The sequence below is a fragment of the Populus trichocarpa genome, chromosome 1, assembly GCF_000002775.5.
Source record: "Populus trichocarpa isolate Nisqually-1 chromosome 1, P.trichocarpa_v4.1, whole genome shotgun sequence".
NCBI lineage: Eukaryota > Viridiplantae > Streptophyta > Magnoliopsida > Malpighiales > Salicaceae > Populus > Populus trichocarpa.
In genome coordinates, this window is record NC_037285.2 from 28,786,321 (window position 1) to 29,074,678 (window position 288,358).

General features: G+C 33.8%; 23 protein-coding genes, 1 long non-coding RNA gene and 1 pseudogene across 60 annotated transcripts; 10 read left to right on the forward strand and 15 right to left on the reverse strand.

Moving 5' to 3' along the window:
* Positions 1-3,370: 3,370 nt before the first annotated feature.
* On the reverse strand, positions 3,371-5,960 carry LOC7480115 (10 kDa chaperonin, mitochondrial). The gene is made up of 3 exons (XM_002299936.4): positions 5,720-5,960; positions 4,875-5,014; positions 3,371-3,666 (listed from the first exon to the last, which is right to left on the reverse strand). Exons 1-3 carry the CDS (start codon positions 5,822-5,824, stop codon positions 3,618-3,620), a joined length of 294 nt encoding a protein of 97 aa, XP_002299972.1. The 5' UTR covers positions 5,825-5,960; the 3' UTR covers positions 3,371-3,617.
* Positions 5,961-6,559: 599 nt separating this feature from the next.
* LOC7463880 (uncharacterized) lies at positions 6,560-8,613 on the reverse strand. Its single transcript, XM_002299937.4, has 5 exons — positions 8,446-8,613; positions 7,921-8,029; positions 7,482-7,522; positions 6,961-7,020; positions 6,560-6,863 (listed from the first exon to the last, which is right to left on the reverse strand). Exons 1-5 carry the CDS (start codon positions 8,509-8,511, stop codon positions 6,795-6,797), a joined length of 345 nt encoding a protein of 114 aa, XP_002299973.1. The 5' UTR covers positions 8,512-8,613; the 3' UTR covers positions 6,560-6,794.
* Positions 8,614-10,366: 1,753 nt separating this feature from the next.
* LOC7463881 (uncharacterized) lies at positions 10,367-33,995 on the reverse strand. Its single transcript, XM_024593891.2, has 35 exons — positions 33,720-33,995; positions 32,567-32,734; positions 32,389-32,478; positions 32,083-32,219; positions 31,881-31,971; positions 31,689-31,771; positions 31,453-31,559; positions 30,993-31,145; positions 30,022-30,086; positions 28,180-28,267; positions 27,975-28,053; positions 27,783-27,891; positions 25,862-25,921; positions 25,597-25,715; positions 23,471-23,852; positions 23,185-23,369; positions 23,004-23,076; positions 22,214-22,364; positions 21,944-22,113; positions 21,463-21,813; positions 20,912-21,079; positions 20,498-20,791; positions 19,763-19,939; positions 19,080-19,343; positions 18,377-18,475; positions 18,081-18,265; positions 17,339-17,674; positions 16,459-16,612; positions 16,238-16,348; positions 15,732-15,899; positions 13,480-13,603; positions 12,150-12,299; positions 11,960-12,075; positions 11,820-11,879; positions 10,367-10,944 (listed from the first exon to the last, which is right to left on the reverse strand). The coding sequence occupies exons 1-35, from the start codon at positions 33,906-33,908 to the stop codon at positions 10,774-10,776; spliced, it is 5,427 nt and encodes a 1,808-aa protein (XP_024449659.2). The 5' UTR covers positions 33,909-33,995; the 3' UTR covers positions 10,367-10,773.
* Positions 33,996-38,143: 4,148 nt separating this feature from the next.
* On the forward strand, positions 38,144-40,662 carry LOC7463882 (flavonoid 3',5'-hydroxylase 1). Its single transcript, XM_002298428.3, has 2 exons — positions 38,144-39,123; positions 39,780-40,662. Exons 1-2 carry the CDS (start codon positions 38,227-38,229, stop codon positions 40,407-40,409), a joined length of 1,527 nt encoding a protein of 508 aa, XP_002298464.3. The 5' UTR covers positions 38,144-38,226; the 3' UTR covers positions 40,410-40,662.
* A 6,430-nt stretch (positions 40,663-47,092) lies between these two features.
* Positions 47,093-50,877, reverse strand: LOC7480116 (calcium-dependent protein kinase 17). Its single transcript, XM_024593657.2, has 8 exons — positions 50,006-50,877; positions 49,731-49,874; positions 48,722-48,874; positions 48,461-48,576; positions 48,119-48,286; positions 47,846-47,973; positions 47,626-47,725; positions 47,093-47,537 (listed from the first exon to the last, which is right to left on the reverse strand). The coding sequence occupies exons 1-8, from the start codon at positions 50,691-50,693 to the stop codon at positions 47,442-47,444; spliced, it is 1,593 nt and encodes a 530-aa protein (XP_024449425.1). The 5' UTR covers positions 50,694-50,877; the 3' UTR covers positions 47,093-47,441.
* Positions 50,878-54,805: 3,928 nt separating this feature from the next.
* LOC7463883 (E3 ubiquitin-protein ligase KEG) lies at positions 54,806-67,403 on the forward strand. The gene is made up of 16 exons (XM_024593661.2): positions 54,806-55,672; positions 56,176-56,544; positions 56,624-56,851; positions 57,557-57,682; positions 57,771-58,107; positions 58,192-58,349; positions 59,900-60,057; positions 60,746-60,867; positions 61,223-61,357; positions 62,921-63,045; positions 63,262-63,366; positions 63,464-63,697; positions 64,200-64,533; positions 64,680-64,868; positions 64,962-65,267; positions 65,617-67,403. Exons 1-16 carry the CDS (start codon positions 54,963-54,965, stop codon positions 66,841-66,843), a joined length of 4,863 nt encoding a protein of 1,620 aa, XP_024449429.2. The 5' UTR covers positions 54,806-54,962; the 3' UTR covers positions 66,844-67,403.
* Positions 67,404-72,548: 5,145 nt separating this feature from the next.
* On the reverse strand, positions 72,549-75,570 carry LOC7480118 (pentatricopeptide repeat-containing protein At1g62350). Of its 2 annotated transcripts, none has more exons than XM_024601250.2 (2): positions 75,077-75,570; positions 72,549-73,422 (listed from the first exon to the last, which is right to left on the reverse strand). In XM_024601250.2, exons 1-2 carry the CDS (start codon positions 75,380-75,382, stop codon positions 73,006-73,008), a joined length of 723 nt encoding a protein of 240 aa, XP_024457018.1. In that variant the 5' UTR covers positions 75,383-75,570; the 3' UTR covers positions 72,549-73,005. The 2 variants fall into 2 exon arrangements, with proteins under 2 accessions (XP_024457018.1, XP_002299976.2); XM_002299940.4 differs by having other exon boundaries at positions 72,650-73,422; positions 75,059-75,551.
* A 1,168-nt stretch (positions 75,571-76,738) lies between these two features.
* LOC7463884 (pentatricopeptide repeat-containing protein At1g12300, mitochondrial) lies at positions 76,739-78,090 on the reverse strand. The gene is made up of 3 exons (XM_024582948.2): positions 77,856-78,090; positions 77,439-77,677; positions 76,739-77,158 (listed from the first exon to the last, which is right to left on the reverse strand). Exons 1-3 carry the CDS (start codon positions 78,088-78,090, stop codon positions 76,739-76,741), a joined length of 894 nt encoding a protein of 297 aa, XP_024438716.2.
* A 5,863-nt stretch (positions 78,091-83,953) lies between these two features.
* On the forward strand, positions 83,954-96,872 carry LOC7463885 (rho GTPase-activating protein 7). Of its 2 annotated transcripts, none has more exons than XM_024587422.2 (22): positions 83,954-84,572; positions 85,679-85,715; positions 86,273-86,349; positions 86,693-86,763; positions 86,839-86,917; positions 87,056-87,200; positions 87,343-87,462; positions 87,943-88,020; positions 88,181-88,236; positions 88,321-88,390; positions 89,067-89,154; positions 89,297-89,540; positions 90,016-90,237; positions 91,281-91,631; positions 92,263-92,312; positions 93,224-93,284; positions 93,374-93,457; positions 93,958-94,071; positions 94,190-94,359; positions 94,634-94,703; positions 95,859-96,021; positions 96,249-96,872. In XM_024587422.2, exons 1-22 carry the CDS (start codon positions 84,516-84,518, stop codon positions 96,365-96,367), a joined length of 2,526 nt encoding a protein of 841 aa, XP_024443190.2. In that variant the 5' UTR covers positions 83,954-84,515; the 3' UTR covers positions 96,368-96,872. The 2 variants fall into 2 exon arrangements, with proteins under 2 accessions (XP_024443190.2, XP_006369653.2); XM_006369591.3 differs by having other exon boundaries at positions 83,955-84,572; positions 95,859-96,059.
* Positions 96,873-97,485: 613 nt separating this feature from the next.
* On the forward strand, positions 97,486-99,368 carry LOC7480119 (uncharacterized). Of its 2 annotated transcripts, XR_002980194.2 has the most exons (4): positions 97,486-97,648; positions 98,031-98,702; positions 98,835-99,078; positions 99,114-99,368. XR_002980194.2 is itself a non-coding variant. In XM_024594760.2 (3 exons), the coding sequence occupies exons 2-3, from the start codon at positions 98,090-98,092 to the stop codon at positions 98,957-98,959; spliced, it is 738 nt and encodes a 245-aa protein (XP_024450528.1). In that variant the 5' UTR covers positions 97,486-97,648; positions 98,031-98,089; the 3' UTR covers positions 98,960-99,368. The 2 variants fall into 2 exon arrangements, 1 of the variants encoding a protein (XP_024450528.1); XM_024594760.2 differs by having other exon boundaries at positions 98,835-99,368.
* A 10,688-nt stretch (positions 99,369-110,056) lies between these two features.
* Positions 110,057-115,763, forward strand: LOC7480120 (nonsense-mediated mRNA decay factor SMG7). 3 transcript variants are annotated; one of them, XM_006369592.3, is made up of 8 exons: positions 110,057-110,242; positions 111,308-111,418; positions 111,549-112,136; positions 112,236-112,358; positions 112,576-112,808; positions 112,899-114,825; positions 114,925-115,061; positions 115,180-115,763. In XM_006369592.3, exons 2-6 carry the CDS (start codon positions 111,350-111,352, stop codon positions 114,802-114,804), a joined length of 2,919 nt encoding a protein of 972 aa, XP_006369654.1. In that variant the 5' UTR covers positions 110,057-110,242; positions 111,308-111,349; the 3' UTR covers positions 114,805-114,825; positions 114,925-115,061; positions 115,180-115,763. The 3 variants fall into 3 exon arrangements, with proteins under 3 accessions (XP_006369654.1, XP_006369655.1, XP_002298469.2); XM_006369593.3 differs by having other exon boundaries at positions 110,059-110,242; positions 112,899-115,061; XM_002298433.4 differs by having other exon boundaries at positions 110,072-110,242; positions 111,294-111,418; positions 112,899-115,061.
* A 5,454-nt stretch (positions 115,764-121,217) lies between these two features.
* LOC7480121 (non-specific phospholipase C2) lies at positions 121,218-124,517 on the forward strand. Its single transcript, XM_002298434.4, has 5 exons — positions 121,218-121,863; positions 122,463-122,850; positions 123,056-123,275; positions 123,844-124,020; positions 124,109-124,517. Exons 1-5 carry the CDS (start codon positions 121,376-121,378, stop codon positions 124,417-124,419), a joined length of 1,584 nt encoding a protein of 527 aa, XP_002298470.1. The 5' UTR covers positions 121,218-121,375; the 3' UTR covers positions 124,420-124,517.
* A 343-nt stretch (positions 124,518-124,860) lies between these two features.
* On the reverse strand, positions 124,861-129,392 carry LOC7480122 (hydroxyproline O-arabinosyltransferase PLENTY). 2 transcript variants are annotated; one of them, XM_024586271.2, is made up of 10 exons: positions 129,232-129,366; positions 129,016-129,117; positions 128,099-128,737; positions 127,535-127,602; positions 127,219-127,420; positions 126,858-126,955; positions 126,686-126,755; positions 126,526-126,597; positions 126,217-126,330; positions 124,861-125,397 (listed from the first exon to the last, which is right to left on the reverse strand). In XM_024586271.2, exons 3-10 carry the CDS (start codon positions 128,501-128,503, stop codon positions 125,326-125,328), a joined length of 1,101 nt encoding a protein of 366 aa, XP_024442039.2. In that variant the 5' UTR covers positions 128,504-128,737; positions 129,016-129,117; positions 129,232-129,366; the 3' UTR covers positions 124,861-125,325. The 2 variants fall into 2 exon arrangements, with proteins under 2 accessions (XP_024442039.2, XP_024442043.2); XM_024586275.2 differs by lacking the exon at positions 129,016-129,117 and having other exon boundaries at positions 129,232-129,392.
* Positions 129,393-131,227: 1,835 nt separating this feature from the next.
* On the reverse strand, positions 131,228-145,884 carry LOC112323749 (ABC transporter G family member 23-like; annotated as a pseudogene).
* A 13,482-nt stretch (positions 145,885-159,366) lies between these two features.
* On the reverse strand, positions 159,367-161,321 carry LOC7463887 (AT-hook motif nuclear-localized protein 17). Its single transcript, XM_002299943.4, has one exon. The coding sequence runs from the start codon at positions 161,213-161,215 to the stop codon at positions 160,307-160,309; it is 909 nt and encodes a 302-aa protein (XP_002299979.3). The 5' UTR covers positions 161,216-161,321; the 3' UTR covers positions 159,367-160,306.
* Positions 161,322-172,361: 11,040 nt separating this feature from the next.
* LOC7463888 (uncharacterized) lies at positions 172,362-174,833 on the reverse strand. The gene has a single exon (XM_006369595.3). It carries the CDS (start codon positions 174,188-174,190, stop codon positions 172,874-172,876), a length of 1,317 nt encoding a protein of 438 aa, XP_006369657.1. The 5' UTR covers positions 174,191-174,833; the 3' UTR covers positions 172,362-172,873.
* Positions 174,834-177,677: 2,844 nt separating this feature from the next.
* Positions 177,678-181,934, reverse strand: LOC7463889 (uncharacterized). Of its 2 annotated transcripts, XM_052447074.1 has the most exons (4): positions 181,602-181,932; positions 181,029-181,159; positions 178,801-178,905; positions 177,678-178,409 (listed from the first exon to the last, which is right to left on the reverse strand). In XM_052447074.1, exons 1-4 carry the CDS (start codon positions 181,656-181,658, stop codon positions 177,980-177,982), a joined length of 723 nt encoding a protein of 240 aa, XP_052303034.1. In that variant the 5' UTR covers positions 181,659-181,932; the 3' UTR covers positions 177,678-177,979. The 2 variants fall into 2 exon arrangements, with proteins under 2 accessions (XP_052303034.1, XP_052303035.1); XM_052447075.1 differs by lacking the exon at positions 178,801-178,905 and having other exon boundaries at positions 181,602-181,934.
* A 1,819-nt stretch (positions 181,935-183,753) lies between these two features.
* On the forward strand, positions 183,754-186,213 carry LOC7463890 (ankyrin repeat-containing protein P16F5.05c). Its single transcript, XM_006369596.3, has 6 exons — positions 183,754-183,927; positions 184,017-184,104; positions 185,113-185,177; positions 185,582-185,650; positions 185,731-185,780; positions 185,873-186,213. The coding sequence occupies exons 1-6, from the start codon at positions 183,850-183,852 to the stop codon at positions 185,982-185,984; spliced, it is 462 nt and encodes a 153-aa protein (XP_006369658.1). The 5' UTR covers positions 183,754-183,849; the 3' UTR covers positions 185,985-186,213.
* A 2,572-nt stretch (positions 186,214-188,785) lies between these two features.
* Positions 188,786-190,700, reverse strand: LOC127905429 (uncharacterized). The gene is made up of 3 exons (XR_008059410.1): positions 190,569-190,700; positions 190,239-190,443; positions 188,786-189,100 (listed from the first exon to the last, which is right to left on the reverse strand). It is a non-coding gene; the product is annotated as an uncharacterized LOC127905429 (long non-coding RNA).
* Positions 190,701-195,055: 4,355 nt separating this feature from the next.
* Positions 195,056-197,696, reverse strand: LOC7489341 (protein LATERAL ROOT PRIMORDIUM 1). The gene is made up of 3 exons (XM_024597162.2): positions 195,867-197,696; positions 195,401-195,748; positions 195,056-195,273 (listed from the first exon to the last, which is right to left on the reverse strand). The coding sequence occupies exons 1-2, from the start codon at positions 196,594-196,596 to the stop codon at positions 195,402-195,404; spliced, it is 1,077 nt and encodes a 358-aa protein (XP_024452930.1). The 5' UTR covers positions 196,597-197,696; the 3' UTR covers positions 195,056-195,273; position 195,401.
* A 33,838-nt stretch (positions 197,697-231,534) lies between these two features.
* LOC7496772 (uncharacterized) lies at positions 231,535-232,540 on the reverse strand. Its single transcript, XM_002299947.3, has one exon. The coding sequence runs from the start codon at positions 232,372-232,374 to the stop codon at positions 231,751-231,753; it is 624 nt and encodes a 207-aa protein (XP_002299983.1). The 5' UTR covers positions 232,375-232,540; the 3' UTR covers positions 231,535-231,750.
* Positions 232,541-242,415: 9,875 nt separating this feature from the next.
* On the reverse strand, positions 242,416-248,249 carry LOC7463892 (pentatricopeptide repeat-containing protein At5g01110). Of its 24 annotated transcripts, none has more exons than XM_024593264.2 (5): positions 245,723-248,249; positions 245,527-245,614; positions 245,355-245,396; positions 243,650-243,779; positions 242,416-242,762 (listed from the first exon to the last, which is right to left on the reverse strand). In XM_024593264.2, the coding sequence occupies exon 1, from the start codon at positions 248,114-248,116 to the stop codon at positions 245,897-245,899; it is 2,220 nt and encodes a 739-aa protein (XP_024449032.2). In that variant the 5' UTR covers positions 248,117-248,249; the 3' UTR covers positions 242,416-242,762; positions 243,650-243,779; positions 245,355-245,396; positions 245,527-245,614; positions 245,723-245,896. The 24 variants fall into 24 exon arrangements, with proteins under 24 accessions (XP_024449032.2, XP_024448997.2, XP_052303109.1 ...); XM_024593229.2 differs by having other exon boundaries at positions 242,416-242,775; positions 245,134-245,396; XM_052447149.1 differs by having other exon boundaries at positions 242,416-243,779; positions 245,527-245,604.
* Positions 248,250-255,293: 7,044 nt separating this feature from the next.
* On the forward strand, positions 255,294-259,690 carry LOC7463893 (cold-responsive protein kinase 1). 3 transcript variants are annotated; one of them, XM_024609888.2, is made up of 8 exons: positions 255,294-255,884; positions 256,206-256,597; positions 257,127-257,252; positions 257,410-257,543; positions 257,842-258,055; positions 258,245-258,476; positions 258,697-258,847; positions 259,043-259,690. In XM_024609888.2, exons 1-8 carry the CDS (start codon positions 255,532-255,534, stop codon positions 259,358-259,360), a joined length of 1,920 nt encoding a protein of 639 aa, XP_024465656.2. In that variant the 5' UTR covers positions 255,294-255,531; the 3' UTR covers positions 259,361-259,690. The 3 variants fall into 3 exon arrangements, with proteins under 3 accessions (XP_024465656.2, XP_002298473.4, XP_024465666.2); XM_002298437.4 differs by having other exon boundaries at positions 257,413-257,543; XM_024609898.2 differs by having other exon boundaries at positions 257,416-257,543.
* Positions 259,691-260,871: 1,181 nt separating this feature from the next.
* LOC7496773 (signal peptide peptidase) lies at positions 260,872-266,867 on the forward strand. Of its 2 annotated transcripts, XM_002298438.4 has the most exons (12): positions 260,873-261,041; positions 261,432-261,566; positions 261,959-262,074; positions 262,178-262,329; positions 262,440-262,525; positions 263,223-263,350; positions 263,964-264,014; positions 265,137-265,223; positions 265,355-265,424; positions 265,946-266,082; positions 266,185-266,262; positions 266,407-266,867. In XM_002298438.4, exons 2-12 carry the CDS (start codon positions 261,527-261,529, stop codon positions 266,485-266,487), a joined length of 1,026 nt encoding a protein of 341 aa, XP_002298474.1. In that variant the 5' UTR covers positions 260,873-261,041; positions 261,432-261,526; the 3' UTR covers positions 266,488-266,867. The 2 variants fall into 2 exon arrangements, with proteins under 2 accessions (XP_052305940.1, XP_002298474.1); XM_052449980.1 differs by having other exon boundaries at positions 260,872-261,041; positions 265,946-266,867.
* A 1,626-nt stretch (positions 266,868-268,493) lies between these two features.
* Positions 268,494-275,037, forward strand: LOC7496774 (homeobox-DDT domain protein RLT1). 4 transcript variants are annotated; one of them, XR_002979369.2, is made up of 9 exons: positions 268,496-268,888; positions 270,181-270,288; positions 270,378-271,034; positions 271,619-271,698; positions 272,412-272,870; positions 272,968-273,054; positions 273,210-273,304; positions 273,674-273,853; positions 274,473-274,621. XR_002979369.2 is itself a non-coding variant. In XM_006369598.3 (8 exons), the coding sequence occupies exons 1-7, from the start codon at positions 268,882-268,884 to the stop codon at positions 273,306-273,308; spliced, it is 1,497 nt and encodes a 498-aa protein (XP_006369660.1). In that variant the 5' UTR covers positions 268,497-268,881; the 3' UTR covers positions 274,473-274,621. The 4 variants fall into 4 exon arrangements, 2 of the variants coding, with proteins under 2 accessions (XP_006369660.1, XP_024447339.1); XR_008057115.1 differs by lacking the exon at positions 273,674-273,853 and having other exon boundaries at positions 268,494-268,888; positions 272,968-273,113; positions 274,473-274,515; XM_006369598.3 differs by lacking the exon at positions 273,674-273,853 and having other exon boundaries at positions 268,497-268,888; positions 273,210-273,308.
* The last annotated feature ends 13,321 nt before the right edge of the window (positions 275,038-288,358 follow it).

Genomic DNA, 288,358 nt, shown 5'->3' on the forward strand with positions numbered 1-288,358 from the left:
CTCATGATCCAGATCGAGGGTTTAACAAGTTAACTCGGATTGATCCAGATCGATTCATGTTGTATTAGACATATAGTAACTTTAGTAAAATTCATGGCATATGTTAAAAAAACAAAAAACAAAACAAATATGGTGAAAGAAAGGAGGGTAGTCTTCAGTTTTCATTTTCAGTAATATAAAAGTTATGTGAGGAGTTGCTAACATCAATTATCCATGACTTTCATGTATTAGCTTTTCTATAATGTGATTATGTAAAGTGAACGAAGACAACATCATTCTCTAGGAAAAAAGATCACGCCATGTATGTAATTGTAAACTCTCCCCCTACCTTCGTGGCCCACCGGTCAGCTCCTACCAGTTTGACCATTTTGAATTTTGTTAGATTTCCTTTGGAATGATCGATTGATTAGATCTTTCATTAAACCCCCCATTTTTATTTTTATTTTTATTTTTATTTAAAAAAAAAACATTTCAAGGGAATGATCAAAGCCCACATATATATATTATGATAAAACATGACAACATGCACAATAAATTAATTGCAGCAAAAACTTACAAACACTTTTCATTTTCATTTTTTTTTTTTTTTGTGTTTTGGTTTTCTAATGTTAACATGTGCTTCTCCAGTACTGACCAGTCAGTACACCTGAAACCAACTAGAAAAACTTACGAGCACTTTCACACGAGCACACAGCAAACAAGCTAGCTTCTCGCAAAAGTCACTCCTTGAATATTGCAGCAAACCAAACCTAAAATACATTAGGGAAAGATTGATTTGTATAAAAAATCACCTGACATGAGAATATTAATTATATTAGGTCGAGACACCCACGCCTTTCTCTGTCCCTCTCTTATCTTTTGTTGTAGATATATGCAACATATCTAAAATCTGCCAGCATAAACTGCAACTCTCTCCCTCCCTCCCTCTCTCTCTCTCTCTCTCTCTCTGGTCCGTGTATGAGAGTTTCTCAAGGAAAACATGGGCTCTGAAAATCTGTATCCAAACACTCTCTGCGCCATATTTATCGTTTCCTTTGAGGCATCGAGCCCTATGCATTTTGACTCCTACCTCACATTGACTAGCCTCATTTTCACAAGCTCAAACTCCTAAGAAACCCACTAGAAACACGCACTGAAACAAAAGTCTCCCATTACAAACCACACCCAGCTTTCTCGTACTTTTCTCTTGAGATTCCTTTTAAAGGGCCTTTAAAATCAGATCCAAGAAGGAAATTCCTTTCTCTTTTCCCTTTTTTATAGGGTTTTGGGCCAAGAATTCTATCCATGGTCTGAGATATATGTAGGTATATATAGAATGAGGCAGCTGATGGGTTTGAGAAAAGAGTTGGCTTGCTTAGCAATCATATTTTTTATACTTCTGCTGTTAGAGACTTCATCTCTTCCTGATAGGTCAGCCAGATATGGAAGCTCCAAAAATACTGGTTCTACATCTCAGTTAATGGGTCCTGTTAAATCCCATGGTGGTGGCCTAAGAGGAGACAAAGATGAAGGAGGTGATGCAACTTTGGGTGATGAAAAGAGGAAAATCTTTACAGGTCCCAATCCTTTGCACAATAGGTGAATATCTAGAGAAAGCTTGTTTTATCTTCGTATATGTACGATTTATGAAGCCATGTCATTTTCTATTTTTTAAAGCTTTTTTCGTTTGTTAATTATCATATTAAGAAATTGTTCGGTGCAGAAGTTGAATTATTATTTTGTTAGTTTTTTATTTTATTTTTAATAATAATCTTCTTTATGTATATTTTTTAAAATAAAAAAACACTTCTCTGAATTGTATAGTCTCAGTTAAAATGCATATAGATCGAAGTTTTTTTTATATATTTGACGTATAAATAGAAAGAAATTAAATATATCCATGAACAAAGTACCATTATTACTGCTGCCATTAATGGAGTTGTTACAAGGACTACCAGACAAAATTTATTTCCGTTCAGTGTTTCCCTCTCGGTTGTTGTGAATTGATTAGTCATAGCCACAGCAACGTTGTCGAAGCAGTCGTTCCCAGAAATTGATAATTATAATAGTGAATAAAAATCCTCATGTTAGGGTAATATCTTAAAAATAAATGCTTAAATATATAGATAAAAATGCGTATATGCTACATGTGGAAGATGCCAATTATATATCTTCTTTCATTGATAGCAGTACACTCTTCTTCTACCCAGCGTATAAGAGAGCTAGACCTCTGCATGAATCATGTTGGTTTCCGACTGCGTGTAGCGTGAAATAAGAATCGTTTCTTTTTTCTTTAAGAATATCTGTTTAATTATTCATCCATAAGATAGACCAGAGTAAATTAGTTGTTGATTGTCGATGAAATCAAGAGTATTATTTATTTATTTATTTATTTATATGATCCGTCGCCAAAAAGCATTGTTTTATCCGAAGAGATGGTTGAGCTCTTCCATTTTCTTGATCCCATAGTCTTTGAGGCTTATCCCAGAAAACTTTGTGAAACTCTGTGAAGCTAGTGGGGGTGTGTGTTTACGTGCGCGATGAGATGCTGCATTTGCAATACGCAAAACAAGCTCATACATATGGGCCGACAACCCATAAGCAACTTAAGCCTACATTTTGGATCACGTGCGAGTCGAAGGGGACAAGATCATGAGAACAAAGGGGAGAACGGCAAATATCGAGTGCCTATCATTATATGATTGTGCTTTTTCTCACCTCATCTGCATCGCGTTGGTGACCATGAAGTTCCGAAGGAGAAGGCACAAATACCTTCACAAATTGATCGTTTCACCTGTAATTCTGTTCTAAGTAGATTCCTAACCTTTTAAAACTCACACAATCAATTGCGAAACTAGAGGTTTAGCTCTAATCCAACTGTCCGCTAACAACATAACTAAGCCGACTCTGAAGCATGGATGAACCAAGCTGACCACCTCCACGGTTGCTCCAAATCTGTGTTCTTTCCTCGTCCATCTTTTGCAATGTTAAGCAAACTTGATCCTTGTCATGCTTGCATCAAAGTGGGATGTTTCTAGCCTGCTAAAATTCTTTGTGCGATGAAATCATATACAGTTTTAAGGGTTTGTCAAGAAAATGGATAGGGATGAGGAAGGCCAGAGTAATACGAAAGGATGAAAAAAAAAGGAAATCCATCCATCTCGTTGTTTGGATAACAAATAAGTTGTTAGGCTAACAAACAAGGAAAGGATAAAAATCAATCCGCCGATGGGCTAACAATGCGGAAAGATATTCCTTAAATCTCCATCCTTCTCACCAAACAAATGGAATTAAGGAAATACCAATCCTTACTTCTCATTCCTCCCCCCTTCTTCTATACCTCTTGACAAACACACCCTAAGTATCCATCGGCAATGATAAGCCAAGGCGAAATACACAACGACTTATTGATGATAAATATGAAGATTCCTTAAATGGGGGAGTAACAAAAGCTCGCCCTTTCCATCCTGGGCAGCAAAATAATATCCAACCTGGTTCCCTCAAGGATACTAAAAACATTCAAGTTCGATACAAGCTTTAACTAAGCATGATAGGAACCAATGATAACCAAAATCTAAGAAATACAAACAAACAGTAACTGAATTAGTTTCAACTCTTATGTGATGGAACATTATGAATTAATCATGAAGGGTTCCCATTATATCTTCATCTCGATACAGAAAATACCTGAAACAGTGCATAGAGCCACAAGGAAACATCATTAGGTATTTATTTGTGTCAAGGAATCGTCTAATGAAAAGGAAATAAATGCATTTTTGTCACACACTGAGGTCACTAAGTATGCTTTGGCAGCAAGAAAGCAGTTGTCTTTCTGAGTTGCTGTGGAACTTGTTAATTTTGCATGACAAAGAAAAGAGAAGAGAAAAAAATTGCGCTTATGCCAGCATTTACACCAAAACCCCATTTCTCCAATAAAGATCTTATTTCCCCTGGATAAAATGTCTTCTTCCAAGTCAAGATTCATCCAATGATTTTAAATATGCAATAAAATGCAGGCAATCCAAATGAAAACAAGATAACTAAGTTCCCTAGAATCACCACCCTGATCTCATTCACATCACAGTGCCATTTTATGGCATTCAGGTTTAAGAGTTTAGTGCAACAGAAAACATTTTGCATATCGACCCACCATAGATGAATACACATTTAATTGCAAATGTTGGTGTTTAGCAACAATGGGCGATACATAAAAGCAAGTAGAACTTCACCGTCACACTGTTTCATTCTGTATGATTAATTCTAAAAAAATAAAATAAAAGTACGATTGTATGATATGAGTGCAAGAATTTGAAACCAAAAGCATTGATGGAAAGTAGCAGCTTTCACATACACCATGCGTAAATAAAATAAAGCATTTTTAATATGTTCCATTATAGAACATTCCTTGAAACATATAAACATGCATTTCATGTCATTAAAAATTCTAAAATCAGCAAAACAAATTCAAAATCATGTAGGATGAGCTACCATGCATTGGAGAATTCTGAATCCTATTTAACCATGTTAACTACACTAAAATAGTACCTTGATCACTCCAGTGACTTTATAAGACTCTTTACTTGCCACGGCCTACCAAAATCTTAAAGCTATATGGATCTATGAGTCAGACAGTTGCTATCTTAAAGCTACATGGTTTGATAGAACATTTATAAGTCAACTCAAACTGGATATAATTGGATCTGTTCAAATTACAGCATCAAGTTAAAAGGGCCACGGAATAGCTAAAGACAGATGATCAAGTGTTCTTTATACCATCAAGTAGACAAACTAAAAAAGCTAACACACAAATGCCACCTCTCATATGCATTTTACATGACATCTACCAGAAACTCGAACCTCAAAGAAGAACTAATTTTAGAGAAGCAGTAACTCACTCTTTTTCACCAAGTTTCACTTCAGTGCCTCCGTATTCAGGCAAAAGGACAGTTTCTCCCTCCTTCAAAGTAACAGGAATAAGCTTGCCATCTTTATCACGAGCACCAGGACCCACGGCAACAACTTTTCCAGAGTTCAGCTGGAATTGTGAAGCATAAAAAAAATGAGAGGAAAGAACAATCAGTAATCACCCCATGTATCCACCAATAAAACGAATGAATAAATGTACATTTACATCACAGTACAACAGAAAAACATTTAATCTTTAATTTATTGGACAGCATAATTATGAAAACTGGCAAGAAACAAATACAAATAAGTTGAGCATGCTAACCTATCAAGGTGAATGAAATAAAAAGGGAAAAGGAACAAAAACTAACACTGGTCGTGAGAACTTGAATGTTAAGCATTTCATTCCAATTTCTCTTTCACGGATATTAAAACTAAGAACTTCCCAACCGCAACAAACCCTTTAAAATTCGAGCTATACCACTTAGCTGTTACTGATAGCAATTAAACTGAAGCTTAAATATCGTATTAATGTATGAAACAATTCCAGATTCGAGCGATAGGAGTGGATTTTGAAATTCAAAATGCAATTGAAAACAACTCTTGTAACAAAGATAAATCTTGGGCTTAATTTAGTTTGGTTATGATTAGCCAAGTAACTAATGAATCTATAATAAAAGAACATCACACACAAGCCAAAAACCCAGCCCCAATTTACCGAGTAGCGTATCAGTGTAATTTTATGCTACAGTTTCAATGATGCAGGAGAAACTCAAAGGAACAACGAAACGAAAGGAGAAAAAAGAGAGGAGAGGAGTGAAGAGAAAGGGATGACCTTGGAGGTTTTCTCAGGAAGAAGAATACCGGAGTTGGTTTTGGAAGGAGGGATAATTTTCTCCACCAATATGCGATTGAATGTCGGAATCAAGCGCTTTGCCATCTTCACGCACGGTAACTGAGACTAGAGAGAGAGAGAGAGAGAGAGAGAGAGAGAGTGATTGCAGAAGATCGAGTACTGGACACTTCTACTGGGCTCCTTTAGGTACCAGTAGGGTTTAAGGTTGGAGTTTATTATTGTCAAATTCCAAAACTGCCCACCTTGTCTATCCCTTCCTTGCTAGTTAGTTATTACCCAATATAAATTAATAAACAGACGCACCGAGGGCACGAGTCCATAGGATTCTAAACTCCTACAGTCCTACGTCTGCATTTTACTCGTTTGTTTTTGCAGATTGAAAGTGTTTTTGTTTATATTTTTATTTTTTTGTATTTTTTAGATTATTTTAATAAATTAATATTAACAATGAATTTTAAAAAATAAAACAAATATTATTATGAAAAATATTGATATATTTTTAAGAGAAGTACTTTAAAAAAACCACCATCACACTACATATTCAACCCTTTAGGACGGGAGAAAAGTGTTTTCACGAGGAAAGAAAAAAAAATTCTTGTAAATGCATTTATTAGTACAATAGACTCAATCTTTATACGCAAAACGCTAGCCCGAGACATCGTAACCATTAAAAAGAAACCCTGCCTCGACCAATCTGAAACTCGAAGTGTTTTCAGGATGAGCTGAGTTGCAATTTGATTGTGCCATTACCCCGCTACCTAGCCAAAAACCATTGATCAATTTTGCCGCGCTACAACTGAGAAATACCGCAAGTGCTCAAAACTTCAAAACTCCCACAAGATTATCATCATAAATCAGCTTTGAGTTACAACAGATGCTAAAATCCACTGAGTGGGAAAGAAATGAAATAGGAAACCACTACATTAACAAAACAACGATGCCATGCAGCTTAGTTCTAAATAAATTAAGATCAAGTTAATTCCACTTCTTCAAAACAAAAACAGGTCACAAATCAACAAGCAATATTTGAACAAGTACAGAGCCAGCAAAAAAACTATTGTCCGGAGCGTTTTGATAAGTTTATAAAGCTGCAGGCAGCATCCAAACTCAGTTCTTCATATACCTGGATATAATGAAAAAATTTGAATTTTCAGATATCAATAATAGAAAATGGGATCTTAAACATGAAATGTATATGATTCTCAAATAATGAGGCATACAAGTTTCCGGTGAATTTCTTGGAAAGCCTTGCAAAATCTCTGGGCTTCTGCTGCACCCGCCTGCATATCCACAAGAGCACAACAAATTCATTTATCCCCATCACTAGGAAATGAAAAATCTACTATTCTGCTTCGTTCAGGTGGGGGCAGCAGAACTTGTCTGCATGATGTGTGATGGCCAGCAGATATAAATCAGCTGAACTTTTTTGGCACAACATTCAATGAGAAACAACCCATCCGCAAATAGATTACTGATGCTGGATGGACAGAAACTAGAAACAGGAGGTGTGATAGAGGCATCTCTACAAAAAATTCAAGAACTGACTCACAAGTGATCACAACAAATAAAATCACTCGATGTTATTTTTTTCTTGCAACAAAATGACCAATATGCTTCCTGTTGTTGTTGAACAAAGAAATTTCATAATGTACAAGACACCTTGAATATGTTAATGTACCCATAAATAGGCTTATAATTAATTTAAAGCCAGTAAATACTATGACAATCGACAAAAGCATACCTTCTTCTCAACTGCCAACTTTAGCTTCTCCCAGAATGCATCTATTTAAAGAAATACACAAGAAAACAGTAAACAGATGTAGGTAAACTTCAACAGTGACTAAAATTGTGATGAATCTTAGTTGCCAATCCAATAAATTTTCCAAGATTTCATGATTCTTAACATAACATAACATAACATAAGCAATTTCATCCCAACATGACCTGAAAGGAAGACTTTTTCCAAAATGACTGACAAGTACAACACACATCAACAGAAAATTTGGTGACTTGTTAGAAAGTTTATTAAGTGGCTCAAGATTATCAGGCCAAAGCTGCCCGAAAGATTTTTCATCAAAATTCATGGATTCATAATGGGAAAATACATCTCAATATCCTCAATTATCTAATAAAGAGAGAAGCAGGTAAGCAAGCAGAGTGGACTTTATAAGAGAGCATACCCTGTACATCAATAACTTGATTGTTGGATTCCTTTTTACCTTCCTCCTCCTGAAATACCGGTTCCGGAAATGACCGAGAAGTTGATTGCTTTGATGGGTCCGTCTCAATCTGAAATATAGAAAAGGTTATAGAAAAACCATGAGGGTACAGATACAAACAACAAGTGCAGAACATCAAGCACGTTTAAAGAATCACAAAAACATGCAGCTTGTTCCATTCTAATTAGAATATAAGGGTTTCCAGCATAAGAAGCTTAAAAAATTATGTAATCAAAACCCTCACTCGAGAATCTCATGCTGAACACTACTACCATCCCGAAATATTATGGTATTATGATTTGAACCCATTTTCAACCTTGAAACACTGATTAAATTAATAGCAAGAAGAAAGATACTAACAGAGTGAAATTTAATAAACCCTAGTTCCTTTTTGAAGAATAGACAGACAGCAATACATGTGTTGTTTAGTAATTGAAACCAGAGTAATCAAGATTCGACTGAGACAGAGAAAGAATAAATATTTACATGGTAATTTCGAGGACGGACAACGGGGAAGAGATCAAGAAGGCGTCCAAATTCTTGATCATCCATTCTCCTCCTTGCTTTCCTCCTTCTACTTTGCAACTCTGAATTGAAAATAAATATATATCTAGTAAAATGCTTGACAATTTTTTCTTCTTAAAGTCTTTATTTATGACTTATGTGACGGAATTGCCCTTTTCTCCAATACTGGAATTAAATACAAAATCCTTATATTTTACTAGGATATTTAGTTGGTCTGAATAGCATAGAAAATAATTAAGTAATTCTTTGATTAATCTTGACCATATTTAATTTAATAATTTCTTATTCTAGAAATAACTTATTTTGTTCCAAAAGATTTAATAATAAGAAATAACTTATTTTCTTATTAAATAATTATTATCATATTTTATCATTTTACCGCCTCTCTTTTTTCCAGAAGATTAAAAAAAAAAAACATGAAATTGATAAAGGACTAAGTTATGGGTTGATTTAATAATATAGGATGAATTAATAATTTTTTAAACCATAAGAAATAATTAATTAATTACGTTAAAATATAGACCATATTATAATTAACTCCCAATACTTTTTTTTTGGACAACTAAAGCTATCCTCAAATTAGATATGCTAAGGAAGTGTGCTTAAGAATAATTGATGGAAGAACAAAAAGTAGACAATCCTAGCCACCAAGCTCACAATCTTCATCCTTTCCGACCAGTTCAGTAGCCACTCCTATTTCTAATACCAAAAGCTTCAATTTTTCAGATCTAACCCAGAATAAATTTTAGGTTTTGTTCAATTTAATGTCATCTCCAACTACGCAGGCATATTGGTGTTCTTGATGCAGCCGTGGTGGCTAGAGTAGAAAATACTTCTGGAATAAAGTTTGATCATGAAGGAGGACAAATTTTGAGTTTGTGACCTTCTCTCTCTTTAATTTAATAATAAATTTTTTGTACCATAAAAAATACTTAAAAATTGCAAATGTTTCTTTTAGAAAAAAAATTAATTTGATAGTTCTAAAAATAATCTAAATAACTGCTAAAAATATAATTGATTTGAAAAAAATTATGATGATATCTTTATATTAAAACGGCAATATATTATATAGATCTAGGTTAACTTGTTAAATTTATGATCTAAGTTATGAAATTATAATAACACCATAGAAAACAAATTAAATCAAATTATTAGCTCTAATTACAAATCAATTTAATGTTGAATTATGAAATTAAAAAAAAACAATTAAAAAAAAACATGAAAAAACAATCCGAGTCAACTTGAGTTAACCCAACAAAATCATGACTCTAGTTTTAAAACCAGAATGACTTCATAAAAAACAAACTGAAATAAATAATATAATAAAATTTAATTCTCAATCAAATCAATATTGTGATTGATTTTTTTTTTAAATAATTAATTACTAAAAGGATCGAAAAAATAATTCAGGTCAACCGAGTTAACTCACAAAACCCGCGACCTGAGTCATGAATCCAAGATAACCTTGTAGAAAACAAACTAAAACAAATTATAAAATTTAATTTTTAATCAATCTAAGTATGAAACTCAAAAAAAATTAATTAAAAAAAACCTCAAGTTAATTAATTAATCCGTCAAACATGTTCTTTAAGTTATGATACTGAAATAACCTTATAATAAATAATTTAAAATAAATTATGAAACTCAATATTTAATAAATTAATAAATCTGATATTAAATATGAAATAAAAAAAAATAAGAAACAAATTGGGTACAGTGAAAACCCCTCCCCCTCCCTTTTTAGTTTTCTATAAACACCGGTTAAAACACAGCCGAATAACCTTTAGTTTTCCTTCCTCACTTGAACTTCTATATTTTGTACAATAGTTAACGTCATTAAATTCCAAACCTACCAAAGCAATGAAATGATTTATACTATATGTTCAAAGAAAAATGGGCTTGGATTTGGTGTAGCTAACGAATTTCAGGAGAATATTGTTTGATCTCTGAAACAAAGAGTGAAGTATCAGTTTAATTAGATTCTTTTTGACATACTCGCAAGGCATTTCTTATAGTGTGTGTATATATTTAATTGGGCAGGAAGGACCAGTGTAAAATCTTTAGTTCTGAACTACTCGATCATCATACAGGTACGATACATTTGAATCAATTTTGTCTCCCTCACTACCCAGCTTCACTGTTATTGGACAGCTTTTGTATTGGCAAGAGCACATCGTAACGTAGCAGGCACCAACCAAACCAAACCAAACGTCGTTACCTCATCGAAAATTTAAGCATGCACTTGCCAGTTTCACATCTATGAGGGAGTCCAGGTTGGCTTGGATATTCTCATTCTAGATTTTCAAAGATGTCAATGCATTTTTTCAAATATGATTTTGCCTCCTCATTCTTCTCCACTTCATACTGATGAAGAAGCTCTTCCTTGAACCCTACATCTGTCCAGCGCACTGATGCAAGACCTGTGACCTCCAGAAGGCACTCTGAAGCACTTATGTGAACCTAAATTTCAGAAACAGGTTAATCAGTAAACAATTAAATAAAACACATTGGAAAAAAAATGGAAGAGAGGTTATCTTATGACGTATGTGTTTGGTATTGTGGTGCATGGTGTTTTTCAAAAGTACTTTTCGCTCAAAAATATATTAAAATAATTTTTCTCCATATTGTTTTTTTATTTTTGACATCAACACATCAAAATCATCAGGTGACACTAAAAAAAACATTAATTTGATGTTTTTTCAAGCCAAACATAGTTTCAAATACACAAAAACCAAACAGTAAACAAGTAGGACTTGTTGGAGAAATCCTTTAGCAAGGAGATTAGAGATACAGTGGGTTTTGAACTTCTATTCTGTCTACACCCTCGAACATTGTCTTCAATTGTCATTTTGAGATGACAAAATTGCGGCAAATTACTAGCCCATTAAACAATGTTTAATGCATGTGTGGCGATGCTAGAGACATTGTAGCTAAATATTGCAACAGAAGGCATTCTCTCCCCAAGTCCTTCAACTTCATACGAGCATTTTTATTTTACTTCAAATTACACAAAGTAGAATTGAAGGTGCATCGAATGGACAATTGAAGAACAATATATACAATTCCAAGATACACAGCTATTGCATTAAGACTTCTCTGGCAGCAGTTGATAGCAGAATAAATTATTAAATCATTTGATGAAGCTTTTATGCTTTGCATGTGATTTTTTATTTTTAAACTCTCAAAGCCACAATAGTCCTGTTTGCTATTTGAATTCAACCCACCTACCTCTTTCTGTTTATGTTTCCTTAAGAGCCATAAACAAGAAAGGGGACAAAGAGGCCTCAGCACTTGAGGCATAACTATCCTAAGAATTTTCCAGAATGATGACATACCTGAGCAATCTTTATCGTGCTTATACATTCAACTATCTTTGGTGATACAGAATAGAACAGCTGTACACAAACAGAATAATTAGTCGAAGTCTATGCAAGAAGATTCAGCTAAATACAAGATTAAAGATGAACTCTAATACCTCCTGAACAAAAGAAGTTGCGCTATCATGCTGAGAGGCTCCCTTAGAAGCCTCCACCAGGATGCTCTGTAGCCTCGAGCAAAGTTCTTTAATTAATGAAAATGCCGACAATTTGACTGCCCAGAACAGTTCAAGAGTTAGAAGTACAGTTTCGCAACACTCATATCAGAGAAATTTGTAAAATTAATACCTGTCCACTGAAACCCAGGCGAGAGAGAGATCAAGAGCAGGTCCATCAAGTTCTTTTTCTGTTCAAAAATATCATTTAAATGTGCCACGTGGATGCAAGACATCACGCAGCCAAGAATCTTTTCAAGTGGCACAGCAGGGTCCACATTATCTGATTCCACACAGGAAAACATATGCTCAGACTAGAAGGTTTCATTAAACCAATGACACTTCAACTTGCTTATAAAGAAATCAATTAAAACAGTCAAAGGATGATTGATACCATTGCCTGTATTTGTCATAGAAATATTGCTTTGGATATAGTACAGAAGGATTCATGGAAAAGACAACTAGTTGCGTGCAGAAACAAGGAATGCCCAAGCATGGATAACATTAATTCCAAATTTAAAAAGTCACTTCTAGTCATTTTTGGCTTTATAAATGACAACCAAGAGTAAGCTTCAAGACATGAAGATATAATTGCAGCAAGCAAAAGATGAAAAAGTTATAATCACTTGAGCTCTAGTGAATGCACTTATCACAGTTCAATATCATTAAAAGGTGTTGCCATGTCTTGAAACCTTCTTTGTACAAATAACTGTGAAGAAACCACGGTGCAGCAAAGAGGCAGCACAGTACACAGCATACTCATACAGACATAGCACAGCATCAAGATTAAATGTTGACAAACATTTCTGTAAGCCCTACTAAGAATTCGTGAATCAATATTTAATAGAAGTAGAGATAATAAACCTGTGCATGCATACAAAGATGTCAATCATTTGTCACAGGATATTATTTGTGATGTCCATCTTTGAAATTGGAGTTAAACATAAGAATTTGACACAATTAAAGCAATTTTTATAAAAAGTGATGGCATAAAGGAAAGATGGAGCAGCGCACTCAAGCCCCTTTGATGTCTTCTATCGATAAAGTCAACAAACACACCAGCCTCCAACCCATCCAGATTCTGTACATCAATAGGACACTAATGGATTACTGAATAATATAAGCAACATGTTGAGCAGAGAAACCTCCACACCACTGGAACAGCATCTGCTATCATTTGTTCATGATATGGTTGCTTTAGTCTACACTCACATTCAAATCTTGTGAATCTCTTTATAATTTTCACTGGACCCAATCTCAAACTTCGCACAGATAAGCTTTAATGCCATCAGAAACTTGAAATAGACACATTCTATGCTAGGTGATGGTCATATTTCAAATTTAACTGACAACAATCAGCATTCGCTTCTGTATCCAGCTCAACTAGGTATTAATAAAGCTCAATGAAGCAGCCAAAGAAATAGAACGAAATATATAGCATAAATATAGCATCTGAATGAAACCTGTTTTAGCAGCATCACTTGCCAATGCTGACCCAGATTTATTGGCAGCAGTAGAGTCGCACATCCCAAATAATAGAGGAAAAATCACATTAAAGAACTTCGGATCACCAAAAGCTTTTATAACCTGTGAAGAAATGTACACATTGCAAAACTTACATGTAGTTAAAAAAAATAAAAATAACAGAAAAGGTGATGTGGAACAGCCTAGGGGCTGTTCTGAATCTGACTTTTAGAGGCTGTTCTAGGGCTGTTAGAATTGTATTAATGTTGATTTATGATGGAATATGGGGAAGGATGTCGATAGACTCTAGGAGTCACATTTAGGGTTATGAAGAGTCACACATTAGAGGAGATTGAGTCAAACAATCAAAGAAAAATTGCTGGCATTTTTATTCCTAAACTGTAATTAAAATATTGAAAGAATACATAACCTTTATATAGAGATGCTAGTACTCCTAGTCCAACAATGAGGAACTTGAAGCTATGATACCAACTGAGACTGTTCCGAATCTGATTTTAGAGGCTGTTCTAGGGCTGTTAGATTTGGTATTAATGTTGATTTGTGATGGAATATGAGGAAGGGTGTAGATGAATTTTAGACGTCTGACGCGGTGTATAGCAAAGATAAAACGAGAGTTCTCAAGCTCTAAGACCACAGACCAAACTATAGAAAAATCTTATCTAGTATTTTTTTATTAAATCTAAATAATACTTGATCTCCATAAAAAAAACTAAGCATTCCTATTTATATTAGCTCTAGAATCCTTTAGAGGAAATGATTCCTAATTAAAACTAAAATCCTTTATAGAAAAGAACTGATTCCTAATTAAAGCAAACTTAATTAATAGAATTCATCTAGCATTAGGATTCCAAAATAGTAAAACACTAATTAAATTAAAAGTTCTAAGTTAAGTAGAAAACAAATAATTAAAATCCAAAATTAACTAGGAAAATAATTAAAACAGGAAAACAGTAACTTCATGCTTCAATCTGGTACATAAACTCTTGGGATAATTGTTTTCCATCAACAAGTTCTTCCGGTTGAGAGATTTAGATGCTCTGGAAATTGATCTACCTTAAATTCTAATATAATATCCATAAATATTAATAAAAGTCCGTATGGACTGCTTACTAAATGGTGTGCCACACTTCTTGGAACAAACATTAATGGGAACTCGACAAAGTTTAAATTCAGCAATAACCATGAGCCATTTCTGAAAAGCCTTGCATCGGTGAGTGGAAGCTATGACCAACAACTTTAGTTGAGTTGAAAATAGTGCTTCATAATGTGTCTGGATTCAGTTTAGTAAGAAGTGAGATGAAGATTTTCAATTACAAGTTTGGGTAGAAGACAAATGGAATAATGGGAAGAGAAATCACCAAGAAAAATATCATAGGCCCTTTTTCATGGAGAGATTTAGATATTCTGGAAATTGGCCTACATTAAAAAATCTAATATTATCTAATATTAATAACAGTCGGATGGACTGCTTACTGAAAAGTGTAAACATAGGGATCTAGAAAGTTTAAATTCAGACTAGATATGAATTGTTCCTAAATATGCTGTCAGCCAGGACAGATTGAGCTTCACTTCTCATTAATTTCCTCTCTCTCACAACTAAAATTCCACACATCCCAATAATGTCTCAAGTGGAAACATAGGGAACTAGAAAGTTTAGATTCAGACTAGATATTAATCATTCCTATCCTCTTGTTAAGCTAAAGCAATTTATCTTATTCAACAGTCCGAAAAAATGGATGGACTGCAAGCCAACTAAAGTATACACTTCATCAGTTGATTGGACATTTGATCACGAAACCCAATTCAATCTGACATGAAACTCTGATCTCTCTTTACTTTGTATATGCTCACCCCCCATGCAGGGGTACATATATAAAAGAAAAGTCAAACTCTTGTTTTTTTTTTGGAAGAATTTGACAGGACTTGACAAGGGAGGGAGGGAGGTCCTTATTGGGGTCACCTTCAAGATTGAAGGCTTTGGTAGGACTTAACCAGGACTGTGTGATTGCATTCCCTCTAATCCTACAAAAAAACTCTTCCATTATTATTCATGAACTGAAGTTGATTGAATCAGAACTTCTCTAAACTTGCTTGAACTATAGAGTCCAGTAATTGCTATTGAATGTTGTGTTACAAAAAAAAAAGGCAATGATGGAGTGAAAAATGATATTATTTTAAAAAGGAATCATTTTTATCAAATACTTTTCCAGAATTATTACTGATTAAGTACCTGGTCAAGAGAAGAGAAAGCTGCTTCACGGTATTTCTTCACCTTTTTCGTGCATGCGGAAGATACCATATTCAAAATAGCATCAGAGGTGACAGGATTTTCAGAGGAAATTGCTTTATGGCAGGATGAAGAAAGTGCACCTATTGCATTTAGGAGGGACTCCTTACCCTGTTACGTGGGACATCATCAGCAAGAAAATTGTAATAGCATGTAACTGAAAACAGTAAAAATAATCTGTGTCCAATTGTCACATATATGGTGGCACTATTAGCAATGCACTCCACTTTTATTGCAAGAAAGTGCAGTGCCATAAAATATTACTTCAAGTAATAGGTCATCATAATCAAGGACACATAGTATCATAGAATTACAATCCTTAACTATTACTTCAAGTATCTATAGTAAACACTAAACTCTGGTGTGAATACAAATAAAAGGCAATTTTCTATTTTCTAAGTGTGAAGTGTAGCATTTCTCATATAAAAGTGCATGATAAGCATTCCTACCTCCCATAAACGACCAGGAAGTTCTTTCATAACAGAATCGAGCAGAACATGGTGATAAGAAGACAATGATTCACCCATAACTTCACTAAGCTTGCAAATTGCCTGGGCTGACTGCATGTACAAGCAATAACCATGCATCTTATACTTGTGAGCAACACACAAACGGGATCAACAATTGCAATCAATTTAGAAGCCAGCTGTAGAAGTGAAGACAGAATTACCTTTCTTTTACTTGTCCATGATGATGATGCAAGGCCTTCACAAATAAGAGAAACAATTTCTCCTAAATACAAATGAATGGTGACCCGTTCACCACTTGTACTGTCTTCCCACAGCTCCTCAAATAGGCCAGAAATATTCTTGTCATCTTCAAATCTGAATAAGAGTTTGACATTAATTTTTGAAGAAGAAAAAAAAGAAGAGCTTTTTATTGTCAGCAATTAAACATATTTTGAAAGTGTCAAAAACTTGTTAGAGTTCATCCAAATAGGTGGAAAGGAATTAAGGCTGAAGAATGAATGAAACAATTAAGGCTACTGATATCATACATCATTTACTGAGAATAAGTGGAAAGGAATACAATGACTCTAGAGAAGTTGTATTTAGAAGTAATGTGGTTGCAAAAGATAATTAAACATTACATGAATAACTTTGATATTCCAATATCAAAAATATTGTGAATAGTACACGGAATGAGAAATTTACAGGAAAGCAAGGTAAAGAAAGCTAGTCTTGTATCCCTTGAGACATAAACGTAGCATGTAGAATGCTCACTGTTCATAAAAGTCCAAGGTTAAACATGCTCAAAATTGCAAGGTCAACCCTCAATCACTTTACGTCACTTAAAGCCACTTTGGGAGCTACATGACAGTGACCTGGCAGTCAAACAACATAATTACAGAGAGAGAGAGAGAGTGGGAGAGATTCTGCAATTTTCAATTCCAACAGGATTTCTACTCATTTATGTTTGCAGCATTGCTCCAGCGATTGATTTTTAATTTATTAGAGCAACTAACATAATTTCCTGAATAAGAATCTCTAAAACTGCAAGTCACATCAAAATTAAAATATTAGCTTTAAAAGAGATGATCTGATACAGACCTTGAAATAAATATAACTGGAAATATTACTGCATGATATCCACTCAGAACATCAGATGCCACAGAATAATAACTTTTCAAAAGAATTGCACATGAAATTTGAGCATTCTTTTCCCCAGTATGCAAAGCTGCAGTGTCTTCAATTAACTTTTGGGCCTGGGAATGACCAGCATGCTTCAGAACCACGGCACAAGCGCTTGCAAAAGCACGCTTTGCAGCAGCACTTTTCTCCTCCTTAACTACTGGAAACAACACCCTCAATAATATGCTTGTAAATGGCTTTACATCTGCTCCAACTTTTGGAATCAATAAGCTGATAAAGCTGGCCACACCAACCCTGCAACATAAAACATGGCAAGAATATGGACACTATCAGCAACCGTTGGCTTCCACTAAAATTGTTCACATAGAGACATCTACAATTCTCATAAACTACTTGTTTCTGTAGCAAACAAGGATAAAAAAATTTGATTTTCATTCTTGGTACCTTCAACAGAAATTCTGCAATAATAATCTCACTTAACTCTTAATCAAATCACAACATTATTGATGCAGGACAGCTAGTTGATTGATAAAAGGTAAACTTTCTTCCAAGTATACGTTAGTTGTTTATTTGTTCAAAATTGACTAGGGATTAATAGCTTATGTTTGAAAAAGAATTAGGTAATTCAGACTCCCCAATTTTAGATCCTACTATTCTTTAGCCTAGTTATGGTGATTAATAAAAAGGCTTGTTTACTCACCTGGTGTTGAGTCCAACACCTGATCGAACCAAATGAGCAAGGCGAGGAACCAAGAGATTTAAGGATTCAGTATTTATAACATTTATGCATAGGTCAAGAGTTTCCCACATAGGAGAGCTTTTCGCAATTGAAATCCGCAAATTCTCAAGCTTCTCTGACTGTATTCCAACATTTTCTGCATGCAACTAGAAGAGAAAAGGGTAAATTGATAATTGAACAAACAAGATTACATTTTTCAACTAACTGAATAAAAAGATGAGCATGGAACTTCCATAAAATGCTAACTTGACACAAACCTCAACATAATTGAGACCTTGGTCTTCAAGGCTTGACAAACTTTCCAGCATGCAACAAACTAAATCAGACAAATGTGGACGAAGTGCAATCCCTGCACCCTGTGAGCAAGACGCAAAAACAGTTACTATTTCAACAAGGCAACTTGATAGTGAAAACAGGTCAATAATACTCATCACTGTAATTAGCCAGATGAAGTGCAAGATGTGAGTATGGAAACTTACTGTGCAACAGTTAAACTGGTAATTAAAGAAAGATCTCTATTTGTAATAATTAAGCACTTGTGTGATCATGGTTAGGAATTTCATATTTAAAAGCGAATACAAAAATTGAACAGATAGAGTTGGTTACCCTATCAGGTACTAGGTTAAGATAGTGATGGAGAAATCAGGTTTTTCTTTCCTAGCCACTGGTTTTTACATCATGTGCTGCTTTGCTTAACATATTTGCACACATACATATGTTGATCTGTTCAAGTCTTGAATGCATAGATACACATGGATATACGTGCTAACATTTTTCTATGCATGTGTCATGAAAATGAAAGATAATATATTAAATAAATTCACTATCTGTCCTTCAAAGGTGGCTTCGATATACAGACACATTGGTGTTTCATGGGGCAAACAAAGGTAGTAGAATGTAATCAGAAATGCAGGTATTTTCTATCAACTCAATATGATATCATTGCAAAATATATCCGACCTTTGCAAGCTTCATAACAACACCGATTGATGCCTTGCGAATACTGTCAACTTTACTTAAAATCCCATCAGCAAGCAACAGAGGCAGAACAATCCCCATTGCTTCTCTGGCGTCTGATACTTCAGTAAGTGAAATATCGCATAGCCGTATTGTTAATGAAGAAATAGCACGGCATAATCTGTCTCCAGCATTTCGGACAGTCTCCTTTATATCATCCATGGCACGGAATGCTGCTGTCCATATTTTCTTCAAATGCTTTCCAACCTGTATGAGAATAATACGATAAATCAAACAGACAAAGTGGAGATGTTACTTATGTTAGAGTTGGATTATGATGAGAATGTATGCAAGAAACTCATCTCAATTTAACATATAGTGGTCCTGTGAATTTGTACGAGGATGGAAATTGTATGGGTGATATATAATGAGACAGTTGCTCTAAGCTATCAATGCTATTTACTTTTAGTTGTTGAGATAAGTAAAGGACTACGATGGCCTATACCATGAACCAAGACATTGATCATATAAATTCACGAGACCACTTGTAAATACATAATGAGGCACATAAAACATTGGAAACCAAGAAGGGAATACTTCCTATCTTAAATCAAGGACTAAATGAGTGGAAAGATTAGGCCATGTCAACAAAGACAAAACTATATGCAAAATGGCAAGTACATCACCTGTTTGAATTTTCTCCCTTGAATAATATCTGCAAGGGCAAGACAGGAAGCCTCACGTGAACGCCAAAGCCTAGATCCACATTGAATTATTAAATCATCAACAATCAAGTCAAGATGTTGATCAATAGTTCTCTTTGGATCTGCAACTAATGACTTCCATATGTGAGCCATTGCATCCTAAAAGTGATGAAAGAACAACGAGCAATGAGAAAGGGACAGGACATTACTTAAGCTACTTATTAGTTATCAGACAACTTCATAGTTCATCATATATTCAGGAACAACTAAGGCTGCGTTTAATTGTCAAGAAAAATTCAGTTTTCCAGAAATCTTCAAAAAAATAATAAAATAAAATAAAGAAAATGCATTTGCTAACTGAGAATAAGAATTGTTTTCTTGGAAACATGAGTTTTCTATTTCTCCTCTTTTCCAGAAAATTGGAAAGCAATAAAATGGTTATTTTCCAAATTCTGCAATATAAAAATAAGGGCCTCGTTTGGTTCATCATTTAAAGTTTTAAGGTTATTCCTTTTAATATTTTCAAGTTAAGCCAAACAAGTCCTTGTTTTCTATCTTGGAAAAATTGTATCTAATAAATAAATATCCTTAATTCTCCATGGAAAAACCTCTTTAGAATAAATAGGAAAACTAGAGATGGAAACTAAAAAAATATCTTCTGAAAGTAAACACAAACCTAAATGAATTTTTGTTTTGGTCAAGGGTCTTTTTGTTTACCTGCACATTCTTATCAGGATCGTATTGGTATCTAACTAGCCGTGGAATCAATAGTTGTAAGTGTGGTTGGAGGGCATCTCCAGCTTGTTTGGCTATCTTGGAAAATCCAAAAGCAGCACCCCTCTTGGAATTTAGAGAAGCTTGATGATTAGCCAGATCCATAAATTTATAAATCATGTCTGGTTGGCCCATCTCATTTGCTAGACTGCATAGCTCCTTATAAGTGCTAAGTTTCCCTCCACTCAGACTTTCACCAATAGTCCCCTCTTGGAAAACTTCAGAGTCTTCTACCAGCTGTATATTAAAAAGCTCCAGACATCATCCTCAACACGACATAAAAATATAAAAAGCACCAAAGGAGAAGATAATAAATAGCATGTTTTTCCCCCCAAAAGAAAAAAGGCAGGCTTTTACCTTGATAGCTCTTTTCCTCTTTCCTGAACCCGTCAAAGTTGTTACAAGTGCATCTACTAAAGTTTTCTTCATTGCTGCATCACCAAGTTCATAGACAATACTCATACCTTGTGATGCTAGCTCTTGTGTAAGTTCATTCTGTTCACCAAGCAAGTGTGAAAAAGCCTCCTGCATTCATTTGAAAATTATTTAACTGATGCCTCATGGCATCAACAGAATTACAAGAAACTGAAAGCAATAGAATATTCAGATGATAAGAACATTTCCTGAAAGAAAATTGTGTTCTCATAAAATGTCTAAAAACTAGAAGTTTGGTTGATAAATCAGTTAAATAATCGGTTACATGAATGATGAAATTTTTAATATGCAATGTATTTGTGGAAGATACTCCACAAACTCATTACCTTACAGTGAAGACTAGAGTAAGCATGCCAACTTAGAAAGATATATGGCTCAACTCAAGGAAGAACTTATTCCAATCAAAAGGGGATCATAATTAAAATATGTGGGGGATAAAAAGGCAGATATTGCCCTTTTAACTATTGTCAAACCTGAATTTGTGGAAGCATTTGTTGGATGGTCGGGTGACGACCACAATACATTGTCAGTGATAGTAGCCAAACAGTTCCAGCACAGCGTTCTTCTTTTCTGCTACTGTATAAAAGAGTCTCAAAGAGTTTTCTAGTAATTGAATCTCTAATGGTGGCGTGGTAATCTTCATTAGCTTCACATTTCTCATTAGGGTTGTATTTTGACAAAGATAAGCTTATGTCCCCCAGAAGAAAATTTGAAGTCATTGAAAGTGAAGAATAGTTAGTTTTGAGAATCACATCAGCTGTAACAGGAATGCCACCCCACAAAAATGACAGAGCCTCCCCAGCAGCAAACAGGACATCCTCAACCTATGGAACTCCAAAACAAATATGAACTAAATTAAAGCCCAACAAAGAATTATAGCAATAATTGCAGGCGGGTGGATAAGTGACACTAGCAGACAGGATCATAAAAGAAAAATATTTATTTTCTACACACCTTTGATCGACAGAGACTAAAAATCAAATCAAGGGCAATATTCAGGAGTGAAGGTGACGTTTCCTTTACACAGATGTGTCCAAGGGAGATAACGATTTTCTGAATTGCTTTATTGTCATCACCGGAGAGTAGCTTGCTCAACTTTTCATTTAAGAGTATCAGAATGTCAACTGCAGTTTTAACCATGGAATAATGTTATTAACTGACCCTTACTACTATTTTTTCCCTTCTGCAAGCTATTATTGGTATCTAACTATCTATGAACACCACCTGAACTAGAGTCATCAACAAGAGGAGGTAATGGTGCACGTAATCCAATATGACCCAGAGCTTGCATAGCAATAGAGGCCAATGTTGCGGTCTCAGAATTAGCAATATCAGTCAGGCATTTAAGTATTTTCTGAAACAATGTCCCTGGGATCTGCAAATAATAATGTTAGAAATAGTGAATACAAATTGCTAAAATGGAAATTGAAGAAGTACATTAAAATATAAAAATAAAATGACTAGTGAATGCTAAACAGAGAAAAATACAATAGCAAGATAAAAATGACACCAAATAAGACTTAATGTCCCATTTCATGGAAACATCAAAAAGAGATGCAAACCTAGCATATGAGAAGTAAACAAAAAGCATGTAGAACTTTTTCTTAAAATAAAAGGATAAAACCTAAATTGTAAGTTTAGCAAGGGCATGTGAAGTTTTGATATGGACATCAGGGTCTGTGGCATCGCAAACCCCAAATAACCTTGAGGAAACATTTTTCTGTGATGTCCAAATACTAAGGGTTTGCCACTTTGATTTTACCTCTGTACATTTCTGATTGTCCAAGATAGTGGTTGTGTTCATAAATGTGTTAAATTGTGCTGCGGTGATAGAACTGTGGGCAATTACAGCATGGAAAGGACGTATTCTTAAAAAAATTAAGGATGACCAGTGACGAAGAAAATATAGTGCTTGGACTTTGCTCAAAACAAGGATAGGGAAGGGTTTAAGTAAGGTCCTGATTTCATTAAAAGAAAAATTCCAGTAGAGGTGTTGCAGAAACATGCAACTTACAGCAACCGCTATAGACATACACTCTGCAGTAGCATATCCAATTGCACACAGTATTCCATGAAGTGCCTCAAACCTGAAAAAAAAAAAAAAAAAAAAAAACAAGAAGAAGAAAACTCATAAACTCTAGAATCAGAAATTGTCACCACCAGAAACTAGAAACTCGATTTGATGGACTACAAACCTTAAATTGCTTGTTTTAGAAATTGCAGAGAGTAGCTCAGAAATTAGATCTGATGATGTGGCGGGAGGAATAGCAGAGCAAGCTATGCCAAGTAGGCGTGCTGCAGATTCACGAGTATCTAAGTCTACATGACTCAGTAATTGTTTTAGCCATGATATTCTAGGCACATAGTGTGATGCGATCATCTAGAGAGAGCGAACGAGTTAAAGAAGTATTTGTTGACATGCAAAAAAGGAAAAAAATAAACTATAAAATCAATATAAAGGAAGAGAAAACTGTGAAAAACCTCTGGAAGATAAGATCCAATTGTAATTAATGCCTTGGAAGCAGTGGCATGCAATTCAACAGAGCCTTCATATGCCATAGCATGTTCTAGCAGTAAGCACATTGTTTCCACTGAAGACAGAAATTCAGTTGATCTCCCTAAAGAGTTGTTTTGGTCCAACTCTGACTCAAAACACTTCAACAAAAAATTGATCATAGCCACATACATTTTAGATGAAAAAAGAAGCTTTTGTTCCCTCATTTCACTTGACTCTAACAATTTTGGCTGCTGCTTAACAATATAATCCAACATCTCTCCAAGTTTTGGGTATATAAAATCAATATTCTGTCTTCTACTTCGACCCATGTCTTTGTCAAGAAACAGGCCTTCAAGTGCCATTTCCCTGGAGAGAGAGAGAGCAGGCCAGTATTAGGTTTCCATGATGAAAATTTATAGTGTGAAATCAACCATCCTTGGGATAAAAACACTGTATATTGGTACTAAATAAGACATTGGAGACTCTAACGCAGTAATAGAAGAATAAATCCACCTATCCCCCTTTCACTTTCTGTTTATTGTCCATAGGACTATGACAATCAAAAGTTTAAAATGATACACCTCAGTGAATTTAAAAATCCTGCCACATTTGAATAATAAATGCTATAGGAATACTGTATGGTGACAAATTGAAAACGTTTGATATATTTAAAAGCATTACAGGAAACAAGAAAGGTTCCAATAAAAAAGAATGGGAAACATAAAAGACTCAACATATGTGGCATAAAGTAACAAAGAATCTGCATTCAAAATGCCGAATGAAAAGAAAATAAAATGATTCAACCAACTCAAAAGCCCTGGAACAGAAGAAAATTACTGAGAACTATGACTTATGTTGTACTCCCTCAGTCCCAAAAGAAATGCCCTAATTGAGATTGAACAAGTCTTTTAGGAACAAAAAAATAAACTAGTGATTTTTGTTTTAAAAATATTATTTCACTTTTACCTCTTAACTATTTTTACATTACTCAATGTTCTTGTTTTTAGTAAATTTGGAAAATGATAAAGGATAATAAGGGAAAATGAGTGAAACTAGGAAATTTATATAGGGACTAAGGAAGTGATAGAATTTTCAACATTGAATGAGAATTGGAAAGTGGACATTTGCATCGGGACTGCTGAAAATGGAAAGTAGGACATTTATTTAGGGATCGAGGGAGTAATAGAATTTTCAACATCAAATCACAATATGTGACAGGAGAGATTATTAGGTACTCCAAGTGTATTGCTTACTCACTCACATAAAAGTAGATTTGACAGGTAGTTATCATAGAAGGGCCTTCTTTCATGTCAGTGAAGGAGCAAAACACCATACCTAACTAATAATTTCACTATCGTACAAAGCATGTGCACAGCCAACCACAAATACAGACAATTGATCCAAACTTTGTAGTGATACTAACATTTTATCAACGAACAAATAAGAAAAAGAGAAGCAATCAAAGATCAAACATTAATATGCTACAAGTCGTATTTATCTGTATTGGATCTTGATATGAGCAATAGAAATATTGTGGGCCCTCTTTCATGTCAGTGAAGGAGAGCAACACACCAGAACTAACTAATAATTTTCACTATTGTACAAAGCATGTGCACAGCCAACCACAAATACAGACAATTGATCCAAACTTTGTAGTGATACTAACATTTTATCAATGAACAAATAAGAAAAAGAGAAGCACTCAAAGATCAAACATTAATATGCTACAAGTCGTATTTATCTGTATTGGATCTTGATATGAGCCATAGAAATATTGTGGGCCCTCTTTCATGTCAGTGAAGGAGAGCAACACACCAGAACTAACTAATAATTTCACTATTGAACAAAGCATGTGCACAGCCAACCACAAATACAGACAATTAATCCAAACTTGTAGTGATACTAACATTTTATCAATGAACAAATAAGAAAAAGACAAGTAATCAAAGATCAAACATTAATATGCTACAAGTCGTATTTATCTGTACTGGATCTTGATATGAGCCATAGAAATATTGTGAATACTGGCAATATGATAGCAAGTAGAAGCCACTGCATACAAAAGCAAACAGCTGCTGTGGGATAAATGCAGAATGTAAAACTTCAATACCTTATATCCAACCTAGAATCTGCCACACCAAGCATGCATATAAATCTACTTGGACAATGCTTCAAATCAAATAAAGATGTTGCCCATCTCACGGCACACAAACGTACTTCATTTTGTTCCTGGTTGGCACCACATAATTCAAGTTCAAATCATGAAGCAGCAAGTTGTAAATAAACCAGAATCAAGTGTAAGAAAATCATAGTTCAAAGCAGTTGAAAAAGTAAAGGTGAACAAGTAAAAATGAAGATATTAAGTTGTTCAATACTGCTTGAAAATTATTCAGAAGAAGAGTCTCCAGGTCCATCAATACAGTAGCTGGTGCTCCCTGAAGACCAATAATGCATACTGATTAATAACATCAAATAGGCAGCGAGTTGAGATAGTTTTATAACTAAAGAGAAGTACTTATATTCTGGAAATAAAAATTAACATTTAAAAACAGAAAGCAAATAAGATCAAGCTCAGGAACATTGAAGAGTTTGAGGGCTGTGTTTTAAAAGATCAACCACCAGTTGCAACAAGCAAGCACTAAAATTCAAACTTTGAGATTGAACCATGCAATGAATAGAATGGGCATGAAGATCAGTGCAGCAATTGGTAGCAATCAGATACATGACAAGTGGTTGAAGAGTACTATAGCAGTAATGACGACTTTAGTTGTTCTGGTGTAGCTCTAATAATGAAGTTAGAGATAATGGTATTTTGGAAGCAACTGGTGATAGTTGGTAAGCCGTTAAGGTTATAGTGCTGTCAGTGGTGATGAGAACAGTACAGCAGTGCTGACACTATAGGTTGCAACAGCAATAATGACACTATAGGTTGCAACAGCAATAATGGTGGCCGCAACAGGTGCCAGAGGCATAAAAGTGGTCTTTGGGATTGGTAAAAATGCGAAGCTTGTTGAAGTGGCTAGCAGCTTTCACAGGTTACAGCATTAAGGAATAATCATTATCTTAAAAGGAATTTAAAAGACTTCCAAAAAAAATGAAAGCAACTTAAAAGTGGGTATCCAGAAACATTGAAGAGGAAAAAAAAAGTAAAAGAAAATGAATATGGTAATTAGGCCATCCAATCTCTTCTCTACATCATTTTATGAATTTCAGAAATTTCTCAGTAGTTAACCCAGACATCAAAATTTTCAATTGGAATTCCTGAATTGTTCTCACAACTAAGTTTCTCATTCAACACAATCTTACATCTGTCTGTTCGAAAATAACAACCAATTATAATTTCAGTCTATATATCATCATGGACATACCAGATTATTCTCCTATAAGAACCTGTTGTTTTTTCTCCTAGAATTGTCAAGATAATGGGGGACAGATTAGAAGTTCAATCAACTCAGCCCTCAGAAATGTATTAAAGCCCCTATCTGCCAACTTGGCATAACAAATGTCGATGACTAGGATGATCAAGATAAAGCAAAAGTTTTTGAACAGCTTTCTTTTGGGCTTTAATATCACAGACTTCCAAGAGAGACAAGAAAGCTTGAAGCAAATAAATCAGACCATTTGAAAATAAAGCAGTCATATTTCCTTAAAATGATTTTCACAAAAAAGCTTAGTCACATGGATTATCAACTCAACCCTCAGAACTGTATTAAAGCCCCTATCTGCCAACTTGGCATAACAAATGTCAATGACTAGTATGTTCAAGATAAAGCAAAAGTTTTTGAGCAGCTTTATTTTGGGCTTTGGAAATATCAGAGACTTCCAAGAGAGACAAGAAAGCTTGAAGCAAATAAATCAGACCATTTGAAAATAAAGACACATCATATTTCCTTAAAATGATTTTCACAAATAAGTTTAGTCACATAGATTATCAAAAAATAATTGTTCAATGTTTACTGAACATAAAAATAGAAATAACTATTTTCTTTACCAGTAAATGAAAATTAATTCTTCCTAGCCAGTCTTGTATTTTATCCTTTTTCTGATAAGTAAATGACCAAACTAAATTAAAAAGAGCACAATGGGGGCCTGCTCAGCTACACAGAGAGATCAAGGAAAAAACATATGGGAAACACCATAATAATTAAACCAAGATGAAGCAGCTTTCAAAAAGAACACAGCTTGTATCGTAACAAATCTAGCTATTGCATGCTGACAATGAAACCTCTGGGAGTAAAATTTTTCTCTGACAGGATGAAAAAAAATTGTAATTCAACAAAGTGAATCCAAGCATACCTTGTATGCAGCAGCAAGAGAATTGGTTGCTTCTTGGATAACAAAACGAAGAGATTCAGCTTCAGCTTTCAATGCATCAAAAAGACGAACAGCCATATCAATCTTGTCTCTGAAAATGAAAGGAAATGGCCACCAGATTATTGTCACAGATATGGATACAGAGCAGCAGAAAGGAGAAGATGAACAAAGCACCTAAAGAGATGGGGAAGGCGCTGCCCAAGTAATCCAATTGCTTGAAAAGAAAATGTTTTGGTGTCCCTAGCAATAGCATCTGGAATGAAGTAAACAAAATCAATCTCAATTGATATGTGAAGTAAATTGAATCAATCAGATTCCAACCATAGTGCTTTAATATAGATAAGACAAGGGAATCAAAAGAGCTCTGTTTGCATGACACCTGATTCTGAGCTTGAATAACTATCAAGTAACTTCAGAATCCCAGTCAGTATAACAGGGCCCATGAGCTTCAGCTGATCACTTTTTGCCTGTACATATTAAAATAAAGGATGTTATAATGACTAAGTAAAAACAAGAACGTGAAATTGTATCAACATTTTGTTTGCAGAGTTCAAAGTGAAAACACGTGAGATGAAAGAAAATAGAAGTGGAAACATGATCATATCATCAATAATCATTTTTTTGCCAAAAAAACCTGTCCTCTTTGAAGCAATCAATGATTGATCGATAGTTTGGCAACTTGCAAAAAACCATATATGGTAAACCCATAGAGAATATCCTTGCAGTTCAAACACAAGAATGAACTGATTTTAGCACAAGTTCTTGGGAAATGGCTAGAGTTACAAAAAGATTCTAGAATATGGAAATAGGCTTTTAGGATTTGCATGAGGGAGACCAAAGTCTGGAAAAACTGAAATAGTAGAAGATCACAATAACAAATAAAGAAAAAGAGCAAAACTTATGTATAAAAGAACTACGATTACGAACAGAGCCTAGGTAATGAAATAATTAAACTAAAAAATATTCTAGAACTTTAACCTCTTAAAAATACAGAAATACTTTTGTACAAAAAAACTATGATTACGAACAAAGCCTAGGTAATGAACTAATTCAACTATAAAAAATCCCAGAACTTTAACCTCCTAAAATACAGTTGACTGTGAATCTGGTATGAATGCTAAAGAACTTTACATTATATGATTCAAGCCAAGGAAAACATACAAGATTCTCATAATCTCATATAAAACAGGACTTGTCTAAGGCTATTGCTTCATGGATAAAAACAAATTGTCAGAAAATAATCATTGTACAAAGCATTTTCAGGTGTCTCCGTTGTCTTCTAGCATGCTGTAAATTGAGATAATTGTGTATTTTATTAATGTTTGGCGAGGGAAGTTGGCAGCTAGCAGTAGCCACCCAAGGCAGGTGTCCAACATTAAGAACTGTTTGAACATTGACTATTGCTGGTGATGGTGATCAACAGCAACAATGGTCTGGTAAAGTCAGCAATAGTCAACACCTGCAGCTGAGTGAAAAGTCCACAGAATTGCAAAAATCTATAACAGGCATGTGCTTAGTTAAGTTACTTCGGCTCAATTCTCCATTGGTGACAAGGATAAAATAACCCTGACTCTTAAACTACATAGAGAAAAGAAGTCTGTTTACTAAAGTGCAATAGCAATGCAAACTTTGGCCACAAATTCACTGTGCACCACTAGTGGACAGAAGCATAAAAGACCTCTCTCTACGTGCATCACTAATTGGTAGGTAAAGGACTTCAGACAGCTACTAAGAAAGCTATGAAAATGTGTCAAGAAAAGAAGTCTGTTTACTAAATTTCAATGGCAATGCAAATTCACTGTGTACCACTAGTGGACAGAAGCATAAAAGACCTCTCTCTATGTGCATCACTAATTGGTAGGTAAATAAAAGACCTCTCTCTACGTACATCACTAATTGGTAGGTAAAGGACTTCAGACAGCTACTAAGAAAGCTATGAAAATGTGTCAAGAGTACTTCTTGTCCAAGAAATCTTCCACTGGAACAAATACAATAATAAAGTATTTTAAACCTGACATGATAATACAATTTGACATAATATGAAGTTTAATCTATGTTCATTCTTCTCCCACTTGAGAAGGTATGTTTAGCAAAGGTATGTTAAAATGTAAGGGATTCACCTGATCCTTTATACCGCTTGAGCCAAAGGTCAAAGGTCCCTTAATCAAACCAACTTGAAAATTTAAAGTACAAATCCAAAACTGAACAATAAGATTCTTACATGCTTAAACACCCAAACAGTGAATTCCATTCCCAATTGCTTCAACCTTGAGGTGGTACCACTTCCTAGTGCATTCCAGAAGTTCAAAACAGAAAAACATCAGCAATAAATTTATATCACAAACTTGGCATGAGATTCCTAAACTGAAAGAGAGAGAGGGAGAGAGATAGGGGTAGAGAGAGAGAGAGAGTTCCTCAAATCATGTATTAAAGATAATTTCATACACAAACTAACATCGACAAACAATCCACCCATTTATTCCCCTCTTTTTTACATTTTAAATATAACAATGATCTAAAATAGGTCTTTTAAAAAAAATACAACATAAAATAAAAGGAACACCTTCAAAATATATAATAGAACCCAAACAAGAATATTGTTGTTAAGATGGCAATGGTGAGGAATAAACACAATGTGCATGCCTTAAAACATCTATTCTTCACTGAAAGAAAAGGAGACTCTTCATTATTATTTCTAGTTCCACGTACAGATAAGCCAAATTACTGGTAAAATTTTCATCAATTTGTGAGTTAAAGGTCAGAGGACTCTAAAAGAAGTGAGCATGTGAAAAAGAAAAGCAAAACACCATAATTTTCCTCTCAACTTAAACCGAAATCACTAACCGGTCTATCATGCTATTGAATAAAGCTACCATAGTCTGAAAACATTGATAGAATAATTGACAACTTCTTTCAGGCTTCACTAATAATCAAATGGTGGAATCAATAAAAACAATAGAAGTAAATGAGTGCATTGTGCATTTACTCCTTACTGACCATGCATCTACCATGTAAAAAATCAGTTTTCGGTCATGTAGGTTTGTCAGATTATTTGAATCCTATATGAGGATCACAAAGCTCAATATTTCTCATCAAATAGCACCACAGTTATAATCTGCTTGAAGAGTTTTTACAACCCCTCCTAGATTTGGCATCGAAACCATAAGTAATTAAATGAAAATTTATAGTTACCATATATGCAACCAAAAATACACTGCAGAGTTGCTGGGAAACTGTTTGCAGCAGTAATAGACCGGCAAAATACAGACATCAGCTTTGTTTTCAAAGAAACACTTGCTGGGTTGACTTTAGATTCTGGAGCGACATTTCCAGTGCTAGTAGTACCTGCAACAAAGTATCTTGTTCAGACTTGTAGATGCACAATAATACAGGTGTAAATATATTTTTTATAAAAAATATCAAGTAAAAGCAAAGGTGAGATCCCCAACCACACCCTCCTCAGGACACTTCTCTCTTGGGCATACAAAAGGGGAATAAGACTTAACCCCCCCCCCCCCCAAAAAAAAAAAAAAAAAAAACAGAGAGAGAACACGAACTGTTGGTACACAGATATCAACAACTTCATGTTTTAATTCAAAACACAGTAACAATATAATAAAGCAGAAGTAACAAAACGAATCAACAATCATACCATTGAATAGTAAAAACAGTTTGTTCATCAAGTTTGAATCATCTAAATTAGCACTCGCTGCCTTCTTCCTCAGGAGCTCCTCCCCCTTCTTAATAACTGCCTCTTGACTTGAAAACATCAATCAGCAAACAACAAATCACAGTCCAGGTATCAAATATATTTAACAATATTAAATCGAGAAAGAAATTCAAACTTGTCTTCTAGTTGTAGAAAAAAAAACAAAAGAACATCTGTACCTATCTGCGCTAGCAACCAGATATAGGGGATAAACAGGTTCTGGACCCAGCTCCATGGCGTCAACAACATTCAAAACCCCTAACTGCTCATGAAAAGCCAAAAGCAAAAAAAACAAAAGTACATCTCATTTGAAAACCAAGGAAAATATCTATAATCTACAAGATTAGATGATATTCAGCTTCAATTTTCACCTTTCTCATCAGAAGTTCTTCATTTTTTAAGGGATTCTTTCCTGCAACACGATTGCTTTGAGCAATTGAAAGCCCAGGTGAGCATCCTCCTCTGCAATAAAAAATAAAAGAAGAGAAAGTAAATGAGTAACTGAATAAAATTTGCCTGACAAGCAAACTTTTGAAAGATCATATCGCTCTTATGATGAACTCAGTTCCAGACCCTTGAGATGACTGCTTGTATAACATTAAATGAAGGCAGAACTCAGCAAATAATTCTCTGTCCTGAGAGCCATTCACTGATCTATACTTTACAGCAACTTCTTCATCGATCCCACTAGCATGACATTCACCAATCACCTAAAACCAAGCATTGATAAGCACAATTAGCCATCTTCAATTATTAAAGTTAGTATCATTTTACCAGATTTATTATGACAAATCCTTTTCTATTTTTTGCAGAACTTCCACTCCTAACATATTTTTTAGACATCAAAATTGTTGAAAAGTAGTTAAGGCTGAAACTTACCTTAGTAACAATTCTCAAGATAATCTCTTGATGTTGAAGAGGAAGTTTAGAGATGTTAGCAACAAGCACAGGTGCCATATTTTCCTTTTCCTATAACATGATAAAAGACTCATTGGAAAAAAGGTTTACTTGAAAGTGATCAACAAGACGATTATATTTGAAATACAGATGCACATACCTTTATATTTACCCGTTCAAATGCCATCTCAATATACACGATGCAAAAGTTCTTGACAATTGCAGTGGCATTGGCTTCGGTATACAGTTTCCATAACTCTTGTAATGGCAAACCAATCTCATGTTGATATTTCACTCTCTTGTTGACATGACTCAAAATTTCAAGAACCTGACACAACAAACACGCTTTAACAATTTCCGATCCAGCAAGGAAGAGAAGGAGAGGGTAAACTAGGCATTGTGATAAGTAATGAAGGGAATTCATCGCTTACAGAATTTGCAAATAATATTTTGAACATCACTTTAAGGTCTTAAGAAATCCTAAATTTTCCAAGTGGCACAGGTCTTTTAGGAACAAGAGCATTTTTGTAATTGCACTGGAAAGGGTTTATTTGACCTCCGATGTTGAATCCAACATCACGCTACTTTAGGCTTTGTTTAGTGAGTTGACTGCTTCTTCCTCCTCTTTTTTATAATTCTCAAAGGTTCCAATCAATCCAGGATTCTGTATTCTTTTTGGTAATTATTTTTTAGTCTAATTGGGTTAAAACAAGACAGATATAGGGTCTCTCAATTTTTTAGTCAAATAGATTTGGCTTCCCCGCTTTGTTATGCATTCAAAGGTTCCATGAGTGGAGAATGCACGCCAAAATCCAATCAATTCCCAAAACAAGACCCATCTAGGTATAACATTACGCACCCAAGAATCCACAAGCAGCATATAACAATGTATAAGTGTAACGTTTTTCAACTTCACCTTTTTTAATATATTGTCCTGCAATACTCCAATTATCATAAAACCCTAACCTTTAAGCAATGCGAATTCTTCAAAAACCTAACCCTTCTCTCTCATACCTTAAGCAATAACGCTCATGTCGAGATAGTTGCTCTCAAGAAGGAAAAAAAACACCACACGCACATCACAAATTTCAAGAACCTAAAGCATTTGATTCCAAAACCTATTTAAACATTTCCATTCGTTCTCTACTAGCCAAAAAAAAAAAATAAGTATCAATTTCAGTGAGTGTAATAGAATTCAACTCCAACTGAACAAGAAATTATATTAAAATAAAATTAAGAACCGCACCAGAGTCTCCAAAAAAGAAATAAAGACTAAAATTAAAGGCAAGCGAGTATAGGTTTAGGGTTTTTGCCTTGTTGCGGACGGCGGTGGAGTTTGAGGAAAGTGACGAGATAGTGAGAGGGAGAATCTTAGACAGTAAAGTTTCAAGCTTCGAGTCGTCGCATAAAGCAAGCCGAGTTAACATTCGATCCAGTAATTCTTCTGTTTCCGCATCTGATTTTACTACTGGTGACGAAGACGAAGACGACGATTCTGCCATTTGTTTCGCTTTGTGTTTTTCTTTCGTGACAAGCCAAGGACTCCACAAAAACAAACCGAAAGACAGGGAGATAGCAGTGCTTTCACTGCTTTGTGATGGGTAATACTAATAGGCGTCGTTTTGGGGAACGGAGAATTTTACCGCTATGTCATTGGGCTGGGCTCTAGCATGGGGTAATTGGGCTATCAAACATTTTAGCATATTAAGGTTTTGGATCATTGGGCCAGCTTTTTTGGGTTTCCAACGAGGGAGTTGTCTAGCACAAAATGGGTCAGACCTCCCATGGAATTTAAACCGTTCAAGAATTCGGTCCTTCAACTACAACTTTTAGAATTGTTCTCGAAGAACCAAATTTCATTTGAAATCAGGTCCTTCTTTTAACTTTCCACTCAAAAAAATATATAAGCACATTAAACTCATTTGATTGATAGAGAAGTATAGGGACCAGAATGAACATGTAATAATGTTTAATTAGGGATGTGATTGAGTTTCTTAAAATTACAAGCATTAAATTGAAGTTTGATAACCTATTTCATCCGTCAACTCTTCCACTTCAGCCACCAAGTAGTCATGAACAACTATCAAATCATTCCTTTTAAAATCTCTTATTTTCATGTTTGAAAGGTGTTTTTTTATTTAATTTTTTTATTTTTTATTTAAAATTAATTTTTTTATGTTTTTAGATTATTTTAATTTACTGATATAAAAAAATTTTAAAATATAAAAAAATATTATTATAATATATTTTCAAATAAAAAATACTTTAAAAAAACAATCACTGCCACATCTTGAATATCTCAACTTCATAATTGATTTACATGTAGGATGTGTCATTTTTTTTTTTTTGATAACATAACTTGCCAAACTATTACCAAACAAGATAGAAAAAAATCATTACATGACAAAATTAAAAAAATATCTCAAATTTAGAGGCGTGGGATGTCAAGTTTAGAATCAACATATTAAATTCTATTATTTGGTAGCAGTCTCGTCCCTATAGTGATCGAAATGCAGCCATCCACCTTTCTTCCTTTCCTTTTTTTTTTTTTAATTTAGAATTTAGAGTTTAAAGTTTTATATTTTTTCCATGCGTTTTATATTTTTTGAAATTATTTTTCTGATAAAAAATAAATAAATCTAAGGTTTTTATTCAAAGTAAACAATATCAAGACTTTAGAACATATCATGTAAAAGCACATGGTTTTCACGTAGAAAAATCATTATTTTTAATTTTGGATCAAAATTTACTTTATGTGAATACTTGTATTTATCCTTCATGCTTGGTAGGCTAAACAGTGGGCAAAGCTTGAAAACATGGATTTTGTTAAATGAAAATGACACCATAATATATATACTAGAATGATAGCATGCAACTTTATGATGTATTACATGAATATAAGTATATATCTGTAAATTTTATGATGCTAAAAAAGCAATTAATATCTAATTGAAAAGAAAAAAAATCATTGCCTGACGAAACACAATAGCAGAAGGATTCTGCTCAAGTATGTGAATAAATACCAGATTTAGCTCCTGATTTGGAAGTATGACCCAAGCAAAATTGATTAAAATTTAATTTTTTTATGTGGTAATATTAAAAATAAATTTTAAAAAATAAAAAATATATTTTTAAATAAAAAATATTTTTAAAAACGACCATCATCATAATACAATACAAGTGATCACCAGAATCACACGCAAACCATTTCATCGCCGGACCCAAGCCATAATTCCTAACAGTTTACAAGAGCATGGTTGACCAGAGACAAAAATGATCAAGTTTAAGTGACGGGTAGCAACTGATTTTCTTTCTTTCCAAGCAACCAACTGTACTTGAAATTGCATTTCACTCTCGTGGTTACCGAACCAGCCCATTTTTTAATAAAGAATGGAAGAGAGAAATTAAGAGTATCAAATCCACCTGAAATAGGAAAAACAAAAGTAAAAAAGCAGACGATAGCAAGAGCACGGGTGCAAACACCCCTGTTTAATCCCAGAACATGGGAATCTTCTTATTTTTATTTTTTTGATAGATATATTCTCATGTTAAATACATTTTCATTACCAATTAGTCCCAAAACTACATATTGTTATTGTTAAACTAAGTTCGCTGCGGGGAAAGACTATGTTTTTTTACAAAAAAAAATAAAAATAATGTTCACATGCCAAAATGAGATTAAAAAAAATTAAATCGGTCATGATAAATTTGTAACCACGGCAATTAGAACCGAGTTAATTTAAGATATCTCGTCAAACCCGCGATCAAAATCAATTTTATATTTGATTGAAGAGCGAAATTGAAAAGAAAAATCAATTTAGTAAAAGGACGAAAAATCAAAAGAATGAGAGTCACAATTGACATGAAAAATAAAAATAATATTTTTGTTTGAAGGGTGAAATTGAGAAGAATAATAACAGTTATAAAAGGGCCAAGAAAAAAATTAGAAATAAAGACAATGAGAACCAAACTGGAAAACATAATACCATCAATTTGAATTAAATGATGAAATTGAAAACCAGTAAAACTTTTACAAAAGAACTAGGGTAAAAAATTAGAAATTCAATGATGAAATTAAATTTGTTTTTAATTTCATCATTGAATTTCAAAATAGAGAATATATTATTTGGTAAATTAGGTTTCAATGATGAAATTAAAAACAAATTTAACTTTTATAAAAGGGTTAGACAAAAAATTAAAAATATAAAAAATAAGAACTGAATTTGAAATATTAATAATCAAAAGGGTCAAGCTATAATTTTCAAGGGAGGATAGAGAAAAAAAGGGAAAATAGAGGTAAGGTCCACTGGCGACAGATCGGACCACAACCAGATACACACATTGCACTAATATGAAGAGGACATGACGATACTTCTAACAACACAATGTAAGGACATTTATGGACGCCAAGAGGTGTCGCACGTGCCACCCAAATGGTGCAAAGGCCTCCCACGTGCCCTCGGATGCACCATACAAGCATGTTTTTTTTTTTTCCCTTGGACAAGTACCTGTCCTTGAGTTAATTTTATAATTACAACAAACCACTATGAAAAGATCAAGAAGCCCTTAACTTCAAGTTTTAAATTTTTGCTTCTAAGGATATTTTCGTCATTTTACTATATATTTTAATTATTTATTACTTTTTATATATTGTAAAATATTAAATTGTTCCTAAACTAGCATTATAACAATGAAAAAAAAAACATTGTGAAAATATAGAAATATCCTTTGACATCATATTTAATTTTTTTTATTTTTAAGTATATCTTAATCGTTTTACTGTGCAATTAAAAAGAAAAAAACCTATTCATCGATTAATTCAGTAATAACAAAAGAGTCATCTAAAAAGTCACTATTAAGTTTTTTGGTGGAGAAGTAAAAGCTCATTATACTGTTCCAGTAAGTAGTAAGAATAGGTCTGGAGCTATCATTCTTACCTAGGTGGTTTTAGTTTTTTTAATGTATTAAAAAGCAACGTATACTTTCTTTTAGATATCTCTATTTTTAGGGGGGAAAAAGAAGATATGTTTTTAGTTCAAAAAGAAAGAAACATTTAAACTAAGAATTACAGTACCGAGGGAAAGATACACATTCTTTTAGAACAAAGATATACATCTTAAATGCACCTAAAGTTAGTATAAACTACAAGTAATCATCAAATGATTAATTGCTATATATATCAAAAAAATCATTTGATATCTTTTTTTAATTAAGAAAAGAAATCTTTCTCTAGATCAAAAGAAAATAAATATTTAAACTAAGTATTACCCTACCCAAAAAAAAAGATATATTTTTCTAGAACAGAGATGGACAATCATAAATGCGCTCAAAATTGTGTATAAACTACAAATAACCGCATGATTAGTTATTATATATAGACAAATTTATATATCTTCACTTTAAGTACATATCTTTGTTTAGATCAAAAGGAAATAAACATTCAAATTAAGAATTATAATATTGGAGGAAAGATATATATTTTTTCATAGCAAAGATATATTATCTTAATTAATGCACCCAAGGTTGTCTATAAACTTTAAGTAATCAGATGATTAGTTGGCTATATGTATAAAAAAGTTATGTATCTTTTTTCTCTAAGTTAATATCTTGCTAATTAACTTGCGTGATATCTTAAACTCCTCACTTACTGTTGTAATAAATATATATGCATGCGAGGAGTCTATATAAATCCCATATATAACAAGATATATATACCTCTGCCCATGGATAATATCACCCCACTAGTTAATTAGCTGGTGACTGATCCACAGGTCAGGCGACTGTTTAAGCAAGCTCGTGTTTTAGGCACCACCCAGCAGGATGGACGTAGACCCAGTCCTCCCTGGGAAACTTACCTTGGCAGCTCTCTTATTCTTTATCAGCTACCAATTTACTGGCTCTTTCATCAGAAAATTGTTGCATCGATACCCCCCGGGACCTCGAGGTTGGCCGATCATTGGTGCAATTCCCCTCCTAGGAGACATGCCTCATGTCACATTAGCCAAAATGGCCAAGAAGCATGGTCCCGTCATGTACCTGAAAATGGGTACTCGTGACATGGTTGTGGCCTCCAACCCAGATGCAGCCCGAGCCTTCCTCAAAACCCTTGACCTAAATTTCTCAAACCGTCCCATAGATGGAGGTCCAACTCACTTAGCTTATAATGCACAAGACATGGTCTTCGCAGATTACGGACCAAGGTGGAAATTGTTGCGCAAATTAAGTAACCTGCACATGCTAGGTGGTAAAGCTCTAGAGGATTGGGCTCCTGTCCGAGTAACCGAGCTAGGTCACATGCTCCGAGCCATGTGCGAGGCTAGCCGAAAAGGAGATCATGTGGTGGTGCCAGAAATGTTGACCTATGCAATGGCAAATATGATAGGACAAATTATACTTAGTCGTCGTGTGTTTGTTACAAAGGGCTCAGAGTCTAATGAGTTCAAGGATATGGTGGTGGAGCTAATGACAAGCGCGGGGTTTTTCAATATTGGAGATTTTATACCGTCTGTTGCTTGGATGGATTTGCAAGGAATTGAACGTGGGATGAAGAAATTACATAGAAGGTTTGATGTGTTACTGACGAAAATGATTGAGGATCATTCGGCAACCAGTCATGAACGCAAGGGAAAGCCGGATTTTCTTGACGTTCTAATGGCCAACCAAGAAAATTCGGATGGTGCGAGGCTTTGTCTTACCAACATTAAGGCTCTTCTCTTGGTATCTCTCTCTCTCTCTCTCTCTCACACACACACACACACGTGTGTGTGTTTATACAAGATACATCTTGCACATTCATCATGCACAAACATGGACTCAATTCTATGAAAAGACACTAAAAAAAGGGTGAGTTCCAAAAGATGCATGCGGCTGGTTAATTATGTGTGCTTGATATCGTGGAGGAGGGTGTTTTTAAATGTATTTTTTAATAAAATAAATCATTATTTTTACAACCAGTTTCCAAGAATCAACCAGTTGCAATTTGGATCTTGCAACTTTTTACCAATCGAAAAAATAGTAGGTTCTTAATTATCAGTTGTTGTTATTGCAAATATTTAGCAACGGCAACCAGCTGTAGCTTGTAATTTTACCAACTGCACTAAAGCAGCACTTGCACATTCGTTTGCGTGCTCATTAATTACCAGCCGAGGCATTGGTTGCAAATCAATTATAATCTTTTTTAGTTATGATCAGGCAATTTTAATTTTCAATTTTAGCTGGTTAATAAAAAAAATTCAGATGAAAATTCAGATTAAAAAATAATTTATGGTACTCAAATAAAAAAAAATTCAGGATCTAAATCTAGTTTAACCTAGAATTCATAATAGTTTTGAATAATTTTATCTTTCTCTGTTTTTTTTTTTTTTTTTGGCTAGGACTTATTCACAGCTGGTACCGACACCTCCTCGAGCGTAATTGAATGGGCACTTGCCGAGATGTTGAAAAACCAGAGCATCCTTAAAATGGCTCAAGAAGAGATGGATCAAGTCATCGGTCGGAATCGACGGCTAGTTGAATCTGACATACCAAAACTTCCATACCTGCAAGCCGTATGCAAAGAAACATTTCGAAAACACCCATCAACGCCTCTAAACCTCCCCAGGATTGCAGACCAAGCATGTGAAGTGAATGGATATTATATCCCTAAAGGCGCTAGACTCAGTGTTAACATTTGGGCTATAGGGAGGGACCCAGATGTGTGGGATAATCCAGAGGTCTTTACTCCTGAGAGATTCTTTACTGAAAAATATGCAAAAATTAATCCACGGGGAAATGATTTTGAGCTAATTCCGTTTGGAGCAGGGAGAAGAATTTGTGCTGGGGCTAGAATGGGAATTGTGCTGGTGGAGTACATTTTAGGCACGTTGGTGCACTCTTTTGATTGGAAATTGCCGGAGGATGTTGATCTCAACATGGACGAGGTCTTCGGCCTTGCATTGCAGAAGGCTGTCCCTCTCTCCGCTATGGTTAGCCCACGCCTAGAACCTAATGCATATCTTGCCTAAGCTATTGCTTAAAGCTTATTAGCTTAGGCATGTTGCTTTTCGAGGTTTTTGCAAGTTTGCGTGTTTCTCGTATGATGTCTTCAAATTATTTAGTCGTGTGGTAGTTGTTCTGTGTTGTGTGTAGTGGGCTCGGAAAGCCTATGCCGTTTCCTAATTATCTGATGAAATATCGTTTGTTTCAGGTGTCGTGTCGTGTCGTGTATATACTTATATTATGGAATTGAATAAAATTGTCTTATGCGTCTCCTCTGTCTCTCGACTCTCTCCCTCTCGATTTGATTGATTACTTTCATCAATGACATAGTTCGGTTTTCATCACCTAAAAGACATCTTCCATGTATTACTCGAATTATAAAACTTGATTAAACAAAAAGGAACTATTGGATTCTGTATTCTCCAACGGTTAAAAAAAAAAAACAAGAAGAGAAAAGAGAAGAAATGTCATGGCGTAGCTAAAAACAAAAGGATTGTGTTCTTAAAATAAATAAAGAGTTGATTTAAAAGTGTAAAAATATTGTTTTTGAGATATTTATTTATCCTATATAAAAATAACATTTTTAGGGTACAATTAAACTTTCTAAAACTCTAAAAAAATAAGAAGAGAATACAAAGGAAAAAAATACATTTTCTTTTTGTATTTGTGTTCTTTGTGTAGTAACATGTTTATTAAACTTGAAATATTATAATAAATCATTATGTTTATTAATTCTATGACTAACAAATTATATGATTGTTAATGAAACAATTATATTTTAAGTTAAACTAAATAACTATTATTAAGTTTTATTTCAATAGTCACAAGTATCAAAATTAATTACACAAATTAAAAAATTTAATTAAAAAATAAATTGATCTCACTGATATATTAAGTTTCAAGTATCCAAGTGTTAAGTGCATCTTTTAATATTATAAATATCCATATAATAGCATTACGAAGCCAACCAGCAGAGCCCATCCACAATGATTTTCACTTAATTTACAACACAATATAAACCCAAACTTATAAATATTTAGGAGATAGTGTTTCTTTCCAACGTAGGAGAGACATCTTTTCATTCTTTATTCATTTACAAACTACATCAACAATCTCCCACTAGCTTGTAATGAATGTCTTTTCACTTGATAGAATTATTCTTACAATAAGGTATTTTACAATTTAAACTTTCAATTAGCATTATAACTTGAATCTCACTAAAGTTATTGATGTTTGCAGGTTAAACCAAAACTTTTATTGTAAAATCAAATATATTACACACATAACACTATTCAAACTCTTGAACAGGTTTATAAATATTTAACACTACTATAGCCATGTGCTAAAATCTAACAACCCCAAGATTTCCAACAATATATTTTGAAAATTCATGATTCTTTTTCAAAAATTTCAGCAGGGTTTCCTCTAATTTAGCCTATCTCAAGTTATCAACAAAATCAACATCAGTCCCTAATAAACCATTTCCACAATTCAATGTTCTTATCATACTCCAATATATCTCAATCAACAATATTTCACTTCTCTAACATATTAACTCAAAGAATAATTATTTTGCTAAAATGAAGAAAGAATTATCTTAACCATGATACACAAACCATAGATTATAGACTTAGTATACTTCCTTCAATCATATATAATCTTTTAAGTACTGTTTAACACAAATGATATTAACTACATGCTTATATATATATATATATATATATATATATATAATTAGAAAATATTTACACAACAGAGTACAAGTTAAATAAGCTAGTCCATTTAAGTTCGTACATACACAACATTATAATCTTCAAAATATACAGAAATGAATGTTATTATCAACAATTTACATATCCAAAAGATTTACTGGTAATAGAAGTAAACTCTAAAACTACTAGGAGGTGTGATATTGAGATGAACCTGCATAATGATTTAAAAGATAATCATGGTCAATTAGAGCATTTACATTCACACTCTCACACTCACACTATAGTTACTCACAAAAAATTTTACATTTACTATCATCTTCCAAGTACTATTCACAAATCAATAATCTAAAATCTAAACATGTCCATATCATAGAACTTCAGTTCCAAACCAGCACAGCTGGACCACCAGCACTTGTTCCATACCAGCACCAATTCCATACCAGGATAACTGGTCCACCAGCTGCCCATTCACATGGCACCAGTACCGTACCAGGATAGTTGGTCCACTAGCTGCCCATTCACAGGGCACTAGTTCCATACCAGGATATCTAGCTCACAAGTCTTTGATTTTCAGAATAAATTATTGTGGGAAAATCTACCAGCATTCCACATAAAATTTCATTGATCGATGGAAATTTAAATATCTAAAGTTCAGAGAAAGAAAAAAAAATATTCAAGGTATTAAACACCTACCTGATGTTTGCGTCCTGCTAGCTGAACCTGTCTACTAAGTGGTTCCTGTAGCCTCACCCACTCCTACAGGTTCATTTCATTATCAATTATATTCTATTTCAACAAAATCAACTTGTCATCAATTTAATTATTTCATCAACAACATCACCACAAAATCACTTTACTTATTAAACCAGCAAAACAACTCATTGTTAATTTAATTACTTCATCAACACATTACTACATAATTCATTTAATTTTCAACAACAATATCAACTCATCACTAACATAATTTCTTCATCATCAATATTACCACATAACTCATTTAATTATCACTCAACAATATTAACTCATCATTAATAAAATTCCTTCATCATCAATATTACCACATAACTTATTTAATTATCACTCAACAATATTAATTATTTTTTCTTCAATTTCACAAATTGAAACATTACCCATTATTATTTTATTTATTTAAACATTAACTCATCATAATTTCATAGATTAACTCATTCAACCTTACAACTCATACCACAATTATACACTAATACAATTGAATAAAATCTTAACATACTAAATATATCAATTTAATTGAGAGGGAAAGATTTGTTACCTTTTAATTCAAATAAATAAGAGATGGAAAGCTTGAAATTACCACACAAATTTCTTTCCTCCTTCCCCCCTTTATTTTCCTCTCAATGCCTCCCCTCTTTAATAAAAAAATCCTTTGTTCCCCTTTTAAGATTTTCTTGTTCAAACCCTTCCCAATAAACTTTAATCACTAGTTCTATCTTCTTTCTTTCTTTTTTTGTGAATTTATTTTGGATGAACTTTGATAAATTTCACTCAATTCTTCTCCATCTCAAGCCCTAACATGGCCAGCCACATGCTCCTTATATTTCACTCCCCACTTGTTTATATATTGACAAGTCCCCCCCTTTTCATTTAAGTACTTTCTTGTTTTGTTTTAAAATCATTTGGTTTAAAAGTTTGACTTATTCAATTTAATCATTGTCCCACATTCACCTTATTAGATAATAATTTCCACTCGATTAACTTCTATATATATATATATATATTTAATTATTTGCCCCCTTTTTTTTTTGTAAATCAAAATACAGGAATTTACCCTGGAGTTACATAAAATCTCATTGTCATGAATATTTACAAGAGAAAACCTTAACTCTTGTCAAATACAACATCACTTCTATATTCATATAGGTGGAATTATACATGTCTCTATTATATTAGACACAAACTTTAAATTCCATTAAGAACATACACGTATCCTTCTTTACGTAATATAACACACTTAATACTATTTGAATAGGGTCCAAAATCAATTATCAGTGTCCAACATACACTAAATAGTAACTTATTATTACCCATTAAACCTATAGATAATCTTATTGGTAATTCAAAGGTGGGTTCCTATTATCGATATATTTAATAACGAGTTTCAACCTCATTCCACTAGTTGTTTTCCTTACCATGTCTCTGTATAGTTCTTTTATCAATGGATTTGCTAAATAATTCACAAACTTCACATGGACAATGGTGATTACCCCATCTGTAATCAACTTTTGAATATATCAATGTTGGCTGCTTATATGTCTTGACTTACCACTGTAAATGTTACTGTAAGCGTTGCTTCACTATCGCAGTATAAAGAAATAATTAATATAGATTATGGTCACAACTTAATATCTAACAACATATTTCTTAGTCATTATGCTTCTTTACCTGTAATAGCCATAACAATAAATTCAAATTCCATGGTAGAATGAGATATGCATGTTTGTTTCTTAGATGCTCGAGATATTGCGTCTCCTTCAAGTGAGAAAATTCATCATGATGTGGACTTATTATAACTCGAACTAGTTGTCCAATTTGCATCACAATATCCCCCAACATAGCTAGAAAATTAGAATAAAACAAGCCCAAATCGATCGTTATTTTTAGATAACCAAAGACACTTTCAATAGCCTTTCAATGATCCTTATTCAACATACTTGTATATCTTGATAACTTGTATATAACAAAAGCTATATCTAGTATTGTACAATGCATAACATACATAAAACTTCTAATGGAACTAACATATTCTAGTTGTGCTACTGTTTTATCACAATAATCATTTAACTTAATACTAGAGTCAAATGGGGTATTAGCCTCATTTATATTGAGATGCTTAAACTTATCAAGTATTTTGTAAGAATATAACAACTACTATGTTTCTTAAATTTTATACCTAAAAGTGTATTCACTTCACAAAGATCTTTTATTTTAAAGATAAAAGTGAGATACCTTTTGATTTCAACTATTTCATTCATATTGATGCTAAATATTAACATGTCATCTACATAAAGATAAATAATTACACCAAAATCTTTTTTAAATTTGGAATTTATAAACTTATCAGCACCATTGTTTGATGGTTTTCATCACAATGGTGTCGATATTTGATATTTGTGACTGTAAGGATAAAAAATTGAATAACAACTATTCAGTTTAACTTAAAATATAATTATTTCATTAATAGTCATATAATTTCATTAAAAGTCATAATATTAACAAACATAATGTTTCAAGTCTAACAAACATGTTACTGCACAGAAAACACATATAAAAAAAACTAACGTATTTTATTTACTTTGTCTTCTATTCTAATTCTTTTAGAGGTTTAAAGGGTTTAGTTGTATCATGGAGGTGTTGTTTCTCTATGGGATAAATAAATACCTTAAAGACAATGTTTTCACGCCTTTAATCCAACTCAATCCAACTCTTTATCAATTTCCATATTAAACAGTTTCTTTACAAATGTCATGGCGTAGCTAAAAAGAAAAGGATTGTATTCTCAAAAGAAAAAAAAGAAAAAGATGGCCATGAGCTCTCACAGTTGTGGGGACGGAACCAGGTCATAGTTTAAAGGGGGCTAGGACAACCCCAGAGTTTAAAAAATATTTCATTTAGTCTTGAAAGTTCTTAAGGTAGTGTTTAGCATTGTAATAACGGTTGCTTTTGAAAATGTTTTTCACTTAAAAATGTTTCAAAATATTTTTTTATTTTTTAAAATTTATTTTGACATCGCTTTATCAAAACAATCCAAAAACACAAAAAAAAATATTTTAAAGCAAAAAAAATAAATTTTTTTCAAAAGTGCGATTTGATCACAAAAACAAACATTACCTAAATTGTGTTAAAAATGATGGGTCCCCTCCAACATACATGGAATGCACACACAACCTCAACCTATGAATGTTTGATCATGCTAAGTGTTGCTATCGTTTCTCATTTAAGCCCTGTTTAGAGCTGTGTTTGCACTAGAGTTTCAACAAATTTTGAGCTTTTTTGCTTCAAAATAATTTTTTTTTTGTGTTTCTGAATGGTTTTGATATATTGATGTCAAAAAGTAATTTTTTTAAAAAAATTATTATCTTAATACATTTTCAAGTAAAAAATATTTTCAAGAACTATCTCTACCACACTCTGAAACATGCCTTTAATAGATTGAGGATACGATGTTGTTGATTCACTGTGAGTTAACAAGGGATACAACTTTTTTATGTGCTTTAAAATTATACATGCATGCATAAGGATTGTAGAACCACTTCCATAAATATATATCAATCAACTTCATTAATATTCAGAATCACTAAAATCACGATGGTAGAATAATACACTACTCAAACTACAAGAGTTGTCGAGTTTTACTGTAAAGAATGAACAATAATGGTCTCTGAATTTGTGCTAATTGATTATATTGATTTTTATCATTTATGTTTTTTATCCATCTTCGTTGGAGATAAAAGGTCTCACTTAAATTTTGAAATTTATTCAAATCCAAATAAAAATAATTTTTTACCTCACTCCATTCAAATCAGAGCGGACAAATATTGGGAGACCACTACACCCTCGCTAGTCATTTCAGTGGAGATTGATCCAATAATAAACAAGTCCCAACCACTCCATGCATGGAAAAAGCCCTCCAAGCATAGCTATTAAAATCTCAGCAGTTTTGGGTGAGTGTACGAGAGTACAGTAATAATTATTTTTAAAAATATATTAAAATTTTTATTTTTATTTTTTAAAAATTATTTTTAATATTAGTACATCAAAACGATATGAAAATATATAAAAATTAATTTAAAATAAAAAAGATTAAAAAAATTATTTAAAAAAAAACACTTTTAAAACTAATATATATATATATATATATATATATATATATATATATATATATATATATATATATATGCTATAAAAGAATTTAATGGTAAGGAGAAAATGGAAAACATAAATGCTACCGAAAGGACAATGAGTACCCCTAAAAACAACATCAAATTCGTAGTTAGCAAGTGCATAGCAATCACACAGTCACTGGATATATTCCTAAACTGGACAAGAATTAATACAATATGAAAAAAAAAAAAATCGCACCCTTTACTTCCCTAAAGATCAGTAATTAAACAATGGCTCATTTTTAGAAATGGGACAGACAATATTTCCCACACCTCATTCCCGACCAAACAGTGTACGTTCTGTAGCATCCACAATGACCTGCCACATTTCTCCTGGCAGCTTCTGCATATCCTACAGCTTTCCCTCCCACTAAAAGGAAACAAAGATAAATAGTCATTCTATTTTCCCTGCCATCCACCCCCTACAAACTCAAACAAATACATCATCACGCCGTTTCTTGGGATTGGCTTCAGGGTTTCCTTTTCTCATCATTGCCACAAATTCATCGTAGTTGATCCGGCCATCCTGAGAAAGAATCCAGGATTTTGTCACCACAAAATGAAAATGCAACACAAGACTAAAGTTATTGGTTTCTTTTTAATTTGGTGCTTACATTATCTGCATCCACTTCAGAAATAATTTCCTTTATGTCCCTTCCATCATGCATGCCAAAGTCGCGCAGAGCTTGCTCTAGCTCTTCAGTTGTAATGTACCTACATACATGCATGTATAGGTATTATATATAAAAATGAACATTTATCTTAGATTACTAAGGCTACAAAACTGATGTAAAAATTAATGAAGCAAATTTTATATTTTGTTACTGTTATTACCCGCTGTTATCTTTATCAAAATGTTGGAAGGCAGTGTAAAGAAGTTCTTCTCTATCCATTCTGTTCATATGCATTGTTGCTGTGATGAATTCGTCATAGTCTATTATCCCATTGCCATCTGCATCAGCCTGTTTAATTATGGAGGAATATAGAAAAAAACAGATAACATGAGCAGAGTCTGATGAAAGAGAAAAGAATTCAGAAATTTGCAGGACTTTATCTTAGTAGAAGTGGTATTTTGATCCTTCTGCATCAGGTTGGAATGGAACTTACAGCTTCCATCAGTTGTTTAGCTTCATATTCAGACAACTTTGTCCCCTGCTTGGCAAGTCCTTGTTTCAGCTCTTCAAGTGTTATAGTACCACTGTTGTCGGTGTCCATGCCCTTAAACATTTCCTTCAATCCCATGATTTCTTCCTCTGATAGACAGCCAGCAATGACCTAATCCCATTTTGTGAAGAGGGAAAGATAAGCGCTAGTTCATGCAATACCGAGTATTATTCACTGCACTAAATTACTATAAATGAACTATTTGAACACTAATATGAAATAAAAGAAATCATTCAATTTGATCACATGTTTAATTTCTTTCAAAATGGTGAAGTTTTTTAGTACCCTTAGAGCAACTTTCTTGAAGTTATTCATTGCTTTGAATTGTTTGAGCCTACTCAACACTGCATTGTCAAGAGGAGTATCAGGAGCTTCTCCATCCTCCTTAATCCATGGATGACCTAATGAAAAACAAACACACTGTATCATAATCTAATTCAATAGTTGCTGATGGGTGATGTATATCCACACATCATTACAAACCGAATGTCTTGTGAAATTATTACTGCATATAATTTGAAGATGGTAGAGCTAAAGCGTACTTACCGAGAACCTGGATGGCTGTCATCCTTTGCTTGGGGTCTGAAGTTAACATCTTCCGAACAAGATCTTTTGCTTGAGGTGAAATTGAAGGCCAGGGATCACTAGTAAAATCAATATGGCCACGTAGGATTGCATTGAATATCCCGTGTTCCGATTCTGACAAATTAACCAATAATTTTTTTCTTAGCATAAAAAATCTTATAACGATGAATCCAGGTAAAAAAAGACAAAAACAATTTCTAAAATAAATCTAAAGAAATTGTCTTAAAAAAAACTTAAAAAACATCAAAGGAAATAGGCTCGATTGCTCTTTATATGGGCGCTATGTAGTATATTGGGCATATGCTCAACTGATGTTGGGCATGCACCTCAACGTCCTTGTAGGCTTGGCCTATCATGTCCAAACCTAGTGTATTTGAATTCAGACAGCATGTCTAAATCTACTTTAACCTCTAATGGGCTCAAACACCTTACCCGAGCTCAACACTGACTAGGGAATTTTTTACGAACATTACGCAAGTCCCTTAGTATTTTATAATGATTCAATACATATTATTTTGAGTAGAATACAACTTAAAATATCGCAAAAGTAAAATTACATTCCAGACCCTCCTTTTCACAAAAAGACAGGACTCATGGGTTATAAATACACCAAAAAACCTTCAGAACAAAGGTCCACAATCTCTTCATTTTCTATTGCATATATATTTTTAGAGCATCTCTCTCTATAATATTATTGCATTTTCTCTCTATAAAGTTATTTACTTTATAATTGGAAAATCTCCACCTCCACAAAAAAAATCTTTTACATGTATTAAATACAAATTATATTGACCTATCAAGCACTAAGTATAAGCTATTAATTATCTTTGTTATAAAAAGAATGAATAAAATTGTTTGGATAAATTGATTATACAACTAGGGATCCTTATTCCTAGCCTATTTGAATTTTTTAAAAACATCTTAGGATGATATCCATGATTAAAAGCGAAAAACGAAAAGCATGATTTACCTGCCCAAAAAGGAGGAACACCACTTAGAAGAATAAACAACATGACCCCAACACTCCATACATCAGCTTCTGGCCCATACCTTCTCTTCAAGACTTCAGGTGCAATGTAATATGCACTTCCAACAATGTCTTTGAATACTTCTCCTGCTAGAAAGAAAAAAACCGTTGTTATTACATGCAGCAATGACATGCTTGCTTTTATCTCATGCCTTCCTTCATGGTTGGATACACGATAAAATGAGGGGAAAAAAAGGTAAAATGAAGAGGATTGCAACCTGACTTGTAGAACACAGAAAGGCCAAAATCAGTAGCCTTGAGTGGGGAGTTCTCTTGTTTGTTGAGCAGAAGGAAATTTTCTGGCTTGAGATCCCTATGGATAACTCCCATAGAATGGCAGGTGTGGATAATTTGAACAATGGTCCTAAGCAAAGAGGCTGCAGCACGCTCTGTATAATGACCTTTGGCAATAATGCGATCAAAGAGCTCTCCTCCAGCACATAACTCCATCACCAAATGAACCGAATGTTTATCCTCATAGGCTCCCTTGAGTTCCACAATATTAGGCTGGCCCGTTAAATGGTGCATAATCTGAACCTCCCTCCTAACATCCTCCACATCCTCTTTATTAACAAGCTTTCTCTTGGCTATTGTTTTGCACGCGAATTGCTCGCCTGTAACCTTGTTAGTGCACAAATGTGTGATACCGAATTGTCCCCTACCAAGTTCTTTTCCAATGCTGTAAATGGATTTTACATCTTCCATCGGACGGCCTAAGACAGGTCCAATAGGGGCAACCTTGGCAGGCTTAGGTGAAGCTCCTGGAGGGGGTGAAGGTGGAGCAGTCCTAGGTGGGGTGGTGGAGGGAGCATCTGTCCGAACATTGGTGGGATTAGCACCCTCGGTGTTTTCTTCCTTATTAGTTGAGGCATCCTGGGCACCACCTCTGGAGCAACAGTTGCCCATTGTGGAAGGGAAACAAATAATGAGCGGTGGCAATGGTGGTGCTGGTGATGGATTAAGGAGAGAGTTCCTTAATCTTTTTGATGGTGGAAAGGAGAGATGAGATAATTAGAAAGATTCATAAAAATGTAAGGGGGGAAAAGAGTGGAAACAGGTTGGATTTCGGTGCAAGGACTGAATGAGGATCGACAGTGAGGGATTTTAGGGTATGGCGTGTGCAAAGTGTGTTGGATGAGTCTATATTTGGTTTGTGTTTTGGAATTAGTGGGAAACAAATATTTCAAGACCAAGGCTGGCTGAGAGAATTTCCCGGAAAAATTAAATGACCGTTTAAATTTAAGGCAGTAATCCCTATTGGAAAGATATTAATAGACTACGTTGGCACTGCAGCTAAATGCTCAGGCAGAGACACCTCCATACTTACCCACGATGCATGACAGTAGATTGTTGGATCTTTTTATGTGCCGAGAGATTGCCAACTTATCAGCTGTTCTTCGCTGTGCTGTCACGGGCATTTCAAGGATTGCCCCAGCCTCGTACAAAGAAGAACACTTCTTTGACAGATTATTTTCACTAGGGTCATATGCAACATAAAAACCAGATTGTTTTTCTTCAACTAAACATGATTCTTCGTTCAATATGGATTGCCGTAGAATCTTTGATCCACGCAATACTTGAAAACAATTGCTCCTTGAATATTTACCCAAAGAATAATAACAATATTTTGAATACCAAATACAAACGTTGTAAAACCATGAATGGATAAAAATATAAAATAAATTGAAAGGCATCTCAGTCATCTGCAATACTTAATATCAGAAGGAAAAAAAATGGCTGCTAAAGTAGGAGAGCAAAATGCTAAAAAATAAAATAAAAATCATGCACTTCATCATGTTCTCGAACATCAATCAATTGAGCTTCTTCGACAAACGTAGGATCTTGCTTTTTTACATGAAGTTTGTCTGCTTGGATTTCTCCAAGTAGACTGGTAACATAAACTACAGATTGAAATCAAACAAATTCGTGGAAAAGTAAGAGCCGGTGCCAGCTCTGCCTTCTCCTTGGTACAGAAACCAAATGAAATAGGATTCTTGGGCATACCCTTTAGAAAGAACTTCCAACAAATGCCACCCAAATTTAGTTTTACATCTTGTGACTTTGTTCAAAGGGACGCTGAAAGCAGCTTCCTCAAATTCTGGCACCTGGGACATTCGAGCATTAATCATCAATATCGTTGGCAAGTGCAGTATCTTGGCGTCTCAAGAGTGAGTAATGCCCATCCATCCACCTACAGTTAAAACTTGTGGAAATTATCATATTCAGTGGGAAGTCATTACTCTCAAAGGCTCCTTTTACTCAAAGACTTGAGATTCATGAATGGCAACTGCTTAAACAAAGAAAACCTCAACTCAAAAGGGTACCGGGACTTGTTCGCCAAATTGCAGATGAGGCCAGCTGTGATACATCTACTAAACATTTTGATACCATGCTCCTTCCTTCCTGGCGGGAAAGGGAACAGCAATGCAACTAAAAACACCATTTATAATTCTGTAAAACATTTGTTCCCTGGCGAACCACCCATTAATATTGAGATATGAAATCCCGACCAGGAGTCACGAAGGTTGTGTGACTAGTATTTCACAAATGAAAAATAATTTAGATTTAAAATGTTTTTAATATTTGGCTTGAAGAGAAGATAGTGGTGATGGTGAGATGAAGGTAGTTGTTAATGAAATAGTAGTGAGGTGATAGTGATGATGGTAAAAAAAAGATGATGAAGAAGATGTTGATATTGATTGTGATATAATAGCAACGGTTGAGATAATCTATAATATTATAAATAGATTAGTAAAATATTTTATATAATTTTGTAAATAGAAAATAATTTTTTAGTAAATGAACTGATTGTAAAATATTTTTTATTAATTATTTTTTTTAAAATATAGAAAATAAATGCATTCTATAAAATACTTTTAAAAACAAACACGAAAAAAATTAATTAATATTTTTTATGAAAAATATTTTATACAAAGTGACTCTAAAAATACCATATTTCTGTTAAACCATACTGTTAATGGCAACTAGAGAGGAGCAAAAAAACCAAAAAATCAAGAAAATCGGGAAAAAAAATAACTGAAAAAATCAAAACATGAAAAAAAACCGGTTAAAATTTTGAAAAAATTGACTGGTTTGGTTTCGGTTTTATAAGTCTAAAACCGAAAAAATATAACTGAACCGAACCCAAACCGGAAAAAACCTAAAAAAACCCGAGCCAAACTAAAAAAATCAAACCAAACCAAAAATACCAAATTAAACCAATTTAAATCAATTTTTATCCTAAAAAATCAAACCAAACAGAACTGAAAATAATGATTTTTAATGATAACGCGAGGAGATGGAGGAGGGAAAGGAATAAGAAGCAGTGATTACTATCTGTGTCCATGGAATAAGCCCATAGTGATTACTATATGTGTCCATGGAATAGGCCCATGCTCACGGGCTGTGGCCCAATTTAAGGGCCTTGTTTGATATTTCATCTCCAAGAGCCCAAACCCATGGGTCAACTCCACGAGCATGAATTCCATCGTCTTGCTTTTAAGAATGATGATAGATTAATTTGCACACCATATTGTATAAATGATATTTGTGCGGAGCTCACTGTCATTGCTTTCTCTAGCTAGACCCTGTCACAAGACATGTTGCGGTTAATGATAGGGAGATTGAAGATCTCTTTGGATTGCAAGCCAAGCTGATTACGAGACATTTTCTTTTGCAAAATTAGCAAGGCTTTAACTTCGCTTACACTGCATAATCAAGTAATCAGAGTTTCTACGAGCCTGTCTTCCTCTGTAGCCAGAACTCATCATTCTCCTGCACACTTCACTTGCGAGGAAATTGCTAGTAAGAGTACATTCTCTTGTGTGTGCAAGACATTGATTCATTATTCTTTTTTTACTTGACGTTTGGAAGAGTGGAATTATGAAAAATATTAATTTAATATCTTTTTAAAAGAAAAATATTTTAAAAAATCATCTAAAAACAAAAACAATTTTACTCCCAGATAAGGTTAAAGAGTAAACTGTTAATATTCTTTATCTTCTTTAAACCTTATTTGGTACATTTTTAAAGAGTGGATAAATTTAGGAGGTTGATGCTTATTCCCAGAAGGAGGTTAAGGCTTTAACAACTGGGAATAGTGAAATTACTTTTCATAAAAATTTAATTTTTTTTATTAATTTTTTTTATATTTTAAATTGTTTTGATGCGCTGATTTTAAAAAATAAAAAATATCATTTTAATTCATTTCGATACGAAAAATACTTTAAAAATAATCGCAACCACACTTCCAAACATGTCACTATCACAAATGAAAATGAAGGAGGTTTTTTTTGTTTGTGAGGGAGAATTTATAACATTTGTGCATTTTGTTGTTTATATTCAAATTTATTTAATTGTTTAATTTTTGTTTCTACAGACCCCGAAATACATATTTCATATTTTTATTATATTTAATTTAAGTACTGATGTAAAACTTATTTAGTCTTTACTTGTATGCATAATTAAAACAATAAGTTCTTAAGGAGCGTAGCGTGATAGCAAAGGGCTTGAGATCTGCACAGCAGGTCTCGAGTTCGAGTCAGGGCGTGTACCTCTTGTAAGAGCCTGGGATAACCGAGGTTTTACTCACTCACCTGGGTCCACAAAATACGCTTTATGAGAGGTGGGGTTTTCTCGAACCTAAAAAAAATAATTAAACAATAAAAAAATAATTTTTTAAAAAATACAGTTTTAAATTAATTCCAAACAAGACCTAGTCTATAAGCGGCAAAAAAATAGAATAAAATCAACCTGGTTGTTGGTTGGATTTGTTTTCTACACATTACTTGAATTTTTGAATCAAGTTTATGATAACTAAACCACTTAATCCAATTCTGATCTTGACTAGTTCTGTTAATTTTATTTTATTTTTTTGAGAAACAAAAACTCAACCGTAGCATACAAAAATTTCAAAGACGGTAGGGACCCCATAGATGAAATTTCTTCCAAGACCTGAACTGCAGACGCGTGTAAAAGTATAACATATAAAAGTCAAGATCAAATCCGTTTTCTCAGTCAATCTCCTCTCTCTCTCTCTTTTCACCTGCGATTTCCTTCCCTTCCCACCCCTCCTTCCTCTGGAAAAAACTCCCATTTCAAAGTCTTCTCCTCCCTTCTCCTTTTATAATTGAAGTTTTTTTAAAAAACAACTACTCTGGCAAACCGACAACAGCAATGGCCGATACCAGAAGCCGAAACGGCAAAAAGATTCCGATACCGAAGTGCCCAATCTGCCAAACAGTTTACAACGATCACTCTCACACGCCTCTGCTTCTCCAGTGCGGCCACTCTTTCTGTCTCAATTGTCTCTCTCGCCTCCTCCTCTCTTCCTCACCTTGTAAACCATCACAAAAATCCTCACTTACCTGTCCTAAATGCCGCCACGTCTCCCCTCTCGGCAACTCCCTCCTCTTCCTCCCTAAAAACTTCTCTCTCCTCTCTTCCCTCCTTCCCTCCTCCTCCGCCTCCGACTCCGACTCCGACTCCTCCGACGACGAGAGCGATGTCAATCCTCGTCGATTTCATTGTTCTACAACAAGCGGCGTCGGATTGGCTGGGAATTTGTGTAGAGATCATGAATTGAGGATTGTGAAGGGGATTAGTGAGGTGAAGTGGAGCGGTTTGTTGGTGAAGGGGAAGGAGTGTAAGCATAAGGTAGTTGTGAGGAGAGTTAGGGTTGATGACGTGGCCGATGGTAATTGGGTGGAGAAGGAGCTGGATAATTTGAGGAGGAAAGTTATGTGGTGTAGAAATGTGTGTGGATTTTATGGTGTAGTGAAGAGTGGAGAGGATGATTTGTGTGTTGTGATGGAAAAATGTTTTGGTTCTGTTAAGGAACAGATGGAAGGGAATGGCGGCCGCCTCTCTCTCGATCAAATCTTAAGGTCTTGTTCATTAATTTTTTTTTTCAAAGTGAAATCGAATGTGTTTTTAGTTTGATTGTTGTTTGTTATCTTTAATTTAATTTAGTTGGCTATTGGGAGGACATATTTGTGTTTTAAGCTTAGAGAACATGATGTTTGCCTTTCTAATTGCCAATCACTAGTTGGAAATTACTTTCCTCTGTAAGGTTACAGATAGCATCAAGATCTTGTGGATGGCCTGCATTTTATTAGGCTAGAGAGGTGGATTTAGTTTTGGCTTTATCAGCCTGAGGTTACCACTTTAACTGCAACATAAAAGGACTGTAAAGGAAAACTAAGCATAAGTTACTATTTTGTTTAAAACATGCTCATATTGGGAGGATATTTCTTGAAATTTTTTGACACCAGGGGGCCTATTTTCTTGTCCATTCTAAAACTCTAACTTGATTTTCTACTGATCTCATCAGGCGTAGAAAATTAGTTTTTGATAAGCGTGTTATGTTTTTTTTTTAATGTTATTGTAGGTATGGAGCTGACATTGCACGGGGGGTAATTGAAATTCATGCTGCGGGTATTGTGTGCCTGAACTTAAAGCCGTCCAATTTTCTTCTTGATGCAAGTGGTCATGTGGTGGTTTCTGATTATGGACTTCCGATGATTCTTAAGAAAACTTCTTGCTCAAAGGGTCTGCTTGTGCCTGAGGCTGATCCATTAAAAACACATTGGTGTATTGATTGTTTGTCGCTAAGTCCATATTATTCAGCTCCAGAGGCATGGGAGCCATTAAAGAAATCTTTGCACTTATTCAGGGATGGTAACATTGGCATATCTGCAAAATCAGATTCCTGGAGTTTTGGTTGTGCTCTCGTCGAAATGTGCACTGGCTTCACTCCGTATGTGAACCAAAACTTTTTGCTTGTATTATTTGATTGATTGGTAACACTTTCTGTCTTACTTGGTTATTTTATTCAGGTGGGCTGGTCTAAGTGCAGAAGAGATCTACCATGCTGTTGTTAAGGAAGGAAGATCACCTCCACAATATGAAAAAGTTGTAGGTCATGGGATTCCTACAGAACTATGGAAGATGATTGGCGAGTGCCTACAATTTAAGGCATCGAACAGACCCACATTTCATGCAATGCTCGCCGTATTTCTGCGTCATTTGCAAGGAATACCTCGAAGTCCTGCAATTCCTAATACGTAAGAATTTCCTCTGTGTTTCGATATATAGCTAATGTTGGTCATTGGATGATCACACTCGTTCAGATTTGGATTTTACTGTCTGGAGAGATTATAGGCAATAACCTTTTAATTAGAAGATACAGCCAATCATGGCTATGCATGGAATACCGACTCTTCAGAACAGTAGATGGTGTGGCAATACAGTGGTACCATTTGGCTGATTTTATGATTTTTGGCTCTGATGGTGGTGGTTGGCACCTGACTGTCCTTATTGTGCCAAGAGATTTTGTAAGTGGTAAAATGGAGGTTGATCAGTGGTACAAGGGTCATCAGTTTGTGCAACAAGAGAAAGACAATGGTGCAACAGCGAGAGAGGACGGGGAGAGTTTTATTGTAAACAAGAAAACTGTTGGGAGAATCAGCTGCAAACTATCCTTCAAGTGGGAATAGATTCATATTGAGTACAGCAAAGACTGTCATTGCAGTAAAATACTCTGCTAATGAAACATCAAGCTGGATGTCAAATGATAAGGATGGAACTGCGTAGTCTACTTGTATTGTTTGACAAGGAATAAGCTAGATACCTGTTTTTATGAGCATTTTCCATTTCTCTACCCAGTTGGCTATGAGATAACTGCTATTTTTTGTCTTCTAGATTGAGCTGTAAACTTTATCTGATATTTGAACCATGTCTTTTTTTTCCCTTTCATCTGTCAAATCTAGAGAACCTGCAAACTGTTCCAGAATTGATATGCTGGAACAATCTCCGACATCCGTCCTGGACATTTTCCCAGTCAAAAGCAACCATCTGCATCAACTTTTATCTGACGGGGACGTGGATGGTGTCAGGTCTGTTTTAACAGAAACTCAGTTTGTTGTGTGAACATGTTAATAGAAATCCTCCAGGTTTGTTTCTTAGCCCTCACTGTTTTTGCAGAGATCTTCTTGCCAAGTCTGCATCGGGTAACGATGGCAACTCAGTTATTTCTCTGCTTGAAGCACATAATGCTGATGGTCAAACTGCATTGCACTTGGCTTGTAGACGGGGTTGCCTTAAACTTGTTGGTGCCATTTTGGAGTACAGCGATGTGGATGTGGATATTCATGACAAAGATGGTAATCCACCAATAGTGTTTGCTTTAGCAGCTGGATCCCCAGAATGTGTAAGATCTCTTATCAGAAGATCAGATTATGCAACTTGTAGGATGAGCGAAAGCATTGGCCGGTCAGTAGCTCATGTCTGTGCATATTATGGGCAACCAGACTGCATGTTGGTAAGCTCCCTAACTGTATGTTTTATAGGAAAGACCTGGTCCTTTATTTTCTTCATTTTAGATCATCTCGAACAATTTTTACAGGAATTACTTTTGGCTGGTGCTGATGCCAATGCAGTGGATGATGATGGTGAATCTGTACTGCATGTAGCCATCACCAACAAACATACAGAATGTGCTATTGTCATATTGGAAAATAGTGGATGCAGATCAATGAGTTTTCTGAACTCAAAAAATATGACGTGAGAGTTAATTCCAGTTTGCATATCATTAATGGTTGATATTTTCTTGTTGATGTGAAAAAAAAAAAAGATTTTTTTTGGTTTTTGATGCAATTTAAGGTTTTTTATTATCTGAGATGAAGTATCTCACTGAGGTAGATTTTCATAGCATATTTAGATTTTTATTGAGGGAATTTTATGATTGATTCTCTCTAGATATTCTATACTTAACTAGCTTATTTATGAAACTGGCATATGGGTCCACCCACTGGCTTTCCGACCTGTTTTGGTTAGGAGTTAAAATTGTTTGGAGTAGCCATTGCACCTTCATTTTTGTCACAATTTTTTTTTGCACCTCGGCTTCTCTTAATTTCATTCGTCTGGATAAAAGGATTATGCTTTTCTATTCATCATCACTTACTGGATTATAATGTAGTTTGATTCATAATTATCATGTTTGCAGTATTCCGGAGGTATATTTTTTAAGGTTAATGAATGCTAATATTTTTTAATAAAAACCTTCTTGATGTCTGTTCAATTGAGATCTTCAAATCTTGCTGAAGCTCTGCTATTTTATTTTATTTTTCTTTCCCTTGAATAAATCTACAGTTCCAGATCGTTCCTGGTTATTTGTTGATCTTACAGACATGAATGTTAGACTACTGGAAGAATCAAATATGTATTTTCATGTCTTTTTTTAATTTGCATTGTTTTGTCCCCCAAGTGCATCCAACTTAAGAGTTATTATAAATTTATATCAGTGAAGAATGTGGGCATGAATAACACCTTTGAGAATATTTTTGAAAGGAAGCTTGTGGCTACATTTTTGTTTTTTAAGATTGACATGGAGAATAGAAAAGAGATTCCTGTAGCTGTCCCAACTAGTTGGGATGAAGATTTGGTTGGATTGAGTTACAGACTACATTTTAGTAGCAATACTTGCGGCAATTAAGTCATGAAATGCTATTTGTTTCTGTAAAATTGTTATCCAAAGCACTTGGAGAGCCATAAACATACAAACAAGGAGAAAAAAAATCAAGGACTGGAATCTCTCATCCATTTGGAGTACAAGGTTGGTTGAGCATGGTTAGTACATTAACACTAATTGGGTGAGGTGTATGATTGTGGGTTCTGTTTGGTCATGGCAGGTTTTGCTTGATTATGAGCTAAATGCTTGGAGTTACTGTTGCTTTTGTAATACACGGGATTGATTGCCTTTGGCGAATATTTTAATTTTTTCAGTAAGAGTAGCACAAAATAATCCAATGGTGAAGAATCTATTATCAACTCTTTGAAGGGTTTTTGGGTTAAAAATATATCCTTTTGGCCTGTTCAATTTTTTTGATAAAAAAGGAAGTTTTCAAATGTCATAGACTGCTTATCATTTGAAGGTCAATTACTGAAACCTGGAATATGTTTCTGATGTTTGTGTGTGTCTGTGCATTCATTTAGATATTATCTGTAGAAATGCGTGTTGTATGACAATTTGTCTATTCAAATGTTACCATTTTCTTTCTATGATGTGCTGATCCCACTCTGAGCTGCTTTTTATTACACTTCTGCTATCACAGACCCCTACATTTGTGCATAGAAGCTCTAAATGTGACTGTTGTCAAGAGGTGGCTAGAAGTTGCATCAGAAGAAGAAATCGCTGGAGCCATTGACCTGCCCAGTTCAGTTGGAACTGCATTATGTATGGCAGCTGCTTTAAGAAAAGATCACGAGACAGGTATTTCATTATTTAATTCTAATCTGCTGAACTTTATGTGGATTCTACCCCGTACATATCTTTTCTCATCTTGCTTATGGGAAATTTTGTCTTTTCCATTCGGTTTTTGTGTTCTATTTTTTTTTCCAATCAAGTGGAATGATTCTTATTACAGTTTCTGACATGTATTTGTAAATCTTCATCAACCCAGGGAAATGGTCTTTTGCTTTTAAAGCTGCTCCTTGTGCCATTTTTGTTGGATAAGTAATGTTCCAATATTTGTTTAATTGGCATTTCAGTATTATAGAAGAGTTTCCATCAACTGTTTTAGTTTTATAAATTTTATGATCTTATAGTAGTTATTTTTATGTTATTTAGCAACTGTTTCTATTTGATACTTATTAGTTAGTATTAATTAGGAGTTTCATCTTGTGTAATGTTTCGTTTAAGCTTCCGACTTTTTACTAGACTTTGGTGTGCCTGTATATACTCATGTGTTCTGTATTTTTGCCATGTGTGCTTTCATCTATAAATCTTGGTTTAAAGCTCTCAATTTAGTACATATAACTAAATTTCTATCTATTTGGTAATCATTTATGTGGACAAACAGCAGAAGATTTCTCCAAACCCATGTCCTCATTCCCAAGAAGTAACAAATATAGATACATGTTTTGTTTTACCTCAGCTAATATTCAGTTTCAAATTGTAGAGGGCAGAGAGCTGGTGAGATTACTTCTTGCTGCTGGAGCAAACCCTGCTGCCCAAGATGCTGAAAATCATCAAACAGCTTTGCATACAGCTTCGGCAGCAAATGATGTTGAGTTGGTCAAGGTAATTCAATGGGGTTTTCCACTTTAAATTAACTTATTACTTCTACAGTGACTTGCCATTTTTTACTTCTTGCAATGTATATGTACAGTAAAAAAAGTTGAAACATAATTTTTTTGTTAGGAATCTTTTCAGTTTATAACTTATGATGAATGTACATTTGGTAAAGGAAACCAAAAGATGGTAAATGACAATAGTGGCTTCTTCCTAAAAAATTAAGCAAAAAGGATTTAGAAACTCATTTTGGAGTTTGGACATATCAAGTATTTAATTTTATAAAGCTGTTATGAATGTCCAGTCCCAGATCAGACATGATCTTTAACTTCTAATGAAAAGTTTACTTTTTGTTTCCAAGTAGATCATTCTTGATGCTGGAGTGAATGCTAACCTACGAAATGTGCATGGTACAATACCTCTTCATTTAGCATTGGCTAAAGGTGCAAAGCCTTGCGTCGAATTGCTCTTGGCTGCTGGTGCAGATTGTAATTTGCAGGTTTGTGATGTTTCCTTTTCTTTTGAATTCGCTTGTCACTGTGATGTTGTGGTTATTAAATAAGCCTGGTATCTCCAAATGTGTTTGATAATGTACATTTATGTCAATCTAGAAATCTAAAGCAATAACAGAAGTAGAGCGTTCACTGATAATTATGTGTGTCTGGTCAGTTAATAGTACTCCATGTAATTAACAGATTGTTACTGTGCTAATCCAACCTTAAACTTCACAACCTCTAGCAGAGCCCTTCATTAATGAAAAGTTATAAAGAAGTGATTCAAAGATCCACACTTATCATCAATTAGACGCCATTAAGATTCATGTGTTGAGAAAATTGATTTGGATGAACGTTAGTACTTAGCTCTTCATGGTTAGCATGTCTTTATGATATTTTTTAAGTCTTTCAGAAGAACTCTTTTGTAAACAGTTTCCTTTTCTTTCCTTTGCTCCAAAAAGGGTTTTTTTTTTTCTTTCTATTGGGGGTATTGTGGCTTTGGGGAAGGGAAGGTAGGAAGGGACATGCAAACAGCATTGATGAAAATGTAAAATCAACGTACATATGGTTGATCAAGGCAAAGGATAACAAACGCGGCCAAAAGCTAGTTAGATTGACTGTACAGCCAGAAAAGAGAACAAAAATCTTTATAAAATTCTCTAAATATTGATTCATAATTTTTTTATTGTAGTAGCAGCCCTTAATTACTATGAAAAAAACCCTAAATGAAATGAAATTCTAACCCTTAAAACTAAATAAATCTTAACCGTCCAAACAAGTGTAATAAATAACCCATAAATAAACTAGTTAAGGGAAAAAACTAATTGTATGATGCTGCTACAGCAACGTCTACAGTACACCAGAGTATCGAGCTATAATACTACTTCCTAGGATTTGCTCCTACATCAACTTGTTGAGTTGAACATTAACTTAAAATGAGCTTAACCTTGTTGGAGAAAAGGTCACAAAAATGTTCATCTATTTGGAAATTGGGTTGTACACATAGTTAGAATTTGATTTATTAACTATTCAAATTATTGTTTGATATTAAATAGAATTACATTGACTTAATATATAATAAAAAAAAAATACCTGTATGAGCATTTTATTTGTTTTACATTTATAAATGATATAAGAACTGATATGGAACTTTTTTATGATTCTTAAATTTGCAAATTTATTCCAGTATTTGATTTGCAATTGGGATTTTTATTCACAGATAGTCTTGATTTGGAAACTTTTCTTTTATGTGTATATAGGTGATTTGTTGAATGAGATCTACTATTCATTTTTGTGCTTCTAATGTTTTCTCAAGGAACCTTATTGATGCCCATGGATCATTTATATCTTGGTTCTAATGAGAGTTTGACGAATTTGATACATTAAGTAGTATAATTTTGCTTGGATAACAAAAAGGTGGATTGACGTTTTAGTCCATAGGATAAATCTTCCGCATTATTCCACTTTCATTTGTGTAAAAAACTCACCCCTTTTATTTTCAAATATCGATCATTGCAATTTGTTCACATGATCATAAACTGAAGCAACTTCTTTGTAATTATAATCAGGATGAGGATGGTGACAATGCCTTCCATATAGCTGCTGCGGCTGCAAGGTTGATACGTGAGAATCTTGACTGTATCATCCTTATGCTGCAGTGCCCAAATGCAAGCATTAAAATTAGAAACAACAGGTGAGTGAAGCGTAATGTGGTTGCTTATCATTCTTTTTCTGTCAGGGTAAAACTGGAGATTCTGTTTTCTCAGTTAATTCTTAACTAATGTTTCTGATCTAAGTTCATACAGAGTTTTCTCATGTTACCAATAGTAACATGGAGCATACTTTGACTGAATGAATATGCATGTTGTTGTGTCTTTCTGTGATCATGCATTTGTCTTATGGGAAACAGTGGTAAGACGTTGTGTGACCTCCTGGAGAGCCTGCCCCGAGAATGGATTTCAGAAGAGCTTTTGGAAGCACTAGCTAATAAGGGAGTTTCTTTATACCCAACAGTGTGAGTGCAATTTTTTGGGGGAATTATTTGCCAATTCTAAACTATTACTGATGCTTAATCCAGTATGATAATCTTCAGCTTGTCATTTCGACTTTAGGTTTGAAGTTGGAGATTGGGTAAAATTCAAGAGGGGCATGAAGAATCCAACATATGGGTGGCAAGGTGCAACGTGTGGCAGTGTTGGTTTTGTACAGAGTATTCCAGAGAATGGCAGTCTTACTGTATCATTTTGCACAGGAGTTGCTCATGTCTTGGCAAATGAAGTTGTAAAAGTGATTCCTTTTGACAGTGGCCAACTTGTGCAACTTAAACCTGATGTTATAGAGCCCAGGTACAATCATGGTTGCTGTAGCAAATATTAGAGTGATGATGTGCTTGATTGTTAATTATCTTCCTTAGTAGATGTTCAATTTACTCATCATCATCCACTAGCTTCTGAACCCTTGATGTAAGGGGATGTGCATTAAGCTACAAGGGTGGCTGGTTAGTAGTGGATATTCAAGGACTCAATTCTTGCTGAACCTTTTTAAACTTAACCTTTAGACTTACTAACTACAAGGGTGGCTGGTTAGTGGTGGATATTCAAGGGCTCAATTCTTGCTGAACCTTTTTAAACTTCACCTCTAGACTTGCCTAAGAAACAGAACCTGGATAAAAAGTAAACGAGGAAAGTCATGGGATGATTTGTTGTAGAAATACAGCTTATGTACAAGTTTATTTTTTGGGTTTTTTCCATGCTTTGAACCAACATTTTGATGATCATTATAAGAATCTCTGACATTAATCATTAGAATGTTATGAAAGCTTGAAGATGTTGATTCTTCTGTTGTCAGATATGCGTTGCATGAACAATTACGTCACAGTCAGGGAACTGTTCTGTGCATTGAGGATGAGGGGTTTATACGAATTGGTTTTCGCGGTGCCTCTAAGGGGTGGCAAGCTGATCCTGCAGATTTTCAAAGATTTGAAGAATTCAAGGTTGGTGATTGGGTTTGTGTTCGCAAAACACCTGAGGCTGTAAAGCACGATTTTGGAATTGTGACTGCTGGAAGCATAGGGATCGTGCATGGTATCAGATCCGATAGTAGTTTGTTGATAGAGTTCAGTTGTGTACCTGCTCCATGCATATTTGAACCAGAGGAGGTTGAACCAGTTGTGCCTTTTAAGGTAGTGGGAATGTTTTTGTTTTTTATTGCCACGTTTTCTTAAAGAACAGTAATATATCTTCCTACTCCAGCCCCCTCCCCTACATCATGCTATTCACTAAGCATCTCTACAGTTTTTTTTGTTTTTAATTCTGTTTTATTTTACAGATAGGTGAGCTAGTATGTGTGAAACGATCTATTGCAGAGCCCAGCTTTGCTTGGGGTGGTGAGACACATCATAGTGTTGGAAGAATATTTGACATAAAGAGTAATGGTCTTCTGATAATCGAAATACAAAATCGGTCCATACCATGGACGGCTGATCCTTCAGATATGGAAAAGGTGGAGGACTTCAAGGTAATATTTTGTGGCTTTTTTTTAACTCATTTGACTACTGATTGGATTATGCTGTGAGTAGTTGGCATTTATTATCTCATCTTACATGATCAGGTTGGTGACTGGGTTAGAGTAAAAGCTTCGGTACCCTCTCCAAAATATGGGTGGGATGATGTCACCAGGACTAGCATTGGTATTGTCCATAACTTAGAGGATGATGGTGACATGGGTGTTGCTTTCTCCTTTAGAAGCAGGCCCTTTCTATGTTCAATGACAGACATGGAGAAGGTGTCACCTTTCAAAGTGGGACAAGAGATCCGTGTCATGCCGTCTATCACTCAGCCATTGCTTGGATGGTCAAATGAAAGTCCAGCTACTTTTGGGACTGTTGCGAGGATTGACATGGATGGAACCCTCAATGTGAGCATGCTTATATTTTGCATTACATTACGATCCTTGTTTGTGTTCTTGCATGTATGTGTCTAGTAGTAGCGTGATTCCTATTACCAACACTTTGATCATGTTTTTGAGTTTGAGTCCCCCACAGTGCATTTACTGCCTTGCTGGCTGTAACTTCATAGGTGCAGTATATGCATCTGAATCAATGGCATGGGCCATTAATTATAACGTAGCATGCGTTCCACAATTTACGTTGGCTGGGTTGACCGTCCTCTTTTTTCTTGTGTGCAAGAATTGTGTATATCTGCATTTTGACCTTCAGAACTTTTCAACTGTTTTAATAAAGTCTTACTCCCAATTATTTGTGAAGGTGAGAGTGGCTCGTAGAGCAAGCTTATGGAAAGTTGCTCCAGGTGATGCTGAAAGGCTCTCAGGACTCGCTGTTGGTGACTGGGTTAGGGTGAAGCAATGTCTGGGGTCTAGACCAAGTTATGAGTGGAACAGTTTTAGGAAGGAGAATATCGCTGTAGTGCACAGTATACAGGATTCTTTTCATCTAGATTTGGTTTGTTGTTTTCGTAAAGGAAAGTTGCCTGCTCACTGCACAGAGGTGGAAAAGGTTTCACACATAAAAATAGGGCAGCATGTTCGATTTCGTACTGGACTGGTTGAACCTAGGTGGGGATGGAGAGGCGCATGCCACAATTCAAGAGGTGTTGTAACTGCTGTAAATATTGATGGAGAAATAAGAGTTTCATTCTCTGGGTTGCACAATTTGTGGCGAGGAGATCCCGCGGATTTTGAGATAGATCAAATGTTTGAGGTGGGAGAATGGGTAAAAATAAAAGACAGTGCCACCGGGTGGAAAAGTTTGGGGCCTGGAAGCCTTGGAGTTGTACAAGGAGTGAGGCATCAAGATGATGGTTGGGATGGTACTTTCCTTGTTGGGTTCTGTGGCGAACCTGAATTATGGGCAGGACCAGCATGTGAGCTTGAAACTGTGGATAAACTTGCAGTAGGCCAAAAGGTGAAGGTGAAGCCCCACGTAAAGCAGCCACGATTTGGTTGGTCAGGCCATACACATGAGAGCATTGGTTCTATATCAGCGATAGATCTAGATGGAAAACTGAGGATATTTACACCAGCTGGCTCCAAGGTCTGGATGCTTGATCCATCAGAAGTTGACGTGGTGGAGGAAGAGATAATACAAATTGGAGATTGGGTAAGAGTCAAATCATCTATAGCTACCCCAGTATACCAATGGGGAGAGGTCACTCGTGATAGCATTGGAGTGGTACACAAGATGGAGGAAGGAGAGCTTTTGGTGGCATTTTGCTTCTTGGATCAGCTTTGGGTTTGCAAAGAATGGGAAATGGAAAAGGTAAGGGCATTTAAGGTAGGTGACAGTGTGAGATTTAGGGAACGACTGGTGAAGCCCAGGTGGGGATGGGGAATGGAAACCTGTGCTAGCAAGGGCCAAGTAGTTGGGGTGGATGCTAATGGAAAGCTACGAATTAAATTCAAATGGAGAGAAGGACGACCTTGGATTGGAGACCCAGCAGATATAATTCTCGATGAAAGCTCTAGTTTTGCTTGATAGCAACTTTAGTCTGTATTGAATCTGGATGTGATAAAAGCTAAAGCGAGAGAGCCAGGAGTGTAAGAAAGTGCGGTGATCACTGCAAGAAATGGCATATCAGTGCAAAATGTTCCACCAAACAGGACGGACAGCAAGGCTGTTTGATATATTATTCATCTCATAATTAAAGATACTGGTGAAGGAATGGCGTGAGGATTATGTGCAGGTTAGGTGGAGCTCATTTCTTCTTCATAATATTCTCTTTCGAGGCCTTGCAGATATTGTCATTTTGTCCAAGTGATTCAGTCATGATTTGCGTGAAAGGGTATTGCACATATTCCAAATTTGTGGGGGGGGTAGAGAAGGGTTGATGACTTGTGTTAGCCATGACATGCAGCAGATGGGTCCATCTCTGCATTTAATGTACATCATGCTAGTTTGTAAAAAAAATACGAGTTTGTAGCATATAAGCTAGGAAAAGCAGCTGGGAGATGCGCACTCTTTTTTGTAGGAAATCTGGTTGATTGTTCTAGTTTCTGTGCTATTATTAGATATAATATGTCCGTAATTTTTGTTTATGATGCAGCCTGTCAAGTTATCATACTCTTTCTAAAGTCGTGTCATTTATAAATATTTCTTGAAAACAAATCTTCATTTTTAGGTTTTTGAAAGATAATTTTTATTTTAATTGTTTAAAGGGTATTTTTCATCTAAAACTAACTAAAAAACATAGCAGTGAAAATATAAATATATAAAGTAAAATTGTCGATATTATTTCATGATATTTCATTTAATTTGACATAAGATAGTTCGTTGGGCACTGGATAAGAAGGCATGAGTTGATTGGATGCTCTGCATTATGTCATGGGTTTACTAATTATTTTTCTTTGAAGAAAAAATATCAAGACAATATAAAAGTTAAAAAAAAATCTTAAGATTATGATCATGGACTCAAAATAAAAGGCAATGAAAAAAGCTCGAGTCAAACCTAATAAACCTGTTAAATCCATGACCCGAGACATGATATCGAGATGATTACAGAAAGAAAAGGTAAATAAATAAATAATATCAATTTTCAACGAACCAATAATGATAGATGAAATAAAAAAAATTAAACAATGACGAAGTCAACCCGGTTCAACTTTCAGAACTTGTGACATATCATGAGGTTGGATCATAGCATAAAAAGCAAATCCAAAAAAACAACAATGTAAAATTCTCAACCAACCAAAATAATTAGGGATAAACTTGAAAAAAAATTAAAAAAAATAGACAAGAAAGAAAAAAAATTGTAGATTTGAAAAGAATAAAAACCGAATTTGACGCAAAGAAATAAAATAAAATCATAAGTTTGAAATTGAAAAACAATTTCAATTAAGAAAAGGATAAGACAAACTAAAAATAATAAACAAAAGAATGATAATCAAATTTGATATAAAAATCAAATGTTAATGGATGAAATTGAAAAAAAAAACTAATTCAATAAAGGAATTGAAAAACACTTGTTAGGCATGCACCAGACACTTTTTAATTTAAATAATATTTTATATATATTAAAAGACCCAATCACTCTTGACCCTACATGAGAATAACTAAAGTGCCTCTGTATCCAAAGCTAAGAAACATTATTTTTTAAGAGTATTCAAGTAATTGTGCTACACAAAAAAACCCGAAAAGCCCCTTAACCAAAAAAAAATGTTTTTTAAAAGGTAAGTTAGTAATTATATTGTATATCAAAAAGGTAAAAAGACCTTCTAACCCTCTCCTTTCCTTTAATGATTAATGCTTCCAATGAAAAATATCTTCCTAGACCATGCTCTCTTCAAGGATGAAAAATAATTTTGCAATGCAAAATACACAATAAAACCCCGAGCTCTTTTAACTTTTGTTATAATATCCAAGGTGTTGCAACAAAACAAAACAATATCCATCCATTTCATATCATGTAACTTGAGTCGAAATGGACAAAATAGGTATTTTACCAGCCATTCCATTTCACTAATCAAAGAGGTATTCTTTTTATTTAATTTTTTCATTACTTCACTAATGACATTGATTATATTTGGTCCAATTATGCTCTTTTTTTTTTTTATCAAATTCAGTTACATGATACTTATGAAATCGAACAGTAATATTTTTTTTTTCTTTTTAAGTAAGCTTGAATATCTTGATATTAAATATATTAATTTAATAACATTATATGTGATACAGAGCCAATATATGGGCAACTTGGACAATGACCGAAGACCCACTTTAACAAGAATATTTTAAGAATAAGTATATTTGTTAATTATATTTTATAAAATAAAAATTGCTCTCATTTAATAAAAGGATTCAAATACAAAATAAAGATTATTCAAGATACTATTTGTTAGACCTGCATAAAAAATAAAAATAAAATATATTTTAAATATTTAAAAATTTTCATTTATAATTTTATTCAAGACTCTTATTCACCTTAAACCGACTCTAATATGATATATATTTATTCAAGCTATTAAATGTTTTATAGAATCTGAATTTATCAAATATAAATATATTTTTATATATTTTTATTATAATGCTGACTCCGAAATGAAATTAAAAAATGATTAAATATTGAAACTTTTCATATCAATTGAAAATCTAAAATGGCTTCCAAAATAATATTGACAACTTTGATATAAAAATGTATGAATGAGAATTCTTAGAAGGGTGATGGAAGAGAATATATAAATATAAATTAATTAATCAACCCGTAAACTTATATATTAAATAAATATATGAACTACTACTTAAACTGAGTTGTTATAAATGAATTTGAACTCATTTAATTTTCAATCTAAGTCGATAGTAGTAATAATAAAACTACAAAGAGATTATAAATTGAAAATAATTATTACTTCAAAATAAAGTGTCAAATCATCTCGATTGATCAGCTTCATAATTATTCCTATTGACTTTCTCTTTCCTTGTTGAGACTTTCAAATTTGAACAGATTTGCAAACAAAAACAAACTGAAGGGCAAGAACCTATAAACATGGCGAAAGTACCTCCACTAGGAGAATCCTAATAATGACAATTTCTCTGAAGGGCCTTCGCCACTTCTCCTCTACCGAAGGTCCAAATGTTATTTTGGTTTTCCCTGCCCAGAAACTTGATCATGGATGACTATTGCCCAAGGATTGCACTTGCAATTGTGACAGCAGAAGGCGTTACAATGACAGCATTCTTCTTCCTTTTCCTATTATTAGCCATGAATGTAAGGCCAGCTGACACCATTTTCCGAGGTTGAAAACGCAAATGATGGTGTCGGCATAGATGAGCCACCCCAAAACAAGGACGATGGGTCCTGCGACAAAGCTAGCTGGAAGGGAGGATGCGCCTCCAAGATATGGCAATGGCAGTGTGAACACATGCACAGAAAGCTATTGGTACTGCCATACACAACACCTGGGAAACTCAAATATTTATCATTAAATTGATTCATGATACAGATCAACAAGAGAAAGTACTGAGCAATTATGCTCTGATAATCACTTCATGGAGCTGCAAAAGTTAAGACTCTTAGAAGCACATACACACACACAGGATACGTAATTCGGCAGCTTCTAATCACCCATAACAACAATCCTCTCTTTTTTAAGATACCAATTGAATCAAACGAATTTTCTGCCGTCTCGACTAAAATGAAATCAGGTTTCCAAAAGTCGATGCCATGTTGAAATTTTATCATCAGGTTTTGCAGGGGTTATCTTTCGCCGATGCACCAAATACCCAAAAAAAAATTCTAAAACATTGATAGTGTCTTTAAATAGAATAAAAGTTGAATACAAAATTCTTTATGTTATTGAAACATTCCTGATAGATCTCAGAAACAAGTATTCACTGTCGATTTAGTAACATGCCTTTTAACTGCTTAGCAGCATCCAAGAAAATTACTTCCTGCAAATAAAAAAAGAAATGTCGTTTGTTAGCGATACATGCATAAAACTCTTTTAAGTGAAATAATTGCTTAGAATGCCAGCCTTGAGCACTGTATCTGCAGCTTGCAAGAAAAAAGAGAGAATCATCAAAAGACTCCAGAATGAACCAGCGCTAGATCCGCCGCACAGAAGTACACATAGCCATGCGATTAAAATACGCTTGAGGGTCGTGCTTCAGCGGTACGTGGGGGCTTGTCTTTTTCTGCCGTCCCAAGTTCGACTCTCTCTGCGTACGCCTGTTATCCCCGCGGTGTCTTACCTGCTCACTGGACTTGCAGGGTGTTCAGTGGGTCGTGGGGAATAGTCGTGGTGCGCGCAAGCTGGCCCGAACACCCATCACTAATCAAAAAAAAAAATCTAACTACAAAACTCCGATGATTATAACTTAATTAGTTAGGCTTTCAGTTTTATTTTTAAAAGTCATTAATTTAAATTCTACAAACCTTAGGACCACTGGAAATTTACATTATCGTTAATTTCAGGACCCATAAAATTAATCGAAGTACACTCAAACTGACCCGAACACCAACCTTAATCAAATAAAAAAAAAAACTCTGACTACAAATGACGCAAACCGGAATCATTCAAATTGATAATTACACCTTTCGTAGGAAAATGCTGGACAATCAGCCAATAGTTTGTAGATGTCTAAACATTAGAATACTATGAACATGTCTCTCGGTGTGAATATATCTGCTTGCCTTGCTACAGTTATTATTAGTGTGTCAATTTTTTCTGCTAGATGCTGCCCCCACATGTTTTGATAATCCTATTAAAAAAACTAATACATACAAGTTGCAAAACTTGTATAGAAATTATTAATAAGTAAAAATCGACCTAACTGAACTGCTTTTAATACATGCATTTAAAATATTGTCATTATGATATGAGAATCCCCAAAACGATCAATTATTTGAAATAGTTTACCAAATCAAATGTGTGTTTGGAATTGTGATAGCGGTGGTGTTTTAAAGTGTTTTTTGCTTAGAAATGTATTAAAATTAAAAAATTTTAATTTTTAAAAATTATTTTTGATATCGACACATTAAAACGATCTAAAACTATATAAAAAATTCATTTTAAGTAAAAAAAATCAAAATTTAAGGGAATATGATTTATATTGTGTTCCCAAACACTCTCTAAAAAAATAAAGGGTTGTCTAATATATTTAAAAAAAAAAAAAAACACTGTGCATGACTTTTTTCCCTCCATGATTTGTATTGTTAGGAGTAGAACAATATTTTTTTTTTCTTTAATCCCAATTTTTTTTTTTTTTTTTGGAACAACACAACCTCAAAATTTTTAAGCAGTTAAGTTGTTATGAACAATACATCTTGTATATTTTAAGAAAAAATGTGTTACACCATGGAGCAAGCGCATGAATTTATATTATTTTTAAATCATGTTAATTTACTAAAAAAACCTTAACCAATGCTATTTTAAAAAAAAAAAAAAACTCATTATAATGGCTACATTTCTCTGTCCATTAAACATAGAGGTGAACAAAAAAATTAAAAAATTAATTAAACCGAGAAAATTAAAAAAAATAATTAAAAAATCCGAACCTTGAAAAAAAAAACTGATTAAACCGATTAGAATTTTTTAAAAACCGACCGGTTCGGTTTTATAAGTCTGAAACTAAAAAAATCAAACCGAACCGAACCCAAACCAGAAAAAAACTAAGCCAAACCGAAAAAAAATCAAGCTAAACCTAAAAAACTGGTTTTTGTTTTAAAATAACCAAACCGAACCAACTAATAAACAAACGAAAATTACATATCACCACACAATTTAGAGCCGTAAAAGAAACTTGGAATGAGAACAAAATCATTTCTCCAAATGGTCCTGAAAAAGCAAAATTAACGAAGACGAACTTCTCTTCTGTAATATAGGTTGTTGTCTTTAACTCAATAAGCGATATTTTTTATATCCCACCACACCGCTTCCCAAGTTGAATTACAGGCACTTGATGATGCTTCTAGGAGCAGAAAGGAAGATAATGCTCGCATCATGTGCTGACTGAGATTCAAAACTTCAGACACCCGAAAGTGAGTTCTTGAGCTTCTCGGAGCTATTTTCCACAAGTAATTCACCAACAACTATCAATCTTGTACAGGCATTAATTTCTTCTCGCTCTAGCAAATGGTTAAGTTCGCACAAGGAAAAACATCATTGCTTGTGAAGCAGTAGATCATAGAGCTGGATCGCTCCACCCCTAATCATCTTCCCTATCCTTCTCCCTTTCTTGATCTTCAAACAAGTCCTCAGCTGGATCATACACGATCATGTCAGGGAAAAGCTCCAGGAAGTCATCTTTTACCTCCTCTCTTAATTCTGGGAACGGAATAAGCCCCTTCAAGATCACACGAAAAGGCAAAGATATTGGTGGATCAGGAGATTGTCTCATTTCCTCATATATGTCCATTGCCTTTGAGGGCAATCCATTATCTAAGAAGGCTCTAATTATGTCCCCGAAGGTATGCTGATCAAACAGAACTTCCTCTCTCCTCAAATCTCGCCAAACCTGATTTGCTTCATCTACCTTCTTGTTTCTTGCAAGCATCATAAGCATGTCCCTGAAAAGGAACATGTCTGGCCGATACCAAATCTCTTTGCGCACAACATCATATAACTGAAGAATACACACTGAAGCTGAATGAATAAAAATCACACACGCATGAAAGATAGGTATCAGTGAAAATTAAGACAGCAGCGTGAATATTTGTCCCCTTGACATAGTTGAGCTATCATATGGTCAACAGAAAGAGCAAACACTACTCCAAACAAAATTTTGGCTTCTGACCATCCACTCATAACTCGCTCGTACATAAAATAGAACATTTAATGAAGTGCATCAAGTTCTCCATTAAGATTGTGCGAACATACAGAAGGAAAAGGTGGTTCATAGTATTAGCAACACACTGGGAGAGTCAAATGCCTGCATGTGCAATGTGCATGACTCTTTTTCCCTCCATTTACTAGTTTCACAGCCAGAGAATTGGCAATCCACGTGATTTTAACCTCATCTAAAGCAAAGAGTTTCTCAATCCATCAATTTATCTTCAAATCATCAGGAAAATTATGTATAAAAAAATCCTCCATTTTGAGGATGATTGCATATAACATCCTCTATTTTGAAACTGCAGTTAATGGTCATGAAAAAAGTTAACACTTAAAGATACTCATGCCCCAACTCTTAGATCACATCCACTGCCATCCAATTGTCAGTTGTGTATACAATAACTGCAAATACCTATGGCTTGCATTTTGATCCATTTTTTTGTATTCTATTCATATGGTGGATACTCGACTAATTTAAACCAAAACTCCAAATGGGAAACTTCTTTAGCAGTGCAAATAAATTATCCATTACATACCTAAAACTGTATATTCAAACCTGCTCTAGATGTTAACCAAACACACTTCGACAGAAGCATTTTTTTCTCAAAACCAGTACTGCTCCTGAAGAACAAACCAAAGTGATGGAAAGATAGACCATCCAACAAAACAGAATGTGGAAGCTAGCCACCTCTGGTTGTCCACAGGCAAAAAGAAAAAAGTTTGAACACTTGGCTTGTACACTAACAAAATAGTACACAATAACCCATCCAGATCCTAGGCAGCTTGAGCATAAATTACGGGCCATGATTTTTACTATGATCATACAACTACCACCTATACATACTACAAGATTCGTCTAAAAACTTCATTAAATAGCCACATCAGCGAGCACCGCCGGACTACAACACCAATATACTTACAGCAAATGAACAAGCTTCGTCCATGTTGTCTCTTAGAACTCAACCCAGCCTCAAATTCCCAACAACGAAAAAAATGCTTTCGCGGCACCCATTCATAAAACCAAAAGAATAAAACATATTGTTTTTGACAAACCATTCAAAAACCACTTTCCTCTTCGAGATGAACCAACATGAAAGCACCTTCCCTTTCGTCTCACCCATAGATAAAACAAAAACAATCTCTTGACACCACTTCACCATCACCAATCCAAATGTAGCTTTGCAAATAAGCATCTTTCAGTTTCTTATAAGTTAAAAACATTTATAGCTCCAAAGTTCTACGGTCTTGAATAGGACCAAAATCAAAAGCAAAAGACAAATCAAATTTAAATGAATTGATAATTTAAAGCAATAATTTAAGAACATAATCAAAAAAGATTTCAAATTCAATCACATGGGCTTTGCTTGCTGATTATTAATCAATCTCTAAGAACTAAGTAAATAAGCAAACAATTAACAGGGCCAAACCTTCATGCAGAGAAAGACCTGGTCTTGCCTTTGAAACTCAGCGAGAACAGCAAGAAGATCAGACTTGAGCAAGCGAGAAACATTTGATGTAATAAACCGGTCGAGTCGGACAGGATTCGATTGGAGTCTCTTCAGCTCTTTGGCCGCCATCAATCCTTCTTTTCCCATCTCCTTCTTTCGTCTCCATATCGATAAGCTAGGCCTTGAAGCTGAATGATTATAAATGCAGCGAAAAAACACCAAAAATTGATGTTTTTGAGTGAGAGAATGGGGTTTTCTAGACAGGGAGGCTTTTCCTAGAAAATTTGAAGCCAAACGCCACATAAGAACCTCAATAGTCAATACAACTGTGTTCGGAAGAAACCAAGACTCTCAGCGAAACCAAACAGGTTTTCTATGTGAAATGCTCGCTTGTGTTGTTCAGGTACCGGCAGTAATTTTGTGAGTGGTTTAAGGTTGGGCAAACCTTATTTCCATTCCCCGACTATTAAATTATATTCATTTCAGCTCTCAAAATTTAAAATGTTTTCTGTTGATTCCCCGTACTAGAATTTCCTCAATTGGATGGACCATCTTCTTCTTTTTTTAATATGAATCGTTAATTCTCATCGATATGGTTTCTTTTTATTGTATAATTTTGTAAATTTTAAATGGAATAAATTAACTAACATGGATGAAGGACTCAATTGAGTAATGTTCAGCACTTTAGATACTCAATTGAGAATACTTTTTGTTTGGAATTGGGATGTTTGGAATGTAGTTGCGTTGTTTTTTAAAGTATTTTTCATGCTAAAATGTATCAAAATAATATTTTTTTATTTTTAAAAATTATTTTTAAGATCAACATATCAAAACAATTTAAAACATGAAAAAAAATTATTTTTTAACTAAAAAAATTATTTTTTTAAAAAAAATAAATTGATTCACATTTTCAAACACTATCAATGGATAGAGGTTGTCTCCTCAATTTAACCACATTTTAGATACTCAATTGAGAATATTTTTTGTTCGGAGTTAGTAGATAGGCTGCAGTTCAACCATATTTTTATAAATTTTATATTTTATATTTTAAATTAATTTTTTTAATGTTTTTTATCAATAAATTTAGTATTGACATGAATTTTAAAAATAAAAAAATAATATTATCTTAATATATTTTCAAACAAAAATTATAACAACCTTTTACTTCAATCCAAACAAAACACTACCTCATACTTAAGAGACTAATCTAAGTTAAAGGGCTCCAATATATGGCTACTGAGAGCAGCATGATCACGCGCAAAATCACCAGCAAGCCACACATTTCGACACCATAGGCTGATAAAGATACTTGGTCACAGAAAAACCAAGCCAGTCATGAACGCGGCACAAGCACTTTTGCAAAGAACACTTGATTGGGACACATGAAAAGAGGAACTGAATAACACGGAAAAATCCAAACAGCATATGCATCCCCAAGGCAGCCCCGCATAAAAGAAAATGAAGCGTTGAGGACTCTCCTCTGCGTCCTTATCAGTGTTCTGAAAAAGACCAAAGCAGCAAATGAAGCTGACATTTTAATGGACAAAAGCGGTTGAAGCACACAACAAAAGAATTCAAAACCTGACAATATTAGATTCACGCACAGAGCAACATGGGATGGTATTGTAGCATCGGTGATTGCCTGGAGATGGAAAATTATCAGGCAGCACTTAGTTGGAGTTCTGGATTAGACTTCTTTATTTTCATCAGTAACTCGTCACAAGAGATGCTTGTCCCTCCTGACCTTTCTGGGGAAAAATTAGGCAAAAGCTTCATTACATCAAGATGCTCCGAGCTATTACAGAGAAATGTCAAGATGCTATTGGTTATTTCTAAGCCAAGAACATCACCCATATCTGCCATTTGACGAAGGAGTTTTATGACTTCTTCTGTCTCGTCTTTCGAACCAAAGCCTTTTATTAATGAATCATATAGATGGTTGTCCAGTGTAATGCCAGAGGCAATCATGCTGTCAAAAACACCTTCTGCCTGTTCCATTTGTCCAGGTTTTGACAGCCCGTTTATAAATGAGGAATAAGTATAAGGTTGATGCATCTTCTTTGGCAGATTGAATATCCCCTGCTTTCAGAATCCCGTCAGTCATTATATTGAAAGAAATGATATCAGGTTTACAGCTTGAATTTCTGGTTTCTTGAAACAATCTTCTTGCTTGCTCCAAGCTACTCTCCTTGTACAAGGATGCCATCAATGTATTGTAATCAACTAATGTCGGGCTAAGCCCGAAAATTCTCATTTTACTAAACAGTCCTTCTGCAAAATTAAGCATGTGTATTTTACAAAATCCATCAATCGTGACGCGTTAAGTGGTTGAACTCAGAACAAACCCCAATTCATGTACACGTTTCCAAATTTCCATGGCCTTGTCAATGATCCCTGCTTTTATATATTCTCCAATTAAAATATGACCAGTGAACAAGTTACCAAAGCTCCCCCTCTCAATCATTGTATCATATATTTCCACAGCCTCGTCAAGGCGTACTCCTTTGCACAGCCCTTGAATCACAGTGTTAGGTGTGATTACATCTGGTTCAACGTAATTCCCATCCTCCAACAACGAACTAGAAAGTTTCATTGCCGCTATTGCGAAGTCCCATTATCGACGTATTGTAAGAAACCACATCCGGTCTCTTTCCCTTCTCCATCATTGTTTCAGAGATTTTACAAAGATGTCACAGAACTAGGCTCTTCACCTTTTTCTATCATTAAATCAAACAAGTCCAGAGCCTTCATCTTTTACAAAGCCCAACAATCATACAAGCATGAACGTCAGGCTGAACCCCCCTATCGGTCATAGTCTGTAACACAGCAGTGGCTTCTCTCCATAGCCCTTTCTTACAAAAACCATTCATCAAACAACTATAAGCAACTAGATTTTGAGAAATACCCTTTTCCAACATCTCATCAAACAATGCTTTCCCTCTATCTAAACATCCTTTACTACGGAAACCATTTGCAAGTGTAACATCCACCTCCAATCCCTTTCTCCTCATCTCTTCCAGCTAAGTCATTGCCTCTTCCACTCTACCATCCTTACAAAGACCATCCATCAAAATACAACAAGTAAACGAATTCGGTTCACAATTTGACCTCTCCATTTCAACTAACAAATCGGCAGCCTTTTCCAGTATTTTCTCTTCACGATAAGTAAACATTTTTTTAGCATCGTAAGCTTAGAGCTTTATTAGGGAAGAAGCCAAAATTGGACATTGGATAGATCAAATAAAGCTCGAATCTTTTAGCATTGCAAGAAAAGAAGTGGTATGCAGAGAAAGCCATAGCCCAATTTTGGGCCATATGAGACACCAATTAAATACGGCAATTGCAAACATCTACACAGTGGGCAAATTATTTCAAATCAATTTTTAGTATAATTGAATTTCATTATAGTATTTAATTTAAATTTAATTAATAAATAAGTTGAATTTACATATTTGAAAAAATTAAAATTTATTTTGTTTTGTTTTTTATATTACCGTCGTTATCTTTATTTTATTTCTTCAAAATTCTATAAGAAAACAAATGGTTAAATGGATATATTAGGAAAGTTAATTTTAATATTAAAATTTTTCTTTTTGTAATTGTAAATCATGATTTCTTATTTATTTTTGTAGTATTTTTAGATATTAAAATCTATTTGAAATTCATTTCTTAACACTTAAAGAGGATTTCAAACATGAGATATTATTAAAACCTTATGGAGGCAAGTGGCATACCATCAATTTAATGAAATTCCATACATGAATCTATGTATAAGTAATTTATCGTGTTTATAATTTTTTCAATGTACATCTATGGTAATTTGTGTTTTTTTAATAAAAACCACGATTGACTTTGTTTGATAAGTGATGAAGATACAAAAATCACAAGGAATATTTTGGAATGAATTATTCATAAAGATCCTTTTACGTCATTCACAGTATATTCTATGATCTTCACTTCCAAATTACATCGACTTCTTCTTTAATGGACCTCCTCGGGGGGTGTGAAACTCTTCTTAAAATAATACCTGCACAAAATCCCTTAAAGACCCTTGGTGGTGTTGATGGGGAGTCCTCTGAATATCAAGTCAGTACGAGGTATTTTTATATAGCAAAATAACATTAATAAATATATTAATGAGCTCTTATGGAAATAGAGAAGAGAAAGGGAAAGAAGATGTAGAATTCAGGTAGAAGAAGAAGTAATATGTTTATGTTTCATAGTATAAGGTTTCGAACCCTTTTCCTGTATACTCGTACTTCTTTTTATATTACCTGACTTGATCTGCTTCATACAACGTAGTAGAGATATAAATATAATCTTATAATAGTAAAATAATATTATTCTACTACTCGTACCATCACATCTAATTAATATAAGCATGGATTGCTTGTTCGTATTTAATAGGATGTGATTAGTATTATAATTACTAACTCGTCCAGAGTATGAGAGGCTCGGTGTGGAGTTACATTTCAGCATGCACTGAACCTGAGAGGCGTTGGGTTCAACTCACACACTGAGCCTAGGAGGAGTTGGGTTTAGCTTGTGACTATACCCAGAAATGGTCAGGGACGGACGCGTCATAGCTCAACGTGGAGTTGGGCGCGGTCACGTCCTTGACCCAACAAGAGGTTGGGCTCAGACACCTCATAGATCAATGTGGATATGAGCGCAGGTGCTTCCCAGCCCATCGTCGGGCTAGGCACGAGCATGTTATGGCTCGACCTAGGGTTGGATGTCAAAAAAGACATAGCTCTATGTTAGATTATGACTTTTGTGCGATGGTCTTTAAATAGAGAAGTTTTAAGGAAACCATGACCTATCAATATGTATAAAATATTTTATCTTTTTAATGGATTTTATATTAAAAAAATTGACATAGATGGAATTAATAAAGACGGGCATGAAGGATTGCAAATTATTATTTTCAACGTGAGCATGGTAATGTATGGATTAGAAGGCTGCTATGGAGACGAGGTGGAGCATGGCCTCCGTTACCATCTCTAGCCACCATGTACCGGAGATTCGATTTGCTATTAGGCCTTAGACCAGATAAAGCTCGAGACTCTTGGGCGTGGTCCAGTAAAGCTTGGAACTTTCCAGGAGGATCCAATGCTATGTTAGGGCACTTATTTCGGGCCGAGACCCAATTGTCCCAAGATCATCGGGATGGTGGAGCCACGGGAGGACCACTGCTTTGACTGGACAGCTGTGACGGGTACTAAAATAAAAATAAACAATAAGGTGTCCATCACATGCTTTTCTGTTTTAACTGAAATAGACAAAACGGTACAGGGAGGCATGAGACCTGTTACTGCTTCACTCGGTAACCACCCGTTTAACTGCCCATACAAACTCGCAAAACTAGAGTTTGTTTTACACGCTCTGATCGAAGGCGAGACTAGAGGATAAGTCACGCGGAGAACGTGGTCCCGGAAGGAAAATTTGTTGTCGCCATGCACCGGAGGTAAGCGAGATACGTCCTTCATGCTTTGTGTGCTGTTTTGGAAGGACAGACGGCGGTTCCTTGTTTTGATGGAAAGGGAGACACTTGGTTTCAGCACGGGACACAAAAGTAACCAATCAAGGAATGCCAAGTCACGGGTGGCCTTTCAGTCTGGTGTTGAGTTTTCTACAAGGATATGGCCATGCTATGTTTTGTCGAAAGTTTCATTCGAAGTGATCCATATGTTTGTTTTTATGTTTTGAAAGAATTTTAAAAAAATTAAATTTTATTATTATTTTAAATTAATATTTTTTTAATATTTTTAGATTATTTTAATGCATTGATGTTAAAAAATAAAAAAAATTATTTTAATATATTTTTTAGTAGAAAACACTTTGAAAAACAGAAACAACCATACTTTCAATCTAGAGTTTTTAACTATTAAATTTTTTTTTATAAGATTTTCTTGAAAACTCAAAAAAAAATAAAAATCCCACCGCCCTGGCTCCTGTGCCTTTTCTATATTGTCAGGCATGAGAATTTTTTTTCCGAGATCATCACTGGTACGTTAAATAACTTCAAAGCTTTTCGAATAAGCCTTTTCTTGTATAAAAGCATGGGGTTTTTGGTTTCTAAAATTAAACCGTAAAGCATATCGGTTTTTCACGTTTTAGAGTGAGAATGTCACTCTAAAATCGGACCTTAGATAGATCAGATAAAAGCTTGCACTTGTCATTGAAAAAAAAAACACCTTGCTTTTTTCTCAATGTCTTTTTATGTAAATTAGTTTGCATGCTCACTCAAAATGTACAGATCTTATTAGTAGAGTTATTACAATACAATTAAAAAATACATTAATACTCTTAGTTGTTCATATGAATAGTCAAGCACCACAAGAAACCTGTATCTTTTAGATTATTTAGATAATATTAGATAGATATTCGTGTTATGTTGTGAATTGGGTTAATTTTTTCTAGTATAAAAAAATTATTTAGACCACGTCAACACTTTTAAAAAAATAAAAAAAATATGAGATTATTGATTTGACTGAAGTTAATAATTTAGTTAATTTAATAACATGATTAAAACAATAACATCGACGGTGAATAAAGCAAACATAAAATATAGCAATGATTGACTATAAAAATAAGATATCAATATTATATTCCAAAGGCAAAGAAAGAAAATGTTGCTACGTGCTCGTTGTCGTTCAACAATAGACACTACCCCATCAATAAAAAGAGCTCACAAATAAAGTTATAACACCATCAAGAGAGGTCGCACTCGCCATCAGAACAACAGCCTAGGTAGCAAACCAAACAAGATATCTTGAGGTGAGTATTTCATGCTTATATCTAATCAAATGATTCAATTTAATTAAAAACAAAATTTATTTATAAAAAAATCAAATTTTAATAAAGAACGACAACTAAAAAAACTTATTTTCAAAATTAGTGAAAATCATATAGAAAACAAAAAAATAAAGTTCAATCTCCAATTAAATATATATTGAGTGATGAAATTAATGATAAAAAAGCTTTAAAAAGAGAAGGAAAAAAGAAACAAGCAAACTTGATCAAATCTCTTAAACCTATTCAGACTCGCAACTGATGAAATTCTAGATCGGGACTCAATTGAAAAGCTCAATTCTCAACCAGTTTAATATTGAATTATGAAATAAAAAGATAACTATAAAATGTTTGCTAAGGTAAAAAAAATAATAATTAAAAAAACGAAGACATTGTTGTATAAATAAAAAACAGAATGATGATGAATTTGAAAAAAAAAATCAATTTACTTCAAATAAAACAAATAGCAATCTAACACAACATGAATCACGTATGGGGGGAGGGGGGCTGAAAGGTTGTTTTAGAAACTTTGAGGGTCAGATTCGAAAATCAAGTAAGAAAGAGAGAAATATGAAAAAGAAAAAAAAAGACAATGAATGTCAAACAGAAGGTCAACAAGCTAGCCACGTCATTTAGTGAAGGATGGGCCGGCGTGACGATTCCAAAGGCATCAAAGGAGGACATCTTTGGCTCACGACAACCACCACTCATGTCGCCTAAACACAACAGAGCAGTGATTACGCCATCGCGTGCAATGCATGTGCAACCTAATTTTGTTTTTTAGATAATATTTGGTATCTATTAAAATGCTATTTTTTTCCTTGGCAAACTTTATTGTTATAGAAACACCAGGATGAAAATAATAAAAAAACCCTTAGATGCCAATTAATTTTTCAAGAGTAATTTAATAATTTCACTGTATTTAAAAAAACAAACCCTATAAAAAGACCATGTTACCTCTGATAGCCAGTCCAATTATTTTTTTTTAAAAAAATTAATCACTACATTGTTCTAACTTACAATGTAATGAGTCTGTGTGTATAGTAAAATCATGGTTAGTTTTTTTTAATTTGCTTTATTTATTTTTTTAGATGGAAGCTTCTTTGAACAAACTCTTTTTTTAGATTGTTTGTTTTTGCAGCACATTTGTGTTTCTAATTTTTTTTTATTTTAAATTATTATTATTTATTTATTTATTATAATTTTGACTGTTAAAAAAAAATTTAAAGAATAAAAAAATAATTTAATATATATTTAAACAAAAATCACAACTTAACAAGTAACCGCACCTGCTGATCATTACCTTAGAAACGCAAATAACCTGACTTGAGATTTGAATTTTGACACGGACAGCAAAGGATGGAGGGGGCCTCTGAAAGTACAAAATAAAAACCCTTGAGATGTCTAGTATTCATCAACAACAAACTTCTCTACATTGCTCAAATGCACTCACATGTAACTCTTAACTCATTTACAAGTATGATCCAAGATTCGCTAATCAAACCTAATATGGTTATCACTGGATTAATTTATGCCTCAATCAACACTATCTGATTTGTATCAATTGTTTAAATAAAGACGTAATTCTATATTCTATATTAATTTGGCGTGTTCAAATAAATTCTTTACTCTAAAGTTTGAATTTAAAAAATTAAAAAAGAATTTTTTTTCTTAATACCTAAGGTGTATTACCCCACGTTTCAACTGGAGTTTTATTATATATATTTTTTATTTTTTTATTTCAAATTATATTTTTTGGATTGTTTTCACATTAAAAATATATTTTAAAAATTAAAAAAATATATTATTTTAACATATTTATAATAAAAACACACCTTAGAAAATAAAGTTTTTCCAAACACCTCTTACCATTAACAACAACACGTGGCATCTTTTGCTAAATAGTTTTTTCTCCTTTCCCTCCTGAAAAAAAAAAAAAAAGTTTAAAACGAGGAAAATAACTGCTCCTCCCCCGCTCTGGCCCCCCCCCCTAAAAAAAAAAAAAAAAAAACCACAAATAAGCTTAGGGGTTTCAATACAAGTTCAAATGTGGTAAACATGGTCTCATTTTATTTGGACCCTGACCTGATTTTCACACCCACTGCCCACACCCACACCCACACCCACACCACTCCCTTCACTAACCTGTCTCTCTCTCTAGCCAGCAAGAGAAGTGAGTGAAAAGCAAAGCCAAAGTCACTCCCTCCCCTCAATCGCTCACGCACACCAGATTGCAAAATTATTACTGCACAACCACTACGCCCCCTCTGTAGTCTCTACCTGATCCAATACCTAAAACCAATACTATCATCAAAAGTAAAATTTAAACCAAATGAGATAAATAAATAAATAAAAACACTAATAAATTTACAGTTATTGCTTGCCGCTTGGTAGTTCTGGTTGTTGTTGTTGTTGTTGTTGTTTATTCTTCATTGCCCTTTTTTTTTATCAAATAAAAAAACCCTAACTAGTTTTCACAACCAGTCAGATCTTGAACTGCCGCTCGAGTTTGACATAAGGAGCCGACCTACGATGCGGAACTCGGCTACTGCGAGTTGACTCAATGGAGAAGTTAAAATATTCTATTTGGAAATGCTAAGCATTTTCAAGGATTATTGTGGTTTTTTTTCCTTCAGTTTTAATGTCGTCGGCTTCTTTAGCGGCTCCCGAGCGGCCAAGAGCCGGACCTTCCAATACGGTGCGTAATTATTATTTTTTTCTTAAATTTGTTTTGGTTTAATTTGAATGTGAGTTGAATTTGATTTGGTTTTTTCTTGGATCTTTGTTTTAGTCAATAACCGAAACGGTTTTTTTTTTTTTTTGAGAAATTGAAGCATTTTCTTTTCTTTTTCTCGAATATATATGTTTTGGTGCGGATAGAGAGGTTCCTTGGCTTTTTTTTGGTAATAGAATTTTGAAGTGCATTTGCTTCTTAACGTGTTTCTTTTTGTGGTGACGAGGAATATCGGAGATAAGGAGATAAAAACTAGGATATTTCATGTTGTAATGGCAATAAATGCAGAAAACGATAAGGAATCTGTGATGCAAAACTATCAGAGTTGTGCTCACGTTTTCTAATTTTTTCATAATCATAAGAAACTGAATCCACAATTACCAATGCAGTAGGAAGGACAGGATACAGGGTATCATCCCGACTTAATGTGGGTCTTGAAGCTAATTGATTGTTCATCTGCCACCCCAAAGAATGGATCATTCTTTGATTTTAGATAAGTAGTTGTGGTTGAGGGTTAATTTGGGATGGATATGTATTTAATTCTGTTAAAACATGTAGTGGTGAGACTTGGCAATTTGAAGTTTTAAAGAGAGAAACTTGAACATAATTGGATTTCCTGTCGTCTGGATATTTCTTGCTGGAATGTCCTTGCTCTGTGTCAAATTCTTGTTCTCAATTTGTGCAATTTATCAAATATCATACAACAATAAGGTTAAGATAGAGCTGCTTTCAGTGCAAACTGTGGTTATACATCAGACTCTAAAACTAGTCGGTGAACCATGTATATATCGAATGCTAATTTGTGGTTGTTTGCTATATAGCTTGTCAAAAACACTTAATGGTCAAGAGACTGAACATGTTGCTACGTGATTTTTCTGGAAATATCTGCTTTACCAAACCAAAATTATGTTAAATATCTGTGTTATATTGATAGCTCGTACAATACTTTGGCTGTTCACTTGATGATATTATTGGGCAATGCAGCACGTATATTGGTTATTTCCTTCTAGTTGTCTCTATTTATTAGGCAGGTAGGAATTATTCATATCTTCTATGTCATATGTTCGCAGGTTTTCAAGAGTGGCCCACTTTTCATTTCTTCGAAAGGTTGGTAACAACTTTTTTCCTGCTGATTTCGGTTTTATTTTTCTATGTCCTGATTTGGTTCTCAAACTTTTTATTATTATTCCTTGTTTGATTTAAGTAAATATTTATGTGAAACTTGGCTTGTGTGCAAATGCTATGTTTCAGCTATAGTGATTTTCTTCAATGAAGTATGCAAATAGATATATGCATGAATTTGAAGTGCTGTTCCAATTTCTTGAGTAATGGGTGCTATGAACATTCATTTTCGGAACGCTTTACATCCACTTTCAGAACTGGATTTTTGAGAATCATGGCAAATTAGGTAGAATTACATGCTATCTAAAAATTCTACAATCCATTTTCAGTTCGAACAATTACCTTTTCCCCACCCATCAGCTTCACATTTTTTTCAGATGATAAAGATATTTGCTTAATTATCAGTTGTATAAAGTCCGTCTTCTTTTATCAATATAGGTTGAAGTACATCGGTAAAAATTATTATAATTCATTGAATTGTCTTTAGAGCTTATTGAAACCTTTTGTTGCTACTCAATTAAGTTAATGTTGAATTTCTGCAGGAATAGGCTGGAAGTCATGGAAGAAGCGGTGGTTTATCCTTACACGAACTTCCTTGGTGTTTTTCAAAAATGACCCTGTTAGTATGATTTATTCATCCCATGTTCTTTTTTTACTTGGATATGTTTTATAATCATTGCTTGATTGTCTATTTTTGTGATGGACATGTAGATTACCCCTCTAAACATTGGGTTATTGGGTTTATAAAATGATGTTTGATCTAGTTACACGTTTTGGTTATATGATGGTGATGATGATTTATTGCTCGCAGTATTCGATGGAAATTTCAGTTTCTTGGTAAAAATTTTTGGTACTTTAACATGTGTCGTCTCTTGTTCATTATAATACCTAACCCACCTGTCTTGAATTTTTTCATGGTTGTGAACTAATTAAAATAATGCTCATTTTTAATTTTCATGCAGAGTGCTCTACCACAAAGAGGAGGTGAAGTAAATCTTACTTTGGGGGGCATTGATTTGAATAACACTGGAAGGTACATCTGGTTACTAAATACTGTTTATAGTTTGTATTCTGAAGACTTGGTAATAGTTGTTATTCTTATTTTCAGTGTCGTTGTTAGAGAAGACAAGAAATTGTTAACTGTTTTGTTTCCTGATGGACGTGATGGGCGAGCTTTCACCCTTAAGGTACTTCATTTATACCTTTTCTTTTTCAAGCTTGATTCTTTCTTGACTCGTATTTTTCTCTTTCCTTTCAACGTCACTTATCTCTTCAAGTGTGTTCAATGTGTAAGTCATTTTTGGCTTTCCTGTTCTAAATTTCAGGCTGAAACATCAGAGGATTTGTATGAGTGGAAGACAGCCCTTGAACATGCCCTTTCACAAGCACCAAGTGCTGCCCTTGTAATTGGACACAACAGGGTATTCCAAAGTGACACAAATGAAGCTGTTGAAGGGTCTTTCCATCAATGTTTGTTCTTCTCAACCATAAAAAACTATCCTTTTCGTTTCTCCCCTTTCCTTTTCTTTTGCAATTTGGAAATGATCTTCACTTCAGCCAGTTACGTGCTAACTCCTATGCTGGCTTTGCATTTAAATCGCATTTTGATCAGGGAGGGATAAACATCCTGTTAAGTCAATGGTTGTTGGAAGACCCATTTTACTTGCCCTCGAAGATATTGATGGCGGTCCATCATTCCTTGAGAAAGCTCTCCGATTTCTCGAGAAGTTTGGTAAAGTTGTAATCCCCATTTTTTCTGAGCTTGTTGTTCTATAATCTGCAATTTTCTTTTAATGAAAAATGTGGGCCTTTCTGGCATATTGTTTTAGAAAAACTGGTGTTCTATTTTTTGCCTTTTTCTTTATTAGGAAAAAAAACTGATTTCAGCAGTACAGGTACTTATGTAAGTGGCTACAATATCAAGTAGCGAGTAGCGTTTGCATGCTCAATCTGATGATAATATGCTTCACAGAAGTGTGGCATTATAGTTAAAAATGGTGCAAAATAGCAGGCCAGCAGTTTTTGGACTTAATATTTTTTCTTCTTCGTTTAGTCCTCCTAATTGCTGCATACTTTTTTTATGTATATTTTTCACTTGCGGTGCACTTGGCCGTTTCGTTATTTTATATGTGTGCGTGTGTGTAACTTGTGGTCAATTATTGTCCTCACTTGCGGTGTGCTTGCTTGTTTATGGTGTTTATCTTTCCATCAGGAACCAAAGTTGAAGGAATATTACGTCAGTCTGCAGATGTTGAGGAAGTTGACCACAGAGTACAAGAATACGAACAAGGTAGAGTTCCTCTCAAGATAGCAATTTTCTTGAATGTTTTTTATGATCTGGGGAACTCTTGTATGAAGATTCCAGCTTAATTTTATTTTCATTTGTTTTTAAAATGCTTGCACACCCTCTAAACTGAGACTTCTGTTCAAATTTTCTTGATCATTTATAGGCAAGACCGAGTTTGAATCAGATGAGGATGCTCATGTTGTTGGTGATTGTGTGAAGGTACTTTCTGGCTTTCATGATATAACTTTTGCCTTTTAGATTATACACTTTATTCCATGTCCATCCCACATTTTTTAAATGCAGCATGTTTTAAGGGAACTGCCCTCCTCTCCTGTTCCTGCATCTTGCTGCACTGCATTGCTGGAGGCTTATAGTAAGTTCAGATCTGTATCTCCCTTCTTATCTTATTTTATATTTTATGAACATACGCTAGAGTGATGCATATTGCTCAGTGTTGTTTCTTGAATGATTTTGTGGAACCATTCCAACATTCCATTCTCTCATTGATATTCTAACAAAACTTCACTTCAAATGATAGAAAAACTTTCATGTCCATTGTTTATGAATTGGAGCTTTTGTTTTTCCTTCTAATTGCAGATGTATAGCTCAGATTTGATTATAATGAAATGTTTCGTCCATATAATCTAAAGAAGTGGGTCAAATTGGTTCATGTTGAATGTATGCTCAAAATGCTTACATATTTAGATTACTTTGAGTTTTGGTTAATTCAAGGATGCTAAGTGCTAGCTTTGATCTCATCAAAGGTAATCTAAAAGTATTACTTATCAATCTAAAACCTTCCTTTTATTCATGCACCATGAAATTAAATCATCATCATTGAGTGCATAAAAATAAATCAACTAGTCAAGTGTATGAATCAATAAGTCTTCAGAATGGAAAAATAAAAGTCTATCAGATGTTTTCTTAAAAGTTATTTTCTATATGGGTTCATGTACGGTATTGAAGTATCTCCCTTTCTTAATAGTGGACTAGAACTTTACCGGCATGATTAGATACTGATATTGTTTGTTTGCCACGTATTTCACAAGAAATTGATCGGAAGGAAGCTCGGATTAATGCAATGCGGTCTGCAATAGTGGAGACATTTCCAGAACCAAATCGACGCTTATTACAGAGGTAATCTTTCCATGTTTGCAAATGACTGCAAATTTACTTATTTTGTGACTAAATATTGTTAGGTTCCTGTCAGCAATAATTTTTGGTATATCCATTTTATACTTGCGTGAATCTGGTAGTTATGTTCTGGGTATTATTGTAGAATTCTGAAGATGATGCACACAATCTCTTCACATGCTCATGAAAATCGAATGAATCCATCTGCTGTTGCTGCTTGCATGGCACCCTTGCTACTACGTCCTTTATTAGCCGGGGAATGTGAGCTGGAGGATGACTTCGATGTTAACGGTGATAATTCTGCTCAGCTGCTTGCTGCTGCAAATGCTGCTAATAATGCTCAAGCCATCATTACAACACTTCTGGAGGAGTATGAAAATATTTTTGATGTAAGATACATTGGTAATTAAGTCCTGGTATTATGACTTCTGTGTGTTTGGTACAAAGTGTGCTGCTGTTATGAAAACTGAAAATGTTGCTGAATTTTCTTTTGCACGGTCAATCATTCTTGGTTTCAGCTTGTTTAAGATGCCTTTGCTTGTAATGTATAGGGAGTGACACCTGACTTTAGTGTTTACCTGGTTAAGATATAGAACTTGCCTAATAAATGGGTCAAGTTGACTCCATGACAATATCTCATTCTAGAAAAAGGTACATCTCTTTGAGTCTAATGCAGTTCCAAGCCACCACTCTTCAACAATCTTTTTTTTCCTCTAAATTTCATTTAGTACATTTTTACCTTTAATGGTCCTTTTAAAAAATGACATAAATGGGTAAAAGTGTGTGATTATTATGGAATGAGGATTATTGACAATTATTGATCCCTGTCTGAAGAATAATGCTTTGCATGTCATGTTGTTTCAGGATGAAAATCTACACAGGTGCTCTATTTCAGCTGATTCCCAGATAGAAAACAGTGCGAGTGATGATTCAAGCGATGATGAAAATATGGACATGAAAGACAATGGTTATCATGATGCAGAAAATGAAGTTGATCAAGATACAGATAATGATCCTGAACGTGCTCTCAGTGGAAAATTGAGTGAAACCAGTGGTTCCGCTAGCAGTGATCTCTATGATTATAAGGTTCTCTTATATACACATACACATGCATATGCCACTGACTTCTCTTTCTTCCTTTCCTTCATGTTGAATTAGTGATATTAGTAGTGATCATGTCATTAGGAAGATAAAATTTCCTGCAACGTCACGATGTCTCTAGCCTGAAATTGCTGGGATATTGTGATCAGTTTAACTGTTTGTCAATGGGTTGGATTTTTCTGTGCTTCCTGGCAAAGATAATTTCTTTTCCTTTTCTGCTTCTGGTGATGTTATACCAATTGGCATTTACAAATACTGGCATGGTGTTTTTATTTGGATTTTATGTGGGGAGTGATGAGTACTAGTGTCCTAAATTTGATCCCCGTTATGTTTTGCTATATCATTTCAGTAGATTTGTTTGTAAATTGCATCAACTCATCTTAGATATTACACACTTAATATCATCAAAGGGTTGGTGGCCAAGGATGCACAATTGTGATAATTGGGATTTGAATGGTCCTTGTCTCTCCTAATTGGTCCTTTTAGTTTTTGTTTTGAAACTTCTTTCTAACAAGTCAAATAATTGGACAATTCATGGAAGTTTGGTTTTGTGGAGAAACTTTTAAGGATTCCATCTTCTGTTCTATCCAGAGCATCTTAATTATTCCAATGACAATGAAGAAGTTGAAAATTGTAGCGTAGGAAGTTTCTTGAATTTAAGTTGGTTTTATTGCAGTGGAGATGATTACATTTGCATTGATATTTGAGATTTATGCATTCTGCATATGGCTTACTTATGCCTATAAAGTGTATGAATGAGAATCTCCTAATAATTTATTGGTTTATGGTCATCAAGGATCTTTCCTTTATGCTACTGGGACCCACACAACCATCTGGTGACTAGTCTTAAATTTCCCTTGTTATGCTAACTGTGAGGGTAAAAGTAATGGAACAAATATTTTAAACTGTTCAAATTTCATATTGACATCCTGTGTAGTTTTTTTTTTGGTTCTGTTTTGTTCAAACTCTTGTCAGCTTTGACCTATGGTTATCTTGCCCAATGTATATATTCAATTTTACTCTTGCAGGCATTTGGTGGTGATGATTCAGATATTGGATCACCTAGAACCAATAATGCTCCAGCTGAGAGTTCAAATATTTCTGTTGATCCTGTACAAATGAGAGATTCCAATGCTCAACTCATAGGACAACAAAGTAAACCAAAGAAAGGAAATGAAAATTCAACAAGCGAGATGGATGCTTCAAGTGTGTTACCGATTGGTGAATCTTACCAATCAATGGGTGCAATTCTAGCCTCGGCGGATCCTGTGTCTCCCATACTCATATCTGGACTGGAATCATCTGCTGAGAAGTCAGCGGGTAAAGTTTCAGCCTCCAATCTCAATGGGAAGCGATCAACATTCTGGGGAAGAAGTAATGTAAGCTATCATCTATTGATTTTTTTTCAGTCACTTATTAACTACCAAGAACCCTAAAATCAGTAGCAGTCAATGATACTCCTTTTCAGCTTGAAAGAAATTCCTGATAAATTTTCAGCGAGAATGTTTTTGTAAAATCCTCACCCATTATGTTCTGTAAATGAAAGGATTTCAGAGTGATGCACTTTGATTAAGCATTTAAAGTTTCATAAAGGAACTGATTAAGTTTTTTCTGAGGGATCAAGAATTGCAAGTTCAACTCATTGGGGCAAATGAATGCAAAGCAGGGACAAACATCAAAGGCTTACACAATATAACTATTGTTATATATTATGCTGTAAACTTGATGTGGTTATAGGCATATAATGGTCGGGTGTGGAACATAATTGCGAAGGAAAGTATAAGATGCCTTGAAGGATGTTTGGAGTGAGTTTTTTAATTGCCTCAAATTGGTTCCCCACTCATCCAAAACTGTTCCCGCACCTTATATTATAGCAATCAGGGTGTGGGGTGGCATAGGTTTTTTCTCTTGAGGAGGAAGAAAGTGTGATCTTTGTATCAGTTGAGTTCGTGCAGTTTATATTCCTAGAGTGTAATTAGAAGCCCAATAATACTATTGATCTATGTGCAGGCCAGAAAGACACCATCAATGGAATCAGTCGATTCTTCTGCAGAAGAGGAGTAAGATACTCAATTTATGCATTGCCTTTGACAACATCAATAAATGCTATTTGACATTTTAAAGCCGAAAATCCATATCTATGTATATCGTTTTGCAGCCCACGCTGCCAAGCAGTTTAAATTAATTTAACCACCTTGATATTGTGCATTTCAATGCTCTAAAATTAACTTGTAGTGTTCCAAGTAATTTAGTATAGCATTGGTATTGTCATTGGTATAAATTCCATTTGGGCCTAATATGATACATTTCTCTCATTTCAATTATAATCATTTATTTTCCTCATTTCTCCTTGAAAGTTCTCAAGTGACATAATTTTCTAACTTGGCATTTAATATCATATGGTCTCTTTTCCCTTCCAAAAATATATTTGAAAAAACATCTCTCTTAAGTTAAATCTGGGTAGACAAATGTGAATCACAAATTATATAGTGGTATCTAAGTAAAGAATTTGAGCTTACCAGAACCAACACGCATCGGATTATGCTTTTCTTAATTATGCTTTTATTTTCATTATCTGTCTCCATTTCTCTTAAAAAAAAGTTGGTAAAATTACTCTGAATTGCAGCTCTTGCTTTCCATCATATCCTTGCCTCAATACATGAAGACACTCTACTGTTGATAGTCTATTTTAGAGCTGAAGTAATTGTTCAATAAGTTCTTGCATTAGCTTCTGAGTCTTTCTCTGAAGCATGATCAACTGTCGCTAAATAACTTTTTCATGTTTAACCTGATCCATATTTGTGTGCTATTCTATTTTAGAGCTGAAGTAATTGTTCAATAGGTTCTTGCATTAGCTTCTGAGTCTTTCTCTGAAGCATGATCTACTGTCACTAAATAACTTTTTCATGTTTAACCTGATCCATATTTGTGTGCTATTCTATTTAACTATATAGAGTTGTATTCCTTTTAGGTTTGCTATTCAGAGGCTTGAGATTGCAAAGAATGACTTGAGGCACAGAATTGCAAAGGAGGTCTCAATACTTTCTTTAAATGTGTTTTCTATTCAATTATGAAATGTTGGCAGTTTTTCCTGATAGGATAGACTATTGTGTCTTTCCAGGCTCGTGGAAATGCAATTTTACAAGCAAGCTTAGAGAGGAGAAAGCAAGCTTTGCATGAGCGTCGCTTGGCACTTGAACAAGATGTAATTATTTTTTGCTCATTACATGCTGCTTTCTCTTTCCAATGTTTTACCAGGTTTTATCTGTGTGCTGCCTTTTGCTTTGAATGTTAAATTGGTGATGGAAAAACTTTGCCATGCCTACTTCGAATGTGGTATTTTTACTTCAATATACATGTGTGGAATACACAGTTTAATTCAATCCTTCCACCATAGAAGAACAGAACAAATAAGGAAGAACACTACCAGCTAGCCAATATCTGTGCAATTTTGACAGTAAAGAAAGGCTTTTTATGCTTGCTTAGCTATCCTTAGTGCCAGATTCATGTTGATGGTACACCTTATTGCATGTTTCTAGTATTCTGGAACTGCATTGTGATCATCTTCTCTCAAGCCCTCGAATTTTTTTATGGTCTTCTTCTGCCTTTGTTTGCTTACTTAGTCAGCCTGTACAATGGAATAAAACTAATAGTGTTGTTTTCCTACACTGTGTTTGTGTTGACTGAATGCAAATTACCTCATAGGTTGCAAGACTGCAAGAGCAGCTGCAAGCTGAAAGAGATCTTAGAGCTGCATTGGAAGTTGGTTTGAGCATGTCTTCTGGACAGTTTTCCAATTCTCGCGGCATGGATTCTAAAGTGTGTGTAGATCCTGAGGAGCTTTGCATTTTCCCCCTCTTTTGCTTTTCTTTTTTTCTTTTGTTCTTTCTTTCAAATCTGGAGTAACAATCATTCTTATGACTTACCTGATGTGAAGACAAGGGCTGAGCTTGAGGAGATTGCTCTAGCTGAAGCGGATGTGACCAGGTTGAAGCAAAAAGTTGCGGAACTTCACCATCAACTTAATCAGCAAAGACAGCATCATTATGGTTCACTCTCGGATGCAAGTGACTGTTATCAACATGTTCAAAATCATAACCCTCCACAGTGAGTCTGCAAAGTCATATCATCTTTGTAATTTCTCCACCTAAGGTGGCAATAGTTACAATTAGTTGCATGTCACTTTTCCTTGAGTTAACAATATTGTTAAACAGAACAACAATGTTGTCATTATCAAGGAATAGAGATGCATTGTTTCACCTAGTGGCGTATGTGGCAGTGAACAAGATGAGATGTATGTGGCAGTGAACAAGATGAGATAGGTTGTTTCACTGCTATCAAATTCTTATCATATTTCCTTTATTGTGTTTGACTTCTGCAGGAGATTTTTGCAGCAAGATTTTGATACAACCCTTGCTTTTGTTAATCATGAGAGGAAACAAAGAACTGAGGTATTGTGGAGCTCTGTTTACAGTTGACTGGCATATATGAGATTTTCATAAAAAGAGAAGGAAAAAAAAAGCATATTTTATGAGCTTGAGAAAGGAGATACATGAATCACTCCAACTCATCTTAATCTTGTATTCCTTGCTGCAAGCTAAGTTTATTGGTCTTGATGTACATAGTTGCATGTGCTTGAAGCATTTATAGTAATGGGTGCTTATTTAACATGGTATTTGCAGCCTGTTTGATTGTGCCATCCTTTTTTTGATTTGCAATACCTTCTATTTTTCATCCACCCTACCCATGCATCTCACTTGTTATTGAATGAGGTGGTCATCATCATCATTGTTTGCTTTCCTATTTCCAATTTTTTTACTCATACTCTCATACTCCTCCATTGTTAGTTAAAATGACCAATGATTTAACTGTTATTCAACATTTTTAGGATTGTCTGCCTGGTTGGCTGCCAAAAAATCTTCCAACTTTTTGGCCTTTGAGATAGAGATAAATAAAGTACAGTGATTAAACTAAAGTTCATGGCATGACGAAGGAAAATTTCAATGCAAGGCTTTCTAGTATTAACTAATGAACTGTTCCTTCTCATATGTTCATCTGCATTTTTTGCCAAAGCTTTATTGCTAATTAGGTCCCTTGATCAGGATATCATGCCAATATGTTGTGTTAGAGATTCTGGTCATTTTACTATGATGTTGATTATGAACCTGCTTTGAGTTAGGCATCATTTAAGGTTGAGATAAATGTCTGGAACATTAATTGATCAAGGAGATGGAGAAGCTCCTTTTCTAGGGCTTCTTGATTCATTAAGTGTGTTGTCTCCAAAATGATTTATAAAATTGAAAATAAAAATAAACAGGAAACAAATGGAGATATGTGACAGGTAAGACGCCACATAACTTTGGGAACAGCACCTTCAAAAAAAAAAAGTACTTTTTGGATGAGCAGGTAAACGTTCTCTAGGAAAAATTAGAGTGCATTTGATGGAAAGTCTTTTGAGCCTGGTGATGTATCAATTGTATTTCCTTTATAATGTGGTGCATCTTTGTTTAATTCATCTTGAAGCCATTTATTTGTAGCACGACCTTTTGTTTCAAATAATACCTGTTTTGTGCTCTTAAATATGTGACATGGCTGCTATGCTACAGGAGGGTTTGTTGGGGACTGATCGGAGACATCTTAAAGGACCGGGGTTAGCAACTGGAAGCAGCAGCAGGCAACCTCCTCGAAATCAATTTATGGAATCAGCAAGTATTAGTGACTCAAAAAGTACCGAGGCATCAACAAATATGTCCATGGATGAGCTTTGTGGTATTGATTCTGCTCCCTCCACTTCCAGAGCGGTGGAGGTAACTCTTTGCTTACAATTATTTTGACGACTATACTTAAGCTCAACACACGGATGCGTTGACTTTTATCAAGACCTTAACTTGTCACGTGGTCCTATAATTTGCATATTTGAGAGAGCTAATTTTTAAGTAATACCATGCAAGAAATATTTTTTTTAATCCATGTTGTGTTACTCACCATTGTTGCAGGTGATGGACTATCCAAGACATCCATCAGCAGCATCTTCAGCTTTGGTAGAATTAACAACTCGGCTGGATTTTTTCAAGGAAAGGCGTTCTCAGCTCATGGAACAACTCCACAACCTTGATCTGAACTACGGCACAACATCTTCGCAAGATTTTATTTATAGACCATCATCCCCTCCATGGAACTGACCAAATATGATGATGCCCACGAAATTCACCCGTGGTCTTGTACATTCTTCAGTGTTGCATATAGTTGTATCCCCTTTACCCTTGCTTACCTACAATTTTCGTTCTCTCTCTGCCTGTTTCCGTTTCTGCGGGCCTTTTTCTAGTGCGGATATGGTTGAATTCGTAATGATCAAGTGTTCTCTGTGTCATCGCATTGCTCTTTCTTTTGTCACAAAATGTTGTATGCTGTATCGTGTCAATATTAGGTGGAGATGTGAATTGAACAGTTTGGAAGAGATTTTTTTTTGTTTTTGTTTTTGTTTTTGTTTTGTTTCTAAAAATGTTGAACAATATGGATGCATATTCATGGTCAAATGCTTGTAACTCAATCTAGTCTATTTTGAAGGTAATTTTGACCTGGCCTCGTGCATTTCGATTCCAGGGGAGACCTTCCAGTTTCATCTCTATTTCGTCCAATCCAATTTGCTCAAATCATCCAAAAATATCAATTCCAGCTTATCGAATATGCTAGCTTCAAAACTAAATTATTCGAATCTTCTGGACCCGCTATGATGGTTTGATCCCATTTTTATTTTTGGATTTAATTTGGTGGGTTCCAATTCACGTTGTTATAGATAGATGATAAATTACGAACAACATGTCGTCGACATCAGAGTGGAAGTTACTTTAACATTGCGCTTTAACTGTATTATATTGTCGACATCATGTGGACGAAGTTACTGGTCTGTTTAGCATTGCAGTTTAATAACTGTATTTTTTAAGGAAAAAAAATAATTTTAAATTATTTTTTATTTTTTATTTTTGAATTATTTTAATGAGTTAATATTAAAAAAATATATATATTTTTTAATAAATTTTCAAGTATTCTATTGTAAATATAAGAAATGATTTTAAAATATGTTTTAATGTATTTTTAAAAATATTATTTTAAAAGTACAGTATATCCCTAGTTCCCAACAACAATCTAGTAAGTAGATGTCATGTTAAGCCATGTGGATCCCACGATAATAGTTACTCTTGGATTCCTGTGGATTATAAACAGGGAGCGGGGTCATACGTGATCCACTCCTTGAAATAAAGAGAGGGACGGGACCGGAACCAGAGAAAGGCAGCGAGACCATAAAAAAAGGAAAACCAAAAACTTTACTCGCGAAACTTCTGTCCGCCAACAGAAATTGTCAGACTAGCAGACAGAATCGATGAAGAAAGATGAAGTAAGTTCTCTTGATTTCAGCTTGTAACTGTTGATTCTCGCAAATTGTGATTTCGCTTCTGTTTGGTTGCTGAGAAAACGGAGGAAAATGAAACTATAACAAAGTTACTTCTTTTTGTACTACTCTCAGCTTCTTCTTCTTCTTTTTTCAATTCTTATAATTTTACGGGTGGAAAAAGAGAAGGACCGTGAAGTTCAAATTACTGAATTGTGTTTGTAATTACAAGTTTGTCCGTGTTGTTTTAATACTAACAATTTTCTCAGCAACCAAACAGGGTTAAGGAAAGTAGGTTACGTTTGGAATTTGGTAATCACACCTTTTCTTTCTTGGTGAATTAATCAAATGATAGATTCTGATAATACTAAAAATTATCTGTTGGCAGGTTTACTAGAAAATCAGTTCTGAATTTTTTGACATGGTGATTTATTGTGTTTCTCGATAATGAACTTTGAAGAGTTTAAGGTTAATACCCCATGGTTCAAGATGACTTCAAATAAGGATTCGGGAACAAATCCTAAACCAGCAACTGCGGTTTTATCAATGGGTTGTATGATGGGACAGCCGGGGCAACAACCACGTTTTGATATCAAGTTCTGGGGATGGTCGCTTTTAGCGATTGTTCCATGGGCTATCAATGCGAAAGATAAAATTAGAGCACCAGATACCATAAACAAGAAGTTGAAAAGACACGCCCAGTCGCGTGGGGTTGTTGACAGTGGTAGGGGCAATCCTTTGCGGTTTAGACCTTATGTTTCTAAGGTCCCGTGGCATACTGGTGCAAGAGCCTTTCTTTCTCAGTTATTTCCACGATATGGTCATTATTGTGGGCCGAATTGGTCGAGTGGGAAAGATGGGGGTTCTCTTCTTTGGGATAAGCGGCCGATTGATTGGTTGGATTACTGTTGTTATTGCCATGATATTGGTTACGACTCTCATGATCAAGCTGAACTGTTAAAGGCTGACATGGCATTTCTTCAGTGCTTGGAGAGGCCGCATATGGCTACCAAAGGAGATGCTCACGTAGCTCACGTTTACAAGACGATGTGCATCACAGGTATTCCTTGCATGAAATTTGTGTTTGCATTACTTGGTTATGGAAAGAGAGAGATGACATCCCCAGTTTCTCTTCTTTTTTTATGCTGTCAAGTGTATGCTAACTGTTTTATTGTCTTAAAATGTGTTATAGGTTTAAAGAACATGCTTATACCATACAGAACACACCTTGTGAAATTACGGTCTGGTCAACCTTTGATAAATTTTGAGTGGCTGAGCAAAGTGAAATGGAGAAGATGGAATTTGCAGAAAACTTGATGATAACCAGTTCTCAGAGTAGCCTGTTACAATATTGAAGCAAAATCACTGCATGCGCATGGGTTTCAGTTGTGTTGTTATGTTTTAGCTGCGGCCCGACGCCTGGTGCTTCTAGGCAGGTAAGGTGCCTATGGATCATGGCTTCTCTAGGCAGGTAAGGTGCCTATGGATCATGGCTTCTCTTGGAGATTGAGATGCCTGAATCTCATTTTAAATTTGCACATACAGGTAGTAGTATTGTAAATAATTCCAGGACTTGCTTGCTATTGTTCCCAGTTATGTTTGTTCAATGTTGCCATTTATAAGAGATGCTATAAATATCGTAGGCAGATATTAGAGGTTAAAGAACTGAGCATATGCCCTTGTTATATTTATTTTTATCTGGAATGGAGTATTCTCGTCCATGAAATCTCATGATTTGAAACATCCTGAAAATTAAGTTTTACAGAAATTTGTTTCCTCGTTGCTGCAGTCATTGTAGAATGTGAACTTGTAGTGGTTCCAGTTCATTGACAATTTTTCTTTTCATACAATTTAAGTGATTCATTCAATCTTTCATGAAGTTATCCTTGGGCATATGATAGCATGGATTCATTTGAACCATACCAGCACTATTAAAAAAAATTGAATTGCCTGAATTTTTTTCGAATTAATTTTTCTTAAAAAAATTTAGAGAACGGAAAATTCTAGAATTTTCCGAAATAATTCAGAGAAAATCTGGCAAGGGTTTAGAATTTTTAGAAAATCTGAATTTCCTTACTGGATTGGAAAAGAAATAAAATGCTTTGGGTCAGAAGGAGGTGCAAATTATTTCATAAATCAGTAGTATGATTCGGGAAAAATATATATAATTTTGAGAATTGAAAAATTAATATGGGACAGAGAATTTGAAAACAGAAATAAAAAAAACTTAAAATTTTTCTGAATTGATAATTTTTAATACGAATTATCCGAATACTCGTCTCTAGAAGATACAGTAGCTTACCTGATCATCATATTCATGATCAACGTTATGTTTGCTTGACTTGTATTGTTAACCTTTGCCCCATCTCCACACACCTTCCATCTGTAAATGTATTGTTATTATTTTATTTTTTTTGCCTTAAAGTGTTGGTCAAGTTATATATATATATATATATATATATATATATATATATATATATATATATATATATATATAAGAGTTCAATTTTGAAGCCAGGTTAATAAAATGGAAAGGTGGGACGGAGGGAGTACAAGACAAGAGCTAAATGACACACTTATGATGCCATCAATTTGCCCTCCACGATTGAAATCATATAACTAGCTTCTAGCCTCTAGGGCAAAATTATTATTTCCACGTGACATATTTATTATTATAAGATTGAATAAGAATAGATTGGTATTCTAGCTTTTTATCTGTACTATATAATATTAATATAATATTTAAAAGTTATATTTTCAAGGCATTTTCAATTTTAAACTTTTTTTAACATGATAACATTAGTGAGTTACTTTTAAAATAAATCAATCATGAGCACATAAGTCTTTTGATAAATTAAAAAAAAAAAATTATTGACGTGTGTGGAGCGTTTACAGTTTACACCCTTGAAGCAGCGCCTACGGGGGGGGCCTTCCAGGAGCAAAAAAGAGGCAACCACTGTCTCTGCCTATAGTTCATGTAGAGGCGCATTTACAAGAATGATGCATGTGACGCTTCTCGTGGTGGTTAGGTAGTGGTTTAATTTTTTCTCCACCCTCCTTTTATCTTTCTTCCACGCAGAAAACATATCAGGCCAACCAAAATTAAAGGTTGTCCTTCTTCTTTTTTTTATTTCAATTGTGGTCCCTTTCCTTTTCAATTGTTTGCTTTAAACACGCTTGCAACGCTTTAACACTGTCTGTCATGGTTTCATTGTCTCTCATAACAGGGGAAGTCAAGGGGTTTTTTCTGGCAAAACTCGTCATACATCTGGGCTGCACCTCTTATAACTACTGGTTCAGATGATCCCTCCCTCCTAGTTCGCCATCCAATTCCGCTGGTTTACCCTCCTCCACTTCCAACTGTAACCAAGTAAGTTGGGCTTAAGCCATGTATACTGTGGGTGGGCTCAAAGTCATTCTGAATATCTGCTTCCAATCCTCTGCCGCTGGATCAAGGGCCCATTTCCCGGTAGAAAAGATGTGAACAGGAGGAGTCCCCTGTTTTTCATGTGACCCCAAAAGAGGTGCCGTCTTCGTGAATTTGGTCAACATCTTCAACTGTTCAGACAATCTGCGTGGGTCTTGGTCATCCCATGTGTTGTGTATTCTTTTTTATATTTAATTTATCATAGTTGCAGTCCATAAAATAAAATAAACTTGGCTGGATTGATCAACCAATGCATGAAACTGTCTTAAAATTATTGCTTTTCCTGTCCGCGTGAGTGCTGCTAGTAAAATCATAAAAGCAATATCAGAACAGCGTTATCGATATCGACCTGGCCCACCGGCAGAGCTCCTCCGGCTGTAGTGTCTCGCCATTCTTGGACAAACTTGGCTGCCAAGTATACGATAGATATAAAATCCAAATAATGTTTCATTTATCTCTTGAGAAATAAATAAAACTGCATTTATTGAAATCGAAACTGAATATTAGATTGAACATCAAATTACATGCTACAAGCAATAAAGCAGGCATGCATACAAAGCAGCATTTAATGATTAATAAAAATTAAAAATATGAACAGATTAAATCGTATAATTGCCTGTTGAAACACAACTTGAAGAAAAAATACGTCATTAAACATGCCTAAAGCAGATTTTTATATGCCATCGTGAGCTAAAAATCAATATGCAGGCCAGTTTTGTGAATCGGATGGTCCCACCTGGGCCTGTTTTGGCCCATGACCGGAGCAGTTACATCAGCATTGTTACTGGATTGGCTAGTTCTTCCTTATTTTATCTAATTTAATTTATTTTTATACTGCATAATATAGCCTGGCTAGGTTAAAACCGATAATTAATGAATTGTTCTTCATTCATCCACAGTTATCTTATCATCGAAGACGCATTCTCATTCGTGCAGGTAAAGTTATATTAATTTAGATGTGATCAAAGGGTTGCTCTGTCAGAATTCAACTTTAAATCCTCTAACGATAATAGTAATCTCTTCACCAGCATCCGTCCGATCTCCTTAATTGCTGACGTGGTGAAAGTATTGTTAAATCACATATCCTAAAATATTATTTATATTACTTTTTAATATATTTTCTGATAAAATTAGAATTTATCATCATTTATTAATAAATATTTTAACATCATATTAAAAAATCATCTTAACTCATAAATTTAATTTATTAAATAAGACTTTAAGATAAAATTCAAATGTAGAGCTTATTAGAATCTCAACTCAAGAGGGTATTAATACAAATATAATTTTTTTTAAAAAACACCCATTGATTTTTTTAAAAAATAATCTAGAGAAAAAAAAGCTAAGCGATGTTGGGTCTGACAAGTCAGGTCAGCCTACTTGGCCTATTCGCTACCCCCAACGAATAGGCTTTTCTTATTTGTTTTTTTCAAAAAAAAGAAGAATCAAACAATGCGTTGCTCGACGAGAATCATTATAATGACTGAAAAATTGGTTGCTCGACGAGAATCAAATCATTATAATGACTGAAAAATTGGGTCAGATAGTTCTTTGATTTAAAAATTTATTTTCAACTATTTTTTACCCAAAACACTAAAAAAAACATCTTAGGAGTCGTGATAAATCTATCATTAACCTCTAAAACCCAAAAAACTATCTTAAAACCCGAAATCAACATGAAACCAAAAATCTTTCTAGGCTCAGATTTAATTTTTTAAGGTAATTTTAAGGTAAAAAATCACCTAATAAGAATTTCTTTTTATCAAATAAAACCCTTTGACATAAGAATCGACCATTTATAACATAAATCAATGTTAATAATATTTTCTTTGTCTACACCGGAATCCAACAATCTTTTTTTTTTTCCTTTCAAATAGGGATTAAAAAATAACAAAATAAATTTTTATACAAAAATAAAATTGATAAAATATTGAGGTACCGAACATTTATAGTTTATAAAATATGAGAATCAAATTAAACCTTTTGTATTAACTTTGAAACCATCACTCATTTATGGTATTTTTTTTCTATTTTGGTTCTTAATCTTTCAATTTTATGATTAGCCGATAAATTTTATTCAATTATTCTTGAATTTGACAAAAATAAAAAAGATGCAATCACACAAAAAAAAAAAAATTAAGAATCAAACTGAAAATACAAATTTTTTTGCACAATTCATTTACAATATCGTGTAAAAGAATGAATAGTATAACCTTTCATATGTAAAATCCTACGCCTTTTAATTTTTTTTCTTGATATGTCTATATAAAAAATTATTTAATCATAATATTTTGTTTGTTTGTGTTATCTGTTATATTTTTTTATGGATTTATTTCATTAAAATTAACAATTACACACACAACATTTCAATAATTTCAACATGAATTTATAAGAATACCTCTTTGAATAAAAAAACAAAGTTCAAATGCATGGCACAAATAATTTTAATATATAGAACCAAATATATACAGGTTTGAATATTACCCGATGGTGGATGGGATGGAGATAATGAATCACATGACCATGATTTTATGACCGTCCGAGGTCAAAGATAAAACTATATTGACGGCTGTGATTAATTCAAACAGTGGCAAGAAAATTTCCTTGATGTGTCCATGGAGAGCAGAGATAGGGCGTGGAATCATGGTTGAGTAGGCGCTACGTTATTACCGATGCCTGTCCTAATCAAAGCGTGGACCGACTGTATAATCTCGCAGCCAGTCAGCGTCCGGCAAGTTCTTTGCTCACTCTCTTTCTCTGGCGCGTTCAAAACAACACTCGTGTTTTCTTCCTTGTTAAGGTTGCTTTCGGTATGAGATAGAAAAAAATAAAGAAAAAACATTGAGAAAATAAGTTTAAGAATGAAATGTTAAAGATTTAGAAAATATGAAATTAAAAAATTGGAATGACGTTTGGTAGTCATTGAGAGAATTATGAATAATGATAGACCGTGGCATAAATAAAATTAATTTTTATATTAAATGAAAGAGTTTAACCAGTAACTTCTCTTCAGGCTGGCCAATAACAATTAATTTTTTTGCGTGAGCAATTTCAATGTATAAGCATTAAAGCTAACTTCAGATTCGAGTAAATATTTTTTAAAATTATTGATTTTTTAGAAAAATTAATTTCTATATACACTGCCTTAAAAGAGATAGAACCTAAAGAGAAAAAAATATATATTGTAACTACTACGTCTCTTTCCATCTCATTCTCATCGTAAATTACCTTGAGAACGAAAAAATTAATAGAAAGTGTGTGCTTGGTATACAAGTGTTGGAGTTTAGGGCAAGGATGTCGAGTATCAATGCAACTTTGAAGTTTTTCTTTTTCTCAAAATAGAGGGTATTATTTTTTATGAACGTGGGTGTCAGAATAGCTTGCGCGTACCTCGACTAATTCTATAGGCATTGAAGTTAACGACCATGTAAACATCCAGTGACAATCATATCAGCAACTACATGGTTCGAACTTGAGATCACAGGAGAGCAAACCTCTTAATCCTAAGCTCTTACCACTAGGTCACCTACTAGATGGTTATTATTTTTATTATTATAGATGGAAGTTGTTGTCTTCTCTTTTCTAAGAAAAGGAGGCTTTGTTAAATCCATGATATTTGATGTATTGGTAGATATGGAATTTCAATTAAAGATAAATATTTTTTTGAAAAATAAATAAAAACAAAATGATTATACAACAACAACAACAACAACAACTTGTATTATTATTATTCGACTATATCTTAATATATAGTCAAGACAACAATATATATCTATGATTATAGTTAAATGATTATGTTATTTTAAGTATAGTAAATAGTCATCAATAATAATAAAAAGATAGAATGATATGTTTTAAATAGTATATTGTAACCAATCTATTTAATTTTACAATTTCCTCTATGAGATAAAAAAATAATAATTGAACAATAAAATATATATGATGTGTCATTGATAATAAATGAAAGATACTAACTTTGATTTTTTTCAATAAAAAAAATATTAACTTTAATTATACACGACACCACTAAATACATTTATTGTAAGCATGTGTTGTATATGAATTAATATTAGTGTTGCTTGTATTTTTCTTTAGCGATATCGGTCATTTTTCTTAAATAAATTACCAGAACACGTTAAAATTGATGAAAACATCTATGTTGAATTCATCAAATGATTTTTTTACAATATGATGGATCTACATTTATTACTTTTTATTTATTTGTTTCAAATTGCTCTCCAAAGAACTAACCAAGAAGATTAAAACTCATCATCCCTGAGCTCAGCCAAGTGCTAAGCCCAGTCGCCAGACCCACATGTGTTTAGGCTTAGCTAAACGCTGAGCGCAAACGCCTATGGGTCTGGTAAGTTGTGAGAGCCACCATTTATAGGTGCAACCAAACACTAAACCTACACGTCTATTGGTTTGGTGAGTTGTTAGACCCATCGTTCTTGAACATAGCCAAGCGCTAAGCCCAAACACCTCCTAATGAATTAAAAATATTTTATACTGATGAGATTGTAAATTAGAGATATTTTATCATAATATATCAGGCCAACATTTCCCCTACAAGGAAGAGAAGCACCTAAGGGGCTATAATAGAAGAAAAAAAAGATGATCGCGCCAAATCTTAAAAGCTTTTTTCTAGAAAGTACAATCGATTTCTCTTTAAACCAATACTAATTTAATCTTTTGAGAGTCTCCAAATATATAAAAGGGACCTTATATAGGTAACAACAATGATTTACCCGTGCTTTCACCAAGGAAGGGTGGGTCATATTACCAAAACCATGCTTCATCACTATCTTTATCACATTTCATTTAAAAAGTTTAGATAATTGCCTTGAATTTAATTGAATCTTGTAAATAAATAATAACTCACCTTATCATAATCAACACAAACATAGATAGTCATTGAATCCTGACAACTTTTAATTGAGTACAAGTAAGTTTATAATTATAACCTATTGGGATAAAGAAAAGTTAATTTAATTTTCCATTGTATTAGGAAAAAAGCTACAAGATAAGAGAGGACTGTAAAATTTGAAGAGAATGAAAGAAAAAATATAAAGTAAAACTCAATAATAAAAAAGGCAAGGCAAGAGTATAGATAACTAATAAGATGCTACTAGTTACTACCTGAGCATCACATATTTTATTTTTATTTATTTTCATTTTCCCTCCTATTTTTTTTAATGTTTTAATAAAGATCTAACATCTAATTGTTTTTAAATTGGATTTTTTTAATGCTTGTAGATAAATTTACATTATTATCATTATTTGTGTTACTGTGAGTTTTTTATTTGTTGTCAATTGTTCTTTCTTATAGAGGGTTTTCTTCTCTAGTTGTTAGAGTTTTTTTTTTCCTTTGAATAAAGATTTAGTGAGTATTTTCAAGGTTTTTGTTTTTTTGTAAAATTAGCACAGTAAACGTAAAAATTTAGTAGAATAGCACTGTTTCAAAAAGATATGGCAAAATAACACAGTTTGACATTTTCATGCTTTGGAAGTGCAATATTTAGGAAGTGTCGCTATTAAAAAGAGCGACAAGGTAGATGTCACAATTCTAAAGCATTACATTAATTAAAATTTAAATGCAGCCTAGATCAAGAGGACATACAAACCATACAACCTCTCTCTATCTCTTTAAAACCATATGTCGCCCCTTATAATCTCTTTAAAAAAATCCACCAAATCCTTTTATTTTGCCCTTAAAACAATAAAAATTGACCGTTCTTTTTGTTGTCGCCATCACTACCACCATCGCCGCCGCCGCCACCCCAACTTTTTTTCTACCCCTACAAGCAAGGTAAATATACTACATTGCTATAAATTTGTGTTTTGTTTGGTTGAAATAAAATAATTGCTTAGGTTGAATTTAAGGTTTATGGTGAATTTAGGGTTTGCTGAATTAATGTGAAATTAGTTAAAAACATCATTATTTAGAGTTAATTTGATATATTAAAACATGACAACAAGTCAAATTAATTATGAAATAATATTTTTAATTAATTATATGTTTTGTTTAATTGATGTTAAGTTGTTGAATTATGAATTTTATGTGTGTTGTTGAAATCAACTAGTAATATAATTAACTACGCTTTATGATTTAAGGTAAGAGAGCACGAATTTGATATTTTCTTTATAGGTTTACGAATTGTGTTATGTAAATGAGCATTTGGACTGACACCCCCTCCTTCTGAACGGAAAGGAGGTGGCATATGTCTTAAATGGATCGATGAGACATTTACAACACCATTAGCTGATGCTAATAAGGAGGTCTTATGAGGTTCAAAATCAATTATGAATTTAATGTGTTGATTATTTGTTAAGTTTGCATGAATTATTATGATAATTTTAATGTTTCATGTAGGTATGTGAGAACATGTATACTCTATATGTTTTGTAGTGTGTTATTTATTTACCTAATAGGGAGATATGTGTCCTTAATTTATCTGACTCTCCTTGATGGTTTTGATGTTATTCCTACATATAGCTGGAGATCTACTATCTTGGTATGCTTGTTCAAACATCTATGTATTGCATTCATGAAGTGGGTTAAATGGGTTGAGGGATGTTTGCTACTTTTATAGGTACGAAGCAAGAAATACTATTGTTACTTTAAGTTTTTTTATTGAATAACAATTATAATCGTGGGAACATCTTCATGTGTGTAGACCCCATATACCCTGATTGCCATCTATGACTGTCTAGACGAAAAGGGTTACACTTCATCTCCCACTCAGGTACAGGTACAATGATGTTATTTTGAAATTATATGCGTTTATATTGTGTAACCTTAACTTTAAAAAATACAATTAAACTAACATATTTTTAATGTTAGGTGGTGTTGATAAAGTGTTTTAAAATAATCCAACACATGTGTTGGTATTTTATCAGAGTGAGCTAAACACGCAACATGCTATTCATGTAATTTTTTTAATCATTCGTGTAGTAAAAATCATTACACTTCACTAAATTATTGTTGTTTAATATTTAAAAAATCAATATTCTACAGGTCATGTGAACACCTTACTCGAAGTAAAGATTGACGGTTACTCCAGTTGTTTGCACCGGTGGGATGGACATATGGACATCAGTGGTCCCGTTGATTTTTTTTAGAGGGTCGAGCTACATTGTCCAGATCGGGTAATGTGACAGTTCGATAACAAACAACACATTCCAGTCAACATCGACATGAGTTATACAATGCACACAGTAACTCGTCGGGGTAAAAAATAATGATCATGATTGGTTAAGTCGGCATGAAGCATAAGTTTCACAATGGGATGCACAGAGAAATGTGATATTTGTAGAGATGCATCACGTAATTACAGACGAGGAGTATATTATTTGGTACATGAGTATCACACGTCGAGTCATTACTCTAGATCCCATAAAGGTTCCTCCACCTAAACACATGTAGTATGAGCAACATGCCCAACGAATTCAAAATCTCGTAAGTAATAAAATCTTTTCATAATTATAAAATGCTAAACATTGGGTTCTATGTATTAATCTTTTAATTTAACATTAATGTCTTATTAATATGAGGTTGGTTTCATGTTACGGGAGGGGCGAGAGGTCGCATCTTATCTTCATAATATTGATTAATAAAGTGAAATTCACATTGTTGCATCTCGGTGGTTAAATGTTTGCCATATTGGACTTGATGTATTTGGAGAGAGGTTAATTCTTGATGATGACATTGTAGAGGACGAGGCCACTCAGGCATGTGGAAAAGCTAGATTTAGTCGTGTTGCTGATAAGCCCGGATCGTCTAGTAGACGACGTAGATGCAAATAAATAAATGAGTTAAGTTTATATATTTTGAGATTACTTGAATATTGTATTATTGAATTATTCTTGATTCATTTAAAATGTATATATGTTTTTTTTCCCATTATTGGAGCTACTTTGTGATTATAAAATCTGAGAATTTGTTGAGTTTAGTTATAATTTGTTCATTGGGGTTATTGTGTGTTTTTGCAGGTAAAAAATTTTGGGTATACTTTCTATATAGGAAAAGCTTTGTCTAAAATTTATCAAAATTATAAATTTTTTAACTCTCTAAAAATCATAAAGTAAATTAAATTTCAGAATAACAGAAACTATGATTTTATAAACTTTTGCACAGTCTCAAAACACCAAAATTTTCTAGAACTAGACAGTAGCCAAAACGGTATGATCATTTTTACTATTGCCTAATCGTTTTCTAAAATATCTAGCCGTTTTTAAAAACAGTTATCAAATTGATGTAGCAATTAAGAATAATTACATTTAATTAAATGTAATGATTAAGAACAATAACATCTTAAACTGTATTATTTTGTCATTTTTTTTTTATCCAATGTTACTTAGCCATTTATTTTTATTTTATATACTAATTACCCAATTTAAACTATTTTCAATTGAATGAAGATTTAGATATTTTGACGGATATGGATTTTTCATTCAGAGAAGCTTAATAATGTTTGTTTATTCCTCGTTAATTCACGATGACTTCAACTCATATGCGATCACATGTTGCTACAAATTCCCATAAAAGCAGCTTAAATTTAAAAGTTTTAAGGAGTTTAGTTTTATCAAAGCCAATGAAATAATCGTTTGGTGCTTGAAAAGTCTAGTTTTCACTGTTCATTCTCTCAATATCCTTTTCATATATATATATATATTCAATTAATTCTTTTGTTATTTTTGCACAATTCTAATGTAAAAACAGTGATATATTTATGTCTTTTTTATATTAATGAAATATTATTTTACATTCTAAAAAAACAGTAATAGGAGAGTGAGATAAACTCGGGTGGCACGGAGCGTGAAGATTGATGATGATCAGAAAATTAATTAAGAATAATAACACCAGATAATAAGACTTAAAAATCCGATTCGTCAATAGTGAACAAAACGGTGGCGTTTCAAGGAATAGCAAGCCGCCTGAAAGAAAAAAGCAAAAAAAGAAAGAGAGAGAAAGAAATAGAAAGGAATTGAAAACGCATAGAATTTGTAGCCTCATCATCTCCTCCTTTTACCTAAACACATCCCCCCCCCCCCCCCTCTTTCTCCAGCGAACCATCACCAAACAAACCCTAACTGAAAATCAAATTCCACTCATCGATGCTTTGATCAGACGAAGAAGAAATTCTCTTTCCGTCTCAGATCTGATTGTTCTGGTATGCTTTGTTCTTATACCCTCTCTCTATTTCTTGGAATCTGTGGTTTCTAACCGATTGATTTTCATGTGTTTTTATTGCTTTGATCATCCACTCTTTGCAGATCGGTTAGTAGTTGTGTTTTATTTCTTCTTTTTCTTATTCTTTTTTTTTTCTTGCTTCTGGAACGCGTTATTTTTTTTACTCGTTTATGGATTTGATATTTTTTTTTAAAGAAATTCAGTCTCTGTTTGGCTGCTGAGGATATTGAGGAAACCTTGCAAGGAAAAGAAATTTTAGAACCATATGATTTTTTCTTATCTTTTTTCTTTTAATTAATTTTTAGAATCTGAAATAAACTGAACTGTAACGTTCTCTCTCTCTCCCCTTCTAAATTTTAATTTTACTGCTCTCTGCGGACAAGGAAAATTTGAGATAGCCAGTTTTCTTTTCTTTTCTTTGTTATTTTTTTGTCAGTAACCAAGCTGGAGAGTTTGTGCAAAATTACGGAGAATGACTCTTGACTTCATACTTTTTTTTTCCTTAAATTTATTGATATGTATTTAGGTAGTCGACTGAGAAGTAAGGCATATGATTTATTTTAAGTTTTATTGATATGCGTTAAGGTAGTTGATTAGTTTATGAGGTTTCAATTTTAATGGATTGCCAGTCATATTATAACAATGAAATCAAATATTTGTCTTAGTGAGTTGTGGTTGTGCTGTGCAAGACCATGAGAAGGACATGAAATCTTAATGTTTGGCTTAGTTGGTCTTGATCGGTTTCTTCTAGTTTTGTCTTGAATGTTGACTGGTGTTTTAAATGCCCTAATGAGGGGGAAGTGAATTTATTGTAGAGTGTGGAAGGCCTGTGGTGTTGTATATAAAAATGGGAATCTTTGTAATGAAACCTTAAAGATTGAATCTGATGTCGGATGAAGGTGACTTATTTTAGTTGTTTTCAAATGCTTTTTTTTTTTATTCTCCGTTTCCATTCCATGCTTCTCATTTATTTCTATAAATTCTGAATTTCTCTCTATATTGTTGCTAAGATGTTCTAATTATTTTTCCAGTTTTTTCCCTGCAGATTGAGTGCAATTTCAAAGAAGGCAAATACATTTGATGGATAATGATTGTGCAGATGGATAAAATGTCTGCTCCTTCATCACGGGAGCGAGCCCAACGCCTGTATGAGAAGGTATTTCCTTTTCTTCTTCTACAAACTCAGCCCTTTCCTTGTTATCTAAAACCCAAAACAAGGATCTTCCCTCTCCCCTTTTCTCTAGAGTGAAGCAATCATGGCTTATTTCTATTTGCTTCTTGCACAGAACCTTGAGTTGGAGAATAAGCGCCGGAGGTCAGCTCAGGCTCGAGTTCCATCTGATCCCAATTCATGGCAACAGATGCGTGAGAACTATGAAGCGATAATTCTTGAGGACCATGGTTTTTCTGAGCAGCACAATATAGAATATTCTCTGTGGCAATTGCATTATAGGCGCATAGAGGAACTAAGATCTCACTATAGTGCTGTTTTAGCTTCTACTGGCTCAAATGCACCTCCAGGTCCGAAAGTTCCTGCACGACCTGATCGAATCAACAAGATAAGGCTTCAATTTAAAACATTCCTTTCAGAAGCAACTGGATTTTATCACGATCTGATTCTGAAGATCAGAGCAAAGTATGGGCTTCCTCTGGGTTATTTTTCTGAGGATTCAGATAATCGAGCTGTTACGGAGACTGATGCTAAGAAAGGTTTGGTCTCTTGTCACCGTTGTTTGATATACTTGGGTGACCTGGCTAGGTATAAAGGACTATATGGGGATGGTGACTCCAAAACTCGTGAGTATGCAGCAGCTTCAAGTTACTACTTGCAAGCTGCATCTCTGTGGCCATCAAGCGGGAACCCCCATCACCAGGTTTGGCCTCAATAGCACATACAATCACAGTTCTTTTTTGTTTTGTATTTTTTATGGTGATCCTGATCTGCTGTTTGACAAGAGCTTTAATCTTTGCAGCTTGCCATTTTGGCTTCCTATTCAGGGGATGAGTTGGTGGCTGTGTATCGCTATTTTAGGAGTCTGGCAGTGGATAATCCCTTTGCAACTGCAAGAGATAACTTGATTGTTGCTTTTGAGAAGGTATCTTTTTTATTGTGATCTGCTGTTTTTATTTGCCTCATCTTAAAACTTGATTAGCAAATTCTGAGTATGGAGATGTAGCTTGACTTGTGTCCTGAAGGCTAAGTGTTCTGCTAAAGCTAAAAGATGCACAGATTGATTGTTTAGTCATCTACATGCAAAGTTTAACCTTTTATTATTTCTGTTCAAGTTAAGGTCATCTTTTGTGTATTGGCAGAATCGTCTGAGCTACTCTCAGCTGCTTGGGGATGCGAAAGTCTCTGGTGTAAAGGATTCACCTGTGCGCTTGACTGGCAAAGGTAGAGGGAAGAGAGAAGCAAACCCTGCATCTAAGGATATGAAACTGGAAGCAGGTGCTGTCAAGGAAAAGACATCTAGTATTCGTGAGATTCACAAGTCCTTCTGTGTTCGGTTTGTCCGACTGAATGGCATTCTTTTTACACGCACTAGGTATTTTACCTTGAAGTTTTCTTAATTTAATAGATTGTTAGCCTACTTCTGATGACTAATTTTCCTAGCGTCACTTTTTTCTTGGTCCAGCTTGGAGACATTTTCGGAAGTTCTGGCACTGGTTAGCATTGGATTCTCAGAGCTTGTTTCTTCTGGACCAGAAGAGGAGCTTAATTTTGGTGCAGATGCTTCTGAAAATGGACTTTTCATTGTTCGCCTCATCTCCATTCTTATATTTACTGTTCACCATGTGAAGAAGGAGGCTGAAGGTCAGACATATGCAGAAATCGTGCAGCGTGCTGTTCTGCTTCAGAATGCCTTTACTGCTGTTTTTGAGTTCATGGGACACATATTAGATAGGTGTGCACAGCTTCATGATCCCTCCTCAAGTTACCTATTACCTGGCATTATGGTTTTTGTAGAATGGTTGGCTTGTTGTCCTGACATAGCATCAGGCAGTGACATAGATGAGAAACAGTCAGCTGTAAGATTGAACTTTTGGAATCACTGCATATCATTTTTGAACAAGATTGTTTCATGTTGCTCAATGTCTCTTGATGACAATGAAGACGAGACATGCTTCTTTAACATGAGCCGTTATGAAGAAGGAGAAACAGAAAACCGGCTTGCTTTGTGGGAAGACTTTGAGTTGAGAGGGTTTTCACCACTTCTTCCTGCACATACTATTTTAGACTTTTCAAGGAAGCACTTGTTTGGAAGCGATGGCAGTAAGGAAAAAATAGCTCGTGCTAAAAGGATTCTAGCAGCAGGGAAGGCCTTAGCAAATATGGTTAGGGTCGATCAGCAAACAATATATTTTGATTCAAAGATGAAAAAATTTGTTATTGGTGCTGAGCCTCAAATTTCAGATGATGGGTTGTTGATAGCTGCTGATGTGATTCAAGAAATGCAGCCTGAAGAAACAATGAATTTGGTAGCTTTGCAGCCTAATCCACACCCATACACTGAAGGTGAAGAGGAAGATGAAGTGATTGTTTTCAAGCCAGTAGTGACTGAGAAGCGAAATGATGTGCTTAGTCCAAAATGGGCCCCTCATGAAGGTCTAAAACCTAGTCGAAATGCAGCAGATGATTTGCACTTTTATGGCAGTTCTGTTTCAGCTCCTCTTGATAATCTTCGGCAGCAGGCTGCTTTTGATGCAGGTTCTCAGATATCTGTATCTCATGGTACTATTGTCCCTCAGCCTCTCCAACATATCCAGCCACATACTTCAAAGTGGTTAGTTGAAGAAGCTGCTTCTCTTGCCAATGGCTTGAAAGGTGTCAGGTTCATGGAAAATGGACATGTCATGGAACATGAGATGCAGAAAGATTTAGGCATGGCCTATCAAGCTGTTCGTCCAGTTTCTGTCCAACAATCTTTGAATGTAAATACTGGTATGTTTTATGGTCAGACAAAAGTGGCAGAAACTGCTGTTCCATCAAAGGTTGATACTTATGCTCCTTCTGGAGTTATTGCTGAAAGTTTGGCTGTGAAGACATCGGCAGCTTTGCCACCAGGTTTGAGAAAAAGTCCAGTTAGCCGACCTCTAAGGCACCTTGGGCCTCCCCCAGGTTTTAATTCTGTTCCTCCTAAGCAAGCGAGTGAACCAGTTTCTGGTTCAGTTTTGATGGCTGAGAATCCACTACAGGATGATTATAGCTGGTTGGATGGCTATCAGCTGCCATCATCAGCAAAAGTCTCTGGACTCAATGGTTCTGCTAATGTCACTTCTCATGCAGCACCACAGTATTCGAGTAACAGCAGTGGCTTGAGTGGGACAGCCAGCTTTCCCTTCCCTGGGAAACAGGTACCGCCAGTGCAAACCCAAGCAGAGAAACAGAAAGGCTGGCAGAACTATCTGGGTTTTGAGCATCAACGGGTACAGCAAGAACACCAGCTGCAGCAACAACTCATTAATGGAAACCAGCAGTTTTCTCCAATTCCTGAGCAATATCATGGACAGTCCATCTGGGGTGGTCGTTATATTGTGTGAATCAGCATGGAAGCATAGATGGTAAGATTGTGGCTTATACACCGCATCTCACCCATCATTGGTGTGTAAGCTCTCTTATTGAATGTTGTCCTGATCTCACAAAATTCCTTTTATCTTGAGGTTTTGAGAATGATTTCGGCGAATGTACTGCATCCTTTTGCTACCAAATACAAACTCCAACTTAGCAGCCTTGTCAACTTTAAAATTTAACTTTTTGTTGGAGAGAGCCTCCTTTGCGGGCACTTGCTATTGAACAGGTAAGTATCTATCTACTTTTTCGCTGACTAGATTATTCAACTAGCACTTGTTCGATTTGGTTAAGTAGTGCATTTATGTGCTGTATATTGCATGCACTGATTACTATCTCAAAAACAGATTTCACGGAGCTCTCCTGCATGGAGAAGACAAGTATTGCAACATCCTGATGATGTGAAATTTGTAAGAAGTAAATGCCTGGTCTGGTTACTTGGGTTGGAGATAGAACATGTTAATAAGAGCAACTGTTGGTTTTGGGCTTATATTCGGAGGAGTTGGTGGAATAAAGATATGGTGTACTCACCATCCTACTAAACTTTCGTTCTGCTCTCCGTTTTCTGGATTGCTGGTATAGTCTCAGTCTACAGTGATATGTTATAGCTTGCTCAACCAGTTCTGTGCCAGATAACTTCAGAGCTCTAGTTGGGAGAGTGCCAGGGAATGATATCAGCGTCAGAAGCTGGAGAGTAGCATGTTGATATTATCAGAAGTTCTTTATATGGATGATTGGAAGTCTCATGTGCATGGTCTTAAGAGTCCATAGATGGAAAGACTTTTTTTTTTTTTTAATTGTATGATGTTATTTACGGGTTACAAGTGACCTGGTTCAGACCCTAATTTCCAGGAATAAGTCATTGAACGGTGTCCTTTCTATGTCAAAGACACTATTATGTTTGGAGTAATGCTTTTTATTTTTTATGTTATATGTTTGTTAAGCCGCTAGTTTTTTATTTGTATATGTATGGATGCTTGTCGGGCCAATTACGTGTTGGGCTTCACTTACAGGTTTGCTGATTCAAGTCTGCACCATGGCTTGTGCACCCATTCTACGCCTCACTGGCCTGGGAGTGTTATTTATTAAGCCGAAATGTGCTAATACGTGCTCCGTTTGAAGTTTACATGCTGCTGCTTCATTAGCTTAGGATCAACGAGCATTGTATGTGCTACTTTAAGCCGGACACTAGAAATGGATTCTCGATCGGTGGATTATTCTTCTCATCTCACTGTGGAATGTGATGATGAATTGGGGTTTTTTTGACTACCTCTTGGCTGTGACAGCATTGCTCTTGATATTACTTGCCAGTTGCCATTGTTTGGCAGTGACAATTACTGTGCCGGCATAATTAATAGAGAATAAACGATCCTGCATGCTTAATTATTATTACAATAACTCCCAGCTAACTAACCAAGAACTCTTCTCCTCTTTTGTTTTTCTTAGAAAAAAAACTTTGGCCCTGAGAAGGAGGTAATGTGACAAATTAAAGGGGGTTTTTTCATATTTTGTTAGGATGATGTTGCCATCGCGAGTTCAAAATTATCGTGAGACGGAGAGAAAGAAACGATGAAATGTTCTAAAAAAGGGGGTCAGGTTTTAGATCAAGTGAAGCCGAGCTACCCAAGTTGATTTTTGTGTGGACAGAAGACTCAATTTGTCAACCCAAGCGGCTAATTAACTACAATCTTTTGAGAAATGAAAGGTGAGGACTAGGGAAATCAAACCTTCTCGGTGAAAATAAAAATAAAGAGAGTTCGAGGAAACTGTCCAGAACCTAACTTGGTTGATTGATGGAAAAGAAATCACACCATGTTTCCCAGAGCGGGACCATGGAGTTTTGTTTAATTAAAAGATGATGAAGAGGAGTGATTTACCGACATCTTATCGGAGTCTTTTTCTAGGTCACAATCAGAAGACCTTTGCAGGATTCACATTTGCAGTAGTCGAACTCAACACGCCGGGCAAGGAGTCGGTGCGTTTGTCATTGCATCGATTTTTCATTTCGTGTACATGATTGTTAGCCCTTGGCAGCTACCCCGGATCTCGGTACATTATTTTTATTTAAAATTATTTTAATATGTCATCCTAAAAATTAAAATTTTAAAAATAACAAAATATTATTTTAATATATTTTTAAATAAAAAATATTTTTTAAAAATAATTACTACCATACTACTAACACCCTGAATCACTACTAACACCCTGAATCACTGCTAAATAAGGTAGTTTTTATGTTGATAAGATCATCTCAAAATGTTGTTCATAATAACATGGATAGTCTCTTCAATTTTTTTGTGTTAGAATTTGAAAGATAAGAAACAATGTCTGAAGAAATAAAAAATGAAGGTCTAAAAATAGCTTCCCTCCCTTCAATTAACTTTCTTTAGTTCACAAAGTATAACCATTATAGATTCCATTTCCTTAATTGTTTTTCATTTTTTTTATATTTCTCATTAATAAATTTAATCTCTCTATAATAAGTATCATTAATAAGCATTTATTTTGGCTGTACATATATAACTTTTTATTATGTTTTTTAGTTTTTTTTTCTATTTTAAGTGAATAGTTTTTCTAGTTTATTTTTTCTAATCGATATTATTATAGTTTTGTAGGTTTTTTTTATATAAAAAGTTGTGATAGTTTTTTAGCAAGTGAAAACTATGATGAATAAAAATTATGTATTCTGAATCCCCTCAGAATTATGATGTTTTTGATATTAGAGGGTTTTGACTCGTAACAAATTTTTTTATCATTCATTTTTGTCTGTGTCACTTGATATTAGAGTCCAAGTATTCTAGAGGTTACTTGCTTGTTGCGTACTGCTAGACAACCATGTTGCATTATACAACATGCTTGTGTATGAAGAGGTGAGGTGGTTCTTCCTAGAAAAAAATTGTTTATAAACTAGTGTATTATTTCTATTTATATTAGTTGTTGTTATTAGAAATTTAATAATGATGGTGAGATCCATAATGAGATAACCTGTACAAAGATGTTATGTTAGAGATCTATAATGGAACGACCCATACAAATCAAGGTTGTCAATTCCGTTTCGTTTCGTCTGGAATGACCGAAACATTCATACTAATTCAAAAAACAGAACAAAACGGAACAATTTTCATTTCATTTTAAATCTCGGTCCGTTCTGGATTTTTTGGCTAAAATTCAGCCGGAATGTTCTGGTTTTATTCCACATGTTCCGTTCCGGTCTTAAAAAGCCATTGAATCAAATTAAACTTGGTTCAATTTAATTAATTAAACCACCCAAGTATAAAAAACTCTTTTTCATTACTATTTTCAATAACAATGATATTAATTTTTTAAAATTAGATTTTTCACTAATATATATGGTTTATATTCATGTTGCTTTTTTCATGTTTATACTTTGTAAGAATTTGAGCAAAATAAGAGATACTTTAGATTCCATTAGCCTTGATAATATTGATCTCATTTTATATTTAAAATATTTGTATTAAAACATTTACTTTCATAATATTTTGATATTTTGTTTAAATTAAATTACTTTAAGTTAAAGATCTATTTAATCTTGACTATTTAGAAATATTTTAAATTTTGAAATTATATTTGTTTGACATTGTGTTTGTATTACATAATTTATAATTAATTTATCTTGAATTTGAATTATGTTTATTGAATATATATGTGTGTGTGTGTGTGTGTGTGTGAACAGTACAACCCCGAAACACTCCAAAACTGAAACATTCCATTCCAATTAAAAAAACGAAACACCTACCGAAACGGAATTGATAACCTTGATACAAATATGTTGTGTTAGGTGCTCTTGTTGAGGTGGTCCACACAAAGAAGTTAAAGGATCTATGAAGAGGTTGCTTACACATAAAATAATGTTCTTGATAAATGAATTTTTTTGACTGAAGACTAAACTCAAGGATGAGTTCTTTTCAACTCGAAGAGACTAGTACATGAGTTTTTTTAAGAAAAATAAATATTTTTATTAGTTAATTTTATTTTTCTCTATTTTTATTCTTTTATTTTGTATTATCATGCTTCTAGTTTATTTTTTTTATTTGAAGGGAATGATTTTTCTAGTTTATTTTTTCTATTTAGTATAGCTTAAGTTTTTTTATTTTTTATTTCTATATAAATGATTATAATAAACTTTTGATAAGTGGAGATTACAATGAGTAAAACTAAATATTTTAAATGTTTATCTATAATTATAATATTTTTAATATTTAAAAGTTTTGAGTTGTAACAAATTTTTTCATCACGGCTTTCTATCTACATGAAAGTGGGAAAAGAGAACGTACAAAAAGAGAGATTATTTTTCATCTATTAGAGAATGTTTGGTTGTGTTTAAATTTTTTGTCTAATTTGAATATGAATATCCGACTCCACAATGAAAGTCAACCTTTCCAGGCGCCCAAATTGCAGGAAAAAACGAATCCTCATTTACATGGCAAGGAGGATGGAGAAGAGGCAACAGCTAGCATTTTTAATTAGATTATTAGTTTTCTAGTATTAGAATTAAGATTGCTGTTATTTTTTAAAGTGTTTTTTATTTAAAAATATATTAAATAATTTTTTAATTTTTAAAAAATTATTTTTTACATCAGCGTATTAAAATGATCTAAAAACATTAAAATATATTAATTTAAAATAAAAAAATAAAATATTTTTTATTTTTTTAAATATTTTTTAAATACAAAAACAAACTCCTAAATCAATTCACGTGATAGATTTGCATATCCTTCTTTCTGAATTATCATAAATTCCAGAGTCCTTTTCCATTTATTTATATAAAAAAGAATATTAAATTCTTTTTCTCTCACAAGGTCTCATATGTCAATGTCAGTGAAACGTTCCAGAGCGGATTATATGTACGCCTTGTATTATTGTGACAAATATCCTAAAAGTGAAGGGACGTTTTAACAGTGTTTTTCCTGTATTATCGGTTTTTTCTATTTTAGATTAAAGTTAGATTACTAAAATGCTTTTTAATCCAAAACAATATAAGGAAAATTATGTCTTTTCATGTTGGTTTTGTTTTGTTTTGTTTTTTTATCGAGAATATTATTGTATTTTATCATAATAAAATAATATTAGATTTTAAAAAATTATTGACACAGCATTGTACGTGCTAGCACGTGGGAGACACGAGTGCACTTTAGGCGGCGCCTCGATGGTTAAACTTGACCATTCGACGTGCAGTTAGATGTGTAACTGCGTCATTTTTCAAGTAGTGTAGCACGTGTCATCAACGAGTTGGTGGTTTGTATTAGCAGCCCTTTTTTTTTTCTCTATCATTCCTAAAAAATTACTAATTAGTCTTCTTTGTTTTTTTTAGTATATATGATTTGGTTCCTTTTCTTTTGATATTTTATTTTTGTCATGACTCTTTAACAAGAGTTTTGTTTTCTTTCAATTTAGTTCTTCAATTTTAATTTGTAATAAATTAATACTTTTCAATTCGATCCTTATTCTTTTAATTTGGTATTTTCTTTACTTGTCCCTTTTATATAAGTTTATTTTTTCAATTTCACCCTTCGATTCAAGTTTATTTTGTGTTATTTGTTTTAAAATTTGGTCCTCAATTTTTTTTGCTGGAGTTATTTTTCTCTTCAATTTAACTCTCCAAACAAAAATTTGTGTCCCTTTTTCTTTTAATTTCTTTTTTTCATCCTTTGCATTTTTGTATAGGTGTTTTTTTATTTTTGATTTAGTACTTCAATTTTAATTTTTCATATATTTCTGTTTTTTATTTAGTCTTTATTTTTTTGGATTTTTTTTCCTTAACTCTTCTATAAAATTTTTATTGGTTTTTAATCTCACATTTCAAACCAAGTTTATATTTGTGTTATTGTTTTTTCAAGTTTTCCTCATTCTTTTATTTATTTTTATTTATTTAGTTATTTTTCTTTTCATTTTAACCCTCCAATCAAAAAAATTTAATTGCCCTCTATTTTTTTTATTATAATTTTCCCCTCATTATTTTAATCATTATTTTTTTATTTTAGATCTTTTTGTGTAGTTAATTGTTTTCCCCTTATGTTCTTTATTATTTGTTGACTTGACCTAATTTTCTTATCTTTTTTTATCCAATTTCATGCTCTCATTTTTTTTTTCTCAAGGTATCATAATATTTTTTTAAATTAATTTGTTTGGTTAATATCACTTTTTTTTATTTAATTAAAATAAAATCAATTTATTAATCTCAAGTCAATATTATAACTCAAATTATTAATATTGTTTTTTTTTGAAAGAAAATTCAGACCCGCTCGTGACTAGTTAGTACTGGGTACTCTTGGCGTGAAAACACCAACTTTAATGCATCCAGTCAATTTCTATGCCTCACAAGAATCAAAATGGGAAATATCTTTGTCAAAAGAGGATTGGGCACATGGCAAAAAAGACAAGCAACGCCCACTGCATCTAACTCAACACAACAAGCTACCATTAAGAAGAGCACAATGGCACGGGCTGGATCACAGAAGTTGTCAAAACAGCCATTACCAAAAGCTTCCTCTCCCTTTCTCTCCTCTACTGATCTATCTCCAAATGCAACAAAACATGTCCGCAAAAAGACCACCTAAACTAGCCCCTTCCATCTTCCTCTTCCTCCTTGTACTCCTCCATGACCAAATCCATGCAAGCCCAATAAAAAGTGTTGTGGTATTAGTGATGGAAAATCGTTCTTTTGATCACATGCTAGGTTGGATGAAGAAAATCAACCCTGAAATCAATGGTGTTGATGGCACTCAGTGGAATCCACTGAACATAACGGATCCAAATTCACCAAAATTCTTCTTCAATAACCAAGCTCAGTATGTTGACCCTGATCCTGGCCACTCTTTTCAAGCAATAAGGGAGCAGATATTTGGGTCTGAAGACACGTCCAAGAATCCTCCTCCCATGAACGGCTTTGCTCAACAGGCTTTCTCTATGGACCCATCAACCAACATGTCCCGGGATGTGATGAACGGATTCGAGCCTGATATGCTAGCTGTTTACAGGGCACTTGTATCGGAATTTGCTGTCTTTGACAGGTACAGCCATTCCTTTTTGTCTGTCCAAATTTAACTAAGCTACGTACTAACTAACGATTCCATTTTTTTTCAAACTAAACACTGATTTTCACTCTATCCACAATCATATAGAATGGATATATAATCCAATAATGTCATGATTAATCTCAGGACTGTACCAATGGCATATTCTAGATGGGATTTAACCATAAGAAAAAGCAGAGAGAAAAAAGATAGCTCAACGGATGATTAATTTTCGTCTCCAAAGCCACCTTCATCTTCTCTTTAGTTCTTACACATGCCATGTTGCAGTTAGTAGGAAACCGATTTTTCTTTCTTTCTTTTGTATAAAAAAAGGGAAAGATTTTTTTATTTTAATTATAGAAATCTATGTTGCTTAAGGGGCCTTTTGTCTGTAACCCTCCATATACTGGAAGGAGAACGTTCCTATAGCCAGTCTATCTATTCATCTACCTATATAATTTTTGAGGAAAAAAAAAAAACTGAAAGTATTAAATTAATTTTGTCGACTATGAAATACCCACTTAACTATAATTTTGCAAGTACATGTAAAAGCACATGCAATGTCCAATTAACAACAACCATTCTGGTACTGGCAGGTGGTTTGCTTCGGTTCCATCATCTACACAACCCAACCGGCTATTTGTGCATTCAGGCACATCTGCCGGAGCCACCAGCAACATCCCGGCAATGCTCGCTAAGGGGTACCCTCAAAGAACAATTTTCGAAAACCTTGACGATGCTGGAATATCTTGGGGAATATACTACCAGAACATCCCGGCCACATTGTTTTATAGGAACCTAAGGAAGGTCAAGTACACTTCTAGATTCCATCCTTATGACTCGTCGTTTAAGAAGGATGCGGGAAAAGGCAAGCTTCCTGGTTATGTTGTGATTGAGCAGCGGTACACGGACTTGAAGACAGCCCCTGCCAACGATGATCATCCTTCCCATGATGTTTATCGAGGGCAAATGTTTGTCAAAGAGGTGCTCGCCATTTTTTGTTTTACATATATTTTGGACAGTCATTCACGTGCATGTAGGTGGTTCTATCAGTCTTCTACGTTTTTTTTATTTTTACAAGAGCACCGTTGTTGAGATTGTCCGAGTTTTTTTCCTTAAACATATGTCTTCTCCATCCCCCCTACCCTCTCAATCGCAAGAAACATTTTTGTAATTCTGGATATTGCAGGTGTACGAGACACTAAGGGCAAGTCCACAATGGAATGAGACACTGTTAGTAATCACATACGACGAGCATGGTGGGTTCTACGATCACGTGGCTACACCTGTAATTGGGGTCCCTAGTCCGGACGGGATTGTGGGACCAGCGCCTTTTTTTTTCAAGTTCGATAGACTCGGGGTTAGAGTTCCCTCTATCATGGTCTCCCCGTGGATAGAGAAGGGCACCGGTAAGTAGCACATCACTTTCAGAGGGAATTCCGGCATATATAAATATCCAAGAATATTACTTGCTCTGTGGGCATTGATTCATAGCATTATCATATACGATTAAGGGCTAGCTTTAACTTAAATGTCACCCAGCCATACCTTCACGACTAACTGTTAGATTATGTGCAAAATAAACTAGCCTGTTTTACAGAGCTTTTTCATAGAAAAAGAGAAAAAGGTGACCACCTGCTTCTTTTTGTGTTTTTCGCACTCGCCCATTGTCAGTGCGTGAAATGAAATTCTCGTGGATGACAACCAGGCTAGCGAAAAAGTGACAAATACCAATTTCTCACTTCCCTTCTTTTCATCGACCAACGTACATGTCTTAATGTGAGGAGATTAATTATGTCTGGAGAATCAAGATCTCGTGCGTGATTTTCTCAAATGGAAGGCAAGGAAAATTGTCGATGTATAGCATCATCGTGTAATCATTTTGCTGATAATTGACTGCAGGAGTGTTGATCTATCATGCTGGAAATGAGAAATTAACTAAAAATTGATGGATGTTACTTTGTCATGGTGGTGCAGTTGTCCACGGACCCAATGGGTCACCATTTCCAACGTCAGAATACGAGCACTCATCCATTCCTGCGACGGTGAAGAAGCTCTTCAACATGACCACTTTCTTGACAAAGAGGGATGAATGGGCGGGTACCTTTGAAGGCATCGTACAGACTCGGACTGAGCCTAGAACTGATTGCCCAGGTTAGCCACCTTAACTCGTTTTCCAGGCTTGGAATACGTGAGCTTTTTGCTAACGATTGTTCTTGTTCTCATCCCCTCTCCTGAATAGAGCAACTACCGATTCCAACTCGGATCAGGAAGAGTGAGCCCAATGAAGATGCCAAGCTTACCGAATTTCAGCAGGAGCTACTACAGCTTGCAGCTGTGCTAAAAGGAGAGGATACTTTGACGAGTTACCTTGAAAAGATAGGGAAGGAAATGACAGTCAAGCAAGGGAATGATTACATGGAGGATGCAGTGAAACGATTCTTGGAAGCAGGCCTTCATGCTACGAGGATGGGAGTCGATGAAGAACAAATTGTTCAAATGAGGCCCTCCCTCACTACAAGAACATCCAAACCAACAACCAATCAACCATGATGATCTTTGTTACATGCTCAGCAACATTAGCAATTGTATACACAGAAAAAAAACATAAATAATTGTGAAACAAATAAAGGTTTCTCCATTTCTTGCTATACCGATACTGTTTTATAATGAAATCAAGCTCAGTAATACTACAAGATCACAGAAACAAAAATCCATTACCCTAATACATCCAGAAACATTTTAATGGATGTCGACAAATTAACAAAACACAATTGCATAGCAATATTCCAGGGCTCATGCATCGAGAGCTAATGCTTGCAGAACAAGAGCTCCATGAAGTTCACTTAAAACATGACAGCATGAGGATTCCGTAGATGAACCACTAGAACTTGCACCTCTACTACAGTCGGGCACACTCTTCTTGTTTAGATATATGCTTTTCGCTATCTCAGAGTAATGTCAGGGGGGAATCAGCAGGAACAAAGGACTACATTAGTGGAAATTAGGGCTTTATTAACTAAAACAACAACAGGAAAGACGACCTCAGTCTACTGAACTGTCTTCAAACAGAAATAGTTGTACAAATGCCAATCAAATTAACCTGCCCGTTGACTTTCAGCCACGGTTAGCACAAGACAACTTACTTCACCATCGTTTCATAAACAGCAAAGAGTACTACAAACTGTGAAAGCAAGAAATTCCCAATTACAGGTCTGAAACATTCAAAATTCAAAACTCAGCACTATTTCAAGTGTAGCAGATATGTGTACAAAAAGAATCCAGAGTCCTTCATGATCAATTCACGTGGTGTCACTAACCAAAGATCCCTCTGTTGTGAAGGCATTCCTATTTTCCTATACCATTCTTCTGTTATCTTGTAGATAGTATGGGTGAATCTCTCACGCAAGAGATTGCATTGAACCAAGGATCAATGAGCTTATGATCCAGATCTCAATCTCAGCCACTGTTTAATGAGTCCCAGCCAGGGATGTTAGCTGTAGCCTCATTAACCATCGTTACAAGTCTCACCTGCAGAGAATCAAAATAAATGGATTATTAACTCCATGAGAAAGACAGAGAGAAAAAAATAAGTGCCTTCACTTCCATGGCATACTATGAGAATAAGGTAAAATGACTCATAATCCAGACAGGAATCATTATCTTAACTATCAGTTCCCATGGCATCAGTTACAACAAATAACAGAAAATATCGCAGAACCCCTTACTTCACACCAGACAAGGATACTTGGTCATCAGAGACCAAGAATACTTGAACAACTCAATGCAGGTATGTTTTGGTTTCTTTTCACCTAGGATGCTAAGATCCATGTAATTTGAAATTTGGATGGAGACCAGATAAGGTTTTTGCTCTATACTATAAAACATAGACAGACAGTTTCACATTGCAAGTGATCAGGATGGCCAGCACGCCAAGTTGATATGTACACGTGGTTTCATACAAACTATTGTTTTTATATAAAGAAATTTAATCCATGTATCATGTGAATATTATGGGCATCTTTTCAGGGAAATCATACATGTACAATGCTGTGCCACAGTATCTGCCCTTCATATTCCTTCTCTACAAGGTCTGCCTAAGATGGCAATTCTCTTGATCATCTTCAGTGTATGGGTAAAGCCTAATTGGGTTCTAATTCAAACATACTCCTCAGAAAAGCAAGTTCATTATAGCAAGAAAACAAATTGTACAATAACGCAATGCGTTGTAGTTCCAGGCAGGCTTCATTTTAACATTTTCCCTCTAAGCCCACTTATCAAACATGAATCTTCTGACATTCATATAATATAATTTCCCAAATGGTCTGAAAGATCTAGTTGTGAACATACCACACTTTCAGGAACTCCTGGTGGGGGCAGGGAAATGTTCTTTGGTGGAGGACCACTGAGATAGGATCTCTTGTCAAACCGCCATTCTCCAATCTTTCCATATGTTAATTCTCCCTGGATAATAACAAATCATAATCAACAAAATAAGAATCAAATATTGGTTGTCTAAGAAACAACTTGTGAACATTTGCAGGAAAAAAACAAAGAAAAATAGAAGGTGAAGAATAACAGTTAAAACATCAAAATCAGAAAAGATAATTATAAATATGAGAGAGAGAGAGAGAGAGAGAGAGAGATCCCTTCTTTTACCTTCATATTGTAGTCGCATCCATAAGTGTAGTGGATAATAAATCTCTTCCCAACTTCCAAATCCCATGGTGGCTGAAACATACATGGATATAGGCAATTCTGAATGAGCGACTTTAAGAAATAGAGAGATACAAGAAGCATTACTATAAACCACAGGTACCTGTAGCATAAAGTCTTCATGGAGTATATGCCGCACACCATGCAATGCTGATGCTACAGCATAGGCATACCTTAAATCAACAAAGATATGTGAGCAACATTGAATATATACCAACCATTCAAGATCTAAATTCATTAGCAAAATAGAAAGAATCCTATCAAACATTACTCACATTTCAAGCACCCAACCAAATGCCTTATCAGTCTCTGGGTCATCTTTCATTCTTAGCGAAACATTCACCCATGTTGGTGAAATTTCCTCCAGCAGTGACTGTAAGGATAAAGTGTAGCTCACCAAATGTTAATAAGCAAAACTGTTTAGAGTTAAAGCAAATATCCCATCCCAATGGCTACGACAATAGTGATATTTTGACAAGGACAATGGCATGTCAATGATCAGCACTTCATGTGTTTCCAACTGAAATTTAAATTATATTCCCATAATAATGAGCTCTGATAACTAATATGGAAATGCATAAAATTCTCAGAAGTTCAAATGGTTTAAACAGGCTATAAATGAAATAAAAGGAGTACCTTTTTTATTATTACGGGAGAATTGCCAATTGGATCAACGTCGGTCACAGGACCCTTCTCCTCGGGATAAAACTTTTGAACAATTTTCTCGTGTTCAGTTGGTTTAATATAGAAAAATGGAAACCCTGCTGGATTATCTCCATGTGCCAAGTTAGGCAAAGGATTTGCAAATATGTGGTCAGGTTCTGCCATTAGAATGTATCTGTATCAATCACAAAATGCTTCTGTATCAATCATACAATCACTAAATTTCAGATGTCATACCGAAAGAGCAGGTGTAAAAAGGAAACTGTGAACCATAGCTTTAAAAACTTACTCTTCCTCAATAGTTGCTTTTTCCAGCCATTGCACAAAAGCCCACGGTCTATTTAAGACAATATAGCCCTGGATAGAGCATGAAATGGCTATATGAGCAAATTATGCAATTAACTAATTATTGATAATTTGATAGAAGCAAACCATGAGTATTGACTTCTTTTGTACTAATATTAGGAAGAGCCACAGATTTGGTATGGGAAACACATTAAATGTCTGCATCATTATTGATAGAAATCAATCCAAAACCAAGATGCTTGAGAAATGTCAAGATTTCTCATAGCCCCAGAAATAATTGAGTAAAATGAAAATTGAAACTGTATAATTCATGTTATTGATGAAACACAATACTTGCAGGATCATCAATTCACTAGGAACACTTTTAAATTAACAAGGTAACAATGTGTAAACGAGCCAAGGAGAAGAATAAAAAATGACTAAGAGGCATTTCCTAAAGCAAATTCAAGGTCACAATAATTTAAACTTTGAAATCAATATGTAACAGAATAAAAGCTGAGAAATAATATAAGCAACGGCGGCAAAAGCAAAAATAAAAAATTCTTACCCGATCTAAGCCCTCCGGAAGAGGATCAACAACAAAAGTTGGAATCTCGTCCATCAAATGATCACCTTTTCCCGAATGCAACACTCGAGTAAACTTTCCCATGTCTGATCCTGGCATGTTTTTCATCTTCTTATACCAATAATACATAATCCGGCATTGCCATTGACTATAAGGAGCATCAGTAGCCGTAAGGGCAACATGGAATTTCAAATTCGACTTCCCTAATTTCCTCAAATTGGTTGGCATCCGTATTACAGGATCAGGATTCCCTGATCCAGCTCCTGAACTAGAATCCTTATATTGTATTACCAAAGTCAACAAGTTATACATCGCAAAGAAAAATCCTAGTGCCAAAAGCACCAAAAGCAATGGCGACGCTCGCCCCATATTTTTTCTCCCAATCATCTCGAACCCCCCAATATACAGAAACTAAATTCCAACTCTCTTCACAATTCACAAAGCCAAACAGAACCTCAATTATGCTATCTACAATAGCATATAAATAGAAACCCAGATATTAACATTTAAACCACTCCAATTCACATCTCCAACACACAATTTCACCAGCGAAAACCCCACTATCTTTTCAAAACATCAAATGGTTCGATCATAAAGCTAAATAAAAAGCCAAGAATCAATCTGCATTACAGTAACAATAAAGAAACAATGAGTCAATAATATAACACAAAAACAACTCAATTTCTCATCATCAAACCAAACTAAAACTTGAAAAGAAAAAAGAAAGAGCACAAATCTTAGTGTCAAGCACGTATAACAGCAATGCAAAAACAAGGCCCAGAAGTAAGAAAAAAAATCATTAAAAATGAAAATTCATGCAAGAATCAGAATTCAAGTTCATAAAGACAACCATAAACAAATACACAGATCTGATGAAGGGTCTTTCTTTATCTGTTTACCTGAATAAAGAGAAGAAAAAAACGTAGATTATGGGTTATGTCAACGCTTTGCTAAATGCAAAATGAATGACGTGGAGAAGGCTCGGTTGACTAGTTGCAAAACTGAGAAAGTGGGAGGAAACTGAATGCTTAATAAATTATTCATTTTTATGTTAAGAATAACTAAATAAATAGCGGTGTTTTCAATTTTAATACATATTAATCAGTTATTACAACCTGCAAATATGGGTGTTCTTAGGTGGAGGCTGATGTGGTGGTGATGGCTCGATTTAAGGATGCGGCGGCCTTTTGGATTTAACGATTTTGTTTTTGTTTTTGCTTCTAAACTTGTCCCATTCTTCTCTTAATTTTAATCTTGTTGTACAGCAAACCACGTAAAAGAAGGAGAAATGATTGGAAAATGACAATCACCTCGCAGCCAGGACAAAGATAATGAGTTTTTAGACTAGGTTTTATTCTTATCTTTCAACAAAGGGTGAGTGCTTTCATCCTTCTTAAAATAAATAAAAAAGAAAAAGTGTTTTAAGATTGCAAGTCCATTATACTTTTGTGAGTGCAAATTTAGGCTTTTTTGTCGTTGTGGAAGATAAAATGAGTTGAAAATTACAAACCTAATAGGGTATCTTTTAAAAAATGTTGAACAGTATTTAAGCGGTTGTTTTTTTTTAAAGTGTTTTTTGTTAGAAAATTTTTAAAAATAATTATTTTTCCCACAAGCACATCAAAACTATTAAAAAATATATATAAATTTTTTTTCGCCAAGCAAGTATGTAGCAAAAGCTAACACAGATCGAAGACGTATCGTGAAGGGTATGCTCTTTTATATCTTCATGAATCTAGAAACTTTTGCTTGCATTGTATTATTTGGTCTACGCATTGGAACTTATAACGTTTGAGATTATACACGAAAAATTCTTTTTTGACTCTCTCTTTAGCCTTACATCTCTTATCCCTAGGAGGTCTTCCTCCTATTAGTTCGGCTATACATTCTGGAATCTTATTTAAAATGGGAGCACATGGATTGGTTCAAATAAATATGGAATTATTATCCCATGCCCATTCTATATTTTCTTCTTGGTGATAATAGTATGCGCAATATAAATAATCTATGTAGCTTCAGAATCTTTTGGTCAATTTTTTTTTTTAAAAAAGAATGGCCTATTCTTTTGTATATCACATGGGTTTTACAATTATAGGAATTTGCTCTATAAGCGATATGGGACTCAACAAGGCCATTTTACAAATAATATCTCATGGATTTATTGGCGCTGCACTTTTTTTCTTATCAGGAACAAGTTATGATATGATATGTCTTATTTATCTTGATGAAATGGGTGGACTGGCTACCCTCATGCCAAAATATTCAGGCAGAGCTGCTCTTGTATGAGGAGCGAGATATTGTAGTGTAGACGGGGAATCCGTCGTTTCGGCTGCCACAATAGTATATTCCATTACTCGTCTTTCTTGTAAAGTAGTTACTACCTGGGCTATAGAAGATGTTTTTTGACCAATAGCTACATTAACATATATTACATTTTGCCCTTGTTGATTGAGAATCGTATCTATAGCTACTGCTGTTTTATCGGTTTGCCTGTCCCCAATAATTAATTCTCGCTGATCACGTCCTATAGGGATCATTGAGTCAATAACAATAAGCCCTGTTTGAAGAGGCTCATATACGTAACGCCTCGAAATAATCCCTATAGCGGGAGATTCATTAACCGAGATTCAGAAGATGAAATTGCACCTCGACCATACAACTCGTCATTCAATTCTTTCGAAGTCATTGGACCCTTTTCATCGGTCGAGAAGCTCCTCCCTTCATCTACTTAGTCCTAAAGAGTAATTAGGACAAATTCAGTCATGTTTTCATGTTCCAATTAAACACTCTTTTTATTATTATTATTATTCTCAAAGGAGAAGATTCTTTTTTTTTACCAAACATATACGGATCCAATTATGATCTTATAATACGCTTGATATTAGGGAATTGTAAAAAAAAAAATTAGATTCTATAAAGCAATTCCATTTTATTCAATTCAAAGATTGACTAAAAGAAAATATTAATAAAGAATAAATTACATGAACTTACATCAACCAAAGACTTATATTTCTATGTAATGATTTAGATTAAGAAATCCTTGCCGAACCTGAGTTTTTTGATACATACAAGTATTTTGGTTGGAACGTTGATATATAACTAATGGAATGTTTACAATATAGCCATTCCCTTATAAAATAATCTTATCCAATATCGGTATAAATTATCTTTCCCTTGTGTTTAACTATAACAGGAACCCTGAATCTAGAGCCATGCTAATTGAGAATGTTCAACTGGGAGGTACTCAAATTGGAATAATAATTCCACATTTATTCGAACTAATACGAGAGAATTCTAGATCAATGTACAAAAAGAACTTAATTGTATGAACTAAAAACTCAACATTTCTATTACAAGAATTGAAAACCCTTACATGCACCCCCGAATGTTCTTGGAGAATTTTTAGCTGGACAATTAAAGAATCGAGTTTCATTTCGCAAAGTAATAAAAAAAGCTATTGAATAAATGGATTGTTTCTTGGTTCGTTTCGCCACCCTACCCTCTTTAAGATTGATTCATCTGGTTTTAACCGATGCATTAGCTTTTCTTTTACAAGATATCCTGGATGCCCCTTTCTTCAAACTTCAAAAAAGGAGATGCATGTAATTACAAATATGATAGCTTTAGGTGCTCCTACTTTAGACGTATATGGACGATACACTCGATACAACCAGCGTATAGGGATAGGGAGAGGGAGAGGTAAAAAGGCATAACATAGCTTTCAGGGAAACTCCTTAACACAAGAGTATTGGAAATGGAAATACAGATCAAATACCTTCTGAGACGGTGTTCTCTACATACAGTACGGAAGGGAAGCGGGAAGAGAAAAAGGGCTAATTAGAATATGCAATAGCGCTTAGCCCCTCCTCAACTCAGCCATACAAGCCTTTCTAGTTATCTTATACCTTATGTGCTTAGTTACATGACTTGGACTCTGGGCGTCCCCCTTCACCAACTATCCTTGTTTCCACGGACAGGCAGGTTAAGCTGACTAGCTGCCGTCGCTTTCAGATTCAAGGAAATTTTAACATAATATACATGAACAACCAATATTTGGAATGAAGTATCTAGAGAAGAGAAAGAATGCTCCAAGAACTGTGTAGATGAGTGAATTTCCTGGAGTAAAGTCAGGAGAGACTGCACTTGGGAAAAACACTAGAGAACTAGCCATCAGGACAATAAGCCACACCACAAATGCGAAGAATGCAAAGGCAGCAATGGATGGATTAAGTCCCACAATCCAGTACACAGGGACGACGAAAAGAATAACCACTGTGAACAAGAAAGGCAGAAAGACGATGCTATTGGCAATCATGTAGGGGGATATATTATAGGTTCCTCTTGAAGATTCTTTCATCAGAACACGCCGTGTTGAGAAGATAAGCTGAAGTTGATCTGCTATAGATAAGGAGATGTTGATATGCTGTTGAAGTCAATCTGCTACAATTACAACTAGTGTACATGAACTGATTGAGTTGGACTCAATCACTTGTGGCTCCTACTTCCTAGGCACACATTTATATATATATATACTTGATGTAAACACTGCAGAAACAAGTGAAAATAAATAAAACTACTCTTTATTCTTTTTCATCATCTAGTTTTCATGGTATCAGAGCGCATGAAACTCTAAAACCAAGCTTCCTCAAAATTCTCCAATGGAGGACACTACTAATTCAACAAGTACTAACAAAAATACTACCCTGCCACATATGTCCTTTTTAACCATTGATCCTTCTGATCCCTTTTTTATCCATCAGATCATCCAAGCATGACTCTTGTTTTGAAAGTTCTTGATGGAACCAACTATGCCATGTGGAGACGTTCCATTTTAATAAGTCTCAGCACCAAAAACAAGTTGGGATTCATCAATGGAACCATACCTATACCAGGTGAATCTGATCCTAAATACATGTTATGGCAACGATGCAATAATATGGTTCTTTCTTGGATTCTTAACTCTTTAAATCAAGAGCTTGCCAATAGTGTTCTCTATGTTGAAACCCCTTCTGAAATTTGGTTGGATCTACAAGAACGATTCTCACAAGGTGATTTTTCTCATCATTATCAAGTTCAACGTTCCATCGTAGAATTGCAGCAAAATCAGGATTCCATCTTCACATGTTACACCAAGATAAAAACACTAGGATGAATTAAAAATGAGTAGTCCAACTATTCAGTGCACTTGTGGTGGAATGAAACAACTATCAAACAATGAAGAAAAGATGGGACTTGGTCAGTTTCTTATGGGATTAAATGAGAGCTATTCAGCTATTAGAGGGCAAATCATGCTCATGCAACCTTTACCAACTGTTAAGAAAGCATACTCATTCTTATGTGAGGAAGAAAAACAACGAGGACTGGTTGAGCACAAGGTTACTGAACAGGTTCACGCCATGAATGTCAAAAGACCAGGCTCTACTTCACAACGACAAGATTTCTCTAGAAACTGGATGCCTGGCTCGTCAACAATGCAAGGATCCAAGAAACGACTTCACTGCTCCTACTGTGATGGAACAACACATACAGTGAAGAGATGTTTCTATTTGATTGGGTTTCCTGTTGGTCACGCTCTTCATGGCAGGAATGTTTAACCTAGGAATCGAGCTCAAAAGGTTGCTGCAAATAAAACAGGAATCGAATCATCTCACACCAATATCAAGTCTGTTCAAATCTCTGATCGGCCTCTTCAATTCACTCCTGAAGAATTTTCACAAATCAAAGCTTTCTTCCAAACCAAGAAATCCACAGTCTCTGCAAATTATACAGGTAACTCCACTCCTTTTTGTTCATCATCCACGACTCACAATTCCAAGTTTATTCAATGGATCATTGACAATGGAGCCACTAACCATATAACTACTTCAGTTGTTGATAAAACCACTGTTCCTATGTTCTCTCAAGTCACCTTACCAAATGGTTCCCATGTAAAAATTACAAGTGTTGGCTCTGCACATATTACCAAAAATCTACATGTTTATGATGTTCTTTGTGCACCCTTATCCATGTGAATCTGCTTTCTGTCAGTCAACTCACATCTGTATATTGCAGGACCTTGCTACGAAGAGGATGATTGGCATGAGAAAGCAGAGTAAGAGACTATACTACCTTATGCGACAATCAGAATCACATTCAACTACACCAATCTCATATCAAGTCTCTTTTCCATCAAGAGCTGTTTGGCACAATAGATTAGGACATCCATCAAAATTACCCTCTCAGTTTCTATCAAAATTAATCCCATCTTTTGTTTATGATTCGCAACATTCATGTGAAGTTTGTCCTTTGGCAAAACAAACCAGGTTATCTTTTTCCATAAGCTCAATTCAAAGTACTAAATTTTTTGATCTTATACACTGTAATATTTAGGGTCCATAAAAGATTGAAACACACTCTGGTGCACATTATTTTTTAACTATTGTGGATGACTACACTCGTTTTACCTGGATTTTCCTTATGAAATTCAAATCTGAAACACAAAGGTTGTTAAAATCATTCATCACTTTTGTTCACACTCAATTTAACTGTCAAGTTAAAATCATACGAAGTGATAATGGGCTGAAATTTATCTCCTTAAAGCTATTCCTTTCTACCCATGGCATTTTGCTTCAAAATTCATGTCCGTACACACCTCAACAAAATGGTGTTGTTGAAAGAAAACATAGACACCTGCTCAATGTTGGTCGTGCCTTGAGATTCCAAGCAAATTTACCATTAAAATTTTAGGGAGAGAGTTTGCTCACTGCCACCTATCTTATAAATCGTCTTCCTACCCTAGTTCTGAATCACAAATCACCATATGAACTCTTGTACAGGAAATCACCCGCATATATACATCTATGTACTTTTGGTTGTCTATATTATGCCACTAACTTACAACCTTTGACCAAATTTTCACCAAAAGCTCGTCAATGTATTTTTGTTGGATACCCTTCTAACAAAAAATCATATCGCGTTTATGATCTTACCACTCGACAATTTTTTTACTAGTCGAGATGTTATTTTTCATGAAAACACATTTTCTTTTTTTAACCACACTTCAGACAATTCTCCTCCACAATCATCTCTGCCGCCCATATTCCCTGAGTCCAATGACAGTCTAATCCCACAAACACTATATCCTTCTCCTTTACCATTTGAGACCCCTGCCACTCCATTATCTCCTTCTTCCTCTAAATCCGTATCACCACAATCATCAAATCCCACACAGTCTTCTCTTTTTCTTCAAACAAACAAACCTGTTCCTATACTACGTCGCAACGATCGGCCTCGACAATCCTCTGTTCTTCTCCGTGATTTTCATTATGGCCAGGTTGGTATGTCACCACTCTCTGCATCCACAACCAAGTCATCCTCTTCACGGTCAGGTACTCAATATTTGTTATCCAGCTTTATTTCTTATCAGTCATTATCTCCTTCTCATCAGCTATTTATTAACACCATTACTAACACTCTTGAACCTACAACATATGAGCAGGCACTAAGTGATCCTAAGTGGTGCGAAGCAATGAGAACTGAGCTCAACGCACTTGAAAATCAGAAGACATGGTCTCTGGTTCCATTACCACCAAACCATAGTTATAAAACCCGACCCGGTCATTGACCCGGTAAAGTAACTAGGTCACGGGTTTGTGGGTCAACCCGGATCCACCCGGATAAAACACCAAGACACACATTAATATAGTTGTTTTGACATAAAATATCATAATTATCAAGAAAATATCACATTAATATATTTACTAGCATAATTAATTAGCATCAATAGATTAGAATGTGCATTTGTCTTCAAATAAACAAATCTTCAACATAATTTAAAGATATTAAAGACAAGGATAATAAAATAACAAGTTGTTTTAGAAATAAATAAAGTAACATGATAGATATAAGGTGACAACATCCAAAGTCCAGTTTGCATTAGAATCCATGAATCAACATCCTGACTCCACTTTGCATTAGAATCCATAAATCAACATCTTCAGTTGCATAAAAAAAGTAAAAGATTTTAGAACATGCTAAACACTTAACATTAGTAGAATTGTAAAAAGAGAATGGTAAAGTACAAGACCTCATTTGAATGTCAACGCTTTTCTAACATAACATCTTTACTCGGGTTGAATATAGGCATTAAGTTCTTCAGTGTCCATAGGAGCAAAATTTGAATCAAATGTCAATGGAATTGAGCCAACCTCATTAATGCCTATCGAAACATCATCATTCTCCTCTGTATCTTTATCATCACATTCATCTTCAATCTCATTAATATTTATCAAATCTACAATTGAAACATAATTAACCAATAAACATTACATGTTAAACAATAATTCATTTTCAAACAAAGTTATAACTAAAGGATCAAATCTTCTATTACCTTCATTTAAAGTATCTTGAATGGTCATGGTTGATAAATCACGGTGAAAGATTTCTACTTCTTTGGTTGTTAAAGATGATGGATTATCTTCTACTACCCAATTTTCAGGGTTAGAAAATGCCTCAAAATTAATTGGATCATAATTCCGTCCTTTCCAATAATTTCTACAAAATCAAAGTATAAGTATTAATGATGCTACTTAATAATATAAATAACTTTTAAAGAATTAGAGAAAAGAAATTACTTTTGTTTTAATCTCAAATTGTAGTGGACGTAAACTAGGTCATTGAGTCTGTGATGCTCCAATCGATTTCTCTTTTTAGAGTGGATGTGCTAAAAAATACTCCAATTCCTCTCGCATCCTGAAGAACTACAAGTTTGACTTAAAACTCGTATAGCTAGCTTTTGGAGATTTGGAGCACAAGTTCCATATAGCATCTACCATTCATCTATATACAAAATTAATAAGTAAGATTATATCAAGATAATATTTTTAAATTACATTGAATTTGAAAATAATAATATACCTGGAGGTAAAAGGGTGCGATCATTTCTCGCGGACACTCTACCAAAGTCATGTTCTGCATTCCTAAACAACTTCATTTCACTTGTAAGCTTGCTTAGCAGAATTGCATTTCCATTTGCATGCTTCTCAACAACATCTAGAAGTCCGGAAATGGTGTTTGTATATCTATCCATTAGATTGACATCATATTGAAATCGAGGATTCAACCAAAATCCCACTGCATAAAGCTTCCTATACAATTGTCCATCCCATCTAGTGTTAATGATGTCTAGGAAAGGTTGCACCTTAGCCCTTTTCCTTTGAAATCTCCTCAACATTTCTTCCTTTGCAGAATGGATAGCCTCATATAAATATCCCATAGCAGGTCTATCATCACTATCAACAATTCGTAGAACTCGAACTAATGGTTCAGTCATCCTTACAATTGATGCACATTCTTCCCAAAATGTAGAGTTCAACACACTATCAACAAACTTTTTTCCTTTATTATCTTTAGCATAAGCAGAGGAGACCCATTCTCTAGATGCCACCATAGCTCTCAAATTATCTGTGTACTAAAATGCTTTGTAAAGTAATGAAATTAGTAGCAAAGCGAGTAGGAGCTGGCTGAAGTATTTCTTTCCCTCTAGTGAACTTCCTCATCAAATGCAATGGATAACAATGATTATAAATATACTTTGTAATACTAGAAGCATGATCAACAACATAACAAACTGACTGTAGCTTACCAACATCTTGGAGTATGAGGTTGATGCAATGAGCAGCACAAGGAGACCAAAATATTGAAGGAAATTCTTCCACCAACAACTTGCTAGCAGCAACATAATTAGCAACATTGTCAGTTACCATATGCACAATATTTTCAGGCCCAACAAATAAAACAACCTCTCTAAACAACTTATACAACAACATAGCAGTTTTTGAGGCCTCTGATGCATCTACTGTTTTTAAAAAAACAGTCCCTTTAGGACAATATACTAAGAAATTAATTAAAGTTCTCCTCTTTTGATTTGTCCATCCATCAGCCATCAATGTGCAACTAGTCTTCTTCCAAATTTCTCGATAACTCTCAACAAAAATCTTCACTTCATCAACCGCCTTTGCTAGGTAATAACCACGAAGAGCATGAAAATTTGGTCCTTTATAACCAAGACCCATTGCTGTTATACCATCTATAGCATGTTGATAGTAAACAGAGTTAGCAGCATTGAATGGCACACATGCATCAATCATCCATTTTGCTATAGCAAGATCACATCGTTCGATAACTTCTTTGTTCTTCCAACAATTTTGGAGAGACTTTTGAGCACCATGAGTTGTTCTTGGAATAAAATATGCCCCTATCGTTGCATTTTCTTTTTGTTTTCCACAACTTGCAGTTGATTGTTTAACAACATTAGTGATTTTACTCTTTCCTTTATTGGCAACCTTGGGTGGTAACATTTGCTTCTTACCATCGGCTTCATCATCATCATCATCGTCTTCACCTTTATCATCATCTTCTAATTGTTTAATCATCCTCTCTTCATGCTCTCTTTGTTCAACACTATATGGGTTGAAATCTGCTTTCATTTCTCTAGCTCTCATTTTCTTTTCAATATTCACCTGAAGATTCAAAAGCATTTGATGATGAACATTTGGAGGACATTTGCGACATTGTTCCACTTCTCCTTTCGCTCCAGCTAAATGTTGCTTGAATCGATTAATGCCTCCACCCGCAAAGACTTTGGCACAATATAAGCATACTAATTTGGTTCTTACATCCCACACTAAGTTCAGGAGCTTCTCTGCAATGACCTCATGCCAAATCTGTTTTTCCTCTTATACCACTTGATGTTGATATGGAAATTGAAGGTTCAGATGAATGAGCAGTTGAAGGATCACTACTTGGAGTGCTATCATGTTGAGAAGACATTTTAAGGAGCTGTAGTAAACCAAATCAATTCTAAATAACTAAGCACCCACATAAATTATACTAAGAATTTAAGTTCGTAATACTATTTAATTCACAAATCAATTCTTATAATCTATGGCAAGTAATACTAGTTAATTCACAAATCAATTCTTAAATCTATGGCAATAACAGACAAATCAAAATAGTAAAATTGACTTTATTAATCAAATTGAACTAATAATCATCCACCACTCAAGAACCAACTAGTAAAACAATATCAAATTAATCAAAGGATAAATATAAAGATTGAACTAAACTGTTAAGAGAAAAATAATAAACTTATACTGGTTCTCTGTCTAGTAATGGTAAAATATTGAAGGCTAATGAGATATTAGTCTTGTGATGAAGGGCTTAAGCCTATGCTCTGGTAATACTGTATATTTGAATCTCCCCACGCCATCAAAAGAAGGAAATAATAGCCAAAATGGTAATGGAAACTTTGCTGTTCTAGTTAATTTCTTTGACCTGTATATTTTTCTTTTAGTTTCTTAAGATCCCAAAGGATTTTCCCTATCAATGTTTACAAATCACGGGAATATAGTTGATGTTAGTAATTTCACTTTGCAATGAAATTTGACATTTTTTTTCTCTTTTAAGAATTTACTGGATGAAAAAAAATGATTTGTTTTCCCAAATGTCAGATAGGAATCAAAGTTATAAGGGGCAAAAGTAGCAATAACGCATATCAAAGATTCTGTGTTTATAAAGTAGTTTGCTTATAATTAATGGAGTAAAGGCTTGGAAATTACCTTGGAAATTATTATAACAGCAATGTTTTACAGTAAGTTATAACATGGAACACTTTTAACTACAACTGCAGGTAAAGGCTTGCCACTTGAATAAAAAGAAAGATCTCAAATCCTCTCGTCTCAGTAAAGAACTAAAGCTAACAGTTAGGAACAATTGCTTAGAGAAATATTATAACAGCAGATGAAGCTAACAGTTAGGGCCTAAAGCTATCTTCTCAAGATAAATTATTACTAACCCAAGGGACAATCTAGCTGAAGCAAGACAGAAGAAGCCAATAATAAAACCATCACGATATTGTTACTAACCCAAGGGACAAGGGAGATCTGGATAGAGAAAGAGAAATATTCACCTCAATCACGATATTCTCTGCTTATAGAAGCTAGATGGGATCGATTCACCAGTGATGCCTTTGAATTGATTCACCAGTGATAAATATTCACCTCAATCACGATATTTCTTCTTCTGTTCGAAAAAAAATTAGGGCAGAGTTAAATGTTCTTCTGCTTGAACGACTTTTCCTGTGAGTAAAGATTAGATGTATATATATATATGTTGGGTCTCACCCGGGTTTGCCAGGGTCATGGGTCGACCCGCCGGGTCGACCGGGTCTAACCGGTTTTTTACATTCACCGGTCTTTTGAGCAACCCGAACCGATCCAGTCCCCGGGTCCCGGGTCGACCTGCCGGGCCGGTCCGGGTTTTATAACTATGCACCAAACTATCGCCTTATAGGCAGCAAATGGGTGTTCAGAATCAAATACCAGTCTGATGGCTCAATGGAAAGGTATAAAGCATGCTTGGTAACCAAGGGATTCACTCAGACAGAAGGCTTGGATTATCATGAAACTTTCTCTCCAGTTGCTAAGTTGACCACCGTTCGCTGCCTTCTTGCCTTGGCAGCAGTCCGCAATTAGCCCTCTTTTCAGATGGATGTCAATAATGCCTTCCTCTATGGTGACTTACATGAGGAAGTTTATATGACTCTACCACCAGGACTTTGCCGACAAGGGGAGAGACTTGTATGTCGGCTTCACAAGTCCTTGTATAGACTCAAACAAGCACCCAGAAACTGGTTCTTCAAATTCTTGGAAGCCATCAAAACGGTTGGATTCTCTCAGTCACACTCAGATCATTCTCTCTTTGTGCAAGAAAAAGGGTCTACTCTAATCATGGTCCTTATCTACGTAGATGATATCATAATTACTGGGAACAATGACAAGGCTATTCAAGATCTCAAGCTCTTTCTTCAATAACAATTCCACATAAAAGATCTTGGTAAGCTAAAATATTTTCTCGGTTTGGAAGTGGCAAGATTAAAGGCTGGAATAGTTATATCTCAAAGAAAATACACATTAGAAATTCTTGACGATGTTGGATTTATTGGAGCTAAACCTGTTGACTTTCCTATGGAGCAAAATCTGAAACTCACTAATGACCAAGGTGAGATACTGAATGATGCTTCACACTACAGAAGATTGGTAGGGCGATTAATCTACCTTACAATTACTAGACCAGATATCATGTATTTTGTAAACATTTTAAGCCAATTTATGCATACATCAAGAAAACCTCATTGGGATGTTGCTCTTCGTGTAGTGAGATACTTAAAGAACAACCCGGGTCTTGGCTTATTATTTTCTTCCAGCAGCTCTCTGCAACTAAGAGCTTATTGTGATGCTAATTAGGCAAATTGTCCTATGACAAGAAGATCAACATCTGGTTACTGTGTATTTCTTGAAGATTCTCTCATCTCGTGGAAGACAAGAAAACAGAAAACAGTCTCCAGGTCATCTGCCAAAGCTAAGTACAGGTTCATGGCTGCCGCAACATGTGAACTCACATGGCTTAGATGTCTGTTTAAAGATCTACTGGTATGCTTAAAACCAATTACCTTATTCTGTGACAATCAAGTTGCACTTCATATTGCTGCAAATCTGGTATATCATGAACGTACAAAACATATCGAAATTGATTGCCATGTTGTGACAGAAAAGATTCAAGCCGGTCAAATTGTTACACAATTCGTTCCCTCCCATCTTTAACTAGCAGATATATTCACTAAGGCCTTAGGAGGAGACAATTTTAAGAAATTAACAAGCAAGTTGAACATTCTCAACATTCATGCTCCAACTTGAAGGGGAGTGTTGAGAAGATAAGCTGAAGTTGATCTGCTATAGATAAGGAGATGTTGATTTGCTGTAGAAGTCAATCTGCTATAATTACAGCTGGTGTAGATGAATTAATTGAGTTGGACTCAATCACTTGTGGCTCCTACTTCCTAGGCACACGTTTGTATATATATATATTTGATGTAAGCACTGCAGAAACAAGTGAAAATAAATAAAACTACTCTTCATTATTTTTCATCATCTAGTTTTCACGCCGCTCCTGAAGGTATGTAGGAAGAGCTTCCACTGTCGAAGAAAGGAGAAAACTAATACTAAATGTAAAGAGGCCTAAGCGCTCAACAACTCCCACTTCATCCTCCCCACCTTGACATAAACACTGCCTAACCCAAAACCTCTAAACATGGCTTGCGTAGTTCTTGCCAAGAATAGCTGCTTTGTTCTATAAATGATCTTCCTAGATCTTGATCAGAGAAACATGATTTCGAACAAATTGAAAAAGGAACAGAAGCTTGAATATTTGCTATCAATACCTTGTTGGGTTTGGACAATTTCTTCCTGGGGCCAAATTGTGTAGGAATATGCACTACTAAAAAAGAGGGTTATTAGCATCGGATGTTAGCATCAGAATAATTTAGATGCAACTTTAGCAACAGATTAGTAACGGATTATATATATATATATATATAACGAATTTAGCAACGTAAAATCAGATACTAAAAAATAAATTAATATATTAAGAATCAGCAACGGATTTGTCGTTGCTAATATGGTTGTTGATAAAAAAAGGATTAAATTTTGACTTTTATAAAAAAAACAATAAATAATAATTACGTGTTAATTATTTATAGGTCCATCTATACCTTGAAAACAAAAGAGAACCTCACACAGGCAAAATTCCTTCATTCTCCGGAAGAACCTACATGTCCCTTTCTATACCTTCTCTAGATCAAACCTATAACTCATATCTTCCTTTCTATTCCTTCTCTAGAAACCAAACCCATATGTCCCTTTCAATTCCTTCTCCAGAAACCTATCTCTGTCATGCGTCATTTTCCAAAAGCATAATTTGTCATTTTCTTAACTTCTTCTCCAGTTAATTTACGCTTCCAAGAATTCCATCTTGCAAGGAACAAACATGGTGTGAAAAATTAAGATAGCAGGTATAATCAAAAACTCATATTTGAGAGATTATGTTTGTAATTTAGAGAGAATATATATTGTCTAGTTTGGATAAACAACGACGATTGGAATCAAATGATTAAAGAAATTTGGTCCACCCTTGAATTTCAAAGGAGATCAAAATTTGCAAGAAATAATCAGCTAACTAAAACAGATGGTAAATTAAGCACTCATTCTAGAGGTACGGTGTCATTTGCATCATATCGAGCTAGCATGGTGAGGATTGTTTATATTTGTTATAATGGACTTCAAATTTTTATATTTATATTGTCTAATATTTTTTGTTTGTTGATAGTAAGAAAAAGCAGGTGGAAAAGAACCTCTATGGGATGATGTGTTTTCGGTGTTGCATCAGAGTGCCAAGAAGCCTGAAACCTTCATAGATAACAAGTTTAAAAAAGTAGTTGTAAGTAATTTTTTATGTAATTTAATTATTATTTAAAATTAAAATGAATTTATTATTATATTTAATTTTATTGTAGGAGAATTACAAAAAAGAGATGATCTCAAGATATGGAACTGATCGGGAAAATCATCCTTCATTTGATGGAGCATCTTAGTGTGTGGCTATATGAGGAGTTACAAAGGGTCTATGGTGCACCTGGTATGCCAAAATCTATGGTTAGTATGAGTGCTTCATCACAATCCTATACGATGGAGTCAACACCTCCTAGCTCATCAATTCAGGCATTGAAAGAACAAATAAAGGAAAGAGATGGTCATATTTTATCACTACAACAGGAGATGACTTCAATCAAAAAATTTCTTAGTAATATGGGATACCGAGCTTGGGCATCAAATATGGATCAAGGTATGTCGACACTTATGACTTCATCTATGTCGTCACATGTGACTCTACAAATAACGATACATATGCATCCAGTATATCGACCTAGGCCTCGACCATCATATACCGGTCCCACCTTATGATGATCAACATTGTTTTGGTTCATTTCCACCACCACCCCCACCACCACCTTTATGATATAACATATTTATTAAATTGTGACTTATCTATTTTGATGTAAGTTTGACTAGATTTAGAAATTTATTGTGAAATTTATTTTTATTTGACTTATTATTTTTTATAAAATAATTTCTAGTTTTAATTTATGTTCTTTATATATTTATCTATAATTTTTGAAATAGCCAAAAATAATTAAAAAAATCAATAAATTGGGAAAAATAATTTAACAAATTCATGTTTTAAAAAATAGTCATTGGATAAATCAACAACGGATTAGCAACAAAGTTTGCATTGCTAGTCAGCAACGGATCAGTAACGCAATATCCGTTTTTGATCAGCAATGGTCATTAGCAATAAAATATTCGTTGCTAATTTACACATTCAACAACTGAATTTCAGCAATGAATAATTTGTTACTAAGCAAATCATCAATTGATAATCCGTTGTTAAAAAATTAGCATCTATTATTTGCATTTGAAATTATTTGTTGCTAATTCTGTTGCTGAGTTTTATCAGCAACAGATTTTAATATTATCTACAACAGAGTAGTTAATTGTTAATATGCTCTTTTTTAAAAGTAGTGATGGTTCATTATTTTCTAGAGTAGGGGTTTATATTTTGGATTTTGCATCTTCTAGTGTATTGATAATTCCATTGCGAACTCCAGAGCATTTAGTTGCAATGGAATATGGAATCCCAACTTGGTTATGGTTTCCTCTAGTGATTCCAGGCTGCCATTATGCACAACTTAACCGTGAGACACGATTAAAAATTGGGAATGTATCGAAGAATTCTATAGCTCGGTTGATGGATAGACAACACCACTGTCCTTTGCTTTGCCTTTGCCATTGATGAAAGTAGTTCAATCACTTGAAGAGCTGAAGTGCTGTCTAGGCCTGAAGTTGGCTCATCAAGGAGTAAAATTGGTGTATCATGAATCATGTCAACCCCAATTGACACACTCTTTCTTTCTCCACAAGGTATACATCTACTCTCTTCATCGCCAACAAAACAATCTGCAAATGGAAAAGGCCAAGCTCATGCATCAAGCTCTCCACCCTCTCTTCTCTCTCTCTTTTGATGATAGGTTGCAGATATTTGATTCAAACGTTAGCTTAACGTGCCCTAATCTAACGCATAATTTATTTTGCTCACATCCAAACCATAAAAAAATTTGATATTGTTTACAAGAGTTGAACTTGAAGTGAAGATTTGGAGACTTTCAGATCTTGAGTTACATAATTGAAATTGAAATAGTTTGTCAAAATTTCATTTCACCAATCTTCTATCCCATTTCATTAATTTCTGAACTTGGAACCTTCAAATTGGAATTCCAAACTAAACTCATTGGGCTGAGATGTCTTAGTGTGGGGACGCTAGCTGCTGCAACACTTTTGCAGTCCTATCTCGTGCATGGTATCTTTTTTACTCATTACTGGGCAAAACTCTAAAACCTCTATACATGAGGCCAATCTCTACCTTTCCTTTTTAAGATCCCTTTTCACCTTTTCTCCTCTCGAGCCTTTCCAGATTAGTACCAAAATTCCCTTTTATTGCTTATCCTCAATTATATTATATAATTTCCAAGACAGACATTCTTGAGATTATGCACAGTAGACAAACAAAATGGACGAAGTGAGTTGATAGCAACCAACTGGTTGATGTAACAAATCGAAGCCAAAAGGGAGACAGACCTACTTGGAATTACATTCAACAAATTAAAGCAAACGAAGCTAAATTATAATCTACTGCAAAGCGAAATCCCAATTATCGCAAAGAAATTTGGTGAAAGCTGAGAATGATAAGCCACCACGTCGATCTGAGAGAGCAACAAAACCGAATCCCAAGTATAGTGAAGTGCAGTGAAAGGCAAGACCAGGACAAACGTGAGTCATGCAGGATTGATGATACCAAATTAAAGCATGAGATCTTCACCACGTCAGCTAGTAATGCTAAGCATCAGTTTTTTTTAGTTTCCATTCAGTATTTGTTCCGTTCTATTTTGCAGTAATAGTGTAACCGTTATAACGGGTCCTTATATTTCGGATGCATAACCGAAGTATTGATTAGTTTCCATTTAGTAATTATTCTGTTGTAATGTTGCAGTAATTTAAATATTGTAACCGTTCTAACAGATCCTTATAATAAGGCTGGAAAGAAAGGAAGAAGGACAATATTTTTCTATCATAAATTTATCTTGTGGTACGTTCTCACCCGAAGAGAACCAGTGTGAATTCTGCTATTACAAATTAGCTCTTGACTGGGACCTTATCAATTGGTATCAGAGCTGGTTTAAATGGCGACTAACAAAGAACGAATTGAAATGCTGGAGGCGGGGCTCGGTGGAGTGCAAGAAGGAGTACAAAGAATAGAGATGAGCATGACTGGAAAAATGCACCAGCTAGAAGAAACTATCAATAAACTGTCAGAGGCGTTGTTATCCAGCAAGGCGTTGTTATCAAACAAGGGGGAATCAAGCCATAGTAACACAAACCGAGAGGGCAATTCTCGTTCAATTCATGAGGAGAATGAAGGAAACAGACAAGTTTTTTCTTCAAAAATGGCCAAGCTTGAATTTCCACGATTCTCTGGACAAGACCCGACAGAATGGTTTAATGTGTGGACCAATTCTTTGAATTTCAAAATACTCCAGCCAACCAAAAAATATCACTGGCTTCTTTCCATCTGGAAGGAGAAGCAAATCAGTGGTGGCAGTGGGCTCGTCGGACATATAGAGAGGAAGGACGAATGATGACATGGGAGGCCTTTGAAGAGGAATTATGGGCGAGATTTGGACCTACTGATGGCGAGGATTTTGATGAAGCTTTATCACGTATAAAGCAGGTGGGATCCTTACGTGATTATCAGAGTGAATTTGAAAAGTTGGGGAACAGAGTTCGTGGATGGACCCAAAAAGCTTTAGTTGGGACGTTTATGGGAGGACTTAAAACAGAAATTGCTGAAGGAATTCGAATGTTCAAGCCACAGTTGCTAAAGGAAGCAATTAGCCTAGCCTGCATGAAGGATGAACAGATGAAAAGACAACGCCAATTCCTACGACCAACTCAAGTCAATCGAACGCCACTGTCGCTACCACCAGCGACACGTGCAACACCAAATGCACCCTTTCGTAGATTACCATGGGAAGAGATGCAGAAACGTAGAGCCCAAGGACTCTGTTTTAATTGTAATGAGAGATTCACTGCCGGTCATAAATGCCAAGGAATGCAACTCTTGCTTCTGGAGGGCCCAACCGGGTTCAATAAAATCACATATGAAGAAGTTACTGAAGAAGCTGACGTAGAAGAGGCAACAAGGGAAATTGATGAACCTGAGATCACTCTACATGCTTTAACAGGATGGTCTGCACCTAGAACTATGCGTGTAGATGCCAAAGTGGGGGTCTTCAAGGCAGTGGTGCTAATTGACAGTGGTTCTACCCATAATTTTATAAGCACTCGCATGGCTGATCGGCTGCGGCTTCCAGTAGTTCCAACAGAGACATTTACGGTTCGGGTTGCTAATGGGGCACGGTTACAGTGTCAAGGAAAATTCGAAAAGGTACCGGTTCTTCTTCAAGAAATTCCTTTTTCCCTGACCCTTTATTCTCTTCCCCTAGCAGATTTAGACATTGTCCTGGGTGTCCAATGGTTGGAAATGTTAGGGTCTGTGATATGTAATTGGCGAACTCTCACAATGAAATTCTATTGGGAGAACTTGGACAGACAGCTGTAAGGTTTTACTGATCAGCCTATTCAAGCTGCCTCCCTAAAGGAGATTTCCAAAGAATTTCGTCAAGGACATTCGGTATTTGCAATTTGCCCACACTCCACCATGCAGGACACAAAAGGGGTTCAGTCACCGAGTATGAGTCAGGTCTTGGCTAAATATCCGGAGATCTTCGATGAACCTACACAGTTACCACCGAAACGTGAGATTGATCACACTATTTCCCTCAAGGAAGGAATTGAGCCAGTCAACGTTCGACCCTATCGTTATGCTTATTTCCAGAAGGCAGAGATTGAAAAACAAGTCCAGGAAATGCTGAATTCTGGACTCATCAGACCTAGCACTAGTCCCTTCTCTTCTCCGGTGTTGCTCGTTAAAAAAAAAGATGGTAGTTGGCGTTTTTGCACCGACTATCGATCTCTTAATGCAGTCACTATCAAAGATCGGTTTCCAATCCCTACAGTGGAAGATATGTTGGATGAGCTGCATGGGGCAGCATACTTCACCAAACTAGATCTACGAGCCGGTTACCATCAGGTACGAGTGCAACCTTCAGATATTCATAAGACTGCGTTTCGTACACACAACGGTCATTATGAATATCTTGTTATGCCATTTGGCTTGAGTAACGCACCATCTACATTCCAAGCTATTATGAATGCTATTTTTCGGCCCCACTTACGAAAATTCATATTGGTATTTTTTGATGACATCTTGATTTATAGCCCTACTTGGGAAATGCATTTACATCATGTCACTCAAACCTTGGACATTTTAAAGCAACAACAGTTTTATCTCAAGGCTAGTAAATGTGCTTTTGGTAAGCAAGAGCTGGAATATTTGGGTCATATTGTCTCTCATCAAGGGGTGAAAGTCGATAGCAACAAAATTGAGGCCATGGTGGCATGGCCACAACCTGCTAATATTTCTGAGCTGCGTGGATTTTTGGGGTTAACAGGATATTACCGCAAGTTTGTTCGGAATTATGGTCTAATTGCTCGGGCTCTTACAAATCTTCTAAAAAAGGGGCAATTTAGCTGGAATGCAGAGGCAGAAGAAGCTTTTCAGACACTGAAGAAGGCCATGACAACAACGCCTATCTTAGCCATGCCCAATTTTAATGACACTTTCATAGTGGAAACAGATGCTTCAGGTAATGGAATTGGGGCAGTTCTGCAACAACAAGGCAAGCCTATTGCTTTTATGAGTCGAGCTCTCGGTGTCTCAAAATGTTCATGGTCTACTTATGCAAAGGAAATGCTAGCAGTGGTGGAAGCCATTCGCGTGTGGCGTCCATACTTGCTGGGACAACATTTCATCATTCAAACTGATCAGCGTAGTCTCAAATACCTACTGGAACAACGAATCACTACGCCAGAACAGCAGAAATGGGTTGCTAAATTATTGGGGTATGACTATGAGATTCAGTATCGGCCTGGACGGGAAAATTCTGCTGCGGATGCACTTTCTCGTAGACCGGCCAGTCCTACACTACACAATTTGTTCGTGCCACAGCTTGCTATATGGGAGGAAATTAAACACGCAGCCACTACAGACGACTATATGGCTGTTGTTAGCAACCTGGTTCAAACTCAACCCGAGGGACCCTTTACTGCACGCAATGGATTATTTTTTTTTAAAGGCCGGATTGTGGTTCCTTCTGATGTCACTCTACGCAACAAATTAATTTATGAAGCCCATGATACCAAAATAGGGGGTCATTCGGGCGTCTTACGCACCTTTAAAAAGGTGGCCACTCAGTTCTACTGGCCTTCCATGCACAAATCAGTTCAGGAGTACGTGAAGAGCTGCGACACATGCCAAAGAACGAAATCAGAAACCTTGCCACCTGCAGGTCTACTCCAACCTTTATCTATTCCATGTCAGGTATGGGATGATATTACTATCGATTTTATTACCGGTTTGCCGCTTTCACAAGGTAAAGATACAATCTTTGTGGTGGTGGATAGACTGAGTAAATATGCTCATTTTATGTCATTATCTCATCCTTTCACTGCTAAAGTGGTGGCAGACAAATTTGTTGAGGGCGTAGTCAAGTTGCATGGCATGCCAAGATCTATCATCAGTGACCGTGACCCTATTTTTATCAGCAAATTTTTGCAAGAGTTTTTTACAATGTCGGGCACAAAGCTGAAAATGAGTTCCGCATACCACCCTCAAACCGATGGCCAATCAGAGGTAGTCAATCGATGTCTGGAACAGTATTTGCGCAGCTTTGTCCATCAGTGGCCACGTAGATGGCATTCCTTCTTGCATTGGGCGGAGCTCTGGTACAATACTACTTTTCATGCATCCACGGGTATGACTCCATACCAGGCACTTTATGGGCGACCACCACCAACTCTTCCAGAATATTTTGATGGTACCACGCCGGTTCACGAAGTAGACCAAGCACTTCTCCACCGTGATGAGCTTCTGTTGCAGCTCAAACAACACTTGACCACTGCCAGCAATCGCATGAAACAGACTGCAGATAAAAATAGGAGGGATGTATCTTTTGCAGAAGGTGATATGGTTTTCCTCAGATTACAGCCTTATCGTCAAAGCTCAGCATTCAAACGGGCTCACCAGAAATTAGCCAGCAGGTTTTTTGGCCCTTATCCTATTCTCCAACAGGTGGGTCGGGTGGCTTATAGACTTCAATTACCGGAGGGTGTCCGTATTCATCCTGTTTTTCATGTGTCGTTATTAAAGAAATATGTGGGAGATGCTACCAATACTCAAACCGATCTTCCACCAGTATCAGATGACGGTGGAATTATTTTGGAACCTGAAACTATATTGGATCACCGCTGGGTGAAGCAGGGTGGTAAATTCATCACTGAAAGTCTTGTACAATGGAAGCACTTACCACCAGAGGACGCTACGTGGGAACTGACTGAGTTTCTGTGTCAACAATTTCCTAATTTAAACCTTGAGGACAAGGTTCCTCTTTCTGGGAGGGGTATTGATAAGCCACCACGTCGATCTGAGAGAGCAACAAAACCGAATCCCAAGTATAGTGAAGTGCAGTGAAAGGCAAGACCAGGACAAACGTGAGTCATGCAGGATTGATGATACCAAATTAAAGCATGAGATCTTCACCACGTCAGCTAGTAATGCTAAGCATCAGTTTTTTTTAGTTTCCATTCAGTATTTGTTCCGTTCTATTTTGCAGTAATAGTGTAACCGTTATAACGGGTCCTTATATTTCGGATGCATAACCGAAGTATTGATTAGTTTCCATTTAGTAATTATTCTGTTGTAATGTTGCAGTAATTTAAATATTGTAACCGTTCTAACAGATCCTTATAATAAGGCTGGAAAGAAAGGAAGAAGGACAATATTTTTCTATCATAAATTTATCTTGTGGTACGTTCTCACCCGAAGAGAACCAGTGTGAATTCTGCTATTACAAATTAGCTCTTGACTGGGACCTCAAACAAAATGGACGAAGTGAGTTGATAGCAACCAACTGGTTGATGTAACAAATCGAAGCCAAAAGGGAGACAGACCTACTTGGAATTACATTCAACAAATTAAAGCAAACGAAGCTAAATTATAATCTACTGCAAAGCGAAATCCCAATTATCGCAAAGAAATTTGGTGAAAGCTGAGAACTCTTGGACTGGTAATAACGTTTTTTCAGCGTGTCTCTATCGTGCTAAAGCCCGGGTCCTGAAAGTTTAACAAAAACGAACCACATCATCAGCTAAGCTATATATCAGAGCGCGGTGCCATATTCATGTGGATTACATACACAGATTCCCCAACATGAATGTGGCCCCGAGGATCTGTGATCCCACAGAAATCCATCTCTCGGTTACCTCAACTTAATTATCTCATTGATTTTCTGTAAAACTAGTAGAAAATACGATGTAAGATTTTATTTTAAAAATAAAATCGGTTACCTCAACTTAATTATCTCATTGAAAAGTGATATATAGTGTTGGGGGGGGGGGGAATAAAATTATTTCATATTAATTTTTCAAAAGAAAATCTCATATTTAAATTAAATTATTAGATTTAAGAGTTAGTTAAGGGGTTGGATCCAATAATTGTAAATAACGTAAAATAAGAGAGAGATGCCAAAAACATCTGGAGGTGGTCAAACCGGACCAGGAAAAAGCAAAGTGATCCTCATCGAACGTGCTATACAAATTTACAAAATCAAATAAGGTTTATGATGCATGAAATACAAATAGTTATCAGTTTATAATCATTTGATGAAAATGATATTTGATGAAGTGAATACTGTTTTTTCCTTCTCTAAATTAAAAAAAAAAAAATTGAATCTTCTTGTAAACATGTTCAAATCTATCAATAAGAATTGGAACATGTTCCTTTAAGAATATCCAAATCCATGATTTAGAATATATGAAAAAAATAAAAAACTAAATTGTTAAATTAATTTTATTTTTATTAAATACTAAACTAAATGATATTCTTTCAATGATTTAAATTTAACTAATACGAAAGTATTTCAGTTAATTTTTTTATGTTTTGAAATTATACATTTTGAGTTATAGTTATAATAACTTACAATTACAATTACTATGAGATAGATGAAAATAAATTTTATGGCATATTAAATATATTCATTTCATAGATATCAATCATTAAATACCTTTAACCAGATCATAAGTTTAATTTCCATAGCCTTAAGAACATCGTATGACCGCAAAATAATATATATATATATATATATATATATATATATATATATATATATATATATATATATATATATATATATATATATATAGATCAAGGCTCACCATAAAAAAATAAAAAAATAAAAGAAGTCTAATAAATAAAACTCAGTCTCACTCCCTCTCTCAAACAAACATCAAAAAGACCAGTCATGTCTCGCCATAGACGCCAAGCATCTCAAGTCCTACCAACCAGAGATAACCGGAAATGAGCCCTTCGTAGACTCAGGACGGGCAACTGCAGGTGGTCATAGCAATACTCGTGCTTCAAATGGAGCCACAACTGCAGTTCTCATCAATGAAACATCAAAAAATAATCCTCCCACTACTCAACATCATCAAGATCATGTGAGCCTCTGCCTTCTCTCATTTTCCACCCACTGCAAGGAAGCCTCTGCCCACTGGGAAACCTGCTTGAACCTGGAGAGCACTTCTGGCTCCGTGTCCAGTAAATTTTGAACTTGATTTTTTTTGCTTCTTGTGTTATCTCTACTTCTTTCTAGAGTGCTGTTTCATTTTGTACTTTTTCCTTCCCATATTCTTGGTGTTTCTTGTTTTCGACAAAAGCTTGCCTTGCCTGCTACTTGTAGCTAACTAATGCTTTGTCCAGTGCAATAAAACTTTCTTTACTGAGATCACCTTATCATACACACACCCACTTATTCATTTTATAAATACAGGCACCTAGGACCCAGCTTCCACCGTTCGTCGCATGGATCGGATGTTCTGATGTGCGACCGAAACCAGTCACGACTTAACTAGAATTATCCATATTCCATTTATGGGTCGAAATCGCTTCCTACGAATGTTCGGATAATGGCATCTCATGATTTTTTTTATAATATTCTTTTTTTAGTTTAGAAGAGTACTAGATTGGTTAAAATTACATGTCTTATGATAAATCTTTAAGATGATGCATTTTAATATTATGGACAAATTTCTTGAAAGTTGAGGTTGATAAAATTTTTATAAATAAATATGTTAAATTATCACTTAACTTGATTTGCTTGATATTAATTTTTTTCTTTTGTTGCTAGTGAGTATAAAAGAATTTTTGTGAGATATACTTTGTTTTGTCTTCTTTAATGTAGCCTCCTCTAAGTTTACTGATGCAGATAACATTATCTTCAAACAATATTGCGAGACTATCTTTAATGGTTGAAAATCTATATTTTTCTTTTATGAGCTTGATAATTAACCTTAGCCATATACAATCTCGACTTGCTTTATGGATTGCAATAATTTCAGAATGATTTGATGAAGTAACCACTAATGTTTGTTTGACAGATCTCCAAGAAATTGCAATACCTTCATATGTAAACAAATAACTTGTTTTGTAATAATTTGCATCTGAATATCCAATCAATTATGAATTTAATCTACTATAAAATAATCTATTTTAGTTGTTCCACAGAGATAGCAAAGTATATGTTTAACCTTATTCCAATATATTTTTATGGGAGTGAAACTATATCTTGCCAATAAATTGACTGCAAAAGCTATATTTAATCTTGTATAATTTGTAAGATACATAAGTGCTCCAATAATACTAAGATATGATACTTCTGGACCAAGAATTTCTTCATTCTCTTTTAGCTGTCGAAAAAGATCTTTCTTCGTATCAAGTAATCGATCAACCATAGGTATACTCAAAGGATGAACATTGTCCATGTCAAAGTGCTTCAAGCCCTTTTCTGTATACGTCGATTGATGGATAAATTTTCCATTTGAAAGATGTTCAATTTGTAAACCAAGATAAAATTTTATCTTTCCAAGATCTTTCATCTCAAATTCATCTTTCAAATAGGTTGCAATTTTTATGAGCTATTCAGGAGTACCAACAAGATTTAAATCATCAACATATATTGCAACAATAACAAATCTAGATATGAATTTTTTTTAATAAAAATACATGGGCAAATATCATTATTCTCAAACCCTTTTTCTAAAAGATATTCATTAAGATGATTATACCACATTCAACCAGGTTGCTTCAACCCATATAAATATTTTTGTAGTTTAATAGAATAAACACTTCTAGGTTTATCATAAAAGGCTTCAGGCATTTTGAATCATTCAGGGATTTTCATATGGATATCTTTATCTAATGATTCATATAGAAATGTTGTAACTACATCCATTAAATGTATATCTAAAGTTTTTTAGACTCTTAAACCAATCAAAAATCTGAAAGTGATTGCATCTATAACTGGAGAATAATTTTTTTTATAATTAATGCCAAGTCTTTATGAGAAACCTTGTGCAACAAGTCATGTCTTGTATCAAAAAATTTCATTGTTCTCATTTTGTTTTCTAACAAAAACCCATTTGTATCCAACAGGTATAACACCTTTAGGTGTATGAACTATATGTCAAAATACTTTACTTTTTGAAAGTGAGTTTAATTATGTTTGAATTGCTTTTTTCTATATTGACCAATCATTTCTATATCGATGTTCTTCAATAGTTTGTGGTTTAATTTCATCATTACTTCTAGTGATGCCAAAAGCAACCTTAAATAAAAATACGTCATTTATGATAATTTTATTTTGATCCAAAATCTCTTATGTGTGAACATAGTTTATGAAGATCTCATTATTTCCAGGTACCTAGATCTCTTCAGTAGGTCCCTCTTTAATAGGATCAATATTGGAAGATGATTTTGACACAATATTTATCGTTTGTTTTATGGATGATGAATCTTCAGGAGTATCATTATTTCCAGGTACCTAGATCTCTTCCGTAGGTCCCTCTTCAATAGGATCAATATTGGAAGATGATTTTGACATAATATTTATCGTTTGTTTTATGGATGATGAATCTTCAGGAGTATCATTATCTATTTGTTGTAATTTTTATTTTCTAAGATTTTTATCCTTACCACTAACAAGTCTTTTGCGCTTCAAGCATGGTATAGATTCATTTGCTACTATGTTGCCTTTTTTCCTTTAGAGATTTTAATTCTAGATGGAGCATTTGCAACTAGAATATGAGATTTTACCACCTTTTCACTATTGGTAAAAACATATGGTAATTGATTTGCAATGTTTTGTAAATGAATTATCTTTTAAACTTCAAGTTCACATTGATTTGTCCTTGGATCAAAATGAGATAAGTTTAGGTTATTCCAAGTAATTTTTTGTAGTGCTTCAGGTACTAACTTTTATGTCCCTAATGATGGGAAAATATTCTCATCAAAATGACAGTCTTCAAAACGTTCCTTAAAAACATCACTAGTTAAAGGTTCAAGGAATCTAATAATAGATAAAGAATCAAAATCAACATAAATTTTTATTCTACGTTGTGGACCCATTTTAGTCATTTGTGGGGGCACTATAAGCACATATACCACACAACCAAAAGTTCATAGATGAAATATATTTGTTGGTATACCAAAAACATGTTGTAAAGGAGAATATTTATGGTAAGTACTTGGTTTAATTCTAACCAATGATACAGTATGTAATATAGAATGTCCCTAAACAGATGTAAGCAATTTTGATTTCACAAGTAATGGTCTAACAATTAATTGAAGGTGCTTTATAAATGATTCTGCTAGATCATTTTGAGTATGTACATGAGCAACATGATGTTCAACATCAATTTTAATAGAAGTGAAAAAAAATATCAAATACTTGAGAAGTAAACAAACCATCATTTTCCAATTGAATTTTCTTGATTGATTAATCAGGAAATTTTGCTCGTAGTCTGATAATCTATGCTATTAATCTAGCAAATGCAACATTTCACCTAAAAAGTAAACAAACACATGACCATTTACTTGATGCATCAATTAATACCATAAAATATCTAAAAATTTTGCATGATGAATGAATAGATCCACATATATCTCCTTGAATTCTTTCGAGAAAATACGGTAATTCTATAACAACTTTTAATGGAGATTGTTTAGTAATTAATTTACCTTGAGAACATGCTACCATTAAAACTTTACCTAGTAATTAACTTACATTTATTCTATAAGCCACATAATATAGGAATTCATGTGTGCCAAGATTTCAATATAAATTAAGTAGAGTGATTATGCTGATAACATGTTAAAATAAAAAGAACAAGTAAGAACATACATATTCAAAATAAAACTTAGAAGTTCATACCTTTTTTTGTATATTTTTCTCAATGCTTAGAATACAAGACAAGTAGTCTATTTATATGAGAAGAAAATGAGAACATTAAAGGACACTAGAAAACCCAAGTGTCATAGAAAACCGAGAGACTAAACTCAAGAGTCATGAAGTCTAAGAAATTATAATAGACATTATATATATATATAATGTTCTCCTAATATTCTTAAAAGGTCTTAATGATTTTATTGGATAAAGAAACAAATATGAATGGGAGCATGATAACCCTATAAAAAATAAAATAAAGATAATTCATAACAAATCAAATGTTGAAAGAAAAAATTAAAAAAGAATAAAAACCCAAGTCAACCTAGCAAATACACGACCTAGTCGTGGGACCATGATAACGCTGTAAGAAAGCAAATTGAATAATAGAACAAAACCCAAATCTCAAACAACCCATTTTTTAAAGATAAAACTAGAAAAAAAATCAATCTAAAAAAAGCAACGAAAAAAAATACCTGAGTCAACCATGGTAACCTGCTAAACCTGCAATTTGGAACATGAGATCGAGATGATCTCATAGAAAGAAAAATGAAAAAAATCATAAAGTTCAATCCCCAACCAACTAAATGTTAAAGGATAAAATTAAAAAAAAACTAAAGAAAGGTTAAAATCAACTCAAGTTAATTTTCAAAACTCGTGACCCTATTCATTAGTTTAGACTAACCTTATAGAAAATAAATCTGAAAAAATCATAAAATCAAATCTTCCAACAAAACATGAAGTGAAATGAAAATAAAACCAACAAAAAGAGGATGAAAAAAAAAATGTGGCTACATTATTGTCCAATTAGCCCCACGCACTGCAAATCACATCTCCAATTTGGTCTTCCATCAAGGAAGCATATGCCTACATTATTGTACTTTCTTTTGACTCGGCAAATGTTATAAGACTCTCTTAAATGCCATTGCATTGTTGATCTTATAATTTTTTATGCTTTAAAAAATCAGGCTATTTGTTGTGTCAGGTTACTTTTAACAACCAATCACCTACATTTACATTTGTGCTTTGGAAACTTTTTTGTGTTTTTCTTTTTGTTTACATAGTTCATGTGCATGTACTTCACTCATATCCTTTAAATGTCTGTTCTTGCTTTAGACGAAGATTATTAACTTCAGCTCCTATATATTGCCTTTTCATATTTCTCACAAAACTTTGATCGTTTCGTTGCAGGATGACAGACAAGCAGATGTGTTTGTTCAATAGTAGAGTCAATAGCATCTCTGTCCTCATCTTCGCACAAAAAACTTGGAACCCATCTCTCCATTTGCACATATCTTTGTTTAAAACTTTTGTACGGGACTTTATGACTTTTACTTTGTTTTGTGTTGTTCAACAACATATATTCAATCCTATACTTTTGCTATTTTGCTTCGTTGTTTCCTCCACCTTTGCAACATACATTATGAAATCTTATTAATTTCTTGGTGTTTTGGCTTATAAATTATGCATCTGCGTAGACTGCTATATTTTATGTATTCGTTACTTTGTTAACACACTAAAAGATAGCCAGCGAAGTAGAGCGGACAACTTGTGTTAACTAAACAATGGCCCTCCTGTAGGCCTTAGCTTCACTCTTGTACGTAATAGAAGCAACAAAACTCAACAAAACAAGACTACTTCATTTATATGCACACAGCTCACAACATGGCAACCAAGTTCCAATTCCCAACGCATGAAAAAGCCCGCTTCCAAACTTGTTTGATTTCATGTTTGTTCTTTCTATGACAAGTTATAACACCTTTTGAAAGCAAATCCAGGCATTAAAATAGCAATCCCTGTAAGGTTGTTTAAATGTTTGACCAAGTGGATAGAAACTCCCAATTGTTAGCAGCTTTTTACCTTTCTCTCTACATGACAGCTCGTGAAAATATTTGGCCAATTAGAGATCGACAAAGTCTACAAACTCCAGACTTGCTCACTGCATTTACTGACCCCGCGTGCCCCCTCCTGGCCTAAACCCTCTCAGTTCTTGCATTCACCTTGACCCTTGTTTTCACCACGGTAATAGCAACTTTCATCATTTTTTTTTATCAGAGAAATAAAAAAAAAGTTACCTTTCTCTCTGCAGTCCCATTCAAGGGGATCTCCATGCATGGGTAATAAATAAGAGAGAGAGAGAGAGAGAGAGAGAGAGGAGAAGGGGGTTAAGGTGGGAAGTGCAGTGATTATCATGTCTTAAAGCAACAAAGTATGTACCGTTGTGTATTTTGACTGGAATTCGGACTCACTATCTTCATGCTATCTTTCTGAATCAATGCCATAGCATGTAATTCCCACCATATGCTTGATCTTTCCTTTGATTCAGTCCCCATTTATTACAGGGTGGGGACAATGGTTCATGGACCAAGGCAACACGCAGTAGGAAAAATACAAGCAAAACCCACCACGAACCACCATGGAAGAAGAATGTACTAGTGCTTGGCACAGGCATGAAGGAATGTATCTAGCTAACAGCAAGAGATATTTTATGATATCTGTTTTTTAATTGTATCATGTGACATATTGCAAAAGTTCATATCAAATGCTATATAATATTGGCAAATAAGTTGCCCGCAACTTGATTGAAGTTAGATTTCGAGGTACGAAAAACATCAGAATAGTAGTTTTATTTTATTACTGTTTTCCATTTTTTTTTAAATTAATATTTTTTTTATTGTTTTCAAATTATTTTAATTTATTAATGTTAAAAATAATTTTTTTAAAATAAAAAATTATTATTTTAATATATTTCTAAAAAAAACATTTAAATTTAAAAGGTGCATGAAGAATGTGCATGAATCGGATATTAAGAATCAAAGAAATATTCTCAGCTTTTTTTTTTCGAACTTAAAACATTGTCAGCCAACCAGCCTAGCTCGAAGACGTACAGCATTCTATACGCATGCATTTCAGTACATTCATGATAGTTAGGTTATGGTTTGATAAGTCCTAACCAGTTGTAATGTGAAAAGAAGATAGATCAAATGGGTTGTTGACCATGACAAGAAAGAAAAGACGACTCAGTAACGAAAGCCACCAGATCATGATAATAGAAGTACAGTTATCTTCTAGCCTGCAGTTGAAGGCTTTGGATAGAGTTTCTTGCTTCCATTCAGGCATATCTGTGTGCTTTAATTGCTTGGGAGAAGGTGAGAAATTGAACCCTTACCAAGGGTATTGGACCCCTGACATTGAATTCCCAAAGATATAATTAATTACGTTGGCGTCAGGTCACTTGTTGCAGAAAACAACATGGTAACAGTAGCCTAAACCGTGACTGGGTTCTGCACCACTGCCAATGCCACCCTCTTTCTTCATCAGGATTTCTAAGAAACCTGCAAACAATCTATGTGAACCGGATCAACTCTTAAGAGAAATGTAAGCATATATACATATACACACACAAACGCCATTAATGAAACAATAAAACCAAACCAAGGAAAGGGAAGGGCTCATAACGATATAGAAGATTCATAGATATTATATAAATTAAGGAGGTGTAATCTAAAATTCGCGACAAACATCAGGCAACATAAAATAAAAGTACTATTACAAAACTAGCTATCCAGAGAAAGACAATTCTATTTTAGTTGCCTTTATCATAGCAATAACATTCTCCAACTAAATTTCACTTTCATAAACATCACCTACACAATTTTGTAGAACTAAGAAACACATACTGCAAGTCATCTAACACAATTTTGCACCTAAATGCTTGCCCAGGAAAGTTGAACATTTTATTCCTGCTAATATGATGGACGCGAGGAAGGGCCAGGCCAGTGCACAATATCAGGAGGAGACATCTGGCAATTGACTGGGGTTGGATTAGCCAAGCCATAAACAGTCATGGACATGCCAGTGCTAAAACAAGACTCACTTGCGGAACCACCACCACCAACATTACTAGGTTTAGTCTCTTGATCATCCTTATCGTTCTCACATGGTAGCCTGTGAAACGTAGGGTTCACGAAAGTAGCAGCCACCACCACAACTTGATTTGCAGCTATCACCTTTCCAGCCACTATCCCTCCAAAAACCTGCCCTTGTGCCCCTGCAAGAGATATCCCAAAAGAAGAGCAAGAATACACAGAACCAGGAGAAGAAGAGGAAGAAGCGCATGGTACTTTATTCGATGCAAAAGAACCAACAAAAGAGCCAAACAGTGCAAGCAAGTTAAAGGGTCCATGTAAAGATAGAGAAGGAGCATGAGAAACTGGGTGGCTAAGAGTAACATTAGATACAGACCCATTTGCACTCATAACACTTATGCCCGCATGGTTTCTACGAGCAAAGTTGATTATAGTTTCGATTATATCAGAACCAGCGGAGATCTCGAGGATGACTGGTTTCATGGAGGACTCGCAGTCTTTGGTGATTATAATGGGTGGTTTGGGCCTGTTTTTCGAGCCAGGTGGTCTACCTCTTGGCTTTCTCTGAACCTGAACTGATTGGATTCTGATGTCCTTGTGCTGGTGGTGCTGATCATCAGGAGAGGTATTGTTGCAGGGTCCACCAAACCTTGATGGAGAGTCGGTGGACACAGGAGTGGTGGAGAATGTAGGGACACTTCTTGGGCTATGCTCGGAGGAGGAGTCATCAGAGGTGTGAGACAGTTCTCTTGAGAGAGAGATTGCACCTTCAAAGTGATCAGCCATTTCATGGGGAGGATTTTGTCGAGTGAGAGAGAGAGAGAGAAAGAAAATGGAAGAAGCAGGGAAAACACTGTTTCTTTAAGGTTGCTTTTATAGTCAGGGTTTTGAGTTGTGGGTCCCACAATTTTGCAAGTTTCCAGAGGAGAGGCTGGCACATACGATACGAAGGAAGGTAGGTGGGGGACACCTTAGTTTTTAGGATGGGGGGGGGGGGGGGGGGGGTCTCTAAAATGATGGGTATCGTATCTGAATTTTGAAGTTGGTCTAGAAATAGAGTGGGGTCAGGGAGTGTACGCCAATCTCTTTTGTGTTTTTTCTTGGCAGTTTGCTTGCTTGGACTTGGCTAGGTTGGGTCCTCCTCAACTCTCTGTTTTGTTAGTTCGCCGTCGGTGATTAGTACTGTTTTTTAAAATTATTTTTTATTTATAAATATATTAAAATAATTTTTTTATTTTTAAAATTTATTTTTAATATAGTATATCAAAATAATTTAAAATTTTAAATTTTAGGAAATTTATATTTATACCACACTCCAAAACAATCCAGGGTGAAATTAATGGGTAAACATTTGTTTTCGTTTTTGATTTTTTTTTAAAGAATTTTATTGATTTTTTTTATATTTTATTTAGCACATCAAAACTATAAAGTATTAAAAAAATATTAATTAAATGCTTTGATTTGAAAAAAAAATTTATTTTAATATAATTTCAAGTGAAAAGCTATATGTATCTTGCATTATAATTTTAAACATAAACTTGTGTGTGGGTATATATATATATATATATATATATATATATATATATATATATATATATATATATTATTTTTAATATTAATAATTGAAAAGTATTTAAAAATATTAATTTAATGCTTTTTAAATAAAATATACTTTTAAAATGCATAAAAAAAAAACCGTACTTTGAAAATCTCGCTAAATGAGAGGCAAAAAGGAAGGGGCATCGTTGCATCAAATATTAACACTATGTTACAAGAAAGAAAAAGGAACCCTACGAAAAAATCACGATAGACATTGTGGTATGCATGGTAATTTTATGTAACTTCTTTGTCGATTATTTATTATGTTTTTTCGTTACATGTTTTCGTGGTATAAAGCATTACCTCATGGTTTCTTCCCATTCGGGTTGAGTGATACTACCATCCTTAAATAATTTTTTAATATTAAACATAATTTTTATTTGTATTGATTTTCAATATTTCACACCTACCTTTATGGTTCTAGAATTATCTTTATTCACGGTAAGATTTAACAATGTTAAGATAAAAATATTTGTACTAGCAATTCATTGATACGTATATTACCAATAGATTTATGAATGGAAACAATCCTTTATAAAAGCTTTCGTCGGTAATTTATAGACTGTTAGTGAATTCATTAATAATAAATATACTGAAAGATTTACAAATGGATAAAGCGCGTCAAAAAAAATTAACCGCTTTATTATGTCGGTATATCAATCAGTAAATATTACATATCACCGACAGATAACATTTGTAATTCTGTCAGTGCATTATCAATAAAAGTGACATTTGCAGTAATTCTTTTCCAACTCTCTGGAATATACTGACGATCTAGTTTTATTGGTAACCCCAACAATAATATTTTAAAAATATTTTTTAAAAAAATATATTGAATAGAAGTAGAAAAATAAATTTATTTTATAATTTTAAAATAAATTAGTATAAAAAATATTTATTACAAATTAAAATATTTGTACGTTCAAATACAACAAATCTAAAATAGAGGCGGCGTTGAAGGAAGAGGAGGATGGTCGTCGCCGAGACCGTAGGGCCAATTAGAGAGTGCACATGAACTACTCATCTTTGATCTCATATTCATTACTAATCAACATAGTTCTTCATAATAAACAGTGAGTCATTCATATTTATCATTAAGATGGGTCGTCTGATCTTGTATTCGTTGGTCTAACATTGCCATAAACTCCAGAATATGAACGCTCAGAATCGATTGTGAGCATCCAACTATCGAAGCACTATAAGTCATCGCAAGTTCTCGACTGTAGTGTTAGAGAGTCCGTACATCCGATTTCTTTTAAGCCCATCAGACGATCCTGCCACTAACCACAAATCTAGATCAATATCCGGATGGGTCGAAGGATCATCCATGTATCTCTTCTTCAACCAGATGTTATATGTATCATGGAAAGAAAAAATAAATTCATCAAATTCAAGGAAATAATAACTTAAGAAAAAAATGATTGAAAACCAACATACCACAAAGTGCTGATTTCGGCTATCAATTAATTGTTGCATCCCTTTTTGGCGGTCATCACTCCACACATGCGTTTCAACAAAAAGCTCTATCGAGCTTGGCTTGTGTCCAAAAATCGTAGCCTGCAATAAAAAAAAATATTGTTAGTTAAATATATTTATAAAAAAACAACTAATAAAACAAATAGATGTAATAAAAAAAATTATATTATCCGCTTTGCATGCAAAATGAATAGAACAGAGCCACTAGTGTGCTTAGTAATGTAACCGTGAACACGCCGGTTCTGGTTATCTGTATCAGACTGTGAGCGTCGAGTGAAACGTGCGGACATCACGTGTTGAATGTATTCTACCCATACATCCTCTGAGATGTACGACGGTCTGAAATCCTTCCAAAATATCACGTCATTCCAACCTAAAAGCTCTCTTTCTTTCATATATTTTTTGGCTTTCTTTTGTACCTCGTACAAAAAATAATGCAACTTATATGATACAAATTAATTACATGTTAGTAAATGAAAAATAAAATTTTAATATTTGAAATAAAAAAATTATCTTGAATTCGATCTTACTTAATTATAGTGTCATTATCCCAAACTCTCCTCGCAACATTATCATCAGCTCTTTCCCATTCAAATTTTCCCCTGAAGTAAAAATTTATAATTTTTTCAGTAATTTCAATAAACAGTTCAAATTAACATAAAAAATATATATATAAGTTAATATTAACCTTGAACCTTGAAAACTTAGCTTGGAAACCTAGCTTCATTAAAACAATAGAATTTTCATCGACAATTTAAAGGTCAATAGCCTCAATGTTTGTAGACCATAAATTGCATTCTTTAAATGATATTATTTTAAAAAAATTTATTAAACATGTCGTTGTGAAAGCAAAACAAACTTACATTTAAAGGTCATCATTTCACTGGGCCTTATACTTGCGGGTAAATAGATCCAACTATGAAGGGACCCCCCTATCAATGTTGCAGCATCATACTTGATGAGCTCGTGTCCTGAGTAAATGCATGTGCCTCAGGTGCATGTTCTTGGTCGGCACCTCATGACTCATGGTCATCAGCATCGCTACTAGAAAAACTAGCAACAATTATGTCCTCAAGACATGCTATAGACTTTTTTCTAAGCATCTATACAAATTAACGGATAAAAAAAAATTAAATGATTTCTATTTTTTAAACAAATTCGGCATTGTCTCTCCTTTGCGGAGACTACCCAAAAATTTTAAACTTGTAAATACACAACATATATCCCACAAACCAGTTGATTTTATTCAATTTCTTCTAATAATTTAGCATAATTTAACTTCGTAGAAAATTTTCATTTTCTACGTGATAGTATTTTTAATCATAAATTTACAACAAATTATTCTAAATTTACAAAAATTAAAAATAATAATTAAAATTAATCCTACACATTTAAATTAAATTGAACAACAAAATTGAAAAAAAAACTAAAATTCAACAAAATAATGCAAAAATTATTACAATAACAACTAAAATTCAACACAATTATTTCTATGTGATAATATTTTTAATCCTAAATTTACAAAAAAAATTATTCTAAATGGAATAAATACAAAATAATAATTAAAATTATTCATACAAATTTATTTGAAATTGAACAATAAATTTGAAAAAAAAACTAAAATTGAACAAAATAATGCAAAAATTATTTCAATCACAACTAAAATTCATGTCATTTATTAATTCAAAAAATTACTAAGAACACAAAATTGAACAAAAATAATGACAAAAAAAAACATAAATAATGAAAAAAACACACAATAAAGAAGAAGAAAAAGGAATGAAAAATTCTTACCTTAATGGAGTGCTTTATTTCGGCTTTTAATGAAAAAAAAAAGACATTGTTAATAAACCAAAAAAATAAGAAGAAAAATGAAGAAAGACAACATATCTTAGGATGAGAAGAGAAGACAATACTTGATGTCGGGTTAGAATGAGAGAGAAAAGAGATGAAAAAGAGAGAAAAACAGGTGTGTGAGAGAAGAAAAAAGAAGAAGATGAAGCCTCGATCTGTCATGATTTAGGTCTTTTATTTTAGTTTATATTGACATGATTACCGATGAAATATTAAATATTACTATTTTTAATATTTTCGTCGATAATTCTGTTTGTGAAGTCAAATTGAAATTTAATGGTCTTGGTATCTGAGCGCTTTTTACTAACAGAATCACAAATGAAATATTAAATATTAACATTTTTAATATTTCTATCGGTAACTTCGTCTGTAAAGTCAAATGAAAAATTTCAATTTGCGTAAAAGTTTTCATAAAGCTCCTTCAAATATTACCGATGACTTTTCATTTCGTCGGTGATTTTATTAGTAAAAAAAGTGCATAGTCAATTAATTATCACCGCATTGAAAAGTGAACAGTTCTCATATTCTCTGGAATATACCGACGAACAAATTTTGTCGGTTTAATATTATGTAATGAACACCATGAACAATGTCATGATCAAAGGTTATAATTCCCATGGTTTCTAAAATATATCGAAAGACACATTCCATTGGTATACCCATATGTAATGAATACTGTGAACATTGTTAGGGTGAAGGGGAACAGTTCTCATGATCTCTAAAATAGACCAACGAACACATTCCTTCGATATACTCGTGTGTAATGTACAGTTTGACGATATTTCTATCAGTGTAAAACAATGTCTAATAACAAATTGCATATGTATTTCCTATCTATTCATTCTGCAAATACTTAAATTCACAGCTGCACACACAACACAATAACATCACTTCACATCATAATAATAAAATAAATATTTGATTGTCATTCAATAATAAATTAACAGCATTGTTAATACATTGAAATGAATTTCGTCCATAAGTAATACATTATAGTTTATGGCATTACATATTCATGTCGTGCAAATTAATCAGAATTCTCTTCTTTTTTGTCAATTGACCCGTCCTTATCTTCATCGCAATCTTGTACGTTGATTTTGTCGATATCATCTTTATCGACTTGTCCGTTGGAGCTCAAAACATCATTCAACTCCTCAATGTCAACATGTATATAAATATTCTAGGGGATGCAAAAGTTTCAATTTTCTTTTAAGTCATTAGATGGAGCAACTCAATATGGATCAACTAACTCACCAAGTTGAAAAATATCATTTCCCACAATTAATTCATTGTTGTTATCCTAAACAATCTTGACACAACCCTTGGGTTTGGTTTTCACCACAGATAACTAATCAGCTCTTAAACAATCCTTTTTAAAGGAAGGATTGTATGTGTAATAAACTTGCTGACATTGTTTGGCAAACACAAAGACATCATCGATGTTGCGGAGTCTAGCCTTTGAATTATTTTCGACTAAACCATGATGAGGATCTACTTCGATTCCTCTGTCAATGGTGTCATATCAATAGCATTTGAATAAAAATACTTTATTCTGATCGCGATGATATTACAATTCAATGACCTCTTCCAACTTCTTATAGTAGTCAATTTCAAACTCATTAGAATTTGACCCCCCCACCATTATATGTCCTTTTGTCCTGCCCATATTCTTCAATATGAAACATATATCCATTGATGAAATACCGGTGTAGAACTTCATCTTTCTTTCAAGAACAAGACTTAGTAAAGACAAAGTAACAATAGAATTCACATAACTCAATATAAACCAACTTCATATTTTTACGGTGACAAAACAAAGTTATATTCATTCTAGGCTTAATATTGTCCTTTGTCTTCCCTTTCACGATTCATTAGCAAGAAACAACAGTCAACATCCCTTTCAACTCTGTCAAGAAACAAGTCCTTCTGTTCGTTTTGAACTTGTGATTCATTGGCAAGAACTGTTAGTGGCAGTAAAAAAAGATGTTTTAGCGCTGTTTGTTAGGGTGAATGCCTTGTTATTTTCCATACAGTATGGACATGTTGATTTTTCATGCGTGCTCCAACCAGAAACCATTATATAAGCTGAAAAATCATTGATACTCCACATCAAAGTTGCCTTCATCAAAAAAATTTTTCCGATACATCATAAGTCAAAGCCCCAAATGACTACAACTATTTCAACTTATGAATCAATGGTCGAAGACAAACATCTATATTCTGACCTAGACTATTAGAACCGAGTATGATCATAGATAAAAACATGAACTCCGGTCTCATACACATCTCAGTTGGCAAGTTGTAAACCATGAGTATCATCGACCAATAAGAAAAAGGAGCAGTAAATAACTCGAATGGATTGAATTCATCTGTAAATAACTCAAGACACATGTTCTTTATCTCCGGTAAAAATCGAGGATGCACAATGTTAAAGTGTTTCCAAGCTTCGCTATCGAAAGGGTGCATCATCACTCCATCCACCGCATCATGTGATTGGTATCATGTCATGTGCTCAATAGTTTTTGGTGATATGAATAACCTTTGCAGTCTAGGTGTGATTGAGAAGTATCTAAGTTTTTTGTGTTCGAAAAGAGACCTTCCTCTGCCAATCATGAGTTTATAACAAGAATGTTCACATGTTCTACACCTAGTCAAATTTGTATGTTCAAGGTAGTACAACATGCAAAAGTTTAGACACATGTCAATTTTTTTGTTATCCTAGATCGAGGGGTTTCATCATGGACTTGGCAGTATAAAAGTTCTCTTTTAGCCTGTCCTCTTTAGGTAAAATACTTCACGCTCATTCGATAATTTTATCATAACCGACCTTACACAACCCATCATCTAATTTGATGGTGAACACGTGTACAATGATCGATAATTTACTGTGATTTGTAAAACCAACCCATAATGGTTTGTGAGAATCTTTCAAAAGATCAATAGGCATAGCCTCGTCTGCATTAGGTTCTTCATCTATAATTGGATATTAACTGGCATGACCCTGATTCATTCTTATCGCATCCATAATCATATTACTAGAAGGATTGCTATTGCCATCTACAATTCCATGCATATTGCTAGAACTAGAAGTTGACGCAACCATCCTTTCTATCATGGTATCGTGAGGTACATATGGTTCTCTGTGTGCATACTAACAGAAAGATTTCTCCATGAACTCTTTTTATAGAAGATGCATCGATACAACATCTGAATCAATAAACTTTTTATTTTTACACCTTTTGCGTGGACATCTAATTCCCCCTTCACTAATATTTCTCGGATTAGATAGTGTATAATTAATAAAACCCTAAACTCCATTACAATAATCCATCCACCGCAGGCCTTGAGATGAATCTCTATACATTCATGAACTATCAAACCTATATAAAATAATGATGACAACATGTATTAATTAACCATGTTAACTAAATAATTTGCAAAAATATTGATTTAGCTCAAAGTTATTTAATCTATTTTAATTGTACTCTTAATTCATTATTAATTATCTATATAAATTCAAATTTTTATATATTTACCGGAAATTTCAATCAGCAATAAAATTGACAAAATTTAAAACGGACTCGTTAAATAAACTATTATTTATTTCATCACAAAACACTTAGGTAAAAAATTTGACACATGTCTCATCAATTTACAAACAAAAAACAAGTAAACACCCAAACAAAATACATATACTACAAAAAAAATGCAAAAAAACCAACATTTTAAAATTGGGTTCAAATAAAAAAAATGGTAGATTTGTTTATTTAAAGTGGAGAATCCTCAATAAAATCTGAATCAGAACACAAATGCTTACGAACTGAGTGTTGTGGTGGCCAGATTTATTGTAGGAGGTTAAATTGTGTTGAGATTAGGTTGGGGGGGTGGCTGTTTGTTGTAGAAAAAAATACATAAGGAAGAAGGAGAATTGAGGGAGGGGGAGAGGAGGGTCGATCGTCAAGTCATAAATTAAATATCACAAACGACATTACCAACTTAATTATTCTGTCAATAACTTCATTGGTCATTCTATTAATAAAAATATCACTTCACCGTATGATTTGCCCTTTTGAATCCCATTAGAATACCCTTCGTCATTCTCTCGATATGTACTAACATAATTTTCCTGTCGGTGTTTACCAATGGATACAAGGATGGAAAATTATGTCAATAAAGGTCATCTTAATATACCGATGAAATTTTCCCGCCGGTGTTTCCATTTATATTAGTCAATTTTCTAGTAGTAATTGTTTTTTCAATTTTTGAAAAGTTTCAATTTTAAGTCTAACAATTAAATAACTTATTTTTTAATATTTGTTTTTAGGTTTTTAAGATGTATAATAACATTTAAGGAGACTTGAAAGGAAAAACAAATAAGGGAAGAATAAAATAAAAATATGAACTAAATTTATTTTTGAATACTTATTTAATAGCAAAGCACAAGGTTCAAACTTTGAAAAATTATGTAGGTAATATTGAAAGATTTTAAATTATAAGAAAGAATTTGAACATTGATGAATCTATGAAGCAAAAAATGCAAATGTCGTTTGGTATCTTTTTAGAAGGAAAAAAAATAGAAATCGTGTTTGGTTGAATTATTAAGTTTATTTTTTATTAATGATTTTAAAAGTTAAAATAAAATTTTGAAAGCAATAAAAATTCATTTTTCACTTTCTGTTTTTTAAATTAGTCGGATATAAATCACATGACTAATTTTTGTGGGGTGGTTTAAAAATCTCATTTAAACGATAGATTAAAAATTTAATGTATATTCATAGATTAATTGAATTAATTAAATATATAAGGACAAATTGAAGGAATACCTCTCATCATATAAGGAGGAGAGATGTTGAACCATTAATCTTATATAGTGACATTGACATTTTTGAAAAACAATTGTCATGTGCAAGTCATTCCGGTCACTATGCTCGGAAAAACTCGTTGAAATAATAAATTATACACTTTAGCTTTATCCAAGGATAAAATTGGTTCCATCGAAGATGAAAGAACAAATTGGAGAATTAAGGATAGATGAAGCCATTATTCCTATTATAAAAGGTGATCTCAGGTTTCATTTAATAATTGTTTTGAAAGTGTTTTTAAAAATAAGCTTGGACTCAAAAAGGGTAAAAATTGATGGTTTTTTATTATATATAGTTTTGATTTTTGACATGCTAATGTCAAAATCACAAAATTTAAATGCACTTTTCCAGTAGTGTCTGATTTTTTTATAAAAATAAATATTTTTTTAGTTAATTTTTATTTTTTTTTAATTTTTTATTATGATACTTTTCTAGTTTTTTTTATATTTAAAGGAGATATTTTTCTCTATTTTTTTATTCAGTATTATTATATATCATCCACTCTTGAATGGTGGTGCATTAACGTTTTTTAATTTAATTTAGTAAAATTTAAATGTATTTTTATAATAGTGTCTAATTTTTTTAAATAAATATTTTTCTTAGTTAATTTAATTTAATTTATTTGATTTCTTTATTTTTTATTATGATACTTTTATATATATATATATATATATATATATATATATATATATATATATATATATATTTAGAGGAGGTATTTTTCTTTATTTTTTTTATTCAGTATTATTATATATCATCCACTCTTGAATGGTGCATTAACGATTTTTTTAATTAAAATTTTGAGTTTTAAATGAAAATATGGAAAACACATCTACTTAGTTTAAACCTCCATAGTGATTGAATCTTTTTTTTGACTGCGAATAAAAGGTCAATTTGATGTATACTTAAATTCACAATTTACAAATTGCAAAGACTGAAAAATAAGAGGTTAGATGGGCTTACCAATAACTCTTCAGGGCCACAAATTAAGCATCGAGATCTAACCTAAAAGAAATTATGCCATGACTGCATAGACTCGCCCACCTCCCGGTTTAGGGGTGCCAATGTCCTGTGGTGTATTGGGCCGACAAGGCACCTGGGCCCAAATCTTGGGTGCATGCTCTGAAATTATGGGCCGCTAAGGTAGTCCAAGTCTAAATTAAGGCCCATGGTTGCCTGCATCCATAATCGTACATGCAAGAGTGCTTATAGGTTCGGTTTCAGGTGTATAGCAAATCAAAATTAATTATTAATTTTAGAGTTTGTTTGTTATTATAGTAATAGTTTATTTTCAAATATTTTAAATCTAAACTCTAAATTAATCATTATTTTTAGAGCTCGTTTAGTGTTGTAGTAGCGATTGCTTTTCAAAGTATTTTTTATTTGGAAATACATTAAAAAAATATTTTTAAAAAAATTATTTTTAACATAAACACATCAAAACGATACAAAAACATCAAAAAAAAACATTTGAAACAACTTTTTTTTAAAATACTTTTAAAATACCAAGAAAAAAAACAGCTCTTAATTATGTCAAAGCTTAAGCTTGAGGGATAAGAGTTGTATGAATTAGGTGCACATTATTGGATAAAAAAAAGGTGCACCATGCATTAAGACTTAGATTATCATGGGAGCCACAAGATTTGCACACACAAAATCAACCCTATACACTGTGGAGAATTGAGCATAGAAACGGCACCTCGGATTCCTGCTCTTTCCAAGACCTATTTAAACGTGATTGATTGTATATTAATTTTGAATTATATGCAAAGTGCGTGGAAAATGATCTTAATCTGCCCCACCATTACAATGATATCCACCACGAAATTTAGTGGTTTCAACAGATACTGCAATGCCTGCTTTTCCACCCTTCATCATGACCTGGGAATCATATATCTTCTGTTCTCCACACAAATGATACTTGGAAAGCATCCTCATGTTCTAATAGCATGCATGAACAAGAACAATTCATCAGCCTACTATTGCCTTTGATGACTCTTAGCATTGATGAGTAATGGAAATACTTCACAACTAAGCAAGACAAATCTCCTTTTATAAAATTGTTTCCTTGCTAGTCAAAGAACCTCCAAAAGAGTTTCCTTTTAAATATGAAGAACTCAAAACCCAAACTAAGATTTAAATTCAAACATGCAAACGCTCATATCATTGTTAATATTAACTTTTTAACAAATAACTGATATTTCATGATATAGCATTGTAATCCTGTCACTCTCTATGGGCATAAATTTGTTTTTGACGTTTTACATATAAAATCCTGTAAGCTAAACCTGCAGAGATGTCTTAGTGGACTCAAGATCCCCTTCTACAGCATACAAACCTTTGGGAACCCTTCAATACGGATACAGTTATTATTACATAGTTGAAAACATGTGAAATGTCCCGAATGCTTGAAAAACAAAGATTTACTAACCACCCACACAACTAGATAGCAGAACACATCTCAGGTATGCGTTTGTGAAGGTTAATGAAGTGAAAGATCTTAGAAGAAATTGTCGTGACAAGAAAAAAGAGAGGAAGTTAAGAAACAATAAGAATATTTCGAATCATAAAAACCTCTGAAGAAGCCGATAATTGAACTCCATTTCCTGATAGGACAAAGCAAGGTAACATATGCAGCAGAAAGGGTTATTGATTAGAAGAATGCGCGGCTACCGTAAAACACTCGCCCTCCGTCCTTTTTCTTTTTCTCAAGCTCTAGTTTATTGCTAAGACTTTGAATCACATCACCACGATCTGCAGATTCCAGCTTGTCAAGATCCATAGGTAGCTCCATCTTGGCCAAGGATTCTGTGAATTGTTGCATGCTCCTCATGTACATATCTACTATTTGCTGCTGCATTGCAGACTGTTCGGCCTCGAGATTGATATTTCCTAGGGGGGATGAAAATACTTGACCAAATTTAACAGGACTCATGTTTCCTTCCTTCCTGCTCTCCTCCTCCTTGCTTGTAAAATCCGATTCCTTTTCGTCTCGGACTTCATTTCCCTTCTTTGATGTTGGTGTGTCAGGACAAGCACAGGAGTTATGATTAGCCTCCGTGGTGATCGAAACGTTAAGAGAGCTTGAGAATTGACCACCCAAACGACTCTTCCTATCAACCGAGTCAGAAGAATTTCTGTCATCGCTCAGGCTTGTTGTCGTAGAGCTCAAGAAACTGGAATTTTGGATGCTGCCACTAGGTGAAGAGGAACCACCTTGATTTTGCTCGGAGGAATTTATGTTCATTTCACAATCATGAATAGCAGGTTGCGGAGAGGCACCGAGGTGAAGAAATGAGCCAGGCCTGGAACCCAAGTCATCAAAATATTCTGAGACCATTAGCTGATTCTCTCTAACAACATTGATATCAGGAAATTCAATTCTCGAATACTCAACTGGGTCCAGAATAACTTCTGATACCTTTCTATCAAGAAGCACGACCTCTGATGATATCGAAGATTTGGCAGCTGTTGTTGAGGGCTTGACAGGAAAAGATGTGTTTAAGGAGAGAGACAACTTGATAGTGCCAGCGGGAGAGTGAAAGAGGTCAGTGGAGGAGAGGCTGTAATCTTGCGTCACCTTTCCTTTTCCAGAAACTTGTGAAATAGGGACCAAAGCAAATCCTAGAAGCTGATCTTCCATGTAGTTTCTAGCTCTACTAAGCATCCAAATCTCACATTTGAGGACTGCATCGAGTTGAGCGAGTTTCATCATCAAGTTTTCATTGAATTCTGGGTTTTTTCCACCTCTATTGATAATTCTAGTTGAAAGGGTCTCATCAGGATTATAAGTTAGAGAGAATTTTGCATAAACATCTTGGTTATCATAGATACATATGTTGTGAATATTCCTGGCATGATGAACATAGATTTCAAGAATCCCACAGAACTCAGAATCGCCATCTGCATCGCCCATCGTGTTTGAATTTGGATTATACCTGAACCCAGTTGATTGATTGAAAGAATCCATCGAAAGAAAGTTAAAACCTCAATGTGATGCTCCAAGGAAGTTTCTATACTATATCCTACTTGGTTCAGATTTTGGCAAGAAAGCTCCGATAAATGAGAGAAGAGAACAAAACAGAGCCGACACAAAGAACAATCTATGAAACAATGATATATTGGAAGATCTTGTTCCTACATGTGTATCCCATTTGATAAGAAAGCTTTTTTATTAAGCTTTGTAAGATAAATGAATGGAATTAAACGCAAAATGTGGTAATAGGAAGAATGTTTTAAAGGGAAAGAAAACAAAACAGAACAAATCAGGGCTGTTTCAGATAGCAGATTGATTACTTATAACGCACCGGAAGCCTTTCTCTCTAGTTTCCAGTCCTTTTTTGGATCGTGTTGACATCATCATAAATCCATGAATTCAAGGAAAAGACTGGACATAAAGGAAAACAAAATGGAGACAGGCAGAGAGAGACTTGCGGTGGAATAAAAGAGTTTGCTTTGTGCAAGTTGAAGAGGTGGGTGAGGATGTAGGTGGTAGGTAAGAATCAAAAGAGAAGGAAGGGAAAAAAAACAAAGATGGGGATGATATTGTTGATGATGATGGTATGGCTTGTTTTCATTTGCCACTTCTTTTCCTGCTTGTATTCTTTTTCTATAGGAAGTGGTGGGTGGGGGATTGAGATTTTTGGAAGGCTTTGCTTTGCTTGACATTGCAGCTTCCACTCCCAGCGGACTTTTGCTCCACTGAGGTAATTGGAGGCCCCACTTTCTGGTCCCATTTTTCATTATCATTTTCTCCACCTATCTCCCTCTCACAGATGCTCTCCTAAGCTTCGAGACAAAATAATCCCGTCTGTCCTCCCTCTACCATATTCAAGGCTTTATGGGGAGAAATCGTCTCAAAAATAATCCCATGCCAACAGGCTGTGGAAAAAACCAAGGTTCGAGTGCTACTGAGAAAATCTACAGACTTTCAACTGCACATGCATGCAAATTAACCCTTGCAAAGTTCCCTGGCCGCAAGGGGAAAAGCACGAGGTTAACTGATCAATATAAACAGCTTAAAGCACCAGCAAACTATTCAAACCTTGCAACTGCTTCCCTTGAATGCTACTTTGTAGACTGTAGAGTATAAGCGATGTGATGAATCTCCTTTGGTTTATGGTTAATCCTAATCTTGAACAATGAAATGATAGGACTGGCCTAATGTTAGGCATTGCTAATTGAGTTCGAAAGTAACTATAGATGATCTTGGTTTGCTAAGACATGTCTCCATCCATAGCGCTGGACCTGCTATCATTAAATGAAACCTAACCTTAAAGGACAGGAGGTGTTAATATTGAATGAAACTTAACACAGGGCCTCCAAATCATAGTTCATGTCTTAAAATTTTATATATATATATAAAGAATGACAAGATATTAATTATTCTTATTGATAGCAGGAATTATAAAAAATATGAAGAGGAAAAAGAAAGAGCGACTTTCCTAACATTGAATTCATACGTTCAAAAGGAGATTGCCATGATCGGTTACAAAGTCTTGACACCTTAGCTTAGGGGAGCAATATTTCTTGATAGTAGCCAGTGCAAGATTCAAACTTAAGATGGCATGCGTGTGGACTGCAATGAAGTCCACAGCTTGCAAATTCTTGATAATCATGGGAGTATTTTTGACTCCCGCTATCAATTAAACTTAGAAAAAAAAAAAAACGGTGTGAAGTTCTGGGCTACGTAACAATGATATTGTCTTTCATTTCTTCGAAAAACTGAGGAAACCCTTTTCATGCCTAACTGGAAAATGCATTTTTTTTCCTTTCTGGGAAAGAAAGAAAAAGTTTAATTGGTTCGAAAAGGCACTCAAGTAATATCTGTCAAAGGAATTGAAATGTCCCGAGTTGGTGGCAATGTGCTTTCATCCAGTAGCTGGTGTAGGGCCTGATCCAGTGATTAGAAAGTCGAGCAATAATAAGAACGCAATTCGTGACTAGAATTCTTCATCTCCTGGGGCCTCTGTGCTTCATCCTCCTCCTCCTAAAAGGTTTGGTAGTTAAGAAAGGATGATGGCTGGCCTGACTTTGACTTCAGAATGTATACTATAGCCTTCTTATTTCTCAATTGAGCTTTAATTCGTGACAGTCTCCGTATTGTCATTATTACAAAATAATTGTAGCAATACAAGTGGTGTAATCAAATGCGCTTCTTGTGGAAATACTTCATACAAATACTTCGAATTTATTAATTAAATGTTGCAGCCCAAGGGTGCAGATCTTGCTGAAAATCATATTTATTCCTTTTCGCTCAAAATATTATTTTCATGATCAGTTGATCCATGATGTATTTAACGTTGTGGTAGTAGTTATTTTTCAAAATATCTTTTACTTGAAAATATATTAAAAAAATATTTTTTTTAAAAATATATTTTTAATATTAACACATCAAAATATTTTAAAATATACTAAATAAAAATAATCTTTAAAAAATCAAATTCTTTTAAAGAGGTGTTTGAAAACAAATGAGTTATAAAACTCAGTCGTGACTCCTAATACATATTAGGCGGATACTGGAAAACTGATATGGGCCTTTACATGGGCCTTATACTGCAAACAAGGAGCAATAATAAAGCTCAAGGCTCAACAGGATTCCTTCACCGGACCCACCATTTCCGACCAGACACGTTCCTCGCTCAGTCTTGAGTCTCTCAAACTTTTCTTGCTGCAGACAAAAGAAAGCTCAACTAAGGCATCATTGCCACGAGACTTTCGTGAACATTAAGATTATGTTTAATTTTTTTAAGAAATATTTTTTTTATCTCCAGTTTTCTTTTCCATTTATAGCTTTAATTCTCCATCAAAATATATAGAAAACGTTTTCGTTTGGTTAATCTATGAACTCGCTTCCCTTCAGAAATTGAAAAAAAATGTTCAAACACAAGTTTTTTCCTGAATAAATTTTAAAGTGTTTACTTATATACAGCCGTTTATTCAAATTTATTTTTAAAAAAATTGTTATAACTTGGATGAAAAAAATTATTCACTAATTAATTTTATTATCTTTCCAAGTAATTCAGAAAATTGTTATAAACTTTTAATGAGAGAAACTCGATAAACGTCGAGAAAATGTTCAGCCAAACTACCTAGTAATATGGAGAATAATTCTCTAGATAGAAAAGAATCATACAGAAAACAAAATCCTATCTTTTGGAGATTTTCTTTTTTAAAAAAAATGAGTTATTTACTAAGTAAAGAAAAAATTGCCCTAATCAACGTCAGAGATACAGAGCTCCACAAAAAAAGATAATCCATCAGTACAAATGATTCTGGAAAATTCATTTTCAACCTAGGTAGGTACTCACTTGTTACACCTATAACAACAGAAATAAATAGAACTGTTGCACAGAAATCGCAGTGGTGACTCGATCCAAATGCCACAGCACAGGAACGTCCATCTGATTATTAGCTCGACCTGGAGTCCCAAAACAGCCGTGCAAACAATGCAATAGAATCTCTGGAATATTGCAAATCCCAGTCAGCTTGTAATCAATGACAAGTTTAAGAAATACATGGTGTTAGCAAAGCAACTGCAATATGAAGTTATGAACTTCATTGTGAGTTGAATCAAACAGCGTTAAATCTTGAAAGAACAATGAACCTGATATTTCATCACCAACCACGGACCCCCATCTCCTAGACGCTATCCAACTACCATGTCATTATTCCAGAGAGTTAAAGCATGGAAATACTGTACAAGTGAGAGGTTCCCTGTTTCTGGCTTATGAAGAAACAGACAGAAATGGACAGAGAATCACTTCCTGCCCAACCTTGCCAAATGCTGCTGATGTTTTGATGCAGCAGCCTTGTCAGCAGCTTCACGCTTGAGTGTCCTCTTCGCCCGTCTCCCGGTTCTATCTTTTGCAGCCTCTTTCTTCTTAGGTTCGCGTGAGGTGCACGCCCCCGAGTCCTTGAAATCTGCTTGATACACTGGCCTTGCTTCTTGATGCCCTGCCCTAACATAGCCATTATCTCCCCACCTCCGATTTCCAATGCGAAGATTGGATGAACTGCTCAGGTACACTTCATCTAGATCATCATCATCATCCTCATCCTCAAATTCATATGGATAATAATCCTCTGGATCTTCATAAACATCTTCATGATCCTCCACAGTCAAAGTCATGAACCATGAGGCTCGAAGGAGGAGGCAGACACTTTCCTCAAACATGTAATCCTGGATGCTGTTAAAAAACAAAAATATATTAAAATGACCTAAAGTACGGCTTGCTTTGGCAAATTATGGGGAACAAATGGCAATACTATCCCCAAGCTTATATAAGCCAAGTTTATGTATTTTGATCAAATTATCCAACTAAGAAGGTGTTTGCGACAGTGGTAGCAGTTGCTTTTTAAAATGTTTTTCACTTGGAAATGCATTAAAATAATGTTTTTTTTAAAAAAAAATTATTTTTAACATCAACACATCAAAATAATCCAAAAAACACGCAAAAAAAATTAATTTGAAGCAAAAAAAATTCTTTTTTTAAAAAAAATCAGTTGAAACGCTGTCCCAAATGGACTCTAAGTGATCACATACAGAGTGTAATACATGACTGTGTAAAAGATTTAAACCTGCCATCAAGAGAACGGTGAATATTGAGAAACTCAAATGGATGTTTGCACTGAGGACAAGTTGGATTCTTAGTGTACGTGGACCATCTAAGGATGCACGTCACACTGCACAAAACAAACAACAAAAAGAACAATGAATATTAACTACTTGAAGTCATGCAGTGTTGAAATTTGTTAAATAGTTTTTCACACTATCAATGTTAGAGGAAATCGTCAACATATCACCAGTGCTTGCAAGGGTTTCAATAGGTACATGGTATATGCTATAATCAGCCTTGATTCTTCTGCAGTTATGTCAAGCTAATAAATTCAACATGTTGAAACAAATTCTTAGTGAGGAACACCATATAAGCATACACCTTGACAGAGCTACGAAGACGAGAAGAAAAATCATCCATGACATAAATAGGTGGATCATTCAATTTCTCACATCTATAATAATCATTGTGCAATTCTTCAGCACCAAAACAAAGAGCTCATGCAGCATCGTATTCAGCAAAGCCCACTTCAAAACTAATGAAATACATCTATTCTGCATAAAAAGGATAAAGAGAGATTTATACAAATAAAGGATTTAAGAGGAGAAACTCTGTTCAAAAGACATTTCTTTATACTGCATAAAGAACGGATGCAAGTGTGATAAATAAATGGCACAAACAATGAAAGTGCAGGAACAAATATGAAGCTGCAAAGACAGAGACCAGATGATTTTAAAGCAAAGTTAGAACCTTCTTGCAGAAATGAGCCAGAGAATAAATGTAAGACTGCCTTAAACTCATATCTGACACCTAATATACCATCAATATACAGCTCTAAGAACTACAATGTTCAAAATTGCCTTTCATGAAGAATTCATACATGATTTGCAGATGGAACTCAAGTATAAGCAGAAGCTCTGGAATTGGGACTGTTAAGGCATGTAGTTAGCACATGAATGAATTATGACAAAGTATACGAGTGCAAATCTTAGCATGTGAACGGAAAAAGTTTTATGAAGAATAAACCTAAGTGACTATCAATAATACTAGCTGGCAGAGACAAATTAAATTAAACATAACTCTTCTATTAATTCCAGCAAACTGACTAATATAAACCAGGTTTCATAAAGCAACATTGTAAGCAAAGGAGTTTTAAATTTACTCCTCAACAGTGATGAAGTGCCAGCCTCATAGCACAGATGCAAGTCACCACAAATTCTTTAAAAAACAAAAGAAAAAATAAAAGTAGAAAATTAGATTACATGTTATAGGAAGAAGTATAATATATGCATTAAAAATGAAGGCAATAAAAGTGAAAGCCATGGGACGCAATAAGTTTCAGGCAGCCATTAATTTGGATCCATCGTGTGTCATGAATGATAAAAAAAATGATGCAACACATCAGCAGAGTCACAGAAACAATAGGTGATATCCCGCCCCCATATCTGTGCAGAAATAACCAGACTCAAGCAATTTCAAGCTTCACCGTGCACTTTGTTTTCATAGGTGATAATACAGAGCCCTATCTATCTGCAACCCCAAAACACTTCAGGAGAAACAAAACATAGCAATAAATCAATCGGGTTTTAAAAAAATTACACAAAGACAGGCAGCAACTTAAGAGGACCTCTTGCTTGGATTTCCTTTGAGCCTAGGACCTACACAATCACACTACATTTTATGACTACTTGAGCCAAGGACTAATCGCAGCACAGCTGTAAAAGGAGCAACACTACATTGTACAATGGCCTCGTCAGTGAAAACCAAATGAACTATCAGCTACACCTGCTGATATGATTCCTAAGACATTCTCTTGATATTTATTCCCAGCCCCTTGGACAAAATTAGGAGAAACTTGTTTGCATTGTAGTAAGAAAGAAGTACCAAAAAAAGTTTACTTCTACTAATATGTTTCTATCTTTTTCAAGCTTTTGCGTATTATCCCTAATACAAGACTATTTAATTCCAGAGCATGCCAGCATCATTTTTCAAACTGAACTTGTATTGTGGCAGAGCACATTTCCAGCTTCCACGTTCTTAATCTTAACGAAACATATATGATGTATCATCCTCCATGAACAAATAAGACGAATTTTAAAAAAATAACCAGCAGAAGACTCTCAGGTCAAGAAGCCAAAATGTCTAGAGAAGCCTCTCAATCATACCATTCAAGTGCATCAAAATTAACCAATGCAGTACGCATGCTCGCAACCTTTAAATCATAATTAGATCAGAATAAATCATACTAACCAGTACGCATGCTCGCAACCTTTAACAAGAGCAGTTTCCTGAAGCACAATCTTATCCAAGCATATAGCACAAATCCCACCATGATTCCCACATGCCCTTTCGCTACTCTCCACTTTACTCTCCATTTCACCCTGAAACCGGAATCCCGATAAATTTAATTCTCCAATAACTTCAGAAATACCATCCATTTCCCTCCAAAAGCAAAAAGTCCCAAGAAACCAACCAACTTGTACCAAACCAATCTAGCAAACCCAAGCCAGCCAAAACTACCAAAAGGGTCTTTGATTATCTTAAAATCAGCTTTATAAGCTGTAAATGAACTTCAGTACTTCAAAATTAACGGTTTCAACGTACTTGAAATAATATTATATGAATCAGTTACTTAGAATTGCTAACGTTTTGTTTACTAAGAATTCAATTACCAGACAAAAAACAACAACATGGGATTCATCTACTCCTTCAATTTCTTCTTAATTCTCCGTAATAACAAAAACCCAGAATTTTAAAATTAAAAAAAAAAAAAAGCAAAAGAAGAAGACAGAACCGGATCTAAAAGGTCAAGAAAGGAGGTACCTGATCTTGAAGGGAGTGAAGTAATTGGTGACCGTCGATGTTGATGACTGATGTCATGGTTTTTGATAAATTTAATTTAATTATTTACAACAAAAAAATAAGAGTTAATTGCAGTTTTTTTGCTGTACTAATCTAGATTTCTAAATTAAGAATATAAGAATATAATCTAAAAGATTTATAGAGGGAGAGAGATAAAAAAAGAAAGGAAAGGTCTAAAGAATGACTGTGTCCAGATTCCTACAGAGAAGGATAGAGGATAAGAGAGAAGATCAAGAGGGAGGACCCTCTTTTGGATCGAAGGGTCCAAGAAGACTGGGTGTTGCTGTGAATGATTTAATATATGGCGGTGGGTATTTCAATTTTCTTTTTGATTTTTTTTCTGGTTTCCAAATTTCTCGGGTTGTGCACCCGACCATACGGTGTCGTGTGGGCATATTCCAAGCACACACGTGTCTCTTCCCTCCTTTCCTTTCTTTCTTTTTTTCCCGAGTGATTGATATAAAATTATATTTTTATGATAAGAAGTATTTTTGTAGTCATTAACTACCTCAATTAAGATTAATTCTTTTTATTTGATGATTTTAAAAATGTATTTTGATGCATTCATAAAAAATCAAATATTTTTAATAACTAAATTAATCCTTCAAGATTATAATTATAGAACTATAAATTTGTTTATCTGGTTTTATTAAAGATATGTTACTTATTCTTATTTTTTTTACAATTTAAATTATGAAATTTTAAAGGTTGAGTTGATGATTAAAATTTATAATAAAATAAAAGATAATAAGAGACTAATTGGGTTGTTAGTTAGGAGATATGGACGATCTCCCTTGAAACTGGATTAATAGAATTGAAAAGGCTATTATTGTTAAAGACAAAAGAAAATTATTATTATTATTATTATTATAAATTGTTAATAAAATTCACGTGGCAATTACATCATGTCTAGGGTTGAACGGTACGGTAGGCTAGAAATGGAATTGGTGATCGCGTGTGAGCTTGCTTGTTATAGACTAGTGTTGTTTTTAAAATATTTTTTAATTTAAAAAGATATGAAAATAATATATATTTTTATTTTAAAAAATTATTTTTAAAATTAATGCGTTAAAACGTTTTAGAAATATAAAAAATTAAAATTTACAAAATTACGGTGCAAACCAGCCCAAAACGATGGCAAGTTAGGAAAGCACGCTAAAAAAAACACGTGGGGATTCTGTTTGGCAGGAGTTTTGAGGATGACTTTGAATCGTAACCTCATCCGTGGAACCAATTATGACATGCAGGAGTAATTAATCAATTACATGATCTCGGTTATTAAACTAATTAATCACAATAAGCAGGTTCATTACAAGCACCAATCAAATTATTTTGATTTGATAAATCCATGTAATAATTTAATCCATGAGTAAAGTAATTATTTCTATATTATCATAATAAATAAAATATTTAAAGAAAAAAAATGCGGGAATGAAAAAAATAGAATCTATCAAAGTCCTTTAATTTTATGGTATGTATAATTTAATCCTTAAATCATTTTCTTGCAATCAATCCCTCTTGTATAAATATTTATTTTAATTAAATTGATCAATTTTTTTTATCAAATTAAAAATAAATGAATGGTAAATAATATTAAAAATTGAGAAATAATGATTTTTATTCACAGCATTGGAAAAGCTTCTTCCTTCCGGTGACGAGACAAGGATTTTGCTTTAAAATTGAATTTAAATAGGACAAGAATCAATCCTTATCATATTCAAAACACACACCAAACACATCATAGCTTATAAATATCTTCTCTAAAATATACATCAAATACATCACACATGTCCTGTCGTCTTGTCAAATGTAACAAAAGCAACCACATACCAACACAAGTTATATCTTCACTCAGCTAAACTAATCAAACTTTATATTTATTTTCTTGAAATTATTAATGTTATTATAAAAAAATTTATATTATTATTAACTTTAATATAGGATTAGTTAAGATATACTTACTGTTAATAATAATAAAAAAAAATTATATGTGCACTTGGGCTGACTGGCGTCTTTTCCTGGGCTTTCTTCAGCGTCCTATTGAGAACACAACTCGTAACCGGGCTCATAGCCCAGCTTCCAACATGGCCTTCAAATGAAATCAGTAATTTTTCCGGTGCTGTGCACAAAGAAGAAGCGTGGAGCAGAGAAGCCTAGTACGGGGTGTGCTCTCTCGTAGTGCTCTCTCACAAAACTCTAGAAAGTAAAAATGGGAGAGGGAGCAAACCAGGCAGAGCAGCAAACCCAAATAGAAACAACACCGGAGACTGTTGATGCTTTACTTGAGGTAACATTACTCAATACCCAATTCTCCATTTTTTTTAAGGAAACCGTTTTTTTAGCCCATTGCTCTCATTTTTCTTTTTCTTTTTTCAGGCTGCTAGATATGATGATATTGAGGATATTGCAAGGTTAGAATCTTCTGGGGTTTCTCTTGATTCTAAAGATTCGCTGGGCAGAACAGGTTATCATAGTTTCGTGTATCTTTTGTTTCTTCTATTTTAACTTTCTATTTTGCTTTTGTTGCTTTTTTATTATTATTATTATTCTGTTAATGAGCATTTATATAACGATTCATGAGGCAGTTGTTGCAACACTTATTTCGAAGTTTATGTGTTCTGTATGTTTTTTTTTAAAAGCACAAGGTTCTCTAATTTTCATTCATCCCATTTAGGCATGTATTCTTATTCCACTTGGGAAACTCTAATTCAATCAATCTCTATTCATTTATAAAACCAGTCGATTCTTGATGCTGTTTGGCTTTCAAACTAATGGGTTCCTAGTTGTAGGAATGTTGTAATATAACTTGCAATAGGAGATGAAGTTTCGTAGCTCTTTTGGGTATATAATTTTGTGTTAAGGTGATGTTATGTAACATTGTTTCTTGTCCTTTATTTTTTCCTTTATGATGGTTAAAATATGAAGTGAAATGTTTCTGAAACAGTTTTTTTATTTATTGTTAAGAGAATGGGAGAGATTATATCAAAGAAAATGCAAGAATAGCGTTTGTCGGGAACCACTGCATAAAATTTTCAGAGAAACAGAAATTTTGAAAGTGAAGCTATATACATGTTAGAAATACGGTTCCATAACCAAGCCACACCAGCTTCTGCCAACGAACCTGCAATGATGCTCGCAAATAGACTGAATAAACACAGCTTCCTTAAGGACAAGCGTGCTTCATTTTTTATTTTATTTTTGTTCTAGGTGTTGTTAGTTCCTAATTCCCTATTGCTATAAGTTTCTAAAGATATGGCTTGTTTTTTTTATTTTTATGTCTGTGATTAGATGTGAAGAATTTTGGTTTTGATAATCAAAATGGCTACCTGAAGGGGCACATAGTCTTTTGATGAATTGGGTTTTTGAGAATTGTTGATTGTCCTCATATTATTGTAGTTTGAGTTTCCTTTTTTGGTGAGTTTTGCATGTTTTAATGGATGTCTGACTTTGCTTCACTGATTTGTGATTGCAGCACTCCATATGGCTGCAGCCAATGGACATCTTGACATTGTGGAGTATCTTATCAGTCAGGGAGTGGTAAGAGTTCATCGTTGATTTTCCTTTTCAAGTGTCTGGGGGCTGGGGGTTTTGGGTGGAGGCGGGTGCTGTGTAAAGGGCACACAATTGCAATTCTTGGGAGCATTTGTAGTTAAATTCTTTGACGTATGTTCCTAGTAACTTATTTTATTATGGCTTCAGCAGCTAAATTAGCCGCATTCTTTTCCTAGTCCTAAATTTACTTAGACATACTGTTCTATTGTAGCCTTGACTAGCAGATTTTCTACGGTATTATCTTTCCTTCTTGCATTAGTACTTTGCTTCCATTGACATAGACCATAAAGGATTGGAGCATGTTCGTTTTTTTTTCTGTCCCTGGATTGGATCCTGATTGTAAATGCTTTGGTAAGACCTATCAAATATTGGAAACTTTCATTGAACAGGATCTCAATGCTGCCAATAAGGAGAAGAATACAGCTCTTCACTGGGCTTGCCTCAATGGTCATATTGAGGTAATTATCATTGCCGCTTCCAAAAGCAGTTTTGTTATGCAACATCTTAGGTTTTTTTTAACAAATATAGGGTTCTGTAGGTGGTTAAGAAATTGATTCTGGCAGGATCGAGTTTAGGCTTTCTAAACAGGTATGTATTTTGAACCTGTAGCCTTGAGCTGGTTCTCTGTTTCTCTATCGTGGATGCTAACATTCTCAAATCTACAACTGGATGATTTTCAGCCATGAACGGACCCCAATGGATGAAGCTGTTACTCGGGAAAAAATGGATGTTATTGATGCAATTAACGCAGCTGTGGCACAACTGGAACTTGCTGGTGTTGCAGTTTCCTAGCCTAGGATTTCTCTCATAAATGTAATCCATTAATATTTTTACAGGTGCATCTTTTTTGTCATGGATTGTGCTTTAAATTTGAATATTTTGGTTCATATGCTGTGGCTGGTGCTGTCCTTTGACTCCTGCATAAATTTTGTGACTTAATTTTTCTGGTTCGATCCTTATTTTGTGTGTGGATCATTTTAGGATGACAAAGATGTAAAAGGTGGCTGTCCTAGTTTCTGAAGATGTTGTGAAAGAATTTCCTAGTGAGAAGCATCTTAAATTATGCCTGGCACTAAATGGTGATGCTAGTGGAGGAATAAATGAAAATGATTCTCACTTCTTGATATCCTGAGATTCATCTAATCTAGGGAGACTTATTTTCATAATTTATTTTCATAAATTTATCATCACTTGAATTTTAGCGTTTTTTTAAAAAGGTTATTGAATTTGGATTTATACAAATTGACCTTCAATTAATTATTAAATTTTTATTTATTTTTAATTTTACCTCTATTTTTAACCAAATTAAGTTCTCAAAGTGTGGTTTTTTTTTTCATAAAAGGTTCTTGATTGTGAATTTTTTCAATTTAACCTTTAATTAACTTTAAATTTTGATTTTTTTGTGATTTTACTCCATTTCATGCAATTAACTTTGTTAAAAATAAATTTGGTCCTCTAAAATTTTAATCTTCTTAACTAAGCTTAAATTGGCATTCCAAACTTAATTTTTTCCTAATTAAGTCCCTAATAAAATTAATATAACTAATTTAAAGTATAATTAAGTCATTACACTTAATTAAATTTTTATTTGACTTAAATTAATTTTTAAACATAATTAAATTTTTAATTTGGTTTATAATTAAATCAAATTCATTTATTAAAAATCTATTTATGTTTCTGGATTTAATTTTTATGCAAATATATTTAAAAATTATTTAATTTAACTTTTAATATTTATTATTTCCTTAATTTTGGGTACAATAGAGTATGATGCTTTCAATTTTGTTCGAACCTTTCTTATCTAGCTTTTGCCAAATGGTATATTATTATTGCTTTTTTTTTTGCAAAGAGAAAAAATAAGTTTAGAAGAATAACCCAAAAATAGTCACCAAACATCCGCTTCCTGCATCCCTTGATCCTACTACCGATTCTCAAGCTCTTAAAGATCCCAAATGGTGTGCTGCCATGGATGATGAGCTTGCTGCTCTTGCTCGCAACCGTACATATGTTCTTGTCCCTCCTTCCAGTCATAATATTGTGGATGGGAAATCATTCAGAAGTTCTGGATGTGGATGATTTACTTGTAACTGGGAATCGTTCTCAGTCCATTCAGAAGTTCGTTGACTTCTTCTCATCACTTTTCCCTAAAGGATCTTGGTCCCTTGAGCTACTTCTTGGGTGTTGAGGCCATTTCCACTTCTGATGGCATGTTTTTATCTCAACATAAATATGTTCGTGACTTGTTGGCAAAGTTTCATTTAGAAGGCATAAAGGATTCTTCCACCCCAATGTCTTCAACTGGCCATCTAACTCTCAACGATGGTTCTCCTCCAGCTACTGCCACTCAATTTCGGAGTTTGATTGGTGGACTTCAATATCTCCAGCTCACTCGTCCCGATATTGCTTTCGCCGTCAACAAACTTGCACAATTCATGCATGCCTCAACTCAAACTCACTGGACTGCAGCTAAGAGGTTGCTCTGTTACCTCAAACATACAATACACTTGGTCTCAATTTACGACGTCAACAACCTTTTGATCTTCGAGCTTATTCCAATATCGATTGGGCTGGCGACCATGATTCTTACAAGTCTATCACTGCTTTTGTTCTTTTTCTTGGTGGCAATCCAATCTCTTGGTGTTCATAGAAACAAAGGACGATATCTCGTTCTTCGACAGAGACAGAATATTGTGCTGTCGCTTCTACCGCTGTTGAAGTCACTTGGGTTTCTCATCTCCTTTCTGAGCTTGGTATCACTCTTCAACAATCTCCCACCATTCATTTTGATAATTTAAGTGCCATATATTTGTGTGTTAATCCCCTCTTCCACAATCGAATGAAGCATGTCGCGTTGGATTACCATTTTGTTAGGGAAAAAGTTGCTGATGGTTCTCTCAAAGTTTATCATGTTAATACTCACTCCCAGTTGGCTGATGTTCTTACAAAACCTCTCTCCAAAAGTCGGTTCCTTTATCTTCGATCCAAGATTGGCATTTCAGATGGAATTGCCATCTTGCGAGGGCGTATTGAAGCTCAATCATAGGAGAGCTATTCTTTAGCTGTTGTTATCTTTCTATTCAAATATTTGTTTTGATTGTAACTTACTTGACCATATTTTGTGGGATATTCTTTGTAAACTGTTTGGGATGTTTATGATCTATATAAATCCCATTCAATGTGTCAAATAATAAGATCATTTTTATTCAGAAATTACTTCTCTTAAGGTCTCACAGAGATGGAAGGTAACTGGTTTGAATGGCCAAATTACAAGTTTCATGTGCTTTTCTCATTAAATTTAGATTTGTAGATGTAATTAGCCAAATCATAAGCGTCTTAAAAGTTTTCTATTTGTCTGGGTTGAGAATCCGAATTTGAGCATTTCAATTTCTGGACGCCAGGTTTAAGTTTTCTGCTGATACGCTATAGCATTTACTGGTAAGAATCACCAAGTATACGTGATTATTTTTAGTGTGATTATGTAGGGATTCCTTTCACTATGGATGCTGCTTAAACAGAATTCAGAGTCTCAAATGGGATTCTCGCCATTGATTTGTGGTGGGACTTGATTGAACCTACAAATCCAATGGCGCGGATCATTCGATTTCCTTAATTTTTGGTGTATAAGCATAGAATTAAGTTAACTGGTAAGATCGTCAGCACTGGTTTAAAAACTTCTTATAAAAAGAAACCATGACTAAAGGTAGCTAGCTACCCTGCTAAACATTGCTGACCCAAAGATTCTTTTCCAATTATCATAAACAAAGATCGTCTCCAAGCTTACTTGTGTTCATGTAGCTGAACACTCTTCACCTTTAGAGTTGCTGAAAGTGTTCCTCGTCATTTTTGTCCGAAATAAACAAATGGGTCATGCACATCCCGATTACCATTGTATGGCATGAAAGCAGTTCCTGTTTCAAGAAAAAAAACCAAAGCAATTTTGGCCTGCATCGCTGAGATTTGATTTATCTCACTGCTAGCTAGTGATTACGAAATAGGGACATAATAAGAGATTCCATGGCACGTTTACATAAAATACAGTATAAATGTAAGTGGAATTGAGCACTAAAAATCATGTTAATTATAATGATACTGCTAAGTGGTTTCTAGAACATTTCATGTGCCATTGCATATGAGCACCAAGAGTATCAATGATACCAACTTTAACAATATTCTATGCTAACCCTTAATATATTGATATGGAATAAGACTGCAGATTAATGTTCTTCTTTTGTGTTTACCAGTAGTTTTCTCCATCTTCCAATCATTATCGGCATGCTTCGTTAATTCTTTCTCAAAAAGTTTCGGCTGGCTAATATAGTTGGTTCAGATCGGAGTTTCTCACTGTTTCGAGTGTTTTCATTTGTTGCAAAACAGCTATCACAAAATTGAGAGCAGATTCTATCCAGAACATCAGTCTCAGTGTCCCTTCCAAACCTAAATAGTAAAACCCAAATACTGGAAACTGGTCACGTCCATGTACAAGAATCGAGCCTTAGAGAGCTTTTTTTACCCCATTGGAAGAAGCTTTCAGTCGGTATATTTCTTGGACCACCTTCAACATATTGAGATTAAATTCATTTTTTTCTAATGAAGTTCAAAGTAAGCCAGTCATCTATACTAAAACTAGAGGATTCTTGAAATTAATTTACTCCTCGAGACCTGGCCTGGAATCTTGAACCATAGTGGCTAAAAAGAGAGGACGCTACTTCACTCATTAACCATGTACAAGACAAACTCCTCAAGTCCTTTAATTGAAAGAAGTATACAGATATGGTTTCAAAACACACAACTTCCTTGTAGCTCTTGTCTCCAAAGAGAAAAACGAACTAATAGCTAGAGCTTTTAGCTTTATTTTATTCAATTAATCACGGAAAACAGAAAGTCTATATCACAACGTGTTTTTACTTCCCTAAATTTAAAGGATTTGCTTTTAATAATTCTAAAAGAAAAATGATGGCTTTTTAAATAAGTATCGGCTCTACTTGCAGGGCAGAGAAATGGCATGGAGAGAATCTAATGGATTGATGTTTGAAAGAGACAGCGTACCTGTAATCTCAGAACCTGGAATTTTATTGGTATTGGATTCCTAAGCACAGTTCACAAAGAATGTAATCAGAAAACTTCCTTCTTTTGATTGAGTGATCAGAGTACTTGAAATATGAATTTATCAAAGACTTCGTTGTTGCTGGTGGTGGTGTAAATGCTGTCATGTGGTGCGGCCAGAATGATGGAATTTTCAAAAAGCCATATCCTATTTGACATTGTGTACGTAATAAATAAAATCAAAGAACCATTTTCAGAAATCTTCGCCTTTGAAGTATGGAAGAATCACAGCATTTTTCTATCTGCAAATGTATCAAGACTAAGTTCCATTACCGTTTCAGGAAACTGCCACTTTGCATATGACCGACTTCAGATCACATCTGTAGTGCCTGGAACTCAAACCTGCCACTGCCACAATTCCACTTGACAACCCATCAAACTCTATTGGAAATAAAAAAAATGTATCCAACCGCCCACTGTCGACAACGGTTGTTACGTTTTAAAAATACGATATATTTAAATATATTGTATTTTTAAAACGCTTTAAAAATACATAAAAGGGTTAAGAAACTTTAGCCACTCAAGAAAAACAAATAATTCTGAATAATAATAATAATAATAATAAGTAAGAAATAAACCATAACTGTTTAAATAATTACTAAAAAAATAAGATAAAAATGAAATAAATCTAAGTAAATTAAAAAATAGTTTCTTTCGAATCTAAATTTGACGGTCTTTCAACTAGTAGACCCATCATAAAACATAATCAATTAAATATCCATATAAAACTTGAACCCAATTCAATATAATTATATAAGCTATACTTGTTTTCGTCAAAAAACTTGTTTGACATTAATGAATTTTTTCTTAGTATTAGACTTATCTCTACAAATATATGTTTTAGATATTCTATTTAATTAGTCCAATTACAACAAATTATTATGTAACAACTCAAATCCCCTATAATCTCCTGCAACAAAGCTAAAATTAAATAAATAAAGAAAACCCTATTAGACAAAAAAAAAAACGAAATAAAATTGAAAGTTCTTCTCTTTTTGAGTGTCTATATATATATAATTGAGGGAGATTCTTATATGTCAAGAGAAGATGTCTACAAATAAATAAATAAAAATACTTTACAGCTCGAAGTTAATTCCCTTCGTTTCTCTCCGGCCATTAATTCAACAAGAAAGAAAGCCGCACTCCACTTGGTATTCCATGTTTTCATGCTTTACATTTCCATGGTGGGGGATGCAATAAGCTTATAATTCATTATCTCTGTAAGAGGGATGAAAACGCGTAAGCCAAGATGCGCTCAAAAACATCAAAATTCAACTTCTACCAATAGAATTTCAAAGCAGTCGGTATTCAGCCCTTGAAATAAGGGGCCTTGAAATCCCGGTGTCATCGTCCACAGAAAATGGTGAACAAAGAGTAGTGACACCACTGCAACTCCGAGAAAAATCATCACTCCTCACATGCACATATCCTATTGGCTGCCCATCTGATATGCGTTGACATGTCCATTACGCACCAATGCATGCGAAAATAAACTTTCCACAACTTGAACTATTTATTTATAACCCTACTGTAATTAAAGACTTCGGTTAATCGTATGTGCCTTGCAGACCATTCCCTTCATCGTATATCGATGCACAAGCAATAATACTAGAGGTTCACATTCCTAACATATAAGCTCTCTACTGGGAACGAATTAACAGTGACTACTAAAAATCATAGCAATAATCTTGTGCTGAAATGTATATGTGTATTTATTATTTTTTGGAAAACCAAACCAACTATTCCTTTTGTGCTAAAAGTTGGCAACTGTAGAGGAAAATGATGCACACTCGAGACTAATTGCAACAAATTGGCATCTGGGAGTCAAGAAAATCAGAAATTTAAAGCGAAAGTGAGGTAGGGCTGCAGGCTATGTGAATGAAACCATCATAAGTGATTGAAGGGAAAAAAGAAGAAAGAAACCTTGATTAATTAGGAAAAAGAAATGAACGAGGATACAGACAATAAACGAACCACAGCACGACAAAGGCTAGCGCAAGTAAATCATGATGAAATTCCTGTCCACAGTCGATCAACAGTTTGAATAAAAGTCATGTAAATCTAGCAACAGTAACCACAATACATATTTCCTCAAATAAAAACAAAGAGACAGGATTTGTCAAATGATCAAATCAAATTAAAAGCAGGTCAAACATCTTTCACAATGTCAGTGATCAGTATATTCCAAAATGAAATGCATTCCCCTAACATCCCATGTGCTGTGAAAAGAAACAAATCCATGAGCTTTTGCATCAAATCTGTGTTTCATACATGATGCTTTTAAAATAATATTTTAAGATAGAAAAATTTGATGAGTTTTTTTTTTTATGAGTTTGTATCATGCAATTACAAAAGCTCTCTTAAACATGCCAGATAAGCATTCCAAATAAGTATTCACAGGTGCACCTCCAACAGTAATGCATTAGTCTAATGGCGTGCACCAATAAAGTTCAAAGAACTGCTAACAACAAAAGCAAAAACCTACAAAACCAACCCCACACATCCGGCTACCGCATCAAAACCATAAACCAGACCTCGCACTCTCACCCTGCAGTTAATTTTCTCTTGGGGTTGCTCCCTATTAGACAACTATATATGCTAAAAAGAAAAAAAGCGGGAACGTTTAGCATCGACAGGATAGAAGCAAATAACTTTTATTCCTCACCCTTAATCTGGATGTAGATATATTACAAGACACGCACTATGCACGCCATATGTGCATTCCTACAAACCCTAACCCCTCAGCTCCAATATTTTACCTATGCAAAGCATTTTGACAACAGTTCAGTTACCGTGTCTCTGTCTTGTACCAAGGACACTCAACATCGATCACAGCCCTTCTCCCTAGTATTTAGCTTCTGCTGTTTCAGTTAGTTTTCTTATTTACAAGGAAAATTCAAAGGACATGATGATAAGTTCCTCCTGCAGGATCTAAACACGGGTAACAACCATGCAAAAGAGGATCTTCGTTGGTGCTAGTCAGACATAAAATACAGTGATTCCTCCGGTAAAATTAGTTATGCGAACACCTATTTCTTGTGAGAATGACTACTCTACTTTTTGCCAAACAATTGCCATTCTATTCAGTAAGACATGTCATTTCAAAAACGTAATACTCACAAGCATGAATCCAAGAAAATGATCAGTCAGCCCGTAAATGACACTTCCGAACAAAAATATCCAAAGAAAATGACAACATATTTAAATAAAGTGTATTTTAAAACAAGCTAAAAAGCCTATCGATGCAACAAGAGAATTTATCATACCCATAACATGGAGATTCACAATATGCTAGGAAAAAAATGCCCCCAGGTGGCCATGTTAATGTTTTTGATCATTCAAAATGAAACACAATGTGCATCCACAGATCTCAAAACCAACACTAATCTTTCAACCAAATAATGAGGACAAGAATATGTTTCAGTACCTCTCAAGTACATAGGCATAATGCTGCCATCTGCTGTAAATACGAAGTGTCCACTAAAGTATGACACGAAACAATCTTCATGGGACTGCTGTTGTTCCATACATATACATGATTTACAAAAAGTGGCATGCAGCTTATCAAAAACAATAATAATATTACATCTACGAATATGTAAAGAAGGAAAGATAATGATCCACACGACAAAATCTATCTATTTATAAACAATGCTAACAGATCTAATGGGGGACAACATGTCAGCGCGCGGAAAGGAAAAGGCCAAGCATGGATTAAAATACATACCGACTCTTTAATTAATCCATACTAGCCAACAACTGTACACAAGATTGTAGCCAAAAGGATAAGTCAGATACATCTGAAGCATCTCAAGGAATAAAGTATCATTACAAGCCGAACAGACATCCAGGACAGTAATTATCCCGGTGGGCAGAAATTACACCACCACCAGATTGACAACACAAGAAAGCTCACATAGTTATATAGAATATTGTTCAAATATTCTATACATTGCATGTTTCATTATAATTGGACAAATAAACAACATCACGAGGCAATAATTCAATTATCTACACCAAAGACGTTGTATTAGCAGGTTCAGTTCACTAAACCATGGTTTAAGCACACAAGGAGTGCATGAATGATTCCAGAAACATATGCAGGCCTCAATAGGTTAAACTCTAAAAGATGATATGAAGGATAGAAACAATTTTAATATGCTAATTGAGGGGGATGCGTTTCAAATACCAGGATAACAGAAGCAACAAGTACACCATATTATTCATGTGTGCATGCAATTCCATGGTTGTCTGCATTACAAAAATGTTACAGGTAGCGAAGTGGGAGGAAAAGGACATCCATGTTATGCTCTTTCTTGTTTGGCAATAAATGATAGTGACATGGCAACTACTTCTCATGCTAAAGTCTAAAGCAGCACAATAATGACGATTTCCACATTTACTTCTAGCTGATGGAACCAAACTAACCCAAAAGGAAGGAACCAGTGCAACAAATTGTTAGCCAGCAACCAGGAAAGTACAGGATTGCAAGTTAACAATGGAGGAAAGAAAAATAATCATACACTTAATTAGTCATATGGGGAAGTTTTAGGACAAGATAAGTTCCTTACTATGGGTAAAGCATGAGTGGGATTTTGAATCCAGGCGAGACAAATTGCTACATATAAAAAGTTAAGTTCATACCACGATGCCTCTTGATGATGCATTATACTTTACACTGTAGATCTCACCTTTATAATACAAAAATTTAACTAACCAAAAGAGCAAGGAGACGGAAAGATTAAAAAGAAGGCTACAACTTCAAGAAAACAAACAGATTTTTTTTTCATCGCAGTTTCAGAACTAATACATCTGGTGGAATAGGATTTTTGAAATTTTATTAACTATCTTTTCTAAAATTTGATACAGGAATTCTCTACTAGTGAGATAAGGCAGCTTCTTTGCTATGTGAGGATCCTCAAAGTGCAATTACAAAAGGCAAGTAGAATTGAGGAGCGAGAATGCTAAAACCAAGAAGCTGAAAATTTCAAAAGATGGAACATATGTTAATAAGGTACAAATTAAGGGGCAACTTACCAAAACCCTATTGATAATAATCAGCGGACCTAAGAAAAATTAGAAATGAATGTTACTCCTTCATAAACCTTAATTTATTGGATTTCCAAAGGCCGAACCTCCTAGTAACCCTCCAGCAGAAGCACCATAAACATCTGAAGGATCGAGAATCGGGGAAGAAGAGGCCCCATGTCTCCCTGCGCCGCCGCCGCCACCACCGTTAGCAGCACCCAAATGCAATTCAGATATATTAGGGAACCCATCTCTTGTTTCAACTCCTTGGTCATATAGAAACCCTTTGAAAACATGACCACCAATCTTCACCACAGCCTGATACGCATACTGGTCTTCACCATCTTCCACTGCTGTCACTCTAACACACCTAAAAACTGCTGGTGCAGTTACTTGCACCGGTAATCTCTCTTTAAAACCTGCATCTGCAAACATAATTCAACAAAAACCCTACTCAAAATTTCACGTTTACATAAACAACCCTAAACCTTTCTCTAAAGAAAGAAAAAAAAACAATAATAGTAAAATGTTAAACTCAAAAACCTTGGTGACTAGAACTCGTGTCGTAGCTCCTTGGAGGAGTCGTATTAGAAGTGGAAGTATGAGAAGTAGTAGTAGCTTGAGAGTTTATAAGCCTAGGTTTCTTGGAACCAGAAGTAGACCCCGTGGAACCAGCACCACCACCAGCAGTTGCTATAAGCTGACGCTCTCTCCTCCTCGCAGCCGCTACCCACGTGCTCTTCACATGAGTAGCACAATCAAAACCACGGCTTTTACAACACGTCCTGCACCTTCTATGGCTACAATCTTTCTTCGCTTGGTTTCCACAATCCTCACACGTAGTTGTGGCAGACGATGATGAATTCCCTCCAAGATTTCCACTACCATTACCACCACCATTTCCACTTTGTAGTAGAAAATTCGCTGTTGAAGAATTATTGTGATGATCAATAATCGAATGGGTGGTGTCAGAAGCTTTCTTGATATATTGAGTGCCTTGGTTTTGCCAAAACTGATGAATTCCACTAATCTTGTTTCGACCATTATGCAACAAATCTTGATCATCCATGTTTTGTGGCGTAAGACAAGGCGCTGATGTAAGGAGTGGAATGACACCAACACCCACCCCAACACCAAGAGCTGTAGCATTGGAAGCATTGATTGGATCTGCTGTTGAAAGATTGATTTGCTCATGATGCTGGTGGTGGTGGTGGTGGTGGTGGTTGAAGGGAGCAGCAGGAGCCACAACGAAGACATCGCGAAGGCCCACCATGCCTATATCTGGAGGGAGGTTGTAGTTGATGGACCTGGATGAGTTAGGCCATGTTGTACCGGATGCTTGGCCGGCGGATGCATCCGCGGCGGTGGGACCGGCATTGAAGCCGAGTGAGAGGTCGTCTGGACCAGCGGTACGGATACCGGAGGAATTAGAGGTGGCCCAGTCAGCAAAGGCACCGGTGTCTGATAGGAGCTGCCTAATCCTTGTAGTAGCCACAACTGATAATTTTGTAAGAAATAAGAAAAAACAATATTATATATATATATATGTTATGTAAGTAAATATACAAGATGAGTGCGTTTTTATGATAATTATAGAAGAGAGAGAAGGGAGGATAGATTAGATTTTTAGAAGGGGAAGCTAAATCCAAGGATGTGTGTATGTAGGTGTTATGTGATCGAAGTGGGGTCAAGAACTCTGAAATTGTATCAGAGAAAGGGAGATTTGTTGAGAGAGAGAACAATAGCAGAAAGAAAGAGATCTTGTTTGTTGGGGTGGGCTTTGTTATTCTTTTCCCTTCTTTTTTCTCCAAGTAGGACTGGTTGCTGCTACAGTTGTGGCCTGCTGCTGCTGCTAGGCTCTGGGGTTTCTGTTGCTAGAGTAGTATACAGACAATAGGAACACTGAACACAACTGTCACTTTGGCTTTTGTGAGAGCAAGAAATAAATAAATAAAATGTTGGGGCCTGGGAGGGAGAGATGACTGAGTTTTCTCTGGAAGATGGGGCAGTGAGAAAGAGAAGTAGAAGAGACTGATGAGGAGGAGAAGTAAAAAAGAAAGCAATAACGACCCTTTACTAAGCTCTAGTATCTCTTTGTTGTGTTATAAGATACATTTAGTAGTAGTAGTAGTAGACAACACTAGTATTTGTTGTCTTGCCGACCCCTCTCTCTCTCTCTCTCTCTTCATAAGATCATCATCTTCTTCACTCAGCTTTCTTAATTTCCTCTCTCTCTCTCTCTCTCTCTCTCTCTCTCTCAATATGGTTTTCCTAGAAAGCGAAAAAATGTGGTGGGTTCCTCTCGACCTCTCTTTCTTCTCTCTCAATACTATAAGAGTTATTGTGACATTATTATTGGAGAGAGTGAGAGAGATAAAAGGGTTCAAAGACTTTTGTTCTCTGGTTTTTGTAATTTTATGAGGCTCTAAAGTCACATGATACCTTTCATTCACTCTGGGAAACTTCTTCTCTACCCTCGGAGTATCACTGTGCCATGCGTTCTCCACTCTCTCTCTCTGCGCGTGGATGTGCTTCCACCATATCACGTCGTGAGTGGAATGAAGAGGGTGGAGGGCAGGATTCTAGTCCTTTTGTCGAGCGTTGACGATGGGATAAGGCCAGTTTTAATTCATATGATCAGTCGTGCATTGAAACCTGTGATTAGGTGATTTATTGTGAATTAACTGAGGCACACGCTCAGGATAATTACGGGAAAACTTGTGCTATGCCCCTAATAGCACAAATCCATGTGAATAGAAACAACTCATTCATCGATTAGTGCCATTTTAGTGTAGTAGTTGCTATCATTTTGGTTATGATTTTTACTGTGGTTGTATTTATAATTATTGTTAAGATTGAAAGATGTTTGTGGCATCTAATGTTAACACCACTCAAAAGCCATTTATAAAAAATCCAAAAACTTTAATTTGTGGCGTTTCGATTCTGCTGTTTAAACAGCTTCCAAAACATTGCTTGTCATAATTTTAAAATTCTTGGAAACGTTTTTATTTGGATTTTGGAAGAGAAAACTCGAGAGGACAGAAGCCCTAGTGAGTTTCCTTGCTTGAGTTAGGTGTGGTTAAGGTATCTCTTATACCTGGATCGTCGGTGGGGGCCTTAAATCTTCATTTAATATTAATTAGGTCATTGCCAACATAATTATTATACACTTGACTAGGTCTATATAATGGATGTTTTTAAAAGCGGTGATCATTGCTGTTAAAATCATGAATTGATTCATAAAATTATACTATTTAGTATATAAATTCAAATTGAAAACTCAACAATTAATAAAATCAGACAGTCGTGTACAATTTTGCAAAATGTAGTCTTTAAGGCCAAAATCCACCATGGACTTTCTACAAACATGTTTTCCACACCATCTTCTCTGTTGCCTCTCAATCCCATAGCAAGACCTTGTAATAACACTAACCCCTTTTCACAATCTTCTCCAAGAGTCACAAACAATGGTTCTTTCCTTGATTTTGGAAAAAAAACCCGCCTCCGAATCCTTGGCCTGTTCAGTCCTTTTTTGTCCTCTGATAATATACGTTCTGGGTCTGTTTTAGTGCCACAATTCTCGAGGAATGGTGGTAGTGGCGGAGGTGATTGCAGTAATAGTAGTGTTGATTTCCCTGGTGAGTATCCATTAGATGATTATCTTTTGTTTCTTGATGGCCCCTCTTCAAAAAATAAGGGCTTTATGGACCACAAGGTTCAATTGGGTGGTTATCCGGTTGCTAATGGAGATAGCCATCTGCATAGAAGGAGATTTTCAGAGAGTGATGTGTGTTTTGGTGCTGAAGATGGGTATAAGCCTTGTTTGAATTTTGCTAGAGGCTTTTGCAAGAATGGAGAAGGTTGCAAGTTTGTTCATGGTGGTGAAAATATTGTTGAGGTTAACGGTGGTGGTGTTCTTGTGGGTTCACCAAGGGAAATGGAGGAACATTACTTGCAGCAACAAGAGGAGATGACGATAATGAAGGCTGCACAGCAACATCAGCAGCAAAGATTGGCTTATAACAAGTAAATGAATTTTTTTTGTTGCAACCACAGAATATAACCGAGAGGTGTATTCAAGATTACTAATTTTCCTTCTACCTTGCTTTCTCCTCGTATAACGTGTCAGATTTTCAATTTCAATCTGTTCTACTGGTGGGATCTTGGTCTTGGTTTGGTGTACCTGTTAATTTCGGGTCATTATTGTTCAACCGAGCAATCCCTTTCTTTTTTTCTTTTTATTAATCACGACTATCTAAATTAGTTTACGTGTATTTTAAAAAAGTTAATAACTATATAAATTTTTAGTAATTTTAAATTTTATAATAATTAAACTAGTAATTTCTGTAAAACAAATCCAGAATTTAATCAATTAAATTTTTTAATCGTAATTGTTTAGACTAGTTTATGTGTATCTTGACTATTTCTCGAATTCCTAAAATTAATTACCATGTAAATTTTCAGTTACCTTTAACTTTGGTTTGGAGCAATCAAACTTGGTAATATCTGAGAAACAAATCTAAAATTTAACCAATTAAACTATAATACTCAGAATTACAATCCAATAATTACATACACAAGATGAGACCAATGGTACGCCATAGGTTAACTTACTTCGAAGTGTAGGAACATTTTATAGGACATCAAAACGATGATTTCAAGGTCAATTGGAAAATAATGAACCCCCAGAATGAATAAGGTTCCTCCCCACCTCAGGCATTGTTGTGGTTTAATCTTTTTTACTAAAAATGTTAGGATTGATTTTGTTACATGCTTGATGCTAGCAGCCTGATTCTTTAATGCAGACATCATGCCCTGTAACCTAAACTATAGCAGGAGAGAATGATCATGCATTCATAATAGCAGGAGATAATAAAGCAAGGGAGGAATTACTCTTTTACTCTAGAATTTTATATTCAGTAATCTGATAAAAGAAATAAAAAACCTAAACTATCATTCTCTTTGTTTCCACGTTTTAAAAATATTGTTGAAAAAATTTAAATATTTTTTATTTTTTTAATTCAAATTAATATTTTTTGATATTTTTAAATCATTTTGATGCGCTAATTTCAAAAATAATTTTAAAAAAATAAAAAATATTATTTTAATATATTTTTAAATAAAAAATACTTTGAAAAAAAACACAATTTAGCTTTCGCATTTTAAAAATAAAAGTATATCAATCTTAATTTTTTTTATAAAGTTTTAACGCTTTATTATACAATCTTCAACGGCTAAAAGGGATTTTGCTTGTTTATTTTTATTTTTATTAGGTAAACTCTCGATACTATCAAGGGTTTATTGGAACATTATCACGTAAGATCATGAGATTTCGAGAGGGGGAAGAAAGATAAAAATTGCAAAAAAGAAAAGGATTTTGGAAGTTATCGTTATATGTTATTTTAAATCTTAGAAACTTCAGGGCTGATTTGAAGAGTTTCTAATTTAAAGGGACCGAAATGGTTGTTGAATATAAAAATTCAAAAGGAAAGACTCTCAATTGCCCTTCATCAGGACGTGCGATGCACGCTCTCGCACATTAAACATTTTTCTGTCAAATACAGCTAAAAATTAATAGACATGGAATACAAGTCTAAAATCAGAGCGTCTTCATCGCCCCTCCACAAATCCATGTACGTAATCTGATACGCTGTGCTGACTGGGTTGAGATTTCAAGTGTGTATACTACGATTATTTTTTAAGATTTATTTTTAAAATAATATATAAAAAAACTAATTTCAGATAGAAAAAAATTAAAAATTTTGAGAACACGTGGCGAGCAACAGCGTTACTAAACATGCTCTTTATGTCTGATAAACGGGAGAGATTTTCAAAGCTGTCGTTTTGTTTGTAGCATGCTCAATTATTGAAGGCCGAAACACTACTGTTCAACGCTCTCTCTTGTTTAGGACAAAGCTCACCTTCCTCCTTGCAGAAAATTTTATATATATATATATATATCATCGCATATAGAATTAAAAATTAAGTCCTGTATGGGAGGATCGTAAGGCAGTGTTATTATTGCTGGAATTATATTTCTTGGAGCGCATCCATGTGAAGACTAAACGAGGATCAAGCAGAAGCAGTTGGAAAAATGAAATTCTAGGGCTAGTACTTGAAGATGGAGTTGTGGGAAAAAGGCAGCCTAGCTAAAAACTGCTTAACGTAGACATGAACTCAGACAGCTCGCTTTTAACGATAGAGGTGTGTCCTTAATATTTAGAGTCATTTCAAAGCGTGGTTTGGTGCCAACTTTTGTATTTTAAGAAGACGGCAATGATAATTGGAGTTTTAGGGCACGGGAAAGCGAAAGCGAAGCTCTTCGAGCCCCATGGCATGCCGTATGGGGCCAAGAATCTCCTCTCAAGTCTCCTCCATTGTCACTTCTCTTCTCTCAAGGTTTTCCTTCTTTCACCTTGCTCATAATTCTTGCCAAAGACTCCTCATGAGCGTGTGTTAATAAAGTCTCTCTTTTTCAAAGCACGTTCATGTTTCTCTCTTTCAAAGTGTTCATGAATTTGGAAAGCACTTTTTCTCTTGAGTTCCACTCATTAACATGCTGGGTTATGGAGAAGCTGATCTAGCTTCTCTTTATTTTTTCAATAAGATGGCTTTGCTTAACTTAGTAAAGCATGAGTACTAACTTTAACCAAAAAATATTTTTATACCAGCTTAGTATATATACGCCGTATGTCTCATTAATTATATATTTTAAACCTAAACCATCTCATAGATATCAAATTATACGTGCTAGATATTGATTAAAATATTAGTCCAAGTAGGAACTTGGTAAAAAAAAATTGTGTTAGACTAGTTAATTAAAATCCTTATTGAATTATTTAATTGAAATTCTTGTTAGATTATGATAATTATAGCTTGTAATCTATCTATAAATATAAGAGTTTTATATACAAAATAGAGAGTGATTCAGATACTGTGTGTGTTTTAATTTTTAACAATATGTTCACATTTAACATGTCCGGCTATTTGTCATTGTATAATAGAAAACTCAGTGAACTTTAATGGGAAACTTGTGGGGGGGGAATCTTAAAAATTGACACTTTGGTTAGTCTTCTAGCAAGCAAGTAATTAATTGATCTTAAATATTATAACAAAGTGATATTGCAGTGCCTGTGAGCCATGAGATATCATTTTCTTTACTGGTTTTCGGGGAAGGAAAAGGAAAGGGGATAATTTAGTGCTGGCTCAGGATCTTTGTTCTGGTCCTCGGATCGTGGCCGGATTGATCACTTTCTATATATTTGCCAAAATCTCCGGTTCGTAATTGTACCCACCGAGCAACTAGACCGAAATTTAATTATCAATATCATTTAATTTCCATCTTATTTTTCACCAGCTAGATATTCGGTATTGATCCAGTCCTGTCTCGGAAGTAACCCACCGAGCAATTAGTGTGACTTTCGGGCAAACATCCGCACCAGAGAAAAATATAATTTTGGGGATAACACACATATCTATGACCTTTAGATTTTTTTTATCATACCATCAAGTCACGGATATCATCAAGGAGTATTTTTTTATGAAGGAAAGCTCAAAGAACTGGCCCGTGACCAACAATGAATGGTGCGTTCTCCATTAATCTCTCATCAACTTAATGAGAAGATAGGGGTCAATAGCTAATTTTTTGGAAGAAAATCTATCCATTTTCTTTGCTGAATAAATGAATATATATATATAATTAGAACCTAGTAAGGGAAAATTAGTGGACGTTATATCAAAGCTCGTAAATGATAGGAATCGGCAAGGTAAAAATGTGCAAGACCCTTGTGATCGAAAATAAAAAATAAAAAATTGGAGATAGGTGATGAGTTTTATAGAGTTAATTAGCAGTATATATGTTCAAAACGAGGGGGGGGGGGGGGGGGGGGGGGAACAGAAGCTAACTGTACACAGCACAGTAACAGGAGAGGGTCATCCAAAGAAGTACGCCACTTATAAATACTCTTGAATTAATGGATTGTTAGCTGTCTAGCAAGTGAAGCGACATGGAAACTAGAGAAATTTAAGTAGTAACTTTTGAAGAGATAACATGTGATAAAAGAGGAAGCTAGCTGAACTGAGTCGGAAAGTGACAAGTCCAAGGGATGAATCAAAAACTCGAAGATTATAAAGAGGATAAATATCCTATGACTTATGAGGCAGGAGCCATCATGATCTATAGCTTTCCCTTTCCCACAGTATAAAAACATTACATATAATTAATACCCTGTTTTGTGATTAAGTTTTAACTTGTTTTTATTAAAATTTGATTTTTTTTGTTTTAAATTAATTTTTTTTAATGTATTTGAATTGTTTTGATGTGTTGATGTTAAAAATAATATTTTAAAAATATTTTAAAAATAATTAAAAATAATAGCAGTCTATAGCATTAATCAAAATAAGAAGGTATGGAATGAGATTCATTGAACTCAATTATATCAATTATGGCATGATTTGCTCCCACGTAACAGAAACTTCGATCCCATGCATCGAAAAGAAAAGGGTTGGGGTAGAAAAGAAAAGTAAAGAATTAAAGCCGGTGGAAAAAAGACAAAAATAAAGCAAGATTCTCACAAAATTAACTTCAATTCATGCTTTTGTTTTTAGATAAATATCAGTTCATGGTGCGGGGAGATTGATCACCGATGCACTTTTTAATTTGTATCAATAGCGTACGTACTACCTTGCATCGAAGAAGAAAGCCCACTAAATGGTCTTTTTATCCCTTTAATTTGTATCAATAGCGTACGTACTACCTTGCATCGAAGAAGAAAGCCCACTAAAAGATTAAGCCTCTTGGATGGGGTAATGATGTCTTTTTTTTTTTACACCGTAAAAAATATTCTTCTGCCCTAAAAATAAAAAAATATATAAAATTATAGATCGATGGCTTTCCCAACTTTGCATAGGATCCTTAATAGTAAAAATATGTATTTTTTCTCAGAGTCAAAAAATTATTGTATTATTGAATAAGGGTGTTTTGAGATTTTTAAATTTTAATATACAGTGCAATTACATTTTTAACTTTGGAAGAGACAAAACATAAACTTAGCATTTGGGGGTGTTTTTGTACTTTCATATAAGTAATTTGTGTACTTGCAGGGGTCGTGAGGGGGCATTTTGATATTTTGCATATTTTTCAAATTCTTTAATGCTTAAAACTATTGGAGCGAGCTCGGCATACCTCAACACGTGAGTGGCATTCACGCCATTCAATCGGCGCTTGTGATGTCACCAAGTGGATGTAAATGGCCTTTTGTCGTCTCCCTAGATGCGTCGCCGTGTCCTTTTTCATTTGGAGTGGTACGTAGCTGCTTACAGTGGTCGAATTGTTGCTGGTAATCATTTGATTTTTTTTCCTTTTTTTTCTCTCTCCTGACAGGTAATGTACACTATTGTGCTATTTGTTTTTTACTTTTTAATTTTAGTCATCATTCTATTTATTTCTTATTACGTTCCTTTTCCATTTATAGAAGTTTTATTATTTTCAATTTAGTCCTTCAATTACAATTTATCATATGTTTGGTTTTTTATTTCGGTCCTTATTTTTTAAAATTTCTAATTTTGTTTTGGCACTTTTGTTGAAGTTTTTTTCTTTCAATTTCATCCTTCAATCAAATTTTTTTTTTCCAGTTTGACCCTCATTTTTTTAAATTTTCTTTTCCTTTTATTAAACCTATTTTTCAATTCAATTAAACCCTCTAATTGAAAATTTTTATCCCTTTAATTAATGTTTTTTCTCACCCTCATTTTTTTTTATCCTTTTGTGTAATTATTTTTTTCATGGTTTCATCTTTTGATATTTAATTTGTTGAGAATTTGGCTTCGTACGATCTCATTGTTCTGCATCAGGCTTCTTTTTTTTAATATTGCTTGTGTGATTATCTTCAAGTTTTTTCTATGAGTTTATCACAGTCTCATGACATAGATCACGGTTTTTGCATGCTTTTTATAAATATAATTTTTTTTTAGTTATGTTTCTATTTCATTTTTTCAAGGTATTGTTCTAATTCATCTATAATTTTTTTCATACAATTGAAGTTTATTTTTTAAAATAAAAAATATTTTTTAAAAAAATATATTGTTGATATGTCCGGCCTTGCGTAATATGTTTTATGGCATGAGTTTATTCAGTCAATTTCATTTGTATTTATATTTTAAGTCGTGAGTTTTTTAGGAGAATGATTTATTTTTTATTTATTTAAATAAATAAGTTCAATAAACACAATCGGATACATGTCTCATTTTATATTATAAAATATCTTGATCTTGCTTGTATAAGTTTTTCAATTTATATTTCGAATATTTTTATATAAAAAAACACTTTAAAACAACCTATATAACCAGTATTTTTTTGAAAAAAAAATTTATAACCTGCAACGAATCGTGAGTTAAATGTCTAGTTTTCATCTATAGTTCAACATCAACATGTATATGTGTGTGTATTTCTTCTACACTTTCTATCTTATTCAAAACTCTCTTTCAAAGGCCCGGACTTGAATTATAGTCCTCCCAATTTGATTTGCTCCTTGCACCAGTATTGTACAAAGTTTTGACTCGTCAATTAATCAAGGAGAACTGAATTTGATGTTCAAGTATGAATTTTATTGAAAAAGTTTCAAGTTTTATAATAGATGATTCATTCTTAATTTTTTATCTGATTTTTTTATTATTATTTATTAAGGGACAGTTTCTCTAACACAAAAACAAACACAAACCTCATAGATTTTATTTGTTAAATCTTTATAAAAGAAAATGTAATTTTTACATTTTTTCATAATAAAAAAATCAACCGATCTAAGTAATCTTGGTCAATTTACTCGACCTGTGACTTAGGAGCTACTTAAGGTCAACCCCTGGATCAGGTTTAAAAACCATGATCAAAATAATAAAGGCATAGTTTTTTCGTTAAATTATTTTTAAAACCCATCTTAAAACCCATTGAATTTTGTTTTTTTTTTTTTGTAAAATTTTGACCAAAATAATGTCATTTTTACATATTTTTAAAATAAAAATTTTAGTGGCCCGGGTAACCCTGGCCAACCCACCCGACCTTTGACCCGGGACTAGCCAGGGGGTCGACCTCCGGGTCGGGTTTAAAAACCATGATTAGAAAAATGAAGACACAACTTCTTTGTGAAAATTTTTTAAAACCCGTTGAATATTTTTTTTATGCTAAGTTGATTGGGTAACCTTGGCCAACCCCTTCAATCTATGACCCAGGATTTGCCCGAGATTGACCCCTGGATCGAGTTTAAAAATCATGATCGAAAAAATAAGGATTCAATTTGACATGAAAATCAAATAAAATCAAACAATGAGGGATGAATCTGGAAAAAAAAAATCAAACTGAAAGAAATTATAATGAAAACAATATGGACCAAATTAAAAAAAACATCAGGTGTGAAATTGAAAAGAAAATCAATTAGAAGAAGGGTGAAAAACAAAATAAATATCAATTAAAAGAAAGATGACCAAATCTTACATAAAAATAAAATAAAATAAAATGATAAAGGATAAAATTAAAAAAAAATCATAAAAAGAATTTAAAGCAAATACATAACAATAAAAAATAGGACCACAATTGAAATAATACAAAATGTTAGGAAATTTTTGAACTTTTGGTCATTGGAGGAGAGAGAAAAGACACTGGAGAAAAAAATTCAGCCACTGCCTAACGACAATGATTATGACAACACGCGCTAGTAAGGAAGAAGCACGTCTCGAAACACTTCTCCTGAGACAACTTTTCATTTTTTTTTTCTTTTTTTTTATAAATAACAAAACATCCCTGACCCGCATGAAATTTACAAAAAAAAAAAACTTGAGTGCAAAAAATCGCAAATACCCCTAAAAACAAAAGCATTTGTTTTAAAATCCAAGGATATTTTGGTAATCTCATTGTGCTTAAGAAAGGGAAAACCAAAAAAGCCCCTCTCCCAAAGCAAACCAAAATTCTACTTCCAATGATATTTTGGACTTTACATTGTGCAATTAAGAGGAGAAAAGGCATACATACCCCTCACCAATTCTACAATACCAAATATATTTCATGGAAAAATCCAAAAATACTCCTATATCTAGCCTTCTCTCTTCCAAGGACAATTTGGTAAATTCACTATGCAAATCCACAGTGATTTGTGAGAGGGGCTACATGGAAACACTGACCTCTTTTAATATTTTTTGTAATTAGTTATTTGACTCGCGCTTCACCACAAGTCTGATAATTTTGTTGGAAAAAAAATGCAAACTTCTTAAATGTGTGTTTTTCTTTTTTACAAAAAAATATAATTATAAATCACAAAGTCTATGTATTTATTTAATTAAATACATTGAGAACCTTCTATGCCCATGAATGCAAAAAACAAAATGTTAATGCGTTTATTCAGCTCTCCTCACTGCAAGTCGACAATATTTTTTTTTCCTTATGCAAGTTAATTAATGTTTAGGTGTTATTGATGTATTTTTTGACATCGAGTAAAAAATATAACCGTGAATCAAAAAGTCGAAACTTATATATAATAAACTATAGTAAAAATTATATGCGTTAATAAAAACATGTAAGATCTCAAGCTAATTTTTAACATAAAAAGGGAACATTGTTGCAATAGCTACAAAAAAAAAACATTATTTCCTTTGTATTTGTATAATAAGTTTTCAAAAAAAAGTGTAAAGAAAAAAAAATACTAAAGAATAAAGATAATAACAAAAAGAATGGTATAAATAGGTAAAGTGTAGAGTAATAATATTCAAAGTGTAAAAATAAAAAATAATATTTTTTCTAAAAAAATAAAAACTAAAACAATATTGCAAAAAATGAAGATAAGAAAAAAAAATGATGATAAATAAACTAAGTGTAAAATGATAAAATACCAAGAATAAAGGGAGAAAAAATATAAGAAAAAATTGTTTTCTAAAAAAAAGAAAATCATGACTTTACCACCGTTATGGTAAAAAATATTGACAAGATTTACAATTATGTTATTTCTACACGAAAACACACTTTCCCTTGACAATTTAACTTTTTAAATTGAAAGTTTATTTAACATGGTATTAGAGTTTCATAGACTAAACAGTTACGAGTTTGAATCTCATCACTTTTATTTTATTTTATAAAATTAAACTTTCCCTTTAGTATATGTATAATAATATAAATTATATATTGAGATCTTATTTGACAATTTAACTTTTTAAATTGAAAGCTTAGTTAACATAATATTAAAGTCTCATAGACTAAACAGTTACGAGTTTGAATCTCATCATCTTTATTTTATTTTATAAAATTAAACACAAGTTGCAAGAAGACTTTACAATCCCATCATTTTCATTTGATGATGTGTATTAAAAAATAATACAAATTATATTTTAAAAACTCTCCTAATAATTTAAGTTTTTTTGTTGAAATTCTTTAATATAATATCATAGTCTTGTTAATTAAATAGTCATAAATTCAAATCTTATAATCTGTATTCTATACAAGTTTGAAGTTTAGCTAATTTGCTCCTTCCATCCTCCTTTCTAAAATCTCTCTTCTACGTACAAGGGCAAGAGCTGTCTTCAAATTTTCAAATTATAATTGGTAAATCTAAGCTAGATTGGAGTAGTTGATTCAAAAAACATATAACTTAAAATCTAATTAGAATGGGATTTGAAGTTGAATTTTAAAAGATATTAATCTAATTAAATCTAGTTAACTTAAACATGTTTTAAATAACTTGAATAACTGATCAAATTTTACCCTAACTTGATCAAATAAACATAAAAAAAATAAAAAAAAAATTAACTATATTTTAATAAAAATAAATGACCAAGTAATCAAATCCATGAATGGACCTAGCGACCAAATAACCATGCTTTTTCCATGTCATTTCATATATCAGATCTGACAATTATGATTATATGGGACGATATCTTTAGATCACGAGCGTGTTAAAAAGATCGACATGCTTCCATAAAGTAACCTCAATGGATCTCAAAACAAATCTTCTCGTTGACTGTGAAGCCTCCATTGATAACGATTTTGAAAGGAATTTATGTCACAACTCACAGCCAATGAACACAATTTTACCACAATCATCGGTGCCCAGTATAACTTCCACATAAAGTAACCTCAATGCATTAGATTTTTTTTAGACTTGAGTTACTAGATCAATCAATTGCTAATTTAAATAATTTTAAAAAATATAACAATAATAAATAAAATAATTAAAAAAACAAAAAAAAAACCTTACATGAGCTCATCTAGAGTATAAATAAGTCAATGTTAAAGGCGAAACTTAAAAAAATTAAAACAAAACAACAAAAAAACTAAGTTAAATTGGGTTAACTCACAAATCTCATGACAATAAATATAAGATTGAGATAACATCATAAAACAAAACATGAAAAAAATGACCACTTAAAAGGAAAGGAAAAAAAGCACAAAGATCAATTTTTAATACATCAAATGTTGAATGATGAAATTAAAATAAATAAATTTAAAAATAGAAAAACTAAAGTCAACTCATGTTAACCTTTGAAATCAATGACTTTAGTCATGAATCCAATACTAACCCTTTAGAAGTCAACTCCTAAACTTTATCGAATCTCTAAAACTCGCAACCATAAAATCCTGGCCCGAGTTGAATCAAGAAGCTTAATTCTCAAACAATTTAATTTTAAAAGATGAAATCATGAAAAGAATATTAATTTTAAAAACTTGCAAAAGCAAAAAAGATAGCAATAAAAAAAGGGATTAAATTTGATAGAAAATAAAACCTATGGAGGATGAAATCGTAAAAAAAAATCTCAAATAAAACAAATAGAAATAAAAAGAATGAGAACCTCATTTGAAAAAAAAAAAGAAGGTGAAATTGAAAACAAATGTAATTTTACCACGCAAGTGTGTTTTAAATTATTTTCAAAAAATATGACTCAGGGAATAGACATGACCGAGAAAAAAGGCTGATATTAGAGAGAGAGAGAGAGAGAGAAACGATAAAAAAAATGCAATATCCTTTTATTATTGGAGAATCTTTAAGTTCTCCTGATTAAGATTGTTTTTACAAGTACTAAAGCTTCTATCACAAGTCTAGAGCTCCTTAGATTAAGAAAAAGAAATCCAAACACTTGAACATATTAATTAACTATTATCCAGAACACTAAATAACTTTTTATTTACATATGTTGAATTTTTGGACATTATAAAAAATTAGCCTGCTAAAACCTTCATTATTAAAACTATAAAATATTTGAAAATGCAATATGCATTGTAACACGATTTAATTATTTAATTAGATTTGTGAAGATGATAAGGAAACCTGACAACAATCATAATATTTCGTTACAAGTCCAAAAAGTTTGGTTCAAAAAATTTATTAGCATAAAGTATGTTGTGTAGGGATATATTTATTTTACTCATGGTAATTTATCAACATATAGATTTAAAAATAACAAGTATGAATTTTATGCATAAATATTTATAATCAAATTTAGATAAGGTCTTTAATTATAATTTGATCTCCTACTATTCTCTTGCAAATTAACTGCCCTCACTATTAATTTGAGAAATCTCGTTTAGATCTCATAGTAGCTTTAGATCTCATTTAATTTATATGACATTAAGTAACTCAACAAATTAAAATAAATTAAATTAGATAGATAACATAATTTATCAATTATATCTTTACGTGACTCTTATATCAGTTAGATGACAACTTTTTATCTAAACATATCATATATGTTTCACCTAACTACTGCCTCTGATCTTGTATTATCATAAGTAACTCATCCAAATTATATAAATTAGTTAAGTAAGACTCAATTTTATAGCATTAAACATATTCGATTAATGATAACTTTGAGTAGCTCAACAAGTCATTGATGAGTAGAACTCTGGTTTTATACATATAAAGTCAGAAGAAAACAAATCATGTTCTCAACATGTATTTAATATATTAATGAGGGATTTATTATTTTAATTAAGTCTTATTCCATGGCATTAGTAATATATCATACATAACAATTATATATAAACATATAACCTTAACATGCCATTCTAATTGGATAGTTATAAACATATCTAAACTAATTCCCTCAAACCATTGAAGGGAGTTAGATGATTAAAAGTCCAAACCTAGTTAGTTGTTGCAAATCTTTAATAAGTCCTTTATGAGCATCTCAGTTCTAGCCTTCACGACATTTCTTTCTTTATCTTAGATTACAAAATAAATTTTCCTATATGAATTCCTACATTTATAAATTATATAATATTACATAATTGTAGAAGAAACCTCGAGTTACATTTGAGGGGAATTAGATTAGAAAAGAAAATTTTCAATCCCAAAAAAATAATAGAGAAAATACAGGATATGCAAACCCTATCTAATATTATACTCATTCAACTATTAAAAACAAAATCACATTAGTATTTAAATATTCATAATTATCCATCCTGCATAATAACAAATTAATATATATAAATAAATAAATATATTACATGCTTCAATTCTAATTATTGGCTATATGTGTATTTTTATAAAATAATATTTCTAACACTTGGGAATATTAAATCAAGTCCAATTTGATAATTATCAAAACATGATAATTTTTATTTAATTAAAATTTACTATGAAAAATAATTTTGAAAATTTAATTAAAAAATAATCATATTAAAATTCTTATTAACATCCTAAACTATTTTAGGGCCAAATAAATAAAATTTTATGGCTTAAAAACTGTCTTTATTTTAGAAAAGCTATTATTTTTTTTTAAATTTTATTTTAATTAAATCATGATCCTATCATGATATTACAAAATTCTAAAATTTGAAAAAAAACACATTTTAATTCAATCCCAATCCTATTAGGATAATTAATTTAAATTCAATTTCAATTTTAATTTTCAAATATAAAATTAATATTTTATATATGAAGGGGTAAAATCATAATTGTACCTTAAAAATACCCTTAGCAATTAAGTTCAAGAGTCAGGGGTAAATTCGTTATTTTGCTCCAAAACCCTGAAAAATGCTTCAGGGGTAGAATCATAAATTTCCCCTCATCTCTTACTTATCCTGGGCTACTTCTGGCACGGAGCACGCTAACCACCACCAAAGCAGCCACAACAGAGATGACAATGGTTGCCGCTGTGCTGCGAGGCAACAACCTCGTGCATGGATGCTCAGCGACGCCTTGGCGCTGCTATGGCTGCAACTAGTAGTGACTGGCTATGAGCGTTGCATAGCCAGACATGCTAGTGATGTTGGCGTTGCTGCTTATGGGTGTGAAAGCCACCTGAAAGCATTTTTCTTAAAATTCAAGGAGTATTTCAGTCAAATCTAATTAGAATAGTGACCAAAGTTTTTTTTAAAAAAATAAAAATCACAAGGGAAAACAATTTTTGCATATATAATTAAATCAAAATTAACACCAATAACAATTAAAATATATTGAGACAAGGATACAAGAAACTCAATAGAGATTTGAATCATTGTTTGAGGACTAATTTGAGGTTCATGATTTCTTTTTCAGATTGTAAAAGTATTTTTTCTTGTGGTATCTTATGTTAAAGTGAGTTTATATTTGAGGTTTATAATCTTCTCCTTTTTTTTTCTTTCACCCTGCTGTCGTTTGGTGCTTATATATATATATATATATTAGGAAAAATGCAATTCTATTTAAATAGTTAGAGTATACTGTCGTAGCTATTTCTTCTCCTAGACCCCTATGAGAAAACGAATTGAAGTGTTGTCGAGAATTATACAAAATCACCATTGAAATCGGGAAAGATTACTGTCAACTGTCAAACTTTCCAAAATTAGAAAAGATTGCTTAGGCCTTAGCCCACTAGCCAACTTTTTTGTGATCTTCAGGTAATCAATTAGCTTTATGTAAAGCCATCTGCTAAACTGTAAATTGCAATCTCTTCTTGTATCACCGATTTGCTTCGACTAAACTTCATTATTAGGAACAGTCATCCTTAATCATTGCATACAAATCAACGTCCTACAGAACTCGTCTAGGCCTACTTTGGGACCCTAACCCTAGCTGAAACATCACCCGAAGCATACATGCTTTCGGGAATTTCTATTTTTAACATAAAGGTCGATGACTAAGTTACTAAATTAGAAGGATCGAAAGACTTACGAGTGTGATTGGTATTGATGTAATATTTGTAGTTGTGGTTGGAAAAAATTGTTTTATAAAAAGTATTTTTAGTTGAAGTTAGTTTGATATTTATATATATTTTGTTAAAATTGTAGTTAATATTGAGGTTGAATAAAAAGTAATTTAATGTGTTTTGTTAAGAATGCTTTTTAAATTAAGGTTTAACTACTACTATCATCATAAAATAAATAATACTTTATATATAATATTTCTTATTGTTCCATTAAATTATTTACAATTCCATTACGTACAAAATTCATCCGACGATAACTACAGTTTCCATGATTTTTTGAGCGTGCAATAAAATTAGGTAAAATATTATCAGGAATAAAATTGAGATTACAGTGCGAGTAAATTTAATTCACTCTAAACTAGTTTTTCAAAAAAAATTGTTGTTCACGTTCACGTGAACAGTGCGAGTGAAATCAATTCACTGCACTGGTTTTTCGAATAAAAAAAACTCACTGACGTGAACAGTGCGAGTGAAATAAATTCACTGCACTGGTTTTTCGAATAAAAAAAACTCACTGTTCACGTGAACAGTGCGAGTGAATTAAAATTCACTCGCACTGTTAAGCAGCCGAGAGCTACTTTGATTTTACCTGCGTTTTAAACATATTGCAGTGGGCCCCTTCATAAAAAAATTATGTTTTTGTGTTTACCAAACAATTGTTTGGCTGTGGTTGCTTCAAACGCAGAAGCGACCACGCAACCAGACGGAGTCTTAGGCAACTCATGCAGTTTTCAGTTAAATTTTCTTTGTCTGTTAATATTGATAACTAGACATATTACAGGGTGTAAGTTTTGTTTCGTAAGTCTTATTTGATGTATAAAAATTTAGTTTGATATAAACAAACTAGTTCGAGATATACGCAAACTAGTTCGAGATACTTATAATATTAAAAAACAAAAATATTTCTAATTTTATCTTTATTTTTATTATTTTTAGTGTTTTTTTTTTTAAGAAATATATATAACACCATGACTAAAAAAGTATATCCAAAACATCATAAATAAAAACTTAATTTACATCCAATTCAACACATAACCTTAATTCAATTTTATTTCAAGGAGATCATGATGAAAAAAACTCAATTTATAATTAAAAAATCAATTAATTTATTACATTAACAAAATCAATTATCATATTTCTAGCACAGCACATGGGCAACAAAATTACGCTGTTAACTTGAACGAAAACAGCAAGTCAGTGATGCGCTTATCCTCTCGAGGAACAAAAGAACTCAGCACTCAGTACTATATTGTTGATTTGTTGTCCATACTAAAAAGCAAAATGTTCGCAAATAGTTTCAAAATCCCTCACTTTCAACCTTACTAATCTGAAGCGAAAATGACAAAATAACATTCCACGCACCATGAGCTCAATTATTTCATTGAATATGTGAAGCTTCTAACAATATGTAATATTATTACATGGTAGAGAAATGCTTCCCACGACCACATTGAAAAATATAAAGGTTTATTTACATCATCCAAACAATTTTAATATGGGTTTTTATAAGCAAGTAATTCCAAGATAATAATTTGTGCAAATTACATGTCTGTGTTAAAAGTTTTGTGAACCTTCAATTTTTATTTTTATTTTTTAGATTAATATCGGTGTCCAGGTCAGCACACCTAACTAATCTCACGGACCTTAAAGTTAACAATAATATAAGTCTCCAGTGACCCTGAAATTTATGAGACTCAAACTGATGATCTCTGAAAAAAAATTAATTAAAATACACCCCCTACCCCCGCAGAGTTGATTTTTCCCATTCTTCTTTGTTCATAGACGAGAGAGCATGCATTTTATTTCCATGCAATCACCTCCGTTGCCAGTTTGCCATGCTGCTGGTTACTCTGAAAACCAGAAAGAAGGTTAACCATAAAGTAAAGTAATTAATAATAATAATAATAACATTAACAACGCTGAAAGGAAGGTAGTGGGGTTAATAATTTAATTAACATGGAGATGGTGTTTACCAAGGGGAAATTATTGGGAGGACTTAAGAGGTGAATTTGGGACCCACCAAATGTACGGCTTCTTTGAGACATCACGCCACCTCCGTTAATTTTGGTTGGGGTCCACTCATTATTATTCTTCGCCTTTCCCTTGAGCACTGTGCCTGTCTCTTCTCTGCCCCCTCCTCTCTTAGGGATAAAAAATTGGGCTACTAACATGTAAAATATAAATAAATGGAAAAATGATACGGGTGTAAAAAGTTCTGAATAAATAATATATTTTTGGATGATGGAGTTAGAACCATGATTTTTTTTAATTAATATTAACGTTTATAATAGTGATATTTATTTAAATTTAGATCGGTTGATCAGTTATTAAAAAAAATCATAAAATTAACAAAATTATCAAAATCATAGCTCTTAAACGATATTTTTTAAATCTAAAGATTTGACATTCAGAATAACAATTTTATAACTATTTAAAAAAAAAAAAACGGATTAAAAGTTATGATTTTTTTAAACAATCATTTTGATTTGATGCCATCAGATTTTCTTTTGCGTCTAAACATATTCCTTTGTTCCATAAATGCATGTGTTAGACTATCCACGTAATCTATTTAGAGCAGATCATCATCTAATTATGATAAATTTACACCTGATTGGTAGTTGTGGTGCTTTAAAAGCGCGACAAGTTTAAATATCGCTATTATGAAGTGCAATAACTATCTTGTTATGCTTAGAAATAGAGATATTTAATAAATATCGTGTTTTAAAAGCGCAATAAAGTAAAGTAAAAGTGTGTTATTTCCTCAATTTTTTTTTTTACATATGTTATTATGCTAGAACTTTTAATTTATTGTGCTAATTTAAAAAAGAAATCCTTCTCTTAGCTTGTTAATCATTTATTAATTGTTAATTACCATTACTAATTAGTTTGGTGATCATTTGATTAATTAATAATTTAGTGGTTTTGTTTGTTTAATTTGAAAAGGAAGCTGTTAAGTATATTTCTTACACAACTTCTTTAAGTCGCTTCAATTAATTTAATCACCGACCAAGACGATTCCAAATTTGTAGTATCCTTTGGGAATCATTTCTTGAAGGAGTTATTCCTTTTTCTTCTGCTTCATCTTCTTTTCATTTCCACTTTGCAGCTATTTTTTAAGAACAAGACAACTTTTCATTTTGAACCGGGGGCATAATAGTGATTTTATCATAATCTAATTGAAACTAAACCAGGCTAAAATTTGATTAATTGATTCATCGATTTATCAAGTTGGGTTCTATTCACAATACATAATAGGTTATAAAACATGGAAATTATTTCTAAATTTTTACATTTTCCTTTATGTATTCTAACATTTTGCTCATACAATACATGGAATCAATCAATTAAACCCCAACACATGAATTCAAGTTGATACTTAAGACAAATCTTGAAAAAGATGATAATGAAAGAAATGCTCAACCTGAGATATGTGTTATTCCGTTGGTGGTGTTGATTACTAACTTTATTGCTTCTTCTTTTTCTTTGCTACCTCTTGATGGACAAAGATGGGGTCCTTGTCACGTCTCCAAATGTTTTTTTTGAAATATAGGATTTCAATTTTATAGTCTCAAGGGAGCACCAGAGGCCTAATCGAGAAATCTCCTACGTCCCTCGGATATGGATCCCTAGCTCGATCCGGGCTACCCCTGGGATCTTGGGTAGGTGTTGTCTCGTTCCCACCATCTTAATCAATCCTGGTCAATCCCCCACCTTTAAAGAAGACAAGTATTTAACATATGTATGCCTTCTAGCCATATGGTGTGCAAGGAATTTGTGCAAAGTACGTCTCAACAAAGCAGAGCCAAGAATTAGGAAATCAGTTTTTTGGTGCCATACTGGTCCACTGTACCTTCGTTTTTAAGAAACCCAATAATGAATAACAAATACATTGAACATCTTACAACCTATACAAATACATTGACATGGGCTCAAGCATGCATATATATATATATATATATATATATAAAAACCACCATGAATCTAGTAGATGAATGTTATTTTTCTTGATTAAGATTTTTATAACAAAAAAACTATATAAAATGAGTTTGACAAAAACGGTAGGTAGTTAAGGTTTGACAAGCATGCCAGACACAAATAGCTTGGGCTTAACAACCAGTTAAGCCCAAGAGGCGTGGGTCTAACATGACCCAAAGAGCTTAGATTTGATAGTCGGTTAAACTCAAAATAACATGAGTCTGACAAAAATGGCAGACCTAAAAAGCTTGGACTTGACAGTTAGTAAGCCCAATGCAGCGTGAGTCTGCCAACCATACCAGACCCAAAGAGCTTGGACTTGGCAGCCAGTTAAGCCCAAAGTAACGTGGGTCTAACAAACATATCAAATTCATAAAGCTTGGACTTGACAGTCAGTCAAGCCTAAGGACACGTGAATCTGGAAAATATGTCAAACCTAAAGCATTTGAATTCAACAATTACCTAGTTTTAAGGCCATGTGTTTGATCCTAGACGATCATTTGAAATAAAAGTATTGAAGGTATGATAAACCGCCATACCTTTCTATCTAGAATAATAATTCATATTGATGTAATGATTTTTTTATACTCATAGGTGTATACGAGATCTCTTAAGAGACCTTCCATACTTATTGTCTCATTAATATATGTAAGGAATATTTGTCTTTCATTAATGCCACCGAAAGCAGAGGACTTTCTAGTCCTTCCCTTCTCTGAAAATGACAAGGCTCAGGGGATATAAATACCTCTGAAGCATCCAGGTAAGAGTTGATAACTTTTTATCCTATAAGATAAACTTTTATAGATTTCAGAGCATTAACTCACTTAAAACTCAAGAACAAACATCTTTGTTCCTTGAACTTAAAGCTCTTTTAAAATATTTATTGCTTTTCTCATATATACTAATTTTAAGACATTTATTTTAAGACACACAAAGCATACTCTAAAGGTAAAAAACAAATATATTGTTTTAGAGAAGTTGATTAAGCGAGAGGCATAATGGAATATCTTCATTAAAAAAAAAGGTCAAATATCCCTTTCCATGCTCTTTTTATAATCCATTAAAATAAATGTTTCATTTACAATCACACTATGACCAAGCATAACCTTATAATTAACTAATGATGTAGAGTTCTCATGTTTTTTGTTTAATCCAATGTCATTCGATGTAATTTAATAATCTCACATTTTAAGCATAAATGAGAATTTTAGATAGTATAATGAAGTGGAAGTTATTTATTAGATTTAGTAGATCTAGGTTTTTAGAATTTTATGAATTAATCCTCTAGCATAATTATAGGCACCCTTCTGTGATCAATCGATGCTTGCAAAACTTTCCAAAACATTTCATTATAAAGAATAAATATAAGATATTTTCTATACAATGTACTAGTTGGTTAGTTGTGCAATATAATTTTATTAAATTTAGTTGGACCCGGTTAATCAATCCAGAACCTAGCTCAAGTCAGGTTAAAAAAAGGAAGTAGATCTGATCACATTCAAGCGATCTGATCAAAACATAATTTGATTTAAAAAAAAAAACAATGTTATCTTATTTTTTTAATTTTTTTTGAAAAGATGTAGTTTTATTGATTCGGGTCAATCTATGTGCTAAGAAATATAGGGTTATTTTGTTTTATTTATTAAGTGTAGAATAATATTTTTATTTCCTTTTTAGTTTAACCTTTATATAATCTTTTTTTTATTTAAGTTAAATCTATTCCTTTAGATTATTGTGATCACATCATACAGTATCAAAGAAACCCTAACCTCATCTTTTTTATTTTTATAGTTCTCTTTATTTCCTTGGATTGTTTAGCATGGTATCAGAGCATGATTTCATGGAACAAGGCTTAATCTCAGACACGGCTTTTACAGATCTAACTTCGAGAAGATATTTGTTCAATTTTGCAATCTTGTATTTCGTTTTCCTTTCTTTTGCATTCTGGTTCTATTTGTTTATTGATTATGGCTACTGAAAAAGATGATTCGATTCAGTCTGTGAGTGTGAGGATGGATATAAAGAATTATTCGTATTGGAGTTATGTGATGAAATTTTTTTTAAGGGTAAAATGATGTGGGGATATGTTAGTGGAACTTCTATGATACCTAAGAATATTGATGATGGTTATGTTCTTTGATAGATTCCTGGGAAGCAAATAATACAAAGATTGTTACTTGGATTAACAATTTTGTTGAGCATTTTATAGGTACACGGTTGGCGAAGTATGACACTTTCATACCCTTAACAAGTATTGGTTTTGTTGTCACACTTCACTTGTCTCTTCTTAATGTTTATCTTATTCTGAAACTTACATTGAATCTTGTTTCTATTAGTCAATTATGTGATTATAATGATTGTTTAGTCATCTTTTCCTCTCTCTTTTTTATTGTATACAGGTTCTGCAGTTTTATAAGTTGATTGAGACGGGTCGTAGAAAGAAAAGGACTATATATTTGGGATGAGTTAAAAGTGCCAGTTATTGTTGTTGTTGCTACTGGTGTTAATTTGTGTTCTTTTCGTTTGAGTCCTTTTTTCTAGTTTTTATTTATGGCATTCTTGTCTAGATCATGTTTTGTCTTCTCATTTGAGAGTTTTAACATCTATATGAGCTTTATAGAATTTGTAAACGCTTGATATTTTCTAATTATAGTGGATGTAAACTAGCAAAAATTTCTGATTTACCTTTTAATTGAAATATTTTTATTTCTTCTTCTTCATTTGATTTGATTCATTCTGATGTAAGGGGACCTTCTCTTGTTGTCATAAAAGAAGGGTCTCGATATTATGTTTTTTTTTTATTGATGATCATACTCGTTATTGTTGGGTTTATTTAATGAAACATCATTCTGAATTCTTTAAGATATATACAACATTTCAAGCTTTTGTCAAAACTCAACATTCTGTTGTTATCAAATGTTTTAATATGATTTGGATGGGGAATACACCTCTAATATATTTTATAAGTTGCTTATCTTAGATGGACCCATTCACTAAACTTCGTGTACATATACTTTTGAGCAAAATGACGTTGCTGAAAGAAAACATAGGTACATTGTTAAAACTGCTCGTTCTCTCTTGTTGTCTGCTTCTATTCCTAGTGTGTTTTGGGGAGAAGTTATTCATATTGTTGTAGGTTTGATTAATACAATTCTATCTTCTTATATTTTAGGTTTTTCTCCTTTTGAAAGTTGTATGTGTATGCCCGTGATTATTCCTTCTTTAGAGTTTTTGGTTGTACTTGTTTTATTCTTCTTCCTCATGTAGAACATAGTAAGTTATCCTCTCGATCTACTATTTGTGTTTTTCTTGGTTATGGTGAATCTAAAAAGGGGTATCATTGTTTTGATCCAATAACTCAGAAACTTTACGTGTCTCATCATGTTGTCTTTCTCAAGCATATACCTTTCTTTTCTATTTCATCCACCACTCATAACTTGACGAGATATGATCTTATTCGTATAGATCCTTTTTTCTAAGGATTCTGATAGTTTATCATATCAGATTCCTAGTACTTCACATACCTCTTCACATGTTTGACCAGTTCATACTAATTATTCTGTAAGTACTGACACTTTACTCTCCAATACACCTGAAGCTCCATTTTCTTTTATTGTCCCTCAAGCTCCATATAAGATTGTGGATCCACCTCCACGTCAATATATATGCATTTTTAAGTCCACAAAGTTACTAGATTTTTCTTCTTCTTGTTATTCTTCATCTTTTACTTTCTCTTTAGCTTCTATTCATTGTCTTTCTAAGCTTTCTTTCTATAAAAAAGCAATTCTTGATCCTCTTTAACAACAAGCTATGGATGAGGAACGTTTTGCTTTGCAAAAAATAGACACTTGGAATTTGGTCCCTCTACCTCCTGATAAGAGTGTTGTTGGTTGTCGTTAGATGTATAAGATCAAGACTAATTCTGATGGATCTATTGAGCGATACAAAACTAGGTTGGTTATAAAAGGATACTCTTAATAGTATGGTATGGATTGTGAGGAGATATTTGCTCTTGTTGCAAAAATGATTATTATTTGTACTCTTATTGTAGTAGTTTCGGTTCGTTAGTGGCATATCTCTCAACTTGATGTTAAAAATGCCTTCTTGAATGGAGATCTTCAAGAAAAAGTTTATATGACGCCTCCTTCTAGTGTTTCGCATGACTCTGGGTATATTTGCAAGCTCAAAAAAACATTATATGGTCTCAAACAAACACTTCGAGCTTGGTTTGATAAATTTTATATTGTGATCTCTTCTTTTGAATTTGTTTTTGGTAGTCATGATTCTGCTCTTTTTGTTAAGTGCACTGATGCAGGTCGTATCATTATGTCTTTATATGTAATGACATGATTATTATTGGTGATGACATTGATGGTATTTTAATTTTGAAGACAAAGTTAGCTAGATAATTTAAAATGAAAGATTTGGGTTCTCTATGATATTTCTTGGGTATTGAGGTAGCCTACTCACCCAAAAGTTATTTTCTTTTTCAGTTGAAATATATTACAGATATTTTTAAGCGGGTTAGACTTACTGATAATAAGATTGTAGATACTCTTATTAAGTTTAACACAAATTATTCTTTTTCTGATGGTTTATCTTTGTCAAATCCTACTTTATATCGTACTATTATTGGTAGCTTGATATATCTCACCATCACTTGTCCAAATATTGCATATGTTGTTCATGTTTGTTGCTTTCTCATACTACTGTTCATTAGGCGGATGTTCTTCGTATTTTGCAATATCTTCAAGGTATAGTCTTTCAGAGTTTTTTACTTCTATCCACCTCTTTTGTAGAGCTTCGTGCATACTCCAATATTGATCATGACAATGATCCCACAGATCGTAAATCTATTATTGGTTTTTGTATCTTTTGAGATGATTCTCTTATTTGTTGAAAGAACAAGAAAAATCTATCGTTTCTCAATATTCAACCGAAATAGAATATAATGCTCTAACATTTACTGCCAAAGAGATTGTTTCGTTACATTGGTTACTTACAGATATGAGAATTTTCTTTTCTTATCTCACTCCTATGTATTGTGACAACCAGAGTTCTATTCAAATTGCTCATAACTCGGTTTTTCATGAACAAACTAAGCACGTTGAGATCGATTGTCATCTTGATTGTCATCTTAATTGTCATTATCTCAAGCATGACACCATTACTTTACCTTTTGTTTCTTTTTCTTGGTAGATTGCAAATTTCTTTATCAAGTCGTATTCTATTTTTCATTTTTGTTTTCTAGTTGGCAAACTCTCGATGCTTATAGCTGTCGCATCGTAAGTTTGAGGGGAGATGTTACGAAATATAGGGTTATAGCCTCCTCCTCTTTTATTTTTATATTTCTCTTTATTTTTTTTTTTAGATTGTTGAACACTTATCTACCTTGGTTTAATACATCGAAAGTAGTATGTTCCTTTTCGTGAATGAAAGATATTTATAACACTGTGGTCACAATATTGCAAGATAAGAAAAAGGAACCTTTCTCCTTTTTTTTCGTAAAAAAAAGAGGAAGATGGAATATCTTTTTAATGTGAAAAAGGAAAATAATTTCAATGTCTACGAATTAAATTAATCCGTCAAAACTGTCTGTTCTACCCTCACAAATCCAACTCCTTCCTCTTTTTAATGCGTCTGTCAAAGAAATATGCTTATATTTCTGTAGCTATCATGCTTCTTGAATAAAAGGTGAAAAGTAAACTTGTCAAATTTCAGCCAATTGAGCTCGCTGTCTGGTCCAATTTCAAGGACTCTAAAAATTTGTCAAATCGAATGTCGTTCTCATTCGCACAATCGGCCTATCCTATCCCTCCATTTATATCTTTATTTTTAATATAAAAAATATTAACTTGATATTTTCAACTATAAATAATTTAACAACGACCCGGTGCATAAAACAAATACTCTTTAATAATAATAATAATAATAATAAAAAGAATGAGTTTTGATATGAACGTGGAGGCAGGCAAAGTGAAGAAGACGTTTACCGTGGCAGGGAGGCAGAGAAATAGAGTAAGAAAAACAGTAAAAAAGAAAGTAAACGGAGTGAGAGAGAGGAGACAGACAAGCTATTTACAGATCACAACACCGCACACAGTCACCCTCGCCACCCAACAAGCACAGACACGAACACACACACACACTCTTAAAAAAAAAGAAAAGAAAAGAAAAAAGAACTCACTTTTTTCGAAAGGAAAGCGGCGCTCTCAGACCTCTAAACACGCCACGATACACCGACTCTCTGAACCTTTTCTCTCCTTTTCTCTCCGAATATCTATATAATGCCCACTAGCATTCTTTCATAAATAAATTCTCCAACCGGTCAAGTTACTCTTCCTGCTATCCTTGTTGTGTCGCCCGATATCCAGGAATAAAGAGGCAGTCACATACAGCCACATTTCAAATAAATACAAATAAAAAGGGACAAATTCTCAAACAAAGTGTGTTATCAGTGAGATTTCTTGCTTTTCTTTCCAGTATCTACCAGTCACCCAAAGGGTTGTTTGTATTACTTTTTTTGATTCAATTTATGATCCCTCAAAAACATGTTTTGTTTTTGTAATAATAATATTGTATAAACATTTTTTTTCTTAAAATAACTCTCTTAAGATCAATTATTTAAAATCTATGAAATAAACAAGTATAGATAACACACTAGCTAGTATTATACAGAGATTTGATATAGGAAATTTGTAATTTTAAATCGCATAGCTAATACGATATAGCGATTGATGTAGATGATAAAATATGATTTATTTCTTCTACATTAATGCTTAAAATTTAAAATATACGCAAGGTGAAGAAATTGTCCATAAATACACACACACACACACACACACACACACACAGAGACAGATAATCTGCTGAGAATGAATCCGAAGAATCTTCCTTGAGATACAATTGCCAGGGGACGTGTGAGACACACAGAGAAGAGACATGCATCGAAAGAGAGTGACGAGCCGAGAGTGGAGTCAAAGTGTGGGCTGTGGTGATGATATTGTAATACAGCGCACATTACAGATGTAGGTGGAAGTAGGGAAGAAGCAGAGGGGCAGCTTTTAGGGAATAGGTGACCCACATGACGAGGCTGAGGCTTAGTTTCCCTCGAGCCCTGTGTTTCTGAGAAGTAGGAGGAGTAGCAGCTATGGTTACTACTGTTTCAATAAAAACTCTCTCTCCCTCCCTCCAGTCGACAGTCTCCCTACTGACCTTTTGTTTTCTTGCTTCCTCTAACTCAACAGTGAGTTACAGAGCACGCGCACGTGCTTTCTCCATGAACACGCTCCGTGCCCATCCTTCACACATCCGCCAAAACGAAAGATGGCTTCGTTGTTAACCTCCCAGTGTCCGTTTAGGAGTCGGCAAGAGTTTGTTTTTATGTTTTTTTTTAAAGTATATTTTTTAAAAAAATATTAAATTTATTTTTTTAATATTTTTTCTTCAAATTAAATTTTTTTATATATTTTAAGATATTAATACCAAAATAAATTTTAAAAATAATAAAATTATTTTAATACATTAAAAAAAAAACTTTAAAAAACAACAATTATCACATTAACAATAAACAAACCCTAATTCTCTACCATGCTCTTTACAGAGGGCCAACTTTTTCCTGCCTTTTTTTGAATAATTTTTAGCTACATTTACAAGTTAATTAATAGAGAGGGTAAAGTAAGGGGATTCTTTTATCATTCAGCAACAAATTAAGGCGATCAAATATTGCCCCATCTGAAGGTTGTGTCTACACCATGAAAAAATATAGAGGTGCATAGTAGGTTTTGTTTCTACATCAATATCCAGACATTCTGTATCTCGTCAAGATGAGTTTACCTATTTTACAGTATATATTACATTTTAAAAAATTTTGAAATTTTTTTATTGTTTTTTACTTAAATTAATATGTTTTTAATATTTTCAGATCATTTGATGTACTGATATAAAAATAATTTTTTTTTTTAAAAAATAAAAAAATATTATTTTAATATATTTTAAAATAAAAAACACTTAAAAAAATCATCACCACCATTCTTACACATCTATGTTTAAATGTATTACCATTTACCACCTTGTTCTAACATGCATTCAAATTACCAATAGCTTGAAATACGAGTGTTGGGCTTTGTTTGAATCCAGTTAATGATACATTTGTCTCGTTGGTGTGTTCTGTCTATTTAGGTAGTTAGCTTCAATCTAGTTTTTTTTTTTAAATTATTTTAATTTAGTTTTTTAATATTTTTAAATTTTTTAATATGTTGAAGTCACAAATAAATTTTTTAAAAATAAAAAATATTATTTTAATATATTCATAAATAAAAATAATTTAAAAAATAACCACTATTATATTTTAATATATTTTCTAGAGTAGATAGTAAATATGAAAAACTGGATCCATTGATTGCATCATCAATTAAGGGTTTAAAAGACATGCACATTTTCTTACCTTAATTCCTGTTTTTGTGCCATCGAACCTGGAGTGGATGCTCATCTGACTTTACAAAACCTCCTCGTTTTGACTTCTGCTCTTCATAAAATAAGCTTTGATTTTGAAACCAAATATCTCTCCTCCAAATTAGAGGTGGCGCAATCATCGTTCTAAACAACGTGGTGCGATAAAAAAAAAAAGTTTTTTTTTTAATGAAATTGTAAGATTCGATTGATACTTCAAATTTAAAAATGGGAGCTGTTAATGAATGGACGGGTGGATGGATTTGGTCATATTTTATAAACAAAAATATCTGGGTTTTTCTCATTAACAAGAAAGAGGATATGATTTTTGTGAATTAATTTAAATTATTGTTCAACTCTTGACTCGTAAAAAGTTATATTTGATTATAGATAATTTTGATTTAATAAAAGTTAATTTTTTAATTTTTAACTTATAAATTTTACTAATATTACATTTTATATTTTTATTTCAAGTCATTCTTACTAAACATATTTATAATTTAAAGTGAATTCAGGTATCGTAATTTATGCTGAAGGAATCAATCTTATATATATATATATATATATATATATATATATATATATATATATATATATATATATATGTCGAAGTAAACAAAAAAATGGTTTTTTCGTCCAAAGAAATCCGATTCCTTGATTCCTGGCCCATTATGGGCTGGGGTTAGGCGCGTGGGTGTAGGAGATTTGTGCTGGGTTTTGGAGGGAATCTGGAAAAGAGAGGTCTACGACGATCCACAGTTCAGAGCCCTGTAATAGAAGGCCTAGATACGTATTACGTGTCTCGAGGCGCACGGTTGTATAAAAAAGAAAAGAGAGGGCGACTCCCGAACGGTCGTTCCAGATTCCGCAAACGTATAGCAACTCTTAAAACTATTTTATTAGTAAATTTTTTAAAATGTTTTTTATTTAAAAATATATTAAAATAATTATTTTTTATTTTTGATAACAACCCATCAAAATATAATAAATTAATTAAAAATAAAACCAGTTTAGAATTCTAAAAAACACGCAGAAACAAACTAAGAATTCGTCAGCAGCAGCATATCCTGATCCTTAGATTTTCTTACATCATTTTATTCTATTCTATTTTCTCATGGACAGAAGCAAATGTGGTGAGAGTTTCGTGTAAGAAAGAAACTTTCATCGCACGATTTACACGAAAGTCTATCTCAGTATAATGTGTCATGATCTAGTTTATTAAAAAATATTTTACATCTTTATAATGTCGCTTTCCTGTTTTAGACACCAGACCACAGGCCTAAGAGAGCAACGGGCCCTCTGGTACACCAGCTGAAAAATAGGCCTGGGCTTAATTTATCAGGTTTAGATTTGTAAATTTAAAGCCTTAATTGAAATAAATCTTTAAAGGCATATTTTTCATTTTTCGGGTTATTATTGTGTCACTCGAACTTGTTAAAAAGAAGAAGAAAAAAGAACGGTGGAAGAAGAGAGAGGGAGCACCACTTTCGGCATGTTTTGGCCCGTTCTATTTCAATCTTGGGCTTTTAGCCCACCCGCGACAAAATAGGGAGGCACTTCGGATTTTGACGGCTTAATTGTCGAACCACATTTTTCAACGAGCACCGCAGATCGTTGATTTTATGGATGTTAAACAATGGTCTTGATTTTATCATTGTGGCTAATCATGTGCGATTCTTCATCTATGTTTGTGATGTATGTTTTTTCTTTCAATATTATCATTAAATATAGATTAAAGATGAGGAGGGAAATTAAAGTTCTCATGTTGAAATGACCAGTATTTTATTATTCTTATTATTTTATTTTTTCTTTTGATATTAAATTCTTTCATAAATGAGATTTATCATTTATTTCATTACTTGAATTGCAAGTTTTACGGATTAATCAAGTACTTGGATTTATTTTGTCATTTCTTGTAATTATTTTTTTTTAATCTCATCATTCATCATTTAAGTTGATTTGAAATTATAATTTATAATTTGTTTTATCCTAATCTCATGACCCAAATCAATGATCTGACGAGTTAGCCGCATTGATTGAAGTCTTTTTTTTGTTATTTTTAATTTTTTGTTAATTTCATCTTTCAACATTGAATTAATTGAGAATTAAACTTTATAATTTGTTTTGATTTATTTTCTATTGGGTTATCCAAATCTCTTGATCTAGATTTGGTAAGTTTACTCGGGTTAACTCATGTTTTTTTATTCTTTGTTTAATTAATTTTTTTAATTTTATTTTTCAACACTAAATTGATTGAAAATTGAGATTTGTTTTCTATAAGGTTATCGTGGTTTTATAATTTAAGTCACAAATTTTACATATTAACTTAAGTTGACTCGAGATCGATCTAATATGTTGTCGACTCAATTTTTTTCTTGAAATTGTTTATGGTCAAACTAGTTTTTCAGGTTATCCAAATTATTTTTAGATTTATCAAGTCAACCGAGTCATATCAAAACAATTCTTACATGATTTAATTTTTTTTTCATTCTTGAAAACACATTAGCAATCATTAAATATTTTTTTAACATTTTTAAAAAATAATCCAACTTGTAACAAGACACAGGTAAAAAATAATCCAAAGTGTTTAACCAATTCATTTTGATGCTCACACCAAGCTCTTTATTGTGCCAAAATGCAGTGACTTGCTGGGGAAAAAAAATCACTCAGGGATTACATTAATAATGGCCGGAAATCGTGCCCTCAATAGTAAAAATTCACACATACACCATTCGCAAGAAACTGTAAATCAAGTCAATGCAAATTTTGATCCTTGATGCCCTACCCGATGACTATATTCCTTTTACATTTCGGAACCTTGCGACAACTTCAAGGGAACCTAAGAAGTGCAGCACAACAGTGTTAGCCCCAGAGGAATGATAGTAGCCTTTTTCTGAAATTAGGTTTAGAAGGCCTGATCTCAATCATCACCAAAACATAAATCTTAATTGGCGTGCTAAATTTTCAGTAAGATGCTCAAAACTCTTAACACCAATAGGAGAAAAAATTAAAATGACATCCATAGATTTTAGGTGGTAGAAAGGATAGACTAAATGACCAAACTGAACATGAGATGCCATAAAACAATGCATGCTAACATGAAGCATAACATTCAAGGGAAGTGTTGACAGAAAGTGAGAACCAAGGCTTCGCGCAACATTGGCATTCAAAAGTATGAAATCCCTGAGTGATTTTAAGCAATCTGCTTGAGAGGAAATGCATCAGGGTGCCATTTCTCTAGTACCTTGGTTCCACACTGCTGCTCACACCTGTCGAAGTGATAGTTAATTTACAACCAGCAACCTAGTATTTCAAAATTAGGCTCCTTGAACCTTTCACTACACCATATCACCAAGTGAAAATTCAAAGTTTGGTTCATTGAATTCATATAAAGTTTGGTTCATTGAATTCATAAAGTACTATCCTGGATGATTTGCAAGCTGGACCTGCTAACAAAAAATTAAAAACAAAATAGTCAACTTTTAATAAGTGAAATCGAGTTCTAGAGAGCAAACTTTATGTTTCACTAGATTGAAACTTGTATAAAGTAAAACAATTCATGGAAAATCATACACGGGTTGAAAATGCCAATTTACTATGACATAGACCTCTTTGTTTTTACAAAGACAACCAATGTTAATAATTTTCCAAGTGAAGTAATCAACGTATCTGAAGCCAACATCTTAGTGTCACCTTCATTGTATGTTTTCTTCTAAGAGCCTCTCTCATACCCATCACTCAGATTATTTCAGGATGTATAATCCTTGATAAGAATGTAAGTTTCTTAAATATGAATGACTTATTCAAAATGACTTTTTATTTTCTCCAGGTGATCCCTAAGGGTGGTGGCCTCACTAGTCTCCAAGGGATGGATGTGATCTTCCTAGTGCTATATGCACCAATCTCCAATGGATAGATATGATCTTCCCAGTGCTACATGCATCACTCTTATGGGACTCACTTGGTCTCCCTAGTGCTATATGCACCACTCTCCAAGGGATAAATATGATCTCCCCAGTGCTATATGCATCAATCTTCAAGGAATAGACGTAGTCTCCCCAATGCTATATGCACCACTCTTCAAGGGATGAACTTGGTCTCTCTAGTACAAATAGCAACATCATGTAATCACCATTCTCAGTTGGGGGGGCTCTTAAACCCTATGACAATGTTGGGAAAGCTACAAGATCCTACACTCCAAAAAACCTATAATCATTTAAAATCTCTAAGCATAGCTTCACCCTTTTTAGGTCCCCACTAGCCACTTAGAAATTCTTTAAGTATGGACTCCACGCTCGATGAGTTTGGAGATAAGAGTTTCTTTAAAGTGAGTTGATTTCCTCTAATGGGTTTCCCCAGCCACTTATAAATATTTCTACATACAAGTTCCTTCCCATGTTTTTCGCCAACCCTTCAGGGAAATTTTCAAAGTATGATTTCCTTTATGCATATCCATATGGGCTCTCTAGTATATCACCCGAGGTTTCCATCCCTTTTTTCACACAATGAAAATTCAACAAACTCGTCATGGTAACCGGGTATTTTTACAAGTCTTAAAACAAATGAGCATGTCTCGAGTGGGAGCTACTGATAAACTTATTTTTAAAAGGCCTAAAAAACCTTTATGACCCTCATTCTTTGGGCACACCCAAGGGAATGAGCATGTCCTGAGTGGGGGCTTGAGAGTGTGCCAAGCCTCAGCATGCTGGGTGACCCAGCTGCGATTGGGCTTAGCAGTGTGCCAAGTCCCGACACGCTGAGTCTGGCACCAGCCAAAACCCAGATGCTTTTGTATTTGGCAGTATGTTAAGCCTCATGCACACTAGGCTTAAAAGTAAGCCAAGCCCCTAGCATGCTAATGGAAATGCGCATCCTCCCTTAGAATGCTCAAGGGAATGACTATCCTTCCTTGGTACGTCCAAAAGAATGAGGTATTGTGGGTTTGGAAAAAATATCAGACTAAAGGCACTTAGACTTGATAGTCAGCTAAGTCCAAGGTAAAGTTGGTCTGACAAACATATCAAGCCCAAGGCATTTGGAAATGGCATTCTGCCAAGTCTAAGGTAACGTAGGTCTGCAAAACATGTCAGACCCAAGACACTTGGACTTGGTAGGTGACCAAATCCAAAACAGCGTGAGACTAGCAAACATGTCAGACCCAAGGCACTTGAACTTGGCATTTTGCCAAGTCTAAGTTAACGACCATTATCCTTTGGGCACACCCAAAGAAATGACCAACCTCTCTTGACACACTTAATGAAATGACCCTCCATTGATACGCCTAAGAGAATGACCAACCTTTTAGATCTTAATCTTTCTACACCTTTTAGGTGTATAAAAGTCCTTTAAGGATCCACCATATTCTCATAAAGTATTAGCATAGATGTAAGGGATATTTATCCCTCATTAAATGTTATTCCTCAATGTACTGCTAGCTAGCTAGTTGTTAGTTAACCATGGAATGAATTTTCATAAATAATTAAGCCGATCAATAACAATTCACACACTAACCTAATATTTTTAAACAATAACCAGCCTGAAATGTATACTATGCAGTATGCAGGCATAATGAGAGCGTAAAAAGCTTGTTCCTTAGAAAATTACGAGGTCACAATCAAGCACAATATTGAAGAGGCAAAAAGTACTTGCTCTGAACACAACTATATCTGATCACATAATTTTATGTACAATTGATGATAATCAAATGACAAGGAGAAAAATACATTTTTTTTTTGTTTTGTATTAGACGTGGCAATCACTAATGTATTTTTTTATCTATCTCTTTCTTCTAAGTAATTTCATAGCTCTAGCTACATGGCACTGATCTAAGAACAGAAATTAATTATGCCTTCTCTTTTTGTTTCCACTCCAACCCTATAAACCTGCAGGGAGAGTACCTTAGTTTATACTCTGAGATGGTGTCAAGTTTAGGTGACCATGTTTGTTCTTTTGACCCAACCAACTGTTCATAATGCTTCTTCAACTCTGGAGTGCTACAAAGAAAACTATTAGTAGGGCCAGTAGAACCAGTTTGATCTTGATCTCCACCTTTATTTACAAGTCTTGCTATAAATTCCGGCACAACCTTAATCAAAACCCTACCGTCTGCACCCTTTAAGTACTGGAAAGGAGACTCCCCGAAATTAATAGGGGTTCGTTTAGGGCTAGAGCTGAAGGCTGCAAGAGAAGAGGCTGACAAAACATTGAATGCGAAGCGATCTAATGGAAGAACAAAGTAGGTCTGGCCTGGCATGAGCTCGTCATCAATGGCCAGGGATGGAACAGGTTGACCAATGAAGAAAGAATCTGCATGGCAAACCATCATGTCTGGATTCTCAAACATGATCTCTCCAGCTATGTGTTTGCTGCTGCCTGTTAAGATTCTTGTGGTTCCTTCCCAGAAGATTAGCTTCACAAATGAAGCTCTTGAACTTTGATGGAAACATGGAGACACTGCATTTCCCATTTGAAGAGAGACAGAGAGAAACCGATGAAGTTTGGATTGTTAGTTATTTTTGGAAGGAGAAGAGAGAGGAGGGGTTAAATATACAAAGGTAGATTTAGGATTGACTTAGAGAAAGTCTAGGTTTGTTTCTTTATGGGGTTTTGATGGGGTCGGTGGTCAGCCATGACGGCTTTGAACATCTATAAGACTATATATATTTGTGTGTGTGTCTCGCTGCTTTAAGATATGTCTTTAAACTTCCATAGACGTTGTCGTTACAACTCATCAAAAAGTCACCCTGGCCAACCCTAAACAGCGAAGTTAACGTCGACTTTAACAAAAACAAACCATGTAGTCTAAAAACCGGTGAGAAAGTCAATTTTCTAGTTAGAATGTGGGAATGCGTGTGTATTTCTGTGTTTTATATATATATATATAAGAGGTAATTGGTACATTACCTCCCATTCATATGTTTCTTCGCTTGTTATATTGATTTTATTTGAAAAGAAAAAAATATTTATAATTTTGAACGAGCGAAATTATCTTTTCGTAGCATGAAAATGAGCTCATGGAAAAACAATTTATTAAGAAATGGATTTATTTTTTCATCATGACTCTTTTTGTGCGTATTTAACCTAGTGAAAGGATGTGAAAATATGATTATATGATGTTCAAATTACTCTGTGTTCAAAAAATTAGTAATTAATTCACACTGTATAAAAAGTGAGAAACTTGTTAATTTGTCCACTTGGATTTTTCTTCAAGAAGTTTCTCGTCATGAGAGACAGAGAGAGAGAGATGCTCAAGATCGCGACAACTTCCTCACCTTCTTACTAATTTTCCTTATTACAAATATATTTTATGTTAAACCCAATTCATGGCATCAAACAAATTAACCAATAAGCTATAACCTAATTGTAATGTGTAAAAAAGTGACATTAAATTACACATGCATCTCTTAAAGTTAAAAACTCCGTGATATCTTGCTAGACCTAGCTAGTCTGCCTGCCAGCTACAAGAACTTTTTGAACACTGACCGTGCCTTTCATCATCTATGTAAATGTCCGGTGAATACGATGTATATGGTCAAACTCATTAGCCATAACCATGTGACCTCTACTTTTTTTCTTCATAGGGCCTGCCTGGACCTCCTGGTATGATCTAGCCTTACAGATGCAACCATCTAATTAATAGATGACGATTACAACATTTCATTAACTCTAGGCATCGATCTTAATCATAACACTTTATACATATGATGAAGTTTTTGGTTGGATCATAATATACAAATATCTTTACCTTGGAGCATATGCCACCCATGCCTTAACTAGGTAGAGATCGAGCTCTATCCGTGATGGCCATGTGGATTGACGAACGTCTCACAACTAGACTCATAGAAGATGCAGCGCCATGATCTAAGGTCAACTATGTATCTGTTAGAACTTAACATTGAACAAAAAAAAAAAAGAAGAGAAAGTACGCAAGTAACACATGCATGAAAGGTTGAATTAATTAATTAATCCCACAAAAGAAAATGAATATTGTATATTTCGAATCTGCTGCCATCTCCTCCCATTCTGCTAAAATGTTTATTTAATCTCTCGTTATCATAAGTGCTTATAGGTGCGGAATAATTAGAGTTCTTAAAGCAGGATGACAATCTGAAAATAAATTAGTATAATCCTAAAAATAAAACAATAAATGAAAGGCTATACATAGTTTTTTAGGATGAAGAGTGCATATTTCCTAAGAAGAAAGTCTAGATTTAAGGGTATAATTTAAAATCTTTAAAGCTAAAATGTGAACTTTCACACCCTTAAACGCCAACTTAGTACGAAGGTAGTTCAGTCTCTTAGGAAATATGAAGAAGAATTTTTGCCAGTTCGATTTAAGACTGAGCCTATTGAGATTAATGAAAAAAATTGGGACCGCTAGCTGGTTATTAATTCAACCGCCGACATCCTTCATCAGGTCAGATGAATGCCTTACGGTTGGAGGTTAATTTAATGTCACAATTTATAACGACGTGGATGGCTCTTATTGCAAATAAAACGACTTTGATAAAAATCAAGCTGTTTTGACGGTTCTCAGATTTTCTGAAAATATCTTGAGCAATTTCTTCACTGACTTTTGAAGTGATTTTTGCATGCATAGCGTTCCAATCCAAAGCATGAGCACGGAAGGGAAATTAAGTAGAGAGGTTCAAAGAAACTGAGTTTTGTCATTTCTATGATTTTGTACACCATATATTATAATATGTGGCCTGTTATTTTCAACATTAAAAAATTATTCAAGTAACAATAATTCATCTAGGTTAAGATTAACTAAAACGCGATTTAAGATGAGATCGAAAGAACTCAAAAAAAAAAATTTATTAAGTTTATAGTTTAATAACCTAATGTCAAATATAAAAATTTAAAAAAAAAATTTAAAAATACAACGCCAAAGAAAAAAGGTCGAGTTAGCTTGGGATAACTTAATGAACCAACAACCTGCGATATGAGATCAAGATTAAAAAAAAATTTCAAAATTAAGGATGACCTATTAAAAAAACTAAAATCCAATAAAAAAATGTTAAAAAAAACCTGAGTCAATCGATCCAGGTTAATTTTACTAACCCATTATCAGAATAATCAAACAATAAGAAAAGTGAAAAAATAACAAGGTTCAATGGCAAACAATTTAATGTAAAATAATAAAATTAAAAAAAAACATATCTAGACCATTTTATCCGCAATCAATTTTATAATAATAAATATATCCTATAAAAAGATATTTTTACTTTCAATTGTCGCTTAATTAGTTTTTTTTAAGATAAAATTGTATTTACACCATTCCAAACTAGAGAATCCACCTAATTGACAAAATTAGAAGACGCAAACAGCAAAAGACTTACATGCAGATGCCAAAGAAATCCTAAAAACACTTGTATATATATATATATATATATGGTTAGTAAATGTATCCTATTTATTTTCTTTATAAGGCCGCATATAAATGTGTGCAATGTCCAACTAATAACAGCTACGTACTCTGATAATATTCACCGTATGATAATTAGAATTTACGTACACCCATTTTTTCATTATCTAGTGGGGAGAAAAGACTTTGACGTTGTCGTTTCAAGAATGTGCCGACATCATTTGTGTTTTGTTTGGAATACGGTGTACGCAATTTACCAACATCGAGGTTCATTCATGGGACCTAAAAAGTGATGCGGTCAATATCCTGCACGTGGATTGAGGTTTGAACAACACGTGGATTCATCATGTACAATGAATTCTTCTTAAATAAATATGACCTTTTCTTTCTTCTAATCTTGCCCATGTGACAGGTCGCAGGTTGGAGCATGATTCAAGAGCTCCATATTAGCAATATTAATAGCGACAAAATTGACCTTTTCAAGTTTTTATTTTTTTATTATTTATCGGGATACGACTCTCTTTATAAAATTGATGGGCTTGGTCTTATTATATAAATAGCAGTCCAAAAGTCAAGCTTATTATACTTGCCCTCTGACATATATATATATATCATTGGGAGTTTTTGTTCTATGAATTATTGGGATTAATATTGAGCAGCACATATATATTAATCCCAATAATTCATAGAACAAAAACTCCCAATGATATATATATATATATATGGATAAAAAGATTAATGTTGCCTGGTCATTGTTAAGAACTTTTTGGGTTTAATTAATAGCAAATGATGTTTTTAGACCAACTTGTATGTCAATCGAGATTAATTTTTTTCCTTGACTGATCTTAAAGTTGTAGGTTGATGCATTTTAAGGATTTAATAATTTCTTAAGTGTTAATCCCAAGATTTAAATTGATAGTCATAAATTAATAATAACTATAAAAAATGTTTTCATTATGCTACCAACTGTGTGAAAAGCACTCTTATTAAAACCAAGTCTTTAAATATCATTAGTATAATTCAAATGTGTTGGTCTAAACTTAGACTAGGATTAGAAAAAAAAACAATCTTGATGTGGTGTTAATAAATAATATAAAATTATTTGAGGATATGATTTGGTAGTTTAAATTAATTTTATAGTTAAAATGATGTTTTTTTACATGAAATTAAAGTTTTAATAACTAAACTAAGAGTTTTAATCTCACTACAATCACTTCTTTTAATTAATTTTTTTTAAAATAAAACATACAGGTTTTTGCAAATGTAAATAATTATAACTTAAAGGAAGTATTAGAAAATAATATAAAATTATTTAATACATCATTTAATAAATTAATTTTTGAATTAAAATAATTATTTTACATGGTTTCAAATTTCAACAAGGACTTTCATAAGTTCAAATCTCGTTACCAGGTTTCACTAATTAAATTAATAAAAATTAAACACCAGGGAGGGAGGAATTAGTTGGCCAATATATGAACCATTAAATTTTAAAATTCGTTCGCCGTCCAAGAGCATGGTGCCAGCAGGGCTCCGATGGGCTGAGCTGTTGGCGCTGTGAGTCAAACAGGTTGGTTGGTGACCATCCTCGTCATTGTCATCTATGGAGAAATGAGGTGTGCAAATTATCTGTTATCAATTGCGTACGTACTTTGCCAGTTTCGGCGACCGAACGAAGTTGATCTCTTCAAAGATTAGACACGTTAAGCAAGTTATTTGAAACTCAAGGAAACTTACAAGCGTCATTAATCAAGTTTTAATGTTGATTAATGAGACATGTGACATCAACCAACTTGGTATTTACCAATGTTCTTGCAAGTTTTAGCATTTAAAACATGTAAAGTTACTATCAAGATCGTTCCTCATTGTTTTGATTTGTATTATTAGTTGACAATTACATGTTAACTTGCAAGTTGTTGATAGAGTGTTGATGTTTTAAAATTCAATGTTATCGATAAAAAGATTTTTTTGTAATTAAGGTTGTTATTATGTTGAATATAGGGTTAATAGAAGATTCATTCAAATAACTCTTTTCTTCAAAAAAGAATAAGGTTGTTATTATGTTGAATATAGATTTGTTTTTTAATTTAAAATCTTGAACTTTTTAACTAGATGATTTAATGGGTATTTATAGCCAATGAACCTTGTATTTTTCTTGAATTGAGAGGCTGAAGAGTCATTTTATCATATAACATTAATGAGAGATTCATTTACACATGCATTAATAAGAGAAGATATCTCTTACACATATATTAATTAGGAAAAAAGTGATTCGGCTTAAGACTCTTGTTGGGCCATGGACATCAAGTCATGTTATTGGGCTAAGAAAAGAGTTTAGGGCCCTCGAGAGCCAGACATACCTTTAGTGGTTGGGCTCAGGCGCACAACCCGAACTCAAATGGTGTTGGACACTTGCCCAACACCTTGACTCGATCACGTTACCCAAGCTTAAAGGGTGTTTGATATGGGTCAAGTAATTAGGCTCATGACTATTATGAACTTGTGCTAAAAGTGAAAAATTTTCTATTAAATATTAAAAAAATATTGATAAATCTTAGTCCTTCAAGTACGGAGTGTACTTGCAAGTTATAGGTCATGCATTTCTTGTTATATTTGTTGTGTATTTAGGTCTATATATAAACCGAGTATTATATTTAAGGTGATGTTGAAGAAAGACAATTGTATCCTTATGATTTAAATTTAATTTAGGTTAGAGTTATCATTCTCCTCCAACCAATTAAAAGAAACTAAAAGAGGTCTTTTTGTTATTATTGTTCACCTACACACATAACATTGTGAATTAAAACAATATTTTTTAAATTTTTAATTTGGTCCTCAAACTTTTATTTTGCATGATTTAGCCCTTTTGGACCCAAATTAGCACCCAATTGCATATTTGTTTTAAGGAAGGAGGGTTGAATTGAAATACATGGGACTAGATTGAAAAATACAAGCTGAATGGGAGGTGGATTTAAAATTTATTTTAAAGTACATTTTCATCCTCTATATTTTTTAGTTATTAAATAATCGGTCCTTGTAATTTCAAAAATTCAATTCTGATACCAAACTTTATTTTTTATATTTTTCAATTATTTTTTGGTGGGAGAAAAAAGAGGGAGTTGACGGATTCCGGTGTAAAGAGAGAAAGTTGTTACTGGTGATGATTTTGGGCACCAAAATGATTGTACTTTATGTCAAATAATTTTATATGAGAAGGAGAGTTCAGATTAGGTGTTTGTTTACCTTGAAATTGTCTAAAATAACAGATCTCAACTTGGAAAGATATTGGGTTTCGAGTTGATTTTGGGTTTTGAGTTAGTTTTTTTACGTTTTTGAAAGCCATTGATTGATTTAGCAAGGTTCTTATGGTGTTTTCTAGGTATTTTCGATCCAAAATGCTTTGAAAATAGGTTTATTTATCAAAAAAAAAATATAGGACCCCATTTTCTAACCACTATTCTAGGGATTCTGCTAATGCAGACGATACATAGTTTATATATATATATTGGGGTATTGGGGTGGATGACATGTCATCCACTCCATTACCTTAAAAAAAAAAAACTCGTGCATGGACCGTTTCTTTATGGGTCAAGTGCTAAGCCTGGTGGCACCTGGCCTAATTCTTTTTTAAAAAAAAAATAATATTCTTAATTAATGTCTTATTTAGTATGTATGTTTTTGTTTATTTAACCTCATTTAAATTGTGATTATTTTTTAAAGATATTGAGTTAGTTTAATTTTTAAAAATGTTGGTATGATTCATATGTGACTTTTTAAAAATTTCATATTGATTAATTATTTTTTTAACATTTATTTTTTGTAAGATTTTTAATATGTGCAGCCTTGCATAGTATTTTTCTTCTTTTATTTTATTCAATAAATTTTATGTGTTTGTCGGTTTTTATTAATAATTTATTTTGATAAATAAATTCATTAAACACAACCGGATAAATTACTTTTGTTGTAATATTAAATATCTTTATCTACATTTGTCTCTTAGTTTTTTCAGTTTTGTTTTTGTTTATTGTTGATGATTTTTTTTTATTTCTTTACACAATGGTTATTAATTTGTTTAGTTAGATGCATGCATAAACTTTTTAATTTATATCTAGGACGTTGAAAAATTTAGCATGATCAATTTTCTTATTATGTTTGGATGTTTTAGATTTGATCTTTATTCTTATATTTTTTTTATTTTGGTCTTTATTCTTTTGATTTTTATCTTTTTGTTAATGTTTGTACTCTTTTCAATTTAACTCTCAAATTAAGAATTTGTTATTACCTTTTTATTTATTTTGGATTTTTTGTGTAGTTTTTTGTGAAATTTTAACCCTTATAACCCTCGGTGTTACCCTGATCACCAATCTAGTTCCAACACTATTTCCGTTAAAGAACAAAAAATATGTAGTCACGTTCAAACTTGATCAAAATCTCAGCTAATTAGCAAAGATTTAAGTGAAATTGGAGGGAGGGATTAACTTTGTCTCAAATTCTAAATGTGAAGGATCCAATTGTTTTTGTTTTTTCCCTAAAAAACACATATTTCAATACAATTGAATCACGTAGTATGCAGCTATAAGTCAATTACAATAAGAAGGGCAAAACTATACATCTTGATAATCATCTTTGGCCACGATCAACCTTGACCAAAACCTTAACCACTTTGCATTTACAATATTCTCTCTTATACTAATAATTTTGACTTTTGCAATCCTTCTTTATAAAAAAAAAAAAGAAGAAGAAGAAGACTACTTAACTTTGTCTCAAGGCAAAAGGGCAAGCACTCAATTGCATTTTTTTAAAACCATACAATTGAATTATTCAACCAGAGGGTCCTACACAGCAGAAAAACATGCTACCAAGTCCATTACAATGATACAAGGCAGAGTTGTATCTTCTCACATTTATAACACGGATGTTATTTCGTTGTTTTTTAAAGTATTTTTTTATACTGAAATACATTAAAATTATATATTTTTTTTATTTTTAAAAAATTATTTTTGAAATCAGCACATAAAAACGATTAAAAATACATAAAAAAATTAATTTTTAACAAAAAAATTAAATTTTTAAAAAACACGGTGCAAACCGTATTTTCAAACGAAGTATTAATCATCATCATCATCAGACAGTGTTTATCCTTGAAATATTCAGACGAGGTGGAATAGCATTGTGTGTGATTTTTATAATTGAAGGAAGAAATGGCCATCTCTATCGAACTTAATCTCAATTTGTATTTATTGTATCCAGCGGAAATATATAATAGAGACGTGTCTAATGTATTCCTCATGCTTCAATTAAATGCAGGTCCAATTTAATTCTTGAGAACCTTAGCAGGTTTCTTTTTTCAATTTAATCGGGCCAATATCTATACGTTGAACAATTACAAGACAAAAACGAAAGTGATCACTTGGGTAGTGGTTTCTGACCCTCCTAATGGTAGTATGATTTTTCTTGTAATATGTTTTAATGGTTTTGGTATTTTAATGTTAAATTTTTTTTAAAAAATAGAAAATAAAATTATTTTAATATATTATCAATAAAAAAAATTATTTTTAAAAAGCTTATACAATATCAACAGACTACATATACATTTTTTACAAATTGAGGGGGTCATAAGGGATGGTGAATATATATATATATATATATATATATATATATATATATATATATATATATATATATATATCGATGCACAATAATTTAATTTAGACCGTAAAGTATCATGAAGCACTGCCTTTACCTAAGCAATTTATTATTCATCAGTAAATCATAATTTCCATTCATAGCAGTTCGTTTTTCCACGATGAAATTCAATGTAAGACAGGCATGGTAATTATGGAAATACCCCCCCCCCCCTTTTTTACCTTTTAAATTCAGGATTTAATGCTAACATTAATTATAATTTATTAAATTTTATAAATTCACTAAGTCCATGTAATAAGTGGGTTCTTAAAATTATTTGGAAAAAACAATTAATATCAATTAACGTACAAACTATCTGAAAATACCCTTCACTAACAAAAATCATGCTTCCCTGTCTAGATGAGTCATCATGATGATCAGAAAGAATACAGAGGTTTTTTCTTTATTAAGGTCGCAAAGGAGTTCCGAGCAGCCCAGAAAAAAAACATGACACTTGTGGGACAGAAACTACAAACATCAAACATCGATTTGTCCAAAGCAAATTGGATTCATTGATCTTAGACTTTTCTGCAAGAACGATAAAATGTACAACGAGAGATTCATTGATCTTAGACTTTTAGAGTATTGCGGCTAAAAAAAACATGCTATAAGATATACAATGAGACTGGCTAATGATGATTTTGACATTTCTATGATACAATCCGACCATATCAACCCTTCATGATGCGAGGAGCCATATGTCGATAAAACCATGTACTATGTTGAATTTCATCGGCACAACTCTCTTGCTCGGTAATAAAAAAGGAAGGACTGAGTGGTGAACAGGGAAAAGGTCTCCCATTATCATCCTATGTGGAATGAAAATAAGGTCATTAAACAAAATTATTCATCCTATGCGTGCTCCAGCCTCTAAGAGTGTAGATGGATTTTTTTTAGTAAGGTGATGGATTGTTCTTAGCGTGTAAAAGAGGAGCAAAAGGCATTTACTATGCAATGCTGAAAAGATTCATTATGTACGTTAGGGTTATAATTTACTAATTAATACAATACTTATATACTTGTAATTTAGTAGAAATTTTATAGTTATGCTTTTTTCCTCGATCAAATAATATAAAAAAACTATCTTCAACTTCACGATAAAAAAAATAGTGTTATTTCCACTTTATCATACTTTATAATCTGCTTTTACTAATTAGATAGCCAAAAATACTCGTAATTATAAGTTTTACAAGTGATGATAATTAATTTTTTAAAAAATATATATAATGATATTAATGTGAGCATTACATTTATAATTAGAAATTTGGTATAGAGCCTTGTTTTGTAACCAAATTACGTTGTCTAACACCAAATTAGTTTTTTTTTTTTAAAAAAAATGGTCATGCTAAATTTCTTTTCTTATTAAAGAAAAAAAAATTTGAGCTTCCTAATACTATCTACCATTAAATAAGATATTTCACAATAATATTAAAGATTAGAAGGTAATATAGTCTATGAATAAAAATAAATATGGATTGAGATTAATAATTCTTGAAGTGAGAATAAATCCAAAAAAAAATAAAAGTATCCTCATGCTTCAGCTTTATCAGAAACTATATTGGAGAAAAAAGGAAATGAGCTTTTACTCTTTTAGTCACCGAACTCCAAATGGCTGAGCACACGGGATTGAGCTCATTGGTATTCCATTATTCCAAACGTGTGGAAAATGTAATAAGTAATTTACAAACGCCACTAGGCCTGCCTAATGGGTCACCCGCACTTGCCTCTTCTCCTCTGGCATCAACCCTGTTGCGAGGCCTTGGATTCTGACCCTTTTAGCTTGGGCTTCTGAGCTTTCTCGGCTGCCCAAGGAGACTGCATATCAACTCGACATTCATATATGGCGGAGCCCAGAAAAACAGAAAACTTCTGGCTAACAGAGAATCAGAAAATCTTCCACAAGCTTTTAGTGCCAACCTCAAAAAAACAAAAAACCTCTTGGTTCATAGCGTAATGTTTCAAATGGATTTCCACGAGGGGATAAAGAATAAGTGGAAAACAACGGTTTCATGAGACTCAAGTCATTGCATGAACACGAGACACCTTTTCAAGATGCAAACCCAATAAAGTCTATGAACAAGAGTAAATATGGAGTGAGATTAATTCACATTTAGAAAAAGAAAAGGGAGGATTTGAGCAGATTTTGATTGGTTACAGCATATAAAGGGGAGGATTAGGCCAGATAGGCAGATACAGATCCCTGAGTAATTGAATCAGGAATCCCATCTCTTTCGAGGAACTCGTCATGAAAGAGAACATAAGCAAATGTAGACAAATGGTTTAACCACCTTTGCTAACCCTTCATATCTCCTGGAGTGTAAGTAAAAGCAGACACTTACACTTTAGCACCCCTATTCTCAGCATTACCTAGATCCTAGACCACAAACAGGGTTTTTGAGTATTTGCCACAGTACTCTGTGCTTTTTTCATGGTCCCACAGCAAATCACTAGACTGGAATGTGTTCTACGCAGTGGGTCAATAGTGTTTTGAAAGAAGAAAGAAAAATTCGACATTCAGGTCATTAACTTGAATATATCTAATATCAATTAATTTAATAATCTAATTTAAATTGAAAGCAACAATAGAAAACAAATCATAAAAAAAGACTTGGCAATAATAAACATAAAAAATAAATCATCAATATTATACTTGTAAGGAGCAGAAAGAAAAAGTTTGTAGAAGACCTACCACCACTCGACCGTGAACATCGGCCGCAACCCAAAGAGCTTGCTTTGGTTCAAACTCTACTGTAAAAGGATGCATGACGACATCGAAAAAAATTGCATGATTCGCTAAAGCAATGTCCTGTAAAAGCAAACTTAACAAAACACAATGAAGTGAGTTATCCGTCTATATTCAATCATTCAAGAAAAAAAATTATTTTGAGAAAATATATATAACAAAGCACAAAACAAAAAAAGAACCCAGATAACCTAACCAAAGAAAAAAAAAACAAAAAATGTAGAAAGCATATAAAATAAAAACATAGAGTTTAATCTCTAATAAACTAAATATCAAATGATAAAATCTAGAGAGAGAAAAACATTAGGTTAAAAGAATGATAAAAAAAAATAAAACAACTCCTAGCAAACATCACGGAGGGTTAATTCTCCAAACTAGATTCCAGGAAATCCCAAAATGAGATTAACCAAAAAGCTTAAATCCAAATCAACTCAATGTTGAAAAATAAAATTGAATATAAAAAATCACAAAGCAAAAAAAATTAGCAAAGCAAAAAAAAAATCAAGAGAATAATAACAAAAATTGATAAGAAAAAAATAATCGACGATGAAATCACTGAAAAAATTACACTATAAAAATTATCTTAGATGACATAAATAGCAATTAAAAATAACTAAATAAGACAAATTTAAAAAATCAAATGATGATGAAATTGAAAAAATTTCAATTTTCATGAGTTATTTCAAATAAAAAAATATCAACCAAAAGATAAGGGACTAAATAAAAAACAAAGAGAAGTAAAAAAAATCAAATGTGAATGAAATTGAAATTGAATCATTTTCATAAGTTATTTGAAATAAAATAAATATCAACCAAAAAATCATGAACAAAATCAAAAACAAAGAAAAGCTACAGGGCTGATTTGAAAAATTGTACGGTAGAGCGCAGGAATCAAGGGAGAGAGAAGGAAAAAAGAAATGGTCATTAAAACCAAATCGAAGCTCCGTTTTCTACATGCATCATAAAGGAGAAATTGAGATGAATCTAATGACGCCACGAAATGGCGTTTTTGCTTGCCAAAATCAGCTGCACATGATGTATAAATACGGCAGAGCGGGTGACGCGCTGACACGTGCCCAACACACGACAATGATTTTTTAAATCCCTTTAATTTATTAAAAAACAAAACTAACCTTCACTTTACTCAATAACAACATAAAAATTAATAGTACAATAACCAAAATACCCTCGGATCCAAGGCATAAAAAAATTAAAACCCAAGGGTAGGGAGGTATTTTTATTGTGCAAATAAAAAAGATAAGACGAAAACACCACTCCTAACCGGCCAAAGTATTTTTGTATATAAGGTTAAATTGGCTATTTTACTGTACACTCTAGAAGTGAAAATACAAATCTACCCCTTAACAACATCAAAGCATTAATCTTAAGGATATTTAAGATAATTAACTATGCAATTTTAAAATAAATACCTGTTGTGCCCTCAGTCAATTTAAAAATAATGCCAAAATGTCCCCATTGAAAAGACAACCATGCCCTCAATCTCTAGCCAAAAGGTTTTTTTTAAGGGTAAAGTGGTAAGTTAATTGTTCTCATCCACAGTTAAACGTGTCTAGATTCACCGCCCATTTTAGTTTTTTTAATGGAATTTATCAGCTATGCTCACACTTGATACCCAGAGTTAAGATAATACCATTGCTCACATTTGATAGACAAGGCTATGCGCTCTTTAAACCTGAAATAGAAAAATTGGCATACAAACTATGGTAAGAAGTTAGCGACACAGTGGAGGGCAAGGAAGAAAACTACAAAACCTTTCAGAATCAACTCAACATATTTTTCCATTCAAATCCACTCAACCTCACCTTCGTCAAGAGCATCTATGATTGAACAAAAAAGGAGCACCTCACAAAAATGAAATCAACCTCTGCTTTTAAAACTCTCTGAGCACATCTACTAAGAACATGCAAATGAATAGATGGACTTCAGTGGCATAGGTTGTGATATAATATTGCAGAAAATAGAATGAAGAATATAAAGTTAGGAGTTAAGATATCCCACCTGGCAAAGAGACAACTGAGTCCAGCAAGTACAAAGGCTGCAAGAACTGAATAACAAGGATTTATCTGCTGGAATGGATCTGCTTAGCAGCATTTTACCATGAAACTGAACTCTCAAGTTGTCCAGGGTTCATGGCCTTTATCAACAATGAGAGGCAGCAGTATGGTGATCAAATTAAAAAACATCATCTGGGGCAAATCCTCTTTGAAGCATTTCATCATGGAATCGAAATGCCTCATTCAAGTTGTCCTGAGTGACGTGTCCATTTATCAAAGCTGTGTATGTGGACCTATCAGGATTTATCCCTTTCTCAATCATTTTCCGTAAGACCAGCTCAGCCTCTTGCATCCTACCCTGCCTACAGAAGCCATTCATAACTACATTATACGTGATAATATCAGGCAACAGACCTTCTTTTTCCATCTTATTAATCCAAAGAAAAGCTTTGTCCATATTATCTTCTCTCACAAAACCATTAATAAGGGTGTTATACGAAATATGATCAGGAGCAACTCCTTTAGCAATCATCCTGCCCAAGAACTCATCAGCCTTCGAAGAATCACCTGACCGACAGTAGCCTTTTATAACAGTGTTACAAGTGACAAGGGTGGGTTTAATACCCTTTTCAATCATCACATCCCACAATCTAAAGGCCTCGGATACATGGCCCACACTACAATACGCGTTTATTAATATGCCGTATGTAATGTGGTTGGGGAAAATCTTCCTAGAGATCATACCATCCCATAACTCACTGGCTTTCTCCATTTCACCCACCTTGCAAAACCCATCAATCAATGTATTGTATGCCACGATATCTGGTTTGATATTCCTTTGAGTCATCGTCCCAAACAAGCTTAGTGCTTTAGTCATATTCCCGTCCTGACAATGGCCATGAATAAGTGTGGTGAAAGTGTAAAAATCAGGGAGTGCACCCCTTTCCACCATCTCATCGAACAGCTTATCTGCATCTGTGAGCATCTTTTCTTTGCACAACCCATTTAATATAGTATTGTATGCAATCACATCCAAGACACAACCCTGCTCCAGCATTTCATCCCGTATCTTCAAAGCCTCCAACATATTGCCATTTCTACAATAACCATGCATAAGAACAGTGTAAATCACATTATCTGGAACCAAACCAAATTTCTTCATATCTCTAAAGTACACCAATGCCTGATCAAGGTGTCTGTTCCTTGAAAAAACTGCAATAAGGGAACTAAAGCTTACTAAATCAGGAACAACACCCTGACGTAACATTTCACCAAAAATTTCTTTGGCTTCAGAAAAATTGTCTCTTCTGCAGCTCTCAACAAGCAATGTGTTATACGTAGTAGTATCAGGACTCAACCCAATGTTCAGCATCTCAATCAAAATTCCCTTTGCTCTTGCATATCTTCCCTTTTTACACAGACCATTTATAATAGCATTATATGTAAAAAGACTCGGTTTCAAACCTTTATCTGCCATAGAGTTCATTATCTCAAAAGCTTCTTCTAAAAGTCCTTCACGACAATATGCACCAATTAAAGTATTATAAGTCACCATATCTGCATAAATCCCGTTTCCCTCCATCTCACTTAAAAATGACTTGACATCATCAAATTTACCATCTTTACACAAAGCATTGACCATAATGTTTAATGTATAAACATTCAATTCAATCCCACTTCTAACAACTTCCCTATGCACTTCCCATGCCAATTCAACCCAGTCTATCTTCACTAACCCTCCAAGAAGACTATTGCAAGCATTTATAGACACCAAATACCCTTTACTCCTCAAAATTCTAAACGCCTCAGTCCCTTCCCTTAACTTCCTAGCTTGCACATAAGTTCTTATCAACAAATCAAAAACCAAATTATTAGTCCCACAATTGCCACACATCGATGATACCAAAGCCTCAACAACCTCAACCCTCGAAACCCCACTTCTCCTAATCATTCTAAGAATCAAAGCTTGTGCATCAGATAATCTTCTACTACGAACAAAAACATGAACCATTGCACTCAATGAAACGGATGAATGCTTAAAGTTTGAACCATTTAACACTGACGAATCAATAAACCTTTGACCAAGTTGCAAATTACCATTACAACGACATAAAACATCAACAATGACTGATGGGTTCAAGCGAAGTTGATAGGAAAGCAGAGAATTTACATTACCATGTTTTAAATTGAAGATGATCTTCTCCACCAATAAAGAATCAGGCAGGGTTGTTGCTGAAGAAAATGGTTCTTTATATGGGTTTTGAGAGGTTTCTATTGTTTGGAGACATCTAAAGCTAGATTTAGAGGCAGGGTTTAGAAGATAACTGATGAAGTTATATCTTTTGTGGGTTTTGAGGATTGTTAGAGTGTGTTTTTGATTAAGTAGAAAAAGATCCATTTTTGTGAAAGTATAGCTAGCTGTTTGCTCGAGGGTTTCGTCTCAGTCCGTCAGTTTGAAGATTCTGAAAGAAGAGGAAACTGTCGTGGTCGAGGAAATAAAAGTTGCAAGAAAGTCGATTCTGAACCTCTCTTGTTGTCTATTTGTAGATGAACCCTCCACTCGCCGTACTTGTTTATTCTTTTATTGATTAATTTTGAGTTAATGACAACTTAGTTATCATAGTTTGTTTAAATTACAAAAACTCTAAAAACCGTGGTAAAAAGTAACTATACATCCAGATAAAAAAAAAACCTATTCATTGCTATTGCTATGATAAAATTACTTTTTTACTCTTTAAAGTAAAAATTATTTTGTCTTGGTATGGGGGCTAATTCTATCTTTTCTAGACTTATTGGTTATTTAAAATTATCATGAAGTATTTATATTTTTTTCAAATTTTTAAAACAGTAAAATAATTAAATTACTTTCCAAATCGAGAAAATATTAAAAATATTGACAAAGAGTTTTTTTTTCTTTTTAAAATATAATAAAAACCTTTTTACCTCTAAATTCAAGAAAAAGTAAGTTATGCATTCAGGGCCATTGGTTTCCTTTCACTTAATTTCATAATCATCAAGGGGTAATTTAATTTTTTACTTGATTATTTAATATTTAAATTTAAAAAGTTGTTGGTGTGTCAAATATATGTGACTGGAGGTGCGGCATCTTTGATAGACAAATCTAACATTTTGTCATGTTAATGGAGGTGTCACCGCATTCTTTTCCTCTCGAAGCAGCGCATGGCGGCAAACACGGGATAGTTTGTCGTCGAAATAGCTTTTTTATTTTCTCTCTTCTTAAAAAAAAATACAGGTTGGCCCTATGTGTTTTTGTTGTTTCAATTTTTATCCTTATTCTTTTGATTTCTGATTTTTATCATTGATCCTTTTATAATTTTTTAATTTATTTTCAATTTAGTCCTTCAACTCAAATTTATCTTATGTTATTTTTTTTAATTTAGTTCTTATTTTTAATTTTTAATTTTTTCCTAGCTCTTTTATAAAAAATTTATTGGTTTTCAATTTTATCTTTCAATCTAAATTTTCTGTGTATTGTTTTATCCGATTTGATTCTTATTATTTTTTTTGTTATTTTTTTTTTCAATTTAACCCTCAAATTGAAACTTTTTTGCTGCCCTCTAATTTATTTTTTATTTTGATTTTCATCCTTATTCTTTTAATTATCATTTTTTTTATTTTAGATCCTTTTTTGTAAAAAACATTACAATTTTATCCTTTAACAAGTCATTTGTTGAGGATTGGGCTTCGTGTTTTTCTCATTTATGGTGCTTTGGGTCTAATAACCGAGGTCATGAGTTTGAAAAGTCAATGCGAGTCAAAAAAAAATTTTGCTTATCTTATTTTTTTGATTTCATCATTCAACTTTAATTTTTTTATATTAACTTCGTGATTTTTTTCAAAAAAATTTTATCATGTTATTACAATCTCATGACCTTGATCGCAAGTTTTGCAAATCAACTCAGGTTGACTCATCCTTATTATCCAAATTACATGTTTATCATGCTACCTTGAGTTTTCCCAAGCTGATTCTTTTTGTCCTTTTTTTTGTTCAATTCCATACCTCTAAAGGTTTTTTTTTTCAAGTTATAGTGATTTTTTAAAATATATATATATATATATATATATATATATATATAAGTTTATTATTATTATTTATTTTTCATCATCTAATTAAAATAAAACCAACATATTAAACTCAATTGACATTGTAACCTAAGTTGTTTGCTTTTCTTATTTATTTAAATCACGCTTTGCGGCTCCTAGGCTATTGTTGCCTTTTTTTTAATTTTTTATTCTAAATTGGTTTTTATTTTAATTGATACTTTTTAATGTTTTTTTAATAATTGTTTTAATTTATGCATCAATTAATATCCCTCCTGTGTTTTTTTATTTTTTATTTTTCTTTTTGTAAAATAATTTTTATTTTTAATTATTTTGTATGTATTTAATTTTTTTAATATATTATTATGATTCATCCATGATTATTTTTCTCATGTTTTGTGTACATGAATTTTATTTTTAAAAATAAAAGTTATTTGTTTGTAAATAATTTTTATAATATATGTAACTTTGCATAATATTTTTTTTTCTTTTATTTAATCGATTTCATGTGTGTGTATACTTTTATTATTATTTGATTAAATAAAAAAAATAAAAAAAAATTCATCAAACACAATCGGATAAATGACTAATGTTTTAATATCAAATAGCTTGATCTGCATCCATCTTTTAATTTTTCTAGTTTTATTTTTAGTCGTTATCAATGAATTTTTTTATTTACATAAAAAGTTTTTGATTTATTTAATTAGATATATGCGAGTCAAGTGGCTAATTAATTAATGAGTCATTGTAATATTAAAAACTAGTAAATAATATTTTGATCAACATTGATTGATCATTTTTATTTATTTTTTTAATTAAAATATGTTCTTCTCTAATCAAATTTCCATTCTTAAATATATTTTTTTATTTTTCAAAAAAATAAAAATAATATAAATTCACTAAAAATATATGAAATTATTAAATTAAAAATATATTTAAGATAATTTAAATTAAAAATATATTTTTAAAATTATGAGAACTAATTAACTAGTTTAGTTAAATTACGGCCACAAAGTTATAATCAATTCAATTATTTTTAAGAAGTTATTTTATTATAAAATAAAACTAAGAAGCCTAAGTAATGTATTGTGGGTCGTCTGGAGATCCTCTATTTATTTATTTTTTTTGTTATAGTTACTAGGAATTTTTACATTTTAGTCTTTGAATTTATTTTTCTTCTTATCTGGTCATTTGATATTGGTATTGTGATTTGTTTTTCATGTATGCATGTGAGAATCTTGAGGTGTCAATATAATGTTTCATTGCTGGGTTAATTCTTGATTTTATGAGACAAAGTTCAACGTAATTAATTTAAAACAATTAGAGTTTTAGGGACTGAGTTTGAAAAATAAATAAATAAATATCCGGTCCCTTTTTGGCTAAAATCATGGACTGGTTTGCATGGTCGGGGGGAGTTCAAGTCCCTTTTTTATTTTATTATTGTCCCTCATTTTTTTTTTAATTTGATCCATTTGCATTGGCTTTATTTGAGTTTTAACTTGGTATTTTATTTTGATAATCTTGTTACGGGGATCTTGTAATATCGAGAGAAATTTTATTAGCTCGGTTTTGAAAAATAAAACATAATTCAACTAATTTAAAAACATTTAGGTCTTTAGGGACCAAAATTGGCATTGGGGGGATTGGCACGCGCCAATGGGCGAAGCGGTCTTTGGACGGCAAATGACGTGTCTCCTGGTGGCCAAATAATGACTTCCACGGTGTTGTTGGAAGCTGCATATCATGTCCTTTCAAGTGGTGTGACGTGTTTTAGTGGTGGCACAACTATTGGTTCCCGTATACTTTTTTCTCCTCCTTCTTTTCTCTCTTCCTATTAGGAATCGCACTGTCATACATAATTTTAAAAGTTTTATGTTATTTGCTCATTATATCAAATTTGATTTTTATTTTTTTTTATTGATTTGTTTTTTCTATTTCATTTCTTTGCATTCGGTTTCTTTTGGATTTTATATCAAAATTGATATTTATTCTTTTTATTGCTCAACATTTTTCTTTATATGTCAAATTTGGTTCTTATTTTTTTAATTACTTTTTTTTTCTTTAGATCCCTTTTTTAATTTGATTTTCTTTTTTCAATTTCTTCTTTTAACACCAGGTTTGTTAAGAGTTGAGTTTCGTGATTTTTTTCTCAATATAATGATCCTAATCTCAAGATCCCACCTCCGTGTATGAAATATCAACCCCAATTAACAAGATTTCTTTTTTATTTTTTACACCAATTTTCTTTTTTTTTTATTTTGGTTTGTCGAGAATTAAGTTTCATAATCTCTTTTATCTTTTTTTTATAATATTATTATAATCTCATGATTTAGATTATATATTCGAAGAGTTTGTCCAAGTTAGCTTGGATATTTTTTCAGGTTATTTTTTTAACATTGAATATTTTTTCAGTTGCACCTTTCAACGGTTTCTTTTAGAATTGACTTTATATTTTTGTTTTTATTTTATCTTTTATTAGGTTATTCTATTCACATGATCCGGCTCAAGAGGCTTGACGGCCTTACCAGGGTTTGGTGGTATTTTAATTTTTATGTTTTTTTTTAATTTTTTTTCAATTCTATCCTTTCATATTTGAATTGTTGGAAATTAGGTATCATTATTTTTTTTTGGTTTAAGTTATTTTTTTTAATTTATTCTTTAACATTGGATTGTTTTAGAATTGAGCTTCGTAATTGTTTTTTGTTAAACTTTTTTTTTGCACGTCATTGTTATTATTATTTTTAAAAAAATTAGTGCAATTACTTCTTTTTTTTATCTTCTGATTATATGAAACCATTTTATCATATCTTATTATATCTCGTAGGACCTATAACTCAATTTACAATTTTTTTTTAAGCATACCAGCAACATCCAAATATCATTTTTCAAGCTAAGAAAATATTTAGCCTGGCTCGAGACGAAGCGCGCAATAATGGAGGCAGGGGCGGAGCTAGGGGGTGGCAAGCAGGGACCGGACTCCTGCAAAACATTTTAAATTTTTTTATTATTTAATTTTTTTAATTTAAATAAATAAACTATTTAATAATATATATATTATTATATTAATTTTGACCTCCCTGTAAAATGCCACTAGCTCCCCCTGAGTGGAGGACTGTAGAAATGGCGGCATCTTTTCAGAGCGTCTGGAGTTGGTTTCTATTCTTATAATTTCTGAAAAGCTGCATTAAATATCACCGGAAGAGGTAAACTTTACACCGACGAGAGCAAAACTCAAGCCCTGTGTGGCAACTGTGTAACTTCTAGCATTTTTTTTTTTTTTTGATTTACGTGTGGTGTCCGGGCCAGCTTACGCGCACCACGACTATTCTCCACGGTCCACTGGACATCCTGCAAGCCCAGGAGCAGGTAAGACACCGCGGGGATAACAGGCGTGCACATAAAGGATCGAACCCAGAACGGGGATGGAACAAGTTATACGATTAACCACAACAGCTAGACCTTCAAGTGCAACTTCTAGCATTTTAATTAATAAAGAAACGGCCGCCTTGAAATTAAAAGTACCACGATGTCCATGCCCCCACAGTTCCTTCAGTTTGACTACTTGATAATATTTTATTATTCTTATTACTAACCTACCTGGCCAATTCCATTTTCCAAAAATCAAACATTTAAAGAATTCCTTCCACTCCCTTTATTTTATCAATTCCTATTTAATATAACTAGAGGGCTGTGGTGTAAATTTTTTTTTTATTAAAATTAAAATTTTTAATATTTTTAGATAGTTTTGATGTATTTATATTAATTTTTTTAAAAATATATTTTTTTAATATATTTATAAATAAAAAAATATTTTTTTAAAAATATTTATCACGCATAAATACGTGTAAGTTGAAACCTACCCTCCACCGTCAAATAAATCATCCTATGCATTGCTGCACTAATGTTTGCAAAGTCTGATCCGTAATGTGCCCCATCTAAAATTCCTTCAGGCAAACAATGTATTTAAAAGTATGATTGTAATTATTTTTTTAAATATATTTTATTTAGAAATTTATTAAAATAATATATTTTTTAAAAAATATTTTTTACAACAACACATCAAAATGATTTAAAAAAATATATTAATTTGAAGTAAAGAAAAAATAAAAATAATTAATTTTTTAAAAAACGCTTTAAAATATAAAAACCAACAATGTTAAGATGTGGTTGATGGCTAATATTAAATTCAAAGGCAACTTTGTCACACCATTCCATAGTACATCATTTACAAAGTTATTAATCTATGCATAAAAAAACAGGGCAAACATAATAAAAGTGTGATTTTTTCGACACTCTTATTTAACAAATCAAAGGAAATTTTATAGATGTTAGATGCTATTATGCCTTCTGTTCTTTATATCTTTATAAGAAGGTCAATTGTTGTTAGATGCAACTCTATGTGTCAATGGCGAAACCATGATTTCTTAAATGAGAAGGTAAATTACTAATAAATATTATATTATGTAGACATATAATTAGAAATTAATTCAAAACATATATACTAACTCATATCAAGCAAAATTAATTTAAAAATACTTTTAAAATAAAAAAACTTACATTATAGTTGTTCTTTTGGAGTTTTTATATTTTGAAACCACTTCATAATAATTTCATTATCAATATTATCGAAGATATCTTTCTTAATATATACAACTAAACTGTCATTCATTCACTTATCTCCCATTCTATCACGACAAACCATTTTTAAAAACAAAAAAAATAGTTTTTTTCTTTTCTCTTTTAAGAAAAGACCAACCTGCATTGATTAAAATCAGGCTTGCACGCACGTGTTAATTCTTCTTCAGTAAAACACAAATTGTCTGACGAAAACAAAAAAGAGAGAAAAAAATAAATAAAATATGAATTATTTAATTATCTATCCTGATTATTTCATAGGAAGGCACAAGGAAATTAACTAACATCATAAAAAAGATCAATTTCAAACTAAAACAATTTTAATTTTGCAAATATCAATCTTTACTCACCGACAACAATTAGAATGTTTGTTTGTTCATCTCATGAAAAAGTTTAGTTTCATACCGTAACTAATTTAATTGGAAATGATATAACTTTTAATTAATTCAAAACAATCAAATTAATATTTATTGTTCAAAATCTTATAGTCTAGTCCACTACTATTTACTTTTAATTGATTCAAAACATTATATATATCAAAACCTTTAAATTATTATAAATCTTAATATTTTTAATAACCAGAAGAAATTTTACTGAGGTTATTTTGTAGATGGACTTGAAGATAAATTTATATAATGGAGAGAGGCAGGGAACCGTAGCTTAAAAAAATAGTAGAAAAGTTCTCGGATAATTAGTGGAAAAAAGAAGAGAAAAGTTTGGAAAAATAAGAAATGAACTGGAGTAAGGGACATATATTATATATTATATTAAGATACAAGTCAACAATAATAACTTTGGGAACCCTCACCATGTTGTTAAATTAATATTCTAATATAAAAAAATATTTTTTAAAAAATTCAGGGGGCAATTACCCACTTTTACCTCCATGTGGCTCGTGCTGAGGTTGTCTATGGTCCAGAAGATTTTCAAGAAACCAGTGTTTTGTTTTAGGTCTGGTCAGTAAAGTGATATTCATGCATCTGTATTATCTGGCGCCAGGATGAAAATATTTTAACAAGCTAGTGATTTTAAACTATATTGATTAGCTTGGCATCGAATTTCTACTTCAATCACTGGGGGATGGAGATAGAGTAAGAGACACAGTCCAAAATCTATATGTTGTTTATAGTGGTGTGGTGGATGGTGGCGATCACGGGGGCTTTTTCAGACCCACAAGCCAATCTGCTAAGTGCAGGTTGCAGTCAGTACAAGGTTGACGATGTTCCGGAATTCACAAATAACCTCAATGCTACACTGTTGGATCTTGGAGCACAACTGAACAGCAGTAAATATTTTGCAACTGCAGAGCAAGCAAGGGGTACAGCACCAGTCTTCGCCATGGTTCAGTGCAGGAAATACTTGTCAACGGCAGATTGTGTCGCGTGCTTCGCTATTGCTGCTAGACAAATCCGCAACTGCTCTGCCGGCATCAATGGCGCTCGAGTTATCTATGATGGCTGCTTCCTCAGGTACTGACTCGTGCTTTAGTTTTTCACAAATTTTTGAGGTCGTGTTTATACTTTTGCAACTGAGAATTGTAATTGACCAAGTTTGGAATGGATTTATGAACTTAATATTTAGACCTTGCCTTTCTAATAACATACAGGCGCAAAACAAATACGAGAAATCAAGTATTAACTCAAACAAAAATTGACAATTCACCTATTAACAAGCATAAAATTTGTAACTGAGAAACAGGCTATCGAGTTTATAGGTGGATATGTATCCCCGTAACAGAGATAATTAATTAATTAATTAGTCTTATGTTCTTTGCCTTTGTTGTCGTTGAGGTATGAGAGCACAAGTTTCTACGATCAAAGCACTCAGGATGGTCACTACGGGGCTTGTGGGAATCAAACTGCATCTCCTGCTTATCAAGCAAGTGTGGAAAGTCTGTTATCAGATCTTCAAATTGCCTCGCCGAAGATATCAGGTTTCTTTGCAACAAGTAAGAAGGAAGTGGTTGGTGCGAATTCAGTGGTTTATGGAGTGACACAATGTGTTGAAACCATCAGTAAGGCTGGTTGCCAAGATTGCTTAACAGTGGCTTATGCTGACTTGCAGACATGTTTCCCTGATGCTGATGGCAGGTCCATCAATGTTGGGTGTTTCTTGAGGTATTCAGACACGCCTTTCTTTGCAGATAACCAACTAACTGATCTCAAGCCCTTCTTGAGAAATGGTAAGCTTTCTATTTCCAGACTTCTAGTGTTTTACTAGTTTCTAGCCATTCGGCCCTTTGATCGTATAATGAACTACTTGGCTCGGTTTCCTTCCCCCGCTTAATCGAAATCTCCTTCACTCACAACAGAAGGCCAAAGCAATCCCAACAAAGAAAGATGCAGAGTGCTGATGCCTGTCTTTGTATGGAAGGACTCTTTATGCCAGTTTTTTCAATTAATTAATCTTCTAGATTGAATTTAGACCACATTGGCTATAAATTTTTAATATAGGGATGGAATTCTTGATGCCTTGACAGACTATCCGATAATAATTTCCTAATTATAAAGCCACTGTGCAAGCTCAGATATCAGGTAGACTAGTACATGTAGGTTTTTTAGGTTCATTGTTTTGTGGACAAATCTAGAACATTTCTCAGGTTGCTGTCTTTTATAAGAATTCGAGGGCAAATCTTATTTCGAATGTTATAACTCCCTCTATTACAGACTGTAGGAAGTTTAAGCCTCATATTTGATCCCATATTCTGGCAGGAAGTTCAAGCAAAAAGAAAGTCCTTATTGCAGGGCTTGTTGGAGGCATAGGTCTTCTGTTACTTGCTACTGCAATACTGTTTCTGTGGTTTAAATTATATAGAAAACCAAAGGCAGTTCCTAGAGGTAAAGCACTGTGAAAAACTATGGTGAATAATTTTTCTTTAACCAGTTATCTGCTATAAGTCGAAATGATTCCTCTTTTTAACCATGTTAGAGAATTCCACATTTTTGGGTCACTAATGCTTACACATTATAAAGAAATTCTGCTTGATTTTTTCAGTAGAAGGTGACATTTTAGGGGCGACTGAATTGCGAGGTCCAGTGAATTACAGCTTCAAGGATTTGAAATCGGCAACAAAAAATTTCAGTGAGGAATACAAACTTGGAGAAGGAGGTTTTGGTGAAGTGTACAAGGTGGAGTAGAGAGAAATTACAGATTTCAAGAAATAATAATAATAATAATAAAACAATTAGCATAACAGTCCTGTTCTACGGAGGTTAGACTGTTACGGATTCAAGATTTTACATCGTTTAAGATAATATGGCTGAGAAATTACTGGTTGTGAAGTGTGAAAAAAGAAAAGAAGAAAACTCCAGTCTCCTCCTCCTTTATTTGTCATGGAAAATTAATAAAATACGAGATCCACATAGGATTTTCAGCTGAATCATTGACCTGTCATGGCTGATATTTAGTTATTATGTCTTCAAACAGGGTGTTTTAAAGAATGAGAGAGTAGTTGCTGTCAAGAAACTAGCTATAAGCCAGTCTCACAGGGCAAAGGAGGAGTTTGAAAAGGAAGTTAAGATCATCAGTAATGTTCATCACAGGAATCTCATCCGACTTCTTGGATGCTGCAGCAATGGACCGGAACTACTTCTCGTGTACGAATACATGGCAAACAGCAGCCTTGATAACTTCTTATATGGTAATTTAAATTTTGTTTGTACAAGTTGCTCCTAGCAAAACAAGACAAAAAAAATAAAAAAATGGCTACCTGTAAATTTGACGAGATCACATGTTAGGAGTTAGGACTTAGAAGTTGCTTACACCAAATACCATATCTGATAAGAATTATCTTGAGAAAATTAGGGTTTTGTTTTACTCTGGAAAACAGGTGATAAAAAAGGCTCTCTCAGCTGGAAGCAACGATTTGATATAATTCTTGGGACAGCAAGGGGACTTTCCTATTTACACGAGGATTTCCATTTGTGCATCATTCATCGAGATATTAAAGCCAGCAATATTCTTTTGGATGATGATTTCCAACCCAAAATAGCAGACTTTGGGTTGGCCAGGCTTCTTCCGGAGTCTCAGAGTCATCTTACCACCAAATTTGCTGGTACACTGTAAGTTATGATAAGCACCTGCTCTTGTGAAATTGATATTGCTTATCACAACCAGATTGCTCATATCATAGAAATACTGCATCTTGTGATGGAACATTCACACTCAGTACACTCTTGCCATCTAAAGTCTCGGTTCATTCTCCATATTTTGATCCTTTTCAGAAACTGCTAATAGCATGATAAAATAACCTGATTCTCCGTTGCTTTCTTATTGCATCAGGGGATACACAGCACCTGAATATGCAATTTATGGACAATTATCTGAGAAAGTGGATATCTATAGCTATGGGGTTGTTGTCCTCGAAATCATGAGCGGCCAAAAATGCAGTCAAGCAAATCAAGATCCTGACTCGGACTACCTCCTCAAACGGGTGAATTTATGATTAACCAATGCACTATTCATTTTCCCTTTACATAGCATTTTCAATTTGGCCATTGTCTTGTTGACCAGAAAAGAAAGTACTGGTACTGGATTCACAATGGTCAAACCTTCTTGTAGCAACAAGATTTTGGTTCCTTTCCCATGGTTTTGTCTCGTTTACGTGTGTTATCTCGTGGTTTGATAGGCATGGAGACTGTATGAGGCTGACATGCATCTGGAATTGGTGGATGGAAGCATGAGCCCAGATGAATATGAAACAGAAGAAATGAAGAAAATCATAGAGATTGCTTTGATGTGCACTCAGTCAACAGCTTCCTTAAGGCCAACAATGTCCGAAGTAGTTGTTTTACTGAAAAGCAAGGGTTCTTCGGCGCAAAAACCACCACCAGTAAGCCCTGCCCTCATCGAGTCCTTTCAGAAAATCCGCGCAGACACATCCACGTCCACTGGTTCCCCTATGTCTAATGCTACTGCCTCCGTCTCCCAAGTATCAGCACGCTAAATCTATTGACTCGCCACGAAACAAATCAACAGCACGACATTCCATTACATATACCGCAAATTTATATGCACTCCTTCCCTGGGCATATATATTCTTAAAACTGTTTCAGTCCAGTAACAGTTGCTCAATCACAAAAAATAAGCATAACGCAGTATTCCTGCATGCAATGCAGTTCTGGTTATAAAGCAGTAATTTCTCCGTAGACATTAAAATGATCTGTTGTTCACTGTTTCCTAACATTTTTTTCCACTTTATAGCCTTAAAGGGACGCAAATTATTATGAATATTTAAAAATATTAACTTATAAAGAACACTTATCAATTTATATAATCAATATAATTGATATTAATTTAAATGCTTGATGTTCATTCATTTTATAATATAATCTAATAACAAATAATATCCTAAGAACATTCGTTACATTTTATCTTAATTTGTATATGCTTGATTACCATGGGATAAAAAGTGCTGGTCAAATAACTTATTAGAATATCGAGTTTTTTATATATATTCATTAAATTTATTTTGTACAGCTTTTAACTTAAGTTTCCATGGCCGGGAGTGTCATAACTTACACTTTTGAGTACTTTTTAAAAATATATTTATTTAAAAAATATTAAATCAATATTTTTAGTATTTTTTAATAATTTTAATATAATAATGTTAAAAATAAAAAATCTAAAAAAATACTATATTGATGTATTTCAAATAAATAATATTTTAAAAAATAATCTACACCACAATACCAAATACGCATTTAAAAAGTTTATCCTACCCTAAGTTTATAAATAAAACATAAATATAAATTTATGATATTCTATGGCCTATTCATATTATAGATATAATTTTTTTTTAAAAAAACCATGTTGTTTTCATTTACACGCTACAAATTAAGAAAAACAGAGAGTATTTAGAAATGCCTTAAAAAAATAATTAAATTTGTTTTTATTTTAAATTATATATATATATATATATATATATATATGAATTATTTTGATTTTATGTTATTAAAAATAAAAAAATATTATTTTAATATATTTTTTCATAAAAAATGTTTTATAAAATAATTACTACTATAACACTAAACGCTTCCAAAACAAGCTTAAAGGAAAGATTATGGTCTTTTTATGCAATAAATCCGAAACTTTTAACACAATATCTCAAAACAAGGAGAGAGATATTTTTGGCTGCTGAGATGGCCGAATCTTATTGGATAGAAAACCTCACCATACGTGGCCCTCAGGCCTCAAGAGATCCCAATATAGCAGTAAACTGCTTTATGACCGGGGCGGTTTATCTTGTTTGTAAAAGTATAAAGTACGGAATTAATTACTGAGAGTGTATCCATGACAGCCCGTCTCTTATCACACCACGACAATCTAGTAATAGCAAGCCACGTATTCAGTATCTTGGCCATTTCCACTGAAACTTCTAATTTCACTGGCTTCCGATTAAAATTTCTGTGACAGGCTTGTACGATTTTAGTGCCAGTAAATTCTTACCAAATATTTTTGACCTGCCTCGTTTGGTAAAACCCTATCTCTGTCTCTCTCTTTCTGCAAATATATAAACAAAAACATAATTTCTTTTTTATTTCTCTCTCTCTAAAAAAACCACCCCTCTCTCTCTAGGCATCTCCGATCTGTATCTCTAGTAACCGTTAGAAAGAGAGCCTCTTCAGGTACATCTCTTTCTATAAAATTTACATACCTGTGTGGTTAAATTTAGGGTTACGATTCTTGATTCTTGTTTGGTTGCTGAGAAAATTTGAGGAATAGAAAGAAATATATTTTTTTAATGGAGAAAATGGAATTGGAGTCGTAAGTCTTGTGATTTACGTCGTTATTTTTTTTTCTTGTTTATCGTGAAAAAATCAAGCATAACTGTTGAACCGGGATCAGTATAGCATTGTCTATAAATATATGTAAATTTCCCAGTAACTGAAATAGGGTGTAATTATTGATCCCTATTTATTAGAGAGAAAATTAGGTCTTCTGTTGCTTTTTATGTAAATTTTATCAGCCTGTTAATGATTTGTTTTCTGATATTATTTTCTTGACTCGAATTGCAGGTTTTTTTTTATGGTAAAGAGGCAATAGGTTTTTTTCAATTGATCGCTGAAGTGTTGTAATTAGCTTATAATCTGTCTCCAATTAGAATACAAACATGAAGAATTGCGAAAGAATTGCCAATTTTGCTTTAGCAGGTATTATATATATATTTTTTTATTTTTTTTCTTTACTTTGACGAGCTTGACTTTGTGCTAGTACTGTGCTGCTCCTTGTAGATTCCCCTTTTTAGTTAACCCCCCTCTTTCATATGCCCGTGTGCTTATCTTATTGTCCTGGGTATTTTTCATAACTTTTTGAGCTTGGATGTCGGAAAATGGTTGAATCTCATGTGCAGCGAGGGGTTTTAAGGAGAGGAGGGCTACTTTCTCTAGAGTAGCCCAGCCATTGGAGTAAAAAAAAGAGAAGGGGATTTTGAACATGATAGTTCTTTGTTTCTTGAAACTGATGTGTGGGAGCACCTTTTGTTTGTTCCATGGCTTGGGAACTTGACGCGATTTTGATACCATGTGTGTGATTTTCAATGCAGGTTTAACATTGGCACCACTTTTTGTGAAGGTAGATCCAAACTTAAATGTGATCTTGACTGCATGCCTGGCAGTTTATGTCGGTTGCTATCGATCTGTCAAGCCTACCCCACCTTCAGTTAGTATAACAAGCATTACCATTTATTCTTTCCCCCTTTATTTTTCCTGTTCCGGCGATCTAGATTGTGCTTGACTGAAATTTGCTGTGTTTAATCTTGCAGGAGACCATGTCTAATGAACATGCAATGCGCTTTCCCTTTGTCGGAAGTGCTATGCTGTTATCATTATTCTTACTCTTCAAGTTTCTTTCAAAAGATTTGGTTAATGCTGTTCTGACTTGTTACTTTTTTGTGCTTGGAATCGTCGCACTTTCGTATGTTCTTTCCACATGAACTTCAATGATTATATGCATAAAATAATTAAAAGTGTTATTTTCTTTTTAATGTTTTTATTATTCTCATTTTTCCTGTTTGCATTTTTCAGGGCAACACTTTTACCAGCTATAAAACGTTATTTGCCTAAGCATTGGAATGATGATGTCATTTCTTGGAATTTTCCATACTTCCGTTGTATGTGTTCTTATGAATCCTCTAGACATATTTCAAGACCCCTTAAATGATTCTGAAAATTCAGCTGGTTTCCATCCTTAGTTTATAATCATGGTTATTGAATGCTATACTGCTAGGTTGCTTATTTGTGGATGCTTGGAATTTCAACGGCAAATAAATGCTTCCTGATTCGTTACTTAATTCGAGCTATTTGTTGTTGCGTGTTGTTTTTGTTATTTTTTTGAACATGCTGCTCTATTTTATATTTATTTACTGATTTTCGGTTCGATGGGAAGGAAATGTTCTTGTATCTTTATGGATAAGTAAAACCACACAAATTAAATGGTCATCTTTCTGTTTCTGTAACATCTTTTCTGCTCATAATGGGTGACATAGTTTTGAATCCCTGTTCCCATTTCTTAAAAACTGGATTTTGACAAGTTAGATGCTTGTACATACATGGTTATCTGGCCGCAAATATAACACTCTTGGTGTCCTGGAGCTGTACTTCCTATTCATACTTTAGATATATTAACGACAAGTTCCTTTGGATATTCTTGACTGGTTTTTACAGTGGTGCTTTGGACATTGTAAATGCTTGGTTATCTGCATGTTAAAGCATTAATGACCTTATGTTTCTTGGATTTTTCTTTGATTCAGTGGATGTCTTGATTGTACCATGCAGAATGATGTTTTTCCTTATACCTTTCTTGCACAGCTTTGGATATTGAGTTCACAAGATCTCAAATTGTTGCGGCTATTCCTGGAACATTCTTTTGTGCTTGGTATGCTTCCCAAAAGCATTGGCTGGCCAACAATATTTTGGGCTTGGCTTTCTGTATCCAGGTCTGGCGTCATTCAGTCAACAGATTACAAGCTAATTGCTTTGAGTTATTTATCTTCTGTAGAATACCCTCTTGGAAATTTCATGCTTTTGCATTATATCAACTCTCACTTTTTTCACATTAACCAAGCTGTACACTGAAAAATATTATTAATTACAAGCTAGCATGCCTTATTTACTTTTGATGGTTTCAATTTTCAATTATATATATATATATATATATATATATATATATATATATATATATATTCTAGTCGCCTTCTTGTAGTTGCTTAAATCTTTGGGTATGCCTTTTTGTTCAACATTTTCCCCTGGATACTCTATATAATCTGAGGCATTTCATCAAATGTCAGAATGCAAGCTGAGTTGTCTAAATAGTGGGTGGATCTTTTAATAGCTTCCATATCTATACTTTTTTACATGTTCAGCACTTGCCAAGGACTTGTGTATGCACTGCAAAATTCCAATGTTCAATAGAAATGGGATTTTCTTGAGATAAATATTTTTCCCCCTTATAAATTGCGAGATATTTTTCACTAATAGTACCTGTGATTGATATAGTTACTTAATTTGGATGGTTTTTAAATGATTTGATTTTGTGTTGCTTTTTCGCAGGGGATTGAAATGCTTTCCCTTGGTTCTTTTAAGACTGGTGCCATCCTCTTGGTAAGTAGTCTAATTGTGGAGTTCTTTTGTGTCTTTTCTGGATAACTATTGATTATACAATTGCAGATGTGGTTAGTTTGTTACATTAGTTAACTTATGTCTATATGCAGATTAAGTTACGGAATGCTGATATCCATGTTTCTTGAATATCATGTCCTTGAGAATTTAGTTCCTCAGAATAAAGTTGCTTGTGCTTTTTTCATATGTGCTTAGCCTATGTTGTGTTTGATGGCAGCCAGATTATTTGGAAAGTACATTTGTGAATAATATTATTGTTTCGTGCTGAATTTACATGACTGGGGCCGCCCTTAATGGGAAACTTCATGTAATCTTAAGGAAAAGGGCAGCCCCACTCTCAACATTGATCAGTGTTTCTCTAGTCCATTAAGAGAACATACCTTGGACTCTTTATCTCATGGACCTTCTTTGGTACAAAAGGATAAGTTAGTGTACTATTGGATTAAGCAGTAGAGGTTAAAAAACTTAGCTTCTCTCACTTGATATGGAATTTAACATATGATTTAAGGTAAGAAAACAACATTTTTAAGTTTGAAGATCTATCCATGGCTTTAGGATTTGAAAGCTTGTGCTTGATTTTTCTGTTATTCTGCAAAGGGACATTAAAGAGAGATAAGGAAAATTTTCTATCCTTTTTTTTGTTATCCTACAGCTTGGCCTTTTATACAGCATAAGGCTCTAATTAGTAGAATTGTGTCTCTTAATGGGTTAAAGAAACACTATGTGAGTTGAGGGAAGTGCCCTTTTTCTTTAGATTACTATTCACAATGCAGGACTCTTCCTGTTAAATGTTGCCAATAGTCATGTACCTTTCTTTTCCTTTCTTTTTCTTTTAAGAAGTCAAATATAGCAATGAACAAAATGTTCAGAACAGTTAAATGCATAAAATTCCAAAAGGTGGAAATTTAACATTTCTTGGTCCTGGACTCCTGGTTATGAGTTTCAAAACAGCAGTTAATTTTATCATTTTCTTCCATATTATATGCTACTGCTCTTTATTTTGATGACACTAAGGGGGGTTTCTTGATATAGCCCTGGTCACTTTTTTTCTGGCAATTAGTAATTCTTCTGATATTTGATCTTTTTGTCCTTAATTTATTGCAGGCTGGACTTTTTGTATATGACATTTTCTGGGTTTTCTTCACTCCTGTGATGGTTAGCGTGGCAAAATCTTTTGATGCACCTATTAAGGTTAGTTTTTGAGCTTATTCATCTTCAATGATATCATATTTGCATGTAAAAATGAATTTTGTTATTGAAGCTTTTGATATGATTTGTTGCAGCAGTCTAATTATTAGCATGCCTATTCTATTCTTCTGTAGCTTTTGTTCCCCACAGCTGATGCTGCGAGACCATTTTCCATGCTTGGACTTGGTGACATTGTGATTCCTGGTAAAGTGTCTAGTTAGATCTGCACCTGCATGATATTTGCTATGATGATAGACAAGCTGCATTTGGTCTCTATGAGTAGTTGTCGACAATATTGAATGAAACTTTGTGACATTAGCATGGCCCAGTGTTCCATTCCATAGCTTATCTTCTATCTAGCTCAAAAATATTTTCATTGAATCTGCTTTTCAGTTAAATAATATAAAATTAGTGAAACATATGGCTGATCTTCTATTGGGTTATTCCTTTGAAAGAAACCGAGTAGTCTTTGAAAGAAACTGTGTATCTGAAAAGATCCCTGCACATTAGCTGGAGAGAGAGAGCTTTACATAATCTTTCTATATCAGATGCATATATATAAAGGCAGCCAATATTTCTGATTTTAGCATCAGAAAATTGAAGATGCAGGGTCAAATAGGTTGATTTGGTCACAGGAATTGCTGTTGATAGTAATGCACACTATAGAGTGATCATCTACTCCTAGGTTCTTACATTGGTTGTTATATATATTTTTGCCCTTTCAGGTATTTTTGTAGCTCTGGCATTGCGATTTGATGTGTCCAGGGGAAAAGACAGCCAGTACTTTAAGAGTGCTTTTCTTGGATATGCAGCTGGTTTGGTCCTTACAATTATTGTCATGAACTGGTTCCAAGCTGCTCAGGTGACTTGTCTCGATCCTTTTTCTTGTTTTTCTTCTCTATTTTGTATGTCAGGATTATTATCCCCTGTATTGATCGCTGTGCTTTCGTATTATTACTTTCAGCCTGCGCTTTTGTATATTGTACCAGCTGTTATAGGATTCTTAGCTGCTCACGTCCTATGGAATGGGGAAGTCAAGCCAGTATGTCCTGTTATGATCTTATTTCTGTTGCTTACAGTGGCCACCTTTCTATTATAATATTTTAGAAATTTCTTCTCCTGAGAAGTCATCTTGATCATACTCGGTTGTCTGATATAGTATTTTTTATTTGGGCATAATATGCAGTTAATGGAGTTTGATGAGTCCAAGACTGCTGTGTCATCTCAAGAAGATAGTGGAACCAGCTCTAGCAAAAAGGTGGAATGATGGGAAAAAGAAAACCCCAGATACTGAAACTTAGTGTCAGGGAAGAAATATGTTTATTTTCATTGAGGACATAGAATGCTACAACTCTCAACCTTTTTGCCATCTTATGCAACTTGCACACCAGTGTAACAGGCTTTGGAATTTTAGCCAAAAAAAAAAAAAAATTAGTCTCACAGCAGGACCATTTTAGACCGTCAGTTTTTTTTTTTTTTTTTAATTCTTAAGCCTCCATGATTTTACTTGAGAAGTCCTCTTGCGAGGAAAGGCTTGTGTGGTGATCAGATAAACCCCTCTGAAATGAGATATCATCTTGGTAGTGTGGACCAAATGGTTTCACCGCTAGCTCATCAAGTGAATTGGGAATGTGATTAATTTGTCTAGCCTTGTCTTCAGTTGCTTTTTATTTAGAAAAATATATAAATATTTTATTTTTATGTTTTAAAATTTATTTTTTTATATCAATACATTAAAACAATTTAAAAATATAAACAAATTATATATATTTTTTAAAATTAAATTTTTATAAAACATTGTTGTTTGGAACATGAATCAAAACTGCAGGTTCAGCCCAGTGAGAATATAATCTGGGCCCAGCCCATGCACTTTCCGTGGTTGCTTGTTTTGCTGGTGAGAATATAATCTGGCCCCCTCCCCTGTTAAGAAGGTGAGATGGATTAGTTTGGACTTTGGAGGGATGAAAGAGATGTACCGACTTGTTTGGTAGAATGGATGGATTCACCTCTTCCTTTTGTGTTTACATTTTTAAATACCCAAATTCATCCTTCTTATCGTATAACTCTGCATTTCTTTTTTGAGAATATCTCTCGACTGTTCTATCAGAAGATACGATATTTTGATAAAATTCCATTCCAACAAGGAACCACTAATTATATCAAAAATAAAAATAAAAATAAAAATGGGAGTTCCTTGATTGCTCAATACCATAGAGATTCTAGCTTGGTGTAACATCTACTTGAATTCAGATCCACTGCCAAATATATATATATATATATATATTTACTTGTTACAGTATAAATAGTATGTTTTGATTCTATTAAATAGTAAGTAGCATTTGGTAAAACCATATTTTCTAAAAAATTAAATTTTTTATATTTTTGTATCGTTTTGATGTCAAAAATATATTTTTTAAAATATTATTTTGATATATTTTCAAACGAAAAGTACAATCTAAGACCTGTTTGTTTTTGGGTTAGGAATTTTTGTAAAAAACTAATTTTTTCAGTTTAAAATTATTTTTTATACTTTAAAATTATTTTACATATGATGTAAAAATCAAAATTTTAAATTTTTAAAAAACACGGTTATGCTACAGTTTCAGAAGAGGCTTGGGTATCTTGATTCTTGAATACGCAGGAGTAGTTCATTCCTGTTTTCCTATCACAAGCGTTTTTATAATTTGAATTTCTCTGACCTGATGATAAATTGAAGAGGTGGTGTTGAGAGAGGTAGAGTCAGCAATTTTAGCCGTCCTATAACCGGCCCCTGGTTAAAAATCACCAGTATTTGATTTTCTGGGAAATAAAATATTGAGATTTAATTATCACAGGAAAATACCCACGTATCAATAATATATCTAGATTCATCAACCGTTTTTTTTTTTTTTAAATAGATGAAATTGAAGTAAGTTACAAAATGGAATTCGAATGAGTTGCTCAAGACTCCAATCTGAAATCAGTCGGATGGAATAGAAAATTATTTTTGAAAAAAGTAGGAAGAAAAACCCTCTCCAATTTGTGCTTGCATTTTTCACTACATGTATGTGTACATCAATCCCCTGTAAACTTCCATGAAAGATAAATACTGCATCTTTACTCATATAATGCAAGAATATTTCATAATGTGATTTCTTTTGTTTTTCCTGTTTAATTTGGGAGTATTTTTTTATTTATAATTGAACAGCTCATTTATATAAATAATATCCAAATACCAAACTCAAGAATAAAATTAAGAACAATCCACTTTCCAAATTGAATTTCACTGAATTGAAAAAACCCAACTGTAATTTTTTATTTTTTTTAAAAAGAAGAAGAACAAGAACAAGAAGTTAAATTGCTGGATTTAAACAGAGAATCGAAACAAATGCAAACCCAACAATACAATAAATTAGAGAAGAAAGAGAGAAGTCTCGTGAATTCAATTCCCCCCCTCTCTCTCTTAACTCTGCCTTCCAGTCTCCTTCCAAAAAAACGCCCCTCTCTCTCTCTCTCTCTCCTAACACATCAGAGAAGAAAGCTGAGTTCCACGCAATCAAACCTTAAGAAACGAAACCCATCTTGCATTTTCTATTTTAGTTGTTTTATTGGTCTAATGGAGTTCTATTTATGAGCCAATCAAAGCCATAGAAAAGAGAGAATCCCTTGAAATTCAACTACCATGGAAGGTAACTCATAGCCCCTCTCCCCCTCTTTCTGGTTTCAATCTTATGATCATTTATACACTCTCTTGAGTTTTATTTTTCGTTTGGTGGGTTGCTAGAAATCTTTTGCATGGACAATAAGGGTTATTTTGGGATCAGCAAGATAAGTAACTGTTAGAATTTCCTTAGGGGATTTTTTGGTTTTTTGAGGAAACTGGAATTCTGTGTGAAATGGGGTTTTGATTATGGCCCAAATTATGGAAATCCTGGCTATATGTTGCTGAACCTTTCGTTTCGTTTATTTTGTCATTTTGTCCTGCAAACAAAACATGTCGGCAATCTTTTCAGGCGAAGCAAGATCATTTTCATTGTTAATCATCACACATCTGAATTTTGTCATTCTAGCAGTTTTTTTTGAATCTCAAGGTTGTATGCCTGTAATAATGTTTGTTTTGTGTTCCAAATGCTCTTGAGGTTTCAGATGGAATGTATGTTTATATGAAAGATATTGTGAAGTATTTAACCTTAACGCTTAAAACTTCGAGTGAACATTGGGTGCTGATTGAGAATTCCTTGAATAATGTTTGTGGAATTGGAATACTTCATATATAAGTCAATGGGTTACACTGAGCATGAATTACGATTGGTCCGAGTGTAATGCGAGAAAGTTATTTTGAATCACAGTTGTTCTGAAAGTAAACATGGTTTTGGCTATCTAGTTATGGCTTACATCCATGAAATAAGGTGCATGCTTTCCCCTACGAACTTTTATCGGACTTGACTTCAAAACAATCAAAGGCATTATAAATATCTTTCAAAGCACTCTGGATGTTCGTGTGAAAACAGCGGCATTTTACCTGTTATGCTTGCTTTGTCCACCAATTCTTTTAAAGCTACATGCCGCCCACTCCCTTTGCTTGGCCAAATTTACTCTAGTCAAACTGGGATTCATTATTGACCATGATCAATCTCATTTACATGCTCTTCTTCGAAACATGGTGCATTTAATATCCTTTGTGATGAATTATTGTGAACGTGGATTTCTACACCTTCCCTGATTAACTAATTTAGTTTTCTTGAGTTAAATTGGTGTTGTCACTTCCTCACTTTATACACAATAGCACGATTCTACAGTTTTTTATTCTGCTTTTGTACCCGATATGCTTCTATGCTTACATCACTGTTTTCAACTCGATGGCTTGATTTTCTTGTACAAGGTAGCAGAATAGGGAAACTTATAAGTTCTGTTTGGTGTCTTTGCTCTTCTCTCATGCACGTTCTTTTTCACTTTGTCTTATAAAAAAATCAATGTTTAGAATCAAGTGAAGTGCATTCTGAAGAGAATAGAGTTTCTCTAGAGAAGAATTTAAAAAGGACAGTCAAGACGCCAGCCCAGGTTATTGCTTTGGAGAGCTTTTATAATGGTACTATTTCATCTCTCACATATTTTATTCAACGCACACACGGCTGTTAGTCTCAATGTTCTTGAGGTGATGTCTTTACTTTTTCACAGAGCACAAATATCCTACGGAGGAAATGAAATCAGAACTTGCAGACCGAATTGGGTTGACAGAAAAGCAAATATCTAGCTGGTTTTGCCACAGAAGGTTAAAAGACAAAAGATTGAAGGATGAAGGATACACTAATGGACGACAAGATCGGTCTAGCAGTATTCTTCATGATCGTGGTAGTGGATTGAGGCAAGATTCATGTGGCAGTACTAAACAAGGTGATTATAGGAATATCGATCCAAGGGAAGTTGAAAGCCAGAGACTTTATGGTCAAGATTTTCATACTGCTGATCTAACGTATGACCGTACAAGTCGCTATACAGGGAATGTTAGCGGCATTGATGATATATCTTCAGGAAGTAGCTCATCGTTGCAAGATAAGTTTGTTTCTCAAAGAGAGGATCCTTATGATACAGAAACCTCAAAGTACCTAGCACAGAATGGAGCTTCCATGCCATTAATTCCCAAGGGTGCTGAGAGTTTTGGGTATAAACCATCAGGATATTTGAAAGTGAAGGGCGAAATTGAGAATGCTGCTATTACCGCTGTCAAGATGCAATTGGGCAGGCATTATAAGGAGGATGGTCCACCTCTTGGTGTTGACTTCCAGTCACTCCCTCCTAGTGCATTTGCATCCCCAAGTAGAGATCCAGTCAATGGTAAGTTCTAATGACTTCCTAAGGAATTCCATGCAAATTTTGCTGGCAGGAGTTTCCCAATAAATTTTGCTTTTCTAGTTTTATATTCTTTTTGAGTTTTCTCTGATTCCTACTTGGAGGAAGAGCATTAGGAGGAGAATGCAGGGATGCATATATTTCCATTTGTATGATTTGATGGCTTCAGTTGCATTCCAAATAAGTTGTGTCTTACTTTATTGAATGCAGCAATAGTTACTTCAGTAGCATCTGCATTAAACTTAAATGTTTGATGCATGCTTGGCAATAAATAGCCCATTTGTTTCTCTGCCTGCTTAGACTTGCAATTTACCTTATAAATTCTTCAATGGAAATGGGTTACCATGACGTTTGCATTTGATGCTGGGAGCCAGAACTTATTTTTTTTGGTTTCCTCTTGATGCCATTTTTCTGCAACAGCTGGCAGAAGCATTGAGTCTTCACTCCACTCATTGTTGACATATATTTCACTATAATTTGATAACTATACTCCTTTTTCTTAGTTACAACAATGTACACTCCACTTTTGTTTACTTTGATATGCTGTTTATGGCAAATCATCTTTGCAGGACCAATCTATGTAGGAGATCTTGTTGGGATGCGTTCTCCTGATGTTTCTGGAGTTCGAAAGCAACCCAGTCTCAGTGGTGTGAGTAGATCTTATGATACATTTTCTTGGCCTTATAGTCAGCGACATCTTGATATCATGTTATACATGCTCATTTATCACATTAATCAATATAGAAACAAGGGTTAAATTTTGTGCCTGCTGCGTTGTCTGAATGTAATGGGATTGAGAATATTGATACTTAGGTGAGTTGAGTTTATCTTGTGCAAACAAAATGGTTGTCATTCACTTTGGACAGATAATTTAATGGTGTCAGAACTATGACCATTATAATATAATGGTAAACAAATTAGTTTGAGGCTCAAGTTCTGCAGGCCCATGCTGGAAACCTCTATGTCCTCCACCTCTCCATTATTCCCAAAGAGATTGCCATCCCTTGTTCAACACCATTGTGGCTTTCACTTTACTTTTGCTGCCATTTTGCCACCAACCATGCACCACCAGCAATTATGCTTGCAACATATTTCCTTCCTCATTTTGGTATGTTCCAAAGAAAAGGTTCAGTTAGGCATTGAAATGTCAGGGGACTAGTTTGTTTTTATTTTTTATGGCCAAATGACTTCTTGGACTCCGTTTTGCCATCGCCCAGATCTTGCTTGGTGTCAGTAGTTGAAGTGATAATAGTTGTTTTTTGAAGTTCTGATGAGAGCTCATAGTCACACCTTCATGGAAACTCATACGAATTGGAATGCCATTTTAAGTATAATTATTATATTTGTTTTATACCCTTGCAGAGATATGAAGTATATAGCACCAAGATGAGTTCTCATGATTCATATACGGAGGGAGCAAATTGTAATCCCGAGCATGGATCCGATTCTCATGAGAGAAAATCCCGTCACCATCTAGAACAGAAGTCTACCTATAATGTTTCCAATTCTAATGCAGGCGGGAACTCTACCATGGATATGCCTGATGATCTTGCTGTTGAAACGTCAGTCTATAGAAGCAAAAGAAATTATAGGACGAGCTCTAAGCATGATTTTGAAGGGAGAAGATCAGATTCTTTTGCAACCCATCATGGCCCTCGTGGTAGGAGAGAAAAGACAGAAGCTTGGTTGCATGATTGTGATAATGACAATCCTAAGATAGCTCGAAGGAATGACTACATGTCTAAGCCTTCACACTCGATTCTTGGACCTGGAAAATCTCTTGTTACAGAGGAGAGAGCACCATTTACAAAGACGGAAAAGGTTCCCTTATTTGTTTATGTCCTTCTGCTTGTATTCTTGAACTGTTCCATGCTAAAATATTTAGCATAATATCAAGTTATACATTGGGTATGTGTAGGAGGAAAAGCTTTATGGAGAAATGAAGAGAATGAAAGGCTCGCATGATTCAGTTAGAGTAAAGAGGCATCCGAGAGATGAAACAGCTGTGAGTTTATAATGTGGTCAGCTTATGGGAATATTTTGAGTATATACTGCGTGTTGCATGTACTTTCATCCTCAATAGACTTGTAATTCACACATTTACTTTTTATAAATGTACATTGATTATGACACCTCCACCTTTTGGGTTAATATTTGAAGGTTGCAAAAAGATTCAGAGCTGACTTTCCACGTCAAGAACATGTGACAAAAGCATCAGTTTCTGGTATGCGCCGAAGAACAAATCTGACTGAAGGGTAGGTAAAAATTTCTACATGTAATGATAATTTTCTTTTCTTCTTTGTTTTATCAATTTAGTGTGTATATGTTGTGCATGTTTTGTCAATTTTGATGGACTTAAAATGGTTGTTAGTCTTTAATGAATCCGAAAATTCCCATGTAGAGAATTACAGTACAGTATCCATGTCTCATGATGCATTTAGCCGAACAAATTTTAGTTTCCGAAGTAAGTTGCTTTATCTAGATGGAAATAAATGGTTGTGTAGATGGTTACTGTGGTGTGGTTTACACCACCACTTGTACTCTGATGCAGTTGTGGTAGTTTGCATTGTTAAGCATGGGTACCCTGTTTGTTGTGTTATCGATTTTTTTGTTTCACCTTTCAGGTGAACTGACATTAGTACCTCCCTCTGTCATGATGGCTAACACGAATAGGAAACTTGCTACTGCTATCTAAAACTATTTCAGGATCTATAACCCCATAAAGCCTTCCTTTTGAAGAGCTGGGTGAAAAGAGACGAGGGATAATTGTCAAGCAGATTTCTCTTTAATCATACATCAATGAGGTACCAATTATCTATGGAACACGTAGAAGTGCATTAGAATCTAGAGACCATGACCTTGGGCTTTGCTTTCACTGAAGCTGTAGGCATTGTGTGACATGGGATTTGCCAACCGACATTGGGAGGTTATATGTGTCTGAAACAGACCGATTCTCACAGACTTGTCGTGAATACTTATTTGAATCATCTATAGTGATTAACACTGGTAAAGCTTGTTTTCATGTATAAATTGGCTGATTGTGAAATAAGTCATATTAATTCCTCTTGTAAGGTGCAGAGTATTAACTCTTTGATCACCAGACTTCACATTGTTCACCTGTCATGTCAAGACCGATTGGGTTCATATGTTTGAAGTGAGATTCAAAGCTCAAGAAATGCTAGGTGTCGGTGTTTGTATATGAGGATGCCGGATGCCTGGTTTGGTCGAGATGCTGACTTGTTAGTTAATCACTATTTTCAGTTTTGACAGATATTTGTTTTCTAAACATGTAACTCTGTCTCAGTTATGATTAATTGTCAAAATATTTCATACTGCCTGCAATGCAAACCTGATCATTTCTTTCCCTTTTTCTGAATAGGCTACAGAGCTTATAGCATTCTTCATGCTTTGTGTATTTTGCAGGTCTGTCATGGAGAGGCCATCTAGTTTCAGCGAGGATGAAACTGCAGAAACCAGTTCTTCAGCAGAATGAGGATCTGACAATTGATGGATTTGGATGGTGTATGGGTTTGTGTGATCACCTGTCAGAAAGATAGCGATACCCATTTACCTGATGAAGATGGTACGAAGTTGTACAGTTGAGAGAATGTATTTCATCTGTTGGTGATGTTCCCATTCTACGAGGAATGAAATTTTAGTTCGTTATGGCAACCAATTGGTTTAGCCAGTGATGTCATCAAGTATATACTTCGTAGTTTGTACAAATTTTGTCCCGAATACTAAAATTCTTTCCGGGGATATTCTGATTGTAAATCTGATTAGGCAAGACCCCTTCGATGTTGATGACCGCGTGCCACTGCACAGCATGCCCGTATTGCTTTTTCGTGAAGGCAAATGATAGCAAGACTACTCTATAAAGCTGTTTTCAGGGGATGATTGAAGTACTTTCTAGTTTCTATAACTAATGCATGACATGGCTTTTTCCTTTTCTCCCTTGTGAAATATGAAAGCTCGGATTAATATTTTATTTTCTCCTTGGTTTGCAAGGTGATTGTTTGTTTATTGGAAATTCTATGATGATTAACTTGAGGGGTAGCTTTGATGGTTAAGTAGATATATTCTCTTCTAATGAAACTGGAAATAAAATAACAAAATTCTCATGATTTTCTAGTTTTGACATGGATAATCAGAAAAAGACACTTAATATGGATCCATGACAAAATCTTAATTTGTAAGAGAATCCATCAATCCAAATAACCCAAGGAGATTAAATCTCATGGAGCACAAATTTATTAAGCTTTTCAAAGAATTTAATTATGATTAGTAACCTCCACCCAAGAGAAATCCCAGCTTAGCAAAAATTAGTAACCTCCACCCAAAAGAAATCCCAGTTTAGGATAAAAACTAGACATTTACCTGCGCATATGCGAATCCTTTTATATATTAATTACCTGATACAACATTAATGTATCATAATCTATAGATGATTGAATTTGGAAATGAAGCATCATTCCATTGAGTAATTGGTATGATATCACATGGCATGAAAAAGGGACATGAAGTTTCAGCATGGTTCAAATGATGTACAGATTTTTTTTGGTTCACCATTGAATCAGTCATGGTTCATCTCTTCAAGGTTCTTCTTCTGCAAGGGTCTCTCCCGTCAGGAGGAGTGGTCTTGTTGGAGGAATAAATATCATTATTTGGATATAGCATCAGTGTACTTGAGGGGAGGGTGACTATTGTTCCAATGCATGTGGCAAGTTCTGCGATCTCAAGCCACATATCAGTGTCAGCAAATCTCTTACAGAGGGTGACAAAGGAAAAAAACATAATTATCTTACGTTGCGTTGAAAACTACAAAGTACAAACAAAGTTAGGAGATCTCGCCTTGTTGTAGCATTGCTGTAGCCCTTCGGTTGTTGTTTAAAGACCGATTTCATCAGGAAATGCATCCAATTAATGGGTTTGATTTGTCCGACATAATAACGTCTTTAATTTGTCTTCCATGTTTTCTGGTCTTCGTTGTTTTTTTTTTGGTTTACTAATGGATTGCATGCTGCTGCTGTAATTAGGGTTTTTTCGATATGAGGATCTCGTTTTACTGGAGTGGTGAAGTCGGTATTATGTTTTATAGTGATACGGAGACAGACGGTTTGTCGGTGGGAGTGTGACAGGTCGTGCGTTGGGGTTAGTTTTTCTTGCCTTGCTTCTTGTTTGACTGGCAAATTAAATTCTTTAATATTTAATTAACGAATGTTTCGTTATACGAGGCATTTCTTGGACGCGCAAGGCATATGTTAGGTTGAAATCTGTATCGCTTTTAACGCTTGACTTTGAAAAATTCACCACTGTAAAACAATTTCAGTTGAATCCAGCATTAGGGGTGTGCATTTCCGGTTCGGTCCGGTTTTGGGCCAAAATAAATAACCAAATTGAAATTATTTTTTTTCAAGTTTTGGAACCGAACCGAACCGAAAACCGGTTCAAACCGACCATGTTCGGTCCGGTTCGGTTCGGTTTTTTTTCCTTCCAAACCGTTTAAACCGGTTCGTCTTATTTCTATTTTCATAGCTTTGTGCTTATGAGAGAAATCTTGGCTTTCTCAACAAGCTAAACCGGTAAGGAATATCCAGAAATCCAACCCCAGTTTTCTTTTTGCTAGATCCTTGCTCAAAAATTAATCTTTGCACAAAAAATACACAAAACATAAGGAAAGGAAAGAAAAGAAGTTATTTCACTGGAAAAAAAAAATTAAGATCAAAAGATATGTATTATTCAAATGTAAAACCAAAACAATCAGAAACTAATTACAAATTTTTATATAGATCTACACCATCTATCGAGTGTGTGGTGTTTTTATACTCGGTTTCTTCAATAAATAACCGAACCCGATGTCCAGTTGTTGTTCTCATGAGACCAACATCAAGAAAATCACAGAAAAACTTTTCACTGGTTTGACATAACAATCTTCTTCGGTTACATGGGTATGAAAAATTATATAGCAATTACAAAGTTAAAAGCAAAAGAAAAGGTAAGAGAGGCGTGGCTGAACTAAAAAAAATTAAAACCAAGTGAAGAAAGGTGTGCCTTTGATATGAGGACAGCTAATAGGAGGACAGATAAGCATGGAGAAGCAGGAGCTTAACGATTCTTAAAAATTGTGGGATATGGATTGTGGAGTACAAAGAAAAATGAGGGAGGAGAGAGTGGGAGACGCAGAGAGCAAACTAAAGGGAGGGGGCGGCTGTCTTCAGAATGTTACTTTAGGTTTAGGGTTACGAAAAAACATGTTATTTATACCTTTTTTTTTTAATGGTGGCTGGGTTGAACCGGTTCGGTTCGGTTCGGTTCAATCGGTTTCAGACTTTGAAAACCGAAACCGAACCGAACCGAATTTTTTTTGTGATTTTTCAATCGGTTAATTCGGTTTTTTTTTTCGGTTCGGTTTTTTTGGTTGTTTTTTATTCGGTTTTGTCGGTTTAATCGGTTATTCGGTTTTTTTGCTCACCCCTATCCAGCATTATGTTATATTTTACGTGAAAGATTGGTTACTAATGACTTGGTTATGGGACTCTTCATTTCGTTGTCCGTCAGATCAATTTTATTTTCAACATGAAAATATAAATATGTAAGCCTTTTTTAATATGTTTTTTTGACATAAAATATCTTAATTGTAAATTAAAAAGTTTATACATGTATTTAATTAAATAAATCAAGAATTATTTATACAAATAAATAAAAAAAATTAAGAAAAAAAGATGTTTTATTTAATAAAATGATGATAAAAAAGAAACTTTTAAAAAACCACTAAGAGCCCATCATTTATGCGAGAAAATCCTCGTTGAAATACTTTATAAAATTAAGAAAATTTTTTTAAGTTGGGCTAAAAAAAAAAATAGCTTTTAACATCATAAAAAAACATTGAAATCTTATATGCAAACTAAGTAAAAATTCAATTATATTACATTAAAAAAACATTATAAAAAATAAAAAAAAATTAACAAAAACATAATATTAAATAATGAAATTAATAAACAAAAAATAAAAAAAAAACAAAAAAACAAAAAAACCAATGAAGTAAAAAAAAGGTCCATGCAAGCTGGCCTTTTAGCCTAGCCCCGAGTGCTTGAGCTGTTTTACTTTTTAAAAAGTTTTTAAGGAGCGATCTACCCAAAAAAATTGAAAAACAAATATAAGTAGGTGTCGCCTGCCTCTCCCCAGATTTCACCACTGTGGTCATAGTTTTGAAACCCGGCCCGGCTCGACGAGTCGACCCTGGACCCGGCCGACCCGGGGTTGGAACCGGGCCGGGTTTAAGAAAAAATAGGAAAAGTCAAAACCTAGGGTAACCCGGTCAAAAATCCGGTTGCAATCCGTTGACTTTTTTTTTTTACTAAAACGACATCATTTTAATTTTTTTAAAAAATTAGAATTGACCCGGGCGACCCGGTGACCGAATCAAAACCCAGAATCCGAGCCTTGGACCGGGCCGGGTTTAAAAACTCTGACTGTGGTAGCTAAAAAATCAAGGGTTGTGACTTCTTTTTATCTGAAGACCCATATTTCAACTTATCTTTTACCCAAAAATTGACCTAATCTGTAACACCCTTGAAAATTTCATGCATCTTAAACTTTATTTCCTAGAAATAATTACTATTTTTGGGGTGAATTTTTTATATATAAAAACCTAGCTTTACAGGAATTTATCAAAATTTTGACAGAATTTCTCTCATACCAGAAGATCTCAAGTTATTGACAGATACTTGTAATATTTCAATATACCATTCACCCAAGGCCCAATTATTGTCCAACTATCCTGAACTCATCATTTCACAACACAACTCATCACAATCATTGTAATTCATTTTAATATCACATCATGCATTTAAGTATAATATTCAAGATTCAAATCAAGATTTATAACCTTAAATTATATTATGCTATTAGTATAAGCTACAATAAAAAACACATAAGTATAATATCATACACTAGCATAATTAAGTTAAATTTATAATTACATAATTTAAGAGAAATTGACATTCAGTTACAAAAGGATAATTATTACAATACTTTATAAAATTAACAAAGATCTCTAAATATCTATTATGCAGCTCGAGACTAAGAGATATCAATAATTAATATACGAGTAACAATTAAGTACGTAATAATAATTTACTTAAACAATTAAAATAAATACAGTGTCATGTTTGAACACAATTCATCATAAGAACTTATAAGAATATCATTCACACAATCAATCTTTAATTTATATGGTTTATTTTCTATGTCAATATTTTTTATTTATCATTATTTCTAATACACATTTTCTTTTCTAAACTGCAATCACTACATTAAGCTCTTTTCAACTTATTCAACAATGACTAATTCTTTGTTCGTCTAAATCCAGACATTATTTTCACTTACAAACAATTTAAATTCTTTACCCTTTACCAGATAAAACTCCTACATCCAGGAATCCGATTTCCATTCCTTTGTACTGAACATTAATCCCAATATCAGAAATATTAATTCCTTATATCCATTAGCGGATTTTATTTCCATCACTAAAATTAATTTCTTCTTCCCTTTACCGGGCATTAATCTTATCACTGGAATTAATTTCATTACCCTTACCGGGCATTAATCTCATCATCAGAATCAATTTCACTGTCCCTTACCGAGTATTAATCCCCTCACTAGAATTAATTCCATTACCCCTTACCGGATATTAATCCCATCACCGAGAAATTACTTTCTTCCACTATATGTTTTACAAATTAAATATAAAATAACATAACATATCCAAAATATTATAACGACAATCTTACAAAAGAAAATGTTAAGGTATTGAACACCTACCTACAATTAAAGATTTTGAAGTATCTCTCTGCTGTAGCACAACTCTCAAAGCCTCTTTTGTATCAACAAACATATCAAATTTTCTTCTTATATTCGTTACTAAATAAATTCTCATTTCCAAACATTTATCTAACAATTTAAACTAGCCAATGTGACTCAGTTTGACTTATTCAATCAAAACTATCATTTTTCGTTTAGTTTATTTCAAATTCCATTTTTTTCTCAATTTTATTAACAAAGAAAATCTCATATAATATCGCACATGCAACCATTTCTTACACTCATTTTTCATTCCCATTACTTTAAAAAATTTCAGAATTTCAAATCAAGAGTAATTCCAAATATGGGTTAAAAACTAACTAATTTCATGTGGTTCGCCATAATCAACTCTGAACATTGTTTAGTGTTTTAATTATTATCAGAGTTCTAGAACTCGGTTTTATACATAGTTTATTTATTTTTAAAAATAAAATATTTTTATACAACTTTTATGAAAACACTAAACCCAGTTCTGTCATCTAGACGTCTAAAATAATTAATTACAACAATTTGTGAAATTTGTCTTGCTGCTCTCAGTTTAGACCTATCTTTGGTTTTTATCCATATTTGAAGTTTTATAACTCCAATTTATGCAAGATGAATTTTGTTGGGAATTTAACATCCCTGGCTATAACTTTCATGAAGAGATGAATTTCAAATTTCATCATTTTTATGCCTAAAAGTTCCCTAGAAATCAAAGAACAAAGTTGTCACATGTTTCGCCCATGAATCTTTATAATCAATAAAATATTCTACATGTTTTTATCTTATATGACAATTTTTTTTTATATATATACTACAATATCATTAATTCAATTCTTTAAAACCCTTCATGCTCATTTACATTTTATTCGAGTATCTAAAGTCAATTTACACAATATTCATGTTAACAAAATTTTCGATTACGCTACGACATTTCAATCAAAAATTCAAATTATAATTCAATTCTTTCAGAAATCATTTTCCCATATAAAATACATTAGTTCAAAACAATTTCACTTGATTACATGCAACTATACATCATGAGCCTAACTTTCATCTTTAGCCAGCTACTTGAGTTTTTAAAGACCCTATATTTTTCTTCATCAATTCCACTAAATTTAACAACCATCACAATCTAATCTAAATAAATTTGATCAATTCATATTTGCATTTCCCCAAAAAATTTTCTATAAACCCTAACTTAAAATTCATGATTTCTACTGTAAATGTTATTCGAATTGCATGAAATTGTTAGAGTAGGTCTAGAACCCCTTACCAGATGTTATTCAAGTCTTTGAATCTCAATCAGTCAAAAAATTTATCGTGACTATGCAACCCCTCTCCTTGATTATTTTGCTTCTTTTTCCTTCTTAATTAGGTGTTTAGAGATGTGTGTATGTGTTTGTCTCAAATTTCTTCCTAAATCTCTTGATTTTCTCTTGGTTTCTCTAAGATTTTTGGTGAGAAAATTAAAATTTTTCTATCTTCTCCTTTTGTTTGCGGCTGCCGGCTTGAAGAGAAGAAAATCCCTCCCTTTTTATATTTTTTCTAGGGTAATTTACTATTTTGCCCCCCTTTAAGTATAATATGAAAATTTCCTTTTATGTCTTTTCCAATTTCACTTTTGATATAAAATTTTAATTTAACTTTTTTTTTTTATATACCGAGAGTTTACATAAACACTTTACACAACTTGATAAACTTGTATTTGACCTCAAACAACTAAACAAATAGTTAGAAAACACAAAATCAAAACGAAACAAAAAAACTTATTGTGCTTAGATCTACTATCTTAGGCTATAAAATTGAGTAGAAGAACATCTAGATGAAACTCCTCTCATTGAATGAAACTCATTAATACCAGGATTGATATTTTTCATGGCCGAAATCGGTGTCAACCAGGATTTTCTATTTTTACCATTAGAATCTGATTCTTTTGTCTATTCTCGTTTACCATTAGAATATGATTGTTTTGTCTATTCTCTCTCAAACAAAAAACTAAAAATTAAAAAAAATTTAAATTTAAATTTAATTTGTAAAAATTAAGAGACAGGAAGGTTATAATTTTAAAAGTAGACAACGGTAGAAAAGAATCATAATTTTTTTTTACATTAAAAAAAGACCATTTCCTTTTTTTGTAATATATATGTTGTATAATGTGAAAACTTCATATACATACATATATACATACGCACATATACATATTGTTAGTTTTTATAAATGCATTAAACATGCGGAGAAACTATTCACAGTCAACCTGTGCTGTATCTCCAAAATCTTCCACCGAGTCATTGATATATTGTCCAAAACTTCACCAATCACCATCATATATATATATATATATATATATTCAGCCAAAACTCAGACATCCTTCTCCTTCATCGGCCAAAGCTCTATCAAAATAACAAACCATGGCCATGGATCCAAAGTAGGTTTTCAAAACCCCATTTGCACAGCCTCTCTCTCGTATATGAAGAATTATAGCAATTAGGTTTTGTTCTTTTGTTTTGCAGGTATTCAAAGTAGCGCATGGACTACTACGTACACCCATGATCGATCCACCCCATGTGAGTATTAAACGCGTGCCACGTGTCCCAATCAGATATTCCACCCTTTTTCTAACATTTTTACAAAGATACAAAGGTCAACTATATATGATATACCATCATCTCCTCTTAAGTAGACTGAGAGTTTCAGATCATTGGTCAAAGGTCTCTTGAGCTCCAGATTATATTGTCCGCTTCTGTTCCTAAAAATGTCAAAGTACTCTTCTTTCATTACTGGATGTTTAAGGTTTGAAAAAAGGCAATTTAAAGTGGACTTACACATGTTTTAAATTCTAAAGCATCGGAAAAGATTTAACACAGACACCACACATACATGCATATATTCTGAAGTTCGAAGAAACCCAGATTAAATAGCTACATACCAGCATCGTGGTGGGTAGAACTGTGGTTAACGATCACGGCGGTAACCCTTAGAGCTTGTACAATGAGCAATCCCTGATTGAAATATTGAACGCCTTTTCTTCCTTCTATTAGTTTGACCATGCAGGTGATATGGAGACAGGAAGACCACCTCTATCTGTCCATCATCATTATATACAGAGCATTATATATTGCTATTTTTGCTGTGCTGTGTTTGATTTGTTGTGTTACGCTGTGCTGTGCTTTGTTATAAGATTAAACACGTTTAGTGATGAATTATTGTGATACGTTGTTGATAAACTTAAATTAAAATTACTAACATAACTTAAATCAAACAATCTCTTTAAGAATATGAATATTTTCTTTAATTAATAAACTGGATGAATTGCTTAAAAAACATAAGTAAAAAAGAAACAATGATCAAAACATTACATGGCTTTTTTTAGTAGATAGAACTAGTAAATAATTTAACTAATATCTATATAATTAGCTGAGATATAATTTGTTCAAAATATTAAAAGCTATTAACTATATATACAATTGAATATTGGTTTATTGTTGCGTGTAAAATAAAAATTAATGAAATTAGATAGTTTTAAAATATTTAAGATTATTTTTGTATTTTTAATAAAATAAGCAGTTTTTTTTATCTCAAAATATATTATTTCTAATGTTTCTTAAAATGAAAGTTAATATATCCTTAAACTGATTTTATATAAAAAAAATCTTTTATTTTAAAAAATTAAATAACTGATTTTCAAAATCCTAACCTAATATTTTTTGATGTTTTGTTTTAATGCAAATTAATAAAAGTTAGAAAAGTAGGTGGTAAAATAAACTTACTAAAAGAAAAGAAAAACAAGATGTACGATGTGTAATAAATTGGTTTAACTAACTGGCACATTTGAAATTAATCGTGGGTATGAATCTATGGATCCTTTGATATCCATTTTCGGGATGTAATTAATTAGCACCATTCAGAATTCCTTTGAAAATGAGGAGATGCTGTGTTTTTCATTTTTATGCATCATTTTGGATGAAGTGTTTGCAATTAGTTTGTTTTTTAATTTTATTTTTATGAAGAATAAATTAAAATAATATTTTTTATTTTAAAAAATTATTTTTAATATTAGTATATCAAAAAAATTAAAAAAAACATTAAAAAAATAATTTTTTTTTAATAAACCCTAGTTTAACAGCAATACCAAAACTCTCTACAAAGCATAGAAAGAGTGTGGTTGATAAATATCCATCAGCTTTGGCACCGTCAAGACGAAACGGATCCATGATTTTGAGGAGGAAACGAAATGCGTGGTGGATCTTGTCCAAAAAAACATGACTCAAAACTCACATCTTGAAACCTAGTGAATGATGCATTGATTTATGGGAGCATGAAAGTCAAGCCCAGGATGTCTGCATGATCTTTCCTCTTCATTGACATGCAAGTGTTTCTTGATACAGTAACGTGGTTCAAAACTTTAAGCCAAGAACCGTTATCGATTAATTCCTGTCCTTACCAATGGTGCTACGATTATATTAGCAATTAAGGCAGGGCTTGCTTACAGAGTTCGGTCATGTTAAAATGGGAGTGACTAACTGGTTATAGTGTTAACCCACCGAAAATGGTGTCCTAATTGTGACTTTAATTGCTTTCCCGGATAGTCTATGGAGGTTGGGAAAGGATTACACCAACTTCAAGTCAAGAAATGGAAATTCTAGCATCACAATTCTATACTGCGTCCAACTTTTAATGCTGAGGTTTCCATTTTATTGATATCAAGCTGGTTTTATACGGGAAACTTCTCTCTCTTTTCCAGTTAGGTACGTTGCTTGAGACTGATTCTCTAGTCCTCGCACGATCATGTCATTATTAGTTAACACATGATAAAATGTTAGAGATGGTTTACCTGACTAATGGTAGAATCCCTCTAAAAGGTAAATCCTTGCAGTGGGGTTTAATTCTAGTTGGCCTAAAACATGAACCTAATCAATGAAAGCTTACCACACGGTTCCTTGTAAAGATTTTGCATCTTGCGTGTGCCCGCCTCTCTGGACCCGTTTGGCATGTACATTCAATAATTTTGAATGATTCATTCTCGTTCACAGAAGAAAGCCATAAGGGCCAGGCAAAGTGTATACATAAAGTGGAAAATGTGGATTTTAATTCGGAGAAGTAGGGCTGTCTCTCTAAAATTGACGTTATACGTTGACACATTAGCTTTTAAAAGTTGGCTTGAGTTTAGATATGCAAATGAAGTCATATGAAGGGTACCCCTCGATTTGAGGTTTGACAGGCACTATTTGGAACAATGAATGAGGCTAGGGCCTTTGCCTTTTGGAGTTTTTATGTGGTAGTCATTGCTGGGCTTGTGCTGATAAGCACATCACTTCCCACTAAGGTAGGACCAACATGGGGAAGAAGAGAAAAAAAAAGTAGACCGGAATCTCTGAATTGTGTGGCTATTGCTACATTTCTCAAAAGTGCACCCATATGCCGAAGTTGTGTTGGTCCCAATCAGTAAATTAGAGCTCTAGGTGCGAGGACGCGCCAATAAATACACACTATCTAGAATTCAATAACGATGAATAGCGACAACATTAAATAGGTAGCGATGAATTTGGCAAGCAACATGCAATGGTTTGTGCGAGTCATTGAACTCTTGACTTGGCATGGACGTGGGGCTTGGATCATAGACCTTCTAAGCTAGCAGCAGACATAGCAAAAACTAGCAGTTGGGACTGCCAGGTAGACATGCAGATTGTGGGTTAATGGTGGTAGTTATGGACATCCAGATCATAAGAACATGGGGGCAGAACTGGGTTGCTCTACAAGTTACTAAGATCATGAGATCATAGGGGAAAAACTGCCCACTATTTGCTGGAAAATAGGCCACTAAGTTCATGGAGAATTAACATGGGGGAGAAAATTCCCTATTATGTCCGGAAAAATAAGGATCATGGTAGTGCTTTGTAACTCACATATCTTTGTCTATAAATAGGCTGCAAAGCCTTGGCTGTATAGCCTGCAATCATTGTGCATAACACACACACACACACAAACACACTTATATTATGTGATTCTTTATTGACGAGATTAATAAAGGTTGAGAGATCTTCTTGTATTCTCAGTGTGTTTTGAGTTCATTTACTTATGTATGTTATTTTCTTACGACAAGGCAATTATGGGAACCTCTTTAAGTGAGCGAAACACATAGTTGTAGGCAAACACGAGTGAAAAGAGGAGGCAAGGCTTAGTCTAGTCGGGACTAGACAGCCGCATAGGGCTGAATTTTAGGGCAAAAAATTTAACTCTATCACAATTGGTATCAGAGCGCGGTTGATTCTAAGATCATGCAACCTAAAGTCATGAAATCTATTCGAGAACGGTTGATGCATCTTGAGACTTTGATAGGTCTTAAGGAAAAATATGAAGAACACTATATCATTGATCGGTTTAAGAAAGCTATGGAAGGCATTTAAAGGGCTGGGAGTTTGTACATTTCTTTTATGGCAGAATTGAGTGAGCGATTGGAAGCTACTGAAGAGACCATTGTCATTCTAAAATGGGAAGTAACAAACACTTGTATTGGGGTAAGTACATCTAAGCCTAAAGTTCCCGAACCGAAGTTTTTCGATAGGGCAAGAAGTTCTAAGGAACTTGAGAATTTCTTGTGGGATATGGAGTAGTACTTTAGTGTTGCAAAGATCGGCATTGCTAAACAAGTAGATCTCACTGTGATGTATCTCACAGGTGATACTAAGCTTTGGTAGAGGACGAGAACCAAAAAGGACTTAAGTGCTGGACATCCAAAGATTGAGACGTGGGATCGTCTTAAGCAGGAGATGAAAGAGCAGTTCCTTCCGAACAACACATCCTGGATTGCGGGGGAGGAATTGAAAAAGCTTTAACATGAATGGTTAGTTCGTGAGTATGTTAAATCTTTCAGTTCTTTGATTCTCGACATCGAAAATATGTTCGAGGAAGACAAGTTATTCAACTTCATGTCTGGACTCCAACCTTGGGCATAAACGAAACTAAGACGACAAAGCATAAAAGATTTGTCCTCCACTATTGTTGTTGCAGACAGTTTAGTTGATTTTAAATCAACTACTAGAAAGGGTTATGCATCAGCCTCCTTCAAGTCTAGGGCAAAAGACAAGGAGGAGGAGGAGAAGAAGAAGAAGAAGAAGAAGTTTGGTGGGGGTGCATTAAAGTCTATCGTGGATAAGGGCAAGGCTAAGTTAATGGATACACAAGGTAAAAGTACTAAACTGAACTTTACTTGCTTCATTTGTGATGATCCTTATTTTGCGAGGGAATGTCTGAAGAGGGAAAAGTTGAAGGCTATTCGGGTTGGAGATAGCGATGAGGATAAAGGGGTAGTTACGCACGTCAATCTTATGCATGTGTTAAACTACCTGGTAGATGAATCAGGGGATGTGGTTGTCGAGATCAGCTTTGTTGATTAGGACTTGACAAGGATTGATGTGTTGTGAAAAAGGAAATCAGGGTCTGTGGACAATCTGATGTATGTGAAGATTGGGATAATGACAAAGACATAAGTGTTATGGTGGATTTAGGTGCAACTCACACATTTGTGATCGATCGATTAGTGAAGGAACTTGGCTTGTGGCTGAGTGACAGCCATACATCAATGAAGGTAATAAACTCGAAGGCACAAAGAATTACAGGAATGTCTTATGATGTGCCAATAATGTCTTATGATGACTACGATATTATTTTTAGTCTTGATTTCTTGAGAAAAACTAAGATTGTTTTGACGTCGTATCTTAATGAAGTCATGATTGCAAATGAGGGATGCCCATGTTTTGTCCCACGTTGCAATGTCGCAACGGTGAATGTCATTAGGAGTGGAAAAAGCTTGATCTCAGCCATTGCTATTGATAAAGCATTACGGAAAAGTGGAGAGATGTTTCTTACGATAGTAGTGGATGAGAAAGCAGACTATTATGAGGAGGTGCCGAAAAAAATTGCTAGTGTGCTGAAGCAATTTGAGGATGTGATGTCGTCTCAGCTACCAAAGAAACTCCCACCTAAGAGGGCTATAGACCATCAGATTGAGTTGGTGCTGGGAATAAAGCCACCATCTCAAACCCTTTACCGAATGTCGCCAATAAAATTGGCAGAATTAAGGAAGCAATTGGGAGAACTGATTGACATAGGGTTTATCCGTCCTTCTAAGGCTCTATATGGTGCTCTGGTCTTATTTAAAAAAAAAAGACAGATGGAAGTCTTTGTATGTGTATGGACTACTGAACACTTAACAAGGTAATCATCAAAAATAAATATCTAGTTCCTTTAATTCAGAATTTGATGGACATATTGTGTGGAGCCTCTATCTTTACAAAATAGGACTTGCGATTGGGATATTAGCAATTTCGGATTGCTAAGGGTGATGAGCATAAGACTACTTATGTGATGAGGTATGGCTTATACAAGTTTCTAGTTATGCCATTGGACCTAACAAATGCTCCAGCAACATTTTGTAATCTCATGAATGATGTTTTATATGATTT

Bases quoted from the DNA above. Each gene is read 5' to 3' on its own strand.
- LOC7480115 (XM_002299936.4), bottom strand. From the start codon at position 5,824: ATGGCAAAGCGCTTGATTCCGACATTCAATCGCATATTGGTGGAGAAA. The intron at 5,015-5,719 runs GTCATCCCTTTC...TCACAATTCCAG, and splicing joins TTCCTGAGAAAACCTCCAAG to CTGAACTCTGGAAAAGTTGT. The intron at 3,667-4,874 runs GTGAGTTACTGC...GCACTGTTTCAG, and splicing joins GTGAAACTTGGTGAAAAAGA to GTATTTTCTGTATCGAGATG.
- LOC7463880 (XM_002299937.4), bottom strand. From the start codon at position 8,511: ATGGATGATCAAGAATTTGGACGCCTTCTTGATCTCTTCCCCGTTGTC. The intron at 7,021-7,481 runs GTATGCTTTTGT...GTGGATATGCAG, and splicing joins AGTTGGCAGTTGAGAAGAAG to GCGGGTGCAGCAGAAGCCCA. The intron at 6,864-6,960 runs GTATGCCTCATT...CATTATATCCAG, and splicing joins AAGAAATTCACCGGAAACTT to GTATATGAAGAACTGAGTTT.
- LOC7463881 (XM_024593891.2), bottom strand. From the start codon at position 33,908: ATGGCAGAATCGTCGTCTTCGTCTTCGTCACCAGTAGTAAAATCAGAT. The intron at 28,054-28,179 runs GTGTCATGCAAA...ACTTCATTCCAG, and splicing joins TTATTCAAGCTCAGAATCAG to ATGCTATTGCTAGGGACACC. The intron at 25,716-25,861 runs GTATTGAACAAC...GGTGCCAACCAG, and splicing joins TTCTGAATAATTTTCAAGCA to GAACAAAATGAAGTACGTTT.
- LOC7463882 (XM_002298428.3), top strand. From the start codon at position 38,227: ATGGACGTAGACCCAGTCCTCCCTGGGAAACTTACCTTGGCAGCTCTC. The intron at 39,124-39,779 runs GTATCTCTCTCT...TTTTTTGGCTAG, and splicing joins ACATTAAGGCTCTTCTCTTG to GACTTATTCACAGCTGGTAC.
- LOC7480116 (XM_024593657.2), bottom strand. From the start codon at position 50,693: ATGGGCAACTGTTGCTCCAGAGGTGGTGCCCAGGATGCCTCAACTAAT. The intron at 47,974-48,118 runs GTAAGTTCCATT...ATAATTAAACAG, and splicing joins CTAAACAACTGATGGAAGCT to GCTGATGCAGATGGCAATGG. The intron at 47,538-47,625 runs GTAAGCACCAAA...ATTCTTTCTCAG, and splicing joins CTGAAGTGGATGCAGATAAT to GATGGCCGGATCAACTACGA.
- LOC7463883 (XM_024593661.2), top strand. From the start codon at position 54,963: ATGGCCGATACCAGAAGCCGAAACGGCAAAAAGATTCCGATACCGAAG. The intron at 56,545-56,623 runs GTATGTGAACCA...TATTTTATTCAG, and splicing joins ATGTGCACTGGCTTCACTCC to GTGGGCTGGTCTAAGTGCAG. The intron at 57,683-57,770 runs GTCTGTTTTAAC...CTGTTTTTGCAG, and splicing joins GGGGACGTGGATGGTGTCAG to AGATCTTCTTGCCAAGTCTG.
- LOC7480118 (XM_002299940.4), bottom strand. From the start codon at position 75,382: ATGTGGCGTTTGGCTTCAAATTTTCTAGGAAAAGCCTCCCTGTCTAGA. The intron at 73,423-75,058 runs GTTTGGCCCTGT...TGTATTCTTCAG, and splicing joins AGGTCTTTCTCTGCATGAAG to TTATATGATGTTGTGCGCAA.
- LOC7463884 (XM_024582948.2), bottom strand. From the start codon at position 78,090: ATGAGGAGAAAGGGATTGGAGGTGGATGTTACACTTGCAAATGGTTTC. The intron at 77,678-77,855 runs GTATGATTGTTG...ACTTCGCAATAG, and splicing joins TCAGCCTGACGTTCATGCTT to CGGCAATGAAACTTTCTAGT. The intron at 77,159-77,438 runs GTACATGAATTG...TTCTGAAAGCAG, and splicing joins CCATGGAAATTTGGAAACGT to GGGATATTCAATCTGCCAAA.
- LOC7463885 (XM_006369591.3), top strand. From the start codon at position 84,516: ATGTCGTCGGCTTCTTTAGCGGCTCCCGAGCGGCCAAGAGCCGGACCT. The intron at 89,541-90,015 runs GTAAGATACATT...ATGTTGTTTCAG, and splicing joins AGTATGAAAATATTTTTGAT to GATGAAAATCTACACAGGTG. The intron at 91,632-92,262 runs GTAAGCTATCAT...ATCTATGTGCAG, and splicing joins CATTCTGGGGAAGAAGTAAT to GCCAGAAAGACACCATCAAT.
- LOC7480119 (XM_024594760.2), top strand. From the start codon at position 98,090: ATGAACTTTGAAGAGTTTAAGGTTAATACCCCATGGTTCAAGATGACT. The intron at 98,703-98,834 runs GTATTCCTTGCA...AATGTGTTATAG, and splicing joins CAAGACGATGTGCATCACAG to GTTTAAAGAACATGCTTATA.
- LOC7480120 (XM_006369592.3), top strand. From the start codon at position 111,350: ATGATTGTGCAGATGGATAAAATGTCTGCTCCTTCATCACGGGAGCGA. The intron at 111,419-111,548 runs GTATTTCCTTTT...CTTCTTGCACAG, and splicing joins CCCAACGCCTGTATGAGAAG to AACCTTGAGTTGGAGAATAA. The intron at 112,137-112,235 runs GTTTGGCCTCAA...TAATCTTTGCAG, and splicing joins GCGGGAACCCCCATCACCAG to CTTGCCATTTTGGCTTCCTA.
- LOC7480121 (XM_002298434.4), top strand. From the start codon at position 121,376: ATGCAACAAAACATGTCCGCAAAAAGACCACCTAAACTAGCCCCTTCC. The intron at 121,864-122,462 runs GTACAGCCATTC...TGGTACTGGCAG, and splicing joins GAATTTGCTGTCTTTGACAG to GTGGTTTGCTTCGGTTCCAT. The intron at 122,851-123,055 runs GTGCTCGCCATT...TGGATATTGCAG, and splicing joins GGCAAATGTTTGTCAAAGAG to GTGTACGAGACACTAAGGGC.
- LOC7480122 (XM_024586275.2), bottom strand. From the start codon at position 128,503: ATGATTGGGAGAAAAAATATGGGGCGAGCGTCGCCATTGCTTTTGGTG. The intron at 127,603-128,098 runs GTAAGAATTTTT...TGCTCTATCCAG, and splicing joins TTCCGGAGGGCTTAGATCGG to GGCTATATTGTCTTAAATAG. The intron at 126,331-126,525 runs GTAAAAGAAGGG...GTTATTATCCAG, and splicing joins GATGCGACTACAATATGAAG to GGAGAATTAACATATGGAAA.
- LOC7463887 (XM_002299943.4), bottom strand. From the start codon at position 161,215: ATGGCTGATCACTTTGAAGGTGCAATCTCTCTCTCAAGAGAACTGTCT.
- LOC7463888 (XM_006369595.3), bottom strand. From the start codon at position 174,190: ATGGATTCTTTCAATCAATCAACTGGGTTCAGGTATAATCCAAATTCA.
- LOC7463889 (XM_052447074.1), bottom strand. From the start codon at position 181,658: ATGACATCAGTCATCAACATCGACGGTCACCAATTACTTCACTCCCTT. The intron at 181,160-181,601 runs GTACCTCCTTTC...TTCCGGTTTCAG, and splicing joins TTCACTCCCTTCAAGATCAG to GGTGAAATGGAGAGTAAAGT. The intron at 178,410-178,800 runs GTTTAAATCTTT...GTTTTTTAACAG, and splicing joins CACCGTTCTCTTGATGGCAG to CATCCAGGATTACATGTTTG.
- LOC7463890 (XM_006369596.3), top strand. From the start codon at position 183,850: ATGGGAGAGGGAGCAAACCAGGCAGAGCAGCAAACCCAAATAGAAACA. The intron at 185,178-185,581 runs GTAAGAGTTCAT...TTCATTGAACAG, and splicing joins ATCTTATCAGTCAGGGAGTG to GATCTCAATGCTGCCAATAA. The intron at 185,651-185,730 runs GTAATTATCATT...AGGGTTCTGTAG, and splicing joins GCCTCAATGGTCATATTGAG to GTGGTTAAGAAATTGATTCT.
- LOC7489341 (XM_024597162.2), bottom strand. From the start codon at position 196,596: ATGGTGGGCCTTCGCGATGTCTTCGTTGTGGCTCCTGCTGCTCCCTTC. The intron at 195,749-195,866 runs GTTTTTGAGTTT...TTATGTTTGCAG, and splicing joins CACGAGTTCTAGTCACCAAG to ATGCAGGTTTTAAAGAGAGA.
- LOC7496772 (XM_002299947.3), bottom strand. From the start codon at position 232,374: ATGGGAAATGCAGTGTCTCCATGTTTCCATCAAAGTTCAAGAGCTTCA.
- LOC7463892 (XM_024593313.2), bottom strand. From the start codon at position 248,116: ATGGATCTTTTTCTACTTAATCAAAAACACACTCTAACAATCCTCAAA.
- LOC7463893 (XM_024609888.2), top strand. From the start codon at position 255,532: ATGTTGTTTATAGTGGTGTGGTGGATGGTGGCGATCACGGGGGCTTTT. The intron at 257,253-257,409 runs GTAAAGCACTGT...TGATTTTTTCAG, and splicing joins ACCAAAGGCAGTTCCTAGAG to TAGAAGGTGACATTTTAGGG. The intron at 257,544-257,841 runs GTGGAGTAGAGA...GTCTTCAAACAG, and splicing joins GTTTTGGTGAAGTGTACAAG to GGTGTTTTAAAGAATGAGAG.
- LOC7496773 (XM_052449980.1), top strand. From the start codon at position 261,527: ATGAAGAATTGCGAAAGAATTGCCAATTTTGCTTTAGCAG. The intron at 261,567-261,958 runs GTATTATATATA...TTTTCAATGCAG, and splicing joins TGCCAATTTTGCTTTAGCAG to GTTTAACATTGGCACCACTT. The intron at 262,075-262,177 runs GTTAGTATAACA...TTAATCTTGCAG, and splicing joins TCAAGCCTACCCCACCTTCA to GAGACCATGTCTAATGAACA.
- LOC7496774 (XM_024591571.2), top strand. The intron at 270,289-270,377 runs GTACTATTTCAT...ACTTTTTCACAG, and splicing joins TTTGGAGAGCTTTTATAATG to AGCACAAATATCCTACGGAG. The intron at 273,305-274,472 runs GTAGGTAAAAAT...TGTATTTTGCAG, and splicing joins AGAACAAATCTGACTGAAGG to GTCTGTCATGGAGAGGCCAT.